Below are 288,358 nucleotides of genomic sequence, written 5' to 3' on the forward strand. Positions count from 1 at the left end.
TTATGTTTACTTATTTATGTTCCCAGGGATAAGCATGGATTGATGAAGGGAATGAAGCATCTTCCAAACAACTTTTACAGTTTGTTGTATAGTTTGCAGTTCACATATGGCACTCTAGTTAGTGCTTTAGTAATGTCGTCAGTGTTCCTTGAGAACAAACTTTCATAACTACTATAATACAAATAGAACTCTATGTGAGTGTTGGATCCAATCCATGTTTTCTCCACCATCACTAACAATGGGTTTTGGATGGTCTTTGCCTCTGAAGCTTGTAGTGACAAGTTGAACAAAAGACTGTCACATTACCAACCCCTGAGTGGTAATGTAAAAAATACAAGGCTTGGGGCGAGGGGAATATCATGTAAGGACCTGAGAGGGAATTTTCTGCTCCTATCTATCTGAGCAGATCAGCTGCTCACAGTCTGTATCTTTCTTCAGTAAATTGGCCCTCAGACATCCTCCTGGCCCCATTGTCAATCTTTTTTTTTTTTTTATCTCCTCACCCAGCTAGCACATAACGTTCTGAGAACCATATGTTTCTTAGAGCTTGGTGAGAGCATGGTTGTTGAATGGCTAATTTGCATAGAACCTTCCCACAACGTTCTGGGAATGGTGCAGGATAGATGTTTAGCTTTAGAACATTTGCAGCACATTTAAGGAACTTGGCAAAAAAAAACAACGTTATTTCATTACTTTAACAGAATCTTTCCTAATAGTTCAAACTTGGTTGCATTTCATTTCAATTTTGGTTATCTTCTAGGAACTGACTCCAACTGGTTTGACATTGGGATTGTTCTCAAATTGTTCAGCGAAAGTTAAGAAAACTTTAGAAGAACTTTAGTAACATTTATAGAACATTCTAAGAATGTTATTTAAAAACATACATTCCGTTCTCAGAATGTTAAGAAAACGTTCCATAAAAAACACCAAAAAACGACAGTAACGTTCAGAGAACGTTCTAATAACGCAATTAGAAAACTTCTACAGTACATTCTGTTCTCAGCATCGATAAAACTCTCTCTATCCTCTATCTTGTTAATTGTGTTCAGGTGTGTTGGGCATGCTCACTAACTCTTAATGAGTGCTTGTTTCCTTTGAAATAGGGTCTGTTCGAATAAAGTCAAATAAACACCTTTGTATGCGTAAAACAACATGCCGTGCTAGCTCCACCCTGGTGGCGCGGTGGACTAGTTCCATGAATAGAGACCAGAAGATTATAGGGTGTTCAACAAAAAAGTGAACCCAAAATAAGCTATTAGAAGTCTTATTGAAACATTCAGTGAAAGTTTTAAGGAAGTTGTCCAAAAATCTTGATAAAACCTCCCAGTACAAATCTCTTTCAAGGTGCCAGGGTAAACCGTTATCAGATCCTCTCTGCAACCTAAAAAAAAATACATTTTCCCAGAACAGGTGAAACTTGTGCTTTTGTTCTCAGAAGGATTTTTAAAAAAACATTCCGTTTTAACAGTCAGGAATTGTATGGCTTCGCTCCCACAACCAATGTGAAACCAAAAACACCACTTCCAAGGAACCAAATGCGCTAACTGGGTGGGCTCCGTGTGATACACATTGCACACCACAGTGTGATATTCTTTGTGTTTTAGGAAAGGGAAATAACACCATTACTCCCATTATCTCACAATAAAGAGCCCAATTTCTGCTTTTTTTTAGGCCTGCTAGAAGCAATGAAGAAAGACAATCTTTGACTGAAAGTCTGAGTTCTTGAAAGACTTTGCTTCTCCCTACCAGGGTCATCAGAGGTTGATGGGATGGGATGGGGACAGAAGAGGCTTTAGGCTTACATTACCTGAATGGGACTTTCATTGCCATGGCATCAATAATCCCATCCACTCTACATGATACATCTGATATTTCACATTTCTAGCCAATGCCATTTTGATGCTGTAATGATGTACATTAGAAAATTGAGAAATGATATTGCTGCTGCTACAGTTGTTATGATGATTACAATGTTGCGTAAGTCACACAGCAAGCTAAGTCATTTGAAATGACTTTGGTGCTGCTGATGTTGTATACAGCATCGAGGGGTAAAATCCTGCACCTCGGATTTAATCTCTGGAAATGGACAGTGTAATGGTTGCTTAGCGATGCCTCATGCTGGTTTAGAGCTAAGTGTATGTGTAACCATCCCCACCGGATCCCCTGTAATCACAGTACCAATCTGAACTGTACCCAGTACAGTTGAACACTGAAAAGACTGGAAACAGGTGTTTTGAAGTACATCTGGGCTTTGATACAATAAACAATTGAATAGATATCCTGTAAGAGACGATCAATGCAAACAGAGTTGAAGGGCAGCAGTGCACAACCACTCAAGGGAAATTTGACCTGTTACGCTTGTGATTTAACACTAAAGGGAAGTTGCTCTTTTTGGATGTAGAATGCTGAAAAATCAATGCTGCTATTGGATGAATGATGAAAGGACAAACATTAAGTTATTTTTTATCCAAATCCCCCGATATATCCAATCCTTTTGGAGTGAAAGTTGTACCTCTGGAAGTTGAGGTTGTTTCAGAACATGACCTTTGAGCCCTGCTTAACACGTGACCTGAACATAATAAATGGGTCAGGTACCACGATTTGCACTAAAAAGCTGCTTTTCCTTTTGAAGAGCGAGGTAACAACGCCAATCCACACCTCCTGAAAGCTCTGAAGGTTCAAACATCACTCCAATCTGCCTCCCCAGTAGCCCGTCGCTTGTGAGCTTCGCGCCATGACTCTAAATGGAATTTCATCTCGGCAGCTTTGAATGTTTAATATAAAGGGATACCTTTGTCCTCTCAATAAGTGCAATGTAATGAACTGTGTGGAATGCAATTGGCCACTAAACTCAAACCCCCTTTCGTCCTCATTTTCAAAGGGCATTGTTTGAGACTAAAAAGACTGTCCATTTTTGTAGTTGAGAAATGCTTGCTAACATGTACTCTATTATGAACACTCCTACACCATTTCTATAGCAATTTCCAGGCTTCTTTTTTTTCCATTCATGGACATTTTAACAGCATGACACTGCCATCTCTTTGATCTTCAGAACATGGGGTTTGCCAGCCTGTGCAGCTGATTTTTTATTTCAATATCTTTATCCATACTCTTAGAGGGGGCAATGGTAATAACGCAATTACCAATGTCTGTTTTGTCTGACTGCCAATCAGCAAGATGTATGTAATAGCAATTATGCTGAAGAGATGGAGTTTGGACAGAAAGGAATACTGACTTGATAATAGAAATAGTCAACAAGATGGTCGTGCATGTGCCCATCTAGATGCCGTATTTCCATTACTCTGTTATTACCATATAGATAACCCATCAAGGTTTAATTACGTTTCACCGTTGTCTTGTTTCACTTAAATTAAATTGAAAAAGACTGAATCACCAAGAACAACAAGGGTCTTAAGCTTAAACAATTGCCTGAATTGATCTTTTGACCAATCAGATCAGCTCTGAAAAAGATCTGATGTGAAAAAAATCTGATGTGATTGGTCAAAAGACCAATTACTGGAAGAAACATCAGAATTGGGCTGCCTCTGAACGCAGCCACTGTAACACAGACCACACAGCATAACACTTATTCTCTCTGGAACAGTTGGACACACACGTCATAGACACACTCTCTGTCATTGGAATGAATTTACTCGTTATGCTAGGTTCTATTATTATGTGTGAATTTGCAGTGAAGTCAAAGTACTAAGTGGTGTAATAAGCATAGGCTCTGTGAATTTCTGCTACAACGGGGCCTAGTCTGTAGGCATGTGTGTCTCCTCTCTGGGGGCTTTTAGTGTTCAGATACCATAGGCCCCCCACTGAGGTCCCTCCAGGTTCCTAAATCACCCAGAGATAGTTGCTTGTAGGAATGTGGGTAGATGAAAAATCTGGGGGAAGGAGACAAGGACAAAGAGGGCAGTTGTTTGAGCTTCTAGGTCAGTGATGCATGACCCCTCTTTCATACCCTGCTGATTGTTGACTTGGGCCTACATGTACATGAACAGTAATTACCCATTGAGCTATAAGGAGTTCTTTCACTGCCCTCCAGTGGCTAATAACATTAAAATGGGTGTGTGGTGGATCGTTATAATACTACCAGCACTGCTGTACCAGCTTTAAATTCTCTGGAAGCTGCTGACACAGTTTTGAACTGAGCTGACAGGATAGAGAAGATCCAAACATGTTTACTCTCCGACGCTATCCTCATTATATGTTTATTTCATTTGGTGTCCCTACAGCACTCAAGAAATTACATTCAAGGTTTTAAGGAAGTAACCAATTACCAATCCATGTAATTTAAGAGTATCCAAGACAAATAAGCAGAATATGATCCTTTTATTATCTGAAATTATTATTATCTGAAATTTGTACGCAATTGAAAGTGGGGAAAGATTCTTGCAAAAGCAAAACCAGATGTGGTTTCTTCTGCCTTTCCAAACCAAACCTTGAGGAATGTATGACTCTGACTGACAGCCTCTGAGTGACAGTACGTGTGGTGAGGAAGAGAGGGTCGTGCGGTTGAGGGGTTCATTATGCTGACTGTCTACATGAAGAGCGGATGAGTCTTGGGGTCACACACCACCCCTGCTGCAGCCTGCAGCGCAGAGCGACCGATGGGGCCAGGGAGGTGGTGTCTGTGAGAAAGAGGAGCTGTGGCTATTGCAGTCAGCAGGGGGTGATGTTGACTCTCCAGACACACAGCCAGAACAGAACACCAGTCTGCAATCTCATCACTTGCCTCTCACTGGCTGCTCCTGTACCACACCCAATCAGATTGAGCCTAAGACTCAAAATAACACTGAGATTTATTATCGGAGATGACTACTTTATTTCCTCTGAAGTTTGTTTGTTCTAATTTCGCATCCAAATTACACTGGCCCTTTCAAGTTTCAAATGATATTTAGGCACATGGAATTTTAAATAAATTAGCTGACTCTGGACACAGAACAGAGACACTTGAGAAGAAAGCATTTTGGTCAGTTTAACCATATCATCTGCACTTCCAAATATAGCCAAATAATATTGAACATTTATTATATAGTCAGCCACCAATTGTGCAAGTTCTCCCACTTAAAAATATGAGAGAGGCCTGTAATTTTCATCTTAGGTACACTTCAACTATGACACAAAATGAGAAAAAAAATCCAGAAAATCACATTGTAGGATTTTTAATGAATTTATTTGTAAATTATGGTGGAAAATAATTATTTGGTCACCTACAAACAAGCAAGATTTCTGGCTCTCACAGACCTGTAACTTCTTCTTTAAGAGGCTCCTCTGTCCTCCACTCGTTACCTGTATTAATGGCACCTGTTTGAACTTGTTATCAGTATAAAAGACACCTGTCCACAACCTCAAACAGTCACACTCCAACCTCCACTATGGCCAAGACCAAAGAGCTGTCAGAGGACACCAGATACAAAATTGTAGACCTGCACCTGGCTGGAAAGACTGAATCTGCAATAGGTAAGCAGCTTGGTTTGAATAAATCAACGGTGGGAGCAATTATTAGGAAATGGAAGACATACAAGACCACTGATAATCTCCCTCGATCTGGGGCTCCACGCAAGATCTCACCCGTTGGGTCAAAATGATCACAAGAACGGTGAGCAAAAATCCCAGAACCACAAGGGGGGACCTAGTGAATGACCTCGAGAGAGCTGGGATCGAAGTAACAAAGCCTACCATCAGTAGCACACTACACCGCCAGGGACTCAAATCCTGCAGTGCCAGACATGTCCCCCTGCTTAAGCCAGTACATGTCCAGGCCCGTTTGAAGTTTGCTAGAGAGCATTTGGATGATCCAGAAGAAAATTGGGAGAATGTCATATGGTCAAATGAAACCAAAATATAACTTTTTGGTAAAAACTCAACTCGTCGTGTTTGGAGGACAAAGAATGCTGAGTTGCATCCAAAGATCACCATACCTACTGTGAAGCATGGGGGTGGAAACATCATGCTTTGGGGCTGTTTTTTTGCAAAGAGACCAGGACGACTGATCCGTGTAAAGGAAAGAATGAATGGGGCCATGTATCGTGAGATTTTAAGTGAAAACCTTCCATCAGCAAGGGCATTGAAGATAAAATGTGGCTGGGTCTTTCAGCATGACAATGATCCCAAACACACTGCCCGAGCAACGAAGGAGTGGCTTCGTAAGAAGCATTTCAAGGTCCTGGAGTGGCCTAGCCAATCTCCAGATCGCAACCCCATAGAAAATCTTTGGAGGGAGTTGAAAGTCCGTGTTGCCCAGCAACAGCCCCAAAACATCACTGCTCTAGAGGAGATCTGCATGGAGGAATGGGCCAAAATACCAGCAACAGTGTGTTAAAACCTTGTGAAGACTTACAGAAAACGTTTGACCTCTGTCATTGCCAACAAAGGGTATATAACAAAGTATTGAGATAAACTTTTGTTATTGACCAAATACTTATTTTCCACCATAATTTGCAAATAAATTCATTAAAAATCCTACAATGTGATTTTCTGGAGAAAAAAAATCTAATTTTGTCTGTCATAGTTGAAGTGTACCTATGATGAACATTACAGGCCTCTCTCATCTTTTTAAGTGGGAGAACTTGCACAATTGGTGGCTGACTAAATACTTTTTTGCCCCACTGTATGCCATTTCATTTCATGTCTGTGGTTGCTGACACACACACTAATATGCACACACATGTAGGCCTACATGCAATACACGCACAGAGCCAACCTTTAAATGCAACTGAGGTTAAACATTTTGCTGTCTTTGCCAAAACTATTTATCTGGTTAGACTTTGAATAGACCAACCCAATGAATAATTGATTAATTCAAAATGTCCAAAAGAGTTCTTCCCACTAGAGAAAAAATGCAATTAACTTTCATGTATCAACTGATTATTCATATCACCAATCAATTCCAGCTAATTTATTTATCTAAGAATTTAATAAGATTACGTGTCCTAAAAATACTACAAAGTATTGAATCCGATTTGTGACACATACAGTGCCTTCGGAAAGTATTCAGACACCTTGACATTTTCTACATTTTGTTACGTTACAGCCTCATTCTAAAATGGATTAAATTGCAAAAATTCCTGATCAATCTACACATAACACATGACAAAGCAAAAACTGGTTTTTAGAAATGTTTGCAAATGTATTATAAATAAAAAAGAGATACACCTTTTTTACATAAGTATTCATACCCTTTGCTATGAGACTCAAAATTGAGCTCAGGTGTATCCTGTTTCCATTGATCATCCTTGAGATGTTTCTACAACTTGATTGGAGTCGACCTGTGATAAATTCAATTGATTGGTCTAGGTCATGAAAAGGCACACACCTGTCTATATAAGGTCCCAAAGTTGACAGTGCATGTCAGAGCAAAAAGCAAGCCATGAGGTTGAAGGAATTGTCCGTAAAGCTCAGAGACAGTATTGTATCAAGGCACAGATCTGGGGAATGGTACCAAAGCATTTCTGCAGCATAGAAGGTCCCCAAGAACACAGTGGCCTCCATCATTCTTAAATGGAAGACGTTTGGAACCACCAAGCCTCTTCCTAGAACTGGCCACCCGGCCAAACTGAGCAATTGTGGGAGGTGACCAAGAACTGGACGGCCACTATGACAGAGCTCTAGAGTTCCTTTGTGGAGATGGGAGAACCTTTCACAAGGACAACCATCTCTGCAGCACTCCACCAATCCGGCCTTTATGATAGATTGGCCAGACGGAAGCTACTCCTCAATAAAAGGCACATGACAGCCCGCTTGGAGTTTGCCAAAAGACACCTAAAGACTCTCAGACCATGAGAATCAAGATTCTCTGGTCTGATGAAAGCAAGATTGAACTCTTTGGCCTGAATGCATGTGAAGAAAAACTGGCACCATCCCTTCGGTGAAGCATGGTGGTGGCAGCATCATACTGTGGGATGTTTTTCAGCGGCAGGGACTGGGAAACTAGTCAGGATCAGGGTAAAGATGAACGGAGCAAAGTACACAGAGATCCTTGATGAAAACCTGCTCCAGAGCGCTCAGGACCTCAGACTGGGGCCAAGGTTCTCCTTCCAACAGGACAAGCACACAGCCAAGACAACACAGGAGTGACTTTGGGACAAATCTCTGAATGTTCTTGAGTGACCCAGCCAGAGCTCAGACTTGGACCCGATTGAACATCTCTGCAGAGACCTGAAAATAGCTGTGCAGCAATGCTCCCCATCCAGAGTTTGAGAGGATCTGCAGAGAAGAATGGGAGAAACTCCCCAAATTTCTTTTTTTATATTTATTTAACCTTTATTTAACCAGGTAAGCTCGTTGAGAACAAGTTCTCATTTGCAACTGCGACCTGGCTAAGATAAAGCATAGCAGTTCGACACATACAAACACAGAGTTACACATGGAATGAACAAAACATGCAGTCAATAATACAGTAGAAAAAAAGAAAAAAATGTCTATATACAGTGAGTGCAAATAAGTCAATAAATAGGCCATGGTGGCGAAGTAATTAAAATATGGCAATTAAACACTGGAATGGTAGATGTGCAAAAGATGGATGTGCAAGTAGAGATACTGGGGTGCAAGAGGAGCAAAATAAATAAATACAGTATGGGAATGAGGTAGATAGATGGGCTGTATACAGATGGACTATGAACAGGTTCAGTGATCTGTGAGCTGCTCTGACAGCTGGTTCTTAAAGCTAGTGAGGGAGAATTTTATGAGGGTATGATGGGAATCTCCAGCTTCAGTGATTTTTGCAGTTCGTTCCAGTCAGTGGCAGCAGAGAACTGGAAGGAAAGGCGACCAAAGTAGGAATTGGCTTTGGGGGTGACCAGTGAGATGTACCTGCTGGAGAGTGTGCTACAAGTGGGTGCTGCAATGGTGACCAGCGAGCAGAGATAGGGCGGGGCTTTACCTAGCAGAGACTTGTAGATAACCTGTAGCCAGTGGGTTTGGCGACGAGTATGAAGCAAAGGCCAGCCAACGAGAGCATACAGGTCGTAGTGGTGGGTAGTATCTGGGGCTTTGGTGACAAAATGAATGGCACTGTGATAGACTACATCCAGTTTGCTGAGTAGAGTGTTGGAGGCTATTTTATAGATGACATCGCCGAAGTCAAGGATAGGTAGGATGGTCAGTTTTACGAGGGTGTGTTTGGCAGCATGAGTGAAGGAACCGTTGTTGCGAAATAGGAAGCAGATTCTAGATGTAATATTTGATTGGAGATGCTTAATGTGAGTCTGGAAGGAGAGTTTACAGTCTAGCCAGACACCTAGGTATTTGTAGTTATCCATGTATTCGAAGTCAGAGCCGTCCAGAGTAGTGATGCTGGATTGGTGGGCAGGTGCAGGCAATGATAGGTTGAATAGCATGCATTTAGTTTTATTTGTGCTTAAGAGCAGTTGGAGGCCACGGAAGGAGAGTTGTATGGCATTGAAGCTCGTCTGGAGGTAACACAGTGTCCAAAGAAGGGCCATAAGTATACAGAATGGTGTCGTCTGCGTAGAGGTGGATTAGAGAATCACCAACAGCAAGAGCGACATCATTGATGTATACAGAGAAGAGAGTCGGCCAGAGAATTGAACCCTGTGTCACCCCCATAGAGACTGCCAGAGGTCGGACAATAGGCCCTCCAATTTGACACACTGAGCTCTATCAGAGAAGTAGTTGGTGAACCAGGCGAGGCAATCATTTGAGAAACCAAGGCTTTTGAATCTGCCAATAAGAATGTGGTGATTGACAGAGTCGAAAGCCTTGGCCAGGTCGATGAATACAGTTGCACAGTAACATCTCTTATCGATGGTGGTTATGATATCGTTAAGGACCTTGAGCGTGGCTGAGGTGCACCCATGACCAGCTCGGAAACCAGATTGCATAGCGGAGAAGGTACGATGTGATTCAAAATGGTCAGTAATCTGTTTGTTAACTTGGCTTTCGAAGACCTTAGAGATGCAGGGTAGGATATATATAGGTCTGTAGCAGTTTGGGTCTAGAGTGTCTCCCCCTTTGAAGAGGGGGATGACCGCGGCAGCTTTCCAATCTTTGGGAATCTCAGACGATACGAAAGAGAGGTTGAACAGGCTAGTGATAGGGGTTGCAACAATTTCGGCAGATAATTTAAGAAAGAGAGGGTCCAGATTTGTAGGGGTCCAGATTTTGCAGCTCTTTCAGAACATCAGCTATCTGGATTTGGGTGAAGGAGAAATGGTGGGGGCTTGGGCGGGTTGCTATGGAGGGTGCCGGGCAGTTGACCGGGGTAGGGGTAACCATGTTGAAAGCATGGCCAGGTGTGCCAAGCTTGTAGCGTCATACCCAAGAAGACTCAAGGCTGTAATCGCTGCCAAAGGTGCTTCAACAAAGTACTGAATAAAGGGTCTGAATACTTATGTAAATGTAATATTTCAGTTTTAGATTTTTTTATAAATTTGCAAAGAAATCTGGAAAACTGTTTTTGCTTTGTCATTTTGGGGTATTGTGTGTAGATTGATGATGAAATTAAACAATGTAATCCATTTTAGAATAAGGCTGTAACGTAACAATGTGGAAAAAGTCAAGCGGTCTGAATACTTTATGAAGGCACTGTATTATTCTAAGTTCTATCTTGGAACGAGTCCTTTCCAATCATAAGTGAGTTAGCTCTATTACTGCAGCCATCGTCTCTGGTGCAGGAATGGGGAATCTCATCCCCCTCTCCTTCTATCCTTCTCCCCTTCTCTCTCTCCACTGATCTTAAGATTCCCCAGATGTTGTTCCATTGACCAAGTCCCTCTTTATACACAGAGGTGTGTGTGCGTGTGTGTGTGTGTGTGTGTGTGTGTGTGTGTGTGTGTGTGTGTGTGTGTGTGTGTGTGTGTGTGTGTGTGTGTGTGCGTGCGTGCGTGCGTGCGTGCGTGCGTGCGTGCGTGCGTGCGTGCGTGCGTGCGTGCGTGCGTGCGCGCGCGCGCGTGTGTGTGTGTGTGTGTGTGTGTGTGTGTGTGTGTGTGTGTGTGCACAGAGGTGCATGTGTGCGTGCATATGGGACCCTACTGTACACCCATGTGTGAAAATATTTTGATATTAAACCTATCAATTAATTTTAGCAGTATTTTGTGTATTTTCTCAGACTGCTTTCAAAGTAAATTAACATTTAACGTTCAACTCTATCTCAATTTTCCAGTCTTGCTCTTTTAGTGAACAGTTAATCCACTTTTTGGTGTGGTGCAGTGTTTTGATCATCTGTACCAAAATGCGTGTGTCGCTTACATAATGCAGTGCTGGCTTCAAACGGAAACCCTTCTCCCATCGAGGAGCTTTTGCAATCTAAATGATGTTGGTCTTCCAGAATTTCTGCTGCACCTGGTCTCTGTCAAGCGAAGCCAACACTAAAGGGCAGTTGACGCGTATCCTTTTAGAGGGTCATGTTTTCAGATTTCCTTTCGCTTTTCCTTCCATGAACTTGGAGATGTGTGTCAAATACTCTGATAAGGCTCTTGAGAGGGTCACGACATGAAAAGCAGTTAGAGTATCTGTCCGTTTTATGTGACTCAAAGCAGCAGCAGCATGACAGCATGGCATTTGCAAAACAAAAAGGGACTTAAAAAACCCATCTGTCTGACAATGCAGTACTTTAGGAATGGGGCCGATTGCAGGGCAATTTAGACATTATCCATGACAGATTTGTCATCTTGTGAGCCAGAGAGAGGAGGGAGAGAGAGAACTGTCTCCCAGTTAATTGAAAAGGTGTTGGGGGGGAGAGAGAGAGAGAGAGAGAGAACACACTCGTCTCCCCCTGCTGTCGCCTGTACTCAACAAAACTCTTGACACCACATTTCTGCACCTCTCGATCTGAGTACTGCCAAGTCAACCTGTAAAGGGACCAAGATTTCAGCCTCTCTCTGAGCTCCAGAAAAAAGGAGATATCCAGCCTGGTCTCATAGATAAGACGTAACATAGGTCATGTAAAGCTGAGACACTCAAATTAGTATGATATGTTAAGTTTGGTATGGTTACATAAGACAGAAGGTTACTTAATACGACAAACTAGCTTCTTTGTAAATACTTAGCATGATGGATAACCCTTCCCCTAACCCTAATCTTAACATGAACCCTTTAACCTAACTCCTAACCCTAACCTTAACCATAAACGTAACACTAGCCTTAACCTCTAACCCTAAACCCTAGCCTAGCTAACATTAGCGTTAGCCACCTAGACACCTAACTAACATTAGCCACAACAAATTGGAATTCGTAACATCTCATATGTTTTTCAAATTCATAACATATTTTACTAAATGCAATTCGTAACATATTGTACTAAATGCAATTCGTAACATATTGTACTAAATGCAATTCGTAACATATTGTACTAAATGCAATTCGTAACATATTGTACTAAATGCAATTCGTAACATATTGTACTAAATGCAATTCGTAACATATTGTACTAAATGCAATTCGTAACATATTGTACTAAATGCAATTCGTAACATATTGTACTAAATGCAATTCGTAACATATTGTACTAAATGCAATTCGTAACATATTGTACTAAATGCAATTCGTAACATATTGTACTAAATGCAATTCGTAACATATTGTACTAAATGCAATTCGTAACATATTGTACTAAATGCAATTCGTAACATATTGTACTAAATGCAATTCGTGACATATTGTACTAATTGCAATTCGTAACATATCATACTATTTGGAGAGTCCCAGATTTACATTTACTATGTTATTTCTACCTCTGAGTCCAGGTTGAGATATCAGCAGGCACCCAGAAGCCTGCAGGTTGGAATCTTGTAGGACTACTACTACTACTGCTACTACAGTACTACTACAACTACTACAACTACTACTACTATTACTACTACTACTACTGCTACTGCTACTACTATTACTACTACTACTACTGCTACTGCTACTACTATTACTACTACTACTACTACTACTACTGCTACTACTACTATTATAACTACTACTGCTACTACTACTACTACTACTACTACTACTACTACTACTACTGCTACTACTACTAATAATAATAATAATAATAATAATACCACTAGTAGTCGAGTCAAATCATTTTCTCAGCAGTCCCTGTGTCTGGAGACTGTCAGTTCATTAATGAGTGTTTTGGTGCATAACCTGCTGTACCGGCTTCTATTTTATCAGGGGGATGATCTGACTCTGATGCAAGTGAACATCACCTGCATTCCCTGATAAAATAAAATACCCACACAAAGACATGAGAGAGACACCTCCCTCCAGATCAAATTAAGCTCATATGACATGATCATAACATAAAACAATGTGGGGGGAAAAAAACACTTGTTTTCAATTATGAAATACCTACAGAATGTGCTGGGACTCGACAGATGTTCAGAAGGAATGGCCCGGACATGTTGGTGTATGGCTGAGGAAGTGCACTCAGTGTGGCAGCCACACATGGACTGGACTCAGCGACGGCTAATAGATCCTAGGCATAGTGCTGAACAGGGTGGTAGCAGCTCACGATCCAATCAAATGAACCCTGTCTTCTGCTGATATTCCGTTGATTTCTTATCCATTAGGCGTAATGATTGTGTCACCAGAAATGATAGTTCTAGATCTGCGGTCTTTTAATGGAACATTAACCCTTACACACCTAGACTGGTTTTCAATGGAGACTCCTCCCCTGACATATGTCAGTTTTACACTCAGCAATAACTTACCTTGATGGCTTTTTCAATGTGGTCTAAAAACACCAAAATCTTCACTTTACCACTGTAGTTGATGGAGAATGCTGCTTTGAACCCTACACTTTATGTACTGCTGTGTATTCACCATCCTGTACAATTACAAAGAGCATCAATGGAATGTATCAACCAAATCAGACCAAGATGGACACCCATGATGCTATTATACATGTTTTTGTCTGGAGTAATTTCACTGAACATAATGCATCAGAATTCAGAGAAACAAGAAAGCCCTTGACCGCAAAATGGCCATTGAATAAGGTATTCTGTGGCTCTAACCCCACAAATAAGGTAACCCATAGTCCCAGACTGAGACTTCAGTTCAAGACAGTGGCCTGGTTGTTTTATTTTTTCCCCTCACCCACCCACACAGCGTGGAATTAGTCAACCCACAAATAGAGCATTCGAGTGGACTTTTATCAGTGCAGGCGTGGCCTTCTGAGTTTCCAGTGGGCACAGGGCTGGGCGGAACAACTACGAGATGCTTAACGTAGAGAGTCTAATGGGAATCTGACCAGTAAGACGCCTGCCTGTTGTATTATGATCCAAACATATGGAGCCATCCCTCTTTAACTTGTATCCCTTTTTCCTCATCAATTGGTAGTTACAGTCTTTTCCCATCGCTGCAACTCCCCTATGGACTCAGGAGAGGCAAAGGTCGAGAGCAATCCGTCCTCTGAAACACGACCCTGCCAAACGCACGGCTTCTTTACACACTGCTCACTTCACTTCACCCGGAAGCCAGCCGCACCAATGTGTAGGAGGAAACACCATCCAGCTGGCAACCGAAATCAGCTTGCAGGCGACCGGCCCACCACAAGGAGTCGCTAGAGCGCGACGGGACAAGGAAATCCCGGCCAGCCAAACCCTCCCTTAACCTGGACGCTGTGCCAATTGTGCGCCATCTCATGGGTCTCCCTGTCACAGCCGGCTGTGACCCAGGTCTGTAGTGACGTCTCAAGCACTGCAATACAGCGCCTTAGACCGATGCGCCACTTGGGACGCTGGAACTGATGGTTTTTGTGTGGTCAGAAATATGGATTTGTGTGAATGAAACTAGCTGGTATACAGCAATGGATCAAACTTACTTAACTATGTTACATAAACCAGCTGTTTCCTTTAGCAATTTATCATGCAAAACATCACCCTGTGGCCTAACATGTCCTCATAACGTCTGTAATGTTCTGCATATCAATTATACCACTCTATTCCAGCCCTGCAGCCAAAAGAGGAGTGATACCCGAACTGTGTGTTTACGGGTTCTGTGTACTGTACACGGGCTTCCTCTCCCTGTTGTTCAGACATGTTCAGACATGTTTGTAATTTCTGCCTTAGATGTGAATCTATGCATTAACCACATTCCTCGAACTCCAAAAAGTATGGGATTCCAGCATTCCTCACAATCCACAATCCTCCCTTTCCCTCCTGGTCTTTACAAGCCCAGTGTTTTCCAGACTAGTCAGTCAGGTCAGAAAGATGGATGTTGTGTAATGAGTGTAATTGCAGCGATCCTTCCGTTTTCACAGCGCTTTAATTTCTTCATGCTGTTACCTAATCTTAATTGGGACATCATTTGTATTCTGTATATGATTACATTTCCTCTTTCAGTCATTTGGCAATGGGGCTTACACACTCATGTTAGCTTGCACAATACACCATTGTTACTTTGGCACAGGCTTGTAAACAACAATACGAGGTTAAAAAAAGGGCAATACTGATACACGTCATCCACTGTATATGATGTACGTGTATCTGAGTAGCTCAAAAGCTACAAACAGAAAAGTATGTAAACCAGGAGAGATAGTTATTCCAGATGTCTATAATTTCTCTATTAAACTTTATTGTCATTTCTCTCAATACTGAACTCCACTGACAAGTCTTGGACATTCATTTGAATGTTACCATTCAATTATCTGGTGCCTGTATGTCTCAGACTTACTTACAACACATTCCCATAGAACAGCCTAGCGGTCAGAGGGAATATTAGCTATGTCATTTTGTGGTCTGTGGACTGATGGATCATGCTATCTGATATCTAGGGGGGAGGGTGAAGTTTTCAGGTCAATAAATGTTTATTTTGAGACAGATCCAGCAGGACAGAGAATAGTTTCTGTCCGAATCAGAGGACATCTGAGCAGGGGAAGATGCTAAACTCTCTGTACTAGATGATGCTAAACTCTCTGTACTAGATGATGATAAACTCTCTGTACTAGATGATGATAAACTCTCTGTACTAGATGATGATAAACTCTCTGTACTAGATGATGATAAACTGTCTGTACTAGATGATGATAAACTGTCTGTACTAGATGATGATAAACTGTCTGTACTAGATGATGATGTACTGTCTGTACTAGATGATGATAAACTGTCTGTACTAGATGATGATAAACTGTCTGTACTAGATTATGATAAACTCTGTACTAGATGATGATAAGCTGTCTGTACTAGATGATGATAAACTGTCTGTACTAGATGATGATGAACTCTGTACTACATTAGTAGTAGTTCTCTATTCAACTCTTATTGAGATGCACAATCTCATCTGAATCTTGGCTCTCTCAGACTTGCACTGATGTTTTCAGTCCCTTCGCTGTCGAGCTTAAACAGCAACACACTGAAAAAACGAACTTATCTTTCAGCTTGGTTGGTTGTCTGCCTTCCTGCCTGTTCACTCACTCACTGGCTCCAACTGAGGACAGAAATATTTGCGACACGGAGAGGAAGGAGAGACATCGCGACTCCTGAAGGATATGGTTTTGGTCAACGTGTGCCTAAGTCAATACCTTGGAGTGTAACATTATGTATGGTTAGGATAATGGAGAGGGTGCAGTAGGACGCCCTGCTAGACTCATTATCATCAGAGGAACATTCTTCACTGGCCATGCTGGCTACTGTACCACTAATTTACTCCATCTGATTCTCTGACTGATTCTCTCGTTTCCCTGCTGCTGATTCCCAGGGAAAGTCCCTTTTACGCTATCTACAGCATCTAATTAAGCTGTCTGTTGTCCGTCCAATCTCTGTTCGCTAGCATACTAGTCACACAGAGGGGGTGGCTGGGTTGATGTAAAAACTGACTTGACCTGGATATCCAAGTACATACAGCCTTCCGTAGAGGAACACCAAAGCTTCTTTGAATAAGCTTCTCTCGGCTTTATAAGACCGCTACAAAGACTTTCTTGACCAGTTTGTTCAGCATGTGACGAATGTTGCTATTTTCAACCAGATCCCTGTAAGTTCACAGACTCCAGACATATTAAATAGGCTACATGTCAGTGAGTACAGATTATAGATGTGGGATCTTAATTTGAACCTTATTGCAGGAGAACTGCCCTGCAATGCAAAAAAAAAAAAAAAAATGGTAGTGCATTTGAGGTTTAAAATGGCTTCTGGAGTTTGTAATTCACACCTCTCAATTTCAGACTTGATTTTCCCTTACAAATGTTTTAATCAACCGCTACCAAAATGTCCATTCATTATTCTCCACATAATAATTCACATTTCCTGTTGCTGCAGGAAAGTGAATCAAATTAAGATCCTACATCTATAGGTTCAACCTCATGATGCTGCAGCTTATTTGTAGGTAGATAAGCATGCAGCTAGCAAGGCAGGCTCTTCATCCCTGGCCTTGCTGTGTCTATGTCTGTGGTATAGCCAGAGTGTCAGTGAGGTCATTGGCCAGGTGGTCTGGGAGAAAGAACAGCAGAGTAGTCAATGCGTTGAGCCTTACCTCCTGAGACTTCTTAGCATGACAGAGTGAATCAACAAGAAAAGAAACCCATTCAAATCAAGCCCATAGGATTTTGGAACATTTCTTCATGACCCTATTCTTTGCCTTTTTTTAGTATGACTCGTGTGGTCTGGCCTGTGGCGTGTTGTGTTAGGACAGATTGACCTTAAAATGTACCTGTTTAAGGAAAAGGCCTGTACCTTTTTTTAAATGGCTGTATTGAAGCAGTTATACCAACATGTCATACAGAAATGTGTTCCCTGTGCCACCCTTGTTGGTTTGGCAGATCTTTGAATTTGAAGAAGTGCCTCCACGCTACTCTATTCTTCCCCCCTGCAGAATTTTGCTGGCTGGCCGGTGGGTCTGTTGAGAGATACGGATGGAAGGATAGATATGTACAGTTGAAGTCGGAAGTTTACATACACCTTAGCCAAATACATTTAAACTCAGTTTTTTTTTACAATTCCTGACATTTAACCCTAGGACAAATTCCCTGTCTTAGGTCAGTTAGGATCACCACTTTATTTTAAGAATGTGAAATGTCAGAATGATAGTAGAGAGAACAATTTATTTCAGCTTTTATTTCTTTCATCACATTCCCAGTGGGTCAGAAGTTTACATACACTCAATTAGCATTTGGTAGCATTGCCTTTGAATTGTTTAACTTGGGTCAAACGTTTCGGGTAGACCTCCAAGCTTTCCACAATAAGTTGGGTGAATTTTGGCCCATTCCTCCTGACAGAGCTGGTATAACTGAGTCAGGTTTGTAGGCCTCCTTGCTCTCACACACTTTTTCAGTTCTGCACACAAATTTTCTATAGGATTGAGGTCAGGGCTTTGTGATGGCCACTCCAATACCTTGACTTTGTTGTCCTTAAGCCATTTTGCCACAACTTTGGAAGTATGCTTGGGGTCATTGTCCATTTGGAAGACCCATTTGCGACCAAGCTTTAACTTCCTGACTGATGTCTTGAGATGTTGCTTCAATATATCCACGTAAATTTCCCTCCTCATGAAGCCATCTATTTTGTGAAGTGCACCAGTCCCTCCTGCAGCAAAGCAGTCCCACAACATGATGCTGCCACCCCTGTGCTTCACGGTTGGGATGGTGTTCTTCGGCTTGCAAGCCTCCCCCTTTTTCCTCCAAACATAACAATGGTCATCATGGCCAAACAGTTCTACTTTAGTTTCATGAGACCAGAGGACATTTCTCCAAAAAGTATGATCGTTGTCCCCATGTGCAGTTGCAAACTGTTGTCTGTCTTTTTTATGGCGGTTTTGGAGCAGTGGCGTCTTTCTTCCTTGCTGAGCGGCCTTTCAGGTTATGTCGATATAGGACTCGTTTTACTATGGATACAGATACTTTTATACCTGTTTCCTCCAGCATCTTCACAAGGTCCTTTGTTGTTGTTCTGTGATTGATTGCACTTTTCACATCAAAGTACGTTAATCACTAGGAGAGAGAACGAGTCTCCTTCCTGAGTGGTATGACGGCTGTGTGATCCTATGGTGTTTACACTTGCGTACTATTGTTTGTACAGATAAACGTGGTACCTTCAGGCGTTTGGAAATTGCTCCCAAGGATGAACCAGACTTGTGGAGGTCTACAATTTGTTTATGAGGTCTTGGCTGATTTCTTTTGATTTTCCCATGATGTCAAGCAAAGAGTCACTGTGTTTGAAGGTAGGCCTTGAAATACATCCACAGGTACACCTCCAATTGACTCAAATGATGTCAATTAGCCTATCAGAATCTTCTAAAGCCATGACATAACTTTCTGGAATTTTCCAAGCTGTTTAAAGTCACAGTCAACTTAGTGCATGTAATATTCTGATCCACTGGAATTGTGATACAGTGAATTATAAGTGAAGTATTCTCTCTGTAAACAATTGTTGGAAAAATTACTTGTGTCATGCACAAAGTAGATGTCCTAATCGACTTGCCAAAACTATTGTTTGTGAACAAGAAATTTGTGGAGTTTTAATGACTCCAACCTAAGTGTATGTAAACTTCCGGCTGAGGTGGAATGCCCCTCAGTTTGAGAGAATATTCAATTTTCACCTTGTAAAAGTGTCAACAGCCTGTGCAAAGAGGGAATGTCTTCTCGCTGTGAGATGTGACAAGGTATTAGAGGACATCTGCGAGAGATTGCATTGCTAGGTTGTTGATTATAAATGGCACTTTTCAAATCGAGTTCATGATCAAAAGCCATGGGGAACCACATGTGTTTATATTTTGCATACACTGTCCACCTAGTTGAAAGCATGGCCTCTTACTCTCTTACAAGCTATCCAGCTGTTTCTTGTCTATCTTTGTCACTTGCTCTCTTTTTGCCTTAATGTTGTAAAGCTGTTTTTGTATTGATGTATTCAGAGAGTGGGACCAGTTTGAGAAGATCTGAAATGGAAACTAGTGGAAAATAGTTTAAGTGGTTATCAAACTAAGCTGTCATCCATACATGAAAAGACAACATGGATGATGTAGCTTCGTGGCTTTTCAGTGTGGCAGGATTCCTTTTTTTAACTTTTGAGAATTTATTTATAGGCGTTCAAAGTGCTTCCATTCATCTATGATGAATTCTGGCAATTACATTGATTTATGTTTCGTTACCGATAACATAATGTGTAGAACCTTGTTCGTGTGGCAAGGGAGGTTTTCATTATTTACAAAACAAAGATCTGTCTCATGTTCAGTTAACCTGACGCGATTAAAAAGATGTAGATCATAAAAGCAAGTATAAATCACCATCCTTCAGCATCACATCAGGCAGACAGTGCGATGAAAACAACTGAAGAATAATGAGTTTCTACTTGTTGAATAATGGTTGTTCTGAGGCAGAATGACTAGTCTTTGTTTATGATCAATTCAATAAAAGTCCATATCCATTTGTCCTTGTGCAACTGCTCTTTAATCACAGTCAATAATAACGTGGGACAATAACTTCTGTTTGTTCACTGTAGGTGAAAAAAAATCCATTCCATAGATTACAAAATATATAAGCCATTGAATAGGAAGACGTTAGTGGTATTCTTTAGCAAGTGTTATGACCAAAATATAGTGTGAAATCGGGAGGTCTCAACAGTAAAACTTCTTCAGGTCCACTTTCAGGAGAAAGTTTAGGCCAAGGGTTATAGGTGAAGTTCATTCAACTTTCCTACTCATTTAGCATATGATCATTGACACCAGAAAAAAAATCCCATTAGACAGGTTAGGACCTGACTGACGGTTCCTTGTCTGTTCCATCTCCTAACCTGACGAGCAGCCTTCAGACTGCATGAGCAGACGTGCCTCAATTGTCCCGCATGCATCCATCTCTTGCTGCATTTGTGAGGAGGATGCCGTGCCGTCAGGTGAGATAAGCTGTTTGATTTGCAGGGCTTAGAACAAGCAAGTGCTGATGTTGCTCAAACCCCTGGCTTGATAACGCCTCGTGATAATGTTGCCGCCGCATTCCTGGTGCACCCACAAATTCAAGAGCGACCATGGATTCCTCCACCCAGCTTGTGTTCCTCTTCCTGGGCTAGATGCTAAAAGCGTTCCTCTCATCAGTTGAATATATAACAGGACTATCCCTGTATCCCACAGGAGGACACGTGGATGTTGTAGTCACCCTCACATAAACAGCTTAGTATAAAGGTGTACAGTGTCCATGCTCCATAAGGAAGCCTGTCTAACATTTTTGCTGCAATGATTCATTTAGGACGGGCGATAGCTGTTACAGGTTGGAATTCATCCTCTAAGCATTGTGTATGTTCATTATGTATGTTCAGAAACACAGAATTTTCACAAATATTTATTTCTTCATGATTCTGGGTGTGTCTCACTTCTTCAGGGACCTCACTACTGATCGAATAAATAGCTCACATTATCAAGTGAGGCCATTAGCTAAACTAATGAACTAATGATCCTAAAAGAAGAACACATTAATGATAATAAAACATCTAACCAATTATCAAGGCAAATCACAGTTTAGAAATGACATATTTTGGCTACATGCAGTTACTTTATAAATCAAATTATATCGATTCAATCAACAGCTACATTATCTTGTCAGTTAAATGATGAAATTTGAAAACATCACATCTAAATACATCTATCATTTATTGTATCCTTTCAATTGTATCTAAGTTTTCTGTTGGCAATTCCTTTTAGTGTCTCAGAACTGTAGGCCGGCTGTGAGGGCTTTACAAAGAGGAATGCTCTGTTTAAACACAGTTTATACTGTACATCTACAAACCCAGAAACATGGAAGGCAATAGGTCACGGCGTAAGAGAGAGAGCCATCAGGGGAAGCCTCACATGTCACTTTGATACACTGCAATCACGCAACAGGGGAACAAGAATGTGCCCTCCAGAGGACTGCTTCCGTTTCCACATAAGACAGACCCCCGTAGTGGGGGTCTGGACCTCTTGACCAGATCTTCACAGGACAACCCACTGCTTTATTGACACATCTCTCTGGACTGTTTACATTCCAGCTCATACTCTCTCTCTCTCTCTCTCTCTCTCTCTCTGTAGCCCTCCCCCTTCCACTATTTTCCCTTCTTGTCCCTTCGTTGAATGATGAAATTGTCACATCCTGATCTGTTTCACCTGTCTCCACCCTTTTCGCTTGTCTCCACCCCCCACCAGGTGTCTCCCATTTTCCCCCATTATCCCCTGTGTACTTATACCCGCGTTTTCTTTTGGTCTTTTGCCAGTTTGTTTTGTCTTGGCAAGTCTTACCAGCGTGTTCTCCAGTTTTCCAGTATCTCTAGTTTCGTTTTTCTTGTCCTCCCTTTTCTGACAATTCTGCCTGTCCTGACCCTGAGCCTGCCTGCTGTTCTGTCCCTTATTGATGTTGTCTTGGATTACTGACATCTGACTGTCCTGGAACTGTCGTTTTCCTGCCCCTTGTTTTGTAATAAACATCTGAGATTCGAACTGTCTGCGTCCTGTGTCTGCATCTGAGTCTTATCCTGAGTCGTGTTAGTATGAACTGGCCATGACTGACCCAGCAGACTCGGACCAGCTCCGTTATGCAGTCTCCTCCCAAGGAGCCACCATTGGAAGACACGAGGAGTTACTTTGAAATCTTATGGAAGGATTTCAGACCTTAGCGGAACGCCATGACCGCACTTTCAATACATTGCTGTAGCAATTCTACGGATTGTCTATTAGGCAAGGTTACCCGAGTTCCCCCTGGAATCACTGAGGTCTGCCGACTCGCCTCCTCCGGAGCCCATGCAACTTGGCAGAGCTAGATTGTCTCCTGCCAAACGTTTACACAGAATGAACAGCGAGGCCATTAAAACACCAGGCTCATCAATAGGTACGAGTATGCTGGTGGGCCATACAGAGAATTTCCAATCTTTCAGTATACATACCCCTCTCCATGCCATCCTGTTGTGGAGTGACCGGTCAAAGTCTCTCCGGGTACACATTGACTCTGGGGCCGACAAGAGTTTTATGGTCATTACCCTGGTGTCAGAGCTGGAAATCCCCACTCAACCCCTCTTCATACCCATACACGTCAGAGTGCTGGATGGGCGCTCTATTGGCAGAGTCACCCACAATACGGTTCCTAAATTCTGCTCATCAAATTTTCTCAGGTACCCGTGGTTTTGGGGTTTTCATTACTTCAGAGGCATAATCCCCTTATCGTATGGACTGGTTCTATCAAGGGTTGGAGCAAGTTCTGCCACGCTCATTGTCTGAAGTCGAAGCAGCCTGCCCCGTGTCATCTTCCTGCAGGCTTGAGAAAAGCTTCGGACCTCCGGGAGGTTTTCATCAAGGCAGGTGCCACATTGCTCCCTCCACATCGGCCCTACGATTGCGTTATCGACCTTCTCCCGGGCACTACACCACCTCGGGGGCGGCTTTATTCCATGTCAGTTCCCAGAGACCAAGGTAATGGAAAGGTACATTGAGGACTCCCTGGCTACAGGGTGTATCCGTCCTTCTGCCTCCCCCGCCGGTGCAGGGACGACAAAACCCTGCGCCCGTGTATTGACTACCGGGGCCTTAATGACATCCCCGTTAAGAACCGTTACCCACTACCACTCATCACTTCGGCTTTCGAGCCTCTCCAGGGGGTTACTCTCTTCTCAAAGTTGGACCTTCGGAACGCCTAATATCTGGTGCGGATACGGGAAGGAGCCGAGCGGAAGACACCCTTTAACACGGCTAGCGGGCACTACAAATACCTGGTGATGCCATTCGTACTGACCAACACTCCTGCAGTGTTCCAGGCCCTGGTTAACCTCTCTAGTACATGTGGGACGCTAGCGTCCCATCTCGACAACAGCCAGTGAAATTGCAGGGCGCCAAATTCAAAACAACAGAAGTCCCATAATTAAAATTCCTCAAACATACAAGTAGTATCCACCATTTTAAAGATAAACTTATTGTAAATCTAACCACAGTGATTACAAAAAAGGCTTTACTGCAAAAGCACACCAAACGATTATGTGAGGTCAGTAGCTAGTCACAGAAAAACACAGCCATTTTTCCAGCCAAAGAGTGGAGTCAAAAAGCAGAAATAGAGATGAAATTAATCACTAACCTTTGATGATCTTCATCAAATGGCACTCATAGGACTTCATGTTACGCAATACATGTATGTTTTGTTCGATAAAGTTCATAGTTCCAAAATCTCACTTGGCACGTTATGGTCAGAAATGCATTGACTCAAACAAACATCCAATGAAAGTGCAGAGAGCCACATCAAATAACATAAATACTCATCATAAACATTTTTTTTTCTTTTTACCATTATTTAACCAGGCAAGTCAGTTAAGAACACATTCTTATCTTCAATGACGGCCTGGGAACAGTGGGTTAACTGCCTGTTCAGGGGCAGAACGACAGCTCGGGGGTTAGAACTCGCAACCTTCCGGTTACTAGTCCAACGCTCTAACCACTAGGCTACGCTGCCGCCCCATTGATAAACGATACAAGTGTTAAGCATGGAAATAAAGATAAACTTCTCCTTAATGCAACTGCTGAGTCAGATTTCACAAATGCTTTACGGCGAAAGCACACTTTGCGATTATGTTAGGTTAGATCCTAGCCACAGAAACCCATTCAGCCATTTTCCAAACAAGGAGGAGTGTCAAAAAGTCAGAAATAGCAGTAAAATGAATCACTTTGATGATTTTCATCTGGTGGCACTCCCAGGTCTCCATGTTAGACAATAAATGTTTGTTTTGTTCGATAATGTCCCTCTTTATGAGCAAAAACCTTATTTTTGTTTGCGCGTTTTGTCCAGTAATCCGAATGCAGAACGTGCGTGCACTAATTCCAGACTAATAGTTTTTAAAAAGTACAATAAATGTTAATGGAAACATGCCAAACGATGTTTAAAATTAATCCTCCGGTTGTATTTATCATAAATAATAATAATATTTCAACCGGACAAAAGCTTCGTCAATAGGAAAGGAGAAACAAGAAAGGTGCGTTTACGATCAGGGCGCATGGCTGATGAATGAACATTTCCGCTACCACTGATTGAAAGTGCTGTATCTCCCTCATTTTTCAGAGTAAAAGCCTGAAAGAATGCCTAAAGACTGGCCACATGTAGAGGAAGACACAGAGCTCGTGAGCTGGGACCTAGTCTTTGTATGGTGGATAGGCTTTCAATGGAAAAACAGCCTTTCAAAATAATAGTACTTCCTGGGTGGATTTTCCTCTGGTTTTCGCCTGCCATATCAGTTCTGTTATACTCACAGACATCTCCTTCCTCATCTCCATCTCCTTCCTATGATACATCATTGCTGCCGGAAATATGCAGATGTATCCTGGCAAGGTGAGAGAGGTGGTGGATTGGCCTCAACCTACATCCAGAGTGCAGCTGCAATGCTTCCTGGGGTTTGCTCATTTCTACCACCGTTTCATCCGGGTTTACAACACCCTGGCTTCCCTCTTTTCAGCACTCACCTCTCCCAAGGTCCCGTTCACGTGGTCTCCAGCTGCTGACCAGGAGTTCTCGAAACTCAAGCATTGGTTCACTACAACTCCCATCTCAATCCATCTGGATCCATCCTGTCAGTTCATGGTGGAGGTCGAGGCCTCGGACATCAGAGTGGGGGCTGTCCTGTCCCAGCGTTCTGCCCAGGACCAAAAGCTGAATCCCTGTGCTTTCCTTTCCCATCGTCTTATCACCACTGAAAGGAATTATGATGTGGGAAATCGCGTTGAAGGAGTAGAGGCACTGGTTAGAGGGGGAGGAACATCCATTAATAGTGTGGACTCACAAGAACCTGGAATCTCCGCACTGCCAAGTGCCTCAACTCTAGGCAAGCTCGATGGACCCTGCTATTCATTTGGTCCAACTTTACCATCTCCTACCACCCGGGGTCCAAGAATGTGAAGCCTGATGAGCTCTAACGCCTCTATAGCCCCGCTGCTACACTGTTGGACCCTGAGACCATTCTCCCTACCTCTTGTCTAGTGGCTGCACTCATCTGGGGTATAGAGAACCAGGTCAGTGAGGCGCAGCATTCCAAATGTTTGTCCCAGACTCTGTCTATTCCCCGGTCTTGGAATGGGCTCATTCCTCCAGACTTTCCTGCCATTTGGGCTCCCGTCGGACCCTGGCCGTTGTACAACAACATTTTTGGTGGCCCACTATGGTTCCTGACGTCTCCCCGTTCGTTATCACCTGCACTGTGTGTGCTTAGAATAAGACCCCACAGCAAGCTCCAGCTGGCCTCCTTCAACCACTCCCTGTTCCTCACCACCCCTGGTCCCATATATCCCTGGACTTCGTCGCTGGTCTCCCTCCATCAGATGGCAACACCACTATCCTTACAGTGGTGAATAGGTTTTCCAAAGCCACCTATTTCATTCCCCTGGCCAAATGACCCTTAGCCAAGGAGATGGCCCCGCTCATGGTGCAGCACGTCTTCCAGATCCATGGACTTCCGGTGGACATGGTCTCTGATCGCGGCCCTCAGGACTCTTCTCGGTTCTGGAAGGCGTTCTGCACCCTCAATGGGTTTTCACCCCAGGTCCAACAGCCAGTTGGAGCGAGCCAATCAGGACCTGGAGACAGCTCTTTGTTGCCTCATTTCCACCAACCCCATCACCTGGAGCCAGTAACTCATGTGGGTGGAATACGCCTGCAACACCCTTCCCTGATCGGTAACTGGTCTCTCGCCTTTCAAGTGTTCCATGGGATACCAGCCCCTGTTCTTCCCTGAGCAAGAGGAAGAAGTCAGCAGACCCTCAACCCAGATGTTCATCCGCCGCTATCGCCATACCTGGAAGAGTGCCCGGTCCGCTCTTCTCAAGACCACCTCCAGGTATCGGCGACAGGCGGACAGCCACTGGACCCCTGCTCCCCGCTATCATCTCGGAAAGAAGGTATGGCTGTCCACTCGGGATCTGCCCCTCCGGGCAGAGTCCCGTAAACTTTCCCTGCATTTTATCGGCCCTTTCCCCATCCCTAAGAATCTTAGCCCCTCTGCTGTTCGTCTTCTGTTGCCCAGCACCCTCTATACATTTTACTTTTCATGTGTCTAGAATCAAACCTCTGTCTCACAGCCCTATGTCTCCTGTTGCCAGTTCAAATCAAATCAAATTGTATGTGTCACATGCTCCGAATACAAAAGGTGTAGACCTTAAAGTGAAATGCTTGCCCTTAAACAACCATGCTGCTTTAAGAAAAACAATTTTAAGACAGTATTTACTCAAAGAAACTGAAGTAAACAATTAATAGAATTTTAAAAAACAGAAAAATATAATATACACAGGATACCGGTACAGAGTCAATGTGCGTGGGCACCGGTTAGTCAAGGTAATTGAGGTAATACTGTATATACATATAGGTAGAGGTAAAGTGACTATACATGGATAATAAACAGAGAATAGCAGCAGCGTAAAAATGAGGGTGGTAGGGACAATGCAAATAGTCTGAGTAGTCATTTGATTAGGTGTTATGGCTTGGGTGGTAGAAGCTGTTAAGAAGCCTTTTGGACCTAGACTTGGTGCTCCAGTACCGCTTGCCATGCAGTAGCAGAGAGAACAGTCTATGACTAGGGTGTTTGGAGTCTTTGGCAATTTTTAGGGCCTTCCTCTGACATCTCCTGGTACAGAAGTCCTGGATGGCAGGATGCTTGGCCCCAGTGACGTACTACACCGTACCCATTACCCTCTGCAGTGCCTTGCGGTCGGAGGCCGAGCAGTTGCCATACCAGACGAGAATGCAGGATGCTCTTGATGGTGCAGCTGTAGATCTTTTTGAAGATCTGAGGACCAATGCCAAATCTTTTCAGTCAACCACTGTTGCGTCATCTGCAAAATTAATGATGGTGTTGGAGCCATGCGATCATAGGTGAACAGGGAGTACAGGAGGGGACTGAGCACGCACCCCTGAGGGGCCCCTGTGTTGAGGATCAGCGTGGCAGATGTGTTACGTACCCTTACCACCTGGGGGCAGCCCGTCGGGAGGTCCGGGATCCAGTTACAGAGAGGGAGGTGTTTCGTCCCAGGGTCCTTAGCTTAGTGATGAGCTTTGAGAGCACTATGGTGTTGAATGCTGAACTGTAGTCAATGAATAGCATTCTCACATAGGTGTTCCTTTTGTCCAGGTTGGAAAGGGCAGTGTGGAGTGCAATAGATATTGCATCATCTGTGGATCTGTTGGGGAGGCATGCAGATTGGAGTGGGTCTATGGTTTCTGGGATAATGGCGTGATGTGAGCCATGACCAGCCTTTCAAAGCACTTCATGGCTACAGACGTGAGTGCTACGGGTCAGTAGTTATTTAGGCAGGTTGCCTTGGTGTGCTTGGTCTGCTTGAAACATGTTGGTATTACAGAATCAGTCAGGGGCAGGTTAAAAATGTCAATGAAGACACTTGCCAGTTGGTCACCACATGCTCAGAGTACACGTCCTGGTAATCAGTCTGGGCCTGCGGCCTTGTGAACGTTGACCTGTTTAAAGGTCTTACTCACATCGGCTACGGAGAGTGCGATCACACAGTCTTCCGGAACAGCTGATGCTCTCATGAATTCTTCAGTGTTGCTTGCCTCATAGCAAGCATAGAAGTTATTTAGCTTGTCTGGTAGGCTCGCGGCTCTGCTTCCCTTTGTAGTCTGTAATAGTTTACAAACCCTGCCACAGGGCGTCAAAGGCGGTGTAGTACGATTCAATCTTAGACCTGTATTGACACTTTGCTTTTTTGATGGTTCGTCGGAGGGCGTAGCGGGATTTCTTATCAGTGTCCGGGTTAGAGTCCCGCTCCTTGAAAGCAGCAGCTCTACCCTTTAGCTCGGTGTGGATGTTGCCTGTAATCAATGGCTTCTGGTTGGGGTATGTACGTACATATGGTCACTGTGGGGACGACATCATCAATGCACTTATTGATGAAGCCAGTGACTGATGTGGTGTACCCCTCAATGCCATCGGAAGTATCCCAGAACATATTCCAGTCTGTGCTAACAGTCCTATAGCTTAGCATCTGCATCATCTGACTACTTCCTTATTGAGCAAGTCACTGGTACTTTCTGGTTTAGTTCTTGCTTGTAAGCAGGAATCAGGAGGATAGAGTTATGGTCAGATTTGCCAAATGGAGGGTGAGCTTTGTACTCGTCTCTGTGTGTGGTTGCACATTTAACATGCTGGTAGAAAAAAGGTTTCCCTGCATCAAAGTCCCCAGCCACTAAGATGGGCCGCCTCTGGATGAGCATTTTCTTGTTTGCTTATGGTCTTATACAGCTCGTTGAGTGCCGTCTTAGTGTCAGCATTGGTTTGTGTTGATAAATAGACAGCTATGAAAAATATAGATGAAAACTCTCTTGGTAAATAGTGTGGTTTACAGCTTATCATGAGATACTCTATCTCAGTCGAGCAAAACCTTGAGACTTCCTTAATATTATATTTCATGCACCAACTGTTATTTACAAATAGACACAGACCGCCACCTCTTGTCTTATCAGAGGTTCTATCTTGTCGATGGACTGAAAACCCAGCCAGCTATATGCTATCCATGTTGTAGTTCAGCCACGACTTGGTGAAACACAAGATATTACAGTTATTAATGTCCCGTTGGTAAGATAGTCTTGATCGGAGCTCATCCACTTTGTTATCCAATGTTTGCACGTTGGCTAATAGGACTGATAGTAGAGGGGGATTACTCACTCGCTGTCGGATCTTTACAAAGAACCCCGACTTATGTCCCCGATATCCGTCTCTTCTTCATGCGAATGATGGAGATTTGGGCCTTGTCGAGTGTCTGAAGTAAATCCTTTGCGTCCGACTCGTTAAAGAAAATATCTTTGTCCAGTACGAGGTGAGTAATTGCTGTCCTGATATCCAGTAGCTCGTTTCAGTCATAAGAGACGGTGGCAGAAACATTATATACAAAATAAGTTACAAATAACGTGTAAAAACACAAACAATATCACAATTGGTTAGGAGCCTGTAAAACGGCAGCCATCTCCTCTGGCGCCATCTCTCGTTTTGTCTTGTCAAGTCTTACTGCCATGTTCTCCTGTTTTCCAGTATCTCTCGTTTCTGTTTTCTAGTCCTCCAGGTTCTGACCATTCTGCCTGCTCTGACCCTGAGCCTGCCTGCCTGCTATTCTGTCCCTGTTTGGCGCTGTCTTGGATTACCGACCTCTGCCTGCCCTGACCCTGAGCCTGCCTGCCGTTCTGTCCCTTATTGACGTTGTCTTGGATTGCCGACATCTGCCTGTCCTGGACCTGCCGTTTGCCTGCCCTGTTTTGTCATAAAAATCTAAGATTCTAACTGTCTGCCTCCTGTGTCTGCAACTGGGTAATATCCTGAGTCGTGTTAGAAATTCTTCCCCCTCCTCTTGTTTATGTATTTCATAGTCGTTCCAGATGTTGTTGATGATTTGGAGTGAGTGATATGAGAAATCGCTTGCACTAACAGTCGTGTGGGAAGCCTTCATCAATGACACAGATCCTTGCAGTTTTACTCGGCTACTGTGTAAACACCAGCAGCGGGATACTGTGTACCAAAATCTGAAAATGTTTTGGCAGATAATAATAATGGATATGGATATTCCATTTTAATACTTCATTGCACATATTTCTCAGCCTTGTAATGTACATAATTTGGTGAAGTATAACATGCTGGTACATGTTCAAAGGAGTGAATTGTTACCACATCAAAGTCATCACAGTAATTTTGGGTATCCTCTGTCACTTTGATTTTTTTTTCTCTTTAATGGACTGACTGAGTATTAGAAACAAAACAAATCTTCATGGCAATAAATCACGCCTGTGTTGCAAAGAATGGAGTAGCTGTCTCAAAACTATGCGAGCTGACGCCACAAACTGAAGAAAAAAAACTATGCCCTATCTAGTGTGCCTGGCATGTGCTTGGTTTTTAAAAGATTCCAGGCACATGTCTGTTCGACACACAAATAGCAATAATCAGACCACCCTGGGGTTGACACACTCTGGTTTGGGATACCTCTGATATCGGCCAGTAAATATTTTCTGCTGATTTGCTTGTCCGTTGAAAGGTTTTTCCCATTGACTGACTACTGATAGTGCTGGCAGAGGGAGAAAAACATAGGGTAAGTTTGCAAGAGCAGCTAGCTTTGACAAGAGACTGAAGTTTTGGAACATATCCCACACATTGAAATATATATCTCAAATAAGTTAGGAGATAAATGCATTTTATAACACTTAGCGGTGCTCTTAAGAAATTATTATTTGAATATGTTATACAATACATCTGTATTAACATTCTGCCAACTGTAAATCTCAAAGATTTGGCATTAGGAAATTATCTAAAGTTATAATTTCTTTGGCTCTAATTAATCAAACAGAGACCAACGGTGGTGGCATTTGTGGTTGAAATATGATACCGAGGAAAAGAAAAGAAAAACTCCTACTGAGTCATGAATTATTTATAAATGGCTTTTTTTTCACAAAACTCTCCTTTTTGTGGTTAATGTCTTCGGTTCTATTTTTTTCTTTCTCTGACAACTTTGATGGTCAATTATATTTAATAAACAGTTATTGTGCCGAAATAAATCAAGTTCAAGAGGATCTACAGTAATCCTCATCTGAAGCAGACTGTGAAACCACAAGTCCTGGAGAAATGGTTGAAACGGGCCGTAATGGAACACATATGTCATGCTAAGGCCTCTGGGAGCCCAGCGATATCCCATACTGCTCTCTGCAAGATGGTGGAAAAGTAAGGAACTGAAGTCGGGGAACTGACAGAGGAAGAAAAGCCCTGTACTTCATCCATTGACTGTTTGTCTATTTTCCCAGAGCAGACTTGTGAGGGATGGTTGTCTTCCAGTCTGTACGGCAGACCTTCAGATGAAGCCTTTTCATTATCCTATCACCCCTGGGTTTAGGTTTTGCACATGACACAGCCACCATTTCTGCACCCGCTGTTGAGCTCCACACGTGTGGTTGGGATAATTTACAAACTGTTGGGTCAGAGGTTTTAGTCCTCTCACCAGCCTGGTTAGCTTGGAAAATCTTGGGCGGGTCTGGCAGACATTCAAGGGGCTCTCCTTCTCTTGATAGAATCCTATTATTACATATGTAGGATCTTAATTTGAGCTAGTTTGCTACAGCAGGAAAATAATCCTGCAGCAACGGGAAATGTGAATTATTATGTGGATTATAATTATCATTAATGGACATTTTTTTTTGTAGGGGTTGATACGTTTTTCGTTAGGGAAAATCAAGTCTGGCTTTTTAAAGTGGACATGTGAAGCTTTAGAAACCTTTTTAAGCCTTGAACACTCTAGAAGTTTGCATTTCCTGTAGTAAGGACTGAAGGCATGCCATGGGCTCAGAGCAGTACTGTAGGATATACAGTTGATTCACTCTATTCAAGTTTGAGTGTCATATAGACTGAAGGATAAGTTGCTGCTTTTGCTTTATCCACCCCACAAAATCTCCTGGAAGATTGGAAGTTACAATATTGTGCGAACATTGACAATGTTGTGATCACAATGCACTTTCTCTGTTAATCATCCTACAAGAAATTTGCTGATAAGCATGTGTATGTCTCAAACATCTTCCAATGATTTTGCATGTCTGTTTTCTTTAGTTGATTGTCCATTGCTAAGCAAAAGTGGCCTTGTTCAGTTTGTGCTGGAACAGAGCCAGAAGGTTGATGATGAGGCTTTGACCACTGGGACTCCCAGTCGTTCCTGCTTGTCCTCCATGGTTTCTTTCATGCTGAAGTGGTTTTAGCACAAGCAGATTAAAGCAGGAGGGGAAATATATAGGTCTACAACTGTACAATTGCCAAACTTAAAAAGCATATTGCAGTTGGCAGTCTGCATCAAAGAGCATTATGTTTTGAAGCCTTATTTTGCCTCTGTCTCTTGGATTCTGGAGCGTGACTGAATTATACTTCATTAATGTCTCTTGAGATTCTAGGTTTAGAGATAAAAGGATTGGGCTGAAGAGATCTTTTTTTAAGAATAAAAGTTTTGTTGTGGTGGATTCTATGGCCTTTTGGTGATGCTTCAAACTTTTAACAGTTGTTTTGTTTAATTTCCGTCAAGAGCCTTTTCACCCTTCACCATACTTTCAACATTATGCCAAAAAGCAACATTTTCCCCAGATGCACTTTTGAAAGAACACTAATGACCTAGTTCATAGAGCTAAATCTTTCCGATTTTTTTACAACATACACTGCTTTGTTACATATGACTGTGCTGTGGTACAGTAGGTGTATTATCCTACACTGGGGTGGAATGTGGAACAAGTTTTTAAGTCAAGCTCAAATGAATAAATATCACTATTTAAGCAGCTTGCTAAAAGGAGCTTACTGTGAATTTAGCCTTTTATGCCCAGGAGTGATGTGAGTGTCCAGAATTACAGCAGTACTCAATTCGCATGAGAGCGAGGCTACAAGCCTGAACCCATAATTGGAAAATGATAATCGAAGGGTTCAATCCATCGATAATATAGGTGGTTCTTGTTCGTTTTAGATTTTTGGTCAACTTGGTCAGCTACTGTATCATTATGGATACATATCTCTTAAGAATATGTCTGATTATTTACGTTTGTGTGTTTTTTTTGTATGAAAGGGGGCAGTTGTGTTCTCCACAACCCAAAAGTGCTGGATCAAAATTATACCAATTCAGCAATTTCCATTAGGCTACGTTTATGTGTTGTTGAGATATTGTAGATCAGGGTTGGTGTCAATTACACAAATATAATTGTAATTCAATTATCTTTCCCTGTGAATGCCATTTAATTCAATTCAAATTTCAGGTCAGTCTTTGAATTCAGAGATAATTTAATTCCTCCTCTCCAACAATTCCATGAATTCCAATTCAAATTAAATTCGCCCATGCTTTCAGGCTGATCATGTCACTGTTCAGACAGCTTATACTGGAAATACAGGAATACAGATTAAATTATTAAAAACAAATCCTACAGTCTATGTTTTATACTATGTGCATTAATTCCATTAACTTGGAAATTAAAAAATATAATATAAGTCAATTAAATTCCAAAGATTCAATGTTTTTACAATTCCAATTAAATTCCAAAGATTCAATGTTTTTACAATTCCAATTAAATTCCAATTCAAAAAGTCCAAACATTCCATTTCCAATTTGAAGATTTGTAAAATTCGAATTTAATTCAACGTAAATTCTCCACTTCATGAGTGAATTCAATAATCACCTACCTTGGTGATGGTGTATGATGTGTTTGGCCACATTTCATATTGGTAGGACCATGTACTTTATACTTTATCATGGCCAATTACATCCACACCTCTTCCCTTTGCTTCAGAATAACACAGATGTAGTGTACCATGCCCCCTCTCTGTGTACCATGGAGACAATGTACCATGCCCCCTTTCTGTGTACCATGGAGACAATGTACCATGCCCCCCCCCTCTCTCTCTACCGTGTGAAAGTAATATCACACCTAAAGACGTGATCAGTGGAAATAAAACCTCTAATCTCTTAATTAGCCTTATCTAACCATTTGCATCTGCTCACAATTTAACATCTGAAGTCTGAACAGTTTGAATCCACCACAGATGCCATGGTTCGGTGAGCAAGCCATATGGTTCTGTACTGTTACACATAAAATACTAGGCATGGCAATGGCAACGTATTGATGCAGATTTGTACAGAGCAGATTAAATGGGAGTAAGGAACAGCACTACGTTGTAAAACCCTGTGTGATGTAAAAGCCGTATCTTTCTTGTGGTTTGGGCCTATTTCAGAGACAAAAAAATCCTGATGCATATGCTCCTTGCAACAAGGCCCTCTGTGCTGCTTTCTGTATTGTCATATCAAAGCATGACATGATTGTTACTTAGTTCCGTGCTGGAAACTATCCAGATATGTAAATGGGAGAATATGTGATTCACTGGAGTCTGGCCTCAATTGTCTGTGCAGAAGAGTACATTATTTGACCATAAAAGCCTTCTGTGTATAATATAACACACCAGGACAAAGACATGGCTGGTCTGAGAAGACTAGCTGGCCAAACCTCCCATCTCTATCACCACTCCCATGCAACCCCACTCTGATCATGGCCTACTGAAGAGAAGCCATGTGGTGCCGCAGCACACAGACTCGTGGGCAGGTGGAGAGTTCGCAGAGACCCAGGGGTTGACACCCCATGCTGATGTGACAGGATGTAAAGGCACAAAGTAAAGTGTTGCTAGTGCTTGGAAAAAGATGGCAAGACCAGATGCATAGAAAGGAGCTCTACATCTTCACACATTTATTTGTCTTTTTTCTTTATTTAACTAGGCAAGTCAGTTAAAAACAAATTCTTATTTTCAATGACGGCCTAGGAACAGTGTGTTAACTGCCTGTTCAGGGGCAGAACGACAGATTTGTACCTTGTCAGCTCGGGGGTTTGAACTTGCAACCTTCCGGTTACTAGTCCAACGCTCGAACCACTAGCCTACCCTGCCACCCCACATACACTTCTTCTCTTGCCTACTCTCATTTCTGGAATGAGGGCTGTGAGGCGTGTGTATGTTTACGATTGATTCACAGCTGTATTTAGGTTATGCCATTAGGACTGCAGCCAAGAGAGTGGCAAGAAGTAGTTGCAGTAGAGTCACATATAATCATTTTCTGGGTCAAAGCGAATAGTTTCACTTCAATCTGTGAGACACACAATTTCTAATGTGTTTTCAAAGACTGAAACACTATGTTGATATGCCTTTCCCACCCTATAGACCCCACACTTTTCTCAAAGCTCATCATGTTGAAGCGTGTTTAACGTTCTTTCTAGGTTCATTATCCTCTGCCTCTTCTGCCTCCTCTTCTTCCTCTTTCTCCTCATCATCACTTTCATCATCGTTCACAACTTGCATTTTTGTGTGTGTTGTAAGTGGTTGAAATCCCTAGCAGGGAAAGGAAAGCCTTTTCGAGACAAGGACAGCATGAGTTCTCGTGCGTTGTGGAATTTGGGGTTTCACACCCATCCTGAGTGTATGAACAAAGGCACTATCTCCCCTCCCATCTGGTCCTGCAAAGCTTTGGCAGGAGAAGACTCAGTATCAGGGACTCAGGACAGGTATTTGCCTACAAAGCGTCACGCTACTGAAAGAAAATGCTGCCTTGGATGATATGATTCAGTAAGCAGCTCCCCAAACCTCAGGTTTGCTGTGGAAAGAATGGACAACCCATTCATACAGCTCAGAAGTCCGAGTAAAACTGGACAGGGTGTCAGATATTCCCCAGGCATCTTTGGTTCCTCTCTAGGTTTCTTCCTAGGTTCTGGCCTTTCTAGGGAGTTTTTCCTAGCCACCGTGCTTTTTGATTTGATTTGATTGCGTTTGGAGTCCATTGTTTATAGAAGTTCATGGTAATACCAAATACCAAAAATACCAAAAATGGTAGGGAACCTAGAGACAGTTTGTTCTCAGCAGTTACAGACAGTCTATCTTTCCAGAGTACAATATATTGTATGTTCTGTTCAAAGAAAACATTTAGACAATTATTTCATTACACATAGTGGCCAGATGACACAGATAATGAGTGCACTTTGAAATCAGAGTCTAAATATATAATTTGAGGTGTCGCTTAAATATAGCATAGCCCAGACTGGTACTCTCTAGCTCTCCACAAGGGATAGAAATAACTATAATCTCAGTCTGCTATTTTCCTAATGGATAATTAGAGGGGGATTGTTTCCGATTAGCTCTTAATGTTGCTTACACAGGCCATTGCCTTGTTTCCGTGTATATCAAATATCCTGCAATGAACCACTCTCAATGGTGCACTGTGGGACATTTTACCTGGTACGACTACGTATTTCAGCTGAGATTCAATGTGGTTGTTTGTTTTATGTCCCGGATCACTCAAACATCTACGCCACATGTCTGGTTCATTACTTCTTGGAATGTTGTGATCCCAAACCCAAACAGCTGTTGTGGTTGAGAGCTTCAAGTCCCTTGGTGTCCACATCAACAACAAACTAGAATGGTCCAAATACGCCAAGACAGTCGTGAAGAGGGCACGACAAAGCCTATTCCCCCTCAGGAAACTAAAAAGATTTGGCATGGGTCCTGAGATCCTCAAAAGATTCTACAGCTGCAACATCGAGAGCATCCTGACCGGTTGCATCACTGCCTGGTAGGGCAATTGCTCGGCCTCCGACTGCAAGGCACTTCAGAGGGTAGTGCGTACGGCCCAGTACATCACTGGGGCAAAGCTGCCGCCATCCAGTGCCTCTACACCAGGCAGTGTCAGAGGAAGGCCCTAAAAATGGTTAAAGACCCCAACCACCCCACCCCAGAATGTTCTCTCTACTACCGCATGGCAAGTGGTACCGGATGGCCAAGTCTAGGACAAAAAGGCTTCTCAATAGTTTTTACCTCCAAGCCATAAGACTCCTGAACAGGTAGCCAAATGGTTACCCGGGCTATCTGCATTGTATCCCACCACCCGCCAACCCCTCTTTTTACGCTACTGCTACTCTCTATTCGTCATATACAGCTGTATGCATAGTCACTTTAACCATACCTACATGTACATACTATCTCAATAAGCCTGACGAACAGGTGTCTGCTACTGTTATTTTCAGATGTCTTTTTACTGTTGTTTTATTTCTTTACTTACCTACACACACACACACACACACACACACACACACACACACACACACACACACACACACACACACACACACACACACACACACACACACACACACACACACACACACACACACACACTATTGGTTAGAGCCTGTATGTAAGCATTTCACTGTAAGGTCTACACCTGCTGTATTCGGCGCACGTGACAAATAAACTTTGATATGATTTGCTTTGGTGAGGCAACAATTCAGGAAGAACTAAAACAAAAGCTTCTCATTAGGACAAACGGCCTCGTCCCAAAGAGTCGAATTCCTGTTGCATTTACGTGAAGTGTTCAAAAAAAAGGAAGGCCCATAAATAGGTTATGCAGCCACGTCTGGATGGGAAAAGTCTAAACACATCCGAGCTATTGGTCGAATGTCTGTGAGCAAAATGGAGGGATATCTCTGTCTCTTCATTTCAAAAGGGTTCCATTGTTTTACTCGAGCTCCGCCTTCCCTTTTTGCACATGAAATGTATTCGTGGCCTGCTGTGTTTTAGTGCATGTTGAGTGTAAATTCTTCATAAACTGTAGTTCAATCATCCCTATCCTGTAAGTATGGTTTTATCATGCTTGATTGTGCCACACCAGTCTCCTAAATACCCACAGAGTTGCACTAAGGTAGCCAGCGGTTACTTCACACTGCTTTGTTTAAATTGGAATTACTCTGTGAAGGATTGTGCCCAAACATCCAGGATTAGACTGAAATGTATTCATCCGAACGACTGCATTGAACCATCCATATAAAACCAACAGTTTATGTATGCCTTCTCATCCCAGCGGAAAACTGCTGTGCACACTATCCTGTTTCCAAATATTCCTCCAGCCTTGACCTATTTTTAAGAACACTAAATTATACACCTTCTGGGGTGGAAAAAATGTGGATACAGTAAACCCCAGTATAGTCTACCAGTACAATCTGTGACTACAAAGTGAGGTACAGTAGACTATTTCCAATATGTAACATGCATAAGGTTTTCAATAATTTTGTTATTGTTATTGTTAATTGACTGTGATCAATCAGTACTGTACCGCACTCATAGAGATATGCATTTTAGAATGTTGTTTTGCATCATGCAAACAGAATTGATGGAATTCTGGCACAAGGTGGCTGTTTTGCTTATTCAGGTCAGACTTTGCCATAACACTGATGTCTCTCAGGTGTCCGATGTTTTACCACCCCTGGTCCACAGACGGAGACATAACTGCGCACTGACATTGAACTTCTGATACTGTTCACTCTTAGAACCTAATAAGGCTCATCGGCTGTCCCCGTAGGAGAACCCTTTGAAGAACCATTGTTGGTTCAAGGTAGAACCCTCTGTGGAAAGAGTTCTACCTGGAACCAAAATGGGGGACAGCTGAAGAACCTTTATGGAACCCTTTTCTAAGAGTGTATGTAGATGTATGATGGACAGACAACAGCTACAAGCCTAAACCTTGTAAACCTTTTAAGACGTTGTGTATCATGACACAACGTTCCAGTTTTGGCTCACCAAATTAAGTCGGACATCTTATTCCACCGAAGGTCAAATCGGTGACAGCAGAGGGTAGCAAACGGCCATCTGTGTTTCAATTGTGAACACAGCTTATTGCATAGACTGTAACACAGACACCCTTCCGGCAAAGGCCCAATGAACACCTGAGAAAAGTGGTTCAACCCGAAGTCAGTTCTGCTGGCCCAGTCTGCCAGAAGATAATATTTGTGTGGATTTGTTTAAACCCCCCTGACCCCAAAACATCTGATCATTCATGTTGCAGGTTTTTCGTTGGAGTATAAACCACAGAAAACAAGTGACAGTTCAGCTCTCCGTGAATGTTTTGAGAGGCGTTTTAAGCATTTGTTCCCTGGCTTTACACAAGGACAGGTCCAAGGAATGTAGCCACTACACACCTGCTTAGAGACATACGTACAACACTCAGCCCATTTCTCACTAAACTCACTGGTGTGCTTCCATGTTTACAGCACACTTCTTCCCATCCTCTCTGCATACATTACACTCAGCTGCACCATTGAGAGCATCTTGACTGGCTGCGTCACCGCTTCTATGGCAACTGCTCGGCGTCCGAGCAAGGCGCTCCTGAGGATAGTACCTACGGCCCAGTACATCACTGGGGCCGAGCTCCATGCCATCCAGTACCTCTATATCAGCCACCCAAGTCATAGACTGTTCTCTCCGCTACCGCACAGCAAGCGGTAGCGCCAAGTCTGAGACCTAAAGGTTCCTGAATAGCTTCTACCCCCAAGCCATGACTGCTGAACAGTTAATCAAGTGGCTACCCAGATTACTGGCATTTACCCATTTTTTTGTTGTTGCACTGACACTCTTGCACCGGCTCTATGCACACTTATTGTACTCTACCCACACATACTACACTGTGTGTGAGAGAGAGAGAGAGAGAGAGAGAGAGAGAGAGAGAGAGAGAGAGAGAGAGAGAGAGAGAGAGAGAGAGAGAGAGAGAGAGAGAGAGAGAGAGAGAGAGAGAGAGAGAGGAAGTGTATCTGCAGCTCCAGCCTTGTTGTCACCTCAGGTGTCACCCATTTCCCAAGAACTGTTCCTCCAACAAGACTGACCTACATGCCTTTCACACACTTCAGCAAGTCCCTCTAATCCTAGTCGACCGGTGTGCAGAGGGATAGGACTGCAGTGTTAAGGGGTTGAGGGGTGACATGAATCACATGATCACATTGATGAATACAACCACGCAGAGGTTTGGTTGGGAAACACTTTACATTACAAAGTGCCTGTGTTCTTCATTTGTGATCAATTACTGAATTGAAATGTTGCAGTCATAAAAAACAAACCTTTTTAAATGGTCTGCCATCATTTCTGTGGGTCGACATAAATACTTTTTCTACTACGTTTTTTAAAAGACGTGATAAGGATAAGAAGTGCCAAGTTGACTCTCTATCTCACGTGTAGAGAGCTTCCAGACAATGTGTGTGGTGACACTGAGGATTCGACGTGGAACTTCTGATTGGTTCTCTCTCCATCCTGTTTTTAACCGTCTCGGGTGTCCCTTTGCAAAATGAATCATCTGTTTCTAATATTACACACTTCCCACTAGTCACAGACATCAATTCAACATCCATTCCACGTAAATGAAATGATGCGAAAAAAAAACGTTGATTCAACCAGTGTGTGCCCAGTGGGTTGTCCCTGGGCACACACTGGTTGAATCAATGATGTTTCCCCATTGTTTCCGCGTAACTAATGCATGCGTTAGTCCATTTGCAAGAAGGCTGAGAGATTTACATAAGATCTACAGCAAATTACATTCTGAAGAGAATAGTTGTTTTTTTCAGGTAGATTTATCCCCCCTCACTTCATAGAGACCAGCTTTGTGTTCCAATTAACCAATGACATTCATCCCTCGACTTGAAATCGCACGCCAACACCATAGAAACACTTGAAAGACACATATTTTTGGTATTTCTATCTTTTTTCCCAGCTGTACTGACTTAAAGAACCTTAAATCAGCAGTTGTCAAAGCCTGACATCCTGCCTTTCCTGAATCTTGCTCCACAAGACATAATGTTTATACATTGTTTATTTCCTACTCCCAGGCCCACAATAAAACGCCTATACATATTCAATTAGCTACCGTGTGTGCGGCAAACAGACTAAGGTTAGATTTGGTTCATTTGAAATGGAGATTGCCCTTCTTGTGTAGTCGTGATTTGGTGCTTGTCCTTCCTGGTTTCTCTCTGACCCATATCCTTTCACTCCACCTCCCAAGGTGTTTTCACTCCATTCTTAAGTCTGTCATGTGAGCAACATCTCCGTGAAAAGACATAAATATTGCAACGCTCATATAGTAATTGCTTTCACAGTAGTTCTAAATGTATAGAGCCCTCGTTGTTTGAGACAATCAAGAATTCCAACACTAATGAGAGGCCCACACTGGTGACGTTAGAACATCTCACATGTTTATGCCTCAGATTACATTATGACGGTTGAGCCGCTGTTCACTGTCATAACACACAGAGAGGTACTGGGTGGTTATTTAGTTCTCACACCATCTGTCATCAGCATCCTCTGGAAGACGAGTGTGGCCTTGCCTTGCCAGTTCCCAGTTTGGACCCCTCCCTTCCCATGCAGCTCCAAAGAGCACGATCACAAGTCACCCTGAGACCCGCACCAACATGTTTTACCCACGGTTCCCTAACAGGGAACCCCAGGAACATTCAGTTCAACCATAGACACAGTGTTTTTTTGTTTTTTTACTAACCCAAGAGGGAACAGTCAAGCTTAACATGAACAGCATTATATAGGAATGTAACTAACAAAGCTAATGTACAGTACAGCATGCCATTTCTGCAACGTGTGCAAGGTTAGCATTACGCACACTAGTTGACCGTGACCAAAAAAAAGCAGTATGAATAAAGGGAACTGAAGCGTTGAGATAGATGAAAGTGCTGCTTTTGTAAGTACACCGTGTTACAAAGCCACATGAAAACACCCCCCCCCCAAAAAAAAAACCCAATAACTCATCTTCACAGTCTCCCACATGACCCATATGTTTCTGACAGATCTGAAGAAGCCTGGTGATGATTACTATATGGCCTTGCTCCAACACCCCCCAGGACACCCTCATCACGCTGCTGAAACCTAGACCTCTCTGTAGCGTTTCGTCAAGAAAACAGAGCGAGAGGGCTCATTGACCAAGTCCTACAGCCTCCTAGCGGTATCGCTCACCACATACAATGAAATGTGCACTTTGTAATCAAATGAAAAGCATTCGGTTGTATGTTTTTACATATTTTTTTGTTTGTTACATCTGTGCATTTTGATGAGCCAGGATTTTTTTTTAAAACAGATTCACACAATCTACCCTACTATGACTCCATCCAGTGTGTCTTGCCTTTGCCATGGGATGGGGCCCAAATAGAAGTTCACTATGTCTTTCTTTGTCTTTCATCAGTCTGTTTGTATCCTTCGATAGCAGTCTGGGCCTGGAGAGTTGGGATCAACTGTTGTCTCCACTAGGACCCCGTCTGTCTTTGTGCTGGACCCAACATAGAGTTGTCTGCGCCCGATGTTGCCACCTCATCCCAGTTCATGGACAACAGTCCTAGATGTCACCTGCAGAGAATTCCATAGCAGAGTGAATAGCCTCTTCTTGTGAAATGTAGATACCATTCCTAACCATGAATAATCACTGGGCGATAATTCTATAAAATGTCTGATGGTCAAATTAACATTTGGGTATTGCTGGTTATTGTTGATGTTTTGTTTTCATGTCTTTATACATTCCGGAAAAACAAATATTTAATTTAGTTTGACGCTAAGAGGGAGACTCCACAGATCAGCCCCAGAATAAAACAGCTAGAGGGAGCCTGTTATTCTGTGGGAAACAATAATACAGAATTATGAGGGAAAATGGGCAGGAAACGCAAACAAACAGTACTGTAGAAAATCTCATCATTCTCAGCAACACACTACTGGAAATTGGAGAACCTCAGTTGGCAAAAGGGGTTCAATAGAACAATAACATTTATCACAGTTCAATGTTCCCAGTTGTTATGACCTCATCTACGATGTGTCTATGTGTCGAACATGCCTCTGTGGATATTGTACAACATTTATGATTTTGCACATTTGAAAGATAACAGTTGCATTACTTCCAACATAGCCAATAAATACCATCAAGGTGTCCAATTACATCGCATTTGACTCATGAGACACCTATTCATCATGTGGAAGAGCATTGTCTTACACATGACAGCAGTCTGCACTGATGGCAACTGCGTGTCACGTTAGGATGAAGACATCTGACGGAAGGCAATGGTGGAAGAGTTGACGGATTACCTCAGTCTATAATTGACTGCGAGTGTGCTTTCTCTTTCTGTCACTCTGCCTCCAAGAGTCATTGATGAGCCCGTTGGTTTAAGTCTTTGATAGGAACACATGTGGAATGGGTTTATCAAGCACAACATCACATGCTATTGGGTTTCCCAGAGAGTAGGCAGCCAATAGAAATGTGTTTCCCAACAGCAATATTACGGAGTCTGATGAACAAAGATGGACTCTGCTCACAAAAGACAGTTAAGCTGCCAGCGTGCTGGCCATTCTTGCCTTGTCACACAACTGTCGTTCCCTGTGAGTCGCCCTTCCATCATTGACAATTCAAATGAATTAATGACTGTAATACTTCCTGCTGAGATTGACAGAGAAACAGCCACAGACATGCACAAACAATCTCTCACACACACACACACACACACACACACACACACACACACACACACACACACACACACACACACACACACACACACACACACACACACACACACACACACACACACACACACACACACACTTATGGGGATTGGCTAATAGAGTTCAAGTGTAGACTGCCTCTCTGATTATATTACCATAATTGACCAAAGGCCTGGCTGAAGGAATATGTTTTACATATTTTTCCATGCTTCACATACAGTACCAGTCCAAAATTTGGACACAATACTCATTCAAGGGGTTTTCTTTATTTCTAGTATTTACTACATTGTAGAATAATAGTGAAGACATCAGAACTATGAAATAACACATGGTATCATGTGGTAACCAAAAGAAGTGTTAAACAAATTAAAGTATATTTGAGATTATTCAAAGTAGCCACTCTTTGCCTTCATAACAACTTTGCACACTCTTGGCATTCTCTCAACCAGCTTCATGAGGTAGTCACCTGGAATGCATTTCAATTAACAGATGTGCCTTGTTAAAAGTTAATTTGTGGAATTTCTTTCCTTCTTAATGTGTTTAAGCCAATCAATTGTGTTGTGTAAGATAGCCCTATTTGGTAAAAGACCATGTCCAAATTATGGCAAGAACAGCTCAAATAAGCAAAGAGAAATGACAGTCCATCATTACTTTAAGACATGGTCAGTTAATCTGGAAAATGTCGTAAAAATCATCAAGCGCTGTGATGAAACTGGCTCTCATGAGGACCGCCACAGGAAAGGAAGACCCAGAGTTACCTTTGCTGCAGAGGATACGTTCATTTGAGTTACCGGCCACAGAAATTGCAACCCAAATAAATGCTTAACAGAGTTCAAGTAACAGACAAATCTTAACATCATCTGTTCAGAGGAGACTACGTGAATCAGGTCTTCATGGTCAAATTGCTGCAAAGAAACCACTACTAAAGGACACCAATTAGAAGAAGAGACTTGCTTGGGCCAAGAAAACGAGCAATTGACATTAGACCGGTGGATATCTGTCCTTTGGTCTGATGAGTCCAAATGTAAAGATTTTTGGTTCCAACCGCCATGTCTTTGTGAGATACAGAATAGGTGAACGGATGGTCTCTGCATGTGTGGTTACCACCGTGAAGCATGGAGGAGGAGGTTTGATGCTGTGGGAGTGCTTTGCCGGTGACACTGTCAGTCATTTATTAAGAATTCAAGGCGCACTTAACTAGCATGGCTACTACAGCATTCTGCAGCGATACGCCATCCCATCTGGTTTGCGCTTATTGGGACTATCATTTGCTGGTTGAGAGAATGCCAAGAGTGTGCAAAGCTGTCATCAAGGCAAAGGGTGGCTACTTTGAAGAAACTAAAATATATTTTATTTTGTTGAACACTTTTTTGGTTACTACATGATTCCATATGTGTTATTTCATAGTTTTGATGTCTTCACTATTATTCTACAGTGTAGAAAATAGTCAAAAAAAAGAATACCCTTGAATGAGTAGTTGTGTCCAAACTTTTGACTGGTACTGTAGGTACAGGTAAGCAGTTTCCAAATTGCCTTTTTTTTCCCAACACATTTTACAAGTATGGACTGATGGTGACTTAATGTTGTTGCTAGCAAACCCGTTATCAAAACTCAACAGAGTACCACAGTATGAGTCATAATACCCATTCATTTTTCCCATAGGGGATTTTAGAAACACATCAAATAAGCTCTGTGTTTCATGTAGGCTTACTCTGGCCTAACGCTTTGATAACCATGTAAATCTCTCTAGGACAAGATGACTTTTAACATTATATTTGCCTGTATTTACCCCGCCATAATTGGAATGCTAATTAGCTGCTAATGTGGCTATCATAAAGAACTACAGATGCCATGATGATCTAGATGAGACTGATGAATCAAGGCAAAGGTAAGATTCTCTGGATGAACTATCTAATGTTGGCTAAATGTAGTAATGAATAAATTGGCAACATTTCTTTAAATGGACAATTCTGTGAACTGACTTGTGCAAGTCAGACTTGTGCAAGTTGCACAATACCTGTTAGCAAAGGTGTCAGCTTGAGATGACATGCAGGAGCTAGCAGGGATTTGTAGTTTTGCATGATGTCCGCTTTGATGCTAATTGGCATTTTCAAATCTGAGGGTAAATAGAGCTGAATATATTGATAAAAGTCACCTTGTCCGAGGGAGATTTGCATGGTTATAAAAATGTCATGCCAGGGTAAACTTACCCAAAACACAGCCCTTATTTCAAGTGTTTAAAAAAATCCTATATGGGAAAAATTAATGGTGGAAAAGGGATTTGAACCATTTCCCTGTTTGACCGCTAGGTTTTATAGGTATTATGACACCTCCACCGTGGCTATACTCTGCCTCGATATAAGAGAACTGAGTTGAACGTTCCTCAGCTAGTGACCACACAGCCTTTGTTTTTATAGCTCTTACACTGTCAGTCACAACTACAGTAGTCAGGTAACACATATAGCCATAGCTCTTTCTAACGATGTCACACTAACATGGTTTTACAAAATGAGAAGTCATCCTCAGAGCGCCATCCCTTCCTCCCACACACATTGTTACAAGGTGCAATATCTGTTTATGGCATTTGCAAATACAATATAGATACCTTCAGGATCTAAAACAATGATTCTAGGATCCACAATTAATTGGAGTCTGTTGCATAATATTTTCACTTAGTAAGTAGAACCACTACTATCTACAATCTGCCTACACTTGTAGCCAGCCTACCTGTTTTTGTAACTTGTCAATCACATTCAAAAAGCGTAAAGAATGCCCTCTTCGAATTATCAGAGCAATCGTCTAATGATTGCCTTGCACTCAGGTGCGCGGCTCTTATGGCAGTTACGGTAGAGAATTCCTCCACATTTGTTTTCCCGGAGGAAGTCTCGGTCAATTAGTTTAGACAGTAAGGAGAGCTTGAAGTCAGTACTCCTCCAATGAGAAGCTAAAACACCCACTGCTCTTGCTTCGATTTGTGGGAATCCAGGCGGAATTTTGGATTTATTTAAAAACATGGGATTTGAGTTGGATCGGTTTAAAGGGGCTGTGGACCCAGATTTTAAATGTAATTTGTGTAATAAAGTTCTAGAAGACCCGCTCACTACTCCGTGTGGTCACGTCTTCTGCGCTGGCTGTGTGCTGCCTTGGGTTGTCCAGCAAAGCAGCTGCCCCGTCAAATGTCAAAGGATCTCCACGAAAGAGCTGAACCACGTTCTCCCTCTGAAAAACCTGATTATGAAGCTGGACATAAAGTGTGACAATCATGCCAGAGGCTGTGAAAAAGTGGTAAAGCTGCAACATCTGGCAGAGCACGCCGAAATGTGCGATTACTCGCCGGCAAAATGCAGGAATAAAGGATGCAACGAGGTGCTCAATCTGAAGGACATGGATGCACATATGCGCGAATCGTGTGATTGCAGACCGGTCGGGATATGCGAAAATGGATGTGGCTTGATGCTCACTCACAAAGAGCAAAAACTAGGCACCCATTGCTGTTTGAAAGCCCTGAAAGCACACAACAGTGCATTGCACGTGAAGGTGGTCAGCTTGGACAAAGAGTTCAAGAAGCAATCTTTGAAATCGAGCAAAAGAGAGAAATCTCTTCTTGCTCAACTCTCTGCGGTGCATAATGAGCTACAAATGACAGCACTGAAGTATCAGAAGAAATTCACTGAATACAGTGCAAGGATCGACTCGCTGACTAAGACCCTTGCCCCCCCGTGCAAGGTAAATTCGTTTCAAAAGACATAATTTGTGGCTATGGAATTTGTAATGCTGGTAGTTACTTTGTGATTGCCGGTTGTTCTATTGTGTGTTACTTTGTGTCTTCTGCGCGCGCACTGTCATTCTTTTCACATATGGTTTTCGAGCGCTACTTTGTTGCATGTTCCGTTACTTATCAGAGGCTTGTATTATTAACCAACGGAAAACTTTAGAGGTCCGATGTCTGCAACAAGCCCTTGACCAGACAGACTTTGAGTCTCCTGTGGTCAAACACGCTTTTATTAGTCTACTGCTTAAATGGCGTGTAATGTGATTTCCAACGACGAAGTAATTGTAGGGGCCAAGTAATGGTCAGGAGTGTTTCTTCTCCTCAGCTTGGCACAGTGTATGTCTGTCAGCTGCACGTACAGCCAGCTGGCAGCCTGGGGGAGGGGCAAATATTTACTATTGTTCTGTACACATGACTCAGGTCACAATTTCCCCCTCAAGGACCAAGCCAACCTCTTCAGGGTTGTTCGGGACTGTCTGTCTGAAGATGTTGGTAGAGAGACTGTGCTATTGTAATAACAACATGATAAAAATGTGCCTAGTTTTTTGCCATGTTCTATAGCCAACTCAACACACGGGATATAAATGGATATATGCCTCTCTTCTGGTCAGCTAGGGAGTGGTTGAAGTGTTTATGATGTTGTGTCAGTCCACATGAACCCATAGTGGAAGAGCAGGCGAGGTACAGTAGTAGAAGGCCACAAGCATTCTGAATGTAAGGTAACTGGAGAGACATGTCAGCAGTGTGACATCTTTTGACGCTTACCTAGTGTTGTTGTGGTTTTTTCTCCCTGTGTTTTTGAACTGAACATGTGTGCTTCACTGCACTACCACACCTTCACAAGATGCCAATTATCAGTTATTATAACTAACCATTTTTTTTTCAGCCTGGTAAAGAGGAAACCCTTTCAACGGAGATTCAGGTTACTTATTTAGCACTGTGTATTCAACCCTCTGAAATGACTGCACTGGACAAACTCAGTGAAAGGGGGACGCACAAAGAAAGTTGTGCTCCTCCTTGGATCTCTAATCCCTGGAAACATCTCCAAAGGTATCGTCTCTAATATGAACCGTGAAAGAAAAAAAGAGGGAAGCCAGAAAAAAAAATCTGAATGTGGATGATGTGGTTAGTTTTAAAGGATTTTTTCCCCTTCTGAATTTTCCCTTCGGATTCAGTCGAGCACTGCGAACAGGATTGCTTGGAGGAGAACTTCGGTGCACATGTGGCAGTATCAAACGGAAAGACACAGGTGGAATTAACTGTTGGAGGCTGGCAATTTGGTGACTGTCGCTGCGTTGCAAATCTTAAGAGAGCCAGCGTCTCTGTTTCTTCTTGGGCTAGTTCAGGTCACGTGCTATCAGATCCTGTGAAATGTAGGACTTATTTCAGATTCGGGGTCACATATTTGGTCCACAAGCCACCGCCAAAATATCAGTGGAGACAGTGACTGGTAGCCTCCTTTGACTGCTGAGTTTGGGGCTTGGCTTCTGATGTACAGAATTGAACAGAATAAGTAGACTGGCTTAGAACGACTGGGCTGGATACAGGAACGTTGTCTTTCACCTTGGTCCTGTTGTAAATAAGGTTACATATTGTAGGTTAGATGACTGAGAAGCAAAATCAACACTGTCTGTGACGATTGCTGTCTGCCTGTGGGATTTAGTACCTTTCTGGCATGACATGCTTACCCAACTGGTTTTTAGAAGTCCTCAGTCCTCCTTACACGTTGTCTTGGTTACTCCGTTCTGACAGATCTAGGCTGTCCTTACAATGTCTAAAAGGTAGGGGCCAAGGCTGAGTACAAAAGACTTAACTTCCTAACCTATACTTTTTTCCCCTATTCATATTGTTCATATTCCCAGATATTAGATGTGTTCAATTCCATGTTGAGTGACACAGAATCAGAATTTTCACTTAAAAAATATGTCAAACAAAAACCCTTGCTTGCAAACCATACAGCTCTATTGTGTTATTGACTGTATGTTTGTTTATCCCATGTGTAACTCAGTGTTGTTGTTGTCGTCTCACTGCTTTGCTTTATCTTGGCCAGGTCGCAGTTGTATTTGAGCTTGTTCTCAACTGGCCTACCTGGTTAAATAAAAAAACACACTAACCAACTCCTTTTTCCAAAAACGCATGTACTTCAAGAACAGTGCAGATGCAGAGTTTGGTAACAGAATGATGGTGTGTGTTGTTTGGTAACAGAATGATGGTGTGTGCTGTTTGGTAACAGAATGATGGTGTGTGCTGTTTGGTAACAGAATGATGGTGTGTGCTGTTTGGTAACAGAATGATGGTGTGTGCTGTTTGGTAACAGAATGATGGTGTGTGCTGTTTGGTAACAGAATGATGGTGTGTGCTGTTTGGTAACAGAATGATGGTGTGTGCTGTTTGGTAATAGAATGATGGTGTGTGCTGTTTGGTAACAGAATGATGGTGTGTGCTGTTTGGTAACAGAATGATGGTGTGTGCTGTTTGGTAACAGAATGATGGTGTGTGTTTGGTAACAGAATGATGGTGTGTGTGTTTGGTAACAGAATGATGGTGTGTGTTTGGTAACAGAATGATGGTGTGTGCTGTTTGGTAACAGAATGATGGTGTGTGCTGTTTGGTAACAGAATGATGGTGTGTGCTGTTTGGTAACAGAATGATGGTGTGTGCTGTTTGGTAACAGAATGATGGTGTGTGCTGTTTGGTAACAGAATGATGGTGTGTGCTGTTTGGTAACAGAATGATGGTGTGTGCTGTTTGGTAACAGAATGATGGTGTGTGCTGTTTGGTAACAGAATGATGGTGTGTGCTGTTTGGTAACAGAATGATGGTGTGTGCTGTTTGGTAACAGAATGATGGTGTGTGCTGTTTGGTAACAGAATGATGGTGTGTGCTGTTTGGTAACAGAATGATGGTGTGTGCTGTTTGGTAACAGAATGATGGTGTGTGCTGTTTGGTAACAGAATGATGGTGTGTGCTGTTTGGTAACAGAATGATGGTGTGTGCTGTTTGGTAACAAAATGACGTCTCAAACTTTGCATCTGCGCTGTTCTTGAAATAAATGTGTTTTTAGAAAATGTTGAGTCTCAGTGTTACTGTGGAATTGCACATATGCCATTATCCATTTAGTAAATGGCCAATAGTTGTCTTTTAAATGTGGAACTCACATGCATCTACACAACTTGGTCCAGCAGCAGTGCTGTACTCTGTACCCTATCCTGTAGCCTATATGGTAGCCAGGCTCAGTCATGACACTGTACATACCGTTAATATTTGCTTTTATATTTAGTCCCTGTATGCTATGGCATACTCCATACTGGGATGACAGCTGACATGATGTCCCCCCCCCCTCCCCCTGACTGTCCTCCTAAAAAGGTGGAGAGCTGACTGCACTGCGTTTCACTTGTCATCCCTTCATTGACCGAGAACTCTACTGCTGTATTAATATAAGGAGCAAATGTCTTCTGGAGCGAGAGAAGGAAAATAGCATGAACCCTTACTTGAATCAGTCACTTAACAGCTCTTTCTCAGAGCGGTTGTAGATCCACAGAAAATCATGTTGTAGATCCATACCAGCGACGTACTAAAATGTGAGAACAGGTTCATGTGATACTTTTTTACATATCAATTTACTGTGTATGGAGTAGTCTTGGATTTGACCCATTTTACCTCTGGCTATTTCTATACCTAAAATACACCATTCAGTTCTAAGTCAATTTCCTAGATTTATTTCAGTCCTTTCTACTGTGTCGTTCAGAGTTATTTTTGTGTCGTTTCGAAGTGAAAATAAGCTCCAGTTCTCCATCGCTCAGGGGGGGTCATTGATTTTGTTAAATCATTCGTGTTATTCAGTGACATTTGTGGGTTGCTAATGACTACCTGTCTTCTGCCTGCGTCTGTCCACAGGGTGGGGAGACCAAAAACATCACAGCCATCCTTCATCGGGAGGGCGGTTCTCTGGGCTTCAACATCGTGGGAGGACGACCATGCACGGTAAGTGGAATCTCTGCGGTTACTGTTTTATCTCGTTGATGGTCTGCCAAATGTCGTATGGGAAGTCCGGGATGGAGGCACATACTTGAACCACAATGAATTCTAATTTAGTGTTTTACCCCTTTACTGACATAGACATAGCTTAGACAGTAATACACTGCACCTTTCTCTCTTGAGCCTAATGTGGATGGACCGCATCAATCAAGGTTTTATTGTGTTAGTATATTGGTTGGGTTTAGCGGATTTGGTTTTTCAGATAAAAACTATAATTACTTTATATGAGTGTTAAATGAAGGATTATGACTGTGCCTCCAGTTTTTTTCCATCTTTAATTGAGGGGACATGTAATGACATGGTTAACACAGACCAGCTGTGAAATAGGTCCTCTGCCCTGGGCTGATAACCTTTTATGACTTCTGTATTTGCTGTCTCACAGACAAGCATTAATGATTCCATGGAGTCTGATAAGAGTGTCAGTGTTGAAAATGTCACTGCTGACTTGGGATCCGAGCGCATATTCACAAAGATTCTTAGAGTAGGAGTGCTGATATAGGATCAGTTTGGCCTTTTTCTAGATGATAATGACTAGAATAATATTTGACAGGAGGGACCTGATCCAAGATCGGCACTCCTACTCTGAGATACTTTTGAAAATTCAGGAACTGGGTCTCCCATACATGGAGCCTCTCTCTGTCTCTCTCTGCGTCTCTCTGTGTGTGCAAAACTGGCCCCGTTGAAATGGTGTTCGCAGTATCTGTTTCACTGGGAAGAATGTGTGCCAAAGGGTTCCACTCAGGGGTGTTTTTCTGGGTTTCATTACAACATCCGAAGCAGATTTTTATTTTTTTCTTAATTCCATGGTCTTGTTGATTTGTAACCTTTCTCGTTCCCTTGACAGAACCATACATCAAGCTCAACCCAAAGAGAGTCCAGAGGATACAGTCAACTTGCTCGCAGTGTTTTTAAGGCTCCGGATGAATTCATAAAGAGGTCACCAAATCCTCCACAAGAAACGATTGATTTGAACGGAAATAACATAGAGGCTTTGCAGCTTTTGACACATGGCATTTTCATCCTTTTCATCCTTGACTGGGGTTGATACGATGGGGAGGCCAGGATGGGTTGGGTCGCCAGGATAACTATGATTAAGGGCTGGCCTTTGTAGAAAATCGAGGGTCTAAATGCTGGGGGATTCATGGCAAAGCATCGGGCCTCTCACACTGCCCTGTTGTGACATTCCGTTGGCACTCCAGGCCATTTTTTTTGGGTGCATCGTGTTGGTTTCACAGTAAACACTGTGCTGTGATGAGCTCGGATAAAAGAGGAAGCAGACCTGAAATAATGAATTACAGCATTCACAGCTTGATTTCTGAGGTTTCTTTAAGTATTCCATAAAAATTTAGCACAGTATTGCACGACTTGGCAGAGGTGCGGGTTGGATTGATGTGGTTTTAAGAGGAGCTGAGATAGATGTTGGCAGTGGTTTTGTTAAGCCAATCATAGCTTTTTCAACTCAGGGGTCACAGCCTCACCGATGGACGCAGAGTGTACCCATCCAACACATCCATTCAACATTTAGCCCCTCTAAGGGGATGGGTCGTAGTTGCAATCTCCAGCCCTGGGAAACATGTCAACTGGCAGGCCATTTTGGCACTGGGGTTGTGTGGACCACAATATTAAGCCCTGTGTAATGTGCACCTGCAACCCACTAGTGAGTCACTGCGGGCTGTTGATCCATGCGGTTAATCGCTGGGTTAATCCAGGCTGCGTTGATGACTGCGGTTGTGTTCACATGTGACTGCAGGGTGTCTCTGACCCTGATTGGTGAGAATGGGTAATGGGAAAACCATTTAGAATTGTCTGCATATTATCCTCAGGACCTTTCGAAGTAGGTTAGGCAGTTTTAGCAAGAGACTTGTTTAATATTTTAAAGATCTTATTTTTTCGGAAGAATTTGAAGTCGATTATCATGTATTTTAGTTTCATTTTTTTTTTTATGTAGTCATCTTCAATGGTTACAATGATTTCTTATCCAATTTGATCCATGTGTAATCTGAGAGAGTTTCTCCCACAGGACGACCATGCTGGCCCTTCGAATGAAGGGATCTTTGTATCTAAGATTGTTGAGAACGGACCAGCAGACAAGGAGGGAGGCCTTCAGATCCACGACAGAATAATGGAGGTATGTGACCTGTACCATTTCATGTGAAGGCCAATTCAGTATGCAGCCCTTTAACCATATCTGGAGTCTTGGTATTCACATGCATACGTTGTAATGTTAGCACCAGAGAACCAGATACTCTACAACACCCTAGCACACAACAGTAACCACTTCAAGCAGCAGTAACAAGTGGCTGAAATCCTGCTGTTCATTCAGATTCATCATAAGCTCCCTTGACAATAGACAGATTGAGCCACCAAAACCGACAGCAATATACTTGGCGCCTTGTGACTTAAGACCGCTGGGGCCTCCAAGTGGCCTAGTCGCCTGGTCTGTAAGGAGAGATTAGTTAACGTGCCGTGTGAATGTGTGTCAGTGTGACTTACTGGGAGAAGGGCTGTGTGAGCGGGATACCAGGGGGAACCGGTGTACGGGGTTATATGAGAGGACACCTCTTGTTACGCTCAGTTAATAGCCATTCATCTTGAATCAAGTTAAAATAAAGCAAATTTAGCTTAAAGATGCAATATGCAGAAATCTCTCCAGCATTTCCTGGTTGCTAAAATTCAAATAGTAATTTCAGTTTATGGGACAAAACAAGAAATTGGGTCCAATGTGTGTAGAATCATTGTACCATCTAAACCGCTGTGAAATATATTTTCAATAGCCGAAAATATTGTATTTTCAGCTGTTTAAGCTGGTGTACAAAACCGAAAGGAAAAGATGCAAAAATGTAATTTAAGAACGGGAAGCAAAGAAATGGCGCACATAGAACAGATGTACCGTTTATTAGACTTGCTTTCAATGTTCATTTGGTCAGGTCATCCAAAAAGTGTAATACTGCAGCTTTAAAGATGACATTGGACCCACATTGGTGTTTTTGTCTCTGTATTGTCTTTGACTTAGTGGGGGAGAAGTCACAGAGAGGAAGGTGGAGAACGTTAAGAGAATGAGGACATTGAGAATGGAACTAGGGACCCTATTCAGTGACGCTCTCTCAAGATGAGTGGGGTGACTAAACAAAACAGAACCAAATAAAAAATATCGTTGCTGAATCCCCGTGGTGCTTTTCATTTGATAGGGGGGGGGGAATCTAATATCAGAGGTGGTTTAAGTTTCTCAGCAGCCATCTTTGTTACAGCTAAGCTGTAAAAATGACCTTGTCATATACGGATTCTTCCCTGGTTGAAGAGAGATGTGTAATTGAGTCAGTTCAGTTGTGTTTCCTACCTGGGGTGATGGAAGTCTCAGTGGGACCTAGTGATTCATTGGGGGGGGGGGGAAATGAATAGCAAGAACCCACCGGCGGTTCCGTGTACTGTACTCCCAACCCTGTGTGGCTAAACCAACAGTAGCCTCATCCTGCTATGTGGGGCGCCGTGCACAGCTGGAGCGTGCATTTTTAAACCTGCACCACCGGAACCCTTCCAGGTACTGCCTCGTCTCTCCCACATGTCTTCTGTTTCTTTCTTTCTTAAGTGCTGCTCAAATGGCTCCAGCTTTTCTCTACTTTGAGGTTGGAATCACTGTGATGCAGTTTAAATGGTTGTTTGTGGATGTGGCACATTTTTATTAAGTTCCTGGCGTTTTGTTATGTAGGCTAAGTGAAAGTTGAAGACTGTAATTTGTCCAAATCCACATCATTTATATTTTTGTGGTACTATGCCCCTTTTATTTTTGCTCAGATTCTCAACAAAGGACTGCGTGACCTGACAGCAAACAGGACATGGGTGTCACATGTCATGTTTTAATATTCTGATTTCATTGTCCCTATCCCCTTTACAGTTGGGCCCGCGCAGGTGTGTGAGACGCAACAGCTTCAGTGTTTACTCCTCACCCCCAACCCATTTCTATTGCCTTTTGAAAATCAAAGCTTTTTTCTTCTTTATTTTTAATGAACACCATATGAAAGTAAAATCCCATCATGTGGATCACCACTCATTTCATGCGCCACAAAAAAAAGCTCCAGTGCCTTTTGCCCAGCTGCGGTGATCAGCTGGCGTAAATGGAGCCATTTACAAAACATGTGGAACTAAGACGTAATAACAAGTTCAACTGAGGAGGCACACGCACTGGGGTCACTTCTTTCATACATACTAACTAGTGATGCGGGGTCGATACAGTTAATTATCGGGATATTATTTTTGATGCATCTTTTTTGACAATATCACAATGTTGTTTTTGCGCTAGTTGGCCGTGCCTGCTTGTTCTCCGTCTACTTTCTAAACACTGAGCCAATTCATTTTCCGCACTTTAAAAAAAAATGCATTTCCATGACTTATCAAAACTAGTTCTCATGGCTCTCTTGTCCCTCTGCAGCAGACGTATGGTGAGCAAACACGTTTGGAACGTCGAATCGCAACGAAATCACAGTATCGAATCACAATCCATATAGAATCGCAATCCATATCGTATCGGCACGGGAAGTATCATGATAATACCGCATCGTGAGGTCCCTGGCAATTCCCAGCCCTACTACAAACACACATAGTGTGGTGTTCGGTCTTCCTCTTGTGAAGGTGTTAGTTCCAGTAAGTATACATGGATGTAACATGTCCATGATGATCCAGGATTGTTCCTCCTTAACAGACTCTTAGTGGAGGAGTGTGATCATGGCAGATGTCCCTCCTCTGCACCACTGCTAACACTTCAGCCTGGGATGAATCTGCTCATGAATGCCTCCTTGTTCAGCACAGACATGTTCTTGTAACTTGGAGCAGTGTTTGCTTTTGCTCAGTCTCCACGAGCTGAAATTGTAATACATAGGTTTGATTCAATTAAACTCACGGGGCTGGGTATAGGGCGAAGAGTGTAATGTACCTACTCGAAAGGGGACTTAGTTCAGCTAATGTTTTCACTTTCTCTTTGAAATGAGAGAGCTGTGTTGAAGTAAGAAATGGCATTCAAGCATGTCTTCCTTTTTGGGGGGGCAACTGTTAAAAGGATATTATCTATCTGCCTGCCCATTTCATCTTGCCCCAGTCTCCGAGGCATTGATAAGTTCTTCACATTGACAATCCACACATGGGCTGTGTGTGTGTATGACACCACACGGACGCAAGCATTGTTAGAGCCAATAAAAATGGAACACAAATGTGTGCTTTGCGGTTCTTGTCTCCAGGAAATGGCGCAGGATATTTACTCGTGTCTCACATGTTATGCTGAATCGTAGCATCTTTGTTTGAATGACTAAACCAATGTCACAATCCTAAAATGACTGCCTGATCTCTCAGGATCGAGTTGTTGTTTTTGTAAGGAATCCAAGTGCAAGAACAGGAAGAGGACGCTGAGCCTGAGACTACAGTTGTAAATGTCACCTTGTAAATCCTCTGCAAACACTCAGGTCATGGAGGGCGAACAACAACAACTACTTTAAAAAATAAACGGACATTGAGGAGATGCCAGTTCTAGTCTTGGAGGACATGTTATTGCCAGCAGAAATGTGTCCAAATTTAAAGTTAAACTCGATATGACGTTGCCACGAGCAGCGCCGGAGATATTGAAATGAGCGAGATGCAACACTTCGCTCTCACACGGTATCTGCTCATGTGCACGGTTTGCCTTCACGCTGTCACAGCGTGGTAGCCACGGAACCAAAACAGCAAAGAAGTTGAGCCTCGCAGTTCAACGCTCTGTTGTTGCGGAAATTGACCCGCTATACTGTTTAATTTCTGCATCTACGTTACATCGCTAAGTCTACCTTTAATTGTGGCAGCAATGTAAGCTTTAGTCAAGAATCCCCCCTGGGCTGACGGTGTCATCCTAAAGCCCGTCTCAAGTCTGTCAAAGTAATAGTGTTCAGAGTCCAGTTTAGTGTCGCTGTTGTGTTTACTTGCTTGGTGACTCTCCCTGTTTCTTCTGTAGTGTTTGAAGTGAAGGCTCAAGACAAGGTTCTGATAGATGGAGCTTAGCAGGAATAACACAACTTTGGGCCACATCTCTTGTAAATGTCCATTCTATGGTGTCATCAGCTGCGTTTTTATTTAGCTCACTGTCATATGGTACTGATTTTAATGAACGTGCTTTAGGTAATTTTTTTCTTCAGAAATGAATGTGATTTTCTTCTTTGGGCATTATGGAGTTTATTGTTGTTAGAAGAGTGACTTCACAGTTTGGCTCCACAGACATGCATTGACTAGCCACCCTGAATAGAACCGAAATAGCATGCAATATGTTTCTACACAACACAAACACACCGGGCGTAACATATGACAATATTTATTCTCAGGCAATGACTTGTGGTTTTTCTAATCTGCTTGGAAGTGCATGGGGAGGACTGTGGTGGGAAAATGGCTCTGTTTACAACCACATCAGTACTGCAGTAACACTATTTTGACAATGATAATATTATATTTACCTCTTGACTCAATCAACCTCATTGCATTTGACTTACCCCTCACCCTTCCCCTTTTTAAAAAAATTGACTTTGAAATGTGTATCATAAGTTCATGGAAATATTTTTAACTGCTACGACTGACTATTGCAAAAACGACAATGTAACATTTAGCTTAGGATACCTACTGACTGCCGTTTTGTACCCCCACAAATTCCCATATTAGGATTGGTTGAAGGATTGGACACTATTCATCATGTCAATTCTGTGACCTGGTCCTTAGAGAAGGGAGGAGGTGACATCCTTGTCTAAGGTATGGAATTCTGCAGGCCACACCAGAGCAGTCCCTCCTTATCTTCCTGTGACCACTGAGCTGTGAGGTTACCCACAGTGCACCACTTAACACCCCATACCTCCCCCTAGTTATTTTAGTGACGACTCACCAGCCAGACCCTCCCGGTGCTAAATGGCAGCCATCTGTGGAAGATGGCTGATTAGAAATGTGAGTTGAGTGGAGGGGCGACCAAAGCATGCATGTTGATGAGGCCTAATTCTGTTTGAAGTCTTGGTGTTAGCATTCCTCCCACTTCCCGGGCAGGCCAGGCAAGGGGGACAGCGATGTTTGGACAGTTTGAGGGAAAACCAGCTCTGCTCTGCTGTGTTCCCACTTGTTGCAAAGTGGCCCTGTCCCTACCCTATAGGGAAACATGGTGATCGCCCAAGTTTCTGCGGAAAAAATATTCTAAGCTTTTTTCTTAAAGTTTTGCTCAAAGAGAGTAGTTTGCGAATGTTATTTTTTAAACCTACACCACCTTTTGAAACATATATTGAATATCTTAAAGTTATTCTTTTGTATGTTATCTAAAATTGTATTTCAATCACGAGTGAACCTCTAGAACTTGGGTTAAAAGGATTTAAGGATATTCGTCATTTTGTATTACAGCTTAACTGTTTTAATTCAGTATTCAATGTGAACGAATTGGATGTACTTCCAGTACATGAGTCTGTGATAGATTTAGACCTTTCCCAACCAGGGCCCCTCTCCTTCCATTCCCCTCAGAGGGACAGAATGCCAGTATGGTGTGGGCGGTCTGTACCCACTGTCACTAATAAGTTGTCACAGCACATGGCATCTTGGACAGGCTGAGTCACAAGTTCCCATGTGTTATTTCTGACCCGGAGGCTATGAGGAACAGAAATGGCAGTTATTTCCCTAAGGGGATCACATGTTGTTTGGCATCCCGAGGCAAGAAGCAGGCCTTTGTCAGGGCCTTTATTGAATTTAGGCCCCTGTGCAATTGGCCTCTCTCTCTCTCGCTGTCTGTGTTTTTCTCTGTTTTCTCTATTGCTCTCTCTTGCCCTTGCTCCCTGCTCAATACTCCAGTCTCTTTGGCCCTCCCTACTAAAGAGCTCTAGTCTACAGGCCCGGCAGGCAGGCCAGTTTCAGCAGCACAGGAAGGCACATTCCGAGGCTCTCTGGCTAAGCTAAGGCAGGGACATTAAATCAAATGCAACTTTTAAAGAGGCCATAATCAGCTTCTGGTGGTGGCCGCTGCACTGTGCCGGGCGCACACACGGACAGAATGGCCGCCTTTGTGGTTTAAGCAGTGAGTGCCACCGACTGGAACAGTCACAAGGCACATCTTTGTTTTCCCTTCTCCATAGGGAAAAGAGAGCGAGGTTTTATGAAGCTGTGGAGTGATTACATATACAACCCTGAGAGGGTGTGAGGTGAACTCGCTCCTCGGCGGTGCCGGCCAGCTCCTCTTTTTCTGCACCGCCACTGTACGCCAATGCCACACACAAAAACAATATAGCATTTTCCACTGTGTTTAAACGGCGTCCTTCCTCAAAGGAGAGCTGACGGTTGATGATTTTCATGGAGACACTCTGTCTGGCCTACTGTAAATGTGTTTGCTTTGCTCCGACACCAGTCTAGTTAAAGGTTGGCTCGGCTCTCTCTCTTTATTCATAGGGCCCACTCCCTTTAATTTATGGCCCCTGAAAGGTTTAGGGGGCAGAAATAGACAGGTGTAATTAAGGATGATTTTCCTGCCAATTAATCATTGGTATTGTGTAAGCGACTCAGTAACAATAAGCTCAGGTTACCAGTTGCTCTCCCTGTCGGCCCCTGACTCCCCCTGTGGACTGCCCACTGTCTCCCTAATTAACTACCCCCAATTAAATGCTAATAGGCTGATTAACAGACCTTTGTTGTGCTGTATTGGCCCGGCATTTCCTCCTGGTGGCCCTCTGAAATGTGTAAAGACTGCAGCACGTTAATCACTGCCCACTCTTGAGTGATCTCTGTGGGCTCGGCAGGGACCGGCCAGCTTCACGCTCCACTGTTCTCCAGCTTGTTTCACTGTGATTGATATCCTTACAACAACAACAAAAAGCCCAGAGTCTGAACCACCGTTGTTTCTATGATTTCATCTGTGTATTATGTGAACTACAAAAGTCAGGGAGGACCAGCGATTTAAGAAATGCTCCATGCAGTAAAATCAATTATGGGACAGAGGCTGCTTGTCATAACCCACAGCTGTACACTTTAGGATAAATCACACATAATGCTGACATGCATGTGGTTTTGGGTGGAAAGTTTGGGTGTAGGGTTTTATTTATAAAATAATCATAATTTTATGGGAATGGAGCTTTCCTAATATGGAGTTTAACAGATGGAAGAAGAGAAGTATATTTTCCTTAAGATACTTGGGACTGGGAGGTTTTTATGACACAGTCCAGCATTGTAGTGAAACATGGAAGTACTTTCCTGGTTTACTTCCTGGATATTTTTTTTCTTTCTTCTAAAGTTGGCTTCAGACTGTGTGTGTGTGTGGCTGTTCCTATCGAAATAGCCATACTTTGAATTTGAACAAAGTTTGTTCAATATTTCAACGGTCACTTCGTGTTCCAACATCAGGCCCTTCAGCTGGCTGTATAGATTTCCAGCTCTACAGATGTCTCATTTCCTATCATAAAGCATACGAGTGGATGTAATGTGTTCTCTTCAAATGGAAACTACGAGCTCCTGTGACTGTTGAATTAATAGTCCATTTTTCACCGGTGCTTTTCAATCGGGTACACACGTTATGTTGAGCTATACTGTATACGCTGAAATACATGGCAGGAAACCCTTCTTGCAGAGTGACATATAACAAACACCCCATAAAAGGTCTTTGTCTACCTGCACTGCAGCCAGACCTCTGTCTAAACTGCTTGGTAACTCAAACTCACTTTTCCATTGGAATACAGTCAAAGCTCTCCCAGGTGCCAGTGGGTGTGTAACTGTACAGTGTTTTGCTTTGTAAGGGTCTTTGGATTTTATTCAGGGAGAAGAACACACAGCGTGTATCATTGTGCTACAGGTAATTCTCCCTTTTCTGACTTGCAGATGATGGGTGATATCTGAGCTAATTAGAAAACATCGCGTTGCATGTTTCTTTAGAAACAAATAAACTACTGTACAAGTCATGCAGAGAAAATGCTCCTCCATTTGCAGTACGTCACAAAGAGACACCTGCTCCAACATCTCAATAGGCTGTTGCCTGTCTGGACAGTGGACGGGTCACAACGTGTCATTGGATGCTGGAACGGTATCCCAGGATGCTTTGATGTAGCACAAATTCAAGGCTTCGTGGTGGCAGCCTGGCCTCCATTGTACAACACCTTCTTCCATTCGCTAATCCTGACAACACGGGCCGCTTTAGAATTCTAATGCTCCCATCCTCTCGTGAGCCTTTTTTTTTTCAAGAGGGTTTGTAGATGGACGCCCTTTGACTTGGCAAGAAAAGTGTAACCGGGCGGCTGCTGCGCACCTTTCTGATGCAAATGTGCGAAGAGAAAAACGATGTTCGTCAGCTTGGTTCGTTACGCATTACGCTGGTCTTTCCTTTCTCTCTCTCCCTTGAGAGGGATGTTTCGCTTTCAAGTGGTACCTTTCTGTCTGAATTAAACCTTTTTCTTTAGAGAGAAATTGGCAGAACTTCCACAACTAGGAAGAGGTTGAGGAACTCACACACACAAATACCTACTTCCTCCACTCATGTCTCTTCTGTATGCCTTCACAATCAATGAAGAGTAGAACTTTTCAGCTTTCTCTCTCCTCTCTCCTCTCTCTCATGTTTAAATTAATGATATTTACCCATTTGATTCTTAAAGAATATAACTTAGAAATGCCTCATCAACTGTCGTACCCCATCAGAACTAAAAATATAAGCTTATTTTACCAAATTATTTGTAAACAATGTACAGTGGCTAGAAAAAGTATGTTAACCCTTTGTAATTACCAGAATTTCTGCATAAATTGGTCATATAACTTGATCTGATCTTCATCTAAAGCACAACAATAGACAAACACAGTGTGCTTAAACTAATAACACACAAATTATTGTATTTTGTCTATACTGAATACCTCATTTAAACATTCACAGTGTAGGTTGGAAAAGTATGTGAAGCCCTAGGACACATTGTGCATGACACAAGTAATTTTTCCAACAATTGTTTATAGACAAATTATTCCAGTGTCTCAGAAGTTTACATACACTAAGTTGACTGTGCCTTTAAACAGCTTGGACAATTCCAGAAAATGGTATCATGGCTTTAGAAGCGTCTGATAGGCTAATTGACATAATCTGAGTCAATTGGAGGTGTACCTGTGGATGTATTTCAAGGCCTACCTTCAAACTCGATGCCTCTGCTTGACATCATGGGAAAATAAAAATAAATCAGCCAAGACCTCAAATTGTAGACCTCCACAAGTCTGGTTCATCCTTGGGAGCAATTTCCGAACGCCTGAAGGTACCATGTTCATCTGTATAAACAATAGTATGCAAGTATAAACACTGTGGGAACACGCAGCCGTCATACTGCTCAGGAAGAAGATGCGTTCCGCCTCCTAGAGATGAACGTATTTTGGTGCGAAAAGTGCAAATCAATCCCAAAACAACAGCAAAGGACCTTGTGAAGATGCTGGAGGAAACCGTTACAAAGGTATCTATATCCACAGTAAAATGAGTCCTATATCAACAAAACCTGAACGGCCGCTCAGCAAGGAAGAAGCCACTGCTCTAAAACCTCCATAAAAAGCCAGACTACAGTTTGCAAATGCACATGAGGACAAAGATTGTACTTTTTGGAGAAATGTCCTCTGGTCTGATGAAATAAAAATACAACTGTTTGGCCATAATGACCATCGTTATGTTTGGAGGACAGGGGGAGGCTTGCAAGCTGAAGATCACCATCCCAACCATGAAGACATTTCTGACTCACTGGGAATGTGATGAAAGAAATAAAAGCTGAAAGAAATCATTCTCTCTACTATTATTCTGACATTTCACATGATTAGAATGTGATGATCCTAACTGACCCAAGACATCATTTTTACTAGGATTACATTTTCAGCAATTGTGAAGCTGAGTTTAAATGTATTTGGATAAGGTGTATGTAAACTTCCGACTTCAACTGTAACTCTAAAAGCCTTGATGTTCATCAGTCCACGGTAAGACAAATTGTCTATAAATTTAGAATTCAGCACGGTTGCGATGACTGCAAGAGCACAGTGCCGAATGCTCAATGAGGTTAAGAAGAATCCTAGAGTGTCAGCTAAAGACTTACAGAAATCTCTGGAACATGCTAAAATCTATCATGAGTCAACGATACGTAAAACACTAAACAAGAATGGTGTTCATGGGAGGACACCATGGAAGAACCCTCTGCTGTCCAGAAAGAGTCTAAAGTTTGCAAAAGTGCACCTGGATGTTCCACAGGGGCTACTGGCAACATATTCTGTGGACAGATGATACTATAGTTGAGTAGTATGGAAGGAACACACAACACTGTGTGGTGGAAAAAAAAAAAAGGCACAGCACACCAACATCAAAACCTCATCCTAACTGTAAAGTATGGTGGAGGGAGGGTCGTGGTTTGTGGCTGCCTCAGTGCCTGGACAGCTTGCTGTCATTGACAGAAAAATGAATTCCCAAGTTTATTGAGATATTTTGCAGGAGAATGTTAAGCTATCTGTCCGCCAATTGAAGCTCAACAGAAGTTGTGTGACGCAACAGGACAACGACCCAAAACACAGAAGTAAATCAACAACAGAAGAAAATGCGCCAGTCAAGAGTCCTGACCTCAACCCGATTTGAGATGCTGTGGCATGACTTCGAGAGCAGTTCACACCAGACACCCAAGAATATTGCTGAACTGAAAGAGTTTTGTTAAGAGGAATGGTCCAAAATTCCTCCTGCCCTTTGTGCAGGTCTGATCCGCAACTACATAAAATGTTTGGTTGAGGTTATTGCTGCCAAAGGAGGGTCAACCAGTTATTAAATCCAAGGGTTCACATACTTTTCCCACCCTGCACTCTGAATGTTTACACGGTGTGTTCAATAAAGACATGAAAACGTATAATTACGTGTGTTATTAGTTTAAGCAGACTGTGTTTTGTCTGTTGTGACCTAGATGAAGAACAGATCAAAACTTATGACCAATATATGCAGAAATCCAGTTATTTCCAAAGGGTTCACATACTTTTTCTTGCCACTGTAATTGTAAACTAACAGCCTCAAAACATGATTAAAACTATAATTTTGACATCACAGATGGTCAGTCTTTGTATTCATAGCTCTATAAATGAATATGAAAGTGGTTACATTTCTCTAGCCCCATCCCGTAGCTTTTTACCAAAACAGTGGTGGGGTCCGCCTAGGCTTTGTTATTGTTTGATCTGCAGATTACACCTTTAATCAAGAAACATATCTGTTTTTCATTACAAGATGTGGGGGAACATAATTTAAGCAAAACCACAGTCATGTGTTTAAATGGTCTGTGTTGCTGAGTTGGGTTACATCAAATCAAATCTAATCAAATTTATTTATATAGCCCTTCGTACATCAGCTGATATCTCAAAGTGCTGTACAGAAACCCAGCCTAAAACCCCAAACAGCAAACAATGCAGGTGTAAAAGCATGGGTTACATCAACTACTAACTATCAAAGCTGCAGTGTTGGTTAAAGCTACAAGAGTGTCACAGAAAAGTGTTTCTCGATGCGTCATCTGCTGTTTCAAATGGATGTACAAAGCACAAAAGATGTTCAATCTCACTTGGCTCATTATTTGGGTTGTTTTACAAAATGAGTGCCTTTTGCGCCCCTTTGATACTTTAAGTAGAAAATGTGCACGAATATAGAATTAAAAGGGTGTTATATTAAATATATTAAATAAAGTGCCCTTTGATGTAGACCACATGGAGAATTGAATAAATCATATTTTCAATATGAATAAAAGAGTTATCTCGTTGTAATATGGTAAAAATATTAGTTAAACATTTTTTTTTTATAAAAGAAACATTCATAGTCAAATCACAGTGTAAAAACAGGTGAGCTGGTTCTACTCGTTTCAGCCATTTTCTGGTGTTTTATGGTGGAAAACTGAGTGGGTCGAGCATAACACATCAACCCTGTTATCCATAGATAGGCTAGACATTTTTTTTTCGGTCCAGTGCACTCAAAAACATGATTTCCTGTGTTTTTATATACATGTTTCCACACTATGAAGTTGTTCATAATTACACAGTATTATTCCATGATAATGCCCTTTTAGTGCAAGAGCTGTTTGAAACGACTGCCTGAAATCTCAGCTTGTATTGTTGGGATGGAGTTTTGGCCTGCCTCACCAGGCGGTAAATTAGTTAATAGACCAATAAGAAAGAGAGATCCAAACCTCACTGCCGATAACAGCTCATTTTAAATGTTCCACTCCCAACTCAGACCACTCCCAGACAGTCCTAGCTAAATTCTTGCTTGATAAGTTACCCAAGCTAAAAAGCTATTTTTGTTTCTTTTTAGACCATTTATATTGAAAACAATCACAGTTTTTTAATTGTTAGCCAGAATTTCCCCTTCCTATTGCACACAACAAGCTTCCATTCCCCCTGTCAGAAGGGGATTTATGGCTGATTTTAAGATAAAACCGTCAACCCTGTTACGGTCAACCCTGTTACGGTCAACCCTGTTACGGTCAACCCTGTTACTACGGTCAACCCTGTTACTACGGTCAACCCTGTTACTACGGTCAACCCTGTTACTACGGTCAACCCTGTTACTACGGTCAACCCTGTTACTACGGTCAACCCTGTTACTTTATTTGGAACTTACTACTGTCGTTATGTTATTGAACCTCTTCAGATGGGAAAACTTTTTTTTTCTGAAGTTGAACATGTGCTCTTTTTGACAGAATCTTAAAATGAGGTGAAATCAGAAGTTTTCACACTTCTCAACAGGCACCGAAATGGTGAAGCGACACATTTACTGAATCTGTGCTCGGCACAAAAGAACGCAGCCCTATACGTTCCTTTCCTAACTTGATTTAGTGTGTGAAACAGTATGACTTCTCTCTCATAGAATCTATAAAGTCGGTCCCATCTCACGTCACTACCCATCTATTTCACACGCATATAGACACTCGCACTCCTGCTCTGCAGTTGAAAAAAATATATAAATTCCTTTAGATTACAACACATGATAGTGCTAAGGCAGAGAAAATAACTCTTGGGCCAGATGGCGAGACGCAAGGAGACCACCGAGTGGAGAGCAGAGCAGTGTGTCAAGGTCAGGGTGTCAATAAAGTTGCCTTTACCGCCCCTCCTCCACCAACTGGGAAGCTTTCATTAGCCCTCATATCGGGACATATAGGACCATTCAAAAAAGCATGGGCTACAGAGGTAGCCATACACGGTGTATTCCTTTAGTTCCCATCACATTTTTCCATAAAAACTCTAATTTCCCTGCTGTGAGTTTGAAAGAGACCGAGCACGAGGCCAGATATGTGATTGATATGTGCAGGTGGTTTCCCGATATCCCCATGAGTGAAGTGCTCCCTCCGAACTTGAAAATGATTCTTTTTTCCCCCCTTTGCCATCCTATGAAAACAGTAGTGTAGAGCTGAGAGGCAGGATAGTTCAGGAAATGAAGAAGGGGAAAATAAGGCGGTGTAATTGAAGCACATTGTTTAACGCCATGCCTGCTCTAGCTGGACAATGAGCCATTGTGGACTAAACTGCTACGTTTTGCACCTTCTGTCCATCAGCCAAGACACTGCAAGCAAAGCCCGCTCAGGTTCACTTTTTAAAGACGTCTTTTTCTTTTACTGACATGTTCATGAATCCATTCTCCGTTTACAATCTGCTATGCTATTTTCTGAGGAGACCGAAGCAGTGGAAGCAATGGAGAAAGGACTCTTTGAAATACTTTTCTACCTCGAAGAAAGGTTAACACTATATGTTATTCTCCTGCGGTGAGTAGACACCGATTACATGGGCTTTGGTGAGAGTCTTGAGTGCAACCTGAAACTATCTGTCTGGGTTCCCACTGAGTCTCAAGACAGTGGTGTCTAATACACTCAGACCCCATGCCCTGCACTCACTGCAGGATGTTTCAGAGCTGGAGTCGAACTCTGAGCAGAGACACAGAGAGCCAGGGTCAGAGATGAAACAGACCTCAGGCAAAGGGGCGTTGTTTATCACCCCGGGAGAGTAGGGTGGGCATGTGGAGGGGGCGACAGCCAACAGAAGGATAGATTTAGGGAGTGTCCTGTTGTTGGACAATGCAAGTTATGTTGAATAAACCTCCCCACATCTGCAGAGGGACTTCAGTTACTGACAGCTCCTCCGGCAGTCTGACAACAAAGTGCTCCTTTCTGGACTGCTGAAGGAGTCCGTTTGCGTGTGTGTGTGCGTCTCACTCGTTTCTTTTCTCTTTCTGTCTATATTTCTCTTTATCTTGCTATTCCTCTCCTCCCTGACTAACTAGCATAGCTAAGCACAAGGTCAGAGTCTTGCCAACGTCCATATAGGTTGATGCCAGATATCTTGTTTTTGTATCAGATGCCGTCATCTAGCCTTATTCTGTCGGGACACGTACTCTCAGGGTTAAGAAAGATTAGAAGCGGGAAGAAACAACAAGGAAAATATGATTTGGGAGGAGCTCATGCCATGCCCAGCTGAAGTTGTGATGTAGATCAAGTGGAACGAGGCCGTGCAAAGTGTACATGTCATCACCTTGACAGGATTCAAAATCCTCACTTTATTAAGCAGGAAGATGAATTTAGGACATGAGTAGTGTTACGTATACTAGGTACTTCTGTTTGTATTCCAGCAGTTGAAATCAAGGATTGAGAAAGCAGACATTCACTGTATTGTTAGAAGAAAAGCTAATAAAGAGAATTTGCACCTCTGTGTCCATGTCTAATGTCACTGTTTCTGCTGTCATAACTGTCAAGTAGAGATAAGTAGAAACATTTAAATCCTCCCTGTTCCTCTGGCCTTGGGTAAATACAGTGCTTTTGGAAAGTACTCAGACCCCGTGGCTTTTTAAAAATAAAATTGATTAAAATAACAAATGTTCCTCATCAATCTATACACAATACCCCAAATTGACAAAGCATTTAGATCCTTTGCTAGGAGACTCGAAATTGAGCTCAGGTGCGTCTTGTTTCCATTGATCATGCTTGAGATGTTTCTACAACTTGCTTGGAGTCCACCTGTGGTAAATTCAATTGATTGGACATGATTTGGAAAGGCACACGCCTGTCTATATGAGGTCCCACAGTTGTCTATGCTTGTCATAGCAAAGGAAGGTGACCAAGAACCTGATGGTCACACTGATATTTGCTCTGTGGAGATGGGAGAACCTTCTATCTGGTCTGATGAAACCAAGATTGAACACTTTGGCCTGAATGGCAAGCGCCATGTCTGGACGAAACCTGGCACCATCCCTATGGTGAAGCATGGTAGTGGCAGCATCATGCTGTGGAGATGATTTTTCGCGGCAGGGACTGGGAGACTAGTCAGGGTCGAGGGAAAGCTGAACGAAGCTGCTCCAGAGCACTCAGTACTTCAGACTGGGGCAAATGTTCACCTTCCAACAGGACCACGACACTAAGCACAGAGCTAAGACAACGTAGGAGTGGCTTCAGGACAAGTCTCTGAATGTCCTTGAGTGGCCCAGCCAGAGCCTGGACTAGAACCCAATCAAACATCATCAATAAAAATAAATTGCTTTGTCGTTATGGGGTATTGTGTGTAACTGAGGGAAAAAAACGATTTAATCAATTTGAGAATAAGGCCGTAACCTAACAAAATGTTTTTTTTTAAAGTCAAGGGGTCTGAATACATTCCGAAGTCCCTGTAGGTTGGGTCAGAGTGGGTTCAGAGAAAAAGAGAGGCTGAAGGAACACAACATATTTTAACCGTCTGCCTGCCCCCCCTACTCTGTGCTCCTCTCCAGCCGTGCTATATCAGGCCAGCAGCTGCTGTCTCTCTGCTAAGGCATGCTGCATGCCTGCCTGGGCTGGGCTAGGCTAGGCTTTCACACACACTACACCGGATCTTACACAAGGCCCTTTTATTTTGGGGCTTATGACCCTCCTACAATAACAACCAGACCTGGCTCAATGTTTATTAGCTGGGAAATATGACAACATTTATTTGTGTCTGTCATGAGAGGCCATGCGTGTCTAAATAGATGTGGAATAGTTAGCCAAAGTGACTCGGGAGTCGTGGGTTTTTGAGAAGGAAGGTGTCTCAGGTGAACGTTACAGAACAGGCAGACCAGTCTGCGTACTTTTTGTGTTCTACACTCAAATTCCTTGACACTGAGCCAAAGAAATGTAAGTCCTCTCCCAGCTGTCCCTTGGCATATCCAGGCATGGCCTTTATCTGATTTGGGAGAGTTTGAGTGTGTGCAGCATGAACAGTGAACAGTACCTCTGTGGCCTGCAACCTATTCAACCGTCACACTAGAGCCTGGGGAGCTCTGCTCTCCTCAAACAACACAGGCAAACACAATGTAACAGCCATGTGTTTGCGAGCTAGTGACTCCAGCCAAGCCAACCTACCCTGCATGCTCAACAAGCTCAAGCAGTCGCACACAGCCAGAGGGAATCGGAGCTTCTCTCTCGCTTCGCCTTTCTTGAATTGTTATGTTTTCTATAACTTGAAAGATTTTTAGAAAAATATTTTTAGAAAAATCTTGGAATCAATGGCTGCAGTAATATTTAGAAACGAGAACACCTTGTGCTAAAGCTAGCTATGAAAATGAGAAGCACATGTTTGGCCACATGTTGTACATAAAGCTATGTTATAAAGATAACAATGTCAGCTTTTCTCTGTTTTCTCCTGGACCTCTTACCAGTCCCTTACCTACAAGCAGCAGACAAAGCCAGCCACAATCACAGGACAGGAATTCCCTGGTGCTCCAGAATGCATTTCATCATCTTTCAATAAGGAACATTTCCGCCTTTAAAAAACCCAACAAACTCAAACAGTAAATAGGAAATGTTCACAATTTCACAATTCAGGCATTATGAAAGTCACTGTTATTTTCACTTAATCTAGTCGGCAGAGAAGTGGTTCCAGATCGTTAATGTCTATCACAGGAGAAACGGAGTCCCTTGGTTATTTTCGTGTAAAAGTCAAAATAAACCTTGTATGGGTCTTGACCCCACTGATCTGAACCAAATGTGCCGTGCTTGCCGATCTTTGTTGAAATCATTACCAAGTTGACCTTTTTTCCACAGTTGCCTTCCTTCCCGAAGCTCTTCCTCAGCGAATGTTGCTATAAAACATTCCCTGGGTAAGAACATCACTCTGCATGTAACAGGGCTTGCTTTATCCACACTGTGTGTTTATTGAACACGACTTCATTTGTCAGATAGTCAGCAGGCAGGTTTAAGACAAATATACAGTGCATTCGGGAAGTGTTCAGAACACTTCCCTTTTTCCACGTTTTGTTACGTTACAGCCTTATTCTGAAATGGATTTCAAAAATATGTTTCTTATCAATCTACACACAATCCCCCATAATGACAAAGCAAAAAACAGTTTAACATTTTTGCAAATGTATTTAAAAATGAAAAACAAAGTATTCAGACCCTTTGCTATGAGATTTGAAATTGACCTCCAGGTGCATCCTGCATCCATTGATCATCCTTGATGTTTCTACAACTTTATTGGAGTCCACCTGTGCTAAATTCAATTGATTGGACATGATTTGGAAAGGCACACACCTGTCTATATAAGGTCCCAAAGTTGAAGAAGGGGAAGAAGGGCCTTGGTCAGGGAGGTGACCAAGAACCCGATGGTCACTCTGACAAAGTTCCAGAGTTCCTCTGTGGAGATGGGAGAACCTTCCAAAAGGACAACCATCTCTGCAGCATTCTACCAATCAGGCCTTTATGGTAGAGTAGCCAGACGGAAGCCACTCCTCAGTAAAAGGCACATGACAGCCCACTGGTCTGATAAAACCAAGATTGATCTCTTTGGCCTGAATGCCAAGCGCCACGTCTGGAGGAAACCTGTCACCATCCCTACTGTGAAGCATGGTGGTGGCAGCATCATGCTGTGGGGATGTTTTTCAGCGGCAGGGACTGAGAGACTAGTCAGGGTCGAGGAAAAGATGAACGGAGCAAAGTACAGAGCGATCTTTGATGAAAACCTGCCCCAGAGTGCTCAGGAATTCAGACTGGGGCAAAGTTTGAAGTTCCAACAGGACAACGACCCTAAGCACACAGCCAAGACAATGCAGGAGTGGCTTCGGGACAAGTCTCGGAATGTCCTTGAGTGGCCCAGCCAGAGCCCGGACTTGAATCCGATCGAACATCTCTGGAGAGACCTGAACATAGCTGTGCAGCGACTCTCCCCATCCAACCTGACAGAGCTTGAGAGGATCTGCAGAGAAGAATGGGAGAAACTCCCCAAAAAACAGGTGTGCGAAGCTTGTAGCTTCATACCCAAGAAGAGTTGAGGCTGTAATTGCTGGGTCTGAATACTTATGTAAAGGTGATATTTAATTGCTTCATTTTTAATACATTCATCATTATTTAATCAATTATAGGGGGAAAAAAATCATATTTAATCAATTTTAGAAGGCTGTAATGTAACAAATTGTAGAAAAAGTAAAGGGGTCTGAATACTTTCTGAATGCACTGTATACACGTTTTTGTGAACCCAGCTTTTGAAAACAAAACAACTTTTAAAATATGTTTAAAATTAATGCATTGCTTTCCTTGTTCATAAACTCATCAGCGACTTTATTTCATAAGGCTAATTAGTTAGTTGTTACTTCCATTACTACACTGAGAACACGATGGTTTGCGACAAACATTTTCATTATGGACAGATCTCTTTGAAGATTGGGCCATTCATCAAATGGCGATTGTCAACACTTTCAAACATGTTCAAAGACTAAGGGTAGTCCATGGAGCATGTTTCGTCTATCACTCTCCCTTTTCTCCCCCAGAACAACTTACATGGTTCTCAAAAGCTGGTCAATATTTATGTAAGTGTGTACATTAGGGAAAGCTGACGGCCGAGGCCTGGGGCCCTGATCAAACGGCCCTTTTATCTGTGGTGTGAACTTCCTCCGACTCGGCTCCCAGAAGCCCCTAACGAAGCTGGGGGTAATCGGATGTCAGGCTGGGTGTTCGCCAGGGATTTTCACAGACATCACCTCATTCACGCACACACACACACACACACACACACACACACACACACACACACACACACACACACACACACACACACACACACACACACACACACACACACACACACACACACACACACACACCCAGCGGTGCGGTGAAAGTTATATACAGTGCATGTTCATGGGCAGCAGTTATAATCTGCTAAGAACTACAGGACCGTTTGATTGTCAGCTATCAGATCGGAACATTGTATACAGTGCCTTCAGAAATATCCACACCCCTTTGACTTTTTCTATATTTTGTTGTGTTACAGCCTGATTTGAACATTTATTAAATTAAGATTTTGTGTCACTGATCTACACCCAATACCCCATAATGTCAAAGTGGAAAAGCTGAAATGTCTTGAGTCAATAAGTATTCCACCTCTTTGTTCTACCAAGCCTAAATAAGTTCTGGAGTATAAATTTGCTTCACAAATCACGTAAGTTGCATGGACTCATTCTGTGTTCAATAATAGTGGTTGACTATGATTTTGGAATGACAACCCCATCTCAATACCTCCCAAAATCTGTAAGGTCCCTAAATGCGATTTTTAAGCACAGATTCAACAACAAAGACCAGGGAGATTTTTACAATGCCTTGTAAAGAAGGGCACCAATTGGTAGATTAGTAAAGGAAAAAAATGACACTGAATATCCCGTTGATCGTGATAAAGTTATGAATTGGGCTTTAGATAGTGTATCAGTACACCCAGTCACTACAAAGATACAGGCATTGTTTGTTGGGCGGGATAAAAAAGAAACTGAATACAGCTAAGCACAGGCAAAATCCTAGAGGAGAACCTGGCTCAGTCTTCTGTCCATCGGACACTTGGAGACAAATTCACCTTTCAGCAGGACAATAACCTAAAACACGAGACCTAATATACAGTTGAAGCCGGAAGTTTACATACACTTAGGTTGGAGTCATTAAAACTCCACAAATTTCTTGCTAACAAACTATAGTTTTGGCAAGTCGGTTAGGACTTCTACTTTGTGTATGACACAAGTAATTTTTCCAGCAATTGTTTACAGACAGATCATTTCACTTATAATTCACTGTATCACAATTCTAGTGGGTCATAAGTTTACATACTGTACACTAAATTGACTGGGGCCTTTAAACAGCTTGGAAAACTCCAGAAAATGATGTCATGGTTTTAGAAGCTTCTGATTGACAACATTTGAGTCAATTGGAGGTGTACCTGTGGATGTATTTCAAGGCCTATCTTTAAACTCAGTGCCTCTTTGCTTGACATCATTTTAAAATCAAAAGAAATCAGCCAAGACCTCAAAAAATTGTAGACCTCCACAAGTCTGGTTCATCCTTGGGAGCAATTTCTAAACGCCTGAAGGTACCACTTTTATCTGTACAAACAATAGTACGCAAGTATAAACAACATGGGACCACGCAGCCGTCATACCGCTCAGGAAGGAGACTCGTTCTGTCTCCTAGAGATGAACGTACTTTGCTGCGAAAAGTGCAAATTAATCCCAGAACAACAGCAAAGGACCTTGTGAAGATGCTGGAGGAAACGGGTACAAAGGTATCTAAATCCACAGTAAAACGAGTCCTATATCGACATAATCTGAAAGGCCGCTTAGCAAGGAAGAAGCCACTGCTCCAAAACCGCCATAAAAAAAGCCAGACTACAGTTTGCAACAGCACAAGGGGACAAAGATGGTACTTTTTTGAGAAATGTCCTCTGGTCTGATGAAATAAAAATACAACTGTTTGGCCATCATGACCATTGTTATGTTTGGAGGACAAAGGGGAACGCTTGCAAGCCGAGGAACACCATCCCAACCGTGAAGCACAGTGGTGGCAGCATCATGTTGTGGGGGTGCTTTGCTGCAGGAGGGACTGGTGCACTTCACAAAATAGATGCCATCATGAGGCAGGGAAGTTATGTGGACATATTGATGCAACATCTCAAGACATCAGTCAGGAAGTTAATGCTTCACAAATGGGTCTTCCAAATGGACAATGACCCCAAGCATACTTCAAAGTTGTGGCAAAATTGCATAAAGACAACAAAGTCAAGGTATTGGAGTGGCCATCACAAAGCCCTGACCTCAACCCCATAGAAAAGTTGTGGGCAGAACTGAAAAAGCATGTGCGAGCAAGGAGGCCTACAAACCTGACTCGGTTACACCAGATATTTCAGGATGAATGGGCCCAAATTCACCCAACTTATTGTGGGAAGCTTGTGGACGGCTACCTGAAATGTTTGACCCAAATTAAACTATTTAAAAGCAATGCTATCAAATACTAAATTGAGTGTATGTAAACTTCTGACCCACTGGGAATGTGATTTAAATAAATAAATCTTTCTCTCTACTATTATTCTGACATTTCACATTCTTAAAATAAAGTGGTGATCCTAACTGACCTAAGACAGTGAATTCTTTACTTTATTAAATGTCAGTAATGGTGAAAAACTGAGTTTAAATGTATTTGGCTAAGGTGTATGTACACTTCCGACTTCAACCATACGCTGAAGTTGATTACCAAGACGACATTGAATTTTCCTGAGTGGCCTATTTACAGTTTTGATTGTCTTGAAAATCGATGGGAAAACTTGAAAATGGCTTTCTAGCAATGATCAACAACCAATTTGACAGAGCTTGAAGAATTAAAAAAAGAATAATGGGAAAATATCTTACAATCCAGGTGTGCAAAGCTCTTAGACTTACCCCAAAAGACTCACAGCTGTAATCGCTGCCAATGGTGTTTCTAACGTGTATTGACTCAGGGGGGATACTTCATCTATGGATTTCACATGACTGGGTATACAGATATGAATCTGTTGATCACACATACCTAAAGAAGTAGGGGCGTGAATCAGAAAATCCAAGTAAGTTTCTGGTGTGACCACCATTTTCCTCATGCAGCGCAACACATCTCCTTTGCGTAGAGTTGATCAGTTTGGTTATTGGCCTGTAGAATGTGGTCCCACTCCTCTTCAATGGCTGTCCGAAGTTGCTGGATATTGGGGGGAACTGGAACACGCTGTCGTTCACGTCGGTCCAGAGCATCCCAAACATGCTCAATGGGTGTCTGGAAGGACTGGGACATTTTCGGCTTCCAGGAATTGTGTACAGATCCTTGCGACATGGGGCCGTGCGTTAATATGCTCAAACATGAGGTGATGGTGGCGGATTACTGGCACGACAATGGGCCTCAGGATCTCATCACTGTATCTTTGTGTGTTCAAATTGCCATAGATAAATGCAATTGTGTTCGTTGCCCGTAGCTTATGCCTGCCCATACCATAACCCCACCTCCACCATGGGGCCCTCTTTTCACAACGCTGACATCAACAAACCGCTCACATCTTCCCAGGACAGTTGATACTGGGATTCATCCATGAAGAGCACACTTCTCCATCGTGCCAATGGCCATCGAAGGTGAGGAAATTGCCCACTTATGTCGGTTACAACGCCAAACTGCAGTCATGTCAAGACCCAGGTGAGGACGACGAGCCTGCAGATGAGCTTCACTGAGACGGTTTCTGACAGTTTGTACAGAAATTCTTCAGTTGTGCAATCCCACAGTTTCATCAGCTGTCCGTGTGGCTGGTCTCAGACGATCCCGCAGGTGAAGAAGCCGGATGTGGAGGTCCTGTGCTGGCGTGGTTACACGTGGTCTGCGGTTTTGAGGCTGGTTGGACATATTGCCAAATTCTCTAAAACCTACGTTGGAGGCAGCATATGGTAGAGAAATTAACATTAAATTATCCGGCAACAGCTCTGGTGGACATTCATGCAGTCAGCATGCCAATTGCATGCTCCCTCAACTAGAGACATCTGTGGCATTGTGTTGTGTGGCAAAACTGCACATTTTAAAGTGGCCTTTTGTTTTCCCCACTACAAGGTGCACCTGTGTAATGGTCATGCTGTTTAACCTGTAGAGTCTAGGGGGCAGAAGTTTGATGTTTGGATGAAAAACGTATCCAAATAAAACTGCCTATTGCTCAGGCGCAGAAACTAGAATATGCATATAATTGTCAGATTAGGCTAGAAAACACTCTAAAGTTTCCAAAACTGTCAAAATATTGTCTGTCAGTATAACATAACTGATATTGCAGGCGAAAGCCTGAGGAAAATCCAACTCGGAAGTGCCTCTCATTTTGAAAGCTCCCTGTTCCATTGTCATGCCTTCCCTCCATTTAAAGGGATATCAACCAGATTCCCTATGGCTTCCACATGGTGTGAACAGTCTTTAGACACAGTTTCAGCCTTTTATTCTGAAAAATGAGCGAGAACGATCACATCGCGTCAGTGGATGGCTGGGTGCCAGCAGAGTTTTGCATGTGCCAACAGCTTGGAGCAGACATTTTCACTCTCTCTCCTATTGAAAAAGCTACGGTCCGGTTGAAATATTATCGAATATTTATTGTAAAAACAACCTGAGGATTGATTATAAAAAAAAATTTACGGATACTATTTGGAATTTTCGTGTGCCCCGTCGTGACTGTTCGAGACTGTGGATTACTGAAGATAACGCGCCAACCAAATGGAAGTATTTTGGATATAAAAATAATATTTATGGAACAAAAGGAACATTTATTGTGTAACTGGGAGTCTTGACGTTCGAGGATTTTGTGTAGATCATTGACCAAAAATGACAATTAAATATATTTTAATCCAAATTTGCAGCACAACAAAATGTGGAAAAGGTCAAGGGGTGTGAATACTTTCTGAAGGCACTGTAAAGGCGTCCGCATGCTTCCCAGCCGAAACAGTTCGGGAAGAGTTTGTGTGTATATATTATGACATTTTGTGACGTTTTTGTTCATTTTGGACTTCTGTAAGGCTTTTTTCAGCGGTTCGTGCACACACAAATGTTTCTCGAGGCAGTAGCCAAAGTCTATGCCCCTTCGTCTGTGATTGGTCAACTGTAGCAATTATTCAATCAAGTATTTGTTGTCATTCAACGAGAGATGACCTGTTTTAATGCACATTTTTCCCCCCCAAATATCTTTATAAGATCTAAAATTGTGCGACTAAGATATTCTTGGCAAAAACCTCAAAATTGATGACAAGTCAAGAAATGTATCTTACATTAATTCTCACTATTTTCAGGAAGTGTATACTGTCTACGGCATCTGTAAATGGACAAATAGTACTATTGATGCTTTTTCTCATTTTTCAAGCAAAGGTCTTTTAAGGGAGTATGCGAGCACACTCGTTCGGTTTGCCTAGCCTTACATAAGCATGCTGACGCCTTAAGACAACATGGTGTACTGTAGACATTGACTCGAGCATTTAGGAAACGTCTTAATGGTTTGCTATGTATAGCACGTCTCTCTTATGTTGTTATGCAGTATGTCATAATAAATATGCATACCCATATTAAGATTTTTCAAGATTAAAAAGCAGCGTTGCAAATTCTCAAGTCCTAAAGAACAGTATGAAGTTAGTATGAGGTCAAAGCCTCTTTAACAGTCAACACTGTTCCCGGTGTGGTGAAGACTGACACTAAGGACATACAGTAAGTGGTTATCTAAATGTGTAATCCACAAGGCCATGTATTTACACAGTAAACAAAGAGTTAGGACCATTCATGACCCAAGAGGTGTTTGGCATCTAAAAGAGCTAACTTTGCGATTACAATTACTGGAAATGTTTTCTCAGAGGTTTGTGGAAGTAATTTGTCTGGCATGGTAAGTAACCACCACTGTCATCCTGTCTTCCAGCAATGGGAGCATTGGTTATGTGTCTGTTGGTTCTGTTTAGCTACTTATGAGCCAAGGGCTGTCAGCGAGCTCGGTAGGTGGACACTAGCTGTGTTTCGTGGCTTATGAATAAAAATACATGATGCAGAATCTCTAGGGGGGCCAGACTCGAGACTCCAATCTCCAAGTGGTGAGCGGCAGTGAAATAATTCCTAGTTTCCTTTTCAAGAGGCTTTTGTGCTATCAAGCTGAAATAACAAGTAGCAGCTTTTGACTTTGAGACTGCCACTCTTACTTTCTGTCTGAAAGGTCTCATTTTTGCTTTTCTTTCAAACTCTGCCTTTCTCTTTATGTCTCTCTCCCTTTCTCCCACTGACTCTCTCTTTCTTCTCTGCATCGGATTTAATGAGGTATGACTCTCCAAGGAAAAAATGCAATTCTGTGGCCCTCCAGTGCTTCATTCCTGGTTGCTGTGTCCAAAAATGTTATTTTTTAGCTTAATATTAAGTCTCGAAGTTGGACGGTCTGGCAACCACCCCATTACAAGTACCATCTGTAGATAAATTGCCTGCTACTTTGTAGTGCTCTCATTTAAATCATTCCTAGGGCCATTCTTGAAAATGAATAACCTTTTGTACCATGGTACCAAACGAATCAAGATGATGTTTCCAGGCCACTAAAATTGGAGGCAAACTGCACAATCAGTGTTACGATGGACCATAATCAGGACATGGAACATGACACAGCTTGCATAAATACATATTGTTTATGCTAACCGATTGAGGCATACTATGATTCATATTGCATATGCTAATACGTGTTTGATGATGGCACTGATCCAGCACAAGTGGGAGTTGAGGTAGTGTTCAGTGCAGACATTCAGTACAGGTTGTTTTTTGTATTGTTGGAAAGTTGTGATGGTTGGAGCGAGGACAGCTAACTGGCCTCTGGCTCCATATGGCTGACATAGACCCTGCTGCAGGTCAGTTCTGTCAGCTTGGACAGAGACCATTCTCAGATTAGCCTCGCTCCGCTCCCTCCGCCTTTCTCTGTTCCACTTCCCGTATTGTTGCAGTCTCTGTGAAAAACAGGTTGCATTGGCTTTCACAGCTGACTGAGTAACACCCCCACCGCCCCCCAAAATAGTAATTTTCTCCCTCCATCACCTCACCTCCCTCTCCTCTCCTCTCCTCTCCCCTCCACTTCTCTCCTCATCACAAGAGCAGAAATCATTCAACTAGAACTGAGGAGAAACCCTCGCCTGCAGACACATGATTCTCTTAGTTAATTAGCCTCTTCATTCAAAGCTTCTTTTTATATCTCCTCAAAGATGCCTTGGCTTTTGTGTGGCATTCATTCCAGAGACTTGGTCGGTAAACAAGCAGGTCTTGAAGCCCCTGCCATTCCAAGCCATAGAGGTGAGAGAGACGGAGAGAGTGGAGTAGTTAGCACAGAGTTACATAATGGCTAACTGTGAACTTTAACACCTCACAAAGCAACTGTTTTGATGATGCAGAGGTTGTTGCTTCTGCTCTCCACAAGTTCTCACTGTTAGCCCTCGTTGTGACTTTACTTTGACATTAATCCGATGACTGTTATTTATCTAATGAACTAACCATGTTTAATTGTTACCCGATTTAAATTCATCATGTAACCATTAGCTCATTAGGATTTGGGGCACCACAAGAGCAGTTCTTTACAGAGTTACCCAAATTAAACTCAAGGTCTTTACTTATTACATCTGTAAACAGTCCATTTATAATTCATAACCTCGTTAGCTGACCATCATCATTCTGAACAGTCGTAACCTCCTTGCACCTGCAAAAACCAGAGCCTTACTTATGATTCAGTACTACACAAATTGGTTTAATTATTTATTTACTAGCTAACGAAATGGTAAGACAGGATAAACATACATACTTAATACATTAGAAACGACTCCCTAGCGGACGGACAACAATATGGCTGCTTGTTACAAAAGACATTGAGAGGGCGAGAAAAAGAGAGGGACAGACACAACGTTGGTACGTTTAGAAACTACTCTCACTTATACTTTGCGCACGAACCGCCGCCCGCTTGGAGTAAGAAATAATGACTCTATTTACATGAAAATGCCTTAGTTTGCCGCGTATCTCTACTAACTGGGCCTCCTTGGCAAGGAGGTTGGACCTTTTTGTGGCACGCTTGTAAGGCTCTGATTGTCCAAAAGGGTTGTTATCTGTTGTTCTCCTCTGCATTAGTCCGGTATCCGGTGACTTGTCGTGTAGTCCTGGACAGAACTACAAGTTTATTGTCCTTCCATTCGCTCAGGTAAATGCTTCTTAGAAGAGAGGCTAGCCAGCCGTGTCGATGGTTCCCAGTGGGGTGATGAGAGTAGTGTACTACGATGGTTTAAAAAGAGTAATAGAATGGTCCCACTTAAGTTCACTTTTCTAAATACTTTACTTATGACAGCTAATCAGCCATGCCAGTGATTGTCCGGGAGGTGACTTTATCGTCTCTACCTCGTGTTGAGATTCAGAGTTCAAACCACTTTAAACATGAGCTGCAGCTCCACGTCTCTCTGGTCTAATATGTTCATTCTTAACCCATCATTTTATACAGTTCATTCAAAAGGGGCGGTTCCGTCAGGCTGGCACGCTCTCTGACCTCACTCAAGGCAGCGGTGACTATAGAAACAATTTCCTCTTATAGTTTCTAAAATCACATCCCTCTCTTAACAAAATACATTCATCATTTTTTCATGCACAATACAGAGGATGGAAACTTTGTACATGTGGTGCGTATACTTTTCAAGTTACAGTATTTCCTTTGTAACATTTTTAATGATCTCACAAAATAACACCCAAAATGACATTGGTGTTCTTTTTAGGTTGCCTTTGACCATACCCGCGTTCTATGTTAGAAATATTGTTCCAGTAGTTACTTTTGAACGTGTTAGTGTTTAGACAGGGGAAAAACAAACCACATTCCTTGGGTGAATTTGGAAAGGGATGTCTGAGTGTTCTGTCCTTGATTTACAACAGGGTGTGAGGTTTTAACCCCCACCAGTTCCCTCCTCCCCACCTCTGAGGGTGAGAGTGGGTCTGGTTGAAGTTACTCATTGCAAAGCTGATTTCACCTATTTGGATCCTCAAAGGACAGTCATGACACCCTAGCTATGGAAACCGGATGTCCCTCATTTAAAACAAGGCTGTATACACTATTGTAACACTGGTGTTGCAATCGAAAAGCAGCATTAGAGTAGTCTCGAACTCTGGAGCTCTGGGACGACGCTACACCCTTTGAAAATAGGCTTCTTCCCCGTCGGAGAACCCTTTTTGTTTCAGGTAGAACCCTAAAACATAATCTTCAGTGGGCCATAGAATCGGCGCCTTTCCTTATGTTGCTGTGTGCATAATAGCAAAGTTAACCAGTATATTGGGATTGAGAACAATGCGGGGGAGGCAGCAGCAGTAGAGATGAGGAAACAGCCCTTGCCTTAGCCTAATTGTTTAAGAAAATTGAGGGAGGAAACCCCCATTTTATTTATGTCTATAGTCAATAGCTTAACTGTTAAAAGTGCCTGGCTTAATAGATCATCCATATATATCTACAGAAATAAGACAGATCTGGCTTTTGTTGCCCGTTTGAGTGTTTGTTTAATAGCCTAATGATTCTGTGAGCACCAAGCCTCATGCAACGGCAAAATGTTAAAGAAATTTCACAGATTCAGCTGTTTTTAATCTTTGCTATGCTGTAATAAAGGCTTTACCTTTTTTTATTTAACAGGCTGGTATTACTTTTATCATTTATTTAGTGTTTACACTGTTCCAAACAGGCAGGAAAATGATATTGTAATCTAACAGCGCCTGTTTGCCATTCATAAAATGCATGCAGCTTTAGCTGCTATACTATTTTTTTTCTTGATCTCATTATTGTTATTACAATTATGATAATCATTATAATAATATGTCATGTCGTTATCATTAGTAGGCTTTGTATAGTATCCTTGTATAACCACCATCAAGCTGAAGGCCTAAGGCATCCGGTGGAGACTTAATACCGTGACTTACTCAGACCTACAGTGCATTCGGAAAGTATTCAGACACCTTGACTTTTTCCACATTTTGTTACATTACATCCATATTCTAAAATAGTTTTTTTCCCTCATCAATCTTCACACAATACCCCATAATGACAAAGGAAAAACAGGTTTTTAGAAATGTTTGCAAATGTATTGTTATTATTCGACCATGCTGGTCATTTATGAACATTTGAACATCTTGGCCATGTTCTGTTATAATCTCCACCCGGCACAGCCAGAAGAGGACTGGCCACCCCACATAGCCTGGTTCCTCTCTAGGTTTCTTCCTAGGTTTTGGCCTTTCTAGGGAGTTTTTCCTAGCCACCGTGCTTCTACACCTGCATTGCTTGCTGTTTGGGGTTTTAGGCTGGGTTTCTGTACAGCACTTTGAGATATCAGCTGATGTACGAAGGGCTATATAATTAAATTTGATTTGATTTATTAAACAGATCACGTTTACATGAGTATTCAGACCCTTTACTCAATACCTTGTTGAAGCACCTTTGGCAGAGACTACAGCCTTGAGTCTTCTTGGGTATGACGAAACAAGCTTGGCACACCTGTATTTGGGGAGTTTCTCCCATTATTTTCTGCAGATCCTCTCAAGCTTTGTCAGGTTGGATGGGGAGATTCGATGCACAGCTATTTTCAGGTCTCTCCAGAAATGTTAGATTGGGTTTAAGTCCGGGCTCTGGCTGGGCCACTCATGGACATTCAGAGACTTGTCCCGAAGCCTCTCCTGCGTTGTCTTGGTTATGTGCTTAGTGTCGTTGTCCTGTTGGATGGTGAACCTTTGCCCCAGTCTGAGGTCCTGAACTCTCTGGAGCAGGTTTTCATCAAGGATCTCTCTCTACTTTGCTCCGTTCATCTTTCCCTCGATCATGACTAGTCTCTCAGTTTCTGCCGCTGAAAAACATCCCCACAGCATGATGCTACCACCACCATGCTTCACCGTAGGGAGGGTGCCAGGTTTCCTCCAGATGTGGCACTTGGCATTCTGGCCAAAGAGTTCAATCTTGGTTTCATCAGACCAGAGAATCTTGTTTCTCATGGTCTGAGAGTCCTTTAGGTGCCTTTTGGCAAACACCAAGCGGGCTGTCATGTGCCTTTTACTGAGGAGTGGCTTCCGTCTGGCCACTCTACCATAAAGGCCTGATTGGCAGAGTGCTGTAGAGATGGTTGTCCTGGAAGGTTCATCCATCTCCACAGAGGAACTCTAGAGCTCTGTCAGAGTGACCATCGGGTTTTTGGTCACCTCCTTGACCAAGTCCCATCTCCCCCGATTGCTCAGTTTGGCTGGGAGGCCAGTTCTAGGAGTCTTGGTGCTTCCAAACTTCTTCCATTTTAAGAATGATGGAGGCCACTGTGTTCTTAGGGACCTTCAATGCTCCAGAAGTTTTTTGGTACCCTTCCCCGAATCTGTACCTCGTCACAATGCTGTCTCGGATCTCTATGGACGATTCCTTCAACTTCATGGCTTGGCTTTTGCTCTGTCAACTGTGGGACCTTATATAGACAGCTGTGTGCCTTTCCAAATCATGTCTAATCAATTGAATTGATCCACAACAGGTGGACTCCAGTTGTAGAAACATCTCAAGGATGATCAATGGAAACAGGATGCACCGGGGCTCAGTTTCGAGTCTCATAGCAAAAAGTCTGAATACGTATGTAAATAAGGTAGTTCTGTTTTTTATTTTTAACTTTGCAAAAATTGTAAAAGCCTCTTTTTGCTTTGTCATTATGGGGTATTGTGTGTAGAATGATGAGTTAAAAAAAATCTATTTTAGAATAAGGCTGTAACGTAACTAAAAGTTCATGCCATCACACAGCATACGAGACATTCATGCTTTGAAATGCAATCAAGCGTTTTAGTTTTAAAATTAAATAAAGGGAGCTTTGAATAATTAGCCTAAACAATAAATAAACTGCAATTCATGAATGTATGCAACTGTCTTTAGTCTGCTGTAATTTTTTTCTCCATTAGAACAGACTATCCGGTGCACTTATTTAGTTGTTTACACTGTTCCAAATGTTTAAAAAAATTAAAATCATATTGTAAACTAACAGCAACTGTTTGGCACCACTGATACTCACGCAGCGCCTGCCCCGAAACCCTCCTTTTTTCTGGATCTCCAGTAGTTTCCACAACTAAGTCACATGTCTTCACACACATCTGACTTCCCCTATACCAGTTTCAAGTCTCTTTTTTACGTCCTCCACATCCATTTTGCTCTCGACAATACTGTGTTTCAGCGTTTTTTATAACCAATTTATTGATGTGATTATGATAGGCTATAGGTCTGGCCCTATTGGTCACATGCATGTGATGCTTACATGTTTCACGTAAAGAGAGCAAGAATTGAGGGAATAGTAGGGAATGATTTTTGTAAAAAACAAAAAGTGGGATTTCGGTAGCAGAACGTTTCGTCAGAAACAAGTAAGACACTAAATGGCTGAAATGATGTTGCACCTTCAGCACAGACAGCGCAATAAACACTTGCTATGCTGTGGTGTCTTTTCGCTGCAGTAGAGAGGAGAGCGAGACAATGTGCACCAGTCACGCAGGCACTCGCTGTCATTTTTTAGTCTTTCTTGAGTCATTTGTGTGTGAATTAGTTACTTAATAAAACAGTGTGCTTAAAGCATCAAACAAGTTCAGTGCATATGCAGTTTGATTTTATAAAAACATAGGGTGTGTCTGTATATATATATGTATGGAAAAAATATGTTTAAACATTTAGACCAATCGAACGAACAGCACTACTGTGTCGACCAATATTTTTGTTCTGTTGTTGGGGACAGCCCTGATGTAGATCCCTCTGTAGAATGCCAAAAAAACAGTTTCAAGTTCTAGATAGCAACTTTTTGTCTAAGGGTGAAGAAGCTGTGATTCACCAGCAACTATATCACAACTACAGAACCCTCCTCAGGGACTTAATAAACAATACACTTTTAAAGTGTGCATTAAACACACACACACACACACACACACACACACACACACACACACACACACACTGAAACCCACTCGTTTAAAGTGGCTCCGAGGCACTGCACTTAATGATGCAATGTGCTTTGATGGTGAGGAGTATGAAATCTACTCTGAGCTTTAAATGTGTAATGTGTGGTTGCGGAGTACATCAAACGTAATCATTAATTTGTCTAGATCTTTCCTGAGGTAGTTCTGCATGGAAATAATGTGTAACGGGGCTCAACGAAACACATCATTTGAACCTATGGAAATATGAAAATAATAACAAGGAAATGTCTATCAGCTAGTCCAACAGGATTTGTCAGTTTGGAGGGAGCGTGGTGCACAGTGCTGGGATAGATTGAGATGTGCATTGCTGAAGAGTGAAGAGCTGCTGGCTGGAAGACAAATGATCTCTTTAAGTCCTTTATCAAATGTGTTTCCATAATGTCAGTGACCTACTTGGTTCATCTAGTCACAGAATGCCCACTGTACTGGATGTTTAAAGGCCCGACATTTGGTTTTCATTTTAACAGTTGGATTGTGAAGATGGCCTTGGAGAGACATTAGCCTACATGTATTTGAAATAAAAGCATTTTTAAACTTTACTGTGTCAAAACATCCCAAAAATCTCGATTGGGGGTGAAACAAGATTTGTATAGTCAAACTCGTGCACTAGACGAGGGTAAAAAAAAAAAAACTATTTGGATATTCAAACCTCTGGCACTTTTGTTCACGTCCTTCTGCTCTTGAATACCAATGGGTTGACCTGGGACCTAGGGCTATAGTCATCAACACAATCAACTGTTTGAGATGCAGCATTTTTTCAGTGAGCAATGGTGCTGCATGGGCAGGTGCCACCCTGAAAGTCCACGTCTCCGCCTGACAAAGCACAGAGACGGGCTGATTAGCAAGTGTGAGATCACCAGCCTGTCAAGTCTATACAAAGGTTGTGTGGCCATCTTGAAAAAATGCATTGTGTTAGAAGATAGAAAAAGAAAGTAAATGGGGAGAGGGAGAAAGTAAAGTAAATTGTACTGTACTCTACAATGTATACATTATGGACACTGAAAAGTGCATTGTACTGTATAGTATACACACTCTTCAATGTATACATTATGGACACTGAAAAGTGCATTGTACTGTACAGTATATACACACTCTACAATGTATATATTATGAACATTGAAAAGTACATTGTACTGTACTTTACAATGTATATATTATGAACACTGAAACATGCATTGTACTGTACTCTACAATGTATACATTATGAACACTGAAAAGTGCATTGTACTGTACTCTACAATGTATACATTATGGACACTGAAAAGTGCATTGTACTGTACAGTATACACACTCTACAATGTATACATTATAGACACTGCAGAATAGTTTAAAGATAAATAAAAACAGTCCAATTTTCTTCACTTATATTGCAGAATCCCCATTTACTAGGCACATACAAATATATAGATCCCCATTGCTTATTGGAGGAATAGCCTACATTTGGTCAGAGGGAATGTTCAGGAGAGAGTCCGATGTGGAATGGGCACAGAGGTTATGTGTTGGTTGTTTCAACCAACTAGGCGGCAGGGTAGCCTAGTGGTGAGAGCGTTGGACTAGTAACCGGAAGGTTGCAAGTTCAAACCCCCGAGCTGACAAGGTACAAATCTGTCGTTCTGCCCCTGAACAGGCAGTTAACCCACTGTTCCTAGGCCGTCATTGAAAATAAGAATTTGTTCTTAACTGACTTAAATAAAGATAAAATACAATTAAAAATGTAGAGGAGGGGACTCAATCTTTTTTTGACCGTAGGTTTAGTAACGCCCTTTTTTCTCTTCGCCTGCTGTCTACTGGCCTGGGTCTGGTGTGTTGTTCTAGAGGGCGATCCCCCTGCCTGGTTCTGCTTATCTAAGCACATCTAGTCTGGTCCAGTTTTGACCCACTGCTCACTTTCAGCTGAGCGTAAGGCCTAGTTCCCCCATTGAGCAGAATGTGTGGTCTATTGTGAGTGAGGCGACAGGCAAACAGCATACGGACCACCAAGGTGAATAGAGAAACCATAGTGGGAACAGCTACAGGGAACCGGGGAAGGCAAGCAGACGGCTAGGCCACTCAGGGACAGAAACAAAACAGCACATTATACTAGAACCTCTCTATTCTCCACTAAAGTCAACAGAGGCCTCACACATAATAATCCGAAAGGGCACTTAATGACAACAAAAAGTGTGTCCAGTTATTTATTTTACTGTAACAGTAACTAATGCCTTACATGTCTTTAGCCACCACTGGTAGAAATACAGGCGGCCATGTTGGAACGTGGTTCTCTCTAGCCTATTTCTCTCAGTAGCATATCTGGGATGATACACTGTACGATCCCTACACATTTTACAGTTGGTAGTAGGCTAGTGTAATGAGCTGACCTAGTTCATCATGCTGTATGACAGACCCGACCTGTAGAAGCCACTGAGCAGTGAGCAGCCTTCTTCATTAGTGAGATAGCTGATTCAGAGCAGAGCCCATAGAGCCCACTCTACACTCCTCGGCCAGAGCAGATGTGGGTCTCGCATAACATACGCTCTTTACTAATGTGTTTTTGCAAGGCACTGCCAATGGAGATCTGACTTACCGCTGGATCTCATATCACTGTTTGATCTGTTTTGCACTTTGAATAATGAGCTTGGAAGGAATTGATACTGAGTCTGAGGGGAAACTAAGTTCCATCTTGACTATTTGAAAATGGGCTTTTCCCATATAAATAACCATGTCGAGAATGCTCTCCGTATTTCAGGGAGTGTTTTTTTGATGTTGAAGCTCGATTCACCTAAAATTGGTTTTGGAATTAGTCAGGAAAAATTAGACCTTGCTAAAAAGCATTGTGTGTTTTAATGGGGATTTAAAAGGCTTGTTGTGGAGAACTGCTGTTAGAAGTGTGTCCCATTTCTCACCACAATTTTATACACCAGTCTGCCCCTCATTGAGTAAATGTGTTTCCTTTTGGCAGGGTGTTAAAAATAATCACAATCATTTGCATAAACAACTCACACAAAAAAAGACCCAGCATTTTGCAGTGATTGCAGAACAGGGCTAGTTGATTATGCGTTGCGGTGTTGGCGAACTGGGGCCACATGTGCCCTTCCTACATCACATTACCAGGTCTCACAGTTCACACTGACAGACAGATGGCTCTGATGAGATGACACAATCCCATATGATATGCTCGTTTCAGCAGTGCTCTGATATGCACCTTGTCCGAAGAACAAGAGAATGTAATTCTTCACATTCTAACCCAGATCCTCGGTTCGCTCAGGGTGACCTTCACGTTATCTCTGCATCAGTGCATGTCTGTGAGGGAAAGAAGGAAGGGGTAGGGAGGGGGGGGGAACCAGTAGTAGATTGGAGTAGCTTGTTACAAACACAAATCTGGTGTGGCGTTCTCGAGTAGTGTGCAACCTCAGCAGCACCCTGGCAGTCTGGCAGGGCTCCTAGGTGTATACTGTGTAGTAGTAAACAAGGAGGCAGACTCCTGGCTAAGGATGTACGATATATCGGTGAACATATTGGAATCGGACGATATTAGCTAAAAATGCCAACATCGGTATCGGCCCGATGTCTAGTTCAACGCCGATGTGCAAAACCGATGTCAAAGCTGATGTGCATACCTATATAACGTAGGTACATGATGTAATGACGCCACATAAAATTTTGCGCTGCACGTGCAACACAGCATTCCTAAACTAGCCCACAATGTCTGCTGTGTACAGTAGATCAAGCAGTCAACAAGTCGAGCACTCATTTGAAAGAGTAAGAACATTTTAGCGAGACAACTCAAAGGCAAAATCCATTAAAGCCAAGATAATGGAATTCATTGCCCTTGACGATCAACTGTTCTCTGTCGTGGGTGATGTTGGCTTTCAACGACTGGTCGAGCACCGGTACACACTACCAAGTGCGCTATTTTTCAGATGTTGCCCTACCGGAGTTACACAGTAATAGCATCACTGCTATTAGCTTCACGACATACATACATTGGAATGCCGTTTGGGTCTTTGCCTGTCAAAAAAGATACAGTAGCACTGTCAACGCTGTGCAAAAAAAGTCTGCAAACAAGCAAACACCAGCCACGAACAATGTATTTACAATACCGCGTTCGTAATAAAGCATAATTTGTTCGACCGCAACATCTGGGGTAGCTAGTTTTAGCTTGGTACCTAGCTAGCACCAATACAACCAGCCTGAAAACAATGACTAGTAGAACCTGCATTATTCTTAGCAATGATTTAGGAATCCTTGTGAGTAAGTGTCACGCCCTGGTCAAAGTATTTTGTGTTTTTCTTCATGTATTTGGTCAGGCCAGGGTGTGACATGGGTTTTTGTATGTGGTGTGTAGCTTAGTGGGGTTGTAGCTTAGAGGGGTGTTCTAGGACAGTCTATGGCTGTCTGAAGTGGTTCTCAATCAGAGGCAGGTGGTTATCGTTGTCTCTGATTGGGAACCATATTTAGGCAGCCATATTCTTTGGTTGTATTCTTTGGTTGCCCTGAGTGTCTTGATGTCCTTGTTCGATGTTAGTTGACACATGTATAGGCTGTTTTCGTTTCGTTTATTGTTTTGTATTGTTCGTGTTTAGTCGTGTTTTACGTTTGGTTAAATAAACATGGATCGAAATCGACACGCTGCAGTTTGGTCCGACTCTCCTTCACCATTAGAAAACCGTGACAGAATCACCCACCACAAACGAACCAAGCAGCGTGTCAACAGGCAGGAGCCACAGGAGAGGCAACAGAGGCAGCAGCAGCAGGAGCAGCAGCAGCTGCAGTGGGAGAGGCTGCACTACCTGGAGAAATGGACTTGGGAGGAGATTCTAGACGGGAAAGGACCCTGGGAACAGCCTGGAGATTATTGTCGCCCCAAAGCCGAGCTGGAGGCAGCAAAAGCAGAGAGGCGGCATTATGAGGAGCTAGCACGGCAGAGCGGATGGAAGCCCGAGAGTCAGACCCAAACATTTCTTGGGGGAGGGGGGCTCACAGGGAGTATGGCTACGCCAGGTAGGAGACCTGAGCCAACTTCCTGTGGTTACCGGGGGGCTAGAGAGACCGGGCAGGCACCGTGTTATGCAGTGGTGCGCACGGTGTCCCCAGTGCGGGTGCATAGCCCGGTGCGGTATATTCCTACTCCTCGTATCGGCCGGGCTAGAGTGGGCATCGAGCCAGGTAAGGTTGGGCAGGCTCGGTGCTCAAGAGCTCCAGTGCGCCTGCTCGGTCCGGTCTATCCAGTACCACCTCCACACCCCAGCCCTCCGGTAGCAGTTCCCCGCATCAGGCTTCCTGTGCGTGTCCTCGGCCCAGTACCACCAGTGCCAGCACCACGCATCAGGCCTACAGTGCGCCTCGCCTCTCCTGCGCTACCGGAGTCTCCTGTCTGTTCAGCGCAGCCAGCGCTGTCAGCCTGCATGGAGCAGTCAGAGCTGTCAGCCTGCATAGAGCAGCCAGAGCTGCCAGTCTACATGGAGCGCCAGAGCTGTCAGTCTGCATGAAGCAGCCAGAGCTGTGAGTCTGCAAGGAGCTGCCAGTCTGCAAGGAGCTGCCAGTCTGCAAGGAGCTGTCAGTCTGCAAGGAGCTGTCAGTCTGCAAGGAGCTGCCAGTCTGCAAGGAGCTGCCAGTCTGCAAGGAGCTGCCAGTCTGCAAGGAGCTGCCAGTCTGCAAGGAGCTGTCAGTCTGCAAGGAGCTGCCAGTCTGCAAGCATTGCAGTAGTCTAACCTAGAAGTGACAAAAGCATGGATACATTTTTCTGCATGAACTTTGGACAGAAATTTTCTGATTTTTGCAATGTTACGTAGATGGAAAAAAGCTGTCCTTGAAACAGTCTTGATATGTTCTTCAAAAGAGAGATCAGGGTCCAGAGTAACGCCGAGGTCCTTCACAGTTTTATTTGAGACTACTGTACAACCATTAAGATTGATTGTCAGATTCAACAGAAGATCTCTTTGTTTCTTGGGACCTAGAACAAGCATCTCTGTTTTGTCCGAGTTTAAAAGTAGAAAGTTTGCAGCCATCCACTTCCTTATGTCTGACACACATGTTTCTAGCGAGGGCAATTTTGGGGCTTCACCATGTTTCATTGAAATGTACAGCTGTGTGTCATCTGCATAGTAGTGAAAGTTAACATTATGTTTTCGAATGACATCCCCAAGAGGTAAAATATATAGTGAAAACAATAGTGGTCCTAAAACGGGACCTTGAGGAACACCGAAATGTACAGTTGATTTGTCAGAGGACAACCCATTCATAGATACAAACTGATATCTTTCCGACAAATAAAATATACATTTGATTGTTTGATAAATCCTTGTTGAGAATGAAACGACGACTGAACAAATTAACAACGAAACAGCACAACAAGTAAGTGAAAGAAATAGGTTTTGATTATGTTTTACTGGTAAAGGGGACATATGTAAATGCCAACAAAATAATGTGTGTGTGTGTGTGTGTGCGTGCGTGCGTGCGTGCGTGCGTGCAAAACCTTTATTTAACTAGGCAAGTCAGTTAAGAACAAATTCTTATTTACAATGACTGCCTACCAAGGACGATGCTGGGCCAATTGTGCGCCGCCCTATGGGACACCCAATCACGTCCGGATGTGATACAGCCTGGATTCGAACCAGGGACCGTGGTGATGCCTCTTGCACTGAGATGCAGTGCGTTAGACTGCTGCCTCCGTGTGTGTTAACTATTTAACTGTACTAGAATGCCTAAAAGGCCGCTAAAATGTTAAATATCAATTATCGGTATTGTTTTTTTGTCAAGGAAAATATTGGATATCGGAAAGATTTCATATCAGTGCATCACTACTTCTGGGGCAGCATTTATCAACCGTGCGTACATTTCATACTAAATTCTGGAGTACGTGGAGATTCTAGGATATGCATGCGCAACAAATTTTGGGATCTCACTAACTGTCGCACGCATGTTTTCATTGATAAATTAGAACAATGCTATATTATAAGGCTCGTGAACGAGTGTTTACAACCCTACCTGAAAAATGCCCTCCATTCACCTTTTATAGTGGCAACAACATCTTCATTTGCTGTATAATTTGAAAAATGTTGAAACTGGGCCATGACAGTTTCTGAAAGAACGCGCAATGGCAAATTTGATCACATTTCTGAAGAGGTTTGGGCGGAATGTTTTCATATTTTGCAGTGATTTCTTTCAAACGAAAAATGCATGTGGCCTATAGCGAGTGCCAAACACTGGCCGTGCTTTCTGAAAGATAGATTGTGTATTTGAAAGTAAGTGCTACAGCCCACACTTTTATGCAAAAGAGGAATTGTTGTTAAATATTTTGTTTATCAATACATGATTATGTAACTATCGTCTGCCTTGGGATAAGCTCTGAGATTAAATAGGCTATGATCTTATGCTCCTATTGCACAGCAATACTGTGTGTAGCGTTCCCATACTATCAAATATTTTAAATAGGCTACTGGTCTATTTACTTTCGAGCATGGTTGGCTATTTGGTATTTGGTATTTTATTAGTATCCCAATTAGCTGTTGCAAAAGCAGCAGGTACTCTTCCTGGGGTTCACACAAAACATGAAACATAATACGGAATGACATAATACAGAACATTAATGGACAAGAACAGCTCAAAGACAGAAATACATACATTTTAGAAAAAGTGACACGTAGCCTACATATCAATGCATACACACAAAATATCTAGGTCAAATAGTGGAGAGGCGTTGTGCCGCAAGGTGTTGCTTTATCTGTTTTTTGAAACCAGGTTTGCTGTTTTATTTTAGCAATATGAGATTGAAGGAAGTTGCATGCAATTAGGGCTCTATATAATACTGTACGCTTTCTTGAATTTGTTCTGGATTTGTTTACTGTGAAAAGACCCCTGGTGGCATGTCTGGTGGGATAGGTGTGTGTGTCAGAGCTGTGCGTAAGTTGACTATGAAACAATTTGGTATTTTAAACACTGACCGCATCACTTCTTTTTATAAGAAACATTCTCTCCTTAACTCACAGCCAAGAGAGAGACTGGCATGCATAGTATTTCTATCAGCCCTCTGATTACAATTAAGAGCAAAACATGCCGCTCTGTTCTGGGCCAGCTACAGCTTAACTAGGTCTTTCCTTGCAGCACTGGACCACACAACAAGATGAGACAAAAACTAGAGCCTGCAGAACTTAATTTTTGGAGTGTGCTATCAAAAAAGCAGAGCATCTCTTTATTATGACCAAATATCCGGTATTTTCCTTTCCCCCCCAAAAAACGATACCGATAACAGATATTTACAATTTTAGCTGCCTTTTAAACATTCTAGTACAGTTAAATAGTTAACACACACAAATGTTATTAGTCACATGCGCCGAATGCAACAGAGTGAAATGCTTACTTACGAGCCCCCAACCAACAATTCAGTTTTAAAAAATACAGATAAGAATAAGAGATAAAAGTAACAAGTAATTAAAGAGCAGCAGTGAAATAACAATAGCGAAACTATATCCAGGGGGGTGCCTACCGGTACAGAGTCAATGTGCGGGGGCACATGCAGGTAGAGTCAATGCCGGTACAGAGTCAATGTGCGGTAGTATGTACATGCAGGTAGAGTTATTAAAGTGACTATGCATATATGACAACAAAGAGTAGCAGTGGTATAAAGAGGGGGTGGCGGGGGGGCACTGCAAATAGTCTGGATAGCCATTTGACTAGATGTTCAGGAGTCTTATGGCTTGGAGGTAGAAGCTGTTTAGAAGCCTCTTGGACCTAGACTTGGCACTCCGGTACTACTAGCCATGTGGTAGCAGAGAGAACAGTCTATGACTAAGGTGGCTGGAGGTCCTGGATGGCAGGAAGCTTGGCCCCAGTGATGTACTGGGCCGTTCACACTACCTGTAGTGCCTTGCGGTTGGAGGTCGAGCTGTTACCAGGCAGTGATGCAACCAGTCAAAATGCTCTCTGGTGCAGCTGTAGAACCTTTTGAGGATCTGAGAACCCATGCCAAATCTTTTCAGTCTCTTGAGGAGGAATAGGTTCTGTCGTGCCCCTTTCACGACTGTCGTGGTGTGCTTGGACCATGTTAGGTTGTTAGTGTTGTGTACAGCATGGAAATTGAAGCTCTCAACCTGCTCCACTACAGCCCCTTCGATAAGAATGGGGGTGTGCTCAGTCCGCTTTTTCCTGTGGTCCACAATCATCTCCTTTGTCTTGATCACGTTGAGGGAGAGGTTGTTGTCCTGGCACCACACAGCCAGGTCTCTGACCTCCTCCCTATAGGCTGTCTCGTCGTTGTCGGTGATCAGGCCTACCAATGTTGTCGGAAAATGTAATGATGGTGTTTGAGTCGTGCCTGGCCGTGCAGTCATGCGTGTACAGGAGGGGACTGAGCACGCACCCCTGGGGGGACCCTGTGTTGAGGATTGGAGTCACGGATGTGTTGTTACCTACCCTTACCACCTGGGGGCGGCCTGTCAGGAAGTCCAGGATCCAGTTGCGGAGGGAGGTGTTTAGTCCCAGGGTCCTTAACTTATTGATGAGCTTTGAGGGTACTATGGTGTTGAACGCTGAGCTGTAGTCATTGAATAGCATTCTCACATAGGTTTTCCTTTTGTCCAGGTGGGAAAGGGCAGTGTGGAGGTCAATGGAGTTTGCATCATCTGCTGATCTTTTGGGGCGATATGCAAATTGGAGTGGGTCTAGGGTTTCTGGGATGATGGTGTTGATGTGAGCCATGACCAGCCTTTCAAAGCACTTCATGGCTACAGACGTGAGTGCTACGGGTCAGTAGTCGTTTAGGCAGGTTACCTTTGTTGTCTTGGGCACAGGGACTATCGTGGTCTGCTCAAAACATGTTGATATTACAGACTCGGACAGGGAGAGGTTGAAAATGTCAGTGAATACACTTGCCAGTTGGTCATCGCATGCTCGCAGTAAACGTCCTGGTAATCCATCTGGTCCTATGGCCTTGTCTAAGGCACTGCATCTCAGTGCAAGAGGCGTCGCTACGGTCCCTGGTTCAAATCCAGGCTGTATCACATCCGGATGTGATTGGGAGTATAATAGTGCGCCGCACAATTGGCCCAGTGTCGACTGGGCCATCATTGTAAATAAGAATTTGTTCTTAACTGACTTGCCTCGTTAAATAAAGGTTACACACACACCACACTGACCAAAAAGTTATTTTGTTGGCATTTATGTATTTCCCCATTACCAGTAAAACATCATCAAAACCTATTTCTTTCACTTACTTGCTGTTTCGTTGTTCATTTGTTAAGTCGTTTCATTCTCAACCAGGATTTCTATGGAATGCCGTTTGGGTCTTTGCGTGTCAAAAAATATACAAATAACACGACATCTGTTTCAGTAGCTATAGTTAGCTAGCTAACTATATTTACGTATTTCCTAGGTGTCATCATCTAAAATAACCCTAATTTAGAAGACAGTTCTTATTTGATTTATGGTGGTCTGACCCATCTATGTGAAGCTAGCCACATTAAGGATTAGCCACAATAGTGGACTTTGCGGTTAGCCTTCAAAATAAAAGTATGGCATACTTCTACTATTTGTATTTATTTGTATTACTGTCAATGACATACTTTGCAAACCGCAAATTCCACTATTGTGCCTAATCCTTAATGTGGCTAGCTTCACACGGTTGAGCCTCACTAGCCAGATGAAGCTAGCTGGCTGATTATAACGTTAGCTTTGGGCAACAGGGTTAAGTTGCTGACTAGCTATTTATTTTCATGAACTGAAGTTCAATTTCAATAGGCGAACAACAAGTGGCAACCTAGCTAGTACTTACTCGCAAGGATTTCTAAATAATGAAAAGGACTGCAGGTTCTACTAGTCATTGTTTTCAGGCTGGTTGTATTGGTGCTAGCTAGGTACCAAGCTAAAGCTAGCTACCCCAGAAGTTGCGGTCGAACAAATTATGCTTTATTACCAACATGGTACTGTAAACACATCGTTCGTGGCTGGTGTTTGCTTGTTTGCAGACTTTTTTGTACAGCTTTAACAGTGCTACTGTATCTTTTGTAACAGGCAAAGACCCAAACGGCGGTCCATAGTATGTATGTCGTGAAGCTAATAGCAGTGACGCCATTGCTGTGTAATTCCGGTAGGGCAACATCTGAAAAATAGCTCACTTGGTAGTGTGTACCAGTGCTCGACTAGTCGTCGAAAGCCAACATCACCCACGACAGAGAACGGTTGATTTGTCAAGGGCAATGAATTCCATTATATTGGCTTTATGGATTTCGCCTTTGAGTTGTCTTGTTGACATTTGTTACTCTTTTAATTGACTGCTTGATCCACACAGCAGACATTGTGGGCTAGTTTAGAAATGCTGTGTTACACGAATAGGGCAACATTTTGCGTGGCATCATTTACGTCACGTGCCTACGTTATATGGGTATGCACGTCGGCTTTAACATTAGTTTTGCACATCTGCATTAAACTAAACAAATAGATTCAATTAGGGATGCACAATATAATCAGTGAACATATTCCGATATGTTCACCGATTATATTGTGCATCCCTAATTGAATCTATTGGTTTTGACCATGACAGTTTACAATCTAAAGTAAGTAAAGTAAGTCCGCCAGTCAGATGTGCAGCCAGACATATTAATTTGTCTTTCTGCCCATAATTTCATTTAAAGTACAGAGCCACTCCTTTTGCCCCATCTCTTTCAACCATACAGTTTTTCAATTCCTCATCAATCCATGGAGCCTTAACAGCTCTAACAGTCAGTTTCTTAACAGGTACATGTTTATCAATAATTGGAAGAAGCAATTTCATAAATTCATCAAATGCAGCGTCTGGATGCTCCTCATTAATTGCATCATCAATATTTTTAATATCCACATAAATCACAGCAATCTGTGAAAGAAAGTTTTTAAAAAAACGTGATCTCTTATACACTATTTTAGGCCCAGCTGTTAGTACTTTGGCTTTCCTGGATATAGCCACTATATGGTGATCACTGCATCCAATGGGTATGGATATGCATGGTCTGAGCTGTACTTGGAGATACACACACTTTTCCGTCAAGTTGAAAGTGGATAAATACCAACTTTTGGAAGTAAACTGGCGTGCGCACATTTGATATGAGGCCCCAGGCTAATACTGCTATGTTGTGTGAACCCTTCCCATGGTTCCCTTGGGACCAGTGTGCTCCAGACAGGCCAGAGAGGAAGTGGACCAAGCCCAGGGCGAGGAGACAGATGGGACAGCCCACTGGGGTGGGGTCACAGAGGTTGTCTCCACGGACACACTAATGCTAGACAAGCAGCAGACCTGTTTGATGTGCTGACATAACGCAGGTTCTCATAGTCCCAGCTGCTAACGTGCACACAATACAGTACAGCAAATATGGATAGGGAACTGGACTCTCTGTTAGTAACGTGCCATGCTCTCCAAAAGTTAAGCTTTCACCTTAGCACTCAAAATGTCAGTTCCAGTTTATTAAGTCATTTTAGGCCCATAGCATCCAAATAGAGCACTAAATCTGTCACTCTCTCCAACGCCGGCCAGAAAGTATCGAGCCTTTCTGCAAGCATAATTTCCAACGTCACCATAATGCAGTCATGCTGTGGGAGTGAGTTAAGGCAGAGAGACTGCACACCGGAGCTCGGTGAGTCACTCCTCAGATCTGATTAGCCGCCTCTCTGCTAACTGTAACCTAGCATCATTCAGATGTGGCCTGGATCTGCAATGTCCTGGTCGGGCTATCATTTAACAACATCTGACTGTGAGAGAAGAGAGTTATCTGTTAGGTTAACAGAAGGATAGATGTGTGTAGTCATAAGTAAGGCTCAACTTGAACAGGATAAAGTCTGGGCCCTAGTCATAGACTATAACCTAGTGTTATTCCTGGTCAGGTCACCCAGTCAACCAAAACTTAGTACCTCTGGCATTTAATAATTTAGATTTCTCACACTGCCTGTGTAAACGCAGCCTAAATGTATCTGATAGTCTTAACAGGTCAAGCCTAATTGGTGGATGTGTGTCCATGTGCTGAGACAGCTGAGGCCCATTGGTGTCATGCCCTGTCTAATCAACATCAACTGCCTGCAAATTACCAACACATGCTGCCTCGTTAGAGCAGAAGGCCTCAGCAGAAACACTCGGCGCTTATGGAGAAACGATATGCCAACGCGATGCTGCTCACCAATGGCAGAGAACTACAAGAGTCGGTTTCAGGGTGGGAGCGTTTGGCCTGGAATGAAACGATCACTTACGTAGTTATTTCTGTGGCATGACTCATGCCTTGCAAAATACAACCTGCTCGTTTTAAGCTAACGTGATGTTGGCTGAAGTGTTTTTAGCTTCTTTTTACAAACGTTCCAGGTTTATACACTTGTTTAGAAGTTACACCAACATGCCTTGCGTTGCCTAATTTCTCAACATTTACTGTACAAAAAAAGACCATTTCAAAGACTTTGATAGCCCTGAACTTGAACCTTTTAGAGTTTTTGGATCGATTCACCGCATTGCACATCAATATCTAATACAAGTCTCTGCTGTAGAGAACATAGCCAAGATAGGCGCAGAGACTCCTACCATTACGCAGCCCAGCGTATGCTCGTTAAGTCCCAGAGAACACATTAAACACACCACAAAACCACCAACTTCTGAACTTCACTTCCCATCAGCTCTCAGGCAAAATTCTTAATGGCTCTTTGCCTAGATGGCCACTGTACTGTAGCTACAGTAAGTCTCCTCCCTCCACCTTTATCCCTGTCTGGTGCCTGAGGCTCTACTGTGCCATTCAGGACTCCGTAGGAGTCTGTGCATGCATACATACAGCTAGCTACCATGTTTGGTAGTACATTAGTGAGGCCCTGGAGAACATGGCCTTGAGACCTCCTGAAAACCGTTTACCACACCACACGCTCCCCAGGCAGGCTGCTGCTCTGTACCTCTCCTCCCCACTCTGCTCTCCTAATTAGTCCTTCCTAGTAACAGTCATGATTTAGGTCCAAACACAAATCCCCCTATGCACTGGAGTCCATAAATCTCCTGTAGGGCAGCCAAGGCATGCACCGCAGCAGGCCAAGCATGTGCTGTACTATACAGTACCCGCGTTTACGTGCACACAGATGACCCATTCTAATTTCATTAGCAGACCAGCTAGGCTAATCGCAGTCTCTGCGGCTCCGCCGACTTGGAAGGAAATGTGACACCCGAATAAAATATTATATTTCCTCTGAGTGGCTTATTTAGTAATTTGCTGATTTGTGTCCTGTTTTCGCCAGGCTAAGCTGTGAGCTGGGCTGGGCTGTGCTGGGCTGCAGGGAGACTGACTGACTGGCTGGCTGACTGAGTTACAGCCTGGGGTCTGGCTCCATGTCCAGCTGGAGTTGACCTCTGTCTCTCTGGACCGACTGACTCAAGCAAAGTGACTCACTGTAATGGGAGAAGCAGATTGTCGTTGGGGAGTTAGGGAGAGGCGCATTAACAGACATATAATTTATTTCTCTGTGTGACCTGGGTGGTCACGTTGTCAGAGTGAGACATCAGAGCTCTGATCAGGGAGGCAGTGCTGGAGGAGGGGCTTAGTGAACTTAGTGAACACGGTTTTGACCTAAATCTCTAGCAAGCAAGGTGTTCATCAAACACAGAAACATGGAGCTTAGCCACTCTGCATCGATGAGATTTGAGGTCAACATGCACTTTCAGCTTTTGGAGGTTATCGGTGAAATCCTCTCTTAGCTTGTCGTTTACATATCTCTCTATCATACCATCTTCTGACCTAAACTCTTACTTAGGTAGGTATTCTCCTTGATCTGAGTCAGGACCCAACATTAACACCCGCGGGTAGATTTTGTCATTGGTGGGTAAAATGACTATTTCAACAGCCACGTTGACGGGTGGTCAGGGCTCCACAGTGCAAGCATTTCACTCGCATTGTGAATAAAAAGTCAAGTGTGATCACATTTATAAAAAAATGAATTCTGCAGTAGCTGTTTTCAAAGTATTTTTTGCCTTGCACTGCATGGCTGGGGGCCGTCCTCCGCATGTGAAGAGCTGAGTATGCCTGCGCACACAGGCATAAAAGTTGATCTAATTGACTTGAAATGAAAGTCTACCGAAGTGAGACTTTGTCGTTGTGTTTCTTGGCTATTTACATTTTGTTTTGTTCACAAGCTAGGTTGTTTTTCAATGTTGCCGTTTCAAATGCTAGGGAAGAGAAGCGACAGCGGATAGAAGTCAGACTCTCACAGGCACAAACATGACTGGAGTCGCGTTACCACTGTAACCTCCTGCCTTAAAGGGGCAGGTAAACATTTTTTTGTCTCATCTGTGAATTTTTGGTAAAAGACTCATGCAATAATAATGTATATAATTGTATAGAAAAAAAGAATACAAAACAATGAAATGACCTCTTACTAGTAATACATTTGTTTTAGAAACCTTACAAAGTATGCACTTTGTAAAGTCTGTTTGTTGACTGTAATTTTAGCAACAACAAAATATTTTGGCTGAGGCCTCCCAGGTGGCGTAGTGGTTAAGGGCGCTGTACTGTAGCGGCAGCTGTGCCACCAGAGACTCTGGGTTCGTGCCCAGGCTCTGTCGTAACTGGCCGCGACTGGGAGGTCTGTGGGACGACGCCTCGTCCGGGTTAGGGAAGGGTTGGCCAGTAGGGATATCCTTGTCTCATCGCGCACCAGAGACTCCTGTGGCGGGCCGGGCGCAGTGTGCGCTAACCAAGTTTGCCAGGTGCACTGTGTTTCCTCCGACACATTGGTGCGGCTGGCTTCCGGGTTGGATGCGCGCTGTGTTAAGAAGCAGTGCGGCTTGTGTATCGGAGGACGCATGACTTTCAGCCTTAGTCTCTTCCGAGCCCGTACGGGAGATGTAGCGATGAGACAAGATAGTAGCTACTAAAACAATTGGATCCACGAAATTGGGGAGAAAACGGGGTAAAATTTAAAAAACACAACAACAAAAAATCTACCTGCCACAGTGGCTGGTGGGAAAAAAAAAGTACATTTTAGGCCCTGATCATAGTGACATTGACTGTAGTTTGGTCCTATATGCATATTTATGCGTGTATGTACCGTGTGGTGTTTATTGGATAAGCAGTAGTGAATAAGGAGGTTAAGGAAACAGTCTACACTTTAGCATACCTTCATTATATTACATCTTTATTTCCTGTATGCTTGACCCCTCTAACCTTCTAAATTTTTTCACCGTGTGTATATGTGTGTGTGTGTGTGTGTGTGTGTGTGTGTGTGTGTGTGTGTGTGTGTGTGTGTGTGTGTGTGTGTGTGTGTGTGTGTAACAGGCGTCACCTGTATTCTCACTATGTGGCCTACTCTTCCATCTAGATGGGCCTTGTGCTTTTGGTAGTTCTCCCTTGTGACGAGACCTTATTGGCTCTCGAAATCCCAATTCTGCGGCTTGTTCTGCGCGCCGTTCTCATCGTGTCAACATTTCTAGGTCCAACGTTGGGTAATATATCAGCCTTTTGATTTGGCGTGAGAAGCGGATCTGTTGTGCCAGCGTGCCTGGATGGTTGGAAGTGTAACAGCAATCAGCAGAGCTGGAAACTAATAGCATTGAAGAGGGCACACCGGTGCGTAATGCAATCTGGGCCGATGTCATACCTCCGAGTGGATAACCAACAACACAGTGGTGTTGAGTGCAGAGAAATCACGAACACATCCAAGAAGCACGATGACTACTCACCAAGAGACTTTATTAATAGTGGTGCTCAGGTGTTGGAATTCTGTTTGCATGTGAGCCAGTCAGCCAGCCAGAAGGCTCCTGGGTGGCTATAGCCAGGCTGCCAACACATGACTGTGATTTGTCATATACCAGACATTGAGACCCGGGCCACTGCAAGCAGCACAGTCCTATGTTTAACTTGGCTCAGATCATTTCCTGACACCTATTGAGGTAGGTTCACGTTCGAGGACAGGTGAGCTGAGCGAGATGAACGTGTGATGGACAGTGTGTGTGGTTGTGTTCCCCGGGTTTGGTTCATGGAACGTTTGTTTACAGCGTGTGTTACTCATGAGTGGCGGGCTGCTGGAGTCCAAACATCCTGCATGGGACATGGGGTTTGAATTATGTGTGTGTGTGTGTGTGTGTGTGTGTGTGTGTGTGTGTGTGTGTGTGTGTGTGTGTGTGTGTGTGTGTGTGTGTGTGTGTGTGTGTGTGTGTGTGTGTGTGTGTGTGTGTGTGTGTGTGTGCGTGCGCGCGCGCGCGCATGCATAAGCACTCTTAAAGGTCCACATTCATCCAGCAAGCCCGGCTCCCTGCAACAGAGCGGCTGTTGTGCAGCTCGACTGGAACTGCGTCAGCTCCTCTGAGAGAAATGGCTTCAGAGAAACTGCTATGGACATTTCTGTAAAGGACATTATGCGAGGAGAAAGCCTGGAATCCGACGGTGTAAATAACAATCGGGGGAATCTGAATGGCGGCGAGATTATCTGTGGCTCCAATCTCTCTGAACTGGAAAAGGGTTTGTGAAAGCAGCGCTGAGGCACACTGTATCTTCCCCCTGTCTGTCCTCTCTTTATGAAGAACACCTTCAGGCTGACCAGACACCATTACTCACAGACCCACGGGTGGAGTCTGTGACCCCCCCCCCCCCAATCTCCTCCATCAACCTGGGGCAGGTCATAGGTCATAGAGGAGATATCTCCATATCTTAAAGCCCAAACCTCTCTCTCCTCCAATGGAAAATATTAACAGTCTCACCCACCAAGACCCCCTCAGGACTCGTGTCCCCTTCACCTCATCGCTGTCTGATTCTGATGGGAATGGAGCACCTAAAGTGACGCATTATGGACAGATTCAGATCCCACCAGCAGGTTCTACTCCAGGCCTCCATCACAGTTCCTCACAATCTCAGGTCCCTTCTCGAATATGCTTTTGTATTATTCTCACAAATCCTCAACTGGCCTGAACGACATAACTCATGGTGATGGCTGGATTTGGGCTAAACCTGCTGTCAGAATGTGATATTTTGCTAATGTGTTGAGCAGACTTGCGTTGCGCTCAGGGGAAGGAGAATGATGGAGAGAGAGCGGAGGCGTAGAGCGAGAAGGAGAGGGCAGTGGAGAAGCATACTGGCCAAGGTTATGCTAGGAGGGAGGGAGGGAGGGAGGACTGAGCCCAGGCAGGCAGGGTTGAAGGAGTGCACAGCTGCAACCACAGCCGCGTGTTGGGTCACAGCAGACCCTCTCTTTATCAGCCTGATTTGGTTCCATCTGGCATCATTACTTCCACCTTTGAGTCATCCAGCGAGGCGGGGGGACAGAGGGGGCTGGAGGGGTCAGAGGGGGCTGGGGGGGACAGAGGGGGCTGGGCGGTGGGTAAGACCTGGAAACGTGGCCGTGTTTACGTTCACTGGCCAAGTGGCCAGGCTCTGCTGCTGTCTTTTTATGATCTGTTGGGAAGGCGAACAACCTTTACAAACACTGAGTCTGGAGTACAACATGGTTCCTTTTAGTCAGAGTTGTTTTCCTCCTCAGGTGTCCAGTCTCTCCATTTCCTGTTTGCTACATCAGAGACTGGCTGGAGACAAAAGCGTCAACAGAATGTGTTTATTATCCCCCAGTCCAGAGAGCAAACTAGCAGCTGCTGTCATTACAACTGCACTGCTCCACTGTATTCAAATCACACCAACACATAGGATGGTAAGTACTTTGCATACCAACACTACCGTGCGGCATATTGTACGTTAAAGAAAGTACGTTTAAGCCTCAAAACAGCCTATCCAGCACTAATGACCAGCGTATGTGGTGAGTAATGTTCCTCTGGCTCTGTTGTGGAGGAGTTTGTGATCCAGATGCAGATGTTGGCCTTGCCAGTGGAGAGAGAGGCAGCCTGAACTGAGCTGACCTTTTCATCTTAAAAAAATAAAAATAAAGGTTTTACATCAAGTTTTTATGAGTTCAATTCGTAGGATTCATACGATATACACACACAGGCAATCTGATAGCATGTCAAATAAGATGAGATAAAGACACATAAATTAATATTATATGTTAAATCTACTGAACAATACATCACCTAGTGACACATTATTGACACTGTACACGTTCATGGATGTAAAGACCCGTTGGTTAAGAGTTCAGAAATGTCCACTGCTGCTTTTTTCCATGTGGACTCCTTGGCCCTGTGGATTCTGGCCGTGGAGAACTCCGTAACTACCATTTCCTTAAAGGTGAACAGCCATTACTGCAATGGTAACTGATGAGTAGGAATCCAACTCTGTGCAGTCATCTTCTCATCAGGTGTGGTTCCTGCCAACCATAGCCTCCGTTGGCGTTCTGACAAGTGCAAATCAGAGTCATCACAAAGCAACATCACTATTGGATCTAATGACAGTATTTTATCTAAGTACAGAGATGACATCGTTTGCTTTCCCCCAGAATTCAACCACCTCTGGACAGTTCCACAGCACATCCTGAAAAGTACCAAGGTCCCCCTGTGGTGCAGAACTCATATAATGTTGATGGACTAATACCTATGTCATGTTTTTTTTCGTGGCGTTCTATATGGCACGTTGGGGTTTCTAGAAGATCCAAATATATTTTTCCATTCTGTCTCCCAATTTATTTGTCTGTCAGCAAGTGTAAAATAATTTTCCTGAGCTGACCTTCTGATGGCACAGAGGTCTGCTTGGTGCCCAAATCTGTGTTGATGGCTCAAAATGTGTGCCATGGTCTGCGAATATAAGAGTATGGTGAAGAGTGCCATGTGGGGATTGGAGAGGGTTTAGTAGAGATGTGGGGTTTCATCTCTCGCTCGCTCTTTCTCTCATGTTTCTCTTTTTTGTTTTTGTTTCTCTCTCTTTCCTCTCTCTCTTTCTCTCTCTCTCTCTCTCTCTCTCTCTCTCTCTGCGTGCCTGTGGACCCCCACCCCTCCCCCAGTGGAGGCCGTTTCCTGCCATGCCTCTTGCTCAGGCCTTATTTTTCTTGGCATGGGCCGCACACAGACACTCGCAAGAGTTCTCTGAAGCTTCCGTGTTTTTCCTCCCCCTCTTTTTCTCCTCTTTCCACCTCCTCTCTCTTCACTCTTGACTGTCACATGCATTTGTGAATAAAAGTCCTTGTCCCGTCACTCCTCGGAAACACTATAGGTGAGTAAATGGGGACTGATAACAATGTGTGAGGAGGTGTCTCGATAATAGGCTCTGTACAGCGAAGCTCAATAGCTCATAATGGATCCATGGTTCTCCGGCCATTTTTGGCCGAAATTTGAGCCCAGCGCATATTTTAATGACATTTAAACATCTCCAGATGCAATTTGAAAGAACACAAAAACGGCCTAACAAAGTTGCACCGATTTAAGGCTTTTTGCAGTGTTACACTACAGGCTGGAAAGTCACTCCGACTGTTTACAGATTTGAGGTGTGCTTTTTTGTGATTCCTTCTCATTCAATGTGATCAATTGTATAATAAGAACGTGCATGACAATATTATATGAGTGAACGAGACGGTGTTCTTTTGATTTCATGTATTCATTGTGCTGTCGGGCCCTATCCGCCTGGCTGTACGGAGCTGGGGTTGACTGAATGTGAGTGATGCCAGCATATTGTTTCCCAGCACTGCTCTGTGGCTTGTGGGAACAGGGTTATAAAGAGCTTTGAATGACAGAAGCGTGCACTCTGGTCAGTCTGTGCATTGTAGTCTAGTGTTTACATGCCTCTGGCCCTCACACCACCACCATGGCCTAGAGCAGTTAAACTGCTAGTCTGAGTTAGTGCTGTAAAAAGGTGCTCTGACTCCAGGGCTATCAGTGACGAGGAACACTGGAGATGTGTGCTTTTCTTGGATGAGCACACAGTCCCTGCATTCTCGTGTGTGTGTGTGTGTGTGTGTGTGTGGGGGTGTGTGTGTGGGAGCATGTGGGTGGAGGGGGGGGGGGGGGCTGAGTGTTCGAAACAGACTGAGCTCATCAGCGACTTTAAACAGTCCCACATTTCAGAAAGAAAGAAAACACGACTGTCGCTCAGCATTTTACCCAGTAAGAGAGTGTGTATGCAGGCAACAGACTGTCGACCACTTTAAGAAAGTACCTTATCCCCACACAGCATATACATTAAATCGGGGCTCGAAGTCATGATTATAAGGCTGGTTATTTAAGGCTGGGTTATTGTGTACCTCCTTTCCCCCGCCTCTTACCTACAGCAGAGCTCAAATCAAACCCATATGGCTATCTACCAGGCTTTACTCAATCGAAAAATAACCCTACTCTTGGCTTTGCGTCTCCTCCTCATGCAATGTTTTCCATTGAACTGCAGGCCGTACCCGGAGGGAGAGAGGGAGGTAACAGAGAGGTTGAGTCCCACTGTTACGTCACGTTGTCTACACAGCCCACTGATTTGAGTTATCACATAATTACGGCTGTTTAAATAAATAGACAGGCCTTCTAAAACACCCAGCGTAGATCGATGACAGTGCCTCCCATCCCATCCTATCCTGCTCCAACCAGCAACAGGGCGTGCCATCGCTCATCACACCAGAGTACAACTGTGTACACTACACACACACATACATACTCTACTCCCTCCTCTATCCCCTTAATGTGATGGCAGTCGTTCAAAACTAGCAGAGATCTTTGAACATGACAATGATTTGTTGTTGTTGTTGTTGTTGTTTTTCCCAGCATTCCCCTGGATAGTAATTGGAGGGGTGGGGGGGTGTGGCATGGGGTTTTGGATGAGACCGGAGCTGCCCCTCCTCCCCCACTTAGGGCCCAGTGCGTGTCTCTGTAGCCAGGGCCAAATTAAAAGCCTCTGCTTTCACATTCAATTAAAAGCTCCCCTCTGTGGCCGCAGAGAAACAGCTGCATCGCCTGCTCACTGTCTGTGGTGTTGTCTCGCTCTAAGACGAGACCAGGGCTCCTCTGCTCACTCACACACACACACGGAAATGTTTACATGAGAAGCGACGTCCCGACTTCACTCATCCTTATCTGGCCAGTATAATAAGGCACAATTATAGAATAGATAAGACAACATGGACAACAGGCTTGTAAGAAAGGAAGTGAGTAATGGCTTGTAAAACAGATATGTTATCCCCTATTCTTTGATGCAGAAGCCCGAGTATCTCCAAGAATGAACCCGTACGTACTGATCTGTAATCATGTGGTATTTGTTTATTTGAGGCTTGTTAGAATTTCCACATTGGAAACATCGATAAGGGCACTCTAATATTGTCGCACTTACATTTGATGACCGAATGCAGTCAAATGTGTCCGAATATGAACGTTGGCTGGAGATACGTTTTGTTCCTGGCTGCTGAGTTTACTATGTGGTCTGATATGTGATATAGGGTCTAAGTCTGTTCAGGGTGGATACATCCTGTAAATAGCTGAAACACTCCTTGACCCACAGTCTTTAAATCACAGGAGCAAAAGTGCACAATGCTTGTGAGCTTCAGCTCTGCTCCAGTATATGTCCTGTATAGTAGCAGTGAGATGGTTGGAATGGTAACGGAGTCCCCGATGGCTGCTCTGCCTTGACGGCCTGGCCTGATCATCAGTGGCAGTCCAGGCTGTCCACTCATGTCTCTCCTTCCTTCCCTCTCATCCTACCTCCCTCCTATAACTCCTGCAACCAAGTTTTAATCAAATACCTTGTTGATTTACACCTCAAGTAATCTCATTCTACATGTAGTTGGCTCTCTGTACCTGATGGACTTTACTTTATCCTTATCTGACGTATGCACTATTCACCCTATGTAAATCAGGCGTTGGATTTTCACCTGTCATTAAATGGTATTTAGTAGGACTGTGACGATACCATTATTGCAATATTTCTTCCATGGCAAAAGTGAAAACACGAAGCAGACAAAAACTCTCTGGTCTTTTAAAAACCATGTAAAATAGTACTGTATGTAAAATATTGTGTGCTATACCTGGATGACAATATAATGTTTGTTTCCAACACCGTATTTTGATCCTTGCCATGATACAAACGAGTTTCGTGATACTGGTATAATTGCATACATTAGTCATATGAAAATGTTACTATATATATATATATATATATATATATATATATAAAAGTATGTGGACACCCCATTCAAATTTGTGGATTCGGCTATTTCAGCCACACCTGACAAGTGTATAAAATCAAGCACACAGCCGTGCAATCTCCATAAACAAACATTGGCAGTAGAATGGCCTTACTGAAGAGCTCAATGACTTTCAACGTGGCACCGTCATAGGATGCCACCTTTCCAACAAGTCAGTTGGTGATATTTCTGCACTGCTAGAGCTGTCCCGGTCAACTGTAAGTGCTGTTATTGTGAAGTGGAAACGTCTAGGAGCAACAATGGCTCAGCCATGAAGTGGTAGGCCACACAAGCTCACAGAACGGGACCGGCGAGTGCATAAAAACCGTCTGTCCTCAGTTGCAACACTCACTACCGAGTTCTAAACTGCCTCTGGAAGCAACGTCAGCACAAGAACTGTTCATCGGGAGCTTCATAAAATGGATTTCCATGGCGATGAGTCACACACAAGCCTAAGATCACAATGCGCAATGCCATGCATCGGCTGGAGTGGTATAAAGCTCGCCACCGATGGACTCTGGAGCAGTGGAAACACATTCTCTGGAGTGATGAATTACGCTTCACCATCTGGCAGCCCAACGGACTGCCAGAATGCATAGTGCCAACTGTAAAGTTTGGTGGATGAGAAATAATGGTCTGGGGCTGTTTTTCATGGTTTGGGCTAGGTCACTCAGTTCCAGTTAAGGGAAATGTTAATGCTATAGCGCTAAGATTAACATTCTAGACGATTCTGTGCTTCCAACTTTGTGGCAAGAGTTTGGGGAAGATCCTTATCTGTTTCAACATAACAATGCTCCCATGCACAAAGCGAGGTCCATACAGAAATGGTTTGTTGAGATGGAAGAATGGAAGAACTTGACTAGCCTACATAGAGCCCTGACCTCAACTCCATCAAACATCTTTTGGTATGAATTGGAACGCCAACTGCAAGCCAGGCCTAACCGCCCAACATCAGTGCCCGACCTCACTAAAATGGAAGCATGTCCCCGCAGCAATGTTCCAACATCTAGTGGAAAGGCTTCCTAGAGGAGTGGAGGCTGTTATAGCAGCAAAGGGGGGAACAACACCATATTAATTCCCAGGATTTTAGAATGAGATGTTCGACGAGCAGGTGTCCACATACTTTTGTGTATACGTCTATGACAATAAAGTGTAGGTTGTCTGTTGTTAGAATGTATATCTGTGTGTGGGATGATGAGTAGCCTGTAGATAAGAGTGAACTCTGGGGGAGACTCTGCTGCCTGTCAGGCTGCCTGACCAGCTGAGACCAGCCCAGGCACTGTGTTATTAAACAGAGACGGACTCGGAGAGAACCCACACTCCGCACCAAATAAGGCCAACAGCTCACCATCTTGCCTCATCTAAATGATGAACAAAATCCACAGCCTGCCCTGGCCCACTCCAATTACTACACATGCCTCCGTATCAAATAACATGCAAAAGTATTCACGTATTCCTACCCCTCTCTTTTCTTTCTTTCTCCGCAGGTAAGAAAGACTGCCCTCCCTTAAAGCCTTTTTGATCTGCCATGTAAGTAGAGTGTCACAGTGCGGATTCCCCCATCCTCTCTCTCTCTCTCTCCCCCTGTGCAGGTATGTGTGTGATATCCTTTTTGGTTACTTGTTGTTTTGACAGCCCGTTGAGTCGGGCTGCTTTTGAGAAATAGTTAGAGGTGAGCTCGCGTTCCCCAACCTGTCTATCACGAAATAATCCAGTGTGTCAGTCAAACCATGCTACTGATTACTGGTGCCATGTGATGCCATCTCCTCTCTATTCTGCTGCCGTGGAAAAAGGAGCAATTGTCTGCCCACAATTTAGCGCTCGCAGTATTGGCTTAGTGATAATAGAGACTTAACCTGTATTGACTTACTCCTTTGCATAATCCTGGCTAAAGAGCAACTTCCAGTGTGTCTGTGGTCACTACAAGGGTAATAGCACCTGGGAAACTGGCGGGCTGGCTGCTCTAATCCTGCAGTGGCGGATACTTTGGGCTTCAAGAGGAAGGGAGGGAGGGAGGTAAAACCTTCGAGAGGCCTTCAAAAGGGAGGAGTGAGGCTGGGCCATGACGGCAGTGTTTGGTGTGAAAGCAGTAGCCATGTCGATCAGAGGGGCCCGGGGCCACCAGGTCACTGGGAGGAGTGGGCTTGGACAGACAGGCCACTCAAGAACATGCAGACGGACGACACTCCTCCACCAGACACTCCCATCCCCACACCAATCTCCTCTGCCCCCCCTCCCCCCCGCCTGCTTATGTAACCCAGCCTCTGGGCATGTAGAGAAGCAGCAGGAGGTTGGGGAGCTGGTGATAGGAGCACTCCTGTTCCAGGTCTGGCAGAGGAAGAAAATACAAACTCCATCATGAGGAGAACTCAGTTGGGCTGAAGGGCCTATGGTACAGGTCTAAGATTCCCAGAGTGCACCTCTGATTTACCACTCCAGGAAATAAAGGCCAGGAAGTCTGAACTGAGTCAGGCCTTTCTATATTTGCTCTGGTTGTTTTGCTCGACGTCGACAGTGTTGAACCGCATATTAGATTTTCTCTTACTGAATGTCCTAAGAAGAAAGAGCTACATCACTCAGAGACTGGGAGAGAGCCCATGGTTGGAGGTTTGATTTAGGCCGTAGTATTAAAAAGTGCATCTGATCTGGGTTCTTTATAGGGGCCGGCCAGACATCCAGCAGTTCTGGGGAGTAGCACACATTGTGAAGTATAGAGCTTCACTTTCAACGTAGTTTCTGCTCCAAACCTTCATCCACTTTGCCCAGACCACACATCCTCTAGGGCCAATATTTCTGAAGTTGGTTTGCTTATACATTTGCTCTCTTGCTCTCTTTTCTCTCTCGGCTCGCTCGCTCTTGCTCACTCTCTCTCATTTCATGCACAACCAGAGAGAGAGAGTGAGAGAGATCATATTCATGTTCACTAGCCTGTTAACTGAACACTCACTTTCATCAGTGTACAGCTGAGCAGAATACTGCAGCTGATCTCTGATCATATTTGTTTAACTAAATGTTCTGTAATGTGTATATTTTTACAAGGTCGACATAAACATACTTGTCAGGCAAACAAAATTTGCAGAACGCCTCCTAACCTAATTTTGTTTATGCGGACCTGGTTAGGAAGCCATTGCAGGGGCTGCTGGGTAGGAGGAGGGCGTAAAGCTAAGGAGCCCGCTGGCTGCCATGTTAAAACAAACTGTGGTACGTACTGTGGCTGTAGCCTGGCTGGGACTGGGACAGCTCTTGTAAATATAGGGCCTGTCTGTGCTTGTTTGCTCTGGGGGTGATGGGTGAGGTCATATTTAGCACAGTCAGAACAGAAGAGAGACAACTCCATAGTGTTGAAGCCCGTTGTTTCGTATGGACGTCGTATTGAGGCTTTAGTAATGTTCAGGAAAAATGTATCCATTTCAGTCAATGCCCAGCTAGCACATTTAGTGGCTTGGAAATTGTGAGAACTCTTGTTTTTGGTTGCACATTGGTTTCCTGACTGGTAAAACGTTTTTTTAAACGTTCTGAGAACAGAAGTGAATATTTTGCCTGTCCTGGGAACGTTTATTTTTAGGTTGCAAGGAGGTTCTGAGAACGTTTTACTCTGGTTCCTTGAAAGTTTTCCTGGGAGGTTTTATTAATGCTCAGAGAATGGAAATTAAAGGTTTATTTGTAGGTTTTTTAATAACTTCCTGAAAATGTTCACTGAATGTTTCAATAACACTTTTAATGACCTTCCTAGCTTATTTTGGGCAAAAACATTTTTTTTACTCCAAGCACAGATAGGACACATGGAAATCCATTTCTTTAGGCATTAATAATGCAAACATAAAAATAAAAATAAATTGTGACAAGGCATCCGTGAGATTTGAACCTATAATTGTATGTTCTCTATCCATGTAATTCCAACACCTGAGCCCTCTGATGTAAAAAAAAAAAAACTACAGACCGGTATCCCTTTTTTATTTTCTTTCCAAAATACTTGTACGTGCTGTCTCTGACCAAGTCTCTCGCTATCTCTCTCTGTACGACTTTCTTGACCCTAACCAGTCAGGCTTCAAGACGGGTCACTCAGCCGAGACTGTTCTTCTCTGTGTCACGGAGGCTCTCCTGCCAAAGGTGACTCTCGCTCTTCTGTTCTCATCCTCCTAGATCTATCTGCTGTCTTTGACACCGTGACCCATCAGTTACTCCTCTCCACCCTCTCAGGGCTGGGCGTTTCAGGCTCTACACACTCTTGGATAGCATCCTACCTGGCAGGCTGCTCCTACAAGGTGACGTGGAGAGGATCTGTGTCTTTACCACATACTCTCACTACTGGTGTCCCACAGGGCTCGGTTCTAGGCCCTCTTCTCTCTTTACACCAAGTCACTTGGCTCCGTCTTATCCTTATATGGTCTCTCCTATCATTGCTATGCGGATGACATTCAACCATTTTTATCTTTCCCCCTTCTGACACCCAGGTGGCGACACACATCCCTGCGTGCCTGGCAGATATCTCAGCTTGGAAGTTCATCGCACCACCTCAAGCTCAACCTCAACAAGACAGAGCTGCTCTTCCTCCCAGAGAAGGCCTGCCCGCTCCAAGACCTCTCCATCACAGTTGACAACGCCACGGTGTCCCCCCTCCCAGAGTACAAAGAACCACGGTGTGACCCTGTACAACTCCCTGTCATTTTCTGCAAACATCAAAACAATGACCGGCTCCTGCAGGTTCATGCTCTACAACATCCGTAGAGTATGACCTCACCGCACACAGGAAGCAGCGCAGTTCCTAATTCAGGCACTTGTCATCTCCTGTCTGGACTACTGCAACTCGTTGTTGGTTGGGTCCCCCTCTAGTGCCATCAAACCCCTGCAACTTATCCAGAACACTGCAGTCTGCTTAGTGTTCAACCTTCATAAATTCTCCCACATCATCCCGATCCTCCGCACACTCAACTGGCCTCCAGTCGAAGCTCGCATCCACTACAAGACCATGGTTCTTGCCTACGGCGCAGCAAAAGTAACTTCCCCGCCCCACCTTCAGGCTCTGCTCAAACCCTACACCCCAACCAGAGTACGCCACCTCTGGTCCCTTGGCCCTGTCACCCGCTCAGCCAAATCCAAATTCTTCTCTGTCCTGTCAGCCCAATGGTGGAAGCAGCTGCCCCTTGAAGCTAGGACAGCAGAGTCCCTGCCCATCTTCAGAAAACATCTGAAACCCTACCTCTTCAAACAGTAGATCAGAGGGAGATCAGTCTCATGCTGTCTTCAGTGTCAGCCTAATGTACTGGAGACCAGTGAGGAGGAGCAGTGATCTGTTAACAGGAGCGGAGGTGGATGAGGTGGATAATGTGCCAAGCAATGCAGCTAGTGAAGATAATAAGCCCCCACCCCTCACCCAGTCAATGCCATCTGCTGCCCTCATGGGCACAGTTTATTCTGAGCAATCCTCCCTCTCTGACTATCTCGCACTCCCACCCTCTCCCATGCCCTCCCATCTCTCTCTCGCTCGCTTGCTCACTCTCTCCGAGTCCCTCCAGCAGCAGCACAGACAGCCAGGTAGGGAAGGAAAAGTGCAGAGTTGATGAAGGGTTAGGGTTAGTAAGGGCAACACAGATTTCAGCAGCTCCTACTGTTAATGAGTACGGTCCCATTGATGGAGGGAACACAGGGAGTTGAGCCCTGGCTGTCCAAGCACTAGATTCTGGATGGGATAGGAAGTGGTGGACAATAAGTATTTTAAGAATCACTGACAGCTGCTAGGAAGAAATTAATCCTCGCCAGAACATTCTCTGTCCCCCCAGAGATTATCCTGGGACTCCGATACCAGTGAGCATTAGTTTTACCGAGTGTTGGGATTTTAAAAAACTTGTTTTGCCCAGAACAAAGTCATTAATTGTAACCATGGACAAATGCTTGAATTCAGGTGGGAGTTATGTTAGCCTGTTGAGTGTAGGGGGCAGTATTTTGATGTTTGGATGAAAAATGTACCCAAATGAAACTGCCTATTTCTCAGGCCCAGAATCTAGAATATGCATATAATTGTCAGATTAGGATAGAAAACACTCTACATTTTCCAAAACGGTCAAAATATTGACTGTGAGTATAACAGAACTGATTAAAACGCTTGGTATGCTTTCGCCGAAAAGCTTTATTGAAATCTGACACGCCAGGTGGATTAACAACAAGCTAAGCTGTGTTTTGTTATATTGCACTTGTGATTTGATGAACATTTTATATTTTTAGTAATTTGAATTTGGCGCTCTGCAATTCAGTGGATGTTGACAATTCAGTGGATGTTGGGTGCATCAAGAAGTTAAGAGGAAGGAATCGGGAAGGTGATGGAAGGGTGACAGGAGTGGCAGGGTCTACAGACAATCCCGGATTACAAATGGAAAACCAGCCACGTCACGGACACCGATGTCTTGCTCCCGGACAAACACCTTGTTCGCCCACTTTGAGGATAACACAGTGCCACCAACGCTTCCCACTCCCAAGGACTGTGGGCTCTCATTCTCCATGGCCGACGTGAATGAGACATTTAAGAGTGTTAACCCTCGCAAGGCTCCCAGCCCAGACGGCATCCCTAGCTGCGTCCTCAGAGCGGACATATTTACGGACATATTCAATCTCTCCCTATCCCAGTGTCCCCACATGCTTTGAGATGTACACCATTGTTCCTGTACCCAAGAAAGCAAAGGTAACTTAACTAAATGACTATCGCCCCGCAGCACTCACTTCTGTCATCATAAAGTGCGTTGAGAGGCTAGTTAAGGATCATATCACATCTACCTCACCTGACACCCTAGATCCACTTCAATTTGCTTACCGCCCCAATAGATCCACAGACAATGCCATCACACTGCACACTGCCCCATCCCATCTGGACAAGAGGAATACCTATGTATGAAGGCTGTTACTTGACCCATAGTACCCTCCAAGCTCATCATTAAGCTTGAGGACCTGGGTCTGAACACTTGTGCAACTGGGTCCTGGACTTATTGACGGGTAGTGGAGGTAAGAATCAACACCTCCACTGGGGGAGGATCCACTGATCCTCAACACTGGGGCCCCACAAGGGTGCGTGCTCAGTCCCCTCCTGTACTCGCTGTTCACCCATGACTGCGTGGCCATGCACGCCTCCAACTCAATCATCATGTTAGCAGACGACACAACAGTTGTAGGCCTGATTACCAACGATGACGAGACAGGCAACAGGGAGGAGATGACGGCACTGGTGGATTGGTGCCAGGAAAATAACCTCTCCCTCAATGTCAACAAAATGAAGGAGCTGATCGTGGACTTCAGGAAACAGCAGAGGGAGCACCCCCCATCCACATCGAAAGGACAGCAGCGGAGAAGGTGGAAAGCTTCAAGTTCCTCAGCGTACACATAACTGAAATGGTCCACCCACACAGACAGCATGGTGAAGAAGGCGCAACAGCGCCTCTTCAACCCCAGGAGGCTGAAGAAATGTGGCTTGGCCCCTAAGACCCTCACAAACTTTTACAGAAGCACAATTGAGATCATCCTGTCGGGCTAAATCACCGCCTGGTACTGCAACTGCACAGCGCGCATGTGGTATGTCTAACGCATCACCACGGGCACACGGCCTGCACCCCAGGACACCTACAGCACCCGATTTCACAGGAAGGCCAAAAAGATCATCAAGGGCATCAAACACCTGAGCCATGGCCTGTTCACCCCACTATCATCCAGAAGGCGAGGTCCATACAGGTGCATCAAAGCGGCAGGGTTGCCTAGTGGTTAGAGCGTTGGACTAGTAACCGGAAGGTTGCGAGTTCAAACCCCCGAGCTGACATGGTACAAATCTGTCGTTCTGCCCCTGAACAGGCATTTAACCCACTGTTCCCAGGCCGTCATTGAAAATAAGAATGTGTTCTTAACTGACTTGCCTGGTTAAATAAAGGTAAAATAAAATACAAAAAGATTTAAAAGCTGGGACCAAGAGACTAAAAAACAACTTCCATCTCAAGGCCATCAGACTGTTAAATAGCCATCACTAGCCAGCTACCTCCCGGTTACTGAACCCTGCACCTTAGAGGCTGCTGCCCTATGTAAATAGACATGTAATCACTGGCCACGTTAATAATGGAACACTAGTCACTTTAATCATGTTTACAATACTGCTTTACTCATCTCATATGTATATACTGTATTCTATTCTACTGCATTTTAATCAATACAACTCCGACATTGCTCGTCCTAATATTTATGTATTTCTTAAATCCATTATTTGACTGATTTGTGTGTGTTCTTGTGAATTGTTAGATTCCACTGCACTATTGGAGCTAGGAACACATTCATTTCGCTACACCCGCAATAACATCTGCTAAAAATGTGTATTTGATGAATAACATTTGATTTGATTTGAGAGGATAGAAGTGAAAGGCATTAGAGAGTAGGGTTGGGGAGAGGAAAGTGGGGGTTGGTTGGTTGGTGAGACTCCTACATGTTTTCAACCAAGACAGCCTATCTTTAGTTTGCGTTGTGTGTGTGCAAATGCATGCGCAATGTCTCAATCCTTCTTATTATTGCGACGTCAGGTGTGTCCATCAGTGACAAGCCTCCAACCTCGGCTCTGACATGGAGTGGACTTCAACTATCTCTGTTTGTCCTGCTTCAGACTTTTTCATTACGTTTGAGTTTCATCACTTCTGAGTTCAGATTTTTTTTTTACCTCGCTTGTCCTTAGCTTGTTCTTTCAACAGCCACAAGTAAAACCAGAACTACTGTGGGGGGGCGTATTATGGTTTTCAACACTGTTTCATTTAAATCCGTATTTAATGTCTGTGAGCGTTCCAGGGAGAACTATTTCTGACCCTTTCTCCATGCCAGGTTATCCCTCTCAGTGGAAGAAAAGCTCTGCTCTCCCGCAACTCTGCATAATACATCCAGAACCCTGCCGCCCTCCCCCTGTATGCTCCTCCACCTTTCTCAACCAGGGCCCAGCCTCCCAGTCTGACCTTATAAAAATGACTGGACTACTTCCAGAAGAGGGCATTCCATTAGATTAGGGACACCTCTGGCTCTGTCCTCCTCCCCACCTTTGCCCTAACTGTCTGTCAGGGAGGTTGGAACTCCTTTCTATCGTTAGATTAAAGGGTGTGAGAGAAAGTTGGGTAAAAGTGTATTTGCACCTCGTTACAACTCTCTATATAGCCATAATATGACATCTGAAATGTCTCTATTTCTTTTCAACGTTTGTGAGTGTAATGTTTATTCATTTCTGATTTGTTTACTTCACTTTTGCTTATGATTCATTTTACTTGTGTTTCCCATGCCAATAAAGACCTTGGAGGGAGTAAGAAAAGGTAGAGGGGAGGAGGGAGAGGGGTGCGGGCCAGGTTGGGCTAATCGCAGCCTTATCTACTGGACTCTGGGAGTCTGGCTCCAGCTCTTCTGGGGCTCCTCCCATCCTGGGTAGGGGAGGGAGGGAGGGAGGGAAATGCCTTTTATTCAGCCTGACTGGTCTGACTTCAAAGGCGCCAGAGGCAGCACCGGGTATCCTTTCTTTCATTACCAGGAGCTTTGTGCTAATCTGCAGGGACACACCTGACGTCCCCTCAGCTCAGGGAGTAAGTGCTGTGTAATCTGGACATAAAGGAGACTTAATCCCTGCGTCAGGGTCACATACTCCTGCACCTCTACCTGATCCAGGATCAGCTCAAGAGCTTGTTAATTTGTTAATCAGAGCCGGGTTGCAGTCAGGGCCATGTGTGGATCACAGGAAGAGCGGGGTCAGGGACTGGCATCTTAGCTAACACCAAGGGACATGGAGGCCATGTAAGGCGAGCATTGAAGAAGCAGTCGGCCAGTGTTTGGGAGTAGTGAACTACATGTAGTTCAACTAGTAATTGAACAACATTTTGCAGTAGCTTGGTGCTACACATTCTGCTAACATCTGACTCTGTCTTGCAGTTTGTAGTCTATGACATTTCAGAATTAGATCAAATAACTACCTTTTCAAAATAACTTTAGTTAAGTAAACACATTTTTTATTCGGGGTAGATTTGGTGTAGCCAAACTTCTTTGGTAACTTGGTAAACTATCTTTTCAGAGTAGCTTCCCAAACACAATAGTTGACCCTCCCATTTGACATCCAGAGGGTAATGCACAGTAAAAGCCAGTTTGGGAGTTTGCTAAGTCTGTTGAAAGTAAAGTCCATGTCCATAGCTCTATAAAGACAATGATGTTACTACAAAGCCATGTGGAACAGAAATAAAGTATTTAGCAGAGCTGTAGCTACCGGTGTGAATTATTTATTCACGGTGGAGCTCCTATGGCCTAAACATTGATCCCTACTTCCTACTGTAGCTCAACTCCTGGTATGCTCATTGGGTGGCAAATGATGCAAATAACAGCAGCCAAACAGTATGCCTTTAGAGATGGGGATTCAGAATAGAATCATCTCGTCCCCTTCCTCAACATACAGTGCATTCGGAAAGTATTCAGATCCCTTGACTTTTTCCACATTTTGTTACGTTACAGCCTTGTTCTAAATTTGATTAAATGTTTTTTTCCCCTCATCAATCTACACAAAATACCCCATAATAACAAAGAAAAAATAATCATAATTTAAATAAAAAATTTAAAAATTATAGCACATTAATATTGGCACCCTTTGGTAAATAATAGCTAAATGGGCTGTGAAAAAAAAATATTTGCTTGTTTATCCTCTTGGTCTTTCATTCAAAATACAAAAATCGAACCTTTAATTGTAAAATGATTGGAAAAAAATGTATGTGAAATAAATATTTTTCTCTGAAACGTGTTCCACAATTATTGGTACCCCTGGAAATTCTTATGAGTAAAATCTAACTGGAGTAATTCCCTTTCATACTTTACGTTAAATTCACCTTAGTGATTAGGAACACTCAAGTGGTAAGCCATGACTTCCTGTTTCACTGAGGTATAAATATGAGGTGACACACAGGCCAAGTCCCTACATTTCTAAAAACCTGTTTTCACGTTGTCATTATGGGGTATTGTGTGTAGATTGATGAGGGAAAACAAATCATTTAATACATTTTAGAAAAAGGCTGTAACGTAACAAAATGTGGAAAAGGGGAAGGGGCCTGAATACTTTCTGAATGCACCGTAAGATTGTGAACATGGAAGTTCTACTACATTATCTATGGTTATTACAATGTCATGACTCTAGTTCATTTTAGTCCAAACTTCAAGTTAAAGAAGAAGAATCTTGGAAGTTTAATAACAACAATTAATGAACACAAGTAGAAGCCCTTTAAAAGATACAGTGCCTTCAGTCGAGCTGCTATAGAGTGAACAAAGGTATACAGTATGTGCTCTGCGCGAGTAAAAAAACAGCAGAGAGTTGTACTGCTAATTGGCCAGCATTGCAGGTTCCTTGAGGGTTTCTCTGGCAAAATAAGGAGATAGACGAGCAGAAAAGCACACATGTACAAAAGCAGACATGTACAAAAGCAGACATGCTTTAGTGTTCTGGCTTGCAGGTCTGCAGCTACTTTTTACACTCCCATTTCCTTGAAGGTTTACTTCCAGTTTAGTTTGGAGATACATTTTGTCATAAGTCTTTTCCCTGAACCTTTAAGGCATATTTAAGGCATATGGGTCTTTCTATAAATAATGGGGCAAATGTGTGACATTGGGATCAACATTTCAAAATGGTTTGAAACCAAACTAAAAAAGGATGTTCATGCAGTTCCACATGTCTACTTAGAGGAATTAGATGTGAACATATGCAAATTGGCCCACAACTCCAGCTATTCAACAACATAGGTCTAGGATTATACATCCTTTAAGCAGGGTTCATACTGACATTGGAAAGTTAAAATTAAGGACTTTCAGGAATTGTGTTAATTGCGGAATTGTAATTTTCAAGGACCTAAATGTTATATAATTCTATAATTTATATAATTGTACATATAGGTTGTAATATAGAACCCCCCCCCCCCCTCCAAAAAAAACATGCAAAAAGTGTCACTTTAAGATAATTAATTTGTTAGGCCTTGCCAACGCGTTGATATTCAAAGTATTATTATATTATAAAATATGTGAGGACAATGTGGACACTGCCTGACTAAATAGATTGGATGCATGCATGCATGCCGATTTTCTGTGGCCTATGTGGTCGACGCAGGCACACATAATAAAGGCACGAATAGCGGTAGCATTAATCTCACCATCGCTGTTTTTATAATGAGAAAGTGACCAAAAAACAGGTTCCTTTTTCAATGGAAGGATTTGAATGGAAAGCCAAGTTGAAGCCAACAATAGCTGTTGTCGTCCTCGTAATAACCGCAAGTGGTTTAACCGCAACAGAGTAGCGTAACACCCTTCAATTGAAACTGCGGGAAACAAACGAAATTGGCCACACCTCTCACAAAACCCGATCAAAAATGAAATCACGGATAATTGAAGCGAGCATGAGAATCAAAAATGGACTACTCTGTGTCCAATCCGAGGCACAGCAGCATGAACTCATTACTTTGACTCTTTCTCTGTTAAATCTAACAAGACCCTTAATCAAGCAGAAGCAGACCGCAACAGATGATCAACATACATCTTCACCGGTGCAACGAATAAGACACCAAAATATTGTGGACGTTCCATGCGACCACATTTTTTCCAGCACTTGGGTTGTTGTTGCATCACAACAGCTGTTCGTCACTTGACTGTCATTTGAAAAATTCCTCTCCGGATCAGATTATGATGTGTGAAAATATCATGGTGTAACTAATCAGATGGAAAACCAAATGTTCATCCAACAAGAGTTATGTAAAAATATTGAAGAACCACGTTAATGACAGTATCGATTGGGGTGTTAAGTATCAAGGTAAGGTGACTCTTTCGATTAGAAGCATTCAATTTTGCAATGCATACATTACAAACAACAAAACGACAACTAGATCCAGGATTCGTACAGGGTTCAAGTTCAGTGTCTAATTTAACTGATTTTAATGCTTAATATATGGTATTACACCTTACAATACCACGAATGCAAGGATAGAAAATTTGTGTTCTATGTCACACGATTTTGGACAAATCCATCAAGACACCAACCATGATAAAGGATTTTAAATCAACTGAAAGTATTCAGACTTTTTGACTTTTTCCAAATTTTGTAACAGCCTTTTTCTAAAATTGATTAAAACAAATATATATATATCCTCAGTAATCTACACACTACCCCATAATGACAAAGCAAAAACGTTTTTTTTATTTTTATGTTTGCTAATTTATTCAATATTAAAACCCGAAATACCTTATTTTACTTAAATATTCAGACACTTTGCTATGAGACTCGAAATTGAGCTCAGGCGCATCCTGTTTCCATTGATCATCCTTGAGATGTTTCTACAACTTGTTTGGAGTCCACCTGTAGTAAATTCAATTGACTTGACATGATTTGGAAAGGCACACACCTGTCTATGTAGGCTCCCACAGTTGACAGTGCATGCCAGAGCAAAAACCAAACGAAGCGATGAGGTCGAGGAAGAGCGCCCGAGACAGGATTGTGTCAAGGCACAGATCTGGGGAAGGGTACCAAAAAATGTCTGCAGCATTGAAGTTCCCCCAAAACACAGTGGCCTCTTTCATTCTTGAATTGAAGAAGTATGGAACCACCAAGACTCTTCCTAGAGCTGGCTGCCCGGCCAAACTGAGCAATCGGGAGAGAAGGGCATCGGTCAGAGAGGTGACCAAGAACCAGATGGTCACTCTGACAGAGCTCTAGAGGTCCGTTGTGGAGATTGGAGAACCTTTCAGAAGGACAACCATCACTCCAGCACCACCAATCAGGCCTTTGTGGCAGATTGGCCAGACAGAAGCAACTCCTCAGTGAAAGGCACATGACAGCCCGCTTGGAGTTTGCCAATAGGCACCTAAAGACTCTCCGACCATGAGAAACAAGATTCTCTGGTCTGATGAAAACAAGATTGAACTCTTAGGCCTGAATGCCAGATGTCACGTCTGACGGAAACCTGGCAACATCCCTACGGTGAAGCATGGTGTTGGCAGATCATGCTGTGGGGATGTTTTTCAGCGGCAGGGACTGTGAGACTAGTCAGGATTGAGGCAAAGATGAACGGAGCAAAGTACAGAGAGATCCTTGTTGAAAACCTGCTCCAGAGTGCTCAGGACCTCAGACTGGGGCGAAGGTTCACCTTCTAACAGGACAACAACCCTAAGCACACAGCCAAGACAACACAGGAGTGCCTTCGGGAGAAGTCTCTGAATGTCTCCCCATCCAACCTGACAGAGCTTGAGAGGATCTGCAGAGAAGAACGGGGGAATCTCCCCATATACAGGTGTGCCAAGCTTGTAGCGTCATACCCTAACCCTAATGTAATATCTCAGTTTTTAATTTTTAATAAATTAGCAACAATGTCAACTGTTTTCTCTTTGTCGTTATAGGGTATTGTGTGTAGATTGATGAGGGCAAAAAAAACATTTCATAAATTTTAATGTGGAAAAAATCAAGGGGTCTGAATACTTTCCGAATGCACAGTAGCTTTGATCCACTTTACAGTATATCTTAATGCAATGACATACATTTTTTGGCAGATTAATATCAAAGACTTATCAACAGCTGTAACAAGTTGTCCAGTGTAAGAAATCCTCACTGGTGACCTAGTCTGTCTCACGACCCCATACAAGTTCACATTTTTAGGAAGCAGTGGAGGAGACAAAGCTCTGATTTAAAGCAAGAGAAGGTGTATTTGTTGGCTCTTTTTCCTGCTCCAACTTTCACAGTCCAGCACCCTACTCTCACTAGTGTTTGAGATGATTTCCGAAGGGCCTCTGGAAGTCAACCCAAAAATGTTCCAAAAACTTTTGGCTTGAGAGTGCAGACAGAGTAGTGTGAACTGAACTCTCTCCACCCTCTACCCGACTTCACCTCCCAGTCCCTATCCCGGCCCTTTGGTCCCCCAAGTTAACTCCTCTTTTGGGAATCTGTAGCAGATAAAGATTGATGTCATTGTCGGTCGGAGTCTTTTCCTCCCTCTTCCCCTCCTTCCCTCGTCTTGGTCTTATTCATCTTCTCATGACCACCAGTATAATTACAGCAGCTAGCTCCTCAACTCAGCCGTCCCCAGAATGAGCTGTTTACTTTGGGCCGCTTGCCTCTGGCTACTGTGGCTGAGCGCTGATCCCCATAGTACTCAGCGGGGGCAGCCACACAGTCACCAAACTCAACCAAGCGCGCGCCCGCCAGCCCTGCTCATCCAGGCTCCCACCCAGCCGCCACACGGCCACCGCGCTTCTTCCAACGCGCGACCGCCATAACCGCGTCGGTCCATATGACCAGCCTACCCATGCTTTCTCTTGTCAGTAGTGGTAGCTAGAACAGTAAGACATCAACTCTTGTTGAGGAAAATCATCATCATAATTCATTTTAGTAATGGGTTTGGATGTATGAGGAGGCATTAAGTTGGCTCTGGATGGGCATAGCTACCACATATTTTGTTTTCCATTTGCCCAAAGGCTGAGGAGGAATGAAGTGGTGTTTTTTCATTGAGACTTTCCCCCACACCAGTGGGTCTACAGTGTGTCAAGTGTCAAAACAAGCTCTACTGTTTTAAGTTTTAATGTCACGTGCACAAGTACAGTGAAATGCATTTCTTGCAGGCTCTAGTGTAATTGTGTCTCCTTCAGGAGAGTGACACTAAGACTTGGAGGGAGCAGAATCAACAGCCTCTGCATCCTTCAAGACAGTTGCTTTGTGAAGGTGTTAAAGTACACAGTTAGCCATTGTTATGTAAATGCAAGCTGAGAAAGACCCTGGACCTGGGCCTCAATGTCAGGGCAAGTCCGCCAGAGCCATGTCCGTCAGAGCCAAGTCCGCCAGAGCCATGTCCGCCAGAGCCATGTCCGCCAGAGCCAAGTCCGCCAGAGCCATGTCCGTCAGAGCCAAGTCCGCCAGAGCCATGTCCGTCAGAGCCATGTCCGTCAGAGCCAAGTCCGCCAGAGCCATGTCCGCCAGAGCCATGTCCGTCAGAGCCAAGTCCGCCAGAGCCATGTCCGCCAGAGCCAAGTCCGTCAGAGCCAAGTCCGTCAGAGCCAAGTCCGTCAGAGCCAAGTCCGCCAGAGCCAAGTCCGCCAGAGCCATGTCCGTCAGAGCCAAGTCCGTCAGAGCCAAGTCCGTCAGAGCCAAGTCCGCCAGAGCCATGTCCGCCAGAGCCATGTCCGCCAGAGCCAAGTCCGTCAGAGCCAAGTCCGCCAGAGCCAAGTCCGCCAGAGCCAAGTCCGTCAGAGCCAAGTCCGCCAGAGCCATGTCCGCCAGAGCCATGTCCGTCAGAGCCAAGTCCGTCAGGGCAAGTCCGTCAGAGCCATGTCCGTCAGAGCCAAGTCCGCCAGAGCCATGTCCGCCAGAGCCATGTCCGCCAGAGCCAAGTCCGCCAGAGCCAAGTCCGCCAGAGCCATGTCCGCCAGAGCCAAGTCCGCCAGAGCCATGCCCGTCAGAGCCATGTCCGTCAGAGCCAAGTCCGCCAGAGCCAAGTCCGCCAGAGCCATGTCCGCCAGAGCCATGTCCGCCAGAGCCAAGTCCGCCAGAGCCAAGTCCGTCAGAGCCAAGTCCGCCAGAGCCATGTCCCAGCGAGACAGGGGTGCCGGTCGGCGTCAAAGAAGAAGTCTGAGTCGTTTGGGTAAAACACTGGGATAAATCCTCATTGCGAACTCAAAATAATCATCTGCCCTGTGCAAAGGGAGGGGAGTGGTATTGTTTACCAACAGCCCAGGTAGGCTGGCTGTTGGGCCACAGAGACGCATAATATATTCCTTCCAGTTGGGCTGTTCATGTGTAGTGTTGGTTGGTTGCAGGGCCCCTGCCTGCCAGCCAGCCAATCTCAGGCCCCTGGACCCAGGTGCTTCCTGTCTACAATTTGGGAAAAGCATGAGTGAGCTCATGATGGGCCAAGTCAACCATGAGCATTACGCCCTCCCTGCTCCAAGCCCCATGGGATCGGCAATAAGGCTTTAAATATTCAACTCTATTTTTTTTCTCTCTTTCTCTCTCTCTCTCTCTCTCCCTTTCTGTCTTTCTACCTCTTTTTCTCTCTTATAATCAGTGATGGCAGATACATTTGTCACTAACGTCGGTGCAGGGAGTGAGCTGAAACGTTAAGTGGAGATCCTTGTAGCTCCTCTCCCATCTATTCGTTTGGCTGTTTCCTACTGCTGAGGTGTTGCTTGCGATGCTGGTAAGACATGCTGATTTTACCCATGAATCCTATCTTGGGCTGTGCTGTCTGTGTGTTGTTCTGTTGCCGTTCCCTGTGCCTTTCTGCTCCCTGTGCTTGTTCTTGTTTTGGAAAGGAGCTCTCGGGTTCTTCCATGCCTGTGCACACAGCGTACATGCATAATGTAGAAGTTGTGTCCAGAGTGCACGCTCGAGGTGAGGCCGAGGCGTCGAATATTCAAGCAAATATGTTCACAAGTGAGCGGGGATTTACGCGGTTTTGTGCCAGCTGTGGCAGTACCGTAAAACATTTATATGCTCCCTGAAAAATGCATTTTATGTGTAACTGAAGCTGTCGCCTGTTAAACGGCTCTGACAGGACGACTGAGGCTCCGTGTGTTCTTCACAGGGATGATTCTTATCCAAAGGGAGAAGATGGGAGACTGAGCTCTGTGTGAGGATCATTCTTGACATCAGTCCAGCTAGTCTGGAGCAACGTCAGTGGCAGGGGGGTAGAGAGCCTCCTAGTGGCCACAGTCTGCACTCACAGCCTCAAACTCTGCTCTGGTTCTAAAAGTACAACTTCTATATCGACTCTAAAAAATGAAATAAAAAGTGTAAATCAATTACAGCCAAGCTTTTGGATGGGCATCTTAGTCTTGATGATTGTTGTACCCGTTTTACATACATTTTTGTGTTGTCTGAGATTTACGAAACAACAGCTGACTAACTCTCCCCGTCCGTACACAGTTAATTTAACTCACTTATTTTTTATCTCTTGACACATGAGCATTTAACATAACAAGGTATGATTTATGACCACCATGAAAGGAATTATTTTTGGTCTCCAGTAGAAGCTTGAGAATAAGTGAGCCACTCAGCTGTCAAATCATGGTGGAAACAGCAGGCTTTTGGTTTGGGATCCTCCCTTCAGCCAGCTCCTTGCCTCTCCAGAAGGACTCTTTCACCTTGGCTGGTTCTGGTTTTAAAGAAGGGGGCAGAACAAAAGAATAGCATTACTTGTCTGACAGACAGCAGGCAGGACCTGTTTGTTTCAGGGCTGGTGTCATTCAGGAGGCCTGGCGCTGTGTAGAGGACTAGCTAGCTAGCTGGGGCAGGCTAGACACAAGCGTCGGTACATTAACTGCTCATAAAATAGCTGATGTCACTCATTCACAGCCTGGCCCCAGTTGTCTCGCGTTTTGATTGGTCCTGACGGGGTATTTCCATGGTGATGGGGGTCAGTTAAGGTGGTGGTGTTTACTTCAGTCTGCAGCATACCCAACTAGTCTGCCTAGCCTGACGCCAGCCAGAGCTGCTTCTGCGTGTGCTGCTGATAAGAGACTGCGTGCCACCGCTTCACGGTGACTGTTGAACTCCTAAAGGTTGGGTTAGGCCAGGGTCTGTCTCCGGTAGACAGAGAGGGCTGTTTGCTCCAACCAGGCTGTACCATCTAAAGAGTATAATAAACAACCTGAAAGGACAACTGAACCACTCAATTCAGGCCAGTTCCCTCAAGCATTTTTCCCACCCATCTGTTGACCTGCTTTGAGAAGGAGAATTGAAGATTGAAACCCGTTAAAGTGGCTCTACTTAACTTCCTGCTCTCCTCTCTGTGAAAGAGTGAAAAGTAAAAGACCAGAGGTCAACTGCAGTTCACGTGCTGTCACTGTCCTCCAGGGTGACCTTAAACCGATTGTCACCACTCCAGACTGCTCGTTTCAGACTATGACCTTAAGAACATACATAGACGGGCGGAACGGGTTCATGAAAGCGTCACTTCAGTTTCTGCTGAATGGTCTCTCGATCACCTCTGGCCGTGTGGTTGTGGACAAATATACAATTGCATTGGAACTGGCGTCTGTCTCCCATTCTCATGCTGTTCTAGTTTACCCACAGCATTGGAAAGACGTGTTTAATCAAATAAATATTTGGGGCCATTTTATACTTTTCTTTTACACGTTTACAATTTCACCCACTTCACCTTTTCAATTCAGCTCTGTGTTGGCTCCAGATCTCCAGATAACTGTCCCCACGGCAAGGCCAGGCCCAGGAACAGCTGTGGAAACAGCACACAGTGAGCTGTGGCAACTAGCGAGGGGATCTGGTGTGCTGGATCCACGCAGCTCTGTGGAGATGGAAGTTTTCATTTCCTCAGGATGTAGCGTCGGCTGTTTGAACAGGTGGTGGAGGAATCCTCCTGGGACACCGGCTCCACTCATGTCGTCCAGTTTTGGACTCCTCTCTTCAGCATCGCATTCCCCAGCCAGCAGCACAGACGAGCAAAGCAGAGTAGGCCCTGCACAGAGAAGAGCAGCACAGGGGCCCACTCTCCCCCCCTTCTGCTCCTCTGCAAGTCCTCTCGTGATTGCGAGGCGTCCCGCTCCCAGCCCACTCCCGTCCCAGCCCGTCCCACATGGCAGGCTCCAGAAGAAAAAGCCCAACCAGACGCGTCTCCTAATGCGTTTCCAGTCCCCCCTGTCATTGGGGTTATTACTGCTGTGTGCAGCTGGGCTGTGCTGGGACTGGGGACCTGGGAGCGCCTGTTAGGGGGGGAAAGTGAGCATCTGAATGCTCTAATTACAAGAGGAGGGGATGTGTGTTTTGTGTTCTTACCCCCAGGGGCGGGGATGCACACTGCCTGAGTCATACTAGACTGGAGCCATCGCATCGTGTCTCTCTCTCCCTCTCCTCCCACTGCTTACACAACCAGCTGGGCTACGGAGATACACAAACACAGAGAGACATAGATTTACTCGATGGGAGGATGGAGAGAGGAGTGCAATGCGGAGGATGAAAAGGGAGGAGGCGGAAGAAGGGGAGGAGGAAGAGGGGAGCGTGCGAGGCTCTGGGTAGATTTATGGCTTGCTGTTGAATCTAGCAGGTAAATACCAGGGAGGCCCTCCTCCCTCCCACCACCCCCAGAGGAATAGGCTCTGGGATTATGCCACTTGTTGAAGCTGTTTGCACAGATTCTCAGTTCGGTACAAAATCCTGCAGGGCAGGACCTGTCTCTCCACCACTCCCACTTCCACTCTCACTTCTTTTCAGTCTGCCTGTCTGTCTGTCTGTCTGTCCTCCTGTCTGTCCTCCTGTCTGTCTGTCTGTCTGTCTGTCTGTCCTCCTGTCCTCCTGTCTGTCTGTCCTCCTGTCTGTCTGTCCTCCTGTCTGTCTGTCCTCCTGTCTGTCTGTCCTCCTGTCTGTCTGTCCTCCTGTCCGTCTGTCCGCCTGTCTGTCTGTCTGTCCGCCTGCCTTTCTGTCGGCCTGCCTCTCTGTCCGCCTGCCTGCCTGTCTGTCTGTCTGTCTGTCTGTCCGCCTGCCTGTCTGTCTGTCCGCCTGCCTGTCTGTCTGTCCGCCTGCCTGTCTGTCCGCCTGCCTGTCTCTGTCCGTCTGTCTGTCTGTCCACTTGTCTGCCTGCCTGTCTGTCCGCCTGCCTGTCTGTCCGCCTGTCTGTCTGTCCGCCTGTCTGTCTGTTCGCCCGTCTGTTTGTCTGTCCGCCTGTCTGTCTGTATGTCCGCCTGCCTTTTTGTCCGCCTGCCTCTCTGTCCGCCTGCCTGCCTGTCTGTCCGTCTGTCTGTCCGCCTGCCTGTCTGTCTGTCCGCCTGCCTGTCTGTCCGCCTGCCTGTCTGTCCGCCTGCCTGTCTCTGTCCGTCTGTCTGTCTGTCCACTTGTCTGCCTGCCTGTCTGTCCGCCTGCCTGTCTGTCCGCCTGTCTGTCTGTCCGCCTGTCTGTCCGCCTGCCTGTCTGTACGCCTGCCTGCCTGTTTCTGTCTGTCCGCCTGTCTGTCCGCCTGTCTGCCTGCCTGCCTGTCTGTCCGCCTGTCTGTCTGTCCGCCTGTCCGTCTGTCTGTCCGCATGTCTGTCCGTCCGCCTGTCTGTCTGTCCGCCTGTCTTTCCGCCTGTCTGTCCGCCTGTCTGTCTGTCCGCCTGTCTGTCTGTCCGCCTGTCTGTCTGTCCGCCTGTCTGTCTGTCCGCCTGTCCGCCTGTCTGTCTGTCCGTCCGCCTGTCTGTCTGTCCGTCCGCCTGTCTGTCTGTCCGCCTGTCTATCTGTCCGCCTGTCTGTCTGTCCGCCTGTTTGTCTGTCTGTCCGCCTGTCTGTCTGTGGTTTTCCTGTTCCTCTTCTGATCTCCTGATATCACAGTGTCATTTGAAATGTCAAAGAGCGAGGCAGATGATCGAATGCTTTGAACACATTAGGCTTAAAGAATGGTGTTGAGCTCTATTTTGTTTTCGATTGCCTGTTTATTACCATTCAGCCGTTGACTGCGTGAACACACTAACACGCATGGCCAATAGGTGGCGGTATGACCCTATAGAATCTGAGCTTCCTCTATTAGTTTCCAGAGGGAATATTTTCACCTTGCCCTCATTTGATCTGACTCCCTCAGCCAAATGGCATCTCGTTAGTGCAGTGCACATTTAAATACACCATTGGGTGCTGTAAAGCATTTGCCAGACAGTTGTTTTTTTCCCCCTGCTGTCTAAAAGACATTAGTATTTATTTACTAGTAGAATGCAAGGTTTCGGTGCCTGAGATCATTTGTGTCCAGGACGTCTGTGGCATAATAAACACACCTAGGTGAGCATAATCGACTGACTGAACATGCCCTTATTGATTCAAAACAGGTGTCCATCGGTCACAGGCGCTGGCTGTCATATGATTATCTGATAGCCTGTTTGCGTGTGGGTCATCATTTGCTCAGACGGCAAAAAGTGAATTCCACTAACTGGGGGGAGGGGGGGGTAGAACACAGTCAACGTGTAAACAAAGACCTCCAGATGAACTGATAGCCCGTGTAGCACTGTTGCACATGCTGTAGATGTAATCCAGTACGTTTGCGGAACTGTGTCCACAGTGTGGTGTTGAGGCATTGTCAGAACAGCAGCTCTGTTCCAGTTCTCCTCTGTTCCAGAATGTGAGCAGCATCCACAAGGCACTTTTAACCTCAAAATGAATCCTCTTCCAATGCCAATGTGCATATGCGTTAGCATACATGGGTGGGTGGCTGCAGATGTGTATAAGTGTGGGCTAAAGTTCAAGAGTGTGTATTGGTTTGTGTGACAGTAGGAGTGTATGTACAGTACGTGTGTTTTGGCATGAGGGAGAAAGGCTCACCAGGCAGATTTGTGATGTAATCAGGAGTTAATCTGTTCCCTGATGCTTGCTGAGTGGCTCCAGGGCCACAGGGGCCACAGCACAACCCCCTTTCTGCTGGAGTTGACCTTAGCCCTATCCTCGACCCTCGCCCTCAGCCCTCCGAGCCCATTTGAACTGATAATCTCATCAGGAGAGTGAGGGCACTGAGAGAACAAAAGCTCTACTTCACCTGAGCCCTCACACTCAGTGCACATCAAGAGCTTCATTTGACCCCACTGGATGAATGGGTGGATGGCTGGAGTAATCACATTGCATAACTGAGCCCAGCAGAGCAGTAGAGTGGCTGGGCTGGTTGAGCAGGAACCACTACTGTGCTGGGGCTGAACAGACTGGCCATGGCTCACTCATTTCTTATAGACAGACGGGGTGCATCTTATTATCATGGTTCCAAACAACAAAATATTTTTGTTAACCTGTATCCGCATTGGTAGGGGCATTTCTTAATGATTTTAATGTTGTTTTTTTTACCACTCCAGCAACCCAGATTTCTTTGGTTTTCATTCAGAAAAGGTAAGATGTGAACTGACGAATGGTGAGCTGAATTCTAGACATTTGGAGCTGATATTGAATATTGGACTGAAAAGCTTTGAGTTGAGAGTATTTTGATGAAATATTATTCATTTCTCTCAGAATGTCTGCCCTCCCTCCATCTCTGTATGCCTTTATCTCTGAGAATAAAAGACCACAAAACCCCACGAAGACAGCATGGTCTTAAGAGGAACTTCTTCAATGGACCGTCTTCCCCGTCACAAGAGGCCCGGAGCACTTTTAGGATCCAGGTTGCCATAGTGACGGACAGTAACAGTGCATGTTTCCTAGGCAACTTTCCCTGGTTCTGCCATGCAGGGTACATTAGTATTATTGTTCGGTCTTCTCAGAGTCTGTCTACCCACTCAGAAGCACAGAGACACACACACACACAGGAAGCTGTCTGAGAGGAAAGCTCTGCATTTGAGTTTGAACAGGAAGTCAGCGATTGTGCTTGTTTGGAGCTACCATGAGCATCTTAATATAATAATAATATAATATATGCCATTTAGCTGACGCTTTTATCCAAAGCGACTTACAGTCATGTGTGCATACATTCTACGTATGGGTGGTCCCGGGAATCGAACCCACTACCCTGGCGTTACAAGCGCCATGCTCTACCAACTGAGCCACAGAAGGACCACATGCATGTTATCATGCTGGCCCTTTCCAGTGTTGGAGTCCCATCGAAGCCTTGTAGCCAGGTCCGTCTCCATACTCTGTCATGTTTGTGTGGCCTGACAATGAAAGTCTGCGGAGTTGGCCAAAGTCGCACCCAGTTCTGGCAACTCTCTCTGGGAAATCCATTGACTTTGTCACATCCATGCCGCAGCGGAGTCGTCTTGTTGAGTCATGGTGCGGTTTAGTCGTGGCTTTCTGCGCTCACCTGTTTGCCTCATTTAGGGCCCAGTGTCTGATGGCGCATGAAGGAGCAGCATCAAAGCAGAGTGGCCTGGCAGTAATGAGAGGCCTTGTCATCCTGTGCAACTCAATTAGCCCAGACTGGCCAGTCCCTCAGGAAGACTAATGACACCCCACTGGGACCACAGACCCCCGTAGGGAGAAAGAGGGTGTGGGTTTAGGGAGGCAGTGGGGGGGGGGGTGACGGGTACCAAAAATGTCCTTCTTCACTCTGGGCTTCTGAAGTGACTAACCTCAGTACATAACACAGAGAACCATATGGCAAAATGCAAGGCCCTACAACACTGTGGGATCTTTACAGACACGGCATGTGGTTCTCATGCTTGAGTATCTATAATTGATGTTAATCCCTTAGGATCTCTTTGATAGGCCGTCAGAGACGACACCTCTCGTCTGTGGTCTGCGAATTCCTAGGCGATCCTATAGTTAAACTGTTCACTTTCATTACTGTTATCTTGGCTAGTGATGTGGCTGGTCAGGCTCCGTGGCCCCACTCACCTTGCTGTCTACAGCCGTTCACTCACCAGCCAGCACACTGAGCTGTGATTGGCACATAATAGAGCCTCCCTTCTAACATTGATATTTTTCAGTCCACTGCCTTTTCAGGTGAGTTAGAGTCCGTGTGAATGGTTTAGCGGTAGCTGACAGTGAAAGATAAGGAGCCACTCTTGAGTGTGAGCGGACTAATGAAGAAGACTTGGTAGTGTGCTGCTCCTGCCATGAGGTTGGCAGATGGCGGTGGAATCGCCTGTGTGACCCCCTCACAGAACACCAAGCCAAGCTTGTTAATTCAACCTTTCGACCTCCTGTGTTCAGAAATACATTCTAACTATCTGCTTGTGGAGATAAGTGTTTCATTTTGATTTAGTTCTTTAGCGAGGATGTAGTCTTTCAAACTGCGCTTTGCCCGCCTAGGGTATGGCTTCCCGTTGTGGTGTAGCCCGTCGATGGCAGAGTCTGTGTGACTGTAGCATCTCATCTCAAGCCATCTTTGTAAGTCCATGGTGCCTTGTCCCAAGGAACCAGCTGCTGGAGGTCTCTCATTGTTTTAAAGGGACGGTTGGGGTAACCTGCTGGCAGGGACAGGGCCGTGGCCTGGGACCCCTTCACCTTACCGGACCCCACCACGAGCCCACGGGACCTCTGTGTCAGGGGCCACAGCTTGAGTGGCAGGTACAAAGTAACCATTCTCTGCTGTGGGGTCCCGGGGAGGGGCGGAGATGCCGCCCCTGTCACTCACCCGCCCCGGGACAATGATGTGGGCGGGAAAGGCGATACCCTCGCCTCTTTTGTCTCCTTATTGAGTTACAGCACAGGTTGTCTTTGTGTACTCAGAGAGTAATTGAAAACGTGACAAAAGAGGAGGGTGGAAAATGGAGGATGTGCTCCAGCGCACACAGTCAGTCAGTGAAAGGAGCCAATAAAAGTGAATATCAGGGCTTGGCATTCGGTGCTGAACGCAGGGCTCAAGTGATCCTTTTTGTAGGTGTAAAGTCTGGATAGAAGCGGGCTTTTAGGTGATTGGAGGAATTGTGCCATTCTCTAGAGAAGTAAAGTCATGTTCAGGGCAGTTCGCTGCAGGCAGAACTTAACCTCATTGTGGACCTGGAATATAAAGTCTCCCAGTGGTCAGTTGGGATATAGTAGGATACTTAGGCCCACCCCCTCTCCTCACTGCTTGGGGTGAGTGGACAGTCGGCGATCACTTGGGGAAAGCATTTACAATGCTCTCACATAAGCACACAGTCTTGTGCGTTGAGCGTCCGCTCCAAGTAATCCTCGGCAAACACGTGCACCATAGAATTCCTCTCTCCGTCACAGATTTCTTATCTGAAGGATGCAGTAAATTCTTGGGCGACCCCGACAAAAATTTGCATAGAAAGGAGAGTTATAAATCTCATTCAAATTTTTCAAAGAAGATGTAGATGTCACACCCGGACCTTAGTATTCTTTGTTTTCCTTGTTATTTTGGTTAGGTCAAGGTGTGACATGGGTGATGTATGTGGTTTTGTCTTGTCTAGGGGTTTTGTATGTTTATGGGGCTGTTTCCTTTCTAGGTATATTGTATGTCTATGGTTGCCTAGATTGGTTCTCAATTAGAGGCAGCTGTCTATCGTTGTCTCTGATTGGGAACCATATTTAGGCAGCCATATTCTGTGGATACTTTGTGAGTGATTGTTTCTGGGGCTGTGTTTGTTTCACCGCATGGTACTGTTTCTTCAGACGAAGAGGAGGAAATCAGCCGTGACAGTAGATCTGTTCTGTGTGCTATTTCTATGTTTCCCACTTTTTTGCGTCTTTCATCTCAGTTTTGTATACCAGCTTCAAACTGCTGAAAATATCATATGTTTTGTTATGGAAAATATATTTCATAGTGGTATAGATGGTACAATGATTCTCTACACTAGAATTTTAGAAACCAGGAAATGGTCGTATTCTACCCTCCCTTATCAGTCTGTAATGCCCCACTTCTGTCATGATGTCCCTATTACACATGAGGTGTGTAGAGCACCGGTGAATGACCCACAAAGCCCCACAGAAAATGACCCACTGCCATAGGAAAGGGAAAGCGTGTGATTACATGACCATAACATGGAGCCAGACAAATAAGCACACACGCATGCACTCAGGGGAAAGAGAGTGGGGTGCATAATGGTTGCTCTCTGCGGGTACACGAACACATCAACGTGCCCTTTTCACATTACTCCCTTGATTACCTTAATCCTGCCTCTAAACTAGGACCTGTCATCTGCATCAAGGGATCTGGGGGTCATAGGTCAAAGCGTCCCCGTGATCACTCTCTGCTCTCTTCCAAAATCACTGACTCCTCATTATACAACAGGACTCTCTCTCTCTACCCCCTCTCCTTCTCCCCCTTCCCCCTCCTACGCCCCCCTTTCACTGTCTCTCTCCCCCCTCTATCTCTCGTTCTCTCTCATCTTTGTCAATTAAAAATATATACAAGACCAGTCCCTCGTCTCTCCCTTTAATGGAGCCAACAAGTCCCCTTCACTGTGCCATAGCATTGTGTTCTGTAATGACAGCATTTGCGGAGCACTTCAGTGCAAAATGAAGTCGGAATTGGACGAAAACGTTAGTGCCAGGCTCTTTAAAACCCGACATATTTTTCTCCTATCCATTTGGAGAGAACAGGGGAAAGCATAGGCTAAATGTGTGGGCTTATTATTTTCAATCAAACACTTCTCTCTAAGGGTCTGTGGTGGAAATAGCACTCAGGGAATGACAGTTTTACTAATGACATGGGGCTCATGAAAGTGTACCGCACCTCAATGGGGAAAACTGCACTTTATGGCAATTTTACCATCCCCAACCTGAAGTGAAATGCTCTCTGAGATACAGGGGCTTGGAAATGGAATGGCTTCATCCAGCATCTTGTATTGATTTAAATACCATCTCTTGGTTTGTCCAAATCTCTGGAACACAACCAGCTAATGGTCACTCATTATGCGAAGGACTGAAAGACACATGGCAAAATTACTTCCTGTGAAAGACTGAATAGCAAAAATTAGCTGTGTTGTAAAAAGCATTAAGATTCATAAGTGTATGTGGGAAATTAACAAGGACATTGCAAGCATTCACCTGTTTCCTATTTGCATTTTTATTATGGATTATAAACCCCCCACACAGTATTTGCATACATTAACGATTGAATGCAAACATTATTGTTTAACAGTTCACCAGGGCATTAACAGGTGAGTCGTTACACATTGACAAACTAAGTGCATTAGCCTTCACTGTAAGTGAAAAGAGTTTTCAGTGTATTCAGTAATGACGTCTGTTGCAAATTCATTTCCCATTTCGACTAAAAAGATTAGTCGATTCCCTCTAAATGCAGTAACCTTTCTGTTATCTGGGGGATCAGGGGGAGAGGGAGGAAGTAGAGTCATGATAAATTGGACTTTGATACTCTGGGAGTTGCTTATTGAATTCACTTATCTGCCAAACGATGTTAGCATTGTGCTGAACAGATGTGTCAGGGCAGGTCCGGGCTTAGATAGAGGGTCCGGGACGGGGAGGAGAAGTGGAGAGACTGGATTAGATAGACCAGTCTGTTACTGTTTGTCCCAGAGCTCCGTTCTTACACCATGTGACTCACTGGGAAAGGATAACACGTAAAGTATCATACTTATTATAACAAGAAATGATGTAAAAGGTTTACTTAATAACCCTATGAAGTCTAGCCAGTGACAGTGTTACGGTGGAAGGTTTGTGTCCTGTTACTGTACAGTAGTTTAATCCAATGCATTATGGGGGAGGTATCAGTCGCGTGGCAAAACCAGATTGCCGTGGGTCGTCTTCAGAAAGCTCCGGGCTCACTTGATATACTTTTATTTCGATGCAACTGTGATGACTTCCCAGCCTCAGGGAAAGCTATGGCGAATAAAGCAATGACTTGTCTTTACGTGTGTGACTGCCCTGAAGATGACAAGGTTTAAGGATGAGCTTCTCTGCCTTCCAATGTTCTATTTGGTCCCAGATGCTTTTCCATTCTTCAAAACCAATATAGAAACTAGGATTTGACCAAGCAGGAACTGTCTGTACGTTGGTGTATGTTTGGTGGCGTGTTCAGCCTGTGTAGAGTACAGGCATCATTCATGGTGATGTTCAAATGTGTCTGTAGGTCAGGTATGACACATTTCAGTGTAAATCATATATTTGCCTTAACAGACTCGCCTGGATATATATAAAGGTTCAATAAAAAGACCTTAAAACAGTCTAAAGAGAAGGGACATCTACCTCACTTTGAAACTGCTCAGTGACTCAACAGGGAGGATGGGAAATCCCCTCTACTGCTAGCTAGGCCACACAGAGGTCACTGTCCGTCTGCTGGCTGAGTGACTAACAGGGAGAGGGGTCGTTAATTTAAAGATTTACTGACTGTCCCAGTCTTTGAGTTAGCCCAGTTAATGTTTCAATTTCATTAAATCTTGTGAAGTAACACAGACAAGCAGCTTTTGCACGTCGGAAAAAAAATATATATATATATATTGTTTCTCTACTTCGGCAGCAGTCCTCATTCGTCATTGTTGACTTGTTGGTCGTTAGCCGAACTCTCTGTCCTAGTATAGAAGCCTGTGATGTCACTGTCATGTCAGTTACTCACCTGTCGATGAGGTCACCCCTCAATCAGACCTTTCATTTGGGAGAGCACTGTAATGTAATGAGATGGACTCCTGAACATGGACCTGTCCAATAACTCTCCATCACAGCCCCTGAGACAGACAGACAGTCACCATGGGACACAGACCTGCCGATTCAGCCCCTCAGTGGTCCTGTCTCATTCCACACCCACGAGATTGAGCTCTGTCCACTCCACGACCTTGGCTGTAAACACAACGACGCAGCCAGGAATGCTGATGGGTCTGGGAATGAGCTTGTGACAGGAGTCAGTGTCCAGGCCAGAACTGAGAAGGAGAGAGTCCTTGTGGTTATGGAGGCTGCAAGGTGCTCCACTGCCCACCTAACTGTAGCAGTAGCACCGGGCCTCTATTCTGCTCATAGTACAGTAGAGGGGCAACGGGGATGAAATATGAACTCCTTGATTATCGCACCTGATAACTGTGTTGACAAGCTGCACGAGTTCCCTTCGGGAGGCATGTCGTGACATTTGCAAAATTAGCTGAAAATAGTGTTTTATGATACCTTGCTGAGGACAATCGACAGCCCGGCTTTCTATTTGTGGCAAAGGTTAGGTGGCGATTTTAGTGGCCCTATTATGGCCGTTAATTCTTGTGGGACCAGGGGTCTTGTGTTAGTTGGAGGGTTGGAGTCATATTGGATCTGTCAGCCCCCTGGCAGGGAGAATCCATTACATCTGTCATCACCACAAGCAATTTATTTACATTCAAATCCATCTTGATCCCCTGTGTGAACGCCCATCTCTCTCTCTCTCTGACAGTCTGCAGCTTATTGCCAAATCACTCCATTAGAAGGATCTTGGGGCCTTGTACTCTCCAGTGTGTGAACACTGTTTATTTTTTTTAAAGCTAACCAACTCTGAAACTGTTGGATTTGTTGTTTTCCTGTCTGGCAGTGAATGTGATATTTTCGTATCAAATATGGCATTTGGTGGTTTTGTCCTTTTTGTAGAGCGACTTTGTTTCATTTTCCCATATCCCACAAGATGGCAAATATAAAGGTAGACCCTGCTGAATACATAATGGAAGACAAACAGTGATATGGAGAGGAGCTGAGACTTAAACGCTATCTGTTGCTGTTTGGTTTTCTAACTCCTCTGGGAGTGGGAAGGTATCTCAGAAACATGTCTTTGGCTTTTTCACATTACAGTTGCTAAGGGATATGGCTTAGTTTGTGTACTCCATGAATGGAACCTAATTTATACGTTATATTTGTTAAGGCATATCTGGTTATTGATACAGTTATCATATGCAAGCCAACTAAACTACCGTACTGGACAGCGGTGGTCGCCAACCGGTCGATCTCCAAGGCATTCCTAGTCGATCACCAAACCTTTCTGTAAAAAACACAAACAACAACATTGACGTAGTCAACCTTGCGTTCCTATTTTTTGCATTTTTTTTTGCACTTGATTCAGCAGCCCTAGCACTGGGAAAGCAAAGTGTTCCCATTTTGAACCATTTCATGCGTGTGAAAGTAGAACTCTTACCCGGCAGGCCCAGAGAGCAAATCAAGTGCACCTATAGGCCTACCGCTGGCCAATCCGATAGCTCTCGAACGCACAGCGAAGTTGATACGGTGGGATTTCCAAACTTTTAAAACCATGGCTAGAGAGAGACTCAGCGAATACAGCGAAGAGCTGCTTTTTTTAAGAGTAAGTTCATGGCTAAGTTGTTATTCAGCACTGTCAAAGCTATAAAATGTGTGTTCTCCCTACTTCCACTCATGCTACAACCAGCACTGCAGCTGCAATGGAGTATAGCAAAGTGTTTCCATATGCTTGCGTTATTATTATTATTATTATTATTATTAGTGGCTTGTCTTTTTTAATATCGAGGAATATTTCACTTCTCTGGTCATAGAGTAACCACATGAATTGGTGCATGAGGCAGAAATAATGCAATGCGACTTACAGTTGAAATCGGAAGTTGACATACACTTAGGTTGACAAACTATAGTTTTGGCAAGTTGGTGAGGACATCTACTTTGTGCATGACACAATTCATTTTTCCAACAATTGTTTACAGACAGATTATTTCAATTAGATTCACTGTATCACAATTCCAGTGGGTCAGAAGTTTACATACACTAAGTTGACTGTGCCTTTAAACCGCTTGGACAATTCCAGAAAATTCTGCCATGGCTTTAGAAGCTTCTGATAGACTAATTGACATAATTTGAGTCAATTGGAGGTGTACCTGTGGATGTATTCCAAGGCCTACCTTCAGTGCCTCTTTGCTTGACATCATTGGAAAATCAAAACAAATCAGCCAAACCTCAAAAAAAAATTGTAGACCTCCACAAGTCTGGTTCATCCTTGGGAGCAATTTCCAAATGCCTGAAGGTACCACGTTCATCTGTACAAACAATAGTATGCAAGTATAAACACCATGGGACCACACAGCCATCGCATCGCTCAGGAAGGAGACTCGTTCTGTCTCCTGGAGATGAATGTACTTTGGTGCGAAAAGTGCAAATCAATCCCAGAACAACAGCAAAGGGCCTTGTGAAGATGCTGGAGGAAACAGGTACAAATGTATCTATATCCACAGTTAAACGAGTCCTATATCGATATAACCTGAAAGACCGCTCAGCAAGGAAGAAGCCACTGCTCCAAAATCACCATAAAAAAGCCAGGCTATGGTTTACAACTGCACATGGGGACAAAGATCATACTTTTTGGAGAAATGTCCTCTGGGCTGATGAAAGAAAAATACAACTGTTTGGCCATAATGACCATCGTTATGTTTGGAGGAAAAAGGGGGAGTCTTGCAAGCCGAAGAATACCATCCCAACCGTGAAGCAGGAGGGTGGCAGCATCATGTTGTGCACACAAAATAGATGGCATCATGAGGGAGGAAAATTATGTAGATATATTGAAACAACATCTCAAGACATCAGCGAGGAAGTTAAAGCTTGGTCGCAAATGGGTCTTCCTAATGGACAATGACCCCAAGCATACTTCCAAAGTTGTGGCAAAATTACTTAAGGACAACAAAGTCACGGTATTGGAGTGGCCAAAACAAGGCCCCGACCTCAATCCTATAGAAAATGTGTGGGCAGAACTGAAAAAGTGTGTGCGAGCAAGGAGGCCTACAAACCTGACTCAGTTACACCTGCTCTGTGAGGAGGAATGGGCCAAAGTTCACCCAACTTATTGTGGGAAGCTTGTGGAAGGCTACCTGAAACATTTGACCCAAGTTAAACAATTTAAAGGCAATGCTACCAAATACTAATTGAATGTATGTAAACTTCTGACCCACTGGGAATGTAATGAAAAAAATAAAAGCTGAAATAAATAATTTCACATTCTTAAAACAAAGTGGTAAATCCTAACTGACTCAAAACAGGGAATTGTTACAAGGATTAATTGTCAAGAATTGTGAAAACTGAGTTGAAATATAGTTGGCTAAGGTGTATGTAAACTTCCGACTTCAACTGTAAATTCTCTGCCATCAGCTGGAAGATTATGCCCCCGTTTCTTAGTGGTGGGAGGGAGGAGTGACGGTGAGCCTCGCTGCTGCTCCCTCCCTCAGACTGACCGTCAGATGTAGGCCATCAGTCCAGTAAAAAAAAGAAGCTGTGCCTCACGAGCAATAAAACAAATGATCAATTACCAGTGTGATCATATACCTACATGTTTTCAAGATAGTAAAAAAAACTCTGTCTAGCCATAATCAACAACTAACTTGACAGACCTTGAAGAGTTTAAAAATAATAATGTGCAAATATTGTACAATCCTGGTGTGCAAAGCTCTTAGACTTACCCAGAACGACTCACAGCTGTAATTGCTGCCAAAGGTGATTCTAACATGTATTTTCTAATAACGTAGATGGGTGAGAAAACCAATACATTTAATCCATTTTGAATTCTGGTTGTAACACAACAAAATGTGGAGTAAGTCAAAGGGTGTGAATACTTTTTCTGAAGGCACTGTAGCCTGTTGGAACAGCAGCAGGCTTCCAATTCAAAATCTATTCTGAATAGGCTACGGAAAGATGGAGTCTCCCGTCGGCATTCCCATGTCATTCCCAACAACTGGTATTAGGTCTAGAGCTAAGCTGTGTAAGTCTGTTTATTTTATCGGTTTATTTACTTGTCTGTTGACCAAATTCTTGAGATTAGAGGATTTTTATGTGGTGATTTTAGGACGGTAGATACAGTCAGCGATGGCCAACGATGATTGCTGTATGTGTGTTGTACACAGATATTTAAATAGATTTTGGTAGGCTATTTCAATAACTCAGGGCTAACACATTATGATAGCCTAATATATATATATATATACAGATTCACATTCAGGAAAGACATTTTGATCTCTGTGTACTATTGGAAAGAGCAGATTCGGAGGTTTCCAAATCAGCTACTTTTTCCAAACAACTCTTAAATGAGTGGATGAGCTCTGTTTTATAATCAAACTTTTTTTACAAAATGGCCGCAATTCCATGCTTTGCACAGTAACATAAGCCAAAAATTCACATAGTTTGAGTTGTTTAGGAACTAAACCCTTCTTATTTCAGGGTTCGGTCGGTATTTCACATATTTTCACACAGACCCAAGGTCCGTGGCCACCAAACAGGATCCGACCCAGATCCAAGGGTCAACTACAGAATTTTGGTCCCGACACAGATCCAAGGGTCAACTACAGAAATTTGGACCCGACCCAGATCCAAGGGTCAACTACAGAATTTTGGACCCGACCCAGGTTGGACCCATGAAGACCTCTACTCCACACACAGAATGAATCCAGTCAAATGACAGAAAGATGGCATCATCATCTCCCCTCTAATTAAACAGTTGTGGTGACTGTGATTCCTGGTGCTGGCCTCTGTTGGTGGGGGATCTGTGGATCACAGTCACCAGCAACGTGGAACTGACAGCTGTCTGATGAATTATGCACAGACTAGGGTTCCAGGACTGGACACACACACACACACACACACACACACACACACACACACACACATAGGCCTTAACGGCCTGGCTTTTTGGGGCAATATGCAGTGGCTACATCCATTTTTAGATGTATAGATGTATTAGTTGTACCAATTGATTCTTGAAGAATATAACTTAGAAATGCCTCAGGAGCTTAGTTCAACTGTCGTACCAAAATATAAGCTTCTTTTACTCCAATGTTTACAAACAAAAGTAAATGTAAACCAACACTGTAATAGTGTTGGTAGCCTCAAAACATGGTTCAAACTATACTTTTGATATCCTGGAAGTCCTTGCCTCCATAGCTCGGGGGGTAGTTATTGTTTCAACTGCTGATTTTCCCTTTGAGGAGGGAAACTTATTAAAGTAACCCCTCTTCTCACTCTTCCTCACCTTCCTTGTACTTCTTCTTCTCCTCCTGGTGTCCCCATTATTCATAAAGCCAGGGCCGAGCGGGGTAGTTCCTCCTTCTCACATATCCTCTACAGATTAAGGGGATGATGTGTAGAGCCCAGACCCCATGGCCAAAGTCAACTCAGGGGAGACGCCACTAATCTCTCCCCATCACGGGCCACACTGCTGTGGGAACCTGTGGGATTATGACGATCCCTCTCTCCTTTCGACTGCCACAGACTAGTCTCAGCCTGGTCAGGCATGCCTTGTCTGCACGGAGGTGACACTGAATACATCAGCCATTTATTCATTTAGATGTCTCTTATTCGCTATTCAGGTTATTCATCCAGGTTGCAAGACCAGTCGATTTGTCAGATAAAGAGACTGATAGCTTGACGTTTTCCAGCGCTGCGTGATAAAAAGCAGAGTTGTCATCTCCAATGAACCCAGTGGCATGGTGAAGAGACCCTGGTAGATCTACAGGGATGCTGCTGTGCCCTGCAGCAGAAACACTGTTAAAGCTCCGCAACAGATCAGCACTGAGACTGTAGAGGGGGTCAGCCATACACTGTTAACCCTGGTGCACCTGTAGTAAACCTTCAATTAGTGTGAGCTGAGTGGGTGTTTAAGCGGCTGTCAGCCTGGCGCTTGTAAATACATGCCACCTGTATCCGTGTGGCTCATAGTAGCATGGAGGTAACTTTCGCCTACAGCACATAGGCTGAGGGACACACCCAATCAGGGTAAGCCTCACACGTGAAAGAACTGCAGGAGATACTGTACATGCATATTATGTGATCCCTGGCCTCTCCAATCCAAATGTATCCTGAGAGAGAGCCTTGCAGGGAACAAGTAAGAGATAGACAGATAATGAGGGAATGTGTGGAAGACCGAGGGACTCCGAACCCGGACCCATCGCAGGCAAGCAGCAGCGCTCCTCTGCTGATCCCTCTTTTTCCGTAAAAACACAACTGTTAAACTGGCCCCAGTGGGACCCCAGCAGAGCGGAGCGCTACAGAGACACCATGAATATGAATGACCCAGTCAAGCATGGAGCTACACAGCACAAGGGACCCACACTTTTGAAGACCCCATAGCTAGTGAGGGAGGGGACTTGGGTAACCTCTGCCCCCTTCCTCTATCCAACCCCCCCCCCAATGTTTACAGTGACAAGCCACATGAATTCATTACCTTTTGGTCCTACTTGTTACTGGTTCCTGTGTCGAGGCAGGAGCCACTAATGACTGGGGCTTGGTGTTGGACTCCTCTCCAGAGCCTACATATCAAGACGCTGTTTGAAGCCTGTTTAACCCCCAAAAAGGGCTCATGTTTAGCGTCACCATGCACAGTGGGGGGTATACTATTGTCACAGCAACTGTAAATTAATTGCTCATTTGATTAATGCAGTGCTCTGACGTGGCTATTATTTCCATTGTCACAATCCCTTGTGGAAAAAAATATGAATGACATAAAAATCAAGTCTACGTGCTCCTTTTGTCCCATCCATATTGTTTCTATGTCAGTCTATGTGGTTCATCCTCCAGAGTGAATAGCCCTGGATAGGGGACTGGGGTTTCAGCGCCGCTGCCCATCAACCTCTGGAACCCTAGACGCTCGCAACTCTGACTCTAATCATCACCTTCAAAGACAGCCCAAAAAACGACTTGTTCAGTCTGGCTTTCCCCTCGGTTTAGGTTAGCTCTTAATCGCTAGCTTAGTTTATTCGGATCCCCATTAGCAGCTACTCTACTCTTCCTGGGGTCCACAGCTTAAGCTAAGTAGCTTTCATTGCTGTTTTTCCTTTGTCTTATCCTTGTTTTGTTTTTGACTCTCTTGCTGCACAGTGTCCTTGGGTTTCTAGAACGGAGCTTTGAATCCCATGCATTATCATTGACTACACCGAGTATCCACCCTCGTAAAGCCTGTTTATCAGCACACTGACCACTGGGACTATACAAGCTGTTGGACTCCACACAATAAGACTCATTATAACAACAGTTTGCCCTTGGCAGGTTTTCCGTATAATAAGACTCTGTCAGCTCTGTCATATTATCATATAGTTTCCGTTGTTAATGTGTGCTGCCCAAAAGTGTTGGGATTTATTATTAAGAGAATATCCATAGACAGTCCCCAAGCGGTTAAATCTCTGCAGATGGATAAGGAGCCTGGCTGGATCATATAGAATGAGAACTGGATGGGGTTTTGCCTTTCTCTGAAGGAGGATCCCATTGGTGGAGCAGGCCTGGGAGGCAGCGGTGAGGGAAGCAGATGGGGTTAGGGATAGGGAAGCAGCGTCGACAGACAGATAGGGATCAGTGGAAACGTCTGGCCTGAGGAAACGCTGTGCTCATGTACCACTATCAACACCAGCCACCACCCAGGGACCCAACCAGCCATGTGATGTAGACAGGTATGGATCTATAGCCAAAAAATGTTTTATGAATGAGAGCAGAGCAGACACGGGTTATGGGACGGGGCCCCGTTGACCAGTGTCTGAAATAATATTTCCTTTCGTGATAACCCCCACGTCTGACAGACGCAGGAATGACGGCCCTGTGTAAGTAAGAGCAGGGGTAAGTGTCAAGAATAAGTAGATGACTGTGATGTTCTGGTTCACATATCACATCATCTGTCACTTCATCACATCATTTGCCTTGATGTGTTATTAACCTTTGGCAGTGTACTGACGTGAGCATAGCGGTGCCATTTTCCCAGCACTCCCAGGCACAGGCCTGGATGATCTCTGACTGCCAAGTGACATCAGGCTGGATGGGCCCATGTGTCACTAATTGCGTGAGCAGAGCAGGGAAGGACAGGAGGAGGGGCTACGGCAGCGCTGCTCAGACAGGGGCATTCTGTTTCTGGGAGGTCCGTGCCACCCCTCATTGTCGAAATGAACAAGGCTACCCGGCACCCCACTATCTAACTCTAATTGGCATTACGGCTTGGTTGGCTGCGTGGCACCAGAGCGGGCACCAGAGCCCATGCCAGGTCTGCCACACTGGAGACGTAGCCTTTGTCAGCTCAGGCGATGGAAAGGGTAGCCTGTGACTTAGGATGGGGACGCCACCGAGGACCCAGAGAATGGAATGTCACTTGCCATCAGTTGCTCCATTGGCTGAAGCTTTAGGAAGCTAGTTTTAGGAAGCTAGGGTAAACATGTCATCTCCTTTTGTTGGACTGTTTGTTTGGCTGTCGGCCCACCCATTAAGATAATTAAATGGGAAAGAATAATTCAGCTTTATCCTGAGAAAGCATATGACAAAGGTCATGGTGGGGGGGGGAAATGATTGAACCGGGGACATGAAAAATTCCCTCTATGTCTCCTTTGTTTTATCTCAACCTCTTTCATAGAGCGTTTCTGTGGACTTTGTGTCGAATCCAACATTGGAGATGGATGCCTCTTTGTGGCTCTGTGCACATGGGACCCCGGTCATTGTCACCGCACTGAATGATTCAGATGTAATGTCTGGAAGGGTTAAGACTGACGAGCTCTCCTGGCCCCAGGAGAGGAAGTCATGTTTGTTTGCAGCGACTACAAAAAGCCTCCATGTCACTCACTTTGTCCTCGACACAATAGATGTAATGATTGTTAATTAATGAAACTTCAGCTGGCATAGTCTGTGGTCACCCCCACTCCTCCCCCTTTTACCCCCCCAGTCGTATTGGGGCAGTACCTCATGAATATTCAGTGAGTGGCTGCTTAATTTGCACGAGGGTGTGTGTGTGTATATATAGGCTGAGAACAGAGCGGAAGAGCCTCAGAGAGTGGGGGAGTGTGTGTGCGAGTTAGTGTGAGACCGACTGAGAGCAGAGCGTGCTTACTCCTACTCAGACACACATTCACAGACACACGTGCACGGCTGGCTGCGCAGCCTTCATATAAATCCTGCCAGCTAAACCTATTTCCTTGGAGAGTGGGAGACAGAGCAGACTGGTCAGTGGCTCATCAGCTCCATGTGAGCCAGTAGCCCAGAGAGAGACAACCTGCCTGGCTGACTGGAGGGGAAGACTGGATGGTGAGATTCCTCCACCATGGGATGCAGCCTCTGTACCCTGCAGAAGCCTGAGGAGCAATACAAACTACTCTATGAGGTCTGCCAGGTACTGTAACCACTTCTGCCTTCTCCTGAACGGCTGAACTTTTCAGGGCTGTTAAATCACCGCAATAACATCTGCTAAACACGTGTATGTGACACATACAATTTGATTTGATACGGGAAGTCGACTCAGAAAGTGTAGAGGTTCTGCAAAGGGACGTAGGATGCAGACGTTTCGTTGTCTACTGCTATGTAAATGCTTTACATCTGTGATCGAACTGATTTCTTCACTTGCTGGGATATTTCTGTTTGTGGTTGTAAGTGTTTCTCTGGTGTTGTATATTTTGGTTTCTTTGCGTTTGTAGTTTGGTGTTTTTTTTCTTTGCATTTGCTTCTCTGCTGGTTTCATCCCAGTGTGTTTAGGGCAGGTTGACTAACAGGGTGGGAGTAGAGTGTTGTTGCTGCCTGGCTGGATAGTGTGAACTCTGCGTGCGGGGTCAGGGAGCGGTGATGAGGAGGTGTAGTTAAAGGAGGGCTGATGATGAAGTTGACAGCTCTCTGAATGTGTCTGTTAGTGTGTGCTGATCACAACCCACCTCCTCATTGTCAACAGACCGCTGACTCAGCCACTTCTGACTTTAACCCCTGGTTGACTCGCACTTTAGGTTTATGTTTAACACTATCATGCGCAGTCGGCACATTTTCTCCTGAGATAATAGACAAGAGGTGTCGTATAGGTGTTTGATTCATTCAAATGTGGTTTTTTGTTGTTTTGAACCAAGTTTATTTACTTGTCCCAGTGTTTATATATTTAGCAGCCTTTAATTTGAATGAAAAAGTTCAAGCCTACAGAAAATAAATGTATTAGTACCCATCAATCACACAGGGATTTCCTGTTGTAGGATGAAAGGCACTTCTGATTCAGTGTATATATTTTCCAACATTAAAAAAGATCACTTGGACATTGTACAGCCTGGGATAAAACCAGGAATAAAGGGGAATGGTAGAGTGGGGAACCATATGGCTCGTCAAAGTCCAGTCGGTCGATGACATCCCTTCTGTCCTCAGATGAACCTACTATGCTAATTAACAGTAGTTACTCTGTCTCGACGGGCGAGAAGAGCTTCATTTATTACACGTTGATCGAGCCAGCAGTGAGGGACTATAATTCAGTTGACTGTCATTTTAAAATGTTTGTTATGACGGGAAAGAGAATGAATGGGGATGACAGCCCTAGTCATAGACTGTTCCCTCTGCTACCGCACGGCAAGCGGTACCGGAGCGCCAAGTCCAGGTCCAAGAGGCTTCTAAACAGCACCTACCCCCAAGTCATAAGACTCCTGAACATCTAATCAAATGGCTACCTGGACAGTTTGCACCCCCCCTTACACTGCTGCTACTCTCTGTTATTATCTATGCATAAGTCACTTTAATAACTCTACCTACATGTATATATTACCTCAATTACCTCGACTAACCGGTGCCCCCGCACATTGACTCTGTACCGGTACCCCCTGTATATAAGCCTATTGTTATTTTACTGCTGCTCTTTAATTATTTGTTACTTTATTTCTTATTTTTTGGGGAGTATTATTCTTAAAACTACGTCGTTGGTTAAGGGCTCGTGAGTAAGCGTCTCACTGTAAGGTCTACCACCCCTGTTGTGTTCAGCACATCTGACAAATACAATTTGATTTGATTTGACAGACATTGGGGGTGGCAGCGTAGCCTAGTGGTTAGAGCGTTTGACTAGTAACTAGGTTGTGAGTTCAAATCCCCGAGCTGACAAGGTACAAATCTGTCGTTCTGCCCCTGAACAGGCAGTTAACCCACTGTTCCCAGGCCGACATTGAAAATAAGAATGTGTTCTTAACTGACTTGCCTGGTTAAATAAAGGTAAAATAAAAAATAAAATAATTCAGCATGTAGTTTGATTTCTGTCCAGAAGGGGTGCTTTAGATCAAACACATGACCATTCCCTGTAGTCAAAGCATGCTTTTCCCCAGTCTTTCTTCACGTACAGTAGGCCTACTATAGTCATCTAAAAGCAGGTGTGCACTATCACTGAACATGTACTAATAAGAACACAGCTGGACAGTGTGTCAGCAGACAAAGCTTAAGCTCCAAGTGTCTCACTCTGACAGGCTGGTTTTTAGTCTTGTGAGCAGAAACAAAGGACTGTTTTCTAGCTTTTCGTTTTTCTCCATGTTGTTTTGAGGAAGAGTGTTGTTAGCGTATTACCGTCAATGACAAGCCCGTTTAGTGAGACAGGTGTCGCAGGCTGTGTGTTGGCTGGTTTAGATTAAGCTACTGTACGAACAAGCGCTGTATGCATCTTCCTCATTATTCCCCAAAAAGATGTTCTGTTCCGTCCCATTAGCGAGAGATGACAGTATTAGGTCTGCAAATCACCCTGCTTTGATCATTCCAGGTCTGCTTCAGAATGACTAAAAGGCAGGAAAGGGGTATGTTTTTGTGATGCTAAGTGGATTCTGGGTTTTGGTAAATCAAACAGCTGATGTGAAAGCCCCCTCTCCTGTATTTACCCCCCTTAAAAAAGAACATGGTACTATAGAAGGGCAATCCCTTTGTTCCTCTCCCTATTAAGCCACAGCCAGGCTGTTATTCTGCCTGTCAATTACTGTTGATTGGCAGGCTGTTAGCTGGCGGAATCCTACTGTTTCTCTTATGGCACCCTCCCTCCGCCTTGCCCATTACTCCTACCAGGAGGGAGAGCCACCTGAACAGACTGAGCCAGGCAGAGTAGACACGGCTGCTCTGTGTTTCCCATCAAACCCTATTCATCACTGGTAGCTAACCTCGGACAAGCCCATTCAGCAACCCTTCCTTCCTCCCCGATCACATAGATCACGCGATTCAACTTGATACATCTTTTTGTATTGATGCACCTTGACTTTGAATGATAAAACACTAAAGAACGATGTTATCCGTCTTGGTTTCTCCGAGCCACTCTGTTGGCTGAAAGATGAAGCATTATCTCAATGTGACATTGCCAGAAAGGGAAAAGCTTAGCAATTTGATTAACCTTGCACATTAAAACCGTTTTTCTCTGTCTGCGGGCAGTAGAAGAGTGGACATTGCTCCCGTCCAGTTTGTGTGGCTCAATTTCTGGCAGCCATCAGCTGATGGTGAGAGAGCAGAGCTGTTCTCATTAAGGGTCCAGAGCCTGTTAGCCATGCCGTCAGCCACTCCACCAGCTCTAATTGGGAACATAATGAAGATCTTGGTGACGTCTGTGGCCGCAGGAACGGTGGCTCATAAACCATGGAAGTGTTGTTGTGCAGATTTATTTTGGTCACTCACTCACTGTCCTGAAGAGTGTGCCTTTGGCCAGGGTTGAGGTGAGGTCACTTCCTGTCACGACAGAACTTGTACTGTGACAGGGAGGGTGGCCCAGGCATCCAATGAACAGGGTGAACAAAATGTCGAAAATAAAAGTGAATCTGCCGGCATGCCTTTAGGAGAAAAAAAGAATACAATATCACAACATCCTGTCGTGGTTTGTTTCATTGTCACGCTCTTGTGTTAAGTTGGGTGTGGGTGAACATTCCCACTGCCAGTTTCTCCACCATCCTCATGCGTGGATTAGACCGCTTTTAGCCTTTGTGTGTGTGTGTGTGTGTGTGTGTGTGTGTGTGTGTGTGTGTGTGTGTGTGTGTGTGTGTGTGTGTGTGTGTGTGTGTGTGTGTGTGTGTGTGTGTGTGTGTGTGTGTGTGTGTGTGTGTGTGTGTGTGTGTGTGTGTGTGTGTGTGTGTGTGCATGCAGGCGTGCATCTGTCTGTCTGCGCTCTGCACGCTTGCCCAAGTTCTCGCAAGGCGTGTGCCGACAGTGCCATGTGGCCACCTCATGGGAGAGTTCAAAAGGGTAGGTTTGTGTTTGCCCGCACGCGTGTTAAATGAATCCAATGCGGCTGGGACTATGCTTGTATACAGAAATCAGGGTAGATCAAGGAGGTCTGTCTGTGTCAGTGAGCCCTGAGATGGGATACACACAGATCCTCTTGATCAAGCTGCCTGGCCCACTGCCCACACCACTCTACCCTCACACACACACACACAGCTCCCTAAGGGTTTAATGATGAACAACACTCAATGCTGCTCTCTGTACATCTCACCGTTTACACACACCCGCTGCTCCCAGACAGGGAAAACATTGCTGTTATGGATACGAGTCTCCTATCTAGTGAGTGTGTTATCTCTAATAAGAATTGCATTTCAACAGGTATCCTTGCTGAATCAGCAATAGCTGGTTGCCGTGACGGTCATTGTTGGTTGCCGTGACGGTCATTGTTGGTTGCCGTGGCGGTCATTGTTGGTTGCCGTGGCGGTCATTGTTGGTTGCCGTGAGAATCGGTCATTGCCTTCTTCTGCACAGTTGGTAGAGCATGGCGCTCATTGGGTTGGTTGCCGTGGACCACCCATACGTCATTGCACACATGACTGGTGTGCCAAAATGAGAATATTATATTATATTAATTAAGATTTCAATCAAGATACCCTTTGAAATGCCACTGTTAAGGAATGAGTATTAGTAAGCAGCGTGAAAGGCGTCCTGGAGGCAGAAGAAGTCCAGATAATTAAGGGCTTTGAGTAGGGCAGGTTAGGTGCAGTAGGGAGGGAGGAGGGACTGTCTCAGTCCCCTCTACAGAAACTTGACCCCTGGAACAGGCCTGAACCCCAAGCTCACTCTTCAAAGGTAAGCGCCGCGCAGAGATGCAAGCTCAGCTGCTTTTGTCAGGGCACTGATGGTTGGGCCGCTTGAAACTCTGTGTGACAGTCCTGTCTGACCCACGGCTCCTAATCTCTCCACAAGTGGCCTGTAATAGCCGCGGCGCCGGTCTGTGTCTTGTATAAGACCCTGGGCTTAATGAGAGCTTCAACACAAGCCCCCCCCCCCATTTAAGCTCCGATCCAGACTGGAGTTGGCCTCAACAACGTTGTCACTGCTGCTTTACTGTGCCGTCGTTTACAGTGCTCGTTATAGAGGGACAGTTTGGGGGTAAAGAAAGAGATTGATACATTTGTGATCGGAGCTTGGAGATACTATTGAACCCGTTATTTGCTAGCAAGATTTTTCACTTCAAAGTATTCTGATATTCATCAAATGTTCATGAAACTGGCCAAAGACATTTTAAGCATGACGTCTTCCTTCAGCCTGACGGAAGAGAATGAGATGAAAATATTTGTCCACCGTGGCCCCAACCCCCCACTGTCAGGACCCCTGTCATTAAAGCATCATGACATGTGGAGCTCCTGGACGGCTCTCCCCCTCTCCTGGTAATGAGGCTTGACAGAGGCGGGGTGGGCAGACAAAGCAGGCTGCGCTGAGGAGCCCACTACACTGTTTAATAAGAGGCAGGTTCACCCTGGTGCGCCTCCACATCTGTTCAACACTGGAGCAGGTGGCTAGCAGCCACTGGGGGGAGTGCTCCTCCTCTCACCAGCCCCCGTCCCTCCTATCCTCCATCCCCCTGTCCCCCATCCCTCCTTCCTCAGGCCGAGGACGGCACTGAGGAGCACAGACACCATATGTAGACACAGCAACACAGACGCTATATGTAGACACACGCAACAAACACATTCTGAAAGAAGTTATGCAATGCACAAAACACAAAGGGAGAATCACTGACACTCCACAGAAGAGGGATACGATATAAGTACATGGATGTGCACCCATTGTTCTGATACACAGTGGCCGTGTCCGAATACCCGTACTAGTGTACTACATGCTGTACTTAAACGACATACTCGGCATTTCGGCATTCGATCTAGTAGAATTCACTGGTCATTTCCGTGTTTGACAGCAGCTGATCATCAGATACGTTGCAGTGATGTGCCCAAATGAACATGTGACGGGTGTCAACACAATCGAGCATTAGATGCCGCCTTTGGATTACTGGGCACCTGCTCGTCGAACATCTCATTCGAAAATCATTGTTGGTCCCCCCCCCTTTGCTGCTATAACAGACTCCACTCTTCTGGGAAGTCTTTCCACTAGATGTTGGAACATTGCTGCGGGGACATGCTTCCATTCCGCCACAAGAACATTAGTGAGGTCGGGCACTGATGTTGGGCGATTAGGCCTGGCTTGCAGTCGGCATTCCAATTCATCCCAAAAATGTTTGATGGGGTTGAGGTCAGGGCTCTGTGCAGGCCAGTCCTGTTATTCCACATCGATCTCGACAAACCAGTTCTGTATGGACCTCGCTTTGTGCAAGAGGACATTGCCATAATGAAACAAGAATGGGCCTTCCCCAAACTGTTGCCACAAAGTTGGAAGTACAGAATCATCTAGAATGTCATTATATGCTGTCGCGTTAAGATTTCCCTTCACTGGATTTAAGGGGCCTAGCCCGAACCATGAAAAAAATCCCCAGACCATTATTCTTCCTCCACCACTATGCATTGGGGCAGGTAGCGTTCTCCTGGCATCCGCCAAACCCAGATTTGTCCGTCAGAATGCAAGATGGTGAAGCATGGTTCTCCACTCTCGAGAACGCGTTTCCACTGCTCCAGAGACCAATGCGACGAGCTTTACACCACTCTAGCCGACGCTTGGCATTGCGCATTGTGATCTTAGGCTTGTGTACGGTTGCTCGGCCATGGAAACCCATTTCAGCCCCCGACGAAGAGTTATTGTGCCGACTTTGCTTCCAGAGGCAGTTTGGAACTCAGTAAAGAGTGTTGCAGCCGAGGACAGGCGATTTTTGCACGCTACGTGCTTCAGCACCCTGCGGTCCCGTTCTGTGAACCTGTGTGGCGTACCACTTCGCGGCTGAGACGTTGTGGCTCCAAGACGTATCTACTTCACAATAACAGCACTTACAGTTGACCAGGGCAGCTTTAGCAGGGCAGACATTTGACGAAGTGAGTTGTTAGAAAGGTGGCGTCCTATGACACTGCGTCACATCGAAGGTCATTGAGCTCTTCAGTAAAGCCATTCTACTGCCAATGTTGTGTTATGGAGATTGCATGGCCGTGTGCCTGATTTTATACACATGTCAGCAATGGGTTTGGCTTAAATAGCCAAATACACTCATTTGAATGAGTTCCACATACTGTTGTGTGTGTGTGTGTGTGTATATAGTGTTTATTTTTTTGTTGAAATTTCACATACTATAAAACTACATTTTTTTTTTTCGCAAACTATTTAGTACGCTAGTATGGTTATTTGGATATGGGCCAGTATCACAGAAATCCCACTATGGTGTACTTGTTCAGTAGCTGGCTACTTTTTGAGTGGTTATTGTAAAGCATTATTCTTCACTTAGCCAGGAGTGACATGAGTTGGTCTCTGGCCCCATTCTACCAGGCAGATGGAAATACAACACTGAAGGTTATACCAATGACACAAAGATTATTACATTTGCCACAAACATCCGTCAGATTCCTGAAATAGAAAGACATCATCATTTGGACCCATATGGATATGGGGGTCAGATGTTACTGTGTGGGAGGACGGGCGGACAGGTGGGACGGTTCCTTTTATGAGGACATGATATTCCCTCTATCATGTGTGCATGCTATTTTCGGATATAAATTCAGCAAAGAAAGAAACTCTCAGTTTCAACTGCGTTTATTTTCAGCAAACTTAACGTGTACATTTTTGTATGAACATAAGATTCAACAACTGAGACATAAACTGAACAAGTTCCACAGGCATGTGACGAACAGAAATGGACTAATGTGTCCCTGAACAAATGGGGGGGTCGAAATCAAAAATAACAATCAGTATCTGGTGTGGCCACCAGCTGCATTAAGTACTGCAGTGCATTTCCTCCTCATGGACTGCACCAGATTTGCCAGTTCTTATTGTGAGACGTTACCCCACTCTTCCACCATGGCACCTGCACGTTCCTAGACATTTCTGGGGGGAATGGCCCTAGCACTCACTCTCCGATTAAACATGTCCCAGACGTGCTCAATGGGATTGAGATCCGGGCTTTTCGCTGTCCATGGCAGAACACTGACATTCCTGTCTTGCAGGAAATCACTCACAGAATGAGCAGTATGGCTGGTGGCACTGTCATGCTGGAGGGTCATGTCAGGATGAGTCTGCAGGCAGGGTACCACATGAGGGAGGAGGATGTCTTCCCTGTAACGCACAGCATTGAGATTGCCTGCAATGACAACAAGCTCAGTCCGATGATGCTGTGACACACAGCCCCAGACCATGACAGATCCTACACCTCCCGCTCCTGAGTACAGGCCTCGGTGTAACGCTCATTCCTTTGACGATAAACATGAATAAGCCACCTTTTTTCGCTTAGAGATCTATATTGTCTTGTTTTAAACAATAACCCACAGTACAGTCGTTGCCAAAAGTTTTGAGAATGACACAAATATTAATTTTCACAGTCTGCTGCCTCAGTTTGTATGATGGCAATTTGCATATACTCCAGACTGTTATGAAGAGTGATCAGATGAATTGCAATTAATTGCAAAGTCTCTCTTTGCCATGCAAGTGAACTGAATCCCCCAAAAAACATTTCCACTGCACTTCAGCCCTGCCACAAAAGGACCAGCTGACATCATGTCAGTGATTCTCTCGTTAACACAGGTGTGAGTGTTGACGAGGACAAGGCTGGAGATCACTCTGTCATGCTGATTGAGTTTGCATATCAGACTGGAAGCTTCAAAAGGAGGGTGGTGCTTGCAATCATTGTTCTTCCTCTGTCAAACATGATTACCTGCAAGGAAACACGTGCCGTCATCATTGCTTTGCACGAAAAAGGGCTTCACAGGCAAGGATATTGCTGCCAGTAAGATTGCACCTAAATCAACCATTTATCGGATTATCAAGATCTTCAAGGAGAGCGGGTCAATTGTTGTGACGAAGGCTTCAGGGCGCCCAAGAAAGTCCAGCAAGTGCCAGGACCATCTCCTAAAGTTGATTCAGTTGCGGGATCGGGGTACCACCAGTACAGAGCTTGCTCAGGAATGGCAGCAGGCAGGTGTGAGTGCATCTGCACGCACAGTGAGGCGAAGACTTTTGGAGGATGGCCTGGTGTCAAGAAGGGCAGCAAAGAAGCCATTTCTCTCCAGGAAAAACATCAGGGACAGACTGATATTCTGCAAAAGGTACAGGGATTGGACTGCTGAGACTGGGGTAAAGTCATTTTCTCTGATGAATCCCCTTTCCGATTGTTTGGGGCATCCAGAAAAAAGCTTGAGCGCTACCATCAGTCCTGTGTCATGCCAACAGTAAAGCATCATGAAACCATTCATGTGTGGGGTTGCTTCTCAGCCAAGGGAGTGGGGTCACTCACAATTTTGCCTAAGAACACAGCCATGGATAAAGATGGTATCAACACATCCTCCGAGAGCAACTTCTCCCAACCATCCAGGAACAGTTTGGTGACGAACAATGCCTTTTCCAGCATTATTGAGCACCTTGCCATAAGGCAACAGTGATAACTAAGTGGCTCGGGGAACAAAACATCGATATTTTGGGTCCATGGCCAGGAAACTCCCCAGACCTTAATCCCATTGAGAACTTGTGGTCAATCCTCGAGAGGCGGGTGGACAAACAAAAAACCAACACTCCAAGCATTGATTATGCAAGAATGGGCTGCCATCAGTCAGGATGTGGCCCAGAAGTTAATTGACAGCATGCCAGGGTGGATTGCAGAGGTCTTGAAAAAGAAGGGTCAACACTGCAAATATTGACTCTTTGCATCAACTTCATGTAATTGTCAATAAAAGCCTTTGACACTTATGAAATGCTTGTAATTATACTTCAGTATTCCATAGTAACATCTGACAAAAATATCTAAAGACACTGAAGCAGCAAACTTTGTGGAAATTAATATTTGTGTCATTCTCAAAACTTTTGGCCACAACTGTAGACCTAGAGACTATTCAGACTCATGATAATGCATTTGGTAGCATCACCTCTTGCTATCAGGGAAATGTTCTAGTGTACTTTGATCTGCATTCATTTATCCAAACAAAACCCATTCCTGTGCTATGTGTGGGTGGTTACTATTCATTTACAGTTACACAGCTCCTTCATTGGGGCCTTATGCACAAAGCCAGAGACCAGTCATGTATTTGATACTGATAGGACATGATTAAGAGAGAACCAAACAAATCAGCTGCGTGCATGTGGGCCTACCATGTGAATGCACCAATCTGTCCCCTGTGTCTGTCTGCAATATACCATCATGAAGAAGCCATCTGAACCGACAGAGGCTTCTGTCGGGGGACATTTTAATGCAGATGATGGAGGCTCATTATGATGTGGAGGCAGGAAGGGCCCTCCCTGAGCTGCTATTCACCGGGAGCCCATCACTGTCCCATGCTACATTCAGGCCCCTGGTGCTAAGTGTTAATGTGGTGACCAGGGTGTGTTTTACTGTTTACTTGTGGGGCCACCTGAGACCCAGAGCTATGATCCCTGTGTGGAGATGAGAAGCTGACGATGCCCCGGGCCCTGCTGTGATCCCTGCAGGAGTCCGCTTGGTGCCACCAGTCACTGTCATTTGAACGTCTATTTTGATTGGCTGTGTTCGTAACGTGTGTCCGTCTGTCTACCACAGTATGTGTGCTAGATTGCGGATGGGGGGAGCTTTCTGAGATGATTGAGAGAGGAAGCCCTAGGTTACACACACACAGCAGCTGTTCCTACTGGCTCTACATATTAGTAAGACTACTATATCTGTGATGGTGCCGTCCTGAGTAAATGATGGTAGCGCTAACAGACATGGAGCTGCTGCCTGCTGCCTGCTGAAATAAAATAGGATCTGCTGTCAGTCCTCACAGAGGGTGTGTGGAGAAATGAGCCTGTGTGCTGCTGCTCTGCCTGCCTGGCTGACTGCAGCTCTGAGACTGGGTGATTGTGGGCCAGCGGAGTGAGATAAGAGCGCTAATGAAGGGTGACAGAGCCCTCAGCCCCACTGCCGGTGATTAGTACCCCACCGGGTCGAGCCCTCGCTCCCCTTTTGTCTCCATCCCCTGCCCTCACTGTGGAGAACCAGATAGAGGCAACCATGAGGATAACGCACAGACTCTGCCTGTCTTATGTACGGGATACGCATGGTAACATCATCCAATGAAATGTTTTCTTGCGGGTTCCTTCTCGACAATGTAATAACAATAAGAAAACATATGAATATAAAGTAAATGGCAGTAGAATAGAATAATACATTCTGGCATAAGTATAATACAGGAAGGCACAATTTATAGTACAACATTTGCCCTCAGAACAGCCTCAATTGGTCTGGGCATGGACCCTACAAGGTGTCGGAAACGTTCCACAGGGATGTTGTCGCATGTTAACTCCAATGCCTCCCTCTCAAGTTGGCTGGATGTCCTTTGGGTGGTGGTCCATTCTTGATACACACAGGACACTGTTGAGTGTGAAAAAACAGCAGCGTTGCAATTCTTGACACAAACCAGTGCGACTGGCTCTTACTTCCATTCCCCGTGGATTCTGTATTGTACACAAACACAATCCATGTCTCAAGGCTTAAAAATAATCTCCACTGATTTGTGGTGGATTTAACAAGTGACATCAATAAGGGATTAACCTGGATTCACCTTGGTCAGTCTACGCCATGGAACGAACAGACGTTCTTAATGTTTAGGAGTGGGTCCAGTGTGCCTGGCATGATGGCCTTGATGTGGGCCATGACCAACCTCTCGAAGCACTCCTACACTCTAAAGTGAGCGTGACAGGGCGAGTCATTTGGGCATGTCACCTTGTTTTTCTTGGTTACTGGGACGACGGTGGTATCCTTAAAGCAGGTGGGGGACTACAGCCTGGGACAGGTTGAGCACACCGCCAGCTGGTCAGCACACACTCTGAAGACGCATGACAAGGGATGCCATCTGGAGTTTTCCTCACGTCAGCCTCGGAAAGCGGAATCACCTGGTTGTATGGAGCAGCGAGAGTCTTTGTGGATGGCTCGGTATTGTCTACCTCGAAGCGAGCACAGAATGTGTTGAGCTTGTCTGGGAGAGGCTCTCAGCATTGTACGGATATCTCCGTTCATCCAGGGTTTTGGGTTGTCCGGATCGTCTACATCATTAACACATTTCCTAATGAAGCATGTGACTGACGATGTGCACTACCGTTCAAAAGTTTGTGGTCACTTAAAAATGTCTTTGTCTTTGAAAGAAAAGCATTTTTTTTGTCCATTTAAAGAAATATCAAATTGATCAGAAATACAGTGTAGACATTGTTAATGTTGTAAAAGACTATTGTACCTGGAAACGGCAGGTGTTTTTTAATGGAATATTTACATAGGCGTACAGAGGCCCATTATCAGCAACCATCACTCCGGTGTTCCAATGGCAACAGTGAAGAGGCGACTCCTGGATGCTGGCCTTTTAGGCAGAGTTTAGGCAATTTCTCTCATGGAATATCCTTCATTTCTCAGAACAAGAATAGACTGATGAGTTTCAGAAGAGAGGTCTTTGTCTCTGGCCATTTTGAGCCTGTAATCGAACCCACAAATGCTGATGCTCCAGATACTCAACTAGTCTAAAGATGGCCAGTTTTATTCCCTCTTTAATCAAAACAACAGTTTGCAGCTGGGTCAACATAATTTCAAAATGGTTTACTAATGATCAATTAGCCTTTCTAAAATGATAAACTTGGATTAGCTAACACAATGTGCCATTGGAACACAGGAGCGATGGTTGCTAATAATGGGCCTCTGTAAGCCTATGTAGATATTCCATAAAACAAATCTGCCGTTTCCAGCTACAATAGTACAACATTAACAATGTCTACACTGTATTTCTGATCAATTTTATGTTATTTTAATGGGCAACAGATTGTCTTTTCTTTCAAAAACAATGACATTTCTAAGTGACTCCAGACTTTTAAACAGTGGTCTATATATTCCCCAGTGTTGGTGGATGAATCTTTGAACATATTCCAACCAGTATTCTCTTAACAATCCTGACCACTGTAAGTGGATGCCAGACAGCACAACCTGGTTCATAGCAGTTCTCAGTCATCTTCTCAGTTAAAACTATTGTTCAAATTGCAAGTGAAATGTGCCCCAACCTGAGCACTCCGTACTTTCACCTCTGGGCTTTTGGACCCCCCACTCATCCAAGTCAAAGCTCTTCACTGCCCTGGCAGCCACATGGTGGAACAAGCTTCCCCATAAATGTCAGGACAGCTAAATCCCCCCCAAAAAAAACCCACTAAAACTCCCACTTGTCTTTTTCTACTAGCACGGACTACTTTATTAAGGAAACATGTACTTAAGACTGTGAAATGTGTCTGTCTCACCTAGCTAGAGTATCTTAAGACAAATGCACTAACTAAGTCGCTCTGGATAAAAGTGTCTGCTAAATGACAAAGGTCAAATGTAAATATAATGCTGGTTCCATTAGTGTGAGAAACTAGGAAAGCCCCTTTTTCTTGATTATCACCTGACGCTGAGCTCATTAAGACAGAGGAAGGCAGCAGAATGCCTAAAGGAAGTGATTCTGAGTATTTTACCGCTCTGCTGTGGATAACAGAATGTCCCATGCTTAAATCAGATTAGGAGACAGCAACAGTAGTGTCTTTCTCAGCCCGCCGTGCTTATTAGCGGCGTTAAGTTTCTTGCTATTTGTTCTGTAATCCTCCGTAAGCCTGCCTGCTGCAGTAAATAAAGACTGCTGTGTTTTTAACTGTCGGAGTGTGGTAAGACTTCCCCCACAGTCAGTCAAAAGAATTAAACACACACAAGCCGCGCACACTCTGAGAGAGACCATTACCAAGCTCTTCGATTCGCACTGCTTTTTTTTTGTTGAAAAAAATGGTTCAACGTTAAATAAAAGAGGTATTAACTGTGGTTGACCCACACTGGGAACGCTCCCACTTCCACTCAAGCAGCTATAGGCCCCCTGAAACTAAGCTCTCAAGCCTCCATTCACTCTCTCTATCACATCAGCCCTCCTCTCTCTCTGTTTTCAGAAAAATGCAGACTTTGAAGAATTTGCTTAAGAAGTGTATCGGACCATAAAGAGAGACTTTGGAGAGCGAGAGAAGCAATCGCCACTCATGGTCCCTTATGAACAAGTGTCTATAGACTGAGGTTCCCAGGGCTTTCCTGTCTTCCCACTGTTGAAAGGCAACTTCTTTTGCCTGGCAGTTTCCACTCCATTCACCTCACTGTCTGCTTCATCAAAATGACAAGAAGGAGTCTGTCTTTAATGACGTACTCTTCTTTTGAAAAGGAGTTGTTGGAGTTTGAACAACTAGAAGCTTATTCAGATAGACAAAAGTTAGAAGAGAGGCATTGGGACAAAATACACATAACATGTACATAAACTTTTCCGTTTGCATTAGCAATTGAATGTTCCGTGCCGAGAGAGAGTAGGGGTGACATTCTTGCTTCGCAGATCAAATGTACCGTAAATATCACATTATCCACTGGCCAGTAAGCATGCAAACTACTACTCAACTAGCTATGCGAGAAACTTTCCATGCATCTACCATATTACAATCTTGATTGATGCAACAAGACCATATTCCACTCTTGAAAAAATGGAAGAATTCACAAGCAGGTGCAGATATTTAAATGGTTTCTTTTCTCCTCCATAAACTCATTCATTTAAGCTGCAAGACAATAACAGCCAAAGTGTCACAGCTGCTAGCGAGCAAGCTAATGTTAGCTAACAACATTTGCTTCATCAAGTAACGTCATCATAGAGAAAAATGAAGGCTTACCCCCTCATATGAATGTAAATGTACAGTAACGTTATCGTACAGTGTTGTTCATATTATACATAACTACAGGAAGCTGCTAAAATAAAGGAAAAAACCAACACAACGTCTCTTAATAAGGTGTTGGGCCACCACGAGCCGCCAGAACAGCTTCATGCATCTGGGCATTTTTATACCTTACCCCTAAGCATGATGGGATGTGTATTGCTTCATTAACTTGGGAACCACACCTGTGTGGAAACAATCTGCTTTCAATATACGTTGTGTTCCTCATTTACTCAAGTGTTTCCTTTATTTTGGCAGTTACCTGTAGATAGCAAGCTAAACACAATGTCTGCATCCTCCTCACAGCTAACGTACTAGCTAACTCACTAACTTCAGCCAACGATAGCGGAACCATTGCTTGATTGCTTAGAACAAACCATGCTTCATTTCATCAATATCATGCAAAGCATTACATGAAGAAGAAAACAATTACGACTGAAAAAGTTGTTAATTCACGGTGTAGTTGCTGCTTGCATTCCTGCTTGGTTTTGCATTGAAAACATTTATTGTGTTCTGATATTCCCTTAAAGTGGCAGCGTCAATTTCGGAGTAACCGGCTTTTACTGCAATTTCAGGTAAAAACTCAATTAAACAAGTCTAATATAAGAAATATGCCTATACATTTCCGCTGTTTCAAAAACAATGCTCTGCTATTACGTTTTTTTGTCCTGTAGAAGTGTTGGGCTTAACAACACTTCATTTTTACACTGCCCTGCTTGGAGTAGGGCACCTGTCGGGCGAGTGTCGTGCAGGACCTCCGGAGGTAGATGTCGAGACGTGACAAGTTCGCAAGTTTACATTCCGGTAAAAGGTCTAGCCGAGGGGAATTTCCTCAATCTCTAGGCAATCACTCAGAGTGAGAAGAGGCAAATGTAACATGTTGCATTGTATGACTTGGCTCAAATGTGTAGGCCTTTGAAGATAGCAAACAATACACCTCCAAATTGGGACTGTTGATGTTTTTTCCCACATGACTTGAAGGCTACAGCCTTGTGCCAGAAGGAAAGTTACTGTTCTCACAAACAGACAGATAAGCCTATTTTGGCATCAGGTCAGCAATCAGGGAGAGACTGATACACACACACACCTACCTGCTGCCTTCATGCCAAAGTCTTAATCTGGACCTGATTTGCATTCTAGCGGTGTGTGGCGATTGAGGGAGGTTGAGTGAGGATAAGGGAAGGCTGGGTTTTCCATTTGAGTTCCTCATTACCTCCAGGACGTGGACACATGTCTGGGCTTAACAGAGTAGCCTAGTGGTTAGAGCGTTGGACTAGGAACCGGAAGGTTGCAAGTTCAAATCCCCTAGCTGACAAGGTACAAATCTGTCGTTCTGCCCCTGAACGGGCAGTAAACCCACTGTTCCCAGGCCGTCATTGAAAATAAGAATTTGTTCTTAACTGACTTGCCTAGTTAAATAAAGGTAAAATAATAAATAAATGAATGTCTGAGGTCCAACATTAAAAGATACAGCTCATTTTATGACCAATGTCAAAATGCAGAACATTTAGTCTTCTATGTAGCATAAAAAGTCCCACTTCTTCCAAAACTCATATCGAGTCTGAGCCAGCGATCTGATGTGTTGTCTTAATGGAAGGAAAGCCATGACAAAGTAAATCCGTCTGGATAGTCACAAATACACCAGGCAGCTCATTCAGACCTCATTACTATTCCAGAGCTGAGCTCGTTGCCCTCTTGTCAGTAAAATTGGATTGACGAGACCCCTCACTGAGGGAGGAGGGCTGTACAAAAGGTTTACATAGTCATTTCTACATGTCACTCACTGCTGCTTTCTAAAACTTGGCATAATGCTGACGCAAACGTCACAGCTTATAACATTTTAGAAGTATGTCGATTTTTAACTGATAACAAATCTTCATTACTGTTTGACAGTATTCAGTGATTCAATTTCAACAACCGAATGTGAATTCTTAGGCTCTGTGAAGATAAAGGGTTATGACGGCACATGGTTTTGCACGGACAGCGATATAGCGAGCTGTGCATATTGTGTTTGTGAATACTACGTGTCTTACTTAGTGCACTGGGCAGTGCCATGTCAGAGGTGAGTGTTGGTGGTGAATGAGGGCTGTGGGACCCCCTTCCTGCCTTGGAGGGGACTCCCCCATTGAGGGCGCTGAGGCGGGATTCTCTGGGCTCTCCGGGAGGGGGTCTGGCATTGTCTCCGGGTCGCTGCCTTCAAGGAGCAGTGGGATTCCAGGGCAACCAGGCCTGTCTATGGGAGGGATGGACACAGACAAGATTGTTCCTCACAGCTGATCTGAACAAACACTGCTAACCCAGAGACATGGACAAAGAGAGACAGAAAAGGGGAGAGCGGAACTTAATTTTTTATCTTCTTTGTGTGTAGTCTGTGTTCAAAGCCTCCTTCTCAACACTCGTCCTCACATTACTTTTTTAAAGTTTTTATTTCAATTTCGTAATGATTCTGCACATTTCTTCTCATTCCATTTTCTCTCGATTATTCAATACAAATTGTAAATGGAAGCTCTTACTTTTGGCCAAGTTGTGATGTGGAAGTTGAACCCGTTTGAGATGATCCAATTATCCTGGAGGCTGGGATTAGCATTAATCCTCTCTGGTTATTAGTGAGCACATAACCTCTTCAAAGTTGAAGTGCACAATGTCCCCTCATCCTCCCTCCAAAAACGCGCACGCTCAGTGCTCGGTGGTAATGTCTTAGAATGGAGCACATTCTAAGATATTACAATAGAGCACTTTGCAATTTACCACAAACATTTGGAAAGTTCTCTCAAATACTTGGGAGTGGTGGATATTATAGTGGGCATTAGCACAACCAGACTGGAAGCAGAATCCAGGGCGGCACACATGCCATAATTTAGTCACCTTGACATTGCTGCTGTCCCTGTTCTACAGTATCCCAGTTAAGCTGTGAATTAGAACTAGACAAAATATGGCCAGAGGAAACAGTATCAACCAATTACACACTTTAATCCTGTGTGTGTGTGTGTGTGTGTGTGTGTGTGTGTGTGTGAGAGGGAGAGACAAAGGTTTCAAACAATGAATAACATGTCTAATGACGTCCAGAGGTATAAACCTAGACATCCAGCTCCATTGCATCACTTGAGTCTTTCTAAATTGAGACAGGGTTTTATCAGTCTTCTCAGGGAGCTCACAGTGTGCACTCTTGGCCCCGGCCTGGCTGTCGTGTGTGTAGAGAAGCAGGCAGGGGGAAGAGGAGAGCGTGGCCAGCCTCTGAACTGCAAAGAGCCCCTGGGCTCAGATCCTATCAAAGCTCTCACACGTCCAGGAATCACAAACGAACAAATTCCAAATGCTGCGCTGATGGAGTGCGGAACTGGCGGAGGCTCTGGGAGAGACCTGATAAGCCGAGAGTAGAGGCAGGCAGTCTGCTGACCCAGGGTGCCGTGCTGCACTGCTCGCAGGAGGAGGGCTTTTCTCCTGCGGTGCTGTCTTCTTGGCATCGTAATGACTTTCCTGCTTTACTTTTTTGGGCTCTGATTTTTGCTCTGGTGAACATGTGCAGCACGTTCCACTGTTCTGCAGGATTTTTCTTTGTCATACTTTGTCACGTAAAAACATGGATAGCTACACATTTTAATGAAATGATATTTAGTATCCTATAGTATTTTGACTATTGTGTATGACCCTAAACAATGCATGTGTAACAAGCTATAAATCTCTCATGAGATCCAATGACACATCCTCTTCATTATACGGGTTGATAAGGAGAGGGGATTGGCTTTAGTGGCTCATCCCAACGTCATTAGCCTCTTCTGTGTGACACTGCAGCCCGGCCCACTGCTCAAATTAATCTCCCCTGGTTAACAAACTGCATCAGCCTGCTAATCTCTGACGGGAGGGTAGATACTTCACTTCCCAGAAATGACTTTGCTAAATAAGGGCTCCTCGACACAGCCTGTCTAACGACCTTGATTAATTAAAGAGGGCCCTCAGTCTTAATTAAAGTCCTATTCTGCTTCGTCGGGGTGGTGACCCTGTAAAACAGACTGAGGCAGTAGAAAGTTATCACACACCACTGTCAGGCTGGAAGACTCTCCTCTCGGTTTTGTGGAAATCCACAGTCACACTCATCCGGTGATCTGAGGGTTTAATCATCTATGCTATGATGGTATCAGGGCTCGTGTAGCATGAGGGAGCGATATCCATCTACATCTACAATAAACCCCAGCCTGTTAAGGAGAGAGAGAGAGAGAGAGAGAGAGAGAGAGAGAGAGAGAGAGAAACTGCGTCATTTAAATCGGTTTCATCACGCCATGTACTATTTGCGTTCACGTTGTTACAGCAGTGTGTTCAAGAAAACTGTCATATAGCCACTATTCTCAGAAACTAAAGAGACCTTTCAAAGTCAAATTCGGTTAAGAACAAATTCAGTTAAGAACCAATTCTTATTTACAATGACGGCCTACGGGACTCCCAATCACGGCCGGTTGTGATACAACCTGGAATCTAACCATGTTGTCTGTAGTGACGCCTCAAGCACTGAGATGCAGTGCCTTAGACCGCTGCGTCACCCGGGAGCCCTAATGCTGTTCTTCTATAGTTGAAGGGATACTTCGGGATTTTGGCAACGAGGCTCTTTAATCGACTTCCAGCAGAGTCCGATGAACTCATGGATACCATTTGAATGTCTCTGTGTCCAGTACGAAGGAAGGGAGAGGTAGTTCCACGAGCCAATACTAACTAGTGTTAGCACAAAGGCTGGAAGGCTATAGGTATAATCTCAAAGTAACCATATTCTCTCTGTGTGTGTAGGTGAATGGGAAGGACCTGTCCAAGGCCACCCATGACCAGGCAGTGGAGGCCTTCCGCACAGCCAAGGAGCCCATCATGGTCCAGGTGCTTCGCCGGGCCCCCCGCCCCAAACCCTCCAGCCCTGCCTCAGACACCCAGGTGGTGGACATCAGCACCCAGACAGACATCACCTTCCAACACATCATGGCCCTCACCAAGCTGCCTGCCGCCGCCCCCACTGTGGCTGTGCTGGAGCAATACCTCATGCCCGAGGAGTGAGTTACAGTACACTGTCTCATCGGATGGGTTGGGGTTAAGGGGAGGGACGGGGTTAAAAGACTAGATCCTTCGGTGTCTTATTTCCTTTCCCTCATGGTCACTGATTGGTTAAGGACTTGATAGGGGAAACTAGTTTGTTGAAAACTTACCCAGTCCTTTGACCATGTCACTGGTCAGTATAGAAAGGGCTTAAGTAAAGATGTAGTATTTTTGATACAGCTTTTTGTCAAATGTCACTTTGCCAGTTCATTACAATGGAAGCTGGTGTGTTTTCACACGAACAAATTGGTATTCGTGCCTTCTAACGGAAGTTAGATGTGAATGTTACACCTGTTACTAGCGAGATGTCAAGTCCTGGGGCACACGGCCAAATGAAGATGGCCTTGTTAATTTGTGTTTGCATATTAAATGACTTCCTGTCTGTCGTCCGCTAGCTGTGTCTATGTGTGGCCCGGAGCTCACAGTCTGGGTACTCAAACACATTATTGTCAGGAGCAGTTGCCCTTTACTAGGTCAATCGTGGTTATTTTTAATTGATTTCAGAGTCAAATTAAAAACATGGCATTTCCATTTCTGATTAACCTCAGGCCAAAAACAATTCTTAACTTGATTTAAAACTTAGACTTTTACAAAAGAATGTGGGCACTTGTTTTCCATTCTCAAGTAATTCACAATTTACTGAAAGCTCTGGTTGCGTGAGATGTCACTTGATAAGATTTACGCTAGGGACATTGGGATAATTTCATTTCAATCCAGTGACACACTTAACACTGACGCACTGTCATGTATTGTGATTGTATTTCTGTGTAATAACAGATTAATCATGACAAGGCCTGTAGGAACTATCTTTATTGTGTTGAATTGCTTTCATAGGCATTCCCCCGGGCACGAGTACTTTGACCCCAATGATTTCCTGGAGGGTATGCAGCAGGAGATGGAGCGAGAGGAGCTGGAATATGAGGTAAAATACAGACGACTCCCTCTTGTCTTCTCCTTCTCCCCCTTCTCCTCCTCTACCCATCCCCCCTCTCTTCTTCTCCCACTCTCTCGACCTCACCGCCTTTCTCCCCTTCTCAATGAAGATAAACATTCAGACATGCGACGCCGTATTCCTCTGGCCGTCCCATCACTGAGCCACTGTGTCTCCATCCCAATAGCTCTGTTAGTCACCGCAAGGCCCATTCTCCCAATATATCACCGTTATCGATGAGCTGAGCACACTCTATCCCCGTAACGACACTGAGTATGTAGGCCAGACGGAAATCGAGTGGCTTGTTTGCTCCATAGTACCCAGGAGCAGATGCTAAATGGTGACATCATTACTTATTTTGTGACAACGCCTAATGCGTCTTTGCTTTAGAGGGGGGGGGCGCTGCAAGAGGCTTATGCACTGAGGATAATTAGATGGCACCGATAATAGGAACCAGAGTGATGGATCTGATGATGCACATTAACAATGGCATGATGGGGCCCTGATGAGGAAGGATGTAGCCAGGAGATAGAGACTCCAAGGTCTCAGGGTGCTCCCCCCCTCTTTCCCTCCTCCCCTCCCAACTACTGCAGTGCATTAATAACCAATCGCCAAACATGAAGCCAGGGAGCTCAAGCTGTCCGAGCCAAAAGCGCAGATGCACAGTAACACAGACTCCCTGCCCTGACCTTGTCCTAGACCCAAGGTCGATCTGATGAAGCCCTCTTAATACTGTGGACAATGACAAAAGGAGCCAGTGGCCTCCCTGTGGTGATCTTAGCTCACCACCACCATCCCGCTGATGTTCTTCCGTTCATCCTTTGAAGGGGTTCCTGTCTCAGTCCTCCCTGCCCCAGTGTTCACAGACACTTACACTGGAATGCTTGCGTTAAAACATTTGCATAGTGATTTTAGGCGACATTTAGACGGCTTATGATGTAGGTCCACAACAAAAGCCTGAATTAGTCTGACTATCAATTCAGACGAAAGGCTGGGGGCTTTTTAAAGGGGTATTGCACTGTAACGACACGGTAAAGCGAAAGTCACTGTAGTCGATTACATGCACTGTCGTGTGAAAATTAGGTCTCATGTCGTGTATACTTTACTCTTTGTTTACGTGTTTATGAAAATCCCTCCTTTTTTTTTTTTACCCCCTATCTGAAACCCCAGAGTGTTCTGCGTGTTCTGTTTTGGGGGGGGGGGTGTATTTTACAGATTACAGATGTTGACTAGTGACAAACGGGACACTGCTTAGCTGCAAGCCAGTGGATCATCCCTCATCCTGTCACTGTCCCCTAGAAAAGTTACAGGGCCTAGGCTGCACGCAATTAAAGGAGTCATTATTACGATTGATGGGTCATTGTGTGTGTGTGTGTGTGTGTGTGTGTGTGTGTGTGTGTGTGTGTGTGTGTGTGTGTGTGTGTGTGTGTGTGTGTGTGTGTGTGTGTGTGTGTGTGTGTGTGTGTGTGTGTGTGTGTGTGTGTGTGTGTGTGTGTGTGTGTGTGTGTGACCTAGGTTGAACTCAATATACTGCTGGGTGTGTCTTTAAGAAAACAACAGCAACCATGGAACTCCCCTCCGCACATTGGGAGAGAGCATATCTGGGATGTTTAATTTGCTGTTTTTGTTGCAGGAAGTCGATTTGTACAGAGCCAACATCCAGGACAAGCTTGGGTTGACCGTCTGCTACAGGACTGATGATGAGGACGAGACTGGGATCTACGTCAGTGAGGTATGTGGCACACCTTCAACAACGGCCAGTTGTTGTTGTTAGGGTGTAAAAAAGGGGATAATGGATGCATAGAACTTATCATCTTATGGTAACAGACCGCACACCTCTGAATTAGGAAAATCAAAACCTACAGATAGGAATTGCATTTACTTCTATTCAGAGATGTTTTTCTCGCTTTCTTTTTGCTGCGTCTTTCGTCTCCGACCGGAGGTCTGCTTGAAATGAAAAATCCTCTCCTGTTCTCTCTTTCTTTAGATTGACCCAAACAGCATCGCTGCAAAGGATGGCAGGATCAGAGAGGGAGATAGAATTATCCAGGTAAGGATAAAGAACACTCACAATGCTTCCAATGAATGCATTGCCGGCTCCGAGCCCATCTCTAATTCCATTCCTTCTGCTTGCTGCAGATCAACGGGATTGAGATCCAGAACCGGGAGGATGCTGTGGCTCTGTTGACCAGTGAGGAGAATCCGAATGTGTGTCTACTGGTGGCCAGACCAGAGATCCAGGTAAACTCACCACCCACCTCCTAGAATCCTTTATAGTACAAGGCATGCATAGACTGTGTATAGTTGTCTGTATAGTTGTACTGTAGCCTTAATTGGCAGCGACTGAAGTCGACCTCCCTCTTCCTCTCTTCTACCCCTGTGCCCCAGCTGGATGAGGGCTGGATGGATGATGACAGGAATGACTTCCTGGATGACCTCCACATGGACATGCTGGAGCAGCAGCACCACCAGGCCATGCAGTTCACCGCCAGCATGCTGCAGCAGGTAGTGTACAGCAGCCGGCATAGAGCCACTCAGAACTGTAGACACATGCATACACACAGCATGAGTCAGCAATCACTCACAGAGTCACATATGCTCACCTGCATGTCCACTGACAGTGAGCCAATTCCCAAACAGAGTCGAATATTCTCAGTTGCCATAATGGCCCATTGTACTCTACATACCGAAATCTAGTAGTACTGAAGCGGGTAGGTTCACATACTGTAGTCAATGATAAGTACAGAGAAAACACATCTAATAATGTTAGATTCAATTCAGGTGATTCAATTATTCATCCTATTGTCTGGTGTTGCAGAAGAAGCGTGAGGAGGATGGTGGAACGACTGACACAGCCACCCTGTTGTCCAATCACCACGAGAAAGACAGCGGGGTGGGCCGCACCGACGAGAGCACGCGCAACGACGAGAGCTCTGAGCAGGAGAACCTGGGGGACGACCAGACTGCGGCCTCCAACACGCTGGGCAGCTGCAGCCGCAGGAAGCTGGCCTACAGCCAGGACACCCTGGGAAGCATTGACCTGCCCTTCAGTGGTGAGTCCTTCATCTCCGCAGACTACGACCACGCTGACTTCCTGGGTATCCCCGCCGACGAGTGTGAGCGCTTCCGAGAGCTCCTGGAGCTGAAGTGCCAGGTGAGGAGCGCGGGGGGCCCCCAGGAGCTGTATTGCCAGAGTGCAGGGGCTAGAGGTGCCGAAGAGGGGGTGGACAAGGAGCTGGAGCTGCTGAATGAGGAGCTGCGCAGCATTGAGCTGGAGTGCCTCAACATCGTCCGGGCCCACAAGATGCAGCAGCTGAGGGAGCAGTACCGCGAGTCCTGGATGCTGCACAACAGCGGCTTCCACAACTACAACACCAGCATTGACGCGCGCCGCCATGAGCTCTCCGACATCACAGAGCTGCCCGAGAAGTCAGACAAGGACAGCTCCAGCGCCTACAACACCGGTGAGAGCTGCCGCAGCACCCCCCTCACCCTAGAGCTGTCCCCAGACAACTCCCTCCGCAGGGGGGCAGAGAACCAGGGCGAGTCTGGGGCCTCCAGCAGCGCAGGGCCCAACAGCAGGATCCTCAAGCCTCTGCTGTCTCCTGTCCAGGAGGCCGGTGGCCCCAGCAGAATCAGGCCCTCCTCATCTAAGGAGTCTGAGTGTGGCCTGCAGGCGGAGGGGAAGGAGCGTAAGCTGGGAGAGTCTACTCACAAGCTGGCCCAGCCCCGCTCCCTGTACAAACACGCCCACATCCCGGCCCACGCCCAGCACTACCAAAGCTACATGCAGCTGATCCAGCAGAAGTCTGCCGTGGAGTACGCCCAGAGCCAGATGAGCCTGGTCAGTCTGGTCAGCCGCGGTGACCCCGTGAACCCCGAAGACATGCTGGATCCCAAGATGGAGTGGAAGGTGAAGATCCGCAGCGACGGCACGCGCTACATCACCAAGAGGCCCGTCAGGGACAAGCTGCTGAAGGAGCGCGCCCTGCGTATCCATGAGGAGCGCAGCGGCATGACCACAGACGACGACGCCATCAGCGAGCTGAAGATGGGGCGGTACTGGAGCAAGGGGGAGAGGAAGCAGCACGCGGTGCGCGCCAAGGAGCAGAGGCAGCGGCGCGAGTTCATGAAGCAGAGCCGCGCCGACTGCCTGAAGGAACAGGCCAGCCTGGACGATGACAAGAAGGAGCCCAACATCATTGAACTGAGCCACAAAAAGATGATGAAAAAGAGGAACAAGAAAATCTTTGACAATTGGATGACTATCCAGGAACTTTTGACCCACGGTGCTAAGTCGCCTGACGGCACGCGAGTGTACAACTCCCTCCTGTCCGTCACCACAGTGTAGTAGGCAGACAAGACAGGCCTGGGTGTAATGTACTGTAAATAATAGGACGCGGATTGGGGTACAGTTTCCTGCCTCGTTCAATGTGGCAACATTTTGTTAATATGAAACAGGAAAATCCTTTTCTAAATTAACCTTTGACCCCTGCAGGCGGTTGGGAGATGCTCCACAGAGTGTTCCACGGATCGACTTTGAAGATGATTGACATGATAAGGATGATTATCAGACTGTTTTGAAATGCTAAAAGTAACTTTTCTACCTTTGTGCTTGCTCTTGGGGCAGCAGGTAGCCTAGTGGTTAAGAGCGTTGGGCCAGTAACCTAAATGTTGCTGGTTTGAATCCCAGAGCCAACTAGGTGAAAAATCTGCCGACATGCCCTGGAGCAAGACACTTAACCCTAATCTCTCCTGTAGTCGCTCTGGATAAGAGTGTCTGCTCAACTGTAAACTCTTTTGAATAATATTGATAGTAACAACAATATCAATATTTTGGTTTTGGAAGGTTTTGAAAGTGTGTAAAGACTGTGCCATAAGTAAACAGCAGCCAACATTTACATGTTTTTTTGGTTTTATTTTCATTTTTAATAAGTATCTCTTATCAGTATTTGACTGTTATGCATACCTTTTGCTTATTGAAAGAAATATTTAGCTTCAAGGTCAACACATAATCCCGAGAGGACTTTTGTAAATGTAACTAAAACCTCCTCGTTCTCTGCAAACAAAACACTTCCGTTATTGACGATCTGAAAGGGGGCTGTTTTTCAAAAGTTATACATCCAGTGTGTATCGTCTGTTACATATTCCACCCTCGCGTATGTATCAGGATAGAGCAGATCATTTGTTGAAATCAGAATCTTTCCGTGTTCTTTTTGTTTTTAAGAGCACATTGTAGTCTCACCTTTACCTTTTGCAAGCCTCCAAATAACACGGCTTAACAAACCCTTAATTAGGTACCCAATTTGATGTCTTGTAAAATGAGAGAAATAATAAATTATTGTTTTATATTTGATGAGCTTTAAAACGCTGGTGTGGGATTTTTTTATTTATTCGCAAGAGTGTTTTGATAGACCTACTGAGTCAGTGTTGGTAGGTGTCAGGTGAGTGAAGGAGAGCACAACTTGTATACAGCATCCACGCAATGTTTTGAAGATGCCTTTAGTAAAGGACCAGTGTGATATGGGAAACATTAACCCACATTCAAAATTCAGAAATTCAATACAACATTTAGAAAGAGTATTAGCTAGCAAACGTACAATAGCCTGACAATTCATGGCGTTGTTTTTTTCAGCTACTGACTGTGTAATCTCAGCTGAGGTCCAAAAATAATTCCTAACTCACTCATAATCATGGGAAGAGGAGCGCCGTTCATTTGAACAGAGGAAGGATATTGAGTATGTGCTCTGGGGATCTCTTTTCACTGCGTCTCAATACACCCAGTAAATCATGTAGGTCTCTCACACTTTTATCAGTTTGCATGACCCACTTGTCCCGTACTCTCTTTGTAGAATAATGAGTGAGACGTGTAAAGGAACTTTAAGGACTGCATGTTTGGCTCCCGTTTTCATCCTTGTCTCCAGTTTAAATACAGCTAAACTATTGGCCGAAAGGCAATGTTGTCCTCCCACTGCACCGCAGTTATGCCCCTAGTCTAACAACACCCTATGACTAATGATAGGCATGATGTGGATTGAATCTTCTGTTGGGGATGCCCTGCCCTTTTCCACAGACTGCTGAGCAGATTCAAGGGAACACAAAGGCTGGATGTCCCATTTTGTCTCAGTGGAAGAGACAAGTTTTGAAATGGAAGAATTGCAGTGCTTGTGTGCTTAGGGTGATGCTACTACATTTTGTCCCTTGTTGAAATGTCATTAACCATTTATTGGCAAGAGGATTTGTCCATGTCGTTGAATCACCCCTGTCTATGGGGCCGTAAAGTCTGTGGAATCATGGCTGAGTGGTGTCCACACTTGACTGGCCACTCCATCCAGGGGCCACTGACTCACCCTGCCCCCCCCTCACAGAAAGAGCCTAACTCTCAGACAAGTTAACAGAATCGTTTCAGCTACCACTTTCTCGTTAAGAAAACAGGACAGAGGCATATCAAACTTGATCAGTGCGTGGATGATATACAACTTTACACGGATTTGTCCAAGATGATTTGGTGTGTAAGATACTCCTGACCTTCACAACACAGTGATAGAATAGTTGTTGAGTATCTATGTTGGTACAGACTCTGAAGTCAAGCCTGTGGACACTGATCTGACTCTGTTCTTGTCGTTCCATGTTGCCATGAGCCTTATTGTCACACTGCCTTGGATGTTTGTGAGTGCGTCTCAGTGCGGCACACAGTGGTGTCTGTGTCCCAGACTGCATCACTTAAGGGGGATGATTATGGTAATAAGAGTAGCTAAGGGAGTGGGCTCAGGCACTTCCTCTACGTCTGCTGGTGTGTAATTGATTGCTCCTTCTTAAGCCTCAGCGAGCCCAAGCTCTATGATTTATGTCTGGGTACAAGGCTGTGTACGTACTATTTTAATGGGAGGCAACGATATGGCACGCAGGGCAAACAAAAAGCTCTCCCGATCAATTCTGGACCGTCCCCACCTTGATGTAGAGAGATTAGGCCATCACACACTTTCGCTCCCGTGTCTAGTATTATTTATTTATTTCATTTTTACATCTTTGAATGAATTTAAGTGGTCCGTTCTTAATTTGCTGGCTGTCCTCCGTTTGGGCTGGATAGTGGTTCTTATTGGTTTTAAGGGCAGCGCAGAGAAAGGCTGACATTCCAGTGTAATACCAGTGTAACCGATAAGGCTGGAGCTTTACTGCCTAGCTGGATGGTGCTGCTGCTGAGGCGGCTGCTGTTTTACATTCTTCAGGCTGAGAGGAACACGTCTTACTAGTGAACAGCGACTGGGCCAGAGGAATACATACTGGAGTGTGTGGTGGCCTTTTCAGTCTGACTTAATACTTACTGCAGGTAAGACTATGAATAATGTCTGGCGATAATGCCATGGACATTGTCATTCCTTCCCAGGTGGGCATTTGACTGGGTGAGGCCTCAATATGTAAAAGGACAAGTATTAAATTATGTGTGTTTTTGTTATGTGGTTATCTATTGAGTAGTAAAAACTCTACTTAACAGTCTAAACATTAGTGAATTGGAAAATCTTAAAATATAGATGTAACTGGTCCATTCCAATGTAATTATAATGTTTGTGGTAGGAAGGAGTTGTTTTTTCCACTATCTTTATCAGAGTTCTGTTGCTGAAACAGTGTGACCTAAACAATTAGCATATTTTGCAGTTGGTGCTGGCCTTCGGGGTTAGCACAGGGATGTGGTAAAGAACTTAACATTGAATTCTCTGGAAACAGCTCTTGTGGACATTCCTGCAGTCAGAATGCCAATTGCACGCTCCCTCAAACTTGTGGCATTGTGTTGTGTGACAAAACCACATATTTTAAAGTGGCCTTTTATTGTCACCAGCACAAGGTGCACCTGTGTAATGATCATGCTGTTTAATCAGCTACTTGATATGTCACACCTGCCAGGTGGATGGATTATCTTAGCAAAGGAGAAATGCTCACCAATAAGGATGTAATCAAATTTGTGCACAAAATTTGAGAGAAATAAGCTTTTTGTGTGTATGGATGTATTTTATTTTTTTCAGCTCATGGAACATGGGACCAATACATGTTGCGTTTAGATTTTTGTTCAGTGGAGAAACAGATTCTTTAGCAGTATTGCCATTTCAATTTCATTGACATATATTTATTATCAATGTACATTCAGCAGGACTATTTTGATATTGAGTGAATCACGTGTTACTAAACAGTGAAAACAATCCCTGTTATTAGTGGAATTGTCTGCCTGTCAGTGGTGTTGAAAGGTAAGTATTTACGATGCCTCAAGAGCCCTTCCATTTACCCTGGCTACAGTGTATGATATCAAATCCTGAGTAATATTTGAAAAGACTTGTGCACACTGGAGAGTCCAAGTCAGTAGGCAGATGCAGAGGTACACGTGCTGCATATTTTCAATTCTAACACTTTTTTCATGTCCTATTTCCATGTGAATCAGACATTAGTTTATTTGTCCCTAGACAATGTCTGCCAAAAATGAGCGCCCCCACTTGAAAGAACCTTCAAATTATAGGGAGCTTTATCCCAGGGATTGTGCATGTGTACTTTCTTTTAACATTTCTATGAATTTACCAAATCAATACAACGAGGATAGATGAGGACATACAGTATCTGAATGCATCAACATACATATAATTAAACCTGAACCGTATTTCGCTTTAACACAAACAAGAGGTTTGTGCGACAGGAGACATGACCAAGATGAATGACCTCATATAATATGATGAAGGGCCTTGTACATCCACAAGATGTACAAGATAAAAAAATATGTACAAGTCTCAACCATGTACAAGTGAGTGGTTGGTTGTTGAAACATTCTCTAATTCATTCTCAAACAGCACAGACCACTGTCCATCATATTATATTATATATATAATATATATATATATATATATATATTATATTGATATATTATATATCAATGAGTTATTGTTATTGCTGGCATTTCAATATACCTAAAAAAAAAAGAATATGGGTAAGTCTGACGTGCCAATATCAAAATGTTTGTTTTCAATCATTCATTGTTGTAGCCCAGAGAGCGTTCATCTACGACATGTCTCATGTGATGGAGTAGAGCTTAAGCAAAATAAATACATGAGGAAGAGCACCATATTATTTAGGGCCCAGATTCAATCAGATCAAACGTTAACCAGCGATAGCCGACAACCGCAGAGCTGATGTTTTGGCAGTGTTTGACGTGTAACTGCGTTGGAGCTGTCAAATCAGTGAGCAGCTACTCTTGATGGATGTCACGAAGCCAGACCAGTCCCACTCACGTTCGAAGTTCAGCACGAGAAATAATGATGCTCAAATTGAATGAAATAATTGGTGTGGTTTACATCTCACATTCCAGTGCTCAAACTTGTAAACAAGGCTGTATGGGATTTATCTTAAAACGACTCCGTGCAGCTTTAGGTATAATGTCAGGAGCCGCTTGTGGATTTGACAACTCTAACACAGTTCCACATGGCCCCTGGGCCTTTATACCTCCACAACAGGGATGAGGAGTGACCTGAGGGCCAGCTAGTCCAAGAGGCTATGTTTTACCTTCGCCTGGGGAGAATCTCCGTTACACACTCCTCGTGTCCTCTGTCCTCGCCTCCTCAAAATCCATCGGAGGAGAAGGTCAGAGGGGAGGGACCTCTGGCTCTTACATCCAATGAGTTTTGAGAAGGATGCGAGGAGAGAGGACGCGAGGAGGATGTAACGGAGATTCTCTCCTAAATAGCCTAGGAGGGGATGTGGGAGGGAGGGAGAGAGGGGGGGAGAGGGAGAGAGAGAGACTGTGACTTTTGTAGTTTAACTGTGAGATTGGGATGAAAAATAAATTAAGTTGTGACTTTCTTCTAAACCTCCCATGTTCTTTCATTCAACCCCCCCCCCACACACACACACACACACACACACACACAAAACTGGCCTATTCTGAGTTATTCAGAGCTCCCTATGCTCTTTGTGTAAACCTCTGGGTAGTTCCAGCTCAATTAAACCACAGATTACTAAAATGACATTTGTGAGCATGTTTGTTATTTTTATCCTTAGCATGTTAAATTGCAGTCATAAATGACACTTTTGCATAAGCGCATAAACAGATAAATACTGGGAAATAAGGGCTCTGACTCTAAAATGGCAGGGGGACATAAATCTCTTACTACCTATTTGACCCTTGAACTTACCATGGACTTGTTAAGTTCAGGGGTCTCTTTGTTTATTGCCACAGAGCCATAACTCAGTGGTCTAAGACTGGTACTTCAGCACTCCCAAATTCCCACATTGGAGATTTCAGGGGTGGATCCGTTTAGAACATACCCCTACTCTGGGACCTCTGACTGCTCTCGGTGGGCCTGCTGAATGGATTTATTGGGCTACAGCTAATTCGTCCATTAAAGACCTTCCAGATTGCAGGCTCGGGACAACTGGATGAAAGCAGCAGAGCATGGAGAGCAGAGGTTGTGCCTGTCATTCCATAGATGTAATCTTCCTATGGTCTGAACTATTAGAACTTAACCTGTGTCATCTGTGTGCACCAAATCAGTGTATATATATTTGATTCAGTTGATGTGACTTCGGCTTGGATTTCTTTGTCAAATTTCTGTGGAATTTTCAAAAAAAATGGAGGAATTCTGATCAAGTGATAGAAATAACAGCGTTCTCCATGCGCCGTAATTTATAAATGGATGATCTATTGATAAAAGCTAGGTAAATGAGTAATCCGTTTGTAGAAGGGGATTGGAAATACACATAACAATTGTTTTAGATGATTTTTCCTTATGATCCCTGGAGACAAATAAGAATCCAAGCCATATGGAAGCAAACTGAAAATCATAACATCACATGTAATTTCGGGCCCTTTTCCTTGGGGCTCCTGAGTGGCACAGTGGTCTAAGAAACTGCATCTCAATGCTAGAGACGTCACTACAGACACCCTGGTTTGAATCCAGGCTGAATCACAACCGGCCGTGATTGGGAGTCCCGTAGGGCGGCGCACAATTGTCCCAGCGTCGTCCGGGTTTGGCAGGTGTAGGCCGTCATTGTAAATAAGAATAAGTTCTAAACTGACTTGCCTAGTTAAATAAAGGTTACATTAAATAAATACAATTCCACAGTGAAGTAGGCTATAAATACAGTACCTTCGGAAAGTATTCAGACCCCTTGACTTTTTCCACATTTTGTTTGGTTACAGCCATATTCTAAAAAAAAAAAAAAAAATTATCTACACACAATACCCATTGAATGACAAAGCGAAAACAGTTTTTTTTCTTAGTATTTGCAAATTCATTAAAAATTTAAAACAGAAATACCTTATTTACATAAGTATTCATACCCTTTGAAATGAGACTCGGAATTGAGCTCAGGTGCATCCTGTTACCATTGATCATCCTTGAGATGTTTCTACAACTTGATTGATTTGGAAAGGCACACAGCTGTCTATATAAGGTCCCACAGTTGACAGTGCATGTCAGAGCAAAAACCAAGCCATGAGGTTAAAGGAATTGTCTGTAGAGCTTTTCAGACAGGATTGTGTTGAGTCACAGTCCTTGGGAAGGGTACCAAAACATTTCTGCAGCATTGAAGGTCCCCCAAGAACACAGTGTCCTATATCATTCTTAAATGGAAGAAGTTTGTAACCACGAAGACTATTCCTAGAGCTGGCCGACCGGCCAAACTGAGAAATCAGGGGAGAAGGGCCATACCCAAGAAGACTCGATGCTGTAATCGGTGCCAAAGGTGCTTCAATGTGATATTTCATTTTTATTTTGATTTACCAAAAATGTTTTTTTTTTATGTTTTTGCTTTGTCATTATGAGGTATTGTGTGTAGATTTAATCCATTTTAGAATGAGCAGTAACGTTACAAAATGTGGAAAAAGTCAAGGGGTTTGAATACTTTACGAAAGCACTGTAGCTGTGCCAAATTTTAATTGTGTGCCCTCATAATTTGCATGGATGAAATTTGGAGACCCAAAAGGAACCTTTTCTGTAGGGCTGAACCTGCCGAGTTGATGTATGTGCTTTAGAATGTTTTGACTATATTTCCGGGCTTTTCTCCATTTCATTTGACAAATTGTATCATGTTAAATATTAGCCACTGTCGGGAGCCACCGTCAGTAATAACCACATACATGTCTTTTTAGCATCATTCCATTGACCTTCCTTTCCTCTGTCACGTCTGTGTCGTTGTTCCTGAGGGTCGCTGGCATTAGTGGATCATGTTAGGCTAACGTTGTGCAATAATTTGGGACCTGTAGCCTATTTGAATTATTATGGAACTCAGACCACTGGACCACACGTAGCAGGTCAAACCTGGAGCCTGGCACACAGTTCCCGACTGCTGGACCGTTGTCATACAATTCCGTGATTAGTGAGGATTAAGGTGCATTTATAGGATTATTGTTCGGCCCCTATTGGTACACTTTCTTTCACCTTCCAATATTTTGTGTGTTGAACTCGAATATGACAACTTTCAGGATTAATCAAAGCCACCGTATTTGTTAGTCATCATGAGTAAGACGTTTGGATAAGCCGGATTTTAAATATGAATGACAATTGTTTTAGAACTATTTTACCTGATGATCGCTGGGAACAAAGGTGAAACCGGTCATATGGCAGCAAACTGAAGCATATCAACATATCACCTTTTCCAGAGTGAAGTTTATGAAATGCTGGCCTTATAACTTAGGATGAAATGTGGAGACCCGAGCTATAGGCTTCTGTAATCATCTGCAAATGACAGTATAGTGCCAAACCTACCAAGTGATTTGTGATTTCTAGTAATAGATCATATCAGGCTAATGTATTACAAGCTGTGCAGTCATTTGGGACATGTAGCTTATTTGAGCCATTACGGAACGCAGACCATACAGTGGGGCAAAAAAAGTATTTAGTCAGCCACCAATTGTGCAAGTTCTCCCACTTAAAACGATAAGAGAGGCCTGTAATTTTCATCATAGGTACACTTCAACTATGACAGACAAAATGAGATGACAAAAATCCAGAAAATCATATTGTAGGATTTTTAATGAATTTATTTGCAAAATAAATGCGGAAAATGACATACATGTGTGTATTTACATGGCTTTCTTTCATTGATGCCTAATATTCTGATATTTCTTCATATATTCCAGTGAGTCTGTCGAGACAATTCCAATGCAGATAAATGTACTGAAAGCTCGATTGAATGAAAGCTCCAATAGAAAAGCTTTTGGCCAGCAATTGGGAGGGTTTTCAGTGGTTGCAATTTAATGCATTCAGTGTGCACAAAGAAACCATGCCTGCAAAGCCCGTTATGCACATGCATAAGGTATGTCTGAATACAAACTACTCAAAAGTGTGTAGGAAAGGTGTGCATAAAAAAGACATACATTTCCGAAGTCTGAATCTGTCCCAAAAGAATAGTCTGCCGAAATGCTGTGATATTTGCACTCTGTCGGTATGTTTGTCTGACAACATCAACAACATTCACAATATTTGATGTGCAAATACCCTCTCCACATCATCCCTGAGAGTGAAATGTGATTTGATGAAACACGACTGACAAATAACATAACAAACAAACAAGCAAACACACACACACGTACCACGATAGGAGAGATGTTTATGCGCTGCTCACGAAGCAGCATTATGTCTACTAATTGTGTAGTTATACAATGTCATCATGACCTTATATCAACAATATAGCTAGTGTGTGCAGCGAGGAATATTCCCACAGCCCACACACAGACAGGACACAGAGCGAGACCAAGGCTGCGTTTACACAAGCAGCTCAATTTTGATATTTTTTTCACTAGTTAGTCTTTTGACCAATCAAATAAGATCTGAAAAAGATCTGATGTCATTGGTCAAAAGATCATTTCGTGGAAGCAAGAATTGGGCTGCCTGTGTAAACGCAGCCCAAGTGAGCCATCTCCGGCCAGCCCCGCCCATTGCCCAGACCCAGAGCCAATCCAAGTCCCCTGGCGAGAGGCAGTGTTGTGATGGAACTGTCAGGTAGGTGAGAGGGCCAGTGTAGTTTCCTCTGGCTCTCCTGGCAGTATCTTCCAGGACAATATCATCAGAGCGGTGTCATCAGACTGCCTCTGCTTTTTCTTACCCTGAGACCTGAGGAGCTGAGCTAACTCTACACATCCAGCCAGAGAGAGACTAACAGGGACGCTGTAATAGGACTGTGTGTTCGTGCGTGCGTGTGTGTATGCTCGCTTTTGTTTGTGCTGGTGTGTTTGAGAGAGAAAGAGAAGAAAGAAGGAAATAAAAGGTATTTCTGTCATGGAACAACACTGAGCCATACGTAATTCAAGTTTTGGGGACGGATCAGTGGCTGACAGTGACTCATTGGCTGACGTACCATAGAATTAGCTATGTGTCAAACCCTCGTGATTAGCTTACCATGACTAGATTCTGCCTTTTAAGCCCACAGTAAATGGCTTGAAAATAGCTTAAAAGGTATTGTGGTGGGGAATGCAGTTACAGCATCTGCTTATGTTTCAAATGGTATAACCACCTCCCAAGAGTTGTAACAGAAACAACACTTTTGGCACTTCCCTATGACAAGGCCTTGAATGGGGCACTCTTTCAACAACAACTCCACAGCGCCCGTTGCGAACATCTCATTACATTTATTGCAACCATTGCAGAGCCTGGTAGACAGCCAGCCTTCCAATGATTAAAGGTTCATCCAAGAGTTCAGCCATGAGGTGATACGCGACTAGATGGTGTTTCCCTGTCTTCGTACTTGATCATTTCGCGCTCCTTGCCATGTCCACGCTACAAAAGGACATATTTGTCCAGAGAGACAGGTCGTAATGCAGCATGTCAGTAACCTCAAATTCCTCAGAGACACGGAAATACCCATGAAAATAGAGACACATTTGCCTCCTTTAGAATATCCCTCCCAGTGAAACGCGAGGAATTTCCTCTGATCAACTTGAAGGAGCAAATAATTAAAATCTCAGCGTGTGACAAGACTTCACCCAAACACTGCTTTCAATAGTAAAATAAAATATTCAAATGGTTTTACACGGGTATAGTGTGAATCATAACACATACAAATACTTAGCCCTTCGTTACATCCCAAACTGTGTCAGAACCTGCTCATGGCCCTATATACTGGTCTACCATTTATACGTCACTGCCATTTATGACTGTTAAACTGCAGGACTCAGAGGTTTGCGTGTCTGGCCCAGGCTAGTTTATGGACTATTAGAAGTCCTAATGTTCCTCCTGGGGATGAGGTAAGGCTGACCAGAGGAACACAGAGACGGGAGACAGACCTCAGACACAGCTTTAACAGCCGCACACACTCCTAAATCCACAGGGTTTGGCACATTCAGTCCATGGTATATTTCGATGTCATCGATTTAACATTTAACCAGCTACTATCTTAAATGCCCCGTCTGCACAGTTGTGATAAATCTGCCATTACGTATTGTCAGTAATTATAGGTGGCAGTCTCAAAATATGCTGATCCCCATAACTGCGGGGTGTGATGGGCTTAGTGTGCAGTCAGGAGAAACATTGTTATTTCCTGCCATTGATTTAGGATACTTCCAGCAACCCTAAATGGGACTCAAGGTCTATTGTCGCAGTAAATTATCACTGCTCATTGTGCACATTCTTCTTGGAGCTCTGGAGTACATGAAGCTATATTCTCCATCCACCCGTGGCATGTTCTCACAACAACAGTCCAATCAATACAACTTAAATGGCCAGCTTAAAAGACTCCATTCAATTTGTCAGTCTGCGTATACAAAGATACATTTGTTTATCAAACGACTTTCTATGTGGTAAAGGCCTAGGGTACAACTACAAATGAAAACAGCATGGCTCTGTGGACTTTATCAACCAAATTTGATCTAATTCAACTCCAAATGACCATGGCACTCATGAATCATTGTGGCACTTCAATAAAGGACACGGTGTGGTGTACAATCTGTTCACTTAGTTTTGTTGTGTTTCATACAGTACCCCTGTAACAGGCAGACTTCTAGAACCAAATATACTCCTGTTGAAATGGTGTTTTCCTTTTGAGTTCTCTCATCCCTGCCTCGTTTGTCTATGTGGCCTAATGTGCTCTTCATAGTTATGCAACGGCCAGCCAGCCAGGCTACAGCCAAGCTAATTCTAACGATCAGCCAGCCAGACTACAGCCAAGCTAATTCTAACGGCCAGCCAGGCTACAGCCAAGCTAATTCTAACGGCCAGCCAGGCTACAGCCAAGCTAATTCTAATGGCCAGCCAGGCTACAGCCAAGCCTATTCTAACGGCCAGCCAGCCAGGCTACAGCCACGCTAATTCTAACGATCAGCCAGCCAGGCTACAGCCAAGCTAATTCTAACAGCCAGCCAGCCAGGATACAGCCAAGCTAATTCCAATGGCCACCCAGCCAGCCAGGCTACAGCCAAGCTAATTCTAACGGCCAGCCAGCCAGGCTACAGCCAAGCTAATTCTAACGATCAGCCAGCCAGGCTACAGCCAAGCTAATTCTAACAGCCAGCCAGCCAGCCAGGATACAGCCAAGCTAATTCTAATGGCCACCCAGCCAGCCAGGCTACAGCCAAGCTAATTCTAACGGCCAGCCAGCCAGCCAGGATACAGCCAAGCTAATTCTAATGGCCAGCCAGCCAGCCAGGATACAGCCAAGCTAATTCTAATGGCCACCCAGCCAGCCAGGCTACAGCCAAGCTAATTCTAACAGCCAGCCAGCCAGCCAGGATACAGCCAAGCTAATTCTAATGGCCACCCAGCCAGCCAGGCTACAGCCAAGTCTAATTCTAACGGCCAGCCAGGTTAATTATAACAGGATACACACACACACACTCTTGTCACCAGTGTCAGGGACAAGTTTGGCCTTTATTTAATTAGTCTCCCATTTACACTTTTTACAACCCAATGCGAAGAGCAGCACGCCTCTTACAAAATGGTCCCTAAAAGCCCCGTCTGTATAATAAACAAAACCCTTCAGTGCCATTAGCTGGAGTGCATGGAGGAGATGCGGATAGGGACCAATGTGCAGACAATTAGTGCTCTTCATTAGACTGTAGTATTCCTATGCTGCAGGCCACAACCTGGTGGCGACCCTGGTAATACTAGCAATTCATATCCGCTCAAAATGGTCCAAGATTTTGGTGCTGAAAAATATTCTCGATTAGACAAACTCACAGATAGTTTTTTTTGTCTTTTAAACAAGGAAAGCATGTTTTATTTAGTAACGTGCTCATTGGCAAACATCTGTAACACGGTTTATGTGAAGTTAAAACTGACTCACCTTTTGGAAACCTTTCTTTTCAAGTGAATGCTGGCAACAGTTTATTAGGGGCTTTAATCAAATAGCAACGAGAGATAATTGACGTCTCAATTTGCATCATTCGCGGTACCTATGTGTTTTACACTCATCAGTAGCCTTATAATGGGCCAGGGGTTGGGGCAGGAATTACTATAATTTCATGATTCTGTAACGTCACCTCCTACCACCAGGCATCAACCACAATTAAGTTGAATTGGTGGAATGAACAGATAAATAGGGGGGAATGGCCTGGAACATGAATGGACAGTAGACAGTAGTGCACATGCAGACACTTGCATGCGCACGCACGAACGCACACACCAGACGCATATGGAGTCTTTTGAGACAAAACCCCTGGGACTATCTGTGCGTAAGCGTATCTTTAATCGCATAAATGGTGATTATTTTATTGCTTTTGTTGGTCGTGAGGTTTTTTTGTTGTTGTCATTGCAAACCTGATTATTCCAGTGATAAACCATAACCAATTGTATGACCCTGGAGTGTCTAAAAGCAGACAAAGGCTGCAGGCATTGTTCTGAAACCATTGTAAGCATTCAGGTGTAGTATCATATGACTATCACAGGAGGCTGCTGAGGGGAGGACGGCTCATAATAATGCCTGGAAGGGAGTGGATGGAATGGTGTCAAACATATGGAAACTGTGTGTTTGATGTATTTGTTCCCATTCATTCCTCCCCAGTCATTACCACGAGCCCATCCTTCCCAATTAAAGGCCAAGAATCTGGGGTTTAAAGGTCCAATGCAGCCCTTTTTATCTCAAAATCATCATCATTTCTGGGTAACAATTAAAATGGTCAGAAAGCAAATAGCCATTTCTCCAGCAATAATTTAGCTAGGACTGTCTAGGAGTGGTCTGAGTGGGGAGGGGAAAACATGTTTGAAACTCTCTTTCTTATTGGTCTATTTACTCATTTATCACCTGGTGTTGTCACCAGGCAGGCAAAACCTCCATTACACCAAAACTGGCTGAAATTTTAGGTAGTCTTTTCAGACAAGTCTTACACTTTAAAAAACCTTATCATCATTTTCACAATTTCTCAGTATAAATCCAACCTCATACTTTATATAAAACACAGGCAAATCACATTTTTGACTGCACTGGGCCTTTTAAGAGCGATGCTCCAATATGCTCTCTCACCTGTCTGTCCATATGGGAGAGCAGATGGCAAGGAGCAGGTAGGTGTCACATAGACTAATGATATATAGACTATCCTGACATTTAGTCAAGAGTCCTTTGTAGCTGTGTCTTTTTTACATACATTTAGCATTTCCCCCTCTTTTGCTGGTTTCTCTCTTTTCACCAGAATAAACAGAGATGGAAAAACTCCATGTTCTACATCTCTCTCTGATGATGCCAGTCTGACAGGTAAGTGGCAGTTCAAATAACAGTTACCTGAGAATGGCGCCTGCTTGGACTCACACCCACGCATTAAGCAGCACAACCCAAACCTCAGGCTCAAAACCTCAGGGCCTCAGCCGAGGATGACTTCCAGTCCATATTCTAGGACATTACACAGTGTTCCTCTTTAGTCTCCTCTCCACTTGGCGGCTCTAGTGAAGTCGTAAAGTTGAACTTGTCTGGTGCTTCTTCCTCTGTTGTCCCTGGGCATTCAGGTGCAGTATCCCAGCCGCGGAGTGGGAGAAAAACAAGCTCTTTTCTTACTCCCGTTCTGTCTGTCTACAGTGGACATCACCCGGCAACCGTCCACTAGTAATGCTTGCCATTTGTCAGAGCAGTGCAGAATCTTTGACCCTGCATGCCAGACAATGGAACTTGACAGTGATCAACAAATAACACACTTATCCTGGGCCTTTGGGATGTACAACCATACCAGACAAATTGACACTTTTAACAAAGACCTAGATTAGTTTTTTGTTGTTGTTGTAATCCTATTCTTTTTCGAATGAAATAAGTACAATGGTGTACAGAATTGACATGAATTACGAGCAAACAAGTCACCCATGGATCAGATCAATTCACAAACATCTAGAGCATACTCAAAACCATTCTATTATAGGTTCTAGCCTTTGCCTACATGAAATTAAAGTGAGGCACATTCAGCACAAGTTCCTGTGGAGGACTTCACTTGCATTGGATCCAGCAGCCCCAGGATGTAGAGCGGTCCCTATGATGTGGGAGAGTGTGACAACATGGCGGGGAGAAATGTGTCACAGCTCCTATCAACAGCTGCAGGCAGTACTGTGTCTGCATCTTCATTTCAGGCCAGGGTAATCATGTTAAATCTGCCATGGAAACAAAATAGTACCCTCTATTGGACGACACAGAGATTGCGCACCGGGATGCCTGACCCTGTCAGGGGAACATCCTACCGATAGCTCAGATGCTGCTGCCTTTAAAGTCCAAACTCTGTGCTCCGCCTCTGAACTTTCCATCCACTCCCAGCGCTTGACGTGACTAAAGCACAGTATGATGTAACTTGAGGTATAAAGAATACATTATAGGATATAGGAAACTGTCAAAAAGTGACTTTACTTTAAAGACACATTATAAAGACACCAACCAAGGTCAATTTGGGATTCATGGTACTGTACAAGCAACCAATAGATAAATATACTGGTTATATACCATAAGCTGGCATTTGGTTCAAGATTATAAGGATCACTTGTTGTGCCACGATCTGTAATCTGTTAGAAGTCCTGGATCTCGTCATAATTAAACTGTCAAGAGAGGTCAAAAACAATTAGCTTGATTGATTATGTACTGGAGCAAGTCAAAGTTCTACTGTACTTCAAATCAATGTTTGGTGACATGGGACAGAGGAGTCAGGATATTTGAAAGTCGGCCACTGGAGTAGATCTTCCATTCTGGACCGTAGAACATTTGGGAACTTTTTCAAATGTATCCAATAAATCACAAACAGTTGAAGTCGGAAGTGTACATACACCTTAGCCAAATACATTTAAACTCCGTTTTTCACAATTCCTGACATTTAATCCCAGTAAAAATTCCCTGTTTTAGGTCAGTTAAGACCACCACTTTATTTTAAGAATGTAAAATGTCAGAATAATAGTAGAGATCATTTTTTTTTCAGCTTTTATTTCTTTCATCACATTCCCAGTGGGTCAGAAGTTTACATACACTTAATTAGTATTTGGTAGCATTGCCTTTAAATTGTTTAACTTGGATCAAACGTTTCGGGTAGCCGTCCCTCACGCTTCCCACAATAAGTTGGGTGAATTTCAGCCCATTCCTCCTGACAGAACTGGTGTTCCTGAGTCAGGTTTGTAGGCCTCATTGCTCGCACATGCTTTTTCAGTTTTCTATAGGCTTGAGGTCAGAGCTTTGTGTTGGCCACTCCAATACCTTGACTTTGTTTTCCTTAAGCCATTTTGCCACAACTTTGGAAGTATGCTTGGCGTCATTGTCCATTTGGAAGACCCATTTGCGACCAAGCTTTTACTTCCTGACTGATGTCTTCAATATATCCACATACTTTTCCTGCCTCATGATATTTTTATATTTTGTGAAGTGCACCAGTCCCTCCTGCAGCAAAGCACCCCCACAACATGATGCTGCCACCTCTGTGCTTCACGGTTGGAATGGTGTTCTTCGGCTTGCAAGCGTCCCCCTTTTTCCTCCGAACATAACAATGGTCTTTATGGCCATTATGGCTATTTTTGTTTCATCAGACCAGAGGACATTTCTCCAAAAAGTACCATCTTTGTTCCCATGTGCAGTTAAAAACTGTCTGTTTTTTTTAATGGAGGTTTTGGAGCAGTGGCTTTTTCCTTACTGAGCGGCCTTTCAGGTTATGTCGATATAGGACTCGTTTTACTGTGGATACAGATACCTTTGTACCTGTTTCCTCCAGCATCTTCACAAGGGCTTTGCTGTTGTTCTGTGATTGACTTCCACTTTTCGCACCAAAGTACGTTCATCTCTAGGAGACAGAACGTGTCTCCTTCCTGAGTGTTATGACGGCTGAGTGGTCCCATGGTGTTTATACTTGCATACTATTGTTTGTACAGATGAACGTGGTATCTTCAGGCATTTGGAAATTGATCCCAAGGATGAACCAGACCTGTGGCGGTCTACAATGTTTTTTCTGAGGTCTTGGCTGATTTCTTTTGATTTCCCCATGATGTCAACCAAAGAGGCACTGAGTTTGAATGTAGGCCTTGAAACGCACCCCCAATTGACTCAAATGATCACATGCTTCTAAAGCAATGACATAACTTTCTGGAATATTCCAAGCTGTTTATTAAAGGCAGTCAATTTAGTGTACGTAAAGTTCTGACCCACTGGAATTGTGATACAGTGAATTCTAAGTGATATAAACTGTCTGTAAACAATTGTTGGAAAAATTACTTGTGTCATGCACAAAGTAGATGTCCTAACCGACTTGCCAAAACTATTGTTTGTTAACAAGAAATGTGTGGAGTGGTTGAAAAATGAGTTTTAATGGCTCCAACCTAAGTGTATATCAACTTCCAACTTCAACTGTAGATACTGTAGGGTAAAATATCATCCAGGGTTGTTCTAGACTAGAACAGCAAGGCTACAGTAAGGCTTTGTTCATGTGAATTGAGGTCTTAAAGCAGGTTATCTGATGTCCTTGAGAGAGCCAAACTTTTTTCTTTCATTTTCAGGAAATAGGAAAACAAAGATCACTTACATACAGAGTCGCATTCATAAAAAAAAGATCTAAAACATTTGTACAACCCCCCTAACTACCATAAGCTTGCTTCAGATTCAAAGGACACACAGAACTCCTTTGGGTTTTGCTGGAGCCCAGTGACAAGGAGTAAAAGTTGGCACCGTCGCTTGGCTAGTGATTAATTAATTAAAGCAAATATTGAGCTTCTCAATTTCCATTTCATCCCAGTTTGAGTTAAACTACAGAAGTGCCAATAACAATCAACTCCAGTCTACAAGGAAAATTATAAATGCATAAAACGCAAAACCAACCATGTGCAAGGTGATTTCCTCTTAGGAAGCCACGATAAAAATGTTTACGACACTTCTTGAATTTGGCAAAAGCCTAAAGAAATGCTTGCTGTTGGGCTTGGTGCCATGTGTTGCCTTTGTGATGTTATGAGAGGCAGAGGGTCAGGGGAATAATGAAGCTTCTCTACATACAGATCCGACAACGAGCAGCCTGGATATTTACCTTCCTTAGCCTTCTTCTATTCCCAAGAATTGAAGCCAGGTCCCCTGGGATCAAACAATACGCACTTGATATTAAAGATAGGCTTTCAAACACAGCTGAGAAATAACGAGGGGCTCCTTCAGCAACAGACGTGTGTAAATCTAACTGAGACAGAAAACACAGCACTTAATTAAGTTTGGCATAGTACCCCCGAATGACGGGGGGGCTACTGCAAGTAACAGCTTCAGTGCAAGGTCCTGAGCATGAACTTACTTTTAGAACAAAGATAATAAACTTTTAAAAGAAGAAGCCCAAATGAGTCACCAGTGTTGTGTCACTCGATTATAAACTCTACCATTTCTGGAGAGGTATCAAATGATAGCTCATTTGATTGCAAGAACCTCTTTATTCCCCGGGTGGCCTGGCATTTATTTCCCTGGAGATGTCTCTTCAAAGGCTACAGTTTAACACTGCCTCCCATCCCACAGAACAGCACTGCTGCTCGGATTTACACAATCCACTCTTTATTTCCTCAGAGAGTTTGGGTAAATTTCAGCAGCCAAGAGACAGACATGTCGAACGCTGTAAGACGAACAACAAAAACACCTTTGCTGCCCCTTTGTAAAAACACGACATGTGAGAATCAGTCATTATTAAAGTATAAAAAGGAGGGCCCCAGGGTTGTGACAAAGGCTCTTCCAACCCCAGACTATGATCCCCTGGTTTACTTGTATTCTCATGGGAGAAAGACATAGGCTATGTTCAGATTGGATTACTGTTTGGTCAAGGTCTACAAACTCAAGGCACCAGTGAACCATCACAAATTCTCATCCATTTTGTGCATGGTCTCAAAGACTGACTGCAGATTTAAAGCATAAATCATGTACAGTAACTGAGCAAGTATCAGGTTGTCTATGTATGACTGCATTAGCCCTTTGAGCCAAAGCCTAGACATTAGTCTTCCGATCTTAAGAGCTCAGGCCAATTCAAATAAAATAGTATTCGTCAAATGTCTCATGAACAACCGGCGTAGACTAACAGTGAAATGCTTACTTGCAGAGAGAACGAAAATAATAGAAATAATAGAAAAGTAAAACACGTAATAATAAATACACAGTGACAAATGATAACTTGCCTAAATACACGGGGTACGGAGTCGATGTGCAGGGGTGCGAGGTAATTGAGGTAGCGATGTACATATAACTAGGAATAAAGTGACAAATAATAAACAGTAGCAGCAGTGTATGTGATGAGTCAAAAATGTTGGTGCAAAAAGGGTCAATGCAGATAGTCCGGGTAGCTATTTGATTAATTAACTAACTATTTAGCAGTCTTATGGCTTGGGATAGAAGCGGTTCAGGTTCCTGTCCCAGACTTGGTGCATCGGTATTGTTTGCCGTGCAATAGCAGAGAGAACAGTCTATGACTTCTGTGACTGGAGTCTATGACATTTTTTGGGGCCTTCCTCTGACACCGCCTGGTATAGAGGTCCTGGATGTCAGGGAGCTCGGCTACCCTTTGTAGTGCCTTGCGGTTGGATGCCATACCAAGCGGTGATGCAGCCAGTTAAGGTGCTCTCAATGGTGCAGCTGTAGAACCTTTTGAGGATCTGAGGGACCATGACAAATCTTTTCAGCCTCCTGAATGGGAAGAGGCATTATCATGCCTTCTTCACGACTGTTGGTGTGTTTGGACCATGATAGATCCTTAATGATGTGGACACCAATGAACTTGAAGCTCTTGACGGGCTCCAGTACAGCTCTGTTGATGTGAATGGGGGCCTGCTCGGCCCTCCGTTTCCTGTCGTCCACGATCAGCTCATTTGTCTTGGTGGCGTTGAGGGAGAGGTTGTTGTCCTTCCACCACACTGCAAGGTCTCTGACCTTCTCCCTAAAGGCTGTCTCATCGTCGTTGGTGATCAGGCCTACCACGCCGTGTTGTAGGCAAACTTAATGGTGTTGGAGTCGTGGGTGAACAGGGAGTTCAGAAAGGGACTAAGCATGCACCTGAGGGTCAGTGTGGTGCATGTTTTGTTGCCTACCCTCACCAGCTGGGGGCGCCCGATCAGAAAGTCCAGGATCCAGTTGAAGGGGTGAGCTTGGAGTGCACTACAGTGTTGAACGCTGAGCTGTTGTCAACGAATAGCCTTCTCACATAGATTTTCCTCTTGTCCAGGTGGGAAAGGGCAGTGTGGAGTGCAAGAGATTGAGACATTTTTTTTTTATCTATTTGGATGGTATGCAAATTGGGGTGGGTCCAGGGTGTCTGGAATGATGCTGTTTATGTGAACCATGACCAGCCTTTCAAAACATTTCATGGCTACAAATGTGAATGCTACAGGGCGATAGTCATTTAGACGGGATACCTTGGCGTTCTTGGACAGACTATAGTGGTCTGCTTGAAACATGTAGGTATTACAGATTGGGTCAGGGAGTGGTTGAAAATGTCAGTGTAGACACCCGCCAGCTGGTCAGCACATGCTCTGAGTTCGTGTCCTGGTTATCTGTCTGAATGTTAACATGTTTAAAGGTTTTACATCGGCTACAGAGTGTGATCACAGGAACAGCTGGTGCTCTCATTCATGGTGCAGTGTTGCTGGCCTCGAAGCAAGCGTAGAAGACATTTATCTTGACTGGTAAGCTTGCGGCACTAGGCAAGCTCCCGACTGGGTTTCCCTTTGTCATCTGTTTGCAAGCCCTGCATCAGAGTGGGTGTGGTAGGATTCGATCCTGTATTGACGCATCGACTGTTTTGATGATTCGTTGGGAGGGCGTAGCGGGATTTCATACAAGCTCAATATGGACTCGTAGTACAACCGGAACTACATGTTCAAACATGACATAGAAATCTGACAGGGTAATCAGTTGATTACTGATCGCCTTGAACTGAGCATTTGACCACATAATAGCTAACCCGGATTAAGAAGCTCACGTCTTCAGCAACACATTTATTAGAATAAGTCGGCAGAGATGTCAAGACGGAAGGCCTCAAGAAAGAACGCATGACCACAATTATTATTATTATTTTTTACATTTATTGCTTTATCTGAATACCGCATTGAAAGCCCAATCATTCAGAGCATACACAAACTATACAATTATATATGGTTTCACAAAGGCAGTGAACATATACTGTATCACAATCTACAAAAATCTACTTTACAGAAATTTAAAATTCTACATATCAAAAAGTACAGCTGCAGAAACAGGTGTAAAGCTGGTAACCAGTAAATGCTCTGGATATCTGTCAGTCAAACAACTTGGTGACATCACAATACAAAGCAGAAGTCATCTTTGTACTTACAGCTGGTTTTGGAAATGAAATAACTGGCTGTCAAAAAACATATTTTCCAAAATAAGTAATTCAGTTGAAATGTTCATATAAATGATGGTTCAATGCACCCAAAATGATATGTTACGTTTTAAGGTAAAAGGTAGCATGTTATATTACTCTGAGTTGGGTCGGTAGTGTATCATCGCAAAGAAAATAGATGCAATTAAAAAGGAGAATAAGGACACATATGGAAAATCTATTTCAATACTCCCAACTCACGAGGAAAATGGGGGGAGACATACAAGGAAATATACATTTTTTCAACAACCAAGATGGCGGCACGAGTAAAAACAGTGGTATGAGCTGGATGCTAAGGCTTGTGCTTCAGTCAGAAACAGAAATGATTCTAGCTCGTTCATCGCCGGAGTGATTAACTGAGCATAAATAATTGAGGCAGTTAATTAGCGGCGATAGCTTTGTCTCGACTCTGGTGTGGCAGAGGTGATAATCCACAGAGAGAAACTGGCTACAGGGAAAAAACTGCCTGGTTTACTTTTCCTGACAAATGCTTAAACTGATGAGGGAAAAAAGCCAGATGAACACCCCGACCTATCAGCACAGCCACAACAAACATTATCTGCAACCCCAAAGACTGATCAAGGCTGAAACAAAGACCTCTAGAGACCACAAGCCTTAAAATGAAAACTCTAAATAGTGTAGGAAAAAAAATCCAGTTTGTATTTGATTCAAAATAAAAAATGTTTATGCCCACATCAGGTGGTCATTTTGAGGAGTGCCCAAAATGTAGACAAGGCGTAAAGTATCTAGGGAACCAGGATGGCGCATCCCCTTCACCGGTGACACTCAAGCTGGACTTGAGGACAGATGTTCTGAATAGTCAACAGATGGATACTGAGATCCTAGTCCTGCTCCATGGGCTCCTCACTGGTCCCAGTGTCCAGGCTACCGCTCTCCATGGCACCCTCTGCAGGTGGCTCAGAAGTACTGCTGGAGGGAGCAGAGGCTCTCTCTTCTCTGGCTCCACTCTCCTCACTGCTACTGCTGCTGACACTACTGCTGCTGCTGACTGGGTCACTGCCCTCATCGCTTTCTCGGGCATCGGGGCTCTCCAGGACGCCAGCAGGGGCCTGCTGTTCTGACTGGTCCATGTCATTACATTCCTCTTGGGAGCCACAAGGAACCTCCCTCTCTGCCTGCTCGTCCTCCCCGGGCCCTGCTGATGGCTCCAACTGTGTGCTCGATGGCTCTGTGGGACCGGCAAGGACACAGAAATAGAGTTAGTAATGTTAACTGCATAAGGGTTGATGTAGATCTGGCAAGCAGATAAGCTGAACCTGCGATGAGCACCTCATAATTCTGCCAATTCAGGCAACTCCTGGTTCTGCTCATACACATACTAATATCCACAAAGGATTGCACCAGCAATTCATGTTGGCATGATTGGCAAAAATAAAGAGTGAAAAACAAGTCCTACCTTGGTCTTCACAAGTCCCAGCAGTACTGGGAGCCTCACTTCTCTTCTCGTCATCCTCCTCCTGGACCATGGACTCTGCCTCTTCCGACAAACTGTCATTGTTGCCGTGTCCGAGGGTGTCCCCCTCCTGCTCATCCTCTTTGCTGAACTTGAGCCTCTTCACCTCGTGTTGCTCCGCCTCCATATCCTCTTCTTCCTCGTCGTCATGGTGCTTGTTCTTCACAGAGCTCCCCTGGGTACCTGATGCCGACACCTCACTGAAAGAGCGAAGATTCATCACACATTCAATTCATCAAAAGAAATAAGTAGGAAGTGAGTATCACACAGTCTGTTGGGTAGCAACTGAAGTACCTGGAGGGTTTGTCATGTCCCTGCTCTGTGGTAGGGTCTTTGTTTTCTGTACTGTCCGGTAGGCCGTTTGTCGCTAGAGAGAGCTTTGGTCTGTTCAGCGGCCTGGGGGTCCCTGGGCCATTCACTTTCCTGCAAGAAAATAGAGGAAGAGTGAAAGAAATGTAGTGTAAGAAAAGTGTCAGAAATGTGAGTGGTTTACCTTTAGGCAATTATCACTGAGGAAACTAGGGTGAGAAAATAGGAACCTGTCATTTGAGCTTTACCTCTCCGTAAAAGCAGATGCGTTCCCAGGCAACATAACACCATTCATTCTATTCACACCACTGCATCCGTTTTTCCTTCATGACAGAGAGAAACACAGTAATACAATATTTTACTTCATATAAACTATACTGAACAAAAATATAAACGCAACATGTAAAGTGTTGATCCCACGTTTCATGAGCTGAAATAAAAGATCCCAGAAATGTTCCATACACACAAAAAGCTTATTTCTCTAAAATATTTACATCCCTGTTAGTAAGCATTTCTCCTTTGCCAAGATAATCCATCCACCTAAAAGGTGTGGCATATCAAGAAGCAGATTAAACAGCATGATCATTACACAGGTGCACCTTGTGCTGGGTAAAATAAAAGGCCACTAAAATGTGCAGTTTTATCACACAACACAATGTCACAGATGTCTTAAATTGGGGTAGCATGCAACTGGCATGCTGACTGCAGGATATCCACCAGAGCTGTTGCCAGATAATGAAACGTTTATTTCTCTACCATAAGCTGCCTCCAATGTCATTTTCGAGAATTTGGCAGTACTTCCAACTGGCCTCACAACCGCAGATCACGTGTAACCACGCCAGCCCAGGACATCCACATCCAGCTTCTTCACCTGCGGGATCATCTGAGACCAGCCACCCGGACAGCTGATGAAACCGAAGAGTATTTCTGTCTGTAATAAAGCCATTTTATGTGGGGAAACTCATCCTGATTGGCTGGGCCAGCTCCCCGGTGGGTGGGCCTATGCCCTCCCAGGCCCATCCATGGCTGCGCCTCTGCCCAGTTGTGAAATCCATAGATTAAGGCCTAATGAATTTATTTCAATTGACTGATTTCCTTATATGAACTGGAACTCAGTAAAATTGTTGAAAGTGTTGCATTCATATTTTTGTTCAGTATAAATTCAACGAATCACCTCTTTGTAAAAATGTTTCATTTATATAATTATTGTCCTTAATGTCCGTATAACAATAAGGACAAAAACAACACTTACTCTGAAGTAGGATGCACACAGCTGACCACCATCACATTCTGGAAGAAGAAAAACCCTTTAACACAAACACTTCAAAATATAAATACTATACAACATATAGAGACTATACACATCTAATCTAGTATAACACTGCACAACTACTCCACTCACCTTCTCAACACCTCTGAGGAATTTCTCTGTCCCTGTGTAATTTCTCTTGGGTTCTGTAAGCAGCTCACACAAACGCTGTATCGTAAATGGAATTCTGAGGGAAGTAAGTCAGGAGGTTATTTTTATAAACCTGAGGTAGGGCTAGCTCAAGAAAAAAATATATAAAATATAAAATAAACTATAATGACATGCGTGTTTACAATATGGTTGCCATTGGGGAGGCAGGTAGCCTAGTGGTTAGAGCACTGGGCCAGGGGTTAGCGCGCTGGGCCAGAGGTTAGCGCGCTGGGCCAGGGGTTAGCGCGCTGGGCCAGGGGTTAGCGCGCTGGGCCAGGGGTTAGCGCGCTGGGCCAGGGGTTAGCGCGCTGGGCCAGGGGTTAGCGCGCTGGGCCAGTAACCGAAAGGTTGCTTGATCGAATCACCGAGCTGACAAGGTAAAAATCTGTCATTCTGCCCCTGAACAACGTAGTTCACCCACTGTTCCTAGGACATCATTGTAAATAAGAATTTGTTCTTAACTGACTTGCCTAGTTAAATAAAGGTAAAAAAATGTAAAATACATTTGAGCACTACAGTACATGTGACACCTAGAAATGCCTCTCCAGTAGATGGCGCCCTTGTACAACCACCACAAAGTCAGCAACGTTAACTCTTTAGATGCCATGATATGATCACAAGAAAACAGTTGATTCTAAAAGGTTATACTGGTACCTACCCATTGTATCCATTCACAATCTTCAGTATCCTCTCCTTCATGTCCTCAAATGGAATGGAGTCCACATTGGGATTGGCTACCCCCCTTTGATCGGGTGCTGAGGCATTGAAGTCGTCCATCACCTTCTCCAGTTTGAAGAGGAAATAGCTTTTAAACTGAGACCACTGAACACTGGAAAGACAGAGCACAGATCTCTTAACAAAAGTGATACAGCACATGCAGAAGAGAAGACTAGGCATGATCTAGGACTGCGCCTCATATAATTTGAACCAGTGATGTTGAAGTTATCCCACTGAGCATGCTTCATCCTCTCACATGCATGATATCTGTAGCTACAAGCTTGTCAATATGAACATTCCTTACATGGTTTCTCCAGTCTTCGCAACATGACACAGAAACTGGTCGAGCAGTGGTGCCACTTCTTTCTTCCCTTTATTGTCAAAGTCTAAAGAGAACAGTGATATCAAGTCAGTTAGCACAACACAACAGAGCAGGGAACTTTGGATAGATTGGCTTGATTATGAAACCGTTCACTAACGTTAATGATGACTTGTGACTACAACACTATCAGTGTGTTCATGCTATTTATGCTGCAGTAATTTGTGTCGGGGGGCTAGGGTCAGTCTCTTATATCTGGAGTATTTCTCCTGTCTTATCCGGTGTCCTGTGTGAATTTAAGTATGCTCTCTCTAATTCTCTCTTTCTCTCAGAAGACCTGAGCCCTAGGACCATGCCTCAGGACTACCTGGCATGATGACTCCCAGTCCACCTGGCCGTACTGCTGCTCCAGTTTCAACTGTTCTGCCTGCGCCTATGGAACCCTGACCTGTTCACTGTGCTTACTATTATTTGACCATGCTGGACATTTATTAACATTTGAACATCTTGGCCATGTTCTGTTATAATCTCCACCTGGCACAGCCAGAAGAGGACTGGCCACCCCTCATAGCCTGGTTCCTCTCTAGGTTTCGGCCTTTCATGGGAGTTTTTCCTAGCCACTGTGCTTCTACACCTGAATTGCTTGCTGTTTGGGGTTTTAGGCTGGGTTTCTGTACAGCACTTTGATATATCAGCTGATGTAAGCAGGGCTATATAAATACATTTGATTTGTTTAGCCATTTAGCTCACCATCCCAAGAAAGGAAAATGCCAAATGGAGCCGATCGACTTAGCTAGCTTGCTAACTGTGACACCAACTGAAAATGTAATTGTGTTCTCATAAACCTTTATAGCGACCTACCCAGCGTGCTAGCTAAGTGTGGCCATTGTCATCGGCCAAGTTAAGTGAACTCAAACTTGCAAGGGAGCATGTTTGCTAGCTCGCTGGACAACTTGTCAGTTAGCTACATAACATCAACAATTAGTTGGACTTACCTTCATGATATTGTCTTACTGGCTAGTTAGCGTAGTCAATAGAAAATTCACAAGCCAACTAACTGGAAATGGTAGCTAACTACCAATGATATATACATAATTGCTAACTACCGGTAGCTAACTTAATCAGTTAATGAGTTTGCTAACGTTAGCTAGCTAAGCTAACGTTAGCAGTGCGATGGAGTTGTCAACCGCACCATGGCTAACTAGCTAGTTAAATTATTGAATTCAGAAATAAATATATAAACCTCTGGAGGTTTGAGAATTGATAGCTAGTTACCTTTAAGCTAAAGGGGAAACGCTAACGTTAGTTAGCAACTATGCTTATTCTTCCGAATGTTAGCATTAGCTGACTAGCTAACATACGCGTATAGCTAGCTAACGTTAGCCACAGTCAACACCTTCTGGCAATATAACCACTGTAGTATAGAATAAAGTAAAACAAAAAGTCTGACTTTCTTTAAATATTACGTTATTCATAAGAACCCCAAAAACCTTTAAGCGCCTCTTGAAGTGAGTCAATTTCCATCATGTTGTTGTCCTCTGTCAATCTCTTGGAGCAAGAGGCAGACTAGTGGTGGCTGCGTTCAACACAAAAAAAATAGTGGGTTCGTCCTCCCTGGGATCCTTGGGACGTCCATAGCCCACATTGAAGTTGAAATCTAAAATGGTTTTAAGGTTAGTATGTAAAGATTATGGTATGGATTAAGGTTCTAACAATGCGATATAACAATGAGATCTAGGTTTAGTTATACAAATCTTTGGTTAGGGTATGGACGTCCAAAGCATCCCAGATAACGCTGCCCCATAACATGTAAGGGGAATAAGAAGCGTTTTAATATGGCGCTCGTGAGTTCATTGCGGATCAGTTCAGAACGCAGAAAGTACAGGGAGTACACGCTGCTGTTCAACAAGTTGCAAAATACATTAAGTAAAAGATCATTGGAATGCAGAAAGTACAGGGAGTACACGCTGCTGTTCAACAAGTTGCAAAATACATTAAGTAAAGGATCATTGGAATGCAGAAAGTACAGGGAGTAGAAGCTGCTGTTCAACAAGTTGCAACATACATTAAGGATCATTTGAACGCAGACCAGATGAGGGTACATTCAACAAATATCATTTAACGAAGTGAATATTCTTCAAATATGTTGTGATGTATGTATTATAACATACCACACAATGTGGTTACTAAAGTCCGATTTGGATGTACTATTTTTGGCTGTATAACATATACAAGTGGTCCATTTTCAGGTTTAGAAGAAGTGACTGATAAAGGCTAACTTCCGTTCGTATAAACTGGCATACAGAAATCGGTGGTGCTAGTCAATACTGTTTTTAACTGTAATGCAGTAGATTGTTAAAGACATCAGGGTTGACTTGGCATCCATACAAGCGTCATACTCCGATGTTTACCTCAACATAGTGTGAAATACACATAAACAAGAACCTAAATGTAGGCTAATTTTGCTGGGGGAAATGAGGCGACCCAGGATCTCGACCCACGGTCCTTTCCCCCCACACGTTTCCATGGCAATTCTATTGTTTCAGGTCGAGTTCAATAGTTTCAATGCATTATACCGCTTATTGGCCTCTCTACCACAGCTAGAATAATGAGACAGATATTTCACTGGAAGTATAAATGTGAAGCATCCGGTTGGCGTTTCCACTCACTATCAAATATGGCGGGCAGTGGAAGAAGATGGAACGAGATGGATTTTGGCCAACATTCTGCAATTTTTCTCATCGATTAAACATTTGATTTCAATAGTTGTCTGTTCCCAAAACTAGAATATGATATGAACAGAGTGGACTAAGTTTTGTAGACTTTACCCTTTGCAAAAGTTTTTTTTTTTTTTTAAATCGCTCCGTTTAAGAGTGCAAAGACGAATTGAGTTACTGCACACGCGCACTTTAGATTAGGCGTTCCCTAACAGACATGGAGATGTTTACTCGAATGAGCCAATAGGATATCGCTAGTCCGTGCTTGACTCTGCCCACTTTGACTCATTTGTTCCCATTGTAAACGAAAAGTTGTGGTCTATCTTGGTTTAGTTATACAAATCTTTGTCACTACATTCCAGAAGGACAAGTATATATCTGCTGCACTCCACCAATCAGGCCTTTACGATAGAGTGGCCAGTCGGAAGCCACTCCTCAATAAAAGGCACATGACAGCCCGGTTGGAGTTTGCCAAAAGACACCTAAAGCACTCTAACTAGGAGAAACAAGATGCTCTGGTCTGATGAAACCAATATTGAATTCTTTGGCCTGAATGCCAAGCTTCACTTCTAGAGGAAACCTGGCACCATCCCCACGGTAAACCATGGTGGCAGCATCGTGCTGTGGGGATGTTCTTCAGCTGCAGGGACTGGGAGACTAGTCAGGATTGAGGGAAAGATGAACGGAACAAAGTACAGAAAGGTCCTTCGCACCTTCCCACAGGAAAACAACCCTACGCACACAGCCAAGACAACGCAGGAGTGGCTTCGGGACAAGTCTCTGAATGTCCGTGTGTCCCGGCCAGAGCCTGGACTTGAACCCAATTGAACATCTTTGGAGAGACCTGAAAATAGCTGTGCAGCGACGCACCCCATCCAACCTGACAGAGCTTGTGAGGATCTGCAGAGAAGAATGGGAGAAACTCCCCAAATACAGGTGCCAAGCTTGTAGCTTCATACCCAAGAACTGTAGAGCTGTAATCAATAGCTGCCAAAAGGTGCTTCAACAAAGTACTGAGTAAAGGGTCTGAATACATATGCAAATATGATATTTCATATTTTTTTTACATTTGCAAAAATGTCTAAAAACATGTTTTTGCTTTATCATTATGGGGTATTAGGCTGTAACGTAACAAAATGTGGAATAAGTCAAGGGGTCTGAAAACTTTCCGAATGCACTGTAGGCAGATGTGTCTTTCCAAATAATGTCCAATCAATTGAATAAACCACAGGTGGACTCCAATCATGTTGTAGAAACATCAAGGATGATCAATGAAAACAGGATGCACCTGAGCTCAATTGAGTCTCATCGAAAAGGGTCTGAATACTTAAGCAAATCAGAGTTAAGTGTCTTTAAATAAAATGTGCAAAAATAACTTTGCACTGTCATTATGAAGTATTGTGTGTAGATTGAGAGAGGATATTAATATAATCCATTTTAGAATAAGGCTGTAACGTAAAACAAAATGTGGAAAAAGTCAAGGGGTCTGAATACTTTCCGAACGCACCGTACATTCATGCCAGCACCTTCAAGCTGGAGCGTTTCTTCTATAATAGATACTAATCCTCCAATTGCATTGCCTTGCTTTCTCCACTTTATGTACTTCAGGGTGGGCATACATCTGACAAACCACTGAGTGTCCACTTTATGATTTATTTCAAATGTCTGGAATCTATAGCTGCAAGGCTGTGCATGTCTCATGTTCCACTAATATAGACACAGAACTGTTGGCATTTTCTTTATTCTGGAAAAAGAGTAAACATAAGCATGTATAAATACAACCATCTTGATTTTCCAGTTTAAATGATTGCCGGTAAACAAACATGACAACCGATGGAGTATAGGCTACACGAACGTCACATTATAAATCCCAGAGTCCACATACTGTATCACTCACTGATAGTATGACTTTATAGCAAGACACTTTCATTAAGTTTACTGTCCTTTTCTTGCACAAACAATAAAAAAAATTTAAGAGCATTTATTAATTCACATGGCACAGACTTGAAAATACTGTTCGACTATAAGCACTAGCACTTTGGTAGTCTTGATCTGCGACAACTACACTGCTTTTTCATATAGGGATTTGCAATGCTTTGACAATTGAATCGAGGACTAATGGTATGCATGCCCTGTTCTATTTGCACACATCAAACTATTACGGCAATGCAATAGGGCAGTCAACCCTGTTCCTGGAGTACTGCAGGATTTTTGTTCCAACTAAGGCACCACACCTGACTGAACTGATCACTTCGGCGTTGCATAAATTCAACACACCTCGTCTTCCAGGTCAGCTAAAGCAAAAACATGAAGTGCCTGCAGCACGCCAAGAACAGGGTTGCCTGCCCCTGCAATAGGGCATTTACCTAATACATCTTCTAATACAAAATCTGAATGGTCAATTTCTAGTGTGTATGATATGTTCATGATACTGTTGTTGGCATTTGGAGAATTGGACAAGTGGAATCACATCCACATGTACAGATATGCAAGTGATTTTTGTCTTTGACAGAAAGCTCTGGTTAAGCAAAGACCCATTAGCTTTGTTTGACAGAAAAGGATCAGTTAGGCGCAGACCTCCAGGCAGAGTAGGAACATTTCAAACCATTTCCAGAAGCCTCAGATATAAAGGTGTTACGACAGACACTTTCATGCACATTAAGAGAAACAAAATTACCTCTGCCATTTTTTAAAATTCCCACTTAATTCTCTCCACCAGGACTTAATCCCGACCTGAAGAAAGCATTGTACTTTTAAAAAAAAAGGTATTAAACAGATTTTGAAGCCAATCACATTTTTACCTTTAAATCAGTTTCTGTAAAAACAATTAAGTGGGTGATAAGGCAAGCTTACCCCACACACGGCATCATTGACCAGCACTGAATGCCTGTCCTACATGATCATCATGATCCATTCCACCATTCCAATCAAATGGAATGTCATTTGTGATCCACTGTGGTGTGCAACGCATTCTGATTCCATCAATCAGTTTCCATACTAGTTCAGTCATAAATATGGCAGTCTGGTCTGGGGACTCCTGACATTGCACATCTTCCACAGAAAGATTCCCATAGTCAGAAACAACTTCCTCCATCCAGTTTCCTGTAGTTATTTAGGTGGCGGCTTCACATGACGGATCACTTTCTTCTCGTACACGGTCCTCATGGTCTTCTCTACCTGTTTGAGAAACACCTGGGGAATTCGACCACACAGGGTGTTGACAGTGTCCAGAAACTTGGTCTGGAGGGGATAGAACAGCGACTGGAACATGTTGTCCTCAAAGGGGTACTGTAAAACAGAATCATTGCAGGCCTAAGGGTTACACACCAGTTGTGGTTGCTTATCAAACCTCTTATAAATCAACTGTGCCAGTGGCTTACAGTAGGTACAGTAGAAGGGGATGGATATGAATCAAATTGTCTGGTTAATAAAAGGCTTATCTATGGACAGCAGAGGGGGCTGATGTTGCGGTGAGACAAGGATTTCCTTATGTTAACATTTCCCACAGCATTTCCAAGGAGAGAAAAGGACAGAAGGATTTAATACCAAGGTTGATCATTTTCTGAGATCCTCCCCCTTCATATTTTGTTGCCTTTGTCCCAGAGGATGTAGCAATCTAGTAACGAAACTTGCAGTTTTTAGTGAAACAATCCACTCAAATGAATAGATTATTCTTACCTCATGTATTGCATCATACACTACTTTAAAGGCTGGCTGCTTGTCATCATGATACACTCCTCGGTTCCCGTGGAGAATGGACACGCCTTCCTGTTCCGCTCCTTTACAGTTGCTCCCATACATGCAGTGATCAGGCCTGTAGTTCCACTGGCATGGGAAGGTGTACAGAGACTCTGCAAACACAGGAACACACCATTACATGTCTGGTACATCAGATCTCTTCACAATGTCTCAAAGCTTACCATAGTGTATACTGTCACACCAGTATTGAAAAAATAAATAAACTGATTAGTACCAAAGACAGCATTTAGGAAAAAAAACAAATGACTTCAACCTGTGGTTGAACAATGATAATCGTTCAGAACTCATGTTTTGCTGTTCCCAAAACATGTCAATTATCAAATGGCTTGCTTCACAACTAAAATGATTCTAGTCCTTTGAAAAATGCATTAAATCTTGGCTTGGGAATAGAGAAAAACACCAACGGAGAATCCCCTTCAACCAGAAACAAGGGCAGCAACCTAGTCTCAGAGCATTTCGTATTATTCTGTAAGTAAAACCCGGGACACTCCATTTAGTATGATGTTTGTATAGTATGTATTAATTTGTGGATGTCCATCACCTATTTCATATATGTTACGAATTACATTTCGTATTATGTTACAAATTTGCTAACTACAATATGTTGAATTTGCCAAACATGTTACTAATTCTAACTAGGTGGCTAACGTTACCTATCTCGCCAACGTTAGTTAAGCTGCGATGTTAATGTTAGGTGAAGGGTTAAAGTTAGGGTTAGCTAAGTAGTTGCAAAGTAGCTAAAAAGTAGCTAGTTGCTAAAATGCTAAAGTTGTCCGTGATGAGATTTGAACTCGCAACCATTGTGTTGCTAGATGGGTTAGGGTTAAGTTTAGGAGTTAGCCTTAACTCTTCCCCTTTAACCTAGGTGAAGAGTTAGCTAAAATGGTTAAAAGTTAGGGGAAGGGTTAGCTAAGTAGTTTCAAAGTTGCTCAAAAGTAGTTGATAATTAGCTAAAATACTAAAGTTGTCCGTGATGAGATTCAAACTCACCCATCCCATCCATCCACCCCACTTTCGTTTTTGCCTTAAGTAACCATCTGATAGAACCATATGAAAAGTAACACATCACACTAAATGGAGTGACTTGGATTTACGTACAGAATAATACTAAATGCTCTGAGACCAGGTAACGGGCAGACATAAAAGGAGAAAGATCAGACACATGCCAGAGACTAAAGTCTTTCCATGTTGGATGCAGATCGTTCACAGTGACTGGCTGCTCCCTCCACGTGGCCCTTTAAAAATATATATATGTATTTGGGGATGCTGCAAGGGATATGCTTGTTTAGCAGACAGGTTCCATTCATGTTGTCAGACAAATAATGCTCCTGCCAAGTCTACTTAAGGCTTGGAACACTTGGTACTGGTGACTGAATTTGCTGCAGCCGCAGGCTTGTTTAGTTCCACAGCATTGACCTCATTCAGGAGAGTTTCTTTATTGTGGTTGTATTAGAGCAGGAAAACCAATAATGACACCTGCCTGAAGGAATTGTATTGAATTCCATACAAGATGACATTTATGCAACCACCCTTGGAATCATGTTTTGCGGAAACATTATAAATTGATGCAAGGCTAAGTACAGCTCTTGCTGTCAACATGAATGGCGGTGAAATGATATACCATTTCATTTTTGTATATTTGTGGTGTGGTAGAGTGTACCTGGGTTGTAGTGGAAGATAATGTTGAGGAGGTCTTGGTCGCCCCAAGTGATGTGGTTCTTGTACTTCTGGTAGAGTGGGTGGAGGAGGTCCTCCCATGACAGGCCACTGGGTATCATGCTGTTCTGGAGTAGGAACAAGGACTGGTTTACTCTACAACCCAAGTAGCAGCTACACATCTTACACAACAGAAATGCCCGATTTGAAAGGAGCAAATTTACAGAGTTTTAGCCAAGTATTCCCCAAGTTACAATTTGTAATGATCTTTCTTGGATGCAGGGAAATGCCAATTTGAGCTTGAGTGTGCTGAAGCACTGCTCTAATGTTAGTGTGGCACTCACAGAGCCTTAAATCATTGCCTTACGCTACATTGAGCACTCCCAACTGTTGAGACGGAGTGTCAATAAGTGCCATGTCTTAAGCTGGCTGGCTTCAGACAGATATGATTGAATGATACAACTACTCTCCTTAGAGATTTAACTCAGAGGTGGACAACAGGGCAGAAATGCTCAGTAGTGAGTGACACGGGACAGGGAATATGACCAAAATGTTGATTGATTGATGATCCTTACTTTGAACAAAGTTCTTCGGATCCTTGTGAGGTTCATCAGCATGACTCCAGAGTTGACCCCGGTGACCCCATAGAAGGGGTGGCGTGCGAAGCGGCTGTACCAGCCAATCTTGGGGATCTCATGCTCTGGGGCCATAGCAGCAAGCTGGGTGGTGTTGAAGGCCTTGAGGAAACTCCACATATCATCCATGGGCCTGAGGAACAGCACATCTGTATCCACGTAGAGCAGAGAGTCCACGTCCTTCAGGATCACCTGTTGTCACGACAATCATGTGTAAGTTACAATCAGAATACCACATTTTTTTCCTATTCCAGTGACAGACCTTTATACATACAGTATGTGCCATCTAAAAACTGACAATGGCTTAAGGGAAGAGAGCAATCAGAAAGCAATCTGTTCCTGATGAGAATCAAATATCACTTGGCACCTGCAAAGTATGTGGTTTGTAGAGAATCATCCGCCAATCAATCAAACTGCAGTCATGGATTGCTTAATACTTTTTACAACGGTGTAATGCAATGTGTACGAAAATAAAGCAATGTGTGTGTGTAAAGGTCAATGGGTATGAATAAATCCATATATATTACCATGCTAAGGTAATTGATTATATACAAATGTAATACAAGTAAAATCCATAATAAAAGGATACACCATTATTCTCTGGGTATATCACTCGTATGCTTGCGTAAACTAAGCTCATCCTATGTATCTAATAGAAAATGCATTGGGGTCAGAATGCAGCCCTGAGTGGAACAGAAATAGGAAACAGATAACCTGGACAATTATCTAAACACATTTGCTGATTAATATATATCTATATCAGTTTAAATCAGTGTATATGTTTGATAAATACGATATAGTACACAGAGAGGTGAGAGAAAATGTGCTGGAGCCTTACAGGGAGAAACAGCCTCTGGGCAGCGCAGGGCTTGAACAGCTTTTTCCATTCCTCTGCATTCCCCACAGAGAACGTGATTGGGTAGATACTGTACTGGAACTTGTTGGAGATGGCACGGTCCCACTGGCTCAGCTGAAAGAGAAACTACAACGTTACAAGACACCATCATCTGTTAGAGGTAGCACAGCCATCACAGGGTATCTAACTTCCAAAGTAACAAAACTGCAACTCGAAAGGTTGAGTCAAGGTGTATGGGAGAGAGGTCACTGAAAGAGCAAATGGAAATATTCCTTATTCTGACACGATACACTCCTGATTGTTCAAGTCTACATACGGGTGCCTTCAGAAAGTATTCAGACCCCTTGACTTTTTCCACATTGTTATGTTACAGCCTTATTCTAAAATGGATTTTAAAAATCATCATAATCCTCAGCAATCTGCACACAATACCACATAAATGACAAAGCGAAAACAGTTGACATTTTTGCAAATTTATTACAAAACATACCTTATTAGAAAACATACCTTATTTACAGTGGGTATAGAAAGTCACCACCCACTTTCAAAATGTTCACCTTTTGTTGCCTACAGCCTTACAGTAACTCACAACATGCAAGTGGGAGAAAACAAATCTGAAAATTAAAAACAGTAAAATACCCTATTTGGATAAGTGAACAACCCTGAGTTAATACTTGGTGGAACCACCTTTTTTTTTTCTTCTTGCCACCCTCCCATAGACGACAGATTTGTGGAGCGCTTGTGATATTGTGGTCACATGCACACATTGACCAGTCTTTGTCATAAAGGCCTGAAGCTCCTTCAAAGTCACCATTGGCTACTTGGTAGCCTGTGATCAGTCAGTAAAACCCATAAGCTCACTGCAGAGAAGAATGGGAGAAACTCCCCAAATACAGGTGTGCCAAGCTTGTAGCGTCATACCCAAGAAGTCTGGAGACCGTAATCACTGCCAAAGGTGCTTCAACAAAGTACTGAGTAAAGCATCTGAATACTTATGTAAATATATTTTTTTAAATTAGCGAAAATGTCTATACCTGCTTTTGCTTTGTCATTATGGGGTATTCTGTGTAAATTGATTATGGAGGGGACTATTTAAATCACTTTTAGAATACGCCTGTAACCTCACAAAATGTGGAAAAATTCAAAGGGTCTGAATACTTTCCAAAGGCACTGTACACATCTAAGGAAGTCATGTCTTTACAGTAAGTGCAGTGGTGTTGTACATTGACCATAATGCTGTCAGCTGTTGCTACAACTACGCCTAACCCAGTGAAACTAACCTAAACTAGAGGTAGCCGATTTGAAGCCTATTCTGTCCAAGCCTGAGGGTTACCCCCTCAAAGTAAACACTGCTGTCACACAGAGAGGCCTAAGATTTTCTGCTCCGTTACGATTCTGAAGCCCTTCATAATCGTCAGCATTATTAAATAATTTGGCCCCAAAACAAAGATCAGTGGGCGGAGCTGGCCGGGTTTCTGTTCGACCAGGAGAAATAGATCGAGGCCAGAACCCCTTTTCACCCATTTTCTTCTACCTCCTTTTTGACCAGCGCAGGCAGGCCAGACATGGAATGTTCCATCTCCTGCACATATGCTACTGATTTCAGGGTTTAACTAACTCAACTTCCTGGCTAGCATGAAGCCAATTATAAAAGGGGAGGTTCACATGCTACACAGACCATAGCCCATAAACACTCAAAGGGCATGTAGTCTCACGCACGCATGCTGTTTTCATTTACCAGTATGTATACCTTTAGATTTACAGCTACACAGTAGCCCAACACATTGACTTTGTAAAGCTTGGCTCGTGAATAAACAAAGTAAAGATGACTGAAATGTTGCATTGGGTAATGCAGTGAGACAAATGTCTGAGTGACAGGATCGGCCTTGAGATAAAAGGGTCTGAAGCCCGTAAGATGTTGAAGCAAGTGGGAGTTCAAAAAGCTTACATGTTTTTTAATTTATTTTTTAAACAAGCTCAGATCTGGTAGTAAATGTAGTATATTCCTGAGCAGCAACCAAGATATACATGAGAACCATTAGTCTCTGAAAATATTCAATAAGGCCTATATTTTGAGAATTAGTGTTTTCCTTTTCCAGAAACATACCGTACCTAAAGCCTAGATCATGTACTCTAGTACCTGCCTGAGGGTACTTACCTTCTTTTCAAACTGAGAGGCCAAGGGGTCCTCTGCAAAGATGTGGAACTTGATCCTCTTGATGCTGAAGAGAAGGGCCGACTTGACCATGGTAAGCGTCTCGTCCAGGCGGTTCCCGCAGGCCACCACGGCCAGGTGCATGACTTCTTCAGCTCGGGCGCGCTTCGATGAGAGCCTGCCCAGTCCCATGTCACTCCTCTGTCTGATACAAGGGAACACATAAAATGTGTTGTTCTATGATACATACTAAACTCAGCAACAAAAGAAACGTCCTCTCACTGTCAACTGCGTTTGTTTTCAACAAACTTAACATGTGGAAATATTTGTATGAACATAACAAGATTCAACAACTAAGACACAGACTGAACAAGTTCCACAGACATGTGACTAACAGAAATTGAATAATGTGTCCCTGAACAAAGGGGAGGGGTCAAAATCAAAAGTAACAGTCAGGATCTGGCAGAGGTGTGGACTCCAGTCACATGACTTGGACTCGAGCCACAAATATGATGACTTGCAACTCGACTTTGACACCAATGACTTGTGATTTAACTTGGATTTGAGCCTTGACTCGACCTGATACCCTCCCCAAGCCCAAATATTAAAAATTATGCTATTAAAAAAAAGTGTGCAGCGCATCAACTCTTCATTTAACAGATTACAGATTGAATCGGACAGCAGCCAATCAAATTGTACCAGCTGAGAAAAAGTTGTGCTTGGCAGTGCAGAGGAGAGTAGGCGGGTGAATTCAGATGGAGCCCTTGGAAAGATGATACCCAGGATTATTATGTTCGGATATAAAGACGACGCTGAATCAACAAAAAACGGATTGCAACTTGCAAAGCATGCGGGAACAAAATTAGATGGAGGCGAAACAATTTAGAACTTTGTTCGACATTTGAAGCTGCACAAAGAACGGTAAGTTGTGGCTAATAAAGACGACAGCTATATAACTTATAACTTGGCTAGTGTAGCATGTAGGCTGAACAAGGCAATTAACCTACTGTTCCTAGGCCGTCATTGAAAATAAGAATTTGTTCTTAACGGACTTGCCGAGTTAAATAAAGGTAAAATAAAAAAAAATAGCACTTTTTGCTAGTCCTGTCTGGTCCAGCGACGGTGGGTTTGTGCCCATAGGCATAACATTGTTGCCGGTGATGTCCGGTGAGGACCTGCCTTACAACAGGCCTACAGTCCAGCCTCTCTCAGCCTTTTGTGGACAGTCTGAGCACTAATGGAGGGATTGTGTGTTCCTGGTGTAACTCGGGCAGTTGTTGTTGCCATCCTGTACCTGTCCCACAGGTGTGATGTTCGGATGTACCGATCCTGTGCAGGTGTTGTTACACGTGGTCTGCCACTGCGAGGATGATCAGCTGTCCGTTCTGTCTCCCTGTAGCGCCGTCTTTAGGTGTCTCGCAGTACGGACATTGCAATTTATTGCCCTGGCCACATCTGCAGTCCTCATGCCTCCTTGCAGCATGCCTAAGGCACGTTCACACAGATGAGCAGGGACCCTGGGCATCTTTCTTTTGGTGTTTTTCAGAGTCAATAGAAAGGAGTCTTTAGTGTCCTTAGTTTTCATAACTGTGATCTTAATTGCCTACCGTCTGTAAGCTGTTAGTGTCTTAACGACCGTTCCACAGGTGCATGTTCATTAATTGCTTATGGTTCATTGAACAGGCATGGGAAACAGTGTTTAAACCCTTTAAAATGAAGCTCTGTGAAATTATTTGGATTTTTACGAATTAGCTTTGAAAGTCAGGGTCCTGAAAAAGGGACGCTTATTGTTTTGCTGAGCTTATATCTGGCCTGGACCAGTAAAATGAATGTTGTGAACACAGACACAGCAAAGCCCCATTAAGAAGCACATGCTGCTTATGTGAGGTAGTATGAGTGTTAGAATGACAATACCAGTCAAAAGTTCAAGGGTTTTATTTTATTCGTTATATTCATTACAATGTAGAATAATAGCGAAGACATCAAAGCTTTGAAATAACACATATGGAATCATGTAGTAACCAAGTGTTACACAAATCAAACTATATATTTTAGATTCTTAAAAGTAGCCACCCTTTGCCTTGACAGCTTTGCACACACTTGACATTCTCTCAACCAGCTTCATGAGGAATGCTTTTCAACAGTCTTGAAGGAGTTCCCACATATGTTGAGCACTTGTTGGCTGCTTTTTCTTCACGCTGCGTTCCAACTCATCCCAAACCATCTCAATTGGGTTGAGGTCAGGTGATTATAGAGGCCAGGTCATCTGATTCAGCACTCCATCACTCTCCTTCTTGGTCAAATAGCCCTTACACAGCCTGGAGGTGTGTTTTGGGTCATTGTCCAAAGTCCCGCTAAGCACAAACCAGGTGGGATGGGGTATCGCTGCAGAGTGCTGTGGTAACCAGCATGGCTAAGTGTGCCTTGAATTCTAAATAAATCACTGACAGTGTCACCAGCAAAGCACCCCCACACCATCACACATCCTCCTCCATGTTTCACAGTGGGAACCACACATGCAGAGATCATCCATTCACCTACTCTGCGTCTCATAAAGACATGGCGTTTGGAACCAAAAACCTAAAATATAGACTCCTCAGACCAAAGGACAAATTTACACCGGTTTACTGTCCATTGCTCATGTTCCTTGGCCCAAGCAAGTCTCTTCTTCTAATTGGTGTCCTTTAGTACTGGTTTCTTTGCAGCAAATCGTCCATGAAGGCCTGATTCACATAGTCTCCTCTGAACAGATGATGTTGAGATGGGTCTGTTACTTGAACTCTGAAGCATTTTATTTGGGCTGCAATCTGAGCTGCAGTTAACTTATCCTCAGCAGCAGAGGTAACTCTGGGTCTTCCTCTCCTGTGGTGGTGCTCATGAGAGCCAGTTTCATCATATCGCTTGATGGTTTTTGCAACTATACTTGAAGAAACTGTCAATGATCATGACATTTTCCAGATTGACAGACCTTCATGTCTTAAAAAGTAATGATGGACTGTCATTTCACTTATTTGTTCTGTTCTTGCCATAAATTGGACATGGTCTTTTACCAAATAGAGCTATCGTCTGTATACCACCCCTAATATTTTCACAACACAACTGATTGGCTCAAATGCATTAAGAAGGAAATAAATTCCACAAATGAACTTTTAACAAGGCACCCCTGTTAATTTAAATGCATTCCAGGTGACTACCTCCTGAAGCTGGTTGAGAGAATGCCAACAGTGTGCAAAGCTGTCATCAAGGCAAAGGGTGGCTACTCTGAAGAAACACTTTTGGTTACTACATGATTCCATGTGTTATTTCATAGTTTTGCTATCTTCACTGATGTTCTTACCTTGTTCAACAAATCTATCAAAATTGACTTACACTATTCAGAATCAGACACGACCCACTACTACAATTAGCTGAAGGCTTGCTTGGATGAAGGCTGTGAGAAGGGAATTAGCTGAAGGCTTGCTTTCCTTTCTGAATATGAAAGTCCTCCCTGTGCATAACGGATTTGAATAAAGTTACATTCTCTTTCAGTGAATCATCAGCCCTTGCCATGTGTATTCTGATAAACAGATTTCCCAAGTTACTCAACGCCAGCCTCTGCCCATGTCTCCCAGGAGGTACTTTCTCCTTCATTGGCTCACTCTCCTGCAAAAAAAAAAAAAATAGCTTTTCCCCTTGGTAAGGCCCACATAAAATGTCCCTTAAAACCTCACCAGGATGCTTTGGTAAGCAGGGATGTTTCAAGACCTGCAGACAGAGACAGCAGTCTTTAGTCATCCAAGATGACATTTAGCTTTACATAATGTCACTGCAATAGAATGAATACCTTGTTAGGGTCAGGGCACACCATTGTACAATATTCCAGACGATGAAGGAAAGTGTGTTGTGACGACAGTATCGTATATGTAAATTTTTCACTTGACTGAGAACTATGTGGGGAAATTCCACAAACAATGATGAGCAGGGAAGAGTAACCAAAACAACATAATAGCATATATCTTATGGCAATTCTATCCCTCTCTTTCACCAGAACCAATGGTCAAGGGCCTAAAGCTAAGGCAGATGTCTAGTTTTTTTTCAGAGAGTTATGGTTTGTGAAACCTGCTTCAGTCAATTTCCTCCGTCACCCCATTTCTCTTATCAGTAGAGGGCACACGTGTGTGTGGGTGTTGTCACTGCTAGGACACTATGGTCCAGTATGAATGCTGAATGCTTTAGAAACGCTTCCAACCAGTTCACTGATCAAACAGGACAGTGCAGGGCAGCATTTCCCGAACTCGGTTCTCGAGACCCCAAGGGGTGCACGTTTTGTTTTTTGCACCAAACACTACACAGCTGATCTAAAATAATCAACTAATCATCAAGCTTTGATCATTTGAATCAGCTGTGTAGTGTTAAGGCAAAAAACAAAACATGCACAGAGTCTGGGAAACGCTGGTGTTGGTGAAAGCAAGCTTTACAACAGAAAGTACTGCCTTTATCAAATCTGGATTATATTATCATATCCGTGATAGCCTGAGAGAGGACAAATATAAGACTAAATGTTTCCACCCCTGGACTGGAATGGTGAAAGACGAAAAACCATTGCCTGGTTATTATCCGGAAGGCACAGGAAAGAGGGGGTGAGAGCATGGGATGACATATTGTTTTGACCAGTAGTTGAGATCATCTACACTGAACAAAAAATATAAAAATGCAACAATTTCAAAGATTTGACTGAGTTGCAGTTCATAAGAAAAATCTGTCCATTGAAATACATTTATTGGGCCCGAATCTATGGATTTCACATTTCAATGGGAATACAGGTATGCATCACAGATACCTTAAGGTAGGGGAATGGATCAGAAAACCAGTCAGTATCTGGTGTGGCCACTATTTACCTCATGCAACGCGACATCTCCTTCACATAGAGTTGATCAGGCTGTTGTTTGTGGCCTGTGGAATGTTGTCCCACTCCTAATGGCTGTTTCAGGTTGCTGGATATTGGCGGGAACTGGAACATGCTGCGTACACGTCGATCCAGAGCATCCCAAACAGGCTCAATGGGTGACATGTCTGGTGAGTATGCAGGCCATGGAAGAACTGGGACATTTTCAGCTTCCAGGAATTGTGTACAGATCCTTGCGACATGGAGACGTGCATTATCATGCTTAAACATGAGGTGATGGCGGCGGATGAACGGCACGGCAATAGGTCTCAGGATCTCGTCACGTTATCGCTGTGCATTCAAAATCTCATCGATAAAATGCAATTGTGTTCGTTGTCCGTAGCTTGCCCATACCATAACCCCAACGCAACCATGGGGCACTCTGTTCACAACATTGACGTCAGCAAACCACTCGCCCACACAATGCAAAACCGGGCATTCATCTGTGAAGAGCACACTTCTCCAGCGTGCCAGTGGTCATCAGAGGTGAGCATTTGCCCATTGAAGTAGGTTACAACACCAAACTGCAGTCAGGTCTAGACGAGGACGCAAATGAGGTTCAATGAGAGTTTGTGCATAAGTTCTTTGGTTGTGCAAACCCACAGTTTCATCAGCTGTCCAGGTGGCTGGTCTCAGACGATCCCGTAGGTGAAGAAGCCGGATGTGGAGGTCCTGGGCTGGCGTGGTTACACGTGGTCTACGGTTGTGAGGCCTGCCAGATGCTCCAAAACGACGTTGGAGGTGGCTTATGGTAGATCAATTAACATTCAACTCTGGCAACAGCTCTGCTGGAGATTCCTGCAGTGAGCATGCTAATTGCACGCGCCCTCAACTTTGTCTGTGGCGTTGTGTGACAAAACTGCACATTTAAGAATTACCTTTTATTGTCCTCGGCACAAGGTGCATCTGTGTAATTATCATGCCGTTTAATCAGTTTCTTGACATGTCACATCCGTCAGGTGGATGAATTATATTGGCAAAGGAGAAACGCTCACTAATCGGGATTTAAACAAATGTGGCCAAAATGAGAGAAATACATTTTTTGTACTTATGGAACATTTCTGTGGTCCTTTATTTCAACTCATGAAACATGGGACCAACATGTTGCCTTTATATTTTTGTTCATTTATATATCTAGAAGTGCTTGTTTACTTTGAAGGGACAAATACTTATTATTTTTTTGCCTTTATTTAACTAAGCAAGTCAGTTAAAAGAACAAATGTTATTTTCATTGACGGCCTAGGATCAGTCTGTTAACTGCCTTGTTCAGGGGCAGAAAGACAGATTTTTACCTTGTCAGCTCGGGGATTCGATCTTGCAGCTCTAACCACTAGGCTACCTGCTGCCCAATAAAGGCATAGGTCCTGGATGCAAGTAATTCTATAAGATATGTAAATGTATGCTCGTCAGTCCCCAGCGGTGTAATCAGTGGGTCTCCTTGGACTAATTTATACACCATATTGAAGACCTCTCAAGGTGACCTTTAAACCCGTTAACCACAGGACTTAAAGGGATAAACTCCACAAAACTCAAATTATTTTTACACTCGAGCCTTTTTCTTAAACTGGTGTACAAACAATTATTTTGAGCTCATCATGCGATCAAATATGCACACAACTCACCGAATAGGTGGGAGACTGCGTGCAAATACATCTGCAATAAATCCAATCAATACATTGATCGGTCATTAAGAGAAAAACATGTGATAATAAAAATACGATTTGAATGACAATTGCATGTTTGGTCCTCTCGTGACAGATAAAGCCATTGTTTGTTGGCAACGTCCTTGAATTGAGATTTGAGCCCATGTATGTTTTCGATGGGGGAGTACGTCTCCTGAATGAAGAGGGAAAGGATACGTGTGGACTCATTCCATAACTTCCAAAAGGAACAAAAGAAAAATAAACCATATCGGTAAACAGTAATGCAATCCGTAGATTAAAAGTGCAGAAACGACTTTTGAGACATATTACGTATTTAAATGCGTGCCAAAAGGTTGAAGGAAAAAAAATAGGCGTGGAGAAAAAGCCAATAAATCACATCAACAAGCAATGATCCGAAAATTGCTTACCGTTTTGCGATCGCATTGCCTCTGAATACTTTCGCTTCTTTTCGGTCCGTGAGTGGTTGTTTCTGTAGAATGTGAAGTTCATCGAGAGGCTTTTTTGTTAACTTCGATGCAACAATGTTTCCAAGCCCAGAGGACGTTGGGAAATAGTAATCCTCCGCAACTTCTTTCAAAGGCGAATCGTCTGCAGCATTCCCTCCCAAAAAGTACAAAAGTAGAAAAACTCCTAAACAGACAGTGATCACAACAACTTTGCAGTGAATTCTCATCGTGGGAAATTGTTCTAATGATTTGGAGGAGCACAAGATTCCTCTTTCATGTCTGTGAATTGGCAATAACACCTAGAGTTTACATTTTGTCGTTACTGCTCTGTTGCATTATGCTGCAGATGATAGAGAGCGAAGAGGAGCTTTGCACATTCATGAACTCAGTGGAGGAGGGTCTAATATTTTCTTACCGTAATCTCTAGAAGAGATGTTTGAAGTCTCAAATTGAACTCATCCATCGCAATGCATCAAGTAACTGGATTTAGGTTTTTCAAAATTGCATTGATGAAAAATCTACCCACACCAGACAAACAAACGTATTGTGCTTTGATCTGGGAGAGCATATATGTTTGTGAATTAATGAGGGGCTTTGTGGAGAGCATGCCATGTTTCTTTCAGTAATGAGACACCCATCTTGTGATATCTTAAAATATCAGTGCTGAATATGAATAACAGTTCAGATGTTCACACATCACTGTGTTTCATGGGACAGTGGAATTCCAGGGGACTACTGTGACTGTAGTCTACATAGTGTGATTGGTCAAAATACCACTACACCAGTAATAATGTACTTACCACTGGAAATGACTCGAGGTGCGATGCTATGTCATAAATGTTCAATGTTTCAGAATGGTATGAAATTGGCAGCCATTGTGGTCAGGAAGAAATCCAAAGCAGTCTAATTGGAAATAAAAGTAGTTATGACATGTAATATATCAGAAATTGTGTTAAGAATTATCCCGTCTGAGAAAAAAACTAACTTTTCAACACATATAATCTAGTCCGGGGCCCACTTTAGTTTTAGAAGTAAGGGGGACATAAGTTGACTGTGCCTTCAAACAGCTTGGAAAATTCCAGAAAATTATGTCATGGGTTTAGAAGCTTCTGATAGGCTGAATGACATCATTTGAGTCAATTGGAGGTGTACCTGTGGATGTATTTCAAGGGCGATGTTCAAACTCAGTGCCTCTTTCCTTGACATCATGGGAAAATCAAATGAAATCAGCCAAGACATCAGAAAAAACACTGTAGACCTCCACAGGTCTGGTTCATCCTTGGGAGCAATTTCGAAATGCCTGAAGGTACGATGTTCATCTGTACAAACAATAGTACGCAAGTATAAACACCACGGGACCACGCAGCCATCATACCGCTCAGGAAGGAGACGTGTTCTGTTCTCCTAGAGATGAACGTACTTTGGTGCGAAAAGTGCAAATCAATCCCAGAACAACAGCAAAGGACCTTGTGAAGATGCTGGAGCAAACGGGTACAAAATTAGGAAGGAAGAAGCCACTGTTTCAAAACCGCCATAAAAAAAAGCCAGACTATGATCGTACTTCCTGGAGAAATGTCCTCTGGTCTGATGAAACAAAAATAGAGAACTGTTTGACCATAATGACCATTGTTATGCAAGCCGAAGAACACCATCCCAACTGTGAAGCATGGAGTGGCAGCATCATGTTGTGGGGTGCTTTGCTGCATGAAGGACTTGTGCACTTCACAAAATAGATGGCATTATGTGGATATATTGAAGCAACATCTCAAGGCATGAAGAAGCGTGTGTGAGCAAGGAGGCCTACCAACCTGACACAGTTACATCAGCTCGGTCAGGAGGAATGGGCCAAAATTCACACAAATTATTGTGGGAAGCTTGTGGAAGGCTCCCCGAAACGTTTGACCCAAGTTGAACAATTTAATGGCAATGCTACCAAATACTAATCAAGTGTTTGTAAACTTCTGACCCCTTGGGAATGTAATGAAAGAAATAAAAGAAGAAAGAAATCTCTAATATTTTTCTGACATTTCACATTCTTAAAAAATAAAGGGGTGATCCTAACTGACCTAAGACAAGTCAAGGATTAAAATGTCAGGAATTGTGAAAAACTGAGTTTAAATGTATTTGGCTAAGGTGTATGTAAACTTCCGACTTCAACTGTATATTATATAGAGTATGGGGAACACAATCAATATAATTAAATATGTGGACCAATTGGCAATAAGACACTCAAACCACAGCCACAGCATGTCATAGCCAATTCATAGGCTAAGCTAATACATTATATGCCTCAGGAATATATATATATATACATATACAGTGGGGAGAACAAGTATCTGATACACTGCCGATTTTGCAGGTGTTTCTACTTACAAAGCATGTAGAGGTCTGTAATTTTATCATAGGTACACTTCAACTGTGAGAGACGGAATCTAAAACAAAAATCCAGAAAATCACTGTATGATTTTTAAGTAATTAATTTGCATTTTATTGCAAGACATAAGTATTTGATCACTTACCAACCAGTAAGAATTCAAATCAAATCAAATGTATTTGTCACATACACATGGTTAGCAGATGTTAATGCGAGTGTAGCAAAATGCTTGTGCTTCTAGTTCCGACAATGCAGTAATAACTAACGAGTTATCTAACTAACAATTCCAAAACTACTACCTTATACACACAAGTGTAAAGGGATAAAGAATATGTACATAAAGATATATGAATGAGTGATGGTACAGAGCGGCATAGGCAAGATGCAGTAGATGGTATCGAGTACAGTATATACATATGAGATGAGTATGTAAACAAAGTGGCATAGTTTAAAGTGGCTAGTGATACATGTATTACATAAAAATGCAGTAGATGATATAGAGTACAGTATATAAGTATATAATAATTTTGCACGCCCAATTTTTCAGTTTTTGATTTGTTAAAAAAGTTTGAAATATCCAATAAATGTCGTTCCACTTCATGATTGTGTCCCACTTGTTGTTGATTCTTCACCAAAAAAATACAGTTTTATATCTTTATGTTTGAAGCCTGAAATGTGCCAAAAGGTCGCAAAGTTCAAGGGGGCCAAATACTTTCGCAAGGCACTGTATGTCTTCCATTTCCTAATAATTGCTCCCACAGTAGATTTCTTCAAACCAAGCTGCTTACCTATTGCAGATTCAGTCTTCCCAGCCTGGTGCAGGTCTACAATTTTGTTTCTGGTCTCCTTTGACAGCTCTTTGGTCTTGGCCATAGTGGAGTTTGGAGTGTGACTGTTTGAGGTTGTGGACAGGTGTCTTTTATACCGATAACAAGTTCAAACAGGTGCCATTCATACAGGTAACGAGTGGAGGACAGAGGAGCCTCATAAAGAAGAAGTTACAGGTCTGTGAGAGCCAAAAAATCTTGCTTATTTGTAGGTGACCAAATACTTATTGTCCACCATAATTTGCAAATAAATTCATTAAAAATCCTACAATGTGATTTTCTGATTTTTTTTCTAATTTTGTCTGTCATAGTGAATCTATGATGAAAATTACAGGCCTCTCTCATCTTTAAGTAGGAGAACTTGCACAATTGGTGGCTGACTAAATACTTTTTTGCCCCACTGTAAGTATTCACACCCCTGAGTCAATACATGCTAGAATCACATTTGGCAGAGATTACAGCTTTGAGTTTTTCTGGGTAAGTCTATAAAAGCTTTGCACACCTGGATTGTACAATATTTGCACAATATTATTTACAAAATTCAGCTCCAGTGCATATTTGGCCTTGTGTTTTAGGTTATTGAAATTGTCTCCCAGTGTCTGTTGGAAAGCAGACTGAACCAGGTTTTCCTCTAGGATTTATCCTGTGCTTAGCTCTATTCTGCTTTTTTTCATCCTGAAAAATAACTCCATAGTCCTTGCCGATGACAAGAATACCTATAACATGATGCAGCATCCACTATGCTTGAAAATATGAGGTGTGGTACTCAGTGATGTGTTGTGTTGGATTTGCCCCAAACAAAGTGCTTTTTTATTCAGGACATAAAGTTAATTTCTTTGCCACATTTTGTTGCAGTTTTAGCTGTGATTTAACATCTCACTATGTGATAAGAGTCACTGACTCAAAACCACAAATGGGTAGAACATATTTCAAACATTGCTTGTAAGGGGGAGATAGTTGCAAGAAACATTGGAATGCCTTGTTGCAAAAATGATGTATGTTTTGGAATATTTCTTTATTCTGTACAGGCTTCATTCTTTCCACACTGTCAATTAGTACAAATTTGCTTATCAAGTCACATAAGAAGTTGCATGGACTCACTCTGTATGAAATAATAGTGTTTAACATGATTTTTGAATGACTACTCATATCCACACATAAAAGTATCTCTAAGGTCCCTGAGTCGGGCAGTGAAATTCAAACACCGATTCAACCATAAAGACCAAGGCGGTTTTCCAATGCATCGCAAAGAATGGCACCTATTGGTAGATGGGTAAAAAATTTAAAAAGCAGGCATTGAATATCCTGTTGAGCATGGTGAAGTTATTAATTACACTTTATATGGTGTATCACTACACCCAGTCACGACAAAGATACAGGCGTCCTTACTAACTCGTTTGCCGGAAAAGAAGGAAACCCCTCAGGTATTTCACCATGAGACCAATGGTGACTTTAAAACAGTTTCAGAGTTTAATGGCTGTGATAGGAGAAAATTGAGGATGGATCAACGACATTGTCGCTATTCCACAATACCAACCTAAATGACAGAGTGAAAAGAAGGAAGCCTGTACAGAATACAAAATGTCCAAAACATGGATCCCGTTTGCAATAAGGCACTAAAGTAAAACTACAAAAAACGTGGCATATAACTTAACTCATGTCATCAATCAAATGTATTTAGAAAGCCCTTTTTACATCAGCCGATGTCACAAAGTGCTGTACAGAAACCCAGCCTGAAACGTCAAACAGCAAGCAATGCAGATGTAGAAGCACATGGGGAGTGTGTGCTTCTACATCTGGGGAGGGCACACGGGGGGAGTCACACGGGGAGTGTGGCAAAGGCAGGTAGGAGACCAGCGCCAACTTCCGTGCTTACCGGAGAGAGAGAGGGACCGGGCAGGCACTGTGCACAGTCTCCCCAGTGCGTGTGCATAGCCCGGTGCGGTGCGTCTCCTCGGCCCGCGTACATGGCACCAGCCTTACGCATGGTGTCCCCGGTTCGCCAGCACAGCCCGGCTACCGGGAGCATTCAACCAGGTAAGGTTTGGCAGGCTCGGTGCTCAAGAGCTCCAGTGCCGGTCTATCCAGTGCCACCTCCACGCACCAACCCTCCGGTGGCAGCCCCCCGCACCAGGCTGTCTCTCTGTCTTCTGCCTACAGGTGTTCCCGCCTGTCCAGCGCTGCTAGAGCCTTCCTACTCTCCAGCGCTGCCAGAGTCTCCCGTCTGTCCTGAGCCCCAGAGTCTCCCGTCTGTCCTGAGCCGCCATAGTCTCCCGTCTGTCCTGAGCTGCCAGTCTGTCCTGAGCCGCCAGAGCCACCAGTCTGTCCTGAGCCGCCAGTCGGAGGTCGGCGGCAAGGGTCGCCGCTCATAAGAGGCCATGGGGGCGGATGAGGAGGAGGACAAAAACTGTGGTGAAGTGGGGTTAACGTCCCGCGCCAGAGCCGCCACCCAGACCCTACCCTATAGGTTCAGGTTTTGCGGCCGGAGTCCGCACCTTTGGGGAGGGGGGGGGGTACTGTCACGTTCTGGCCTTTATTTCCTTTGTTTTGTCTTTATTTAGTATGGTCAGGGCGAGTTGGGGTGGGCAGTCTATGTTTGTTTTTCTATGTTTGGTTTCTGTTTCGGCCTAGTATGGACCTCAATCAGAGGCAGGTGTCGTTAGTTGTCTCTGATTGAGAATCCTACTTAGGTAGCCTGGGTTTCACTTATTTTTAAAAGAATAATGTGGACATATTGTACAATCCAGGTGTGCAAAGCTCTTAGAGACTTACCCGGAAAGATTCACAGCTGTAATCCCTGCCAAAGGTGTTGACTCAAGGCTGTGAATATTCATGTAAATGAGATTTCTGTATTTAATTTTCAATACATTTGTGAAAACATGTTTTCACTTTGTCATTATGGGGCATTGTGTGTAGATGGGTGAGAGAACAATCAATGTAATCAACTTTGAATTCAGGCTGTAACACAACAAAATGTGGAATAAGTCAAGGGGTATGAATACTTTCTGAGGGCACTGTAGAGAGTTTGGTTACTGTAATTACAGTGCTACTCAGTGGCGACCTGTCATTCAGGGCAGGTAGCGCAGAACCCAACCTGTTTTGAGCCCCAGCTGTTTATCAAAAAATTGTGCTGCATACAAACATGGACTCTTTTTTGCTTTCTTGAGTAAGGCAGCTCCAAAATGCAGGTCTTTCAGCATAGCTCAGTGCTTTCTGTGGTGTTGGGGCAGCCAGTGGAAAATACAGAGTGTAGGAGTTGGTAATTTTCTCTAGTTTCGCCGTGATTGGCTAAGTGTTCTATCACTCATGGGGACACTACATCACCGCAAAATCTTTGGGGAGAACTTGACAATTCAAGCCCCTTGGGTGCTGTCGTAGAGTTACATTAGAAGTGCCCATCCAATAAGGCTCAAGGTCATTGGCCACAGATAAAATGACGTCAAATCACGTTATATCTACCGTAGCTTTGATTGGACTGATCATGTCAACATCATACTTTCAAAATCTTAGCTAGCAGTCATCATCATGAATCAAGTTGACAATCTACTGGCAAATCCGTGTCATATGAAGAGAAATTATGAAGAGAAATTATAGATAAAACGTATCAATGCTCATTGGGCATTGGACATAAACATTACACAACAAGTTGGAAATTGTCTTGAAAGCTACAGTTGTTTTGAAAGCACCATAAATCTGGAGAAAGCCAGACTTCGATGACAAAGTTTGATGAAAAATGTGCCCACAAAGGACCGCCGCGTAACATTCCTGTTCAAGTGAGCGCAGCAAAACAAGGTGAGTCAAAAAATGTCTTGTATGCTGCTGCATAGATTATGTGATATGCAAGGGAGATATGTATACTGTAGGTAAGAAAGTAATACTAAGAGTATGTTGTGTAGTAAGCTGTTAGTAGCCTATGTGCCTCACCCTAATAATTTGGTCCCTTTTCCCCCTCTCAGCATACTGTTCTGACTTGGTGGTGCACATGTAACCTATAGCTTGTTTTAGAGAAATGTCATCATCGAATATTGTAAGAGCTTTGATTGTCTGATTATATGCCCCCTTTATTTTCCTACGGTTCTTACTTGGTGTACAGGGAGAATACTGTAAGAACGGCCCATGTTCTGAATTCTGTGACTGTACATTTCAAAAGTGCTGAGCAAATAGTTATATTGACCACGTCTGTCCTAACTCGCTCATGAATGTCTTAATATAAATTACAGATAGCCTCTTATCCGCTCGTCGTCCCCTTATGCCATAGTTTTTACATCTTAATTGTCAGTTTAAACCGCATGCATTTAAGCAAGTCAGCCATATCAGCTATTTTTTTTAAAGGCAGTAAATGAGGCTGAATTAACTGTTTCGCTGCCAGACAAGGCTCGGCTGATGGCCAGGTGGAGCAGTGGTAAGGTGTTGGGTCTGCTGTTGGGACAACTTTATGTAGGCCCTAAAAGTTTGTGGGAACCGGTTGTCACCATTATAGTGCAACTAATGCATTGTTTAGTGTTGTGTTGATTAAATGCATCTAAAATCATATTATTTTTTGTCCCCGCAAGATTTACATGCTAAACTGGTGTTACTTCCAGTCAACTGTGAAGATGCTCTATAAATATCTGTCTTAGACCATGTTGTACTAAATATCACTGGATATAACACTCATATGGCTTTAACATGCTCCTCCAGTTGTGTTATGGGCTAGTGTGCCTGTCTACCCAAGTGAGATAATAAACCGTTAATTCACACAGTTAAACCTGTTATTGTGCGTCTTCCACATCTCCATTGAGTGAGTGTTGCAGTTTATATCCAAGTAAGAAGAAGTCGAGCTATCTATGCCTGTAGCTAGCTAGCCCAGCCAGGTTGTGCAATCTTCATCATTGAGGATGAAAGATCACTCCACTATAACAACTAACAGAGGGACAGTAATCGCCACTGAGGTAGGCTTATATAATTAACGGGTCACATCTGGATTCCCAGCTATGAAGGGTGCAATTGTGGCCTGCAATTTGGTCAGTTCCTGCATGTGGGTATTCCTGCATCTACCCCTATTTATACTTACTTATACTTACTGGTACTATTATACTTGCATTGGTACATTGGCCCCGAATTTTGGGCTGCAGTTGTTCGCTATTGTTCCCAGCTTCTTTAAAATGCTCTCCGATTCAGCAGGTGTCACTAGTGAGAACAAATACAATACATTTTTCTAATGTTATTATATTTCCCATATTACGGTATAACATGGACACGCTAAGTTCAGCGTCAAGGCAGCAAACGTTTTTTTTCAGGCAGCAACATTAAGACTTCCGGTTTTCTGTTTTGGTCTTAAAAATAAAAGTCTGTGATAAAACGCTATGTGTATGATACGAAATAAAACATTTTGCAGCTTTGCATAGTGCATAATGTTTAAAAAAATGTTACAAAAAAAATCTCACCTAAGGAGAATTAGTACGTTATATAAGATAAATCCTATTATAAGGTGGAGGATAAATGGTTGGAGCTTAAGTAAATGAATGTAAAGAACATAATATTCCACAGACCCAAAAGATGTAGCACTACTAGAGTCTTTATGGTGTTATTTCTTAGATGACTGTGGTCTAAATACCCAGCAGCCGTAATCCACCCTTTCCATTGGTCCCAATGCAATACACTGTAGGCCTATAAATTACATATTGGTTTATAGCGAAAATACTATTCTATGTGCCGATGTGAACGTGAGGTTGTGAATACTCCGTTGGATCTGTAGAATCTATATATGGTGTTATTTCATGGGGCACTGAATAATACTGAATGTTGCTGGACCTTTACTGTGGTCAAATAGCTTACAACCAATAGGGTTGTAAAAACTGTTGGTCACTAAAGAAGGACCATGTAAAAATGGTTGGCTGGTATGCCCTCCCCTGTCTGAGCTGTGGGCTGTGAATGCCCTCACCCGCTGTATACTTATAAATGATTGGTTTGATTCTCTATAGTGCTGTCTGGTTAGAACATGATGTTGAGGCCCACCACTGTACTCCTGATTGTCACCACACACACACACACAGCTGTTTATATGATTGTGGTAATCCAAATGAGTTGGAATCTTACTGATGTGATTCTATAAGACCAAATCAAATCAAATTGATTTATATAGCCCTTCGTACATCAGCTGATATCTCAAAGTGCTGTACAGAAACCCAGCCTAAAACCCCAAACAGCAAGCAATGCAGGTGTAGAAGCACGGTGGCTAGGAAAAACTCCCTAGAAAGGCCAAAACCTAGGAAGAAACCTAGAGAGGAACCAGGCTATGTGGGGTGGCCAGTCCTCTTCTGGCTGTGCCGAGTGGAGATTATAACAGAACATGGTCAAGATGTTCAAACGTTCATAAATGACCAGCATGGTCCAATAATAATAAGGCAGAACAGTTGAAACTGGAGCAGCAGCACGGCCAGGTGGACTGGGGACAGCAAGGAGTCATCATGTCAGGTAGTCCTGAGGCATGGTCCTAGGGCTCAGGTCCTCCGAGAGAGAGAAAGAAAGAGAGAAAGAGAGAATTAGAGAGAGCACACTTAAATTCACACAGGACACCGAATAGGACAGGAGAAGTACTCCAGATATAACAAACTGACCCTAGCCCCCGACACACAAACTACTACAGCATAAATACTGGAGGCTGAGACAGGAGGGGTCAGGAGACACTGTGACCCCATCCGAGAACACCCCGGACAGGGCCAAACAGGAAGGATATAACCCCACCCACTTTGCCAAAGCACAGCCCCCACACCACTAGAGGGATATCTTCAACCACCAACGTACCATCCTGAGACAAGGCCGAGTATAGCCCACAAAGATCTCCGCCATGGCACAACCCAGACAGGAAGATCACATCAGTGACTTAGCCTACTCAAGTGACGCACCCCTCCTAGGGACGGTATGAAAGAGCCCCAGTAAGCCAGTGACTCAGACCCTGTAATAGGGTCAGAGGGAGAGAATCCCAGTGGAAAGAGGGGAACCGGCCAGGCAGAGACAGCAAGGGCGGTTCGTTACTCCAGAGCCTTTCCATTCACCTTCCCACTCCTGGGCCAGACTACACTCAATCATATGACCCACTGAAGAGATGAGTCTTCAGTAAAGACTTAAAGGTTGAGACCGAGTTTGCGTCTCTTACATGGTTAGGCAGACCATTCCATAAAAATGGAGCTCTATAGGAGAAAGCCCTGCCTCCAGCTGTTTGCTTAGAAATTCTAGGGACAATTAGGAGGCCTGCGTCTTGTGACCGTAGCGTACGTGTAGGTATGTACGGCAAGACCAAATCAGAGAGATAGGTAGGAGCAAGCCCATGTAATGCATTGTAGGTTAGCAGTAAAACCTTGAAATCAGCCCTTGCCTTGACAGGAAGCCAGTGTAGGGCTTCCTGTAATCAAGGCAAAGATATGCACACATGTAAAACAGTATTAGTTATAACTATACAATATAGACAGTACCAGTCAAAGGTTGGGACACACCCTACTCACTCATTTTCTTTTTTACAATTTTCTACATTGTAGTATAATAGTGAAGACAAAACTATGAAATAACACATATAGAATCATGTAGGAAGGAAAAAAAGTGTTAAACAAAATAAAATAGATTTTAGATTCTTCAAAGTAGCCACCCTTTGCATTGATGACAGCTTTGCACACACTTGACATTCTCTCAACCAGCTTCATGTGGAACGCTTTTCCAACAGTCTGGAAGGAGTTCCCACATATGCCGAGCACTTGTTGGCTGTTTTTCTTCACCCCTCGGTCCAACTCATCCCAAACCATCTCAATTGGGTTGAGGTCGGGTGATTGTGGAGGCCAGATCATCTGATGCAGCACTCCATCACTCTCCTTCTTGGTCAAATAGCCCTTACATAGCATGGAGGTGTATTGGGTCAGTGTCCTGTTGAAAAACAAATGATAGTCCCACTAAGCGCAAACCAGATGGGATGGTGTATCGCTGCAGAATTCTGTGGTAACCATGCTGGTTAAGTGTGCCTTGAATTCTAAATAAATCACTGACAGTGTTACCATCAAAGCACTCCCACACCGTCACACCTCCTCCTTCATGCCTCGCGGTGGGAACCACACATGCAGAGACCCTCCGTTCACCTACTCTGTGTCTCAGAAAGACACGGCAGTTGGAACCAAAAATCTCTAATTTGGACTCATCAGACCAAAGGACAGATTTCCACCGGTCTAATGTCCATTGCTTGTGTTTCTTGGCCCAAGAAAGTCTCTTCTTCTAATTGGTGTCCTTTAGTCATGGTTTCTTTGCAGCAATTCGACCATGAAGGCCTGATTCTCCTCTGAACAGTTGATGTTGAGATGTGTCTGTTACTTGAACTCTGTGAAGCATTTATTTGTGCTGCAAGAAATTCCACAAATTATATTTTAACAAGGCACACCTGTTAATTGAAATGCATTCCAGGTGACAACCTCATGAAGCTTGTTGAGAGAATGCCAAGAGGTTGCAAAGCTGTCATAAAGGCAAAGAGTGGCTATTTCGAAGAATCTCAAATATATGTTGATTTGTTTAACCCTTTTTTGGTCACTACATGATTCCATGTGTTATTTCATAGTTTATGTCTTCACTATATGAGTAGGTGTGTCAACTTTTGACTGGTACTGTATATGTATATGAATAAATTACAAATGGCATTACACTTACAACATGTCTATAAGCACAGCCTCAATGTAAACATTCACCTCTTGGAGAGAGTGATAAACTAATCACTTGTATTGACAAAGGGTCCAGATTTATGGCACCCTCTCGCCCCAGCCTTGTGTGAGAGAGAATCTGCCAGGCTAAAACCTTAACAGATCTGCTCTGGCGCCACAGGGTCGTAAGTTACTCTGCGCATGAGCAAGCTCCAAGAGCTGTCTGGGAGGACTCTAGAAGCTCGCCCATGGCATCGCAACTAAACACCTTAATAAAGGCCACTATGGAAAACGCTGTGTTTGCATGTGCATGCAAAATACCATGTTTATCAATACAACAATTAAACCACTTCTGTAAAAAGTACTTGTGCAACTAATGCAATAATAGCACTTAAACAATATGCAAAGCAGTATTGGAAACTCTGACATTAAAGAATACTTAACAGCGATACAGTAGAACATATGGCTGAAACTTATCAAAGTAACATGACGTAATTCGTGGTAATTACCTATTATTTTACAGCATCTAAAATCCCAAATAAATCCCCCCTACAATTTACATTTTGATCCGCGCACAACATTCAGACATTCGCATTTCTGTCGACATTAAAAAGTCCTCAGGAAAATGCGTCTTCTACCCTCGGATGACGATAATACTCTGACCCGAGTAGGCTGGTGCAGTGTCCAGATGCGCATTTCCAAGCTTTCTGATTAGTTGTGAATGGCAAGGCTATGATGGTTGAGGGTTAATTTACGTAGCCTGAGCAGCCAATCTAATGAGACTTAAGGGAAACTAAATGGACTATGATGGGAAATTAGGTAAGGAGGAGAGGAGCAGGATGGCCTTTTTTTTGCAGGGGTACCTGGACACCACATGGTACAAATATAGCACTGTACAGGAAAAAAAAAACGATTCTATGTGCAGATCTAAAAGTAGAGTAAGGAATACTAAGTTGGGTCTGTAGAATCTAAATGTGGTGTCATTTCATGGGCCTCTGACTAATACTGAGTGTTGCTGGCAAACAGCTTAAAATGGGGTGCCTGGACACTATACGAAAAAAATATAGCACTGTACAGGGAAAATTATTATTTGTGCCAATGTAAAAGTGGAGTTCGGAATACGTAGTAGGGTCTGTAGAATGTAGACATGGTGTTATTTCATCAGGGGCTGAGGTCTATATGCCCAGCAGCACTTTCTACTCCACCCACTCCATTGGATCCAATGCAATAACCTATAGGCCTATAAATTACGTATTGGCTAACTTCAAATGACCAGGTGCTATCCATGGTACTGAAGACAATGACTGTATACACACTAAACTATCAACACTCAAAAAACAAACATAGAAGGCAAACTTTCTAGTCAAAACACTTAACCCCCAACCACAACTGCTCCCTGGGCATTGGTGATGTTGATTAAGGCAGCCCTCCGCACCTCTCTGATTCATTGGGGTATGTTAAATGAGAAAGACACATTTCTGTTCAATATGTTCAGTTGTGCAGCTGTCTACCCCCTCCATTAAATGAGTGATCGATATCAGTTGCATTCTTTTATTTGATTTTACTGTATATCGGTTCGTAGAAAATACATTGCAATTGTGTGAATTATCCATTTTCTGTGAAGTCCAGACATCTGCTTGCGGATTGTCCATTGGGACAGGTGTTTTTCGGTAGGTACAGTAAAGACCTACCTAAACCGTTTTAATACAATTGAAGCCCATCCACAATTGATGGCCCTTCAGCAGGCACCTTAGTTTGCTAAACAGCCTGTTTTTGTTTTTGTTTTTACCTGTAAGAAGGTCTGTGAGAGGGCTTTGTGCATGCAGGGATAGTGATGCAGGCTTTTTTTTACAGAATAGTATAGGTTAACAGGAGGAATAAACCAATATCATGATATGCCTTGCTCATATCGATATCAAACGGTATTGATATCATATCAAATTATCGATAATGGCCCCCACCACAATGTGAAATAAATAACACATGTATAATTAAATATATTTCATTATTAAGCATATAACTTAATTTCATCAGTCTGCTCTATCATTCAAGCTTCAAGTCTTAACTTCTTTCAAGTGATTTCCTTACCAATAACTCATGTAAAACATAGTCTTGCATACCATTGTGGTGGCAGGTAGCCTGGTGGTTAGAGCATTGGGTCAGTATCTGAAAGATTGCTGGATCGAATCCCTGTGCTGACAAAGTAAAAATATCTCATTCTACAGACCCTACTGAGTATTCCCTACAATACTTTTACTAAAGCATCCAGAATATTTTTTGCTCTATAAGCCAATATGTGATTCACATTGTGGTCGTCAATGGAATATGAACAAATATGAATAATTGTTCATGTTTAGACAACTACCTTTCATATATCACGAATAAATACAGGTTATTGAAACGTTTCTACAATTACGTGGGGGGCTTTAATTTTGAACGTTTTCGAAATTCCTTGTCCCGGAAGTACATTTTTAGTGTTGCTGACGAGCCGCTGATGATGATGCCACGCTAAAGTGCTGTTCACATCACACAAGTTTGCCATGATGATTTCTAATGAGACGAGTTCATAAGGTAATTTCGTGTTCTTTTAAATATTTGAGTTCTCTGACTGTAAATTGTTAATGCATGCTAACAGCCTACATCGCTAACGTGTCAGTACTGTAGAAAGCTACAGGCTAACTAGCCAGACATTAAATCGGCCTACCGTTAGCTAGATAGCTAATTTATAACAGTATATTGAATAAACGTAGCTAGATAACTAGCTAAGCTACTCGGTCTTAAACACACTTACCTATATACTATTCAAAGTCGTATTTGACCATTCATTTGAAATGTATTTGAAACGTTTTAAGTGGGTGCTACTGAAACAGTTCAACGTGATCTTTTTAATGCGTTAGGCTACTGACCGTGTGTCAGTGGCACGTGGAGGGTAAACAACACAGTACACTTTGCTACAAAACCAACCACAAGGTGGAGGAGTTTGCCACTTTTCAAACGTGGTCTTGTGGACTTAGGCACGGGGCGCAGGTTTTTGTTCCAGCCCAGTTAAAGAGGACCCTGCAGCTTATTTAGGAGGTTCTGAAGAAGCAGTTGAGACAAGTCAGTAGATCAGGTCCAAATTGGTCTGCCTGTGTAACCAGAGTGCTCCCTCTTTTACGCTGCTTCTTCTCTCTGGTTATAATATATGCATAGGTGCTATAACTATACCTACATATTACCTCAATTAGCCGACTAACCGGTGACCCGTACATTGACTCTGTACCGGTACCACCTGTATATAGCCTCGCTACTGTCATTCTACCTTTTAAAAATGTGTGTTTCTTTACGTATCTATTGTTTACCTAATACCTATTTTTTTCTTAAAATTGCACTGTTGGTTAGGGCTTGTAAGTAAGAATTTTATTGTATTCGGAGCACATGACAAACAAACGTTTTGATATTATTTGTCAATGGAATAAACTCTCAGAGCTATAAACTCTTGTTACTTTGACAAGACGCCTTTTCTCCTGGACCTAGAATGAGAACCACGGGCATCCTAAAACTACCTGCCCGGCCTAACCTGGCATAAACCACTAAGTAAATTATTAATAAGCACTAATGCACATTTCGTATGTAAGACGTAATTTACATGAACGTTTCCAATAAATAATGAAAACACTGCCTAAAATGCAGAAATCTAATACTTCTAGGCGCACAACCCCTGGCTAAAGCTGTGAACTTTATGCGCAGTGGTGAGTGCAGACAGATTGTCATTATGATGCGTTCATTTTTAAAATTTATTTTACCTTTATTTAACTAGGCAAGTCAGTTAAGAACAAATTCTTATTTTCAATGACGGCCTGGGAACAGTGGGTTAACTGCCTGTTCAGGGGCAGAACGACAGATTTGTACCTTGTCAGCTCGGGGGTTTGAACTTGCAACCTTCAGTTTACTAGCTGTGTCAACCATCTAACAGTAGAGCTTTCATGCTGGTAAACAAATAGCAGGGTTCATAAACCAAATTAATAGGTAAAAAAAAAAACGTTTTTAACTGCAGAAAATGCTAATATTGAGGTAATTTCCTTAGTATGTGACAGAGTTCAGCATGTGGGAGAACTTGTATCTCAGAGATGATAGCTTAGTGACTGTAGATGAGCTTCACACTAGTAATTACCAGTGGATTTTTCCCTGTTGTATTCTGGTACTAGATGCTATGAATGCAGCATTCAATTTGTATTTTATTTTATTATAATGATAACAAGACTCCGGTGTGTTTCTTTTACATGTAGTGAATCACAATTTTGGATGGGACTAGCGATAGCATAGTTAGGTCAGCAAACATTAGCAACAAACTTTGTAGAAACAGAGTTCATTTGGGGAGAAATGGAGGGAAATGTCTGTCAGTTACATGACAATAGTTGTCAGGTACTTCACACGCCTGGTGTGCGTTCAGTTCGCCTCAACATTTGCTACGTTGTGTGAATGTTTGCACTGAACGACACTTTTCCTCACAACGGTGCACACTGGTCTTCAACAGTCTGAGGTACATTTGCTCTCGTTTTGTGGTGTTGAGATGTGTGGTCCTGATCAATATGGGTGTGACCAAACTCGTGCAACACACCATACGGTAATAATTAGAGGTCGACCGACTGATTTTTCAACGTCAATACCGATTATTGGAAGACCAGAAAAAGACGATACCGATTAATCAACATTTTTTTGTATTTATTTATTTATTTGTAATAATGACAATTACAACAATAATGAATGAACACTTTATTTTAACTTAATATAATACATCAATAAAATCAATTTATGATTGAGAAATTAATAGGCACTGCATTGATTATATGCAACGCAGGACAAGCTAGATAAACTAGTAATATCATGAACCACGTGTAGTTTGATAGTTTTTTATAAGACAAGTTTAATGCTAGCTAGCAACTTACCATGGCTTCTTGCTGCACTTGCGTAACCGGTAGTCAGTCTGCCACGCATGCTCCTCGTGGAGTGCAATGTAATCGGCCACAACCGGTGTCCAAAAATGCAGATTACCGATTGTTATGGAAACTTGAAATCGGCCCTAATTAAATCGGCCATTCCGATGAATCGGTCCACCTCTAGTAATAATCACACTCTGAGCTGCCAAAATCATTTTTTTCAACTGGTCGTTCAGTACAGTACAGTTTCCGTTGGATTCAACGTTGAACACCGTTCTGTCATACTGAACGCATCCCTGATTTAATCAGGTTCATGGTAGTTGATTAGTTGGATGATCAGATCTGTTATTGGCTGCTGGTACAGAAGTAACAACACCATGACTTCCCAATTCTAGGAGTAAAGAAGAAATAAGTGGGCTCAGGAGAAGATCAGTTTGATGTCAAGCAGTGCTACTGCTAAACATTATAAAATGTGTATGATACCTTGTGGGCTAATCAAACTCCCCCACTACTTCCACAGCTCTCACAGACCCCTGTAGATCCTGACCTGCGGTGTTCTGTTCATCATGATTACTCCAGCGTTTGAGTTGAGCCAGGACCCAACTTTCCTAATCCTGACCATCCGTGTGCCCTACACGAGAACATCAGAGTTTGATCTCTACATCGATGGAGATGATTTCAAATTCTATGCCAAGCCTTACTTCCTCAGGTTAATTTGTGCTGCCATTATTGAAGTCACTTCATTAATGTTTTTTTTTTAAATTTCATTTCACACACACATATATATATATATATAGTAATTAAATGCACACAGTTGCACCATGATATGCTGTAATTGTGTCAACAGGCTGATAGGCTACCTTCTTGTTTAATTCTAACACTTGTATCTCTTATCAAGACTGACCTTACCTGGAAAGATAGTGGAGGATGGGAGGGAAAAGGCCACTTTCAACATTGATAAAGGTAATGTTTGCTATTTAAAGTTTGTTCATGTTTTTATTGATAAGAAATAATTCATTTGTCGTTTTGCTGTTGACTCTTTGCATTTTAGAATGGATGCGTGTGGTTGAAAGATAATGCAGGCTTTCATATTCTGATGAAAACAGACCCCCTAATGCATTGTTGATAGTGCTTTATTGACCCGTTCATTGAAACGAAATGTGACCCTATCTTTGTCAGTGCGTGTGTCCTCTTGACCTCCCAGTAATCAAATCAGCATTACTGGTTGTTAGTGTGTGGTTAGTACCTCAGCTAGCCAGAGAGTAGCAGGACCCTGAGTGATGGGGCTGATGGCAGAGTCAGTGGGATTGATCCCTGGTGCCTCTTTAGCACTCACTACAGAGACGGCCACACAGACTTAATTACTGGTTATGCTGTTAGATATGGAGGGCCATTTGACCCGTCCGTGATGTAATGAGTGCCTCCTGCAGCCCTACTTTTATTTCTGCTCATTTCTAGTGACTCTTGGCCTCTTTTTATTCATGTATTTATTCTATTTACCAACTCATTCTCATGCGGCTACTTTGATTCAAAGCAATTTATTTTCAGTTAGGAGTGGAATACTCGGATCATTCTTTTAATGAATTTAATTTCCAATTATCCCTCTTGATTATGTTGGGTTGGTGAAGCGTTCGCTTTATGCACGCTGACACATCATTGGCCCTCGGATCAGTGACGCCCTATTTGACATACTGTGTCTAAATAAGCCACTAACTGCTGCTAATTTAGCTTCTCTAATGGGAGTCCCGGTTTATACTCTCAATTAGAAATGATTACGATGCATATTTTTTGGGGGCTGGGCAATATAGCCAAAATATCATATCACCATATTTGTCTCATGTACGGCGGTATTTGACACTATTTAATGCTTCTGAATAATACAAGTTAGAAATTTTGTTTTTATTAGTAGTGCATCACCCTTGAATGGCAACAAATACATTTTATGGGCTTTCTCCATTCTGATTTGTTTTATACACATTCAAGTCGTACCATTTGGATACATGTATATGTTTATCCAGCACTGTGTCAACATATCGTTATTGACGGTATTGTAAAAATCCATATACCAGTTTTTGCGATATATCAGCCAGCCCTACTGCCTTTGGACTCTCCAAGGCAGCCAGCCTCCTCTTAAGGGGTCCAGAGCCAAGGCAATTAGCCAACTAGCATAAAACGTTTAAGTTAAATACTCCAACAAAGCGTTGAAAGTTTTATGAGGTCTTTAAAAGGGATTAAGACCTAGAAATTATCTCCTTGGCTAGAGGTGGAATGGTCATATATTTTATAGGTTTTGTTGTCTTTCTCTTTTAATTGCTGTTTTGAGAGAAGTAAACCTCTGCTTTTGACTAAATACGTGTCTGCAGAGACAGTCATGCATTTATCGTGAGCATTCATTGTTCTACATGTGACGAGCCATGTCTACTTGATGAAAAATGCTCCAGGACTTATTAAAGGCAGACCATGCTATCCGATTTGCTTCCACATTGTCTACGTCTCTACTCTTTGTACAGATACACATTCAGTTGTTGCGTTTCTCAAACCGCAGATCTCTGCCGCAGCGCTGCCAATTGTTTCACCTGCTCCCTGATGTTCTCTCTTGTGTGTCCCAGGTCTTTTTACCCTGCACGTCCCCAAGGAGACAGCAGGGGAACACTTTGAAGGGCTCCAGATGCTGACTAGTCTCCTGGCTCCCAAAGGCTCCCGCTCAGCCAAGCCTCTGGTGGAAGACATGGGTATATACTGAAGTGCCATAACATTTACATTGTAGTCATTTAGCAGATGCTCTTATCCAAAGCGACTTGCAATTAGTGCATTCATCTAAAGATGTCTAGGTGAGACAACCACATATCACAGTCGTAGCGAGTACATTTTCCCTTAAAGTAGATGCCATCAGAGTCTGTGCTAGTAGGAAAATATATGTGTGGACACCTGCTTGTCTTACATCTCATTCCAAAATCATTATATGGAGTTTGTCCCCCTTTTGCTGCTATAACAGCCTCCAATCTTCTGGGAATGCTAGATGTTGGAACATTGCTGCGGGGACTTGCTTCCATTTAGCCACGAGCATTAGTGAGGTTGGGCACTGTTGATGGGCGATTAGGCCTGGCTCGCAGTCAGCGGTCCAATTCATCCCAAATGTAATCGTCAGGGCTCTGCGCAGGCCAGTGAAGTTCTTCCACACCGTTTTCGACAAACCATTTCTGTATGGACCTCGCTTTGTGCATGGGGGCATTGTCAAGCTGAAACAGGAAAGGGCCTTCCCCAAACTGTTGGCACAAAGTTGGAAGCAAAGAATCGTCTAGAATGTCATTGTATGCTGTAGCGTTAATATTTCACTTCACTGGAACTAAGGGTCCAAGCCCAAACTATGAAAAACAGCAAAAGAACATTATTCCTCCACCACAATCTTTTAGTTGGCACTATGCGTTGGGGCAGGTAGCGTTCTCCTGGCATCTGCCAAATCCAGATTAGTCCGTCGGACTGCCAGAGGGTGAAGCTTGATTCATCACTCCAGAGAATGCGTTTCCACTGCTCCAGAGTCTAGTATATTGCTGGAAGACATATTGATGTTCATGTTAAGCTCAAATATGTCTCGTAAACGAAACCACTGAAGTAAGGATTGAGAACAGAAAAAAAAACACTGGATTTTGTCATCGATTATGTTTTAATACGATTTGGCTGAATGGTTTTGTTTCTCATTAAGACATTGATGCTTTCTTTACATTACAGAAGCGTGCAGTGGTATTTTGGATGGTGAGGAAGAGGATGACGAAGAGGAGTTTGACTGGCAGGTTGAGCAGGAGGTGTACATGGACACCTCAGAGGAGCAGCTGAAGGAACTGCAGAAGTATGGCTTTGGAAGTCAGAGGTCCGGAGTGTTCACTCGACTGCAGGTAAGGTCATTCATTGGCTTTGGCAGTACTGCACAGAGTCACACTGTGCTTCTTGAAGACGGTTCCTAGAAATTAGTAGTGGAATGGTATCCTTTGAAAGCATTGCTAGGTTTTCTAATGCGATTGGTATCGTTCCCGTAAGTAGGGCCAGGAGTTCTTCCTGACCATATGACCTGACCAGGAAAACATAACATCAAGTACAGCATGTGAAGATCTAATGGAGTATTGTCCAATCAGGAGGAGCTGAGTGATGTCATCGACATCCAAAACCCAGATAGAACCACAGGGTCAGAGAGGAGAAGGAAACGACTGGATGCTGAGACGTCCATATTCTGCCCTGACCATTACCTGTGAGTTATCCAAAGAATAGTACCCACTAATTAAATCACTGTTCAATATTAACAATTGCACAGATGTCACAGATTTATTGTATTGTGTTCTATCACTTTCATTGTTATGATACTGAGCTGTTTGTGTCTGTAGTGCTGACCTGTTTGAGGACGAGGAGATCCAGGGTCTGCTGAAGTTCCGCCCTTGGTGGTCTGATCTGTGCCCAGACTCCATCCGGCAGGGAGAGGCAGGTGAGCTGGAGTCCTCCCTATCTATCCCATCACTACCACACATGAAGGGATAGTTCATCTTCAAATCATGTACTAAAATTTGATATTAAGTTGCTCTTATGTCTGTTAAATTATGTATTTCATGTTGTAGCATTGTATTACAGAGTAATGATAATCTGTAGTTTCAGCTCAGATCACACAAAGAGCAGTAAGAGATTTCCACCAGCAGGTGGTGTATAAATACTGACAACAAAAAATGAACTTAACTTTGGCGTCAAACAAGTGACCCCCCCCAGAAAACCCCATTTGTGTTAATGTATAAATAATTACTGTTTTAACGTGTGTGTATACATATCCATTATTGTTGAATTGTTTTGTGGAGTGCTGTCAGTTGTGAGTTTGTGGGGTGGAGTTAGTTTAACATTTCACTGGATTGAGTTTGACATTAAGCCTACAGTGTTAGTTTTGTAATGGTCATTAAAGAACATATTACATTTACATTACATTTAAGTCATTTAGCAGACGCTCTTATCCAGAGCGACTTACAAATTGGTGCATTCACCTTATGACATCCAGTGGAACAGCCACTTTACAATATTGCATCTAAATCTTTTAGGGGGGTGAGAAGGATTACTTATCCTATCCTAGGTATTCCTTAAAGAGGTGGGGTTTCAGGTGTCTCCGGAAGGTGGTGATTGACTCCGCTCTCCTGGCGTCGTGAGGGAGTTTGTTCCACCATTGGGGGGCCAGAGCAGCGAACAGTTTTGACTGGGCTGAGCGGGAACTGTACTTCCTCAGTGGTAGGGAGGCGAGCAGGCCAGAGGTGGATGAACGCAGTGCCCTTGTTTGGGTGTAGGGCCTGATCAGAGCCTGGAGGTACTGAGGTGCCGTTCCCCTCACAGCTCCGTAGGCAAGCACCATGGTCTTGTAGCGGATGCGAGCTTCAACTGGAAGCCAGTGGAGAGAGCGGAGGAGCGGGGTGACGTGAGAGAACTTGGGAAGGTTGAACACCAGACGGGCTGCGGCTGGTGTTCTGGATGAGTTGTAGGGGTTCAGCCATAATTTCTTAGGGCTTTCCTTAATGCAGAATTGAACCCAATTTCCCTTCCCCCATCCAGACTTGTATCGCCACTACCTCACTCTCCCTCAAATCCTATTTATTTTCTTTATCTCTTATCAATCCATGACATAAGAAATCAATGAGTCATTTAAAAGGTGTGATTCACGGCTGGCTGGGCTCTACAGGTTTGTTTTCCTCTCTTCTCTCTCAGATGAGAGCGATAAGGGCTTATGGAACAATTGAATTGTGCCATCCAGCTCTCCTAACAGCCTGCTAATTCCTCTGCTCCCACCGCATCAACGAACACATGGCTCGTAGCCACAGCTTATGTTAGTACAGGATGTCGTAGTGTACGCTCAGGAAAGGATTTAGATGAAACATTATCACAGGAGGATATGCTGGGTTGACAGTGCCAGGATCCCCATCTCTGCCCTAGCACAGGAGAGATCGCACACTGCCGAACAGCCATCAGTCAATACTACGCGGCACTCATACACGGCCCATTAGCCGTAGGCAGGAGGAATCCAGCATTAAGTTTTCCTGCAACTCTGTGATCTCCCTTTTCTCATTCGGTATTCTGAGTACTCGGCCGGAGCCCCGGCGCATTTAAAGGGGACAAATTTAAACTAATGACTTAACTGACAGCTGGATGCACGTTAGCCTTCCCCTGCCCGTCGGAAGAGTATTGGTCAGCAAATGTAGCCGTTAGTAGTAAAATCTTGATAGCATGCTTATGATTTTAACACATTTTATATATGTACCATCAAAAGTTTCGACACAACCCTTGAAAGAGAAGGTTTCATTTACTGTTACTATTTTCTACATTGTAAGAATAATAGTGAAGACATCAACTATGAAATAACACATATGGAATCATGCAGTAACCAAAAGTGTTATATTTGAGATTCGTCGAAGTAGCCACCCTTTGCCTTGATGACAGCTTTGCACACTCTTGGCATTCTCTCACCCAGCTTCATGAGGTAGTCACCTGGAATGCATTTCAATTAACAGGTGTGCCTTGTTAATTTGTGGAATTTCTTTCCTTAATGCATTTGAGCCAATCAGTTGTGTTGTGACAAGGTAGGGCTGGTATACAGAAGATAACCCTATTTGGTAAAAGACCATTTCCATATTATTTTTTAATATTTTTTTCCACCTTTATTTAACCAGGTAGGCTAGTTGAGAACAAGTTCTCATTTGCAACTGCGACCTGGCCAAGATAAAGCTTAGCAGTGTGAACAGACAGAGTTACACATGGAGTAAACAATTAACAAGTCAATAACACAGTAGAAAAAAAAGAGTCTATATACATTGTGTGCAAAAGGCATGAGGTAGGCGAATGATTACAATTTTGCAGACTAACACTGGAGTGATAAATTATCAGATGGTCATGTACAGGTAGAGATATTGGTGTGCAAAAGAGCAGAAAAGTAAATAAATATAAACAGTATGGGGATGAGGTAGGTAAAATTGGGTGGGCTATTTACCGATAGATATGTACAGTTGCAGCGATCGGTTAGCTGCTCAGATAGCAGATGTTTGAAGTTGGTGAGGGAGATAAAAGTCTCAACTTCAGCGATTTTTGCAATTCGTTCCAGTCACAGGCAGCAGAGAACTGGAACGAAAGGCGGCCAAATGACGTGTTGGCTTTAGGGATGATCAGTGAGATACACCTGCTGGAGCGCGTGCTACGGGTGGGTGTTGCCATCGTGACCAGTGAACTGAGATAAGGCGGAGCTATACCCAGCATGGACTTGTAGATGACCTGGAGCCAGTGGGTCTGGCGACGAATATGTAGCGAGGGACAGCCGACTTGAGCATACAGGTCGCAGTGGTGGGTGGCATAAGGTGCTTTAGTAACAAAACGGATGGCACTGTGATAAACTGCATCCAGTTTGCTGAGTAGAGTATTGGAAGCTATTTTGTAGATGACATCGCCGAAGTCGAGGATCGGTAGGATAGTCAGTTTTACTAGGGTAAGTTTGGCGGCGTGAGTGAAGGAGGCTTTGTTGCGGAATAGAAAGCCGACTCTTGATTTGATTTTAGATTGGAGATGTTTGATATGAGTCTGGAAGGAGAGTTTACAGTCTAGCCAGACACCTAGGTACTTATAGATGTCCACATATTCTAGGTCGGAACCATCCAGGGTGGTGATGCTAGTCGGGCGTGCGGGTGCAGGCAGTGAATGGTTGAAAAGCATGCATTTGGTTTTAATAGCGTTTAAGAGCAGTTGGAGGCCACGGAAGGAGTGTTGTATGGCATTGAAGCTCGTTTGGAGGTTAGATAGCACAGTGTCCAAGGACGGGCCGGAAGTATGCAGAATGGTGTCGTCTGCGTAGAGGTGGATCAGGGAATCGCCCGCAGCAAGAGCAACATCATTGATATATACAGAGAAAAGAGTCGGCCCGAGAATTGAACCCTGTGGCGCCCCCATAGAGACTGCCAGAGGACCGGACAGCATGCCCTCCGATTTGACACACTGAACTCTGTCTGTAAAGTAGTTGGTGAACCAGGCAAGGCAGTCATTAGAAAAACCGAGGCTACTGAGTCTGCCGATAAGAATATGGTGATTGACAGAGTCGAAAGCCTTGGCCAGGTCGATGAAGACGGCTGCACAGTACTGTCTTTTATCGATGGCGGTTATGATATCGTTTAGTACCTTGAGCATGGCTGAGGTGCACCCGTGACCGGCTCGGAAACCAGATTGCACAGCGGAGAAGGTACGATGGGATTCGAGATGGTTAGTGACCTGTTTGTTGACTTGGCTTTCGAAGACCTTAGATAGGCAGGGCAGGATGGATATAAGTCTGTAACAGTTTTGGTCCAGGATGTCTCCCCCTTTGAAGAGGGGGACGACTGCGGCAGCTTTCCAATCCTTGGGGATCTCAGACGATATAAAAGAGAGGTTGAACAGGCTGGTAATAGGGGTTGCGACAATGCGACGGATAGTTTCAGAAATAGAGGGTCCAGATTGTCAAGCCCAGCTGATTTGTACGGGTCCAGGTTTTGCAGCTCTTCCAGAACATCTGCTATCTGGATTTGGGTAAAGGAGAAGCTGAAGAGACTTGGGCGGTAGCTGGGGGGTTGGCCGAGGTTGGAGTAGCCAGGAGTAAGGCATGGCCAGCCGTTGAGAAATGCTTGTTGGAAGTTTTCGATAATCATGGATTTATCAGTGGTGACCGTGTTACCGAGCCTCAGTGCAGTGGGCAGCTGGGAGGAGGTGCTCTTGTTCTCCATGGACTTTAGTGTCCCAGAACTATGGCAAGAACAGCTCAAATAAGCAAAGAGAAACGACAGTCCATTACTTTTAGACATGAAGGTCAGTCAATCTGGAACATTTCAAGAACTTTGATCGTTTCTTCAGGTGCAGTTGCAAAAACCAGGCTCTCATGAGGACCGCCACAGGAAAGGAAGACTCAGAGTTACCTCTACTGCAGAGGATATGTTAATTGGAGTTACCAGCCTCAGATATTGCAGCCCATATAAATGCTTCAGAGTTCAAGTAAGAGACACATCTCAACATCAACTGTTCAGGGAGACTGTGTGAATCAGGCCTTTATGGTCGGATTGCTGCAAAGAAACCACTACTAAAGGACACCAATTAGAAGAAGAGACTTGCTTGGGCCAAGAAACACGAGCAATGGACATTAGACCGGTGGAAATCTGTCCTTTGGTCTGATGGGTCCAAATTTGACATTTTTGGTTTCAACCGCAGTGTCTTTGGGAGACACAGAGTAGGTGAACGGATGATCTCTGCGTGTGTAGTTCCCACTGAAGCCTGGAGGAGGAGGTGTGATGGTGTGGGTGTGCTTTGCTGGTGACACTCAGTGATTTATTTAGAATTCAAGGCACACTTAACCAGCATGGCTACCACAGAATTCTGCAGCGATACACCATCCCATCTGGTTTGTACTTAGGGGGGGAACTATCATTTGTTTTTCATCAGGACAATGACCCAAAACACACCTCCAGGCTGTGTAAGGGCTATTTGACCAAGAAGGCCTCCACAATCACACGACCTCAATCCAAATTGAGATGGTTTGGGATGAGTTGGAACGCAGAGTAAAGGAAAAGCAGCCAAGTGCTCAGCATATGTGGTAACTCCTTCAAGACTGTTGGAAAAGCACTCGTCATGAAGCTGGTTGAGAGAATGCTACGAGTGTGCAAAGCTGTCATCAAGGCAAGCGGTGGCTACTTTGAAGAATCTAAAATATAACATTTTTATTTAATACTTTTGGTTACTACATGATTCCATATGTGTTATTTAATAGTTTTGTACAATGTAGATAACAGTCCAAATTAAGAACCTTTTGAATGAGTTGGTGTGTCCAAATGTTTGACTAGTACTGTATATAATGTGTGGGAGCAAAATTCTTAACTTCTTGCGTCGAGCCATCCGGGATCGTGACTACAGCCTCTAGCCCATTACCATAATGCAACGTTAGCTATTCATGAAAATCGCAAATGAAATGAAATAAATCTGCTAGCTCTCAAGCTTAGCCTTTTGTTAACAACACTGTCATCTCAGATATTTAAAATATGCTTCTCAACCATAGCAAAACAAGCATTTGTGTAACAGTATTGATAGCTAGCGTAGCATTTAGCGTTAGCATTCAGCAGGCAACATTTTCACAAAAACCAGAAAAGCATTCAAATAAAAATAATTTACCTTTGAAGAACTTCGGATGTTTTCAATGAGGAGACTCTGTTAGATAGCAAATGTTCAGTTTGTCCAAAAATATTCTTTGTATAGGAGAAATCGCTCCGTTTGGTACATCACGTTTGGCTACCAAAAAAACCTGAATATTCAGTCATCAAAACGGCAAACTTTTTTTCCAAATTAACTCTATAATATCGACTGAAACATGGCAAACGTTGTTTAGAATCAATCCTCAAGGTGTTTTTCACGTATCTCTTCGATGATATATCGTTTGTGGAAGTGTGCTTTCTCCTCTGAATCCCATGGGAAAATGCCTGCAGCTGAAGATTACGCACCAATTTAGACAAAGGACACCGGGCGGACACCTGGTAAATGTAGTCTCTTATGGCCAATCTTCCAATGATATGCCTACAAATACGTCACAATGCTGCAGACACCTTGGGCAAACGGCAGAAAGCATAGGCTCATTCAGGGCACATTCACAGCCATATAAGGAGACAATGGAAAACAGATCTTCAAATTCTGCTCATTTCCTGTTTGAAGTTTCATCTTGGTTTCGCCTGTAGCATCAGTTCTGTGGGACTCACACTCTGAAACGTCAGTGTTTTCTTTCCAAAGCTGTCAATTATATGCATAGTCAAGCATCTTTTTGTGACAAAATATTTTTATCCAATAATGAAATGGCGCCCCCATAGGTTCAAGAGGTTAAGCTTCCCTATTTTGGCCTCTTTCTGTTTTTGTCTCCCTCCCTTGCCTCCCGTAAGACAGAGATATACAGTATATGTCAGCTGACAGATGGGTGTAGACACCAGTGGTAATTAAGTAGAAACCTCACCCTGGACCTTTGTGCCCCCTCTGTGTTCCCCGGGTCGAGGCCAGAGCACTGACAGGCCACAAACTGTCCACTGGGTCCACATGAACTGAGTGGGCGGTGGTAATCCAACATGACAGCCCTGTCTCTGCCTGCGGCTCTTCTTATGGCTGGTTTGACCTGCCAGCGGCAGTCTGTGATTCATCACTACATTCATTGCATTGACTCGCAGGTTCTTTAACGTCAGAAAATGTCAATCTTAAACCGTTGCGCTTTAGTATTGAGTGTTGACAACCTTGTTCTGTACTACCAAGGTCATACGTCAGAAGCCTCTGAGTGAAGTAGAGTTGTAGGTAATTTCCAGCCTCGTGCACATTGAGCAGAGGTATATTTGCTCCATGTCACTTGTGCCATCTGTACCTGGGGTAGGGCCATACAATGGGGGCAGACTGCTCAGAAGACTGGAGGAACTAAGTGACAAATTAATCTCCATTCATCTGACCCCCCCCCCCCCCACACACACACACTCGATTGGCTAGGATCAAAGCTGAGATCATTGAGTGCCTTTCAGATTGTCCCATTAGATCTTCTAATCTCATCCAGATGTCTCTTGGATGAATGGAGCGCTGCGGCTGCATTATGCAGGCCCAGTTAGCTTGTTATTGGCAGTAATCCCATGTTCATCCTGTTTTAAAATGTATTTTTAGATCCATTACGTGTGGACAAAAACAGGAGTTACAGCAACTGATGCTCTCGCTAGATGTCACTGAATGACAGCGCTTGTATACACTTTTTGGAACATCTTGATGAGTGCTGGACTGCTGTTCTAATAAATAAACAAAGGAACCTGTTTGCCAGCAGCCCTATCACTTTTCCCTGATCCCCAATGCAAATAGTCTGGGTAGTCATTTGATTAGCTGTTCAGGAGTCTTATGGCTTTAGAGGTAGAAGCTGTTAAGAAACCTTTTGGACCTAGACTAGACCTGGCGCTCCGGAACTGCTTGCCGTGAGACGATGGTGGCTGGAGTCTTTGACAATGTTTAGGGCCTTCCTCTGACACCGTCTGGTATAGAGGTCCAGGATGGCAGGAAGCGTGACCCCAGTGATGTACTGGACCTACAAGATTTTGGAATATTGCTGCAGGGACTTGCTTCCATTCAGCCACGAGCATTAGTGAGGTCGGCCACTGATTTTGAGTGATTAGGCCTGGCTGTCAGTCGACGTTCCAATTCATCCCAAAGGTGTTCCCAAAGATGTTCGACGGGATTGAGGTCAAGGCTCTGTGCAGGCCAGTCAAGTTCTTCCACACTGACCTCGACAAACCATTTCTGTATGGACCTGTCTTTGCATAGGGGCATTGTCATATTGGAAAAGGACAGGGCCTTCCCCAAACTGTTGCCGCCAAGTTGGAAGCACAGACTCGTCTAGAATGTCATTGTATGCTGTAGCATTAATATTTCCCTTCACTGGAACTAATGGTCCAACCATGAAAAACAGCCCCAGGCCCAGTATTCCTCCACCACCAAACTTTACAGTTGGCACTACTGTATGCCTAAGAGCAGGTAGCGTTCTCCTGGCATCCGCCAAACCCAGATTCAGCTGTCGGCTTGCCAGATGGTGAAGCGTGATTCATCACTGCTCCAGACTCCAATGGCGGCGAGCTTTCTACCACTCCAGCCGACGCTTGGCATCGCGCATGGTGTTCTGAGGCTTGTGTGCAACTGCTCAACCATGGTAATTTTAACTGAGGACAGATGATTTTTATGCGCTTCAGCACAAACTGACTTTTTTGGAAAGGTGGCATGCTATGAGGGTGCCACGTAAGCGCATTCTACTGCCAATGTTTGTTTATGGAGATTGCATGACTGTGTGCTCATACATGTTGAAATAGGTGAATCCACTCATTTGAAGGGGTGTCCACATCCTTTTTCATATATAGTGTATGTCTGCTGCAGAGGGACAAAGGGGAGCCATGAGAACACGTTTTGATCCATTTCTGGAGAACAAATTGGCTCCCTATTTGCAAAGATGGAGAACAAGCTATAATAGGAGAACAAGCTATAATGGAAAAATACTGGAGTTTTTGTGCAAGTATAGCCAACTAGCACAAAAAGATTATTGCGACATTTTCAAAACAATACGATATCTTTAAAAATAATATCCCGCTATGTAACAAACCCCCCCCCCCCTCAATAGTCTGTGTGTGTTTCCTACACTCGGCAGACTGCTGGATGTAGGCCAGTGGGGCGCTGAGTTTCTCCCCAGCGTCCTGGCTGATCTCCCGGGGAGGTGCGGTAAGGGGGAGGTGTGCGTGTGTGCTCCGCTTGGCCAGGCAGGGCTGCTGCAGCTGCACTGGCAAGGGAATCGGGGTACCGTCTGCAGGGATCTAGCCCTGATGTAATGGAGCAGGAATCCAGTTCCCAGCAGAGCCAAGAGGATCATTTGAAACTGCTGCTGTAGTGTGTGCACGCACAGTCAAGCCCACACACTCAGGGGCTCAGTATAGGGGCTGTCCTCGATAGGCAAAGGGAAGGATTGCTTTCAGCTGTTCCATAAGCTGCAGAGAAAGTGCTGACTTGGAATCTGTTCTTGTAGACCTTTAGCTTTGTTTTCAGCACTGAACGTTGCACATTAAACTTTACCAATTGAGTTTGGGTGGAGGGTATCTTGATCAGTAACTGAGGAAGAAACTCAGGGACTTTTGATTCTTTCCAAAATAACTGATAACCTAGTGTTTTCCTCACACAATTCAAGCCGTGGGCCATCTCTGCAACATAATAGAAATGATGGATCCCTCTTTTGCTTCATAGTAGAATATGTGCATGAACTCTTAGAAATGAATGTGTTTGCAGGCATGATTAGGCCCATGTAGAAACCCAGTGAGTCTAAGGGTGGACTGTTGTTTTTCAGCGGTGTCCTTCACTGATGATGAGAAGGAGCAGCTAAGAAAGTTTACCAACCATTCCTACATCCTGGACAAGAAGTCCCGTTTCCAGGTGTGGCTCAGCCTGGTGGACATCATCCTGGCATACTGCTACGAATTGCGCACTACAGAGGGAGAGCACAACGTGAGTTAGCGACCGTCAGTTAGCCTCTACATCTCCCTCCAGGTCAAAGCTTTAACATGGACTTCCACCAAGTTCCTACAGGGATCTTGAGTTTTTTTTTATGTTGTCTTACTGTCACTAAACCGTAATACATGGAACTCTCAGTCTGTTGTTGCACAGGTGGAAATAGATGTTTAAGTGATAATGCCCAAGAAGCTGGTGTTTTGGAGGATGCATTGGCATGAGTGTTGTTCCCAAACCGTGCCAGTATATCCTCCAAACAATTCCTTTGAGGACATAATCACTTTTACACAACCGGTTACCAACATATTCAAATAATGACAGACATGCGTTTATAAAAAAAAAAAAAATGTTTTTAATTAATTAATTCATACTATTTCATCCTTCCACGAGATGTAGTCCCGGCACACATCTATGGTGCTACCCATGCTGCCTATCGGTTAGGTTGCCATAGACGCGACCCAGTCTTAGTCTTTTTGTTCTATATCTATGGGCTCGACCCAGTTGCTCGTTCTAAAATAGATTATAGACTGGGTCGTTTGAACCCTGAATATCAGATTGTAAACCACAGCTATGACAAAAAATAAATGTTTACTGCTCTAATTACGTTGGTAACCAGTTTATAATAGCATTCGAACACCTCGGGTTTGTGGTGTGTGTGTAGCCAATATACCACGGCTAAGGGCTGTATCCAGGCACTCCACGTCACGCCGTGGTATATTGGCCATATACTACACCTCCTTATGCCCTATTGCTTAAATTAAGGTCTACAATGGGAGATGGTGAGGTTAGACCATGGTCACACATTCATGTGTTTTTATACATCATTGGGTCAGATCCGGAGCTGTAATTCTTAGTACTGCCGTAAACACATACTTTAGACAGCAACCTGTGAAGTCATCTGTGAACGTTCTATGAACATCTGGGGTGTTACGGCCTTATACACCTTAGAGAGCCAGGAGCAGGCTGCTTTTCCAGAGATCGTGTTGTAAGGTATCTGTAATGGACACTAGGGACGGAGTGTTAAAGAGAGTGTGGCCTGAGTTTGCCTGTTATTGGTATCATTACTTTCTCATGTGTTGTAGGCCCACCTTGATTCTCTAAAGCGCGTGTAGAAGTTGACCTCTGTCCTCTCATTATATGACTGCAGGTTGAATCACCGTGGACCATCAGAAAACTAAGTGGGACTCTCTGCTGGCTTGAGGTAAGTAATGGGGAGGCAGTCCCTTATTTAAGTCAATTAAAGTCAAATTATTATGGAATAATAAATCCCTTAGTATGACCTTGGGCACGGCTTCCCTATTCTGGCTGTTTTCAGCTTCAGGCCCCATCTTGAGCTAAAGGCTTTTATTGATCTAAATGTGTCTGCTCCAGCCGCTGACGGAGGAAAGCTCTCAACCAGCCCTAGGAAATTACCATTTGATTGAGTTTGCTGTAGCTGGGTGGAGAGCTTGTATAAAAAAATATATATTAACACAACATGTAAAATGTTGGTCCATGAGCTGAAATGGGAAAATCCCAGAAACTGTTAGTGAGAATTTCTCCTTTGCCAAGATAATCCATCCACCTGACAGGTGAACAGCATGATCATTACACAGGCGCACCTTGTGCTGGGTACAATAAAAGGCCACTTTAAAATGTGCCTATTTGTCTCACGACACAATGCCACAGATGTCTCAAGTTTTGAGGAAGCGTGCAATTGGTATGCTGACTGCAAGAATGTCCACCAGAGCTGTTGCCAGATCATTTAATGTTCATTTCTCTACCATAATCTGCCTCAAGTCATTTTAGAGAATTTGGCAGTACGTCCAACCAGCCTCACAACTGCAGACCACATCTGGCTTCTTCACCTGCGGTATTTTGTCTGAGGTGGGGTAGGGGGAGTGCTGAGGAGTAGTTCTGTCAGTAATAAAGCCCTTTTGGAGATAACCAAATTATGATTGGCTGGGCCTGGCTCCCCAGTGGGGGGGGGGGGGCTGGCAGCCAAGTGGGTGGTTCAATACCCACCCATGGCTGCACCCCTGCCCAGTCATGTGAAATCTGTAGTTTAGGGCCTAATTGATTTACATTGACTGCTTTCCTTACATGAACTGTAACTCTAACATCTTTGGAATTGTTGCATTTTGTGTGTTTATATTTTCAGTGTGTTTTATATAACACACACACACACACACACAGTACCAGTCAAAGGTTCGGACACACCTACTCATTCAAGGGTTTTTCTTTATTTGTACTGTTTTCTCCATTGTGGAATACTAGTGAAGACATCAAAACTATGAAATTACACATGGAATCATGTAGTGACCAAAAACACATTTTACTTTTTAGATTCTTCAAAGTTGCCACCCTTTGCTTTGATGACAGCTTTGCACACCCTTGGTATTCTATCAACCACCTTCATGAGGTAGTCACCTGGAATGCATTTCAATTAACAGGTGTGCCTTGTTAAAAGTTCATTTGTGGAATTTCTTTCCTACTTAATGCGTTTGAGCCAATTAGTTGTGTTGTGACAAGGTAGGGGTGGTCCAGAAGATAGCCCTTTTTGGTAAAAGACCAAGTCCATACTATGGCAAGAACAGCTCAAATAAGCAAAGAGAAACAACTATAAGACATGAACGTCAGTCAATCCGGAAAATTTCAAGAACTTTGAAAGTTTCTTCAGGTGCAGTCGCAAAAACCATCAAGCGCTATGATGAAACAGGAAAGGAAGACCTAGAATTACCTCTACTGATAAGTTCATTGGCGTTACCAGCCTCAGAAATTACAGTCCAAATAAATGCTTCACAGAGTTCAAGTAACAGACACATCTCAACATCAACTGTTCAGAGGGGACTACGTGAATCAGGCCTTCATGGTCGAATTGCTGCAAAGAAACCACTACTAAAGGAAACCAATTAGAAGAAGAGACTTGCTTGGGCCAAGAAATACCTGCAATGGACATTAGACCGGTGGAAATCTGTCCTTTGATCTGATGGGTCCAAATTTGAGATTTTTGGTTCCAACCTCTGTGTCTTTGTGAGATGCAGATTAGGTGAACGGAGGATCTCTGCATGTGTAGTTCCCAAAGTGAAGCCTGGAGGAGGAGGTGTGATGGTGTGGGGATGCTTTGCTGGTGACACTGTCAGTGATTTATTTAGAATTCAAGGCACACTTAACCAGCATGGCTACCACAGCATTCTGCAGCGATACGCCATCCCATCTGGTTTGCGCTTAGTGGGGCAATAATGTGTTGCATGCTGAGCTGTAGACAATGAATAGCATTCTCACATAGGTGTTCATTTTGTCCATGATTGGACATGATTTGGTGAGGCACACAACTGCCTATGTAAGGTTCCACAGTTGGCAGTGCATGTCAGAGCAAAAACCAAGTCATGAGGTAGAAAGAATTTCCCCTAGAGCTCTGAGGGAAAAGTATAAAAAAAATATGTTTGGAACCACCAAGACTTTTCCTAGAGCTGGCCGCCCTTCCAAACTGAGCGGAGAGAGAAGGGCCTTTGTCAGGGAGGTGACCAAGAACCCGATGGTCACTCTGACAGATTCCAGAGTTCCTCTGTGGCAATGGGTGAACCTTCCAGAAGGACAACCATCTCTGCAGCACTCTGCCAATCAGTCCTTTATGGTAGAGTGTCCAGACGGAAGCCACTCCTCAGTAAAAGGCACATGACCGCCCGCTTGGAGTTTGCCAAAAGGCACCTAAAGGACCATGAGAAACAAGATTCTCTGGTCTGATTGAACTATTTGGCCTCAATGACAAGCGTCAAGTCTGGAGGAAACCTGGGACAATCCCTATGGTGAAGAATGGTAATGGCAGCATCATGCTTTGAGGATGTTTTTCCGCGGCAGGGACTGGGAGTCTTGTCAAGATCGTTGGAAAGATGAACGGAGCAAAGAACACAGCCAAGACAACGCAGGAGTGCCTTCGGGACAAGTCTCTGAATGTCCTTGAGTGGCCCAGCCAGAGCCTGGACTTGAACCCGATCAAAGATCACTGGAGAGACCTGGAAATGGCTGTGCAATGATGCTCCCCATCCAACCTGACAGCGCTTGAGAGGATCTGCAGAGAAGAATGGGAGAAACTCCACAGATACAGATGTGCCAAGCTTGTGGCGTCATACCCAAGAAGACTAGAGGCTGTAATCGCTGCCAAAGGTGCTTCAACAAAGTACTGAGTAAAGGGTCTGAATACTTACGTAAATGTAATATTTCAGTGTAAACTTAAAAAATATATATATTTGTAACATTTTCTAAACACTTTTTGCTTTGTCATTATGGGGTGTTGTGGGTAGATTGATGGAAACATCAATTTAATCCATTGTAGAATAAGTCTGTAACGTAACCCAATGTGGAAAAAGTCAACGGGGATGAATTCTTTCCGAATGCACTGTATATAAACAAACTGATTGTCATCTCCATCTGGTGCACTGGTAGTGCATTGTTTTGTAGACGAAGAGAAGGCCAGGGTATAGCTATGACAATTGGTTCCTCTTAGGTTTGTGTGTGTGAGTTTGTGTGTCAGAGGTAGGAGTATTAAGGTGTGCCCCAAGGCTGTGAACAGGCCCGTGTGTGTGTGTGTGTGTGGTGTGTGTGTGTGTGTGTGTGCTCCCAACTGACAGACAGGCGGAGAGGGAGTGAGATGGCCGTCTACTCCCCAATCGACACTGTGTGTGTGTGTGCAGTAGAGGACCGTGCAGCAGGGCGTGTGTGCCGCTCGTCTTATACCTTGGGATGTGCGAGCCCCTTAATCAGTAGCATTTTCCCTCTGAACCTGACAATAAGGGCTGGTAATCGGATGCCGCAGTCTGAGCGGTAGCAGTTTGGCCATGATGGTGATAATGGAGGAGGTAGTAATGACATCCTGCAGCTGCCTGAAAGCCCTCGTCAGTAGAGCTATCTGTCTGGGAAAGACTGACGGGACGCGCCCTCTCAGTCGCTCTCTCGCTCTCATCCACCCACCCACTCACTCTCTCTCGTCTGCTCTGTCTCACTCGCTCTCATCCACTCTTTTGCTCATTATCGCTTTTGCTCTCATTCTCTCTCTAACCCTCTCCCTTACTAGGTCTCTTTTCCCCCCATCTCTCTCTTTCCCTGTTTTTTCCCCCCCCTGTTTTTGTCTTTCTCTTTATTCTTCCTCTCCCTCGTCTCACTCTCACCCTTATCTCACTCTTTTCCCCTCCCTCTCCATCTGCTCGCTGTTAACCAGCCTCCTAACCAGACAGACCAGGTTGGTGGTTGTTGTGCGGCTGAGTGTTATTTACAGGCAGGCTGCTAAACAGCCCCGGGGGAGAGGGGATGAGCCCTGATGACATGCAACGAGTCACACTCTTGAGTGCACTTTTAACAAGCTAGGGAGAATTAATAAAAAGAGAAAGCAGAGGGCTCTCTCTCAGCTCTTTTGTCCACTGGTGCAGAGAAAAGCGGAGAAAAGCCTTGAGTTTACACAGTGATTAAGGACCAGCAACAATTAAGAGGCGGCGACTGCAGAAGGTGTTTAAGAGTTCCTCGCCCGTTTCCCCCTCTATGAAAGGGAAGTCGTTAGGAGTAATTAGTTTACCAATGACTGCAATTAGGAGTGGGCTAGCCTAGCCTGCTTCGTGCTGGAGGGAAGGAGAAAAGCAAGAGGCTGCCAAACATTTTAAGAGGAAGTGAAGTCCCTTTTCTTTTTTGTAAGATTAGTCTTTTTATAGTGAGTGGCCATGAGGAAAATGCAGCATGTCTTTTTTGTTGTTGCCTTTCAGACATACAGCTCGATGCAGGAGGTCTTGGTGTCCTTTGGGAGGAGGGTGTTGTGTTACCCGCTCTACAGGCACTTTTCTCTGGTCTCTGCAGCCGTGCAGGATGCGGCTCGGGTCTTCCAGTCAGGTGAGTCTAGACGATGCTCTCTGTGACCTCTCGCCCTGACCTGAGGCAGCTCCACACCTCAATAGCCACTTTGTGAATGCTGGTTAGAGCAGTATTGGCAGCCTCCGTGTCATGCCCAGATTATAAAGCCCTCAATATGGCCTAGTTTCCCTTCCAATTAATGTGTCTCTGGTCTCCGGCCAATGTTTTCTGAGACTCCTGAGGGACCGTATGTGGTTTGATGCATTTCGGTTGAAGGCAACGCTTGCATGGTAGCTGTGGGCTGCAGCTTGCCTGTTCAGTGCTTTGGAGACTGACAGAAGGACTGCTTTACAGCCAGCATGCACCCACAGTCATACATCACTATACCACCACAAGCAGAGCAACCTCTCCAAGCAGGAAGTGTGGATTTGTTCTTTACGGACTGTTGACTTTATCTCCTAGCAAAGAGTCATCTTTAAATCAAAGCCCTGCGGGTAGCTAGATGAAGGCTCTGCCATGTAAACATATTTAGGATGTGTGTGGGGTGAGATTAGCTGATTTGTGGGGATTTGAATGCTTGTAAATGACAGCAAATTAAGTCTTTTTAAACTCCAGATTAGATCAGACTGGCTGAATGAATCCGAGAATCCCAGGTTGTCAGTGTGAAGAGGGCTTCCCTGTAATACACTACACCATCTACCTGCATCCTCTAGAAACAACTTCACCTGTTGTAGCCTAATGACGCTTTTCAATTCTCTCTCCTGACGCTGGACATTTGTTCAACAGTAACATACCCATTTTGTTTCTGTGCTGGAAAATGCAAACTAACCTAATTGGTGATAGTTAGTCTAACCAGGCAAACGATAGCAAGTGCCTCTTCATTTCAATGAGTTTGCCTGCAAATGTCTTTATTTACGTGCATCAGGTGAGAGTGAGTAATGGGGCTCTCGTTAATGAACTGTAAAGCTACAATAATGCAGTCTGGCTGGCGTACGTCTGGAGAGGGCACGACACGTTTCCTCCCAGCTTTACTCCACACAGCTAATTCATTTGTCAGGATAAGGCTAATGGAATGTGTGCTCTAATTTGAAAGCACTTGACTTAAATGGCTGTGAAAGAAAACATTGGCAGGTATTAGGAAAACAAACCCATTTAATGCCTTTCGGGAGCAACGTGTTAAGGCCTTAAAGGGAATGTTATCCGGGGTAAATATTTGAACAGCCCTCTGGCATCACAGACGGTCCTTCTCAAGGCGCTCATCCAGCTGCCTGCTAAGTGGCTGGAACCAATTGGCCGCCAGGCAGGGAGAGCAGAGCAGGGCCTCCTAGGTAGGGAGGCTTTAGCATGGCCGCTGTCGTGTAGCTGACCGAAGGACCCACTGGAGTTCGGTAGCCTATACCCAGCCGGAAATGTTCCGGAATTGCGGTTCCTCAGTGTAGCTTAACTCACATTTCCCTGTGTCCATGTTTTTACATGTCCCTTGGCTTTGTAACATTTTAGCTGGCTATAATTGAGCCGTTACTTTACTTAAATATGACACTAGAACGGGTTTGGGTCTCCACTGTAATGAGCTAGTACTGTTGGGGTGCACATGGCCCTCCCAGTAGTTGAAACACTTGAAGTGTTTTGTTTCCAAGTCCAGTGTGGTAGTGATGCCAATGGAATGTTTTCTGCGCAGCATTAGGAATGCACATGGAGTGTTTGGAACGTGTGTGTAAATGTGTTGCTTATGCTGTCTTGTCACCTTGCCATGATGGATGTTAGTGGCCAGTGCCCGTGTGGCAGCTGTGTCGCTGTGCCCCCCCCCCCCACCCGGGCCAGACTCTGCCTGCCTGTCTGCCCCTCTCCAGGGATCAGCCACGGCTCGCCACCGTGTTTAACTGGCTCAACTTGTCATCAGCGGGGAAAAACAGAAGAGTGCAGGATTCATAACGTGGCACGGTTGGAGGTGAAACAACTGCACTATCCCCAATCGCTCCCAGGGAGGGAGGGGGAGAAATGTAAAACCTTCAGGGATGTGGTGGGGTTGGTGGGGTTGAGTTTGGAAGCGGGGAGGACTTAGTGTCTGAAGTGAGTTTGGAAGCAGGGAGGACTTAGTGTCTGCAGTGAGTTTGGAAGCAGGGAGGACTTAGTGTCTGAAGTGAGTTTGGAAGCAGGGAGGACTTAGTGTCTGAAGTGAGTTTGGAAGCAGGGAGGACTTAGTGTCTGAAGTGAGTTTGGAAGCAGGGAGGACTTAGTGCCTGCAGTGAGTTTGGAAGCAGGGAGGACTTAGTGTCTGAAGTGAGTTTGGAAGCAGGGAGGACTTAGTGTCTGAAGTGAGTTTGGAAGGGCTTAGGGAGGAGTTTGGAAGCATGGAGAGTTAGTGTCTGAAGTGAGTTTGGAAGCAGGGAGGGCTTAGTGTCTGAAGTGAGTTTGGAAGCAGGGAGGACTTAGTGCCAGGGAGGACTTAGTGTCTGAAGTGAGTTTGGAAGCAGGGAGGGCTTAGTGTCTGCAGTGAGTTTGGAAGCAGGGAGGGCTTAGTGTCTGCAGTGAGTTTGGAAGCAGGGAGGGCTTAGTGTCTGCAGTGAGTTTGGAAGCAGGGAGGGCTTAGTGTCTGAAGTGAGTTTGGAAGCAGGGAGGGTCTGAAGTGAGTTTGGAAGCAGGGAGGACTTAGTGTCTGAAGTGAGTTTGGAAGCAGGGAGGACTTAGTGTCTGCAGTGAGTTTGGAAGCAGGGAGGGCTTAGTGTCTGAAGTGAGTTTGGAAGCATGGAGAGTTTTGTGTCTGCAGTGAGTTTGGAAGCAGGGAGGACTTAGTGTCTGAAGTGAGTTTGGAAGCAGGGAGGACTTAGTGTCTGAAGTGAGTTTGGAAGCAGGGAGGACTTAGTGTCTGCAGTGAGTTTGGAAGCAGGGAGGACTTAGTGTCTGAAGTGAGTTTGGAAGCAGTGTCTGAAGTGAGTTTGGAAGCAGGGAGGACTTAGTGTCTGAAGTGAGTTTGGAAGCAGGGAGGACTTAGTGCCTGCAGTGAGTTTGGAAGCAGGGAGGACTTAGTGTCTGAAGTGAGTTTGTCTGCAGTGAGTTTGGAAGGGAGGACTTAGTGTCTGAAGTGAGTTTGGAAGCAGGGAGGACTTAGTGTCTGAAGTGAGTTTGGAAGCAGGGAGGACTTAGTGTCTGAAGTGAGTTTGGAAGCAGGGAGGACTTAGTGTCTGAAGTGAGTTTGGAAGCAGGGAGGACTTAGTGTCTGAAGTGAGTTTGGAAGGACAGTGTCTGAGGAGTTTGGAAGTGTGTCTGAAGTGAGTTTGGAAGCAGGAGTGAGTTTGGAAGCAGGGAGGACTTAGTGTCTGAAGTGAGTTTGGAAGCAGGGAGGACTTAGTGTCTGCAGTGAGTTTGGAAGCAGGGAGGACTTAGTGTCTGAAGTGAGTTTGGAAGGGGAGGGCTTAGTGTCTGAAGTGAGTTTGGAAGCAGGGAGGACTTAGTGTCTGAAGTGAGTTTGGAAGCAGGGAGGACTTAGTGTCTGAAGTGAGTTTGGAAGCAGGGAGGACTTAGTGTCTGAAGTGAGTTTGGAAGCAGGGAGGACTTAGTGTCTGAAGTGAGTTTGGAAGCAGGGAGGGCTTAGTGTCTGAAGTGAGTTTGGAAGCAGGGAGGACTTAGTGTCTGAAGTGAGTTTGGAAGCAGGGAGGACTTAGTGTCTGAAGTGAGTTTGGAAGCAGGGAGGACTTAGTGTCTGAAGTGAGTTTGGAAGCAGGGAGGACTTAGTGTCTGAAGTGAGTTTGGAAGCAGGGAGGGCTTAGTGTCTGAAGTGAGTTTGGAAGCATGGAGAGTTTTGTGTCTGCAGTGAGTTTGGAAGCAGGGAGGACTTAGTGTCTGAAGTGAGTTTGGAAGCAGGGAGGACTTAGTGTCTGAAGTGAGTTTGGAAGCAGGGAGGACTTAGTGTCTGCAGTGAGTTTGGAAGCAGGGAGGACTTAGTGTCTGAAGTGAGTTTGGAAGCAGGGAGGACTTAGGTCTGAGGAGTTTGGAAGCTTAGTGTCTGAAGTGAGTTTGGAAGCAGGGAGGACTTAGTGTCTGCAGTGAGTTTGGAAGCAGGGAGGACTTAGTGTCTGAAGTGAGTTTGGAAGCAGGGAGGACTTAGTGTCTGAAGTGAGTTTGGAAGCAGGGAGGACTTAGTGTCTGAAGTGAGTTTGGAAGCAGTGGAGTGAGTTTGGAAGCAGGGAGGACTTTTGTGTCTGCAGTGAGTTTGGAAGCAGGGAGGACTTAGTGTCTGAAGTGAGTTTGGAAGCAGGGAGGACTTAGTGTCTGCAGTGAGTTTGGAAGCAGGGAGGACTTAGTGTCTGAAGTGAGTTTGGAAGCAGGGAGGACTTAGTGTCTGAAGTGAGTTTGGAAGCAAGGACTTAGTGTCTGCAGTGAGTTTGGAAGCAGGGAGGGCTTAGTGTCTGAAGTGAGTTTGGAAGCATGGAGAGTTTTGTGTCTGCAGTGAGTTTGGAAGCAGGGTGGACTTAGTGTCTGAAGTGAGTTTGGAAGCATGGAGAGTTTTGTGTCTGCAGTGAGTTTGGAAGCAGGGAGGGCTTAGTGTCTGAAGTGAGTTTGGAAGCATGGAGAGTTTTGTGTCTGCAGTGAGTTTGGAAGCAGGGAGGGCTTAGTGTCTGAAGTGAGTTTGGAAGCAGGGAGGGCTTAGTGTCTGCAGTGAGTTTGGAAGCAGGGAGGGCTTAGTGTCTGAAGTGAGTTTGGAAGCAGGGAGGACTTAGTGTCTGAAGTGAGTTTGGAAGCAGGGAGGACTTAGTGTCTGAAGTGAGTTTGGAAGCATGGAGAGTTTTGTGTCTGCAGTGAGTTTGGAAGCAGGGAGGACTTAGTGCTTAGGGAGGACTGCAGTGAGTTTGGAAGCATGGAGAGTTTTGTGTCTGCAGTGAGTTTGGAAGCAGGGAGGACTTAGTGTCTGAAGTGAGTTTGGAAGCATGGAGAGTTTTGTGTCTGCAGTGAGTTTGGAAGCAGGGAGGACTTAGGAGTTTGGAGGGGAGGACTTAGTGTCTGCAGTGAGTTTGGAAGCAGGGAGGACTTAGTGTCTGAAGTGAGTTTGGAAGCAGGGAGGACTTAGTGTCTGAAGTGAGTTTGGAAGCAGGGAGGACTTAGTGTCTGCAGTGAGTTTGGAAGCAGGGAGGACTTAGTGTCTGAAGTGAGTTTGGAAGCAGGGAGGACTTAGTGTCTGAAGTGAGTTTGGAAGCAGGGAGGACTTAGTGTCTGCAGTGAGTTTGGAAGCAGGGAGGACTTAGTGTCTGCAGTGAGTTTGGAAGCAGGGAGGACTTAGTGTCTGAAGTGAGTTTGGAAGCAGGGAGGACTTAGTGTCTGCAGTGAGTTTGGAAGCAGGGAGGACTTAGTGTCTGCAGTGAGTTTGGAAGCAGGGAGAGTTGAGGGTCCTGGTCCTCTGTGAGTGCTCATGCTCTAAATGAGAACCAAATGTTTGTGCAAGGTTTTTCTCTGAGCGAGTGTGCTGTTTGTTTTGAATGGACTGGAATGTCTGTCTGCTGCCAGCCAATCCTGAAGTTGCATACCGGACAAAAGGATTGTCTGTAGACCTCCGTGCTCTGCAATGGGCCAGCTCTGTCCCATAAAGGGGCTATTTATACGACCTGTGACAGCAAATGTCATGGATCAAACGTGGCTCCCTCCAGGTGTGTCCCATTTTGTAATGGTAATCTTTGGCTTTCCCTTCGAGGAAAATCAGGCCCAATTTTTTTCTCCATAAACCGGTATGAAATGAACCCTTTGCATTATCTTGGCCCACTTGAGTTAAAATTCTGGACTATATAAACTAGATAAAGGAGGCCTGAAAATTGATAAATTGCTCTCTCTGTCATGAGTGTAAATGACTGTCAGTAGTCTGCAATAGGATAGTCTTGCAATGCTCACATGATCTTCCATAGCCTGTTCAGCCTATAATTTGAAGGACGGCTGCATGGAACAATGAGATTTTTGGAACCTTAGTCCCTGCTAGCAACACTGCTATATTTGCCATTCTTCACATTGCCATAAAATAACAACATTTTTCAATTTCTACTCCTTCTGTTTTTCCTGTCCAGGGAAAGCCTGCATCCTGAAGTGCTTGTTGGATATTCACAAAGTCTTCCGGGAGAATGAACCGGCCTACATATTGAACGACCTCTACATCACAGACTACTGCGTCTGGATCCAGAGGGTCAAGTAAGTTCACTACCCCCCCATCCTCTCTCTCCCTCTGCAGGGACCTTCAGCCCTAGAGCATAATTACCTCCCAGGTCCAGGGGCCAAGCAAAGTGGCTTTCATGCTGCTTCAGTGCGCTGCACTGGAGGAGAGGATTAGATGAGTCATCTGTCACAGCACGGCCACTTGACTGACAGAGACGCTGTGAGACGTATCCATTCTCCCATGTCAAAGGTGCCATTGGAGAGCGTGTGGACTGTACTGTCTCCCTCAGTGCTGCAGTGAGACTGAAGCCTCTGTGACAGTACACACAGATTAGAAGAAGCAGATGGACAGTGCACTGTGCAGTACAAGATGCGTGTCAACTCTCGAGAGATCTGTGTAGTTTCTTCCCTAATTGATATAGCATGCATGGCTCTTTCCTCACCAGTGTACATATTTTACAATTACTTACACGTTGTAAGCCTGCAAGGGCATTATTCGGTAATGAGCTCTGTTTTATTGTTGGCAGGGGTTCAGCCGAGTGGTGTGCTAGTCTGGAAAAAGCCTGAATTTTGAAAAATGTGCGCCGGTGATGATGTAGTCCCAGCGCCCAGATGCAGACATGATAAAAGCTCTGCCGGTGTTTGATGGAGCTTTTCTCTCTGGAAAAGAAAACGCCTCGATGGCCAATTAATAATAGATGTATAAAAATCAATGGTGGAGATCGGAGCTGCAGTCCCGGTCGGTCTGTCTGTTTCGCTGCAGCAGACGAAGAGAACAGAGAGACTTGGTCTTGAGTGCTCTCTGAGCAGAAGCAGCATCACTGTCAAGCCACTGGAAAACTCAATCAGTCTCATTTCAGTCAGTCAAGGAGATCAAACGGCAGGAGGGCATCTGCGGTTGAGTGCTTTCCAATCCGCCTCCCTCTCTTCCCTTCCACCGCTGTACATTGGAGCCAAATGTCAGCTTGACCTATCAACAAGCTGGCTTCCACTGGCTGCAACCCTGCATCAATCATTAAATGGATTAGACCTTGTGCTCGCCACCTTTACCTATGATTGAATTGTTACATTTCCCTTTTCTGTTTACGTTTTTCAGTCGATAAGCAAAGCTTGTTTTCTTTCTGCCCTGAGACCTGGCTCATATCAGCTGTGGTGTCAGCAGAGGCAGAGAGATGGAGAGAGAGAGAGAGAGAGAGACAGAGGCTGTCCAGCATCCAGGAAGAGTTACTAACCCTCTCCTGTTGAAGATGCTGCCTCAGGGCACCTGGCTGGGAAAACCTCTAGAGCCCAGGCATTCCATTCCATTGTTTTGACATTTCATACCTATCCTATATTGTTGTGCTGCACAGACTACATTTCTTTCCCTTCTGAATGTGGAATAAAAGCGAGCAGTCCACTTGCCATTCAAAGCAGCAGAGAGGAGAGCTGTCTTTCTATGAGCTAGCAGGCATTTACATAAGTCATTTAGCACACACTTTTTTCCCAGAGTGACTTACATCAACAACATATCCCAATCGTAGCAAGAGATAGGGTTCAGACGTTTTTGGAAGATGGGCAGGGACTCCTCTGTCTTGACATTAGATGGAAGCTTGTTCCACAATTGGTGTGCCAGGACAAAGAAGACTTTTGACTGGGCTGAGCGGGAACTGCCCTCCTGTAGAGGTGGCAGGGCCAAGAGACCAGAGGTGGCAGAACAGAGGGGTTGGGGTGTAGGGTTTGATCATAGTCTGAATGTAGGGATGGGCAGTTCCCTTCGCTGCTCCGTAGGCAAGCACCAGGGTCTTGAAGATGATGTGAGCTTAGACTGGAAGCCAGTGGAGTGTTCGGAGGACCAGGGTGACATGGGAGAGCTTTGGAAGATTGAACACCAGGCGTGCTGCGTCGTTCTGGATAAGTTGAAGGGGTTTGCTGCCACAAGCGGGGAGCCCAGCCAACAGAGTTGCAGTAGTCTAGATCGGAGATGACAAGGCTGGCAGGCAACACTCAAGCAGCAGCCAGCTGTGGTTTGCATAGACAGTGCTCTTATCACTTGTGGTTTGTTGTGGCAGACGTTTGTGCATGTGACCGGTTTGATGACAGATTGTGTAAGCATTGCTCTCCCCCCTGCTAGATATCCCCCATTTGTCATTCCTGCTAAGTGACTGTGCCGTCTCGTCCTGTGAGTCCTGTGGTAAGATAAGATGTCATCTATATCCTGTATCTTGTCAGTCGTCCCCACAGTCGACTCCCAGACACGATCAGTTGCTCATGATGGACACGGCGATTTAATGAATGCGTTGCTCAGTGGGTTGATTTATACTGTCTGGCTCTCTCTGGGCTGTCCCACATGTGTTCATGCTCTTAAAGTCCCTCTGACTGCTGAGACCAGAGTCAAATTTACAGCATCATAAAGACTTCACAGTGATTTAGACTCCAGCGAACCCCTCTCCCTCCACAGACTCCTGCACACAGACAAACAAGTGGACAGTCCACTCTCCGGTCAACAGGAGGGTGGAGAAAATCCTTCTGACACCATTTTGTATTTGTCCTGGTAAAGGGTGTTGACCAAAGAGGATTATTAACGCGCTTATAACCGTTTCCACATTACCCAGGGAATTTTGTGTAATTTGCAGATATCTTTGTACCATCAGATGCCCACAATGCCCACTATCAAATAAAAATAACTTCTCTACCATTAGTTTCTATGGGTGGTTTTGATGATCATCCGATGCCGAACCCCTGCAGTGGTGCTAGACTGAAATGAAAACCCACTCCTCGTTTTCTTTCTCAGTTTTTCCTCTTCTCTCATCAAAAGGCTTGGAAGGAGACCAATGTAGATTGACTGTGACCAGTCCAAAAAATCCCATCAGATCTGTGTTACTTTATCTCAGCGAAATCAGCAGGCCTCGAACTTCCCCTTCCTCTTTCAGCGCTCACACATTCCACCCCCTCTACCCGTTGTCTGCCGCACAATCAATTAATTGGGTCGATTAAATTCCAGAGCAAAAAACCATGGCAACCTGTGAGTGTCTAGCTCAAGGGTTTGCTAGTCTTGGAGGAGGAAACAAGGATCTTTTTCTCTCTCACTCACACCAATCCATTCAGCCTCTACACACATTGTGTGCATGATAATGCCCAGAGGAGAGCTCTCTTCTCCACAGTCCCAGGAGGCCCTCAGGGGACACGGGCTCCCCACAGGGACAACCTACAGGCTGACCCCCCCCCCCGGACAAGGTCAGTGGTCAGATAAGTGAGTCGGTTAAGCCTCGTGGGGGCTTGCTGGTGGTTTTAATGCTCCAGGGACTGGCAACTCTGTGTCTAGTGCGTGTGCAGGAATGGTAAGTTGATCATCGTACAGTTTTCTCTTTTTTATTCTTAGAAAGGGTGGAATGCAGGTGAAAAAGCTTTGGATACATTTTCTCTGGTATTAATCCTTTTCATGTACCTGCTAGTGTATTTCTACCCACACTCATCTGTCTGGAGCCGGTCCTGGGTCCTGTGATGTAGTAGATGGTGTATACTGAGTATACTAAACATTAGGAATACCTTCCTAATATGGCATTTTTTTTTGCCCTCACAGCAGCCTCAACTCATTGGGGAATGGGCTCTTCAAGGTGTCAACAGCGTTCCACATTGATGCTGGCCCATGTTGACTCTAATGCTTTCCATATTTGTGTCACGTTGGCTGATTGTCCTTTGGGTGGTAGACCATTCTTGATACACACAGGAAACTGTTGAGCATGACAAATCCAGCAGCGTTGCAGTTCTTGACACAAAGCTGGTGAGCCTGGGACCTACTACCACACCCTGTTCAAAGGCGCTTAAATATTTTGTCTCACCCATTCACCCTCTGAATGGCACACACACACACACACAATCCATGTCTCAATTGTCTCGAGGTTTAAAAATGATTCTTTAACCTGTCTCCTCCTCTTTATCTACACTGATTTGAAGTGGATTTAACAAGTGACCTCAATTAGGGATCACAGTTTTCACCTGGTCCTGTCACGAAGTGACTGTTACCCTGCACCTTAGAGGCTGCTGCCCTATGTACATAGACATGGAATCACTGGCCATGTGTACTCCGTGTATATGGTCTGTGTGTTTTGAGCCTTCCCCACCACAGAGACAGTAGATAGTCTTTGTGTCCCGCTGGGCTCGACAAAGCCAATACGGTCTCACAGCTAATGGGGAGAAGTACTACAGATTTCCTCTCTGCATGATGTCCAGATTTTGTGTACTTACACAGGCAGCTCACCACACGCGCAGAGAGAGAGAGAAATACTGACAGTGTTGCATTCGTGCTACACTAATAATGAGTGATTCAGCCTTGCTTTGTATGAGGTAACTTCCTCTCCTTGCGTCCTTGTTTTGATTAGGAGGGTCGGTAAACAACAAGCTCTGCAGGCAGTTCTACCAGCTCTCTTCATGTTGCACATTAACTAATGGTCTCTCTATACAGCAAGAAAGCACTTCCTTAGATTACAGTCCCTACTCTGTTATATAGCCTAATGCAGCGGTGTCAAACATACAGCCTGCGGGTGGGTTGAAATGTTTTTTGGGGAGAGGGGGAATCAAACTCAATATATTTTAAAATAACTCAAACCAAAAATGTACTGTGTCCAGCTCGCTAATAATCATCTAAATGAAAGCTAGACAGTCGTGGTGCATTGAAAAATCCCAAAACGATGGATGGAGGGCTAATCTTTTCCAGAACCTCGTTGAAGACCGATTGCAACACCCCTGGCCTAATGCCTCGGACACAGGTCTTCAGTGTTACTCACACACTCCATAACACATTTCATCACACACTCCCTCAAACCATCAAACTCAGGAAGAGAGGAAATCCAAGCATCCATTTATAAGTCTTTCAGCCTTATAAAACAAGCCAACTTTGTCAGAAACAACTACCGCCTACGTTTTGTTCCATGAATGAGATGTTGGTAAATGCTAACTGTATGCCATTTGAAAACAGTGTCTGACTGTCCATCCACTATATCCATTGAATAATGTACATACACTCCCTTGACAAATCTTGTGAAATTAATTTGTACATTTAAGATTAACTAAGAAGTATGAGTAGGAACATGTGTCGAATGTCTTCTGGCATCATTGAACATGAGGCTGCTGGTAGAAATGGTTTGTAATTGACTGTCTAGTTGTCCTTCTCCCCCACCACCCCCCTGCTCCCTGTCCTCATCCAAGGACTCTTGTTTGTTGTCTGAAAGATGGAAGCGTCTTTGTGGCGACAGAAGTTTTCCAACCTTGAAAAGCTGCCCCTCAGTTAATGAAGGGAGCCCACGACATTAGTAATGACTGAACTGTGTACAATGTTATTTATTCCCTCCAAAAGCAGCCTTTGTGCTCACCGCAAGCTGAGCTTCTCGCACTGCAGCGCAGGGAGAGGGGGAGCGAGGGGAGAGAACAAGCACGTAGCCTCTCCAATGCTAACTCAATAATGACTTCCCACGGGGGAAAGAGAATGCGGGAGGTGGGGGATGGAGGAGGGTATCTGCTTTGAAGTTGCAGTGCTACAGGGGGCTCTCCAGCCAGAGCTAGTCAGCCAGCCTGCTCAACTCCAGCAAGGGCTTAAGCCCTGTCAAAGCAGGGGGAGGGGTTCTACTAAGCTATATGGAATTGTTTTAAGAAGGTCCTCCCAAGGATCATTTATCTATTTGATTTTGAATTTTAAGACCCCCTGAAGTATAAAAAATATATATAAAACACTTATTTGATTTAATAAAAAATGTTTGGCATTACTGCTATTAGCCCTTACAAATGCATTGTATAACAGATTTTCTACATGGAACAACAGATCGTCGCCCCCAAAAAACATCAATAGGAAGTTTGGTCTGAAGTGTCTGTCCTATATCTGAGAGAGAAAAGAAGGATCAGGCACTAAACACTCAGTAAATACTTCCGTTCATATTTTCATCTGGTACTGTGGGGAAATTCTTGTGACCAACATGTTTGTGAGTGAGAGTCTCACCTTTACACAGAGGGGTCATATTAGTGTGGAGCCCAAACTGTTTGAGACAGAAGTGGTCTTGAAGTCGGTACGGCCAATCTGCCGAAGAATAAATGGTCTTTTTTTTTTATCTCTCGCTATATATATATTAGTACACATGCTAATGATTATCAATTCAACATGTAGGTTGAAACAATCATTAACTGGGGCGGCAGGGTAGCCTAGTGGTTAAACCCCCGAGCTGACAAGGTACAAATCTGTCGTTCTGCCCCTGAACAGGCAGATAACCCACTGTTCCTAGGCCGTCAAAATAAGATTTTTTTTCTTAACTGACTTGCCTGGTTAAAAAAATAAAAAAATAAACTGAAACAGAAACAGCTGTGTTGGAGGAATAAAACAGGTTGAGGAACAGCCAAACTCAGCTAACAAGGTGAGGTTGATGAAGCCAGTTTACTGTCAAAAGTCATACACCATGGCAAGACTGAGCATAGCAACAAGACACAAGGTAGTTATACTGCATCAACAAGGTCTCTCCCAGGCAGACGGACATGTCAAGGCAGACAGGGGTTTCCAGATGTGCTGCTCTTTTGAAGAAGCACAAAGAAACGGGCAACGTTGAGGACCGTAGATGCAGTAGTTGGCCAAGGAAACTTACTGCAGCAGATAAGACGTATCATGCTTCCTTCCCATCGCAATCGGCGATGTCCAGCAGTGCCATCAGCTCAGAATTGGCAGAAAACAATAGGGCCCTGGTACACCCATCTACTGTCAGAAGTGGCCTTCATGGAAGACTTGCGAACAAAAAGTCATACCTCCGACATGGAAGCTATGCATGAAAACACAGGAACTGGGGTGCAGAAAAATGTCAGCAGGTGCTCTGGACTAATGAGTCAACAGACACGTCACAAGTCCTCACCTGGTAGCTTCATTAAATAGTACCCACAAACACCACTCTCAAAGTCAACAGTGAAGCGGTGACTCCGGGATGCCGGCCTTCTAGGCAGAGTTCCTCTGTCCAGTGTCCTTTTGCCCATCTTAATATTTTCTTTTTATTGGCCAGTCTGGGATGTGGCTTCTTATTTGCAACTCTGCCTAGAAGGCCAGCATCCCGGAGTCACCTCTTCACTGTTGACGTTGAGACTGGTGTTTTGCAGGTACTGTTTAATGAGGCTGCTAGTTGAGGACTTGTGAGGCGTCTTTCTCAAACTAGACACTAATATACTTGTCAAATCAAATTTATTTATATAGCCCTTCGTACATCAGCTGATATCTCAAAGTGCTCTACAGAAACCCAGCCTAAAACCACAAACAGCAAGCAATGCAGGTGTAGAAGCACGGTGGCTAGGAAAACCTCCCTAGAAAGGCCAAAACCTAGGAAGAAACCTAGAGAGGAACCAGGCTATGTTGGGTGGCCAGTCCTCTTCTGGCTGTGCCGGGTGGAGATTATAACAGAACATGGCCAAGATGTTCAAATGTTCATAAATGACCAGCATGGTTAAATAATATTAATTACAGGCAGAACAGTTGAAACTGGAGCAGCAGCACGGCCAGGTGGACTGGGGACTCATCATGTCAGGTAGTCCTGAGGCATGGTCCTAGGGCTCAGGTCCTCCGAGAGAGAGAGAGAAAGAAAGAGAGAATTAGAGAGAGCATACTTAAATTCACACAACACCGGATTTTTGACGGGAGAAGCACTCCAGATATAACAAACTGACCCTAGCCCCCGACACACAAACTACTGCAGCATAAATACTGGAGGCTGAGACAGGAGTGGTCAGGAGACACTGTGGCCCCATCCGATGATAGCCCCGGACAGGGCCAAACAGGAAGGGCACAACCCCCACACCACTAGAAGGATATCTTCAACCACCAACTTGAGGTGGATGACGGATCACCACCTCAAGCTGAACCTCGGCAAGACGGAGCTGCTCTTCCTCCCGGGGAAGGACTGCCCGTTCCATGATCTCGCCATCACGGTTGACAACTCCATTGTGTCCTCCTCCCAGAGCGCTAAGAACCTTGGCTTGATCCTGGACAACACCCTGTCGTTCTCAACTAACATCAAGGCGGTGGCCCGTTCCTGTAGGTTCATGCTCTACAACATCCGCAGAGTACGACCCTGCCTCACACAGGAAGCGGCGCAGGTCCTAATCCAGGCACTTGTCATCTCCCGTCTGGACTACTGCAACTCGCTGTTGGCTGGGCTCCCTGCCTGTGCCATTAAACCCCTACAACTCATCCAGAACGCCGCAGCCCGTCTGGTGTTCAACCTTCCCAAGTTCTCTCACGTCACCCCGCTCCTCCGCTCTCTCCACTGGCTTCCAGTTGAAGCTCGCATCCGCTACAAGACCATGGTGCTTGCCTACGGAGCTGTGAGGGGAACGGCACCTCAGTACCTCCAGGCTCTGATCAGGCCCTACACCCAAACAAGGGCACTGCGTTCATCCACCTCTGGCCTGCTCGCCTCCCTACCACTGAGGAAGTACAGTTCCCGCTCAGCCCAGTCAAAACTGTTCGCTGCTCTGGGCCCCCAATGGTGGAACAAACTCCCTCACGACGCCAGGACAGCGGAGTCAATCACCACCTTCCGGAGACTCCTGAAACCCCACCTCTTTAAGGAATACCTAGGATAGGATAAGTAATCCTTCTCACCCCCCCTTTAAGATTTAGATGCACTATTGTAAAGTGACTATTCTACTGGATGTCATAAGGTGAATGCACCAATTTGTAAGTCGCTCTGGATAAGAGCGTCTGCTAAATGACTTAAATGTAAATGTAACTTACCATCCTTAGACAAGGCCGAGTATAGCCCACAAAGATCTCCGCCACGGCACAACCCAAGGGGGAGGGGGGGGCCAGTGACTCAGCCCCTGTAATGGGGTTAGAGGCAGAGAATCCCAGTGGAAAGAGGGGAACCGGCCAGGCAGGGACAGCAAGGGCGGTTCGTTGCTCCAGAGCCTTTCCGTTCACCTTCACACTCCTGGGCCAGACTACACTCAATCATATGACCCACTGAAGAGATGAGTCTTCAGTAAAGACTTAAATGTTGAGTCCGAGTTTGCGTCTCTCACATGGGTAGGCAGACCATTCCATAAAAATTGAGCTCTATAGGAGAAATCCCTGCCTCCAGCTGTTTGCTTAGAAATTCTAGGGACAATTAGGAGGCCTGCGTCTTGTGACATACGTGTAGGGATGTACGGCAGGACCAAATCAGAGCGATAGGTAGGAGCAAGCCCATGTAATGCTTTGTAGGTTAGCAGTAAAACCTTGAAATCAACCCTTGCCTTGACAGGAAGCCAGTGTAGGGAGGCTAGCACTGGAGTAATATGATTACATTTTTTAGTTTTAGTTCTAGTAGCCGTATTTAGCACTAACTGAAGTCCTCTTGCTCAGTTGTGCACCGGGGCCTCCCACTCTTTCTATTCTGGTTAGAGACCGTTTGCGCGGTTCTGTGAAGGGAGTAGTACACAGCATTGTACGAGATCTTCAGTTTCTCAGCCATTTCCATCATGGAATAGCCTTTAATTTCTCAGAACAAGAACAGCCTGACGAGTTTCAGAAGAAAGGTCTTTGTTTTTGGCTATTTTGAGCCTGTAATCGAACCCACAAATGCTGATGCTCCAGATACTCAACTAGTCTAAAGAAGGCCAGTTTTATTGCTTCTTTAATCAGAACAACAGTTTAAGAAATCAATGTTTCCAGCTACAATAGTCATTTACAACATTAACAACGTCTACACTGTCTTTCTGATCAATTTGATGTTATTTTAATGGACAAAACAACTTGCTTTTCTTTCAAAAACAAGGACATTTCTAAGTGACCCGAACTTTTGAAGGGAAGTCTGTGTATTTATTTATACAACCAATTTTCCAGTCAAGTTTGGACACCTACTCATTCATGAGTTTTCTTTCTTTCTTTTTACTATTTTCTACGTTGTAGAATAATAATGAAGACATCAACACTATGAAGTAACACATATGTTAAACAAATCAGACTACATTTTATATTTTAGATTCTTCAAAGTAGCCACCATTTGCCTTGACAGCTTTGCACACTTTTGGCATTCTCTCAAACAGCTTCATGAGGTAGTCACCTGGAATGCATTTCAATTAACAGTTGCGCATTAAGAGTGAATTTGTGGATTTTCTTTCCTTAATGCGTTTGAGCCTATCAGTTATGTTGTGACAAGGTAGGGGTGGTATACAGAAGATAGCCCTATTTGGTGAAAGACCCAAGTCCATATTATGGCAAGAAAAATGACAGTCCCATCATTACTTTAAGACCTGGTCAGTCTAGAAAATTTCAAGCACTTTGAGCGTTTCTTCAAGTGCAGTCACAAACCATCAAGCACTATAATGAAACTGTTTCTCATGAGGACCGCCACAGGAAAGGAAGATCCAGAGTTACCTCTGCTGCACAGGATAAGTTCATTAGTTAACGGCCTCAGAAATTGCAGCCCAAGTAAATGCTTCATGAGTTCAAGTAACAGACACATCTCAACATCTGCTGTTCTGAGGAGACTGCGTGAATCAGGTCTTCATGGTCGAATTGCTCCCACAGTTGACAGTTTTTGTCCGAGCAAAAACCAAGCCATATGGTTGAAGGAATTGTCTAGAGAGTTCCGAGACAGAATTGTGTCAAGGCACAGATCTGGGGAAGGGTACTAAGAAAATGTCTGCAGCATTGAAGGTCCCCAAGAACACAGTGGCCTTCATCATTCTTAAGTGGAAGATGTTTGTAACCACCAAGACTCTTCCTTGAGCTGGCCGCACAGCCACACTGAGCAATCAGGGGAGAAGGGCCTTGGAACCAGATGGTCACTCTGACAGAGCTCCAGAGGTCCTCTGTGGAGATGAGAGAACCTTCCAGAAGGACGACCATCTCTGCAGCACTCCACCAATTAACTGCACCTCAAATTGCAGCCCAAATAAATGCTTCACAGAGTTCAAGTTAGACACATCTCAACATCAACTGTTCAGAGTAGACTGTGTGAATCAGGCCTTCATGGTTGAATTGCTGCAAAGAAACCACTACTAAAGGACACCAATTATAAGAGACTTGCTTGGGCCAAGAAGCACGAGCAATTGGCATTAGACTGGTGGATATCTGTCCTTTTGGTCTGATGAGTCCACATTTGAGACTTTTGGTTCTAACCGCCATGTCTGTGAGATGCGGGGAAGGAAGGTGAACGGATCTCCGTGAAGCATGGAAGAAGTGGTGGGGGTGCTTTTCTGGTGACACTGTCAGTGAATTTATTTAGAATTCAAGGCACACTTAACCAGCATGGCTACCACAGCGTTCTGCAGCGATACGCCATCCCGTCTGGTTTGTGCTTAGTGGGACACTTTTTTTTTTTTCTTCAACGGGACGATTACCCAAAACACACCTCCAGGCTGTGTAAGGGCTATTTGACCAAGAAGGAGAGTGATTGAGTGCTGCATCAGATGACCTGGCCTCCACAATCACCTGACCTCAACCCAATTGAGATGGTTTGGGATGAGTTGGCCTACAGAGTGAAGAAAAAGCAGCCAACAAGTGCTCCATGTTTGTGGGAACCCCTTCAAAACTGTTGGGAAAGCATTTCTCATGAAGCTGGTTGAGAGAATGCCAAGAGTGCAAAACTGTCATCAAGGTTGAAGAGTAGACTTCTTTGAAGAATCTAAAATGTAAAATATATTTAGATTTGTTTAACGTTGTTTTTGTTTTCTACATGATTCCATATGTGGTATTTCATCGTTTTGTCTTCACTATTATTCTACAATGTAGAAAATGATACAAATAAATAAATCCTTGAATGCGTAGGTGTGTCTGAACTTTTGACTGGTACTGTGAAAATGAATACACACAGGCTCTCCATTTGCTGTTGCAATTTAGAACACAGAAATTTGGTTGCGCATCAGCAGTTTTTCTCTTGTCAGTCTGAAAATCACTGAATTAGCCCATGTCAGCTAAAATGTTTTAGATTGGTCAATTAGTCTAGCCAGCTATCTAATCTTGTAGTAGTCGGATTACCGACAGGGGGACCCGGATTTGATTTTGTTAGCCACACTCAGATATCATACTAAAAATGGCAAACATTTCTTGCCATCCTTTGGCAGCGTGTGGGATATTGCAGTGAACTTGCTTTAAAATGGCAATCATTTCTCCACGTCCCATGGCAGAATGTGGACAATTGGAGGAAATTAAATCCTAAACAAAAAAAGTATTTCTGCTCGCCGTCAGGTGGGGGGCTGCTAAAATGTTTTGGTCGCAAGGTGTGGAAGTGGGGATAAATGGGCCCCAAAAATTACTGCATGTGTGTATATGGGTACGCACACCCGTGAGCCACTGTGGCCACTCTTGATAAGTTCCGATTTTTGACGGTTTCCTTGTGGGGTCTGACTCTCTGCACACACGGTGGTGGGGGTGTTGTGGGTTGTATTTATGCTTAGTCATCCCTTACTCATTGTCAGTAACTGATCTCCTTTAATTGTTTGGTCTTCAATTGTTTGGTCTCTTTCCAAATACTGTTACTCCCCTTATTTCCTGAATGGATATTTGATATTCATGTAGGCCTTAGAGATGTCTTCTTTGATAGAGTACGGCAACTAGCTATACGGTCTGTTTACACAGTCTCCCGAGGTCCTAAATGAGTACATCCCTCTGTTGGCTGTGTAAACGGTTTCCTCCCCACGGTGGGAGTAAATTAAGGCTTTGCGGTAATAAGGAACCATCTTGGCTCTCAGCGGTCGGTTAATTGGGCCAGGGAGGGCAGCAGGGGCCACAGTGTGGCTGAGTGTGAGGAGCTGAATGGCTGTGGACGACCGCAGGCTCATGTGCTTTATCCCTCCCTGAATGGACCCGTCCTGAGCCGCGCAGAGGTCAGCTGGTAATCATCATGGCATTGAAGGCTGATCGGCTGCACCGTGGAAGAATAGCAGCCACTTGAGTTTTGGCAACATCCTGCGCTGGTTTAGCTTCATGAATAATGTATAAGGCATGTATCACTCTGTCATCCGCCTTGCTCTTATCTCCTGCAGGGAGAGCTTCAGTGGGAGACTCGAGGGGCAGAACCTGCATATCAGACACACTCATCTTCCTACATTATTAAACATGATTTACATATTTCATTGAGCTCATGCCTCTGTGAATCGCTGTCTACTTAGCATTCAGATGAGGCTGGGATTTGGGTAATGGATATTAGATTTGTAGATTGAGATCTCGTTGCTATATTTTTTTGTAGGAAGTGCAGTCGTACATATAGCATAGTCGTAATACCTACTACTCATCAGTGTTGGACAAGTAGCTCTTTAAATAGATTTTGTAGTTTTTGGGGGGGGATTTGTAAATATTTGCTTCCAAGTTTAAAAAGAGAAACTGATCCACCTTTGCTGTACTTTCCTGACCGTCTCATCCCGTTCTCTTTTTCTCTCTTTGTCAGGTCCAGGAAGGTGACAGCTTTGGCCGATCCCTTACGGAAAGTATCCCTACGGAAAAGAGACCTGGATCTGGAGTTGGAGGTGCTGGAGACGGCAGCGACGCTGGTAGAGGAAGAAGAGAAGGTGGAGGACGGGGGGAAAAGCCCCAGGAGAACTCCTCTGTTACACATCAGAGAGGAGTCCGACAGCAACGACAGTAGCAGCGACTCGTCTGAGGAGAGTGAGGACTCTGAAGCTGAAGGGAAGGACTGTGCTGACAGAACAGAGGGAGGAGGAGAGGGAGCCGAGGCCATCCCCATACATCCCCGGCCTGCTGCCCCTCCCATCCACCAGGAGTCCTGTGCTGTTCTCACATCATCCGAGAGGAAGCCCAGCACCCTCCCATCTGCTGTGTCCTGCCCCAGACAGCTGATCCAGGAGCTGGGAGAGAGGGTGGAGGAGGGGCTGTGGATTTCAGCACAGCCTCAGGGCAGCAGGCATTCCAGGAGCAGTGCACAGGGAGAGGCAGAGAGAGACTGTTCACAGCCTGCGACTGCCACAGCCACTGCAACAGATACTGCCCGCACAGGGGCTTTCCTAGAGCTGAGTCCTCGCAGAAACCCTCTTCTGATTGTCAAAACAGATACTGGTGATGATGATCTTGATGAGGATGATATCGATGAGGATGACTATTAGCAGATATCACAGAAAACATGTCGTTAAGGAACTTTACATGCATGCATGACAGCTGATGTCGCAGATGCTTATTTGCCCACAATCAATAATAACTTCTGTATTGTTATTTTTGTATTTTCCTACTTCTAAAATGGAAATGTTGATTAATTTATAGATACATTGCATGGCTCATTTTAGTGTTATAGCTCACTTGAGGAGTTTCAAAAGCTTCCATACTTTGTGTCTATGTGCAAAGCTTTTCATACCAAGCTAAGCATTTTGTTAATAAAACTGATTATATGAATTATGCAGATTACTCAGATCTATTCAAGGGGATGCAGCCATTGCATTGCACTTTGTTTGAAGGCTCTTAGATTAGCATATGCATTTCATGCACAACCATTTCCTTCCAAGAAAGGAGAAGGGGTGGTTGTTGGGAGATAAGAAACGGGACAGACCCCAACCGGAAATGTCAGCTGCTGCTTCAGAATTTCTCTTGAGACATTGACTTCTCATGTAGAATGCAGTGACTTTACCGCCAACACTGGTACACTTCATGGTATCCTGCCAACACTAAAAACTTCAGTTTAAAATGTGTTCACACATTGTTACTGTCTGAACTTAAATTACAAAATGGTTGGCACTATGCATTGAGGTACATAGCATTCTCCTGGCATCCGCCAAACCCAGATTTGTCCCTCCAGAGTCTGATGGTAGCGAGCTTTACACCACTCCAGCCGACGCTTGGCCATGTGCATGATGATCTTAGGGTTGTGTGTGGCTGCTCGGCCATGGAAACCCATTTCATGAAGCTCCTGACAAACAGTTATTGTGCTGACGTTGCTTCCAGAAGCAGTTTGGAACTCGGTAGTGAGTGTTGCAACCGAGGACAGACTATTTTTACGCTCTTCATCGTTCAGCTGTCCCGTTCTGTGAGCTTGTATGGCCTACCACTTCGCAGCTAAGCCGTTGTTGCTCCTATACGTTCCACTTCACAATAACAGCACTTACAGTTGACCGGGGCAGCTCGAGCAGGGCGGAAATTTGACTAACCAACTTGTTGGAAAGGTGGCATCCTATGACCATGCCACATTGAAAATCCCTGAGCACTTCAGTAAGGCCATTCTACTGCCAATGTTTTACTATGGAGATTGCATGGCGGTGTGCTCGATTTTATACACCTGTACGCAACTGGTGTGGCTGAAATAGCAGAATTCAACTAATTTGAGGGGATATCCACATACTTTTGTATGTCTATATATGTGTACTTGGCAAATCTACATATTTTTGTATTAATGAATATCGCTCGAAACAACAGAATAAACCATTTTGAATGACCTGCCTACAATAGAAAAGAGGATAATTATATGTCAACTTTATTTCTCAACTCTTAATATTGAGCAAATGACACTCTCTGGAGTATCTGACATAGGCTTTGAGCACCCGTGAATAGGCTACCAGTGGCTGCTTGTAAGCTTTCTTGACTTGGAGATACATTTTTGCCAACACGTGGCTAACCATTGTTCATCCGGCTCAACAGCTGCTCTTTGCAAAATATGTTTGACACTACCTTTCCAGCTAATAGGCTATGTTAGAGTTTACACTTCCTCTTAATTATTGGGAGGTGAAAATAATGAAGAAACTGATGTTTTGACATCAAGCTGAAGTTTTATTCAGTGAAGAAATGTCAGTCACCTGTACTGATCTTGAACAATGGATTAAAGTGAGCTAAAATGTATTCTGACTTTTTTTTTTTAGTGCCTCTTTTCTGCCTCGAATTATTATTTTTGGATGTTTTTCATGGTAAACCCGTTTCATGATTTTTGTGTCATTTTTGTCGAGCTCCTTGATATTTGGTATTTTATTAGGATTCCCATTAGCTGTTGCGAAAGCAGCAGCTACTTCCTGGGGTCCACATGAAATATGACACAATACATAACATTAATAGACTGAACCCACTGTTCCTAGGCCGTCATTGAAAATAAGAATTTGTTCTGAACTGACTTACCTAGTTCAATAAAGGTAAAAAATATATAATTCTCATTGTGGTCGCTGTACACTTTAGTACAGAACTACCGCCCTTATGGTGAGGATAGCCGCTTTGCAAGCTCTGCTTCAGACGCAGCCGTTAGACAAGGGCAAATTTAAGTTAAGGAAAGGATGGTACAGCGTCTGTGCCACCAGTAAATACAGGTTGTAGTGTTAATCACCCTGCACAGTTTCCTCAGCCGGACAATTTTCTTATAACTTCTGGAAAGAAATGCTTTCAGCTCAATCGTTGTTGCTCATTCATAGATCAAAACGTTAAACCAGTTTTCCCCACTAAGCAACGACTCGGAGTCAGAGCCCAAGCATTCTCGGGTCTGCTCCACTCGTTACTGGGTCTGAGCCGCCGAAACCTGCCACCTTTCCAAATTACGGGAAAAAATCATTACTGCGTTTCTGTCTTGAGCTTCTTGTCATGAAATCTATGCAGCCTTTTTATAGCTACTTTATACAGCGTTCCTCACTGACTTTCCTGAATTGCTATATAACCTTGTAGCCATGGCAGATAATATTCTCATTTTTGGTGACTTCAATATTCACATGGAAAAGGCCACAGACCCACGCCAAAAGGCTTTTGGAGCCATCAACTCAGTGGATTTTGTCCAACATGTCTCCGGATCTACGCATTGCCACAGTCATGCCCTGGATCTAGTTTTGTCTTGTGGAATAAATATTGTGGATCTAAATGGCTTTCCCCATAATCCTGGACTGTCGGACCACCATTTTATGTTTGCAGTCGCAACAAATAATCTGCTCAAATCCGAACCAAGGATTGTCAAAAGCCGTGCTATAAATTCTGACATCCCATGTATTCCTAGATGCCTTTCCAGACACCCTCCACCTACCCAAGGACGTCGAAGTATGAAAATCAGTTAACCACATAAAGGATCTAAAACCTTTTGTCACAAGAAATTAGCTCCCCGGTCAACAGAAATTACACGAGCCCTGAAACAAGCTTCCAGAAAATTGGAACGGAAATGGTGCTCCACCAAACTGGAAGTTTTTCGATTTGCTTGGAAAGACAGTACCGTGCAATTCCAAAGAGCCCTCACTGCTGCTCGATCAGCCTACTTTTCCAACATCATTGAGAATAAAAACAATCCTAAATGTATTGTTTGTTACTGTCGCAAAGCTAACTATAAAAAGCAGCATTCCATAAGTGAGGATGGCCTTCACTTCAGCAGTGATGAATTCAATAACTTTTTTGATTAAATATCATAATCATTAGAAAGCTAATTATGGAATCCTTTGAATCTGCGTATTTCTCAAACTCTACACAGAACTGCCAGGACCTAGGATCAATGGAGACTCAAGTTTTTCATCCTGTATATCTCGACACATTCACGAAAATAATAATGGCCTCTAAACCTTCCAGCTGCCAACTGGACCCTATTCCAACTAAACTACTGAAAGAGCTACTTCCTGTGCTTGGCCCTCCTATGTTGAACACAATAAATTGCTCCCTATTCTCCGGATGTGTACCAAACTCACTAAAAGTTGCAGTAATAAAGCCTCTCCTGAAAAAGTTCAACCTTGACCCGGAAATATTTTAACTAATTGGTCAAATAAATTATTTGAAGAATGATAGTAAAAAGCTTTGGAGCACCTTAAATGAAATTTTGGGGAAAAGGGTAAACTCGGCTCCATCATTCATTGAATCAGATTCATCATAAAATCCACTGATTTTGCCAACTACTTTTAATGACTTTTTCATTGCTTATCTTGCCAAACTTAGGCATGTCATGCCAGCAACAAATGCTGACAATACATATCCAGGTATATCTGACCAAATTATGAAAGACTAGCATTGTACTTTTGAATTCCGTAGAGTGAGTGTGGAAGAGGTGAAAAAATTGTCTATCAACAATGACAAGCCACCGTGGTCTGACAATCTGGATGAAAACTTACTGAGGATAATAGTGGACAATATTGCCACTCCTATTTGCCATATCTTCAATTAAAGCCTACTAGAAAGAATGTGCCCTCAGGCTTGGAGGGAAACAAAAGTCATTCCGCTACCCTAGTAAAGCCCCCATTACTGGCTCAAATAGCCAACCAATCAGCCTGATACCAACTCTTGGTAAATTATGGAAAAATGTTTTGACCAGATGCAATGCTATTTTACAGTAAACAGATTGACAACAGACTTTCAGCGCTCTTATAGGGAAGGACATTCAACAAGCACAGCACTTACACAAATGACTGATGTTTGGCTGAGAGAAATTGATGATAATAAGGTTGTACAAATGACTGACTGGCTGAGAGAAATTCATAAAAATGTGGCTTTTGACATTATCGATCATAGTCTGCTGCTGGAAAAACATATGTGTTATGGCTTTACACCCCCTGCTATATTGTTGATAGAGTTATTTGTCTAACAGAACACAGAAGGTGTTTTTTAATGGAAGCCTCCAACATAATCCAGGTAAAATAAGGAATTCCCCAGGGTAGCTGTTTAGGCCCCTTTTTTCAATCTTTACTAACGACATGGTAGCCAATGTGTTTATGTATGCGGATGACTCAACACTACACACATCAGCTACTACAGCAACTAAAATGACCGCACCACTTAATAAAGAGCTGCAGTTTGTTTCAGAATTGGGTGGCAAGGAATAAGTTAGTCATAAATATTTCCAAAACTAAATACATTGAATTTGGGACAAATCATTCACTAAATCCTAAACCTTAGCTACATCTCGTAATGAATCATGTGGAAATTTAGCAAGTTGAGGTGACTAAACTGCTTGGAGTAAAACTGGATTGTAAACTGTCATGGTCAAAACATATTGATACAACAGTAGCTAAAACGTCCGTTCATAATAAAGCGTTACTCTGCCTTAACAACACTATCATCAAGGTAGGCCCTAGTTTTGTCACACCTAGGCTTTTGTTCAGTAGTGTGGTCAAGTGCCACAAAGAGGGAATTAGGGAAATTGCAGTTGGCTCAGAACAGGGCAGCACAGCTGGCCCTTAAAAGTACACAGAGAGCTAACGTTTAATGATGTGCATGTCAATCTCTCATGGCTCAAAGTGGAAGGGAGATTGACGTCATCACTACTTTGTTTTTGTAAGAAGTGATGACAAGCGGAATGTACCGAGCTGTCTGTTTTAAACTACTAGCACACAGCTCGGACACCCATGCATGCCCCACAGGACATGCCACCAGAAGTCTCTTCACAATTCCTAAATCCAGAACAGACTATGGGAGGCGCACATTGCTACATAGAGCCATGACTACATGGAACTATATTCCACATCAGGTAACTGATGCAAACAGTAGAATCAGATAGAAAAGAAAACAAATACCTTATGGAACATCGGAGACTGTGAAGAGACACACACGTACATACACCCATACGCATACATTATTATACATTTTGTATTGTAGATGTGTAGTGGTGTACTAATGTTAGGATGCACTGTTTTAATTTTTGTTTTATATGTAATGTAAGTTCTTTAATGTTTGGACCCCAGGAAGAGTAGCTCCTGCCTTGTCATATTTCACTGCTTTTGTCCAAAAATTAAATAAACTTAATTTAGTGCTAAATACAGCTGCTAGATTCTTGACTAGAACCCCAAAATTGTATCATATTACTCCAGTGCTAGCGCCTCTACACTGGCTTCCTGTTTAGGCTAGGACTGATTTCAAGGTTTTACTGCTAACTTACAAAGCATTGCATGGTCTTGCTCCTACCTGTCTCTGCCACTTTGTCCTGCCGTACATACCTACACTATGCTACAGTCACAATACGCAGGCCTCCTTATTGTCCCTAGAATTTCTAAGCAAACAGCTGGCGGCAGAGCTTTCTCCTATAGAGCTCCATTTCTATGGAATGGTCTGCCTGTCCATGTGAGAGACGCAGACTCGATCTCAGCCTTTAAGTCTTTACTGAAGACTAATCTCTTCAGTAGGTCCTATTATATTGCAAGATTGCGCCGACAGACATGGAAGCTCAGTATTTCGTTTTTTGGTGTGTTATTTCTTACATTATTAGCCCAGAACATTTTTTATGTTATTACATACAGACGGAAGTTACTTTTGGATATCAGAGTGGCTGTAACTCAACAGCATTATGCCTCCCGAGTGGCGCAGCAGCCTAAGGCATTGCATCGCAGTGCTAGAGGCATCAGTACAGATCCAGGTTCGATCCCGGGCTGTGTCGCAGCCGTCCGCGACCAGGAGACTCATGGGGCGGCGCACAATTGGCCCAGCGTCATCCTGGTTAGGGGAGGTTTTGGCTGGATGTCCTTGTACCATCGCGGTCCATCTACTCCTGTGGGGGGCCAGACGCGTGCACGTTGACATGGTCGCCAGTTGTACGGTGTTTCCTCCGACACGTTGGTGCGGCTGCCTTCCGGGTTAAGCGTGCAGTGTGTCAAGAAGTAGTGTGGCTTGGCAAGGTAGTGTTTCGGAGGACCCATGGTTCTCAAATTTCACCTCTCCCGGAGTTCGTGCGGGATTTGCAGCGATGGGACAAGACTGTAACTTCCAATTGGAAAAGGGGTAAAACTACAACAACAAAAACTCAGCATTACGACCAGATACGACTTTCCCAAATTGGAACCTATGTTCATACCCCCCAGGGCAATTTAACTTACCCCAGAGGCTGCTCCAAGATGCTGCCGGCAGAGAAGAGGTATTTGGAGTGGATTTCTTGTCCGACTCAGGAGGCGTGCACACCATCCACCGCTTCTGAGTATTTTACTCGCTAATGTTCAGTCCTTGGACAATAAAGTAGATGAGCTCAGGCCGAGGATCTCCTTCCAGAGAGACATCAGGGACTGTAACATACTCTGTTTCAAGGAATGGCTCTCTCCGGATATACTGTCCCGTCCATACAGCCAGATGGGTTCTCAGTACATCGCGCAGACAGGAATAAAGAACTCTCTGGGATGAAGAAAGGCGGTGATGTATGTTTCACGATTAACTACTCATGATGTGATTGTGATAACGTACAGGAACTCAAGTCCTTTTGTTCACCTGGCCGTATTACCCCCCAAGAGTATTCTCTTCGGTTATAGTCACAGCCGTGTGTATTCCCCCTCAAGCCAATACCTCGACGGCCCTCAAAGAACTACACTGGACTTTGTGCAAACTGGAAACCACATATCCTGAGGCCGCATTTATTGTTGCTGAGGATTTTAACAAAGCACATTTGAGGAAAGAGCGACCGAAGTTCTATCAACACATTGCTTGTAGTACTCGTGCTACAAAACATCTCAACCATTGTTACTCTCCCTTCCGGGATGGCTGCAAGAACCTTCCCACCTTCCCTTTGGCAAATCAGATCACGACTCCATTTTGCTCCTCCCTTCCTATAGGCAGAAACTCAAACAGAAAGTACCTGTGCTAAGGTCTATTCAACGCTGGTCTGACCAATCAGAGTGGACTGGGATGTGTTCCGGGTTGCCTCTGAGAATAACATTGACATATACACAGACAGGGTGACTGAGTTCATCAGGAAGTGTATAGGAGAGGTTGTTCCCGCTGTGACTATTAAAACCTACCCAAACCAAAAACTGTGGATAGATGGCAGCATTCGTGCAAAACTGAAAGCGCGAACCACTGCATTTAAACACGGCAAGGTGACTGGGAATATGGTTGAATACAAAGAGTGTAATTATTCACTCCGTAAGGCAATCAAAGGGCGAAATGTCAGTACAGAGACAACGTGGAGTCGGAATTCAACAGCTCAGACACGAGACGTATGTGGTAAGGTCTACAGACATTCACGGATTACAAAGGGAAAACCAGCCACGTCGCGGACACCGACGTCTTGCTCCCTGAAAAGCTAAACACCTTCTTCGCCCTCTTTGAGGATAACACAGTGCCACCAACGCGATCTGCTCCCAAGGACTGTGGGCTCTCATTCTCCGTGGCCGACATGAGTAAGACATTTAAGCGTGTTAACCTTTGCAAGGCTGCCGGTTCTGAACGGTATCCCTAGCCGACTCCTCAGAGCATGCGCAGACCAGCTGGCTGGAATGTTAATGGACATATTCAATCTCTCCCTATCACAGTCTGTTGTCCCCACTTGCTTCAAGAAGTCCACCATTGTTCCTGTACCCAAGAAAACAAAGGTAACTGAACTAAATGACTATTGCCCTGTAGCACTCACTTTTGTCATCATGAAGTGCTTTGAAAGGCTAGTTAAGGATCATATCACCTCCACATTACCTGACACCATAGACCCACTTCAATTTGCATAATGCCCCAATAGATCCACAGATGATGCAATCGCCATTGCGCTCCACCCTGCCCTATCCCTTCTGAACAAGAGGAATACCTTTGTAAGAATTATGTTCACTGACTATAGCTCAGCCTTCAACACCGTAGTATCCAAGCTCATCATTAAACTTGGGTGTGAAACCCGCCCTGTGCAACTGGGTCCTGGACTTCCTGACGGGCCGCCCCCAGGTGGTGAAGGTAGGAAACAACACCTCCAATAAACTGATCCTCAACATAGGGACCCCACAAGGGTGCGTGCTCAGCCCCTTCCTGCACCCCCTTCACCCATGAGGGTCTTAGGGGCTGAGCACGCATCCAACTCGATCAAGTTTGCAGACAACAGTAGTAGGTCTGATTACCAACAAATGACGAGACCGCTTACAGGGAGGTGAGGGCCCTGGCAGAGTGGTTCCAGGAAAATAACCTCTCCCTCAACATCAACAAAACGAAGGAGCTGATCGTAGACTTCAGGAGAAAACAGAAAGAGCACGCCCCTATTCACATCGACGGGACCGCAGTGGAGAAGGTAAAAAGCTTCAAGTTCCTCAGCGTACACATCGCTGACAATCTGAAATGGTCCACCCACACAGACAATATGGCGAAGAAGGTGCAACAACGCCTCTTCAACCTCAGGACGCTGATGAAATTTGGATAGGCCCCTAAGACCCTCACAAACTTTTACAGACGTACAATTGAGAGCATCCTGTCAGTCTGTATCACCACTTGGTACGGCAACTGCACCGCCCGCAACCGCAGGGCTCTCCAGAGGGGGAGCTGTCTGCCCAAGCATTACTGCCTGCTCTTCAGGACATCTAACAGCACCCGGTGTCCCAGGAAGGCCAAGAAGAACAGCAAGGACATCAACCACCCGAGCCATGGCCTGTTCACCCCGCTATCATACAGAAGGCGAGGCCAGTACATGTGCATCAAAGCTGGGACCGAGAGACCCAAGCTGTTTTTTAGTCTCAAGGCCATCAGACTGTTAAATAGCCATTACTAGCTGGCTTCCGCCCAGTTACTCAACCCTGTACCTTAGAGGCTGCTGCCCTATGGGGCGGCAGGTAGCCTAGTGGTTAGAGCGTTGGACTTGGCACCGAAAGGTTGCAAGATCAAATCCCCGAGCTGACAAGATGAAATTCTGTCGTTCTGCCCCTGAACAAGAACATCCACTGTTCCTAGGCCGTCATCGAAAATAAGAATTTGTTATTAACTGACTTGCCTCGTTAAATAAAGGTAAGATTTAAAAATAAATGTCCATAGAGATGTTTTTTCTGTTTTACTCATTTCATATATATATACTGTACTCTACTGTATTTTCGTCAATGCCACTCAGACATTGCTCATCCTAATATTTATATATTTCTAAATTCCTTTCTTTTACTTTTAGATTTCTGTGTTGTTGTGAATCTTTAGATACTACTGGACTATTGGAGCTAGGAACACACTAGAAGAAAAAGAAACGCACACCTATTAAGACGAGGTGCTGGCTATCGGAGTAGAAACTTGAAAATAAAAGAAAGCCGCACACTCTTGGAGCTCAGATGCAAAAATGTAATACCAACGTTTCGACAGCCAAGCTAGGAACACAAACATCTGATAAATATGTGTATGTGAGCAATAAAATTTGATTTGGTTGAGTGTGGTCGGCCCAGGGGTGCGAAGGTAAACGGCAAGGCACTGGAGTGAAGAACCGCCCTTGCTGTCTCTGCCTCAGCGTCCCTTCTCTACTGGGATTCTCTGCCGATTACGGGGTTTGTCAATAGCTTCCTAGTGCACTATCATGCCGTCCCTAGGAAGGGTACATCATGTCGTGCCAGGCTTTTTTCGTTATACCCTACTTGAGTGGGTTGAGTCACTGACATGATCTTCCTGTCTGTTTTTGCACCTCTTCTGACTTCTGTGGTGGAGATCTTCATGGGCTATACTCAGCCTCAGTCTTTCCTCAACCCTTAGCTAAGAGAGACTGGCATGCATAGTATTTACTTTAGCCCTCTGATTGCAATGAAGAGCAAGATGTGCCGCTCTGTTCTGGGCCAGCTGCAGCTTAACTAGCTCTTTCCTTAACTAGCTCTTCCTCACCTCATGACTGGACAATAATCAAGATAAGACAAAACTAGAGCCTACAGGACTTGATTTCTGGAGTGTGGTGTCAAAATCGGAGCATCTCTTGTTTTTTATGGACACACATCTCCCTATCTTTACTAACAATTTAATCTATATGTTTTGACCATGACAGTTTACAGTCTAACACCAAGTCATTTAGTTTCCTCCACTTGTTCAAAAGCCACACCATTCATTACCAGATTCAGCTGCAGTCTAGAGCTGTCCTTTCTTTGCTGAAGCACTAAGGCCCTCCTGAACTCTTATCTACCAAATCTATTAATTTTGAAATGTAAATTACTTCTCCTTGACATGATCATTGACCTGATGATAGACAACATTTTTGCTAATGTTTGATGGGGGTCCCTGGGTGACCGGTTTGCCTGGGAGGTGGTCCCTGGGTGGTTTGCCTCGGAGGGGGTCCCTTAGCAACAAAAGGTTGAAGACCCCTCTGTTCTATCAGTCAGCTGCTGGGGTGCCTTGCCGGGAAGCGATTTGCTATTTTCGCTCTGAGAGGCAGCAGTACAGTAAGCCCCTACAGAAGCTCCAGATCAGATTGATCGGAGCGGAGTAGAGGAGATTGGTGTCTAATCGGGGACACAGCAGCATGCAGGAGGGGTGATTGATTTATTTGGCATGAGTGGAGGAGTGTCGTCTACACAGCTCAATATCATCAGCTGCTTGCATCTCATGGGTGAGGATAGAAAACAAACAAGGAAGCACATATCACGTCAGGCAGATAGATGAGGGCTCTGTCTGGATCTGAGAACAGGAGCTGTTTGTTTGAGCGATAATAGCGCCTCAAGCAGCGCATAGATGGAGGGCCAGAGAACAGGCAGAGACCAACCGTCACACTCCATACATACTGATATGGAGGAGCCCTCATACACATGCGTACGAGTTCTGCAGTGATCTACCACATACTGTACTAGCACTAGGGCATGCTCAAAACAGCGTCAATCAGAAGTATAGCTCTCCAGGAGGAGTGTTGGCCACAACTGCTTTGATGGGAGAGGGTCTTTGATGTCAACAACACAGGAGGCTGCTGAGAAGAGGACGGCGGGAATGGAGTGAATGGAATGATATCAAACACATGGGAAACCATGTGTTTGAGTTAGATTACCATTCCGTCTATTCCATTCCAGCCGTTACTATGAGTCCATCCTCCCCAATTAAGGTGCCACCAACGTCCTGTGGTCTACAATATAACTCAAGTGCTTAGTGGGTGAGTGAGGGAGTGATCATGCATCATTGTAGCACGTGGTTGGCAGACCAGAATATTTCCTGAAGGATATTGCAGAAGTAAGGCTCAGGAGTCAGGGGTCATGATGGTTTCTTAGGTAGGTGGTCTCTGTAGTATTTGGGTTAGGGAGATGGATGGTGTCGTTAAGCGAGTCCCAAGAAGGGGCAACCTCCCTACCAGCCCCTAGGTGGCTAATCATCAGTGTGACTAGGATGAGGTGCCATATTGAGACTGTGGCCCATTTAAAACCTCCTCCATTCTGGGGACTGTGTGGCCCTGCGGGATGTGGCTACCTCTCCCTACTGGGGTTTCACGTTGATTAAGTGACACTAGGTTCCATAGCCGTTTTTCATCTTAAAGTGGCCTCGGTATGTCCCATTACCGCAGCCTTCTCAGAGCTCGACAAGAGGACCACAGCCAAGCTCTGCATTTCATGCTTCTGCAATTAATACTGGTCACCAAGGAACAATTTTTCAATGGACTACAGTTTAAGTAATGTGCCTTTTATAAATTATACAAGGCATTAATTAATGGAATGTGTATGCTGTGTTTTGACTGAGATTTGATAAATAGGCCCACCTTTTTTGGCAGTGTGCTTGACCTTTGACCCCAGAGCTCAACACACCGCAGTAATTACTCTTTGGTCTGGGCTAATGTGAGAGATTGTCCTCTGTAGCTGCCTGCCACCAATCTATCCATGACTGCTGAAGATAAGAAGAGAGGGTCAGACCAGAGTGTAGTTGGGACTGGTGGTGACATCTGCTTTGTGTGAGTAGATGGTCAATTGGGTTTGAACCGATGGAAGATCAACAGTATAAAGAATGTCTTGGGCCAAATGTCTCTGAAGACACATGATCTGCAGAGGAGGACCAGAGGAGGACCAATTCCTCCTTACAGAGGAAGTTGTTTACTGTCACTGCTAATGCTTACTGTATTTGCTGAGACCTTGTTGCTCCTCAGTATTAAGCACACTGTAAAGATGGAAAATCCTACATAAATATTTACCTTTACTGCATTATTCCAGATGGGAAAACACATTTCCTCTGCTGTTTTCAATGGGAGGGTAGGGGGCAAGGACAGCGCAGTCGCAGTCCTTTCACACACACACAGAGCAGCGGCTTTTGGTTCATACTAATAGAAAATCTCCCCTTTCTGAGAGGCATAGTGATTCTTGTGCTTGAAAATATGAATAGCCCTCAAGAAGAAATGTATCAGGTGGTCTCCAGGGCTTGACTCCTCCAATAGGTGTGCAAATGTAATTTATTTTGTGCTCCCTCTTTCTAACATGCTATGTGGCGCAGGCGGCTCCGTTCTCCCTTTGTGGCCCTGGTCTACAGTATCATCTTTCCCTAGGCTGCATGGCGCTGAAACCAAGAGCAGCTCCAGCTTCAGAGGACAGGAAGGGAACCAGGAGTCCCGGGCCACTACCTCATTTTGTCATGCTTTGTATACTCTCATCATGACATGGCTGACATGAGCTGACGTGACCTCAGTATTTTATGAAAAGTGGTGTGTTGGTGTACTCTGGACTGTCTGTCTCTCTCTCTCTCTCAGCCATTCTGTAGCCTCTTCACATGGTTGATATATACAGTGTCTTGCGAAAGTATTCACCCCTCTTGACATTTTTCCTATTTTGTTGCCTTACAACCTAGAATTAAAATGGATTTTTGGGGGGGGGTTGTATCATTTGATTTACACAACATGCCTGCCACTTTGAAGATGCAAAATATTTTATCTTGTGAAACAAACAAGACAAACTGAAAACTTGAGCGTACATAACTATTCACCCCCCTAGCCACTAGGATTTTTGCCCATTCTTCAAGGCAAAATTGCTTCAGCTCCTTCAAGTTGGATGAGTTCCGCTGGTGTACAGCAATCTTTAAGTCATACCACAAATTCTCAATTGGATTGAGGTCTGGGCTTTGGCTAGGCCATTCCAAGACATTTAAATGTTTCCCCTTAAACCACTTGTGTTGCTTTAACAGTATGTTTAGGGTCATTGTCATGCTGGAAGGTGAACCTCTGTTCCACTCTCAAATCTCTGGAAGACTGAAACAGATTTTCCTTAAGAATTTCCCTGTATTTAGCGCCATCCATCATTCCTTCAATTCTGACCAGTTTCCCAATCTCTGCCGATGAAAAACATCCCCACAGCAAGATGCTGCCACCACCATGCTTCGCTGTGGGGATGGTGTTCCTCGGGGAGATGAGAGGTGTTGGGTTTGCACCAGATATAGCGTTATCCTTGATGGGCAAAAAGCTCAATTTTAGTCTCATCTGACCAAAGTAACTTCTTCCATATGTTTGGGGAGTCTCCCACATGCCTTTTGGTGAACACCAAATGTGTTTGCTTATTTTCCACTTTAAGCAATGGCTTTTTTCTCGACACTCTTCCATAAAGCCCAGCTCTGTGGAGTGTATGGCTAAAAGTGGTTCTATGGATACTCCAATCTCCACTGTGGAGCTTTGCAGCTCCTTCAGGGTTATCTTTGGTCTCTTTGTTGCATCTCTGATTAATGCCCTCATTGCCTGGTCCGTGAGTTTTTGTGGGCGGCTCTCTCTTGGCAGGTTTGTTGTGGTGCCATATTCTTTCAATTTTTTTGTAATGGATTTAATGGTGCTCCGTCGGATGTTCAAAGCTTCGGATATTTTTTTATAACCCAACCCTGATCTGTTTGGAGAGCTCCTTGGTCTTCATAGTGACGCTTGCTTGGTGGTTCCCCTTGCTTAGTGGTGTTTGGCCCTGTCCGGGGGTGTCCTCGGATGGGGCCACAGTGTCTCCTGACCCCTCCTGTCTCAGCCTCCAGTATTTATGCTGCAGTAGTTTGTGTCGGGGGCTAGGATCAGTTTGTTATATCTGGAGTACTTCTCCTGTCCTATTTGGTGTCCTGTGTGAATTTAAGTGTGCTCTCTCTAATTCTCTCTTTCTTTCTCTCTCTCGGAGGACCTGAGCCCTAGGACCATGCCTCAGGACTACCTGACATGATGACTCCTTGCTGTCCCCAGTCCACCTGGCCGTGCTGCTGCTCCAGTTTCAACTGTTCTGCCTGTGATTATTATTATTTGACCATGCTGGTCACCCTGGGTCTCGACCCCGCCCTGTGCAACTGGGTACTGGACTTCCTGACGGGCCGCCCCCAGGTGGTGAGGGTAGGCAACAACATCTCCTCCCCGCTGATCCTCAACACTGGGGCCCCACAAGGGTGCGTTCTGAGCCCTCTCCTGTACTCCCTGTTCACCCACGACTGCGTGGCCACGCACGCCTCCAACTCAATCATCAAGTTTGCGGACGACACAACAGTGGTAGGCTTGATTACCAACAACGATGAGACGGCCTACAGGGAGGAGGTGAGGGCCCTCGGAGTGTGGTGTCAGGAAAATAACCTCACATTCAACGTCAACAAAACTAAGGAGATGATTGTGGACTTCAGGAAACAGCAGAGGGAACACCCCCCTATCCACATCGATGGAACAGTAGTGGAGAGGGTAGCAAGTTTTAAGTTCCTCGGCATACACATCAAAGACAAACTGAATTGGTCCACTCACACAGACAGCATCGTGAAGAAGGCGCAGCAGCGCCTCTTCAGCCTCAGGAGGCTGAAGAAATTCGGCTTGTCACCAAAAGCACTCACAAACTTCTACAGATGCACAATCGAGAGCATCCTGGCGGGCTGTATCACCGCCTGGTACGGCAACTGCTCTGCCCTCAACCGTAAGGCTCTCCAGAGGGTAGTGAGGTCTGCACAACACATCACCGGGGGCAAACTACCTGCCCTCCAGGACACCTACACCACCCGA

The 288,358-nt window shown here is 44.0% G+C and overlaps 4 protein-coding genes across 8 annotated transcripts; 2 read left to right on the forward strand and 2 right to left on the reverse strand.

Moving 5' to 3' along the window:
• The first annotated feature begins 46,706 nt into the window (after positions 1-46,706).
• On the forward strand, positions 46,707-172,658 carry LOC118400069 (E3 ubiquitin-protein ligase PDZRN3-B-like). Of its 4 annotated transcripts, XM_035796475.2 has the most exons (10): positions 46,707-47,438; positions 51,382-51,468; positions 53,543-53,650; positions 166,075-166,328; positions 167,206-167,293; positions 168,936-169,034; positions 169,290-169,352; positions 169,442-169,543; positions 169,691-169,807; positions 170,121-172,658. In XM_035796475.2, the coding sequence occupies exons 1-10, from the start codon at positions 46,725-46,727 to the stop codon at positions 171,651-171,653; spliced, it is 3,165 nt and encodes a 1,054-aa protein (XP_035652368.1). In that variant the 5' UTR covers positions 46,707-46,724; the 3' UTR covers positions 171,654-172,658. The 4 variants fall into 4 exon arrangements, with proteins under 4 accessions (XP_035652368.1, XP_035652370.1, XP_035652371.1 ...); XM_035796477.2 differs by lacking the exons at positions 46,707-47,438; positions 51,382-51,468; positions 53,543-53,650 and adding an exon at positions 120,723-121,080; XM_035796478.2 differs by lacking the exons at positions 46,707-47,438; positions 51,382-51,468; positions 53,543-53,650 and adding an exon at positions 125,287-125,446.
• A 20,056-nt stretch (positions 172,659-192,714) lies between these two features.
• On the reverse strand, positions 192,715-199,057 carry LOC118400071 (serine/threonine-protein phosphatase 4 regulatory subunit 2-B-like). Of its 2 annotated transcripts, none has more exons than XM_035796479.2 (9): positions 198,824-199,057; positions 197,319-197,400; positions 196,956-197,126; positions 196,241-196,334; positions 196,091-196,128; positions 195,087-195,161; positions 194,824-194,952; positions 194,473-194,729; positions 192,715-194,244 (listed from the first exon to the last, which is right to left on the reverse strand). In XM_035796479.2, exons 1-9 carry the CDS (start codon positions 198,858-198,860, stop codon positions 193,898-193,900), a joined length of 1,230 nt encoding a protein of 409 aa, XP_035652372.1. In that variant the 5' UTR covers positions 198,861-199,057; the 3' UTR covers positions 192,715-193,897. The 2 variants fall into 2 exon arrangements, with proteins under 2 accessions (XP_035652372.1, XP_035652373.1); XM_035796480.2 differs by having other exon boundaries at positions 198,800-198,948.
• Positions 199,058-201,775: 2,718 nt separating this feature from the next.
• LOC118400072 (glucoside xylosyltransferase 2-like) lies at positions 201,776-216,521 on the reverse strand. The gene is made up of 7 exons (XM_035796481.2): positions 216,107-216,521; positions 209,115-209,316; positions 206,939-207,070; positions 206,041-206,292; positions 205,470-205,593; positions 203,729-203,901; positions 201,776-203,338 (listed from the first exon to the last, which is right to left on the reverse strand). Exons 1-7 carry the CDS (start codon positions 216,370-216,372, stop codon positions 203,159-203,161), a joined length of 1,329 nt encoding a protein of 442 aa, XP_035652374.1. The 5' UTR covers positions 216,373-216,521; the 3' UTR covers positions 201,776-203,158.
• Positions 216,522-230,427: 13,906 nt separating this feature from the next.
• LOC118400073 (protein SHQ1 homolog) lies at positions 230,428-274,674 on the forward strand. Its single transcript, XM_035796483.2, has 12 exons — positions 230,428-230,571; positions 233,440-233,628; positions 233,818-233,882; positions 235,529-235,651; positions 236,649-236,812; positions 237,050-237,162; positions 237,296-237,393; positions 246,814-246,971; positions 248,122-248,175; positions 252,707-252,830; positions 258,839-258,959; positions 272,291-274,674. Exons 2-12 carry the CDS (start codon positions 233,486-233,488, stop codon positions 272,961-272,963), a joined length of 1,836 nt encoding a protein of 611 aa, XP_035652376.1. The 5' UTR covers positions 230,428-230,571; positions 233,440-233,485; the 3' UTR covers positions 272,964-274,674.
• The last annotated feature ends 13,684 nt before the right edge of the window (positions 274,675-288,358 follow it).

Source organism: Oncorhynchus keta, chromosome 21 (assembly GCF_023373465.1).
Source record: "Oncorhynchus keta strain PuntledgeMale-10-30-2019 chromosome 21, Oket_V2, whole genome shotgun sequence".
NCBI lineage: Eukaryota > Metazoa > Chordata > Actinopteri > Salmoniformes > Salmonidae > Oncorhynchus > Oncorhynchus keta.

What these genes read in the sequence shown, in the direction of transcription:
- LOC118400069 (XM_035796475.2), top strand. Translation starts at nt 46,725, where the DNA reads ATGGGATTTGAGTTGGATCGGTTTAAAGGGGCTGTGGACCCAGATTTT. An exon ending in GAGAGGAGCTGGAATATGAG is followed by an intron (nt 167,294 to 168,935) that starts GTAAAATACAGA and finishes TTTTTGTTGCAG; the next exon opens with GAAGTCGATTTGTACAGAGC. An exon ending in CCGCCAGCATGCTGCAGCAG is followed by an intron (nt 169,808 to 170,120) that starts GTAGTGTACAGC and finishes CTGGTGTTGCAG; the next exon opens with AAGAAGCGTGAGGAGGATGG.
- LOC118400071 (XM_035796479.2), bottom strand. Translation starts at nt 198,860, where the DNA reads ATGATGGAAATTGACTCACTTCAAGAGGCGCTTAAAG. An exon ending in TCCTCAGAGGTGTTGAGAAG is followed by an intron (nt 196,129 to 196,240) that starts GTGAGTGGAGTA and finishes TTCTTCTTCCAG; the next exon opens with AATGTGATGGTGGTCAGCTG. An exon ending in TGTGTGCATCCTACTTCAGA is followed by an intron (nt 195,162 to 196,090) that starts GTAAGTGTTGTT and finishes TCTGTCATGAAG; the next exon opens with GAAAAACGGATGCAGTGGTG.
- LOC118400072 (XM_035796481.2), bottom strand. Translation starts at nt 216,372, where the DNA reads ATGAGAATTCACTGCAAAGTTGTTGTGATCACTGTCTGTTTAGGAGTT. An exon ending in GGCAATGCGATCGCAAAACG is followed by an intron (nt 209,317 to 216,106) that starts GTAAGCAATTTT and finishes CCCTTGTATCAG; the next exon opens with ACAGAGGAGTGACATGGGAC. An exon ending in CCTCTCAGTTTGAAAAGAAG is followed by an intron (nt 207,071 to 209,114) that starts GTAAGTACCCTC and finishes TTTCTCTTTCAG; the next exon opens with CTGAGCCAGTGGGACCGTGC.
- LOC118400073 (XM_035796483.2), top strand. Translation starts at nt 233,486, where the DNA reads ATGATTACTCCAGCGTTTGAGTTGAGCCAGGACCCAACTTTCCTAATC. An exon ending in GCCAAGCCTTACTTCCTCAG is followed by an intron (nt 233,629 to 233,817) that starts GTTAATTTGTGC and finishes TCTCTTATCAAG; the next exon opens with ACTGACCTTACCTGGAAAGA. An exon ending in CACTTTCAACATTGATAAAG is followed by an intron (nt 233,883 to 235,528) that starts GTAATGTTTGCT and finishes TGTGTGTCCCAG; the next exon opens with GTCTTTTTACCCTGCACGTC.